General features: G+C 38.1%; 10 protein-coding genes across 19 annotated transcripts; 7 read left to right on the forward strand and 3 right to left on the reverse strand.

The window, feature by feature from the left end:
* Positions 1–7,743: 7,743 nt before the first annotated feature.
* Positions 7,744–15,699, forward strand: prdm9 (PR domain containing 9). 2 transcript variants are annotated; one of them, XM_079846296.1, is made up of 6 exons: positions 7,744–7,906; positions 8,394–8,507; positions 8,656–8,927; positions 9,006–9,073; positions 9,156–9,346; positions 12,179–15,699. In XM_079846296.1, the coding sequence occupies exons 1-6, from the start codon at positions 7,891–7,893 to the stop codon at positions 14,104–14,106; spliced, it is 2,589 nt and encodes an 862-aa protein (XP_079702422.1). In that variant the 5' UTR covers positions 7,744–7,890; the 3' UTR covers positions 14,107–15,699. The 2 variants fall into 2 exon arrangements, with proteins under 2 accessions (XP_079702422.1, XP_079702423.1); XM_079846297.1 differs by having other exon boundaries at positions 7,750–7,856.
* A 442-nt stretch (positions 15,700–16,141) lies between these two features.
* ppp1r9bb (protein phosphatase 1, regulatory subunit 9Bb) lies at positions 16,142–55,006 on the reverse strand. The gene is made up of 10 exons (XM_079846160.1): positions 53,223–55,006; positions 31,623–31,755; positions 28,960–29,080; positions 28,755–28,859; positions 22,753–22,888; positions 20,772–20,921; positions 19,445–19,498; positions 18,751–18,980; positions 17,944–18,043; positions 16,142–17,797 (listed from the first exon to the last, which is right to left on the reverse strand). The coding sequence occupies exons 1-10, from the start codon at positions 54,636–54,638 to the stop codon at positions 17,744–17,746; spliced, it is 2,499 nt and encodes an 832-aa protein (XP_079702286.1). The 5' UTR covers positions 54,639–55,006; the 3' UTR covers positions 16,142–17,743.
* Positions 55,007–58,829: 3,823 nt separating this feature from the next.
* On the forward strand, positions 58,830–114,887 carry heatr1 (HEAT repeat containing 1). Its single transcript, XM_079801273.1, has 45 exons — positions 58,830–58,897; positions 59,829–59,970; positions 61,431–61,647; positions 61,954–62,095; positions 62,489–62,590; positions 62,678–62,824; positions 63,738–63,949; positions 64,090–64,220; positions 67,329–67,428; positions 67,549–67,653; positions 67,734–67,851; positions 71,452–71,559; positions 71,695–71,790; positions 71,890–71,972; positions 73,733–73,944; positions 74,232–74,353; positions 76,920–77,114; positions 78,179–78,347; positions 79,410–79,558; positions 79,861–80,053; positions 81,498–81,670; positions 81,807–81,959; positions 83,331–83,573; positions 86,213–86,344; positions 86,467–86,570; positions 87,731–87,877; positions 88,018–88,136; positions 88,295–88,416; positions 88,490–88,618; positions 91,005–91,235; positions 91,392–91,521; positions 92,322–92,491; positions 92,589–92,641; positions 92,731–92,854; positions 93,120–93,260; positions 95,004–95,302; positions 96,641–96,791; positions 97,696–97,854; positions 101,421–101,555; positions 101,640–101,744; positions 104,429–104,597; positions 104,826–104,998; positions 107,105–107,263; positions 112,662–112,770; positions 113,518–114,887. Exons 2-45 carry the CDS (start codon positions 59,829–59,831, stop codon positions 113,604–113,606), a joined length of 6,462 nt encoding a protein of 2,153 aa, XP_079657399.1. The 5' UTR covers positions 58,830–58,897; the 3' UTR covers positions 113,607–114,887.
* A 1,243-nt stretch (positions 114,888–116,130) lies between these two features.
* arg1 (arginase 1) lies at positions 116,131–127,925 on the forward strand. The gene is made up of 8 exons (XM_079845492.1): positions 116,131–116,279; positions 116,407–116,479; positions 120,169–120,343; positions 120,444–120,603; positions 123,105–123,199; positions 123,315–123,419; positions 123,520–123,656; positions 126,518–127,925. The coding sequence occupies exons 1-8, from the start codon at positions 116,175–116,177 to the stop codon at positions 126,679–126,681; spliced, it is 1,014 nt and encodes a 337-aa protein (XP_079701618.1). The 5' UTR covers positions 116,131–116,174; the 3' UTR covers positions 126,682–127,925.
* A 770-nt stretch (positions 127,926–128,695) lies between these two features.
* p4ha1a (prolyl 4-hydroxylase, alpha polypeptide I a) lies at positions 128,696–164,696 on the reverse strand. 2 transcript variants are annotated; one of them, XM_079801275.1, is made up of 15 exons: positions 164,530–164,696; positions 153,075–153,182; positions 152,801–152,897; positions 148,857–149,008; positions 146,750–146,887; positions 146,392–146,643; positions 144,916–145,109; positions 144,000–144,176; positions 138,030–138,100; positions 135,019–135,118; positions 134,881–134,934; positions 134,736–134,801; positions 134,563–134,631; positions 130,282–130,378; positions 128,696–129,190 (listed from the first exon to the last, which is right to left on the reverse strand). In XM_079801275.1, the coding sequence occupies exons 2-15, from the start codon at positions 153,157–153,159 to the stop codon at positions 129,120–129,122; spliced, it is 1,623 nt and encodes a 540-aa protein (XP_079657401.1). In that variant the 5' UTR covers positions 153,160–153,182; positions 164,530–164,696; the 3' UTR covers positions 128,696–129,119. The 2 variants fall into 2 exon arrangements, with proteins under 2 accessions (XP_079657401.1, XP_079657400.1); XM_079801274.1 differs by lacking the exon at positions 138,030–138,100 and adding an exon at positions 139,701–139,771.
* nudt13 (nudix (nucleoside diphosphate linked moiety X)-type motif 13) lies at positions 157,281–181,977 on the forward strand. Of its 5 annotated transcripts, none has more exons than XM_079801279.1 (10): positions 174,530–174,695; positions 174,791–174,852; positions 174,952–175,056; positions 175,575–175,717; positions 175,806–175,913; positions 177,012–177,118; positions 177,483–177,608; positions 179,377–179,488; positions 179,595–179,749; positions 181,391–181,977. In XM_079801279.1, the coding sequence occupies exons 3-10, from the start codon at positions 174,977–174,979 to the stop codon at positions 181,577–181,579; spliced, it is 1,020 nt and encodes a 339-aa protein (XP_079657405.1). In that variant the 5' UTR covers positions 174,530–174,695; positions 174,791–174,852; positions 174,952–174,976; the 3' UTR covers positions 181,580–181,977. The 5 variants fall into 5 exon arrangements, with proteins under 5 accessions (XP_079657402.1, XP_079657405.1, XP_079657403.1 ...); XM_079801277.1 differs by having other exon boundaries at positions 174,530–174,690; XM_079801278.1 differs by having other exon boundaries at positions 174,558–174,695; positions 174,791–174,856; positions 174,956–175,056.
* A 383-nt stretch (positions 181,978–182,360) lies between these two features.
* LOC307116841 (uncharacterized protein) lies at positions 182,361–187,979 on the forward strand. Of its 2 annotated transcripts, none has more exons than XR_013815338.1 (3): positions 182,361–182,578; positions 182,670–185,202; positions 185,562–187,979. XR_013815338.1 is itself a non-coding variant. In XM_079801281.1 (3 exons), the coding sequence occupies exons 1-3, from the start codon at positions 182,434–182,436 to the stop codon at positions 187,937–187,939; spliced, it is 723 nt and encodes a 240-aa protein (XP_079657407.1). In that variant the 5' UTR covers positions 182,361–182,433; the 3' UTR covers positions 187,940–187,979. The 2 variants fall into 2 exon arrangements, 1 of the variants encoding a protein (XP_079657407.1); XM_079801281.1 differs by having other exon boundaries at positions 182,670–182,832; positions 187,525–187,979.
* Positions 187,980–188,066: 87 nt separating this feature from the next.
* dnajc9 (DnaJ (Hsp40) homolog, subfamily C, member 9) lies at positions 188,067–197,792 on the reverse strand. Of its 3 annotated transcripts, none has more exons than XM_079801283.1 (6): positions 197,630–197,792; positions 197,170–197,345; positions 191,923–192,063; positions 191,582–191,836; positions 191,410–191,493; positions 188,067–188,549 (listed from the first exon to the last, which is right to left on the reverse strand). In XM_079801283.1, the coding sequence occupies exons 2-6, from the start codon at positions 197,341–197,343 to the stop codon at positions 188,445–188,447; spliced, it is 759 nt and encodes a 252-aa protein (XP_079657409.1). In that variant the 5' UTR covers positions 197,344–197,345; positions 197,630–197,792; the 3' UTR covers positions 188,067–188,444. The 3 variants fall into 3 exon arrangements, with proteins under 3 accessions (XP_079657409.1, XP_079657408.1, XP_079657410.1); XM_079801282.1 differs by having other exon boundaries at positions 197,568–197,790; XM_079801284.1 differs by having other exon boundaries at positions 197,573–197,761.
* Positions 197,793–198,332: 540 nt separating this feature from the next.
* On the forward strand, positions 198,333–204,973 carry LOC307116843 (uncharacterized protein). The gene is made up of 5 exons (XM_079801285.1): positions 198,333–198,699; positions 200,729–200,897; positions 201,017–201,075; positions 203,084–203,183; positions 203,307–204,973. The coding sequence occupies exons 1-5, from the start codon at positions 198,508–198,510 to the stop codon at positions 204,323–204,325; spliced, it is 1,539 nt and encodes a 512-aa protein (XP_079657411.1). The 5' UTR covers positions 198,333–198,507; the 3' UTR covers positions 204,326–204,973.
* Positions 204,974–205,723: 750 nt separating this feature from the next.
* Positions 205,724–224,839, forward strand: pgap3 (post-GPI attachment to proteins phospholipase 3). The gene is made up of 8 exons (XM_079801203.1): positions 205,724–206,164; positions 208,625–208,722; positions 208,834–208,986; positions 210,689–210,751; positions 210,861–210,922; positions 211,026–211,162; positions 214,407–214,611; positions 220,604–224,839. Exons 1-8 carry the CDS (start codon positions 205,960–205,962, stop codon positions 220,665–220,667), a joined length of 987 nt encoding a protein of 328 aa, XP_079657329.1. The 5' UTR covers positions 205,724–205,959; the 3' UTR covers positions 220,668–224,839.
* Positions 224,840–238,216: the final 13,377 nt, after the last annotated feature.

Below are 238,216 nucleotides of genomic sequence, written 5' to 3' on the forward strand. Positions count from 1 at the left end.
GACCTTCATCGAGAGGCTCTGAAGCCTGTCGAGTGCGGCCAAGGAAAGCAAAAGTGGCTGGTTTTGGAAGAGACCCGGAGCATGCAGTGTCACTTCACCAGTCTTTTTGCACAGGCATAGCATCCACTAGAGCCTTCTAAAAGGCTGACTTGGAAGCGGTGGGATTCGAACCCACGCCCCCGAAGAGACTGGAGCCTTAATCCAGCGCCTTAGACCGCTCGGCCACGCTACCCCAATGTATCTCTTTTCGGGGGCCTTTTTTCTGCCCATTTTTCCAGAAAAAGAGAACACTTTGGGTGCGGACCTTCATCGAGAGGCTCTGAAGCCTGTCGAGTGCGGCCAAGGAAAGCAAAAGTGGCTGGTTTTGGAAGAGACCCGGAGCATGCAGTTTCACTTCACCAGTCTTTTTGCACAGGCATAGCATCCACTAGAGCCTTCTAAAAGGCTGTCTTGGCAGCGGTGGGATTCGAACCCACGCCCCCGAAGAGACTGGAGCCTTAATCCAGCGCCTTAGACCGCTCGGCCACGCTACCTTGCAACATTGCTTTCCCTGGGCAGTTTTCGCCTACTTTTTTTAAATATCGCACTTCCCTAAAAGTAAGTCTGTTGAAATTCTACGTGCCTTGGAGGAGCTCCTCAACAGGTGGAAAGGCCTCCTAAATACAAGGGTATACAGTCGCCCCCCTCCCTGCAGATTGCAATTCCATCTCTAATCAAACACACCTGAATCAGCTAATCAAAGCCTTTTGGCCTTAGTCCAAAATGGCAGCTAGCTGTGTTGAAGTTAAACTCAAAATCATGAGGTAGTTGTCAATTTTCCAAAAACTCTCAATGAGTCAAATTGGCTGCTTCTATTATTATACATTATACGCTATTATTATATCCCAATTCATTTTTAAACTGAAATTACTATTATTGTAATATTTTGTTGTCGCTGATTCAACAGGGTGCATATTTCCAGCCCTTTTCGCAGGACACTTAAGGTGTCTTGACCTCTTTAAAATCACTGCTGGCAGCGGTGGGATTCGAACCCACGCCCCCGAAGAGACTGGAGCCTAAATCCAGCGCCTTAGACCCCTCGGCCACGCTACCCCAATGTATCTCTTTTCGGGGGCCTTTTTTCTGCCCATTTTTCCAGAAAAAGAGAAAACTTTGGGTGCGGACCTTCATCGAGAGGCTCTGAGGCCTGTCGAGTGCGGCCAAGGAAAGCAAAAGTGTCTGGTTTTGGAAGAGACCCGGAGCATGCAGTGTCACTTCACCAGTCTTTTTGCACAGGCATAGCATCCACTAGAGCCTTCTAGAAGGCTGTCTTGGCAGCGGTGGGATTCGAACCCACGCCCCCGAAGAGACTGGAGCCTTAATCCAGCGCCTTAGACCGCTCGGCCACGCTACCTTGCAGCATTGCTTTCCCTGGGCAGTTTTCGCCTACTCTTTTTAAATATCGCACTTCCCTAAAAGTAAGTCTGTTGAAATTCTACGTGCCTTGGAGGAGCTCCTCAACAGGTGGAAAGGCCTCCTAAATACAAGGGTATACAGTCGCCCCCCTCCCTGCATTTTGCAATTCCATCTCTAATCAAACACACCTGAATCAGCTAATCAAAGCCTTTTGGCCTTAGTCCAAAATGGCAGCTAGCTGTGTTGAAGTTAAACTCAAAATCATGAGGTAGTTGTCAATTTTCCAAAAACTCTCAATGAGTCAAATTGGCTGCTTCTATTATTATAGATTATACGCTATTATTATATCCCAATTCATTTTTAAACTGAAATTACTATAATTGTAATTTTTTGTTGTCCCTGATTCAACAGGGTGCAGATTTTCAGCCCTTTTCGCAGCACACTTAAGGTGTCTTGACTTCTTTAAAATCACTGCTGGCAGCAGTGGGATTCGAACCCACGCCCCCAAAGAGACTGGAGCCTAAATCCAGCGCCTTAAACCCCTCGGCCACGCTACCTCAATGTATCTCTTTTTGGGGGCCTTTTTTCTGCCCATTTTTCCAGAAAAAGAGAAAACTTTGGGTGTGGACCTTCATCGAGAGGCTCTGAAGCCTGTCGAGTGCGGCCAAGGAAAGCAAAAGTGGCTCGTTTTGGAAGAAACCCGGAGCATGCAGTGTCACTTCACCAGTCTTTTTGCACAGGCATAGCATCCACTAGAGCCATCTAAAAGGCTGTCTTGGCAGCGTTGGGATTCGAACCCACGCCCCCGAAGAGACTGGAACCTTAATCCAGCGCCTTAGACCGCTCGGCCACGCTACCTTGCAAAATTGCCTTGCCTGGGCAGCTTTCACCTAGTTTTTTTTTTTTTATATCCCACTTCCCTAAAAGTAAGTCTGTTGAAATTCTACATGCCTTGGAAGAGCTCCTCGACAGGTGGAAAGGCCTCCTAAATACAAGGGTACACAGTCGCCCCCCTCCCTGCATTTTGCAATTCCATCTCTAATCAAACACACCTGAATCAGCTAATCAAAGCCTTTTGGCCTTAGTCCAAAATGGCAGCTAGCTGTGTTGAAGTTAAACTCAAAATCATGAGGTAGTTGTCAATTTTCCAAAAACTCTCAATGAGTCAAATTGGCTGCTTCTATTATTATACATTATACGCTATTATTATATCCCAATTCATTTTTAAACTGAAATTACTATTATTGTAATTTTTTGTTGTCCCTGATTCAACAGGGTGCAGATTTTCAGCCCTTTTTGCAGAACACTTAAGGTGTCTTGACCTCTTTAAAATCACTGCTGGCAGCGGTGGGATTCGAACCCACGCCCCCGAAGAGACTGGAGCCTAAATCCAGCGCCTTTGACCCCTCGGCCACGCTACCCCAATGTATCTCTTTTCGGGGGCCTTTTTTCTGCCCATTTTCTCAGAAAAAGAGAAAACTTTGGGTGTGGACCTTCATCGAAAGGATCTGAAGCCTGTCGAGTACGGCCAAGGAAAGCAAAAGTGGCTGGTTTTGGAAGAGACCGGGAGCATGCAGTGTCACTTCACCAGTCTTTTTGCAAAGGCATAGCATCCACTAGAGCCTTCTAAAAGTCTGTCTTGGCAGCGGTGGGATTCGAACCCACGACCCCGAAGAGACTGGAGCCTTAATCCAGCGCCTTAGACCGCTCGGCCACGCTCCCTTGCAGCATTGCCTTCCCTGGGCAGTTTTCGCCAAGTTTTTTTTTTTAATATCGCACTTCCTAAAAGTAAGTCTTTTGAAATTCTACATGCCTTGGAAGAGCTCCTCGACAGGTGGAAAGGCCTCCTAAATACAAGGGTACACAGTCACACTTAAGGTGTCTTGACCTCTTTAAAATCACTGCTGGCAGCGGTGGGATTCGAACCCACGCCCCCGAAGAGACTGGAGCCTAAATCCAGCGCCTTAGACCCCTCGGCAACGCTACCCCACTGTATCTCTTTTCGGGGGCCTTTTCTGCCCATTTTTCCAGAAAAAGAGAAAACCTTCATCGAGAGGCTCTGAAGCATGTCGAGTGTGGCCAAGGAAAGCAAAAGTGACTGGTTTTGGAAGAGACCGGGAGCATGCAGTGTCACTTCACCAGTCTTTTTGCACAGGCATAGCATCCACTAGAGCCTTCTAGAAGACTGTCTTGGCAGTGGTGGGATTCGAACCCACACCCCCGAAGAGACTGGAGCCTTAATCCAGTGCCTTCGACCGCTCGGCCACGCTACCTTGCAAAATTGCCTTCCCTGGGCAGTTTTTGCCTAATTTTTTTTATGTCGCACTTCGCTAAAAGTAAGTCTGTTGAAATTCTACGTGCCTTGGAAGGGCTCCTCGACAGGTGGAAAGGCCTCCTAAATACAAGGGTACACAGTCGCCCCCCTCTCTGCAGATTGCAATTCCATCTCTAATCAAACACACCTGAATCAGCTAATCAAAGCCTTTGGGCCTTAGGCCAAAATGGCAGCTAGCTGTGTTGAAGTTAAACTGAAAATCATGAGGTAGTTGTCAATTTTCCAAACACTCAATGGCCCTCATTTATCAATCTTGCGTAGAAACGGGCGTATATGTTGGCGTAAGATTATGCTTACACTCCTCTCACCGCCTGATTTATGAAGTTGTGCGCACCTCTGAAATCCAGGCGTACGCAATACCTGCCCTTGATAAATGCCGCGGCTAAAAACGATCATCATTAGAATAACACGCCCCTATATATTCAAGTCTCTGCCTCCCCCACGCCCTCATTTTACACCAAGGACACAAGGAAGAAGGCAATGAAGCGAAACTTCTCTGACGTGGAGATCGAGACCATCACCAGGGAAGTGGAAAAAAAACTAAATTGTTTTATTTGGGAGTTTAAAGAGTGGGATTAAAGGCGCCCACAAAAAGGTGTACGGTGGAAATCCAGTTTAAATAGCTTTTTGGATGAGAAATTACCTATCACAATTCATTATTTTACAGCACGTTTTGAAATAATATGCATTTAATTTCGTATCACGTCACATGTATTGTAGTGTACAATAGTGATGATGATGTGATGTGGAGTACCATTCATTCACATTAATATAATTGCATGACAATTTGTTAGATTCTTATTATTATTATGATTTGTATTATTAATGACGATTATTGTTATTTAGAAGAAGAATGTCGTTATTATTATTATTTATTTTATTATTATTTAAAAGAAGAAGAATGTCATTTTTATTATTTTGTCAGTCTGAATTATGTTCAGTCCCAGTCCGTGCGCAGCTGCCGGGCCTAACCAACGTCAGGTAAAGCGCACAGGCTCGCAACTGGAGGAATACATATCAGATGCTTTGGTAAAGTCACACAAATTAAACATTGAAGTCCATGTTGCACAAAAATAAACACTGAAGTTTATAATTACTTCCCTATTCGCACGGGATTAGTATATGTGGGGAGCTCTGGTGATTTGTAATAATCGCAGAGAATGTCTGTGATCTTAATCCCGTGCAAATCGGCCATGTCTGTAATATGTAAAGTAAAAATTCCCCCGCAAATGACCTACCATATTTCGCCAAACACCGAGGTCCTGTGATAATATTAGTCCCGTGCGAATCGGCATCTATTTGGCCGGGATTAGACGGATCGTATATAATTTTTGCAAGGTTTTTGTGTCCTGTGCGCATTTCTATCTTTATCTTTCACGAAGAATGGAGCTAGGCTGCATATAATGCACACCGTTATGACTTCCCGTGCGGCCGCGCGGATTATAGGCTACTTTCACTTTAGAATGAGCACAATTTGGGAGTAAATTGCTTGAATGGTGTGTTTAATATTATTCTTAATGAAAAACACAAAAACAGAACAGTACAATGACAACTCGCTTAAATGGGCACTTTTACATTAGCTTTGAAACTGAATCTTCCGGCGTAAATTGTTATTATATTGCTCAGTTACGTTTTTAATTGCGTCTGTTCTCTAACTGAACGAAATTATTTGTATTACTATAAAACAATCAAAATGATATTGATACGACTGTTTATAATTTCATACAGCTATATAACGAAAAAACATTTTCAAGTAACATCATATCCGGGAGATAAGTCAGTAAATTCGAGTAAAATCACAGCTTATCCCGTGCGAATGCGCCACGCAAAATTCAGATGTGGGAGTAATTTCTAAATCACACGAGGTTCCCAGATAATACTTATCCCGTGCGAATAGGGATTTATTTGTTGTTGTTGTTGTTGTTGTTGTTGTTGTTTTCTTTATTTTTTTACAGTGGGTCATAATATAGCATATCTTTGTCAGTGCGTTTTGTGGTGTTAGGCATTGTTTTTCTGCGCATTTTCGCACTAACTCAAAACGTGTGTACACCACCTCCTGAGCTGGTGTAGGATTTGAGCGTGCCATACGCCAACGTCCATATTGATAAATCTCAAGTCACCGTGGTTTTGGGTGTACGCCAGGTGTACGCTGGGAAATTGGTGTAACGTTACGCACTTTTGATAAATGAGGGCCAATGAGTCAAATTGGCTGCTTCTATTATTACTATACGCTATTATTATAACCCAATTCATTTTTAAACTGAAATTACTATAATTGTAATTTGTTGTTGTCCCTGATTCAACAGGGTGCAGATTTTTCCCAGCACACTTAAAGGGATAGTTCACCCAACAATGAAAATTAGCCCTTGATTTACTCACCCTCAAGTCATCCTAGGTGTATATGACATTCTTCTTTAAGACGAATAAAATCGGAGTTATATTACAAAAGTCCAGGCTAATCCAAGCGTTATTACAGCAGTAATAGTTGTTCTGTTTTTGAAGTCCATAAAAAATGCATCTGTCTGTCAAATAACGTGCCCCACCCGGCTCCGGGGTGTTAATAAAGGCCTTCTGAAGCGAATCGATGCGTTTGTGTAAGAAAACTATCCATATTTAAAACTTTATAAAGTAAAGTTTCGGACGACCGCCTTCCGTGTTCAATTTATGGTAAAAGTGTCGAAAGGTCCTCTGCCGATCGAAAGACTAACGCGACCAGGTATGCTCGTCATGACGTCACGTACCCATCTTGAGTTTCACTTTCAACTTTCAACACTTTTCCATGGAAGCCGATCGTCTGGAACTTTAACCGTTATACAAAAGAGTTTATGGAGCAGTTAGCCCCATCCAGAAAATGAATTTGTGTCAATGGGCCTCTGCTGGATGTATACGGTAATGACTTTTTTTAATATGTCTGTATAGTGGAAAAAAATCTATGACTTTGATCTATAATTATTAAAGAATGAAACAGTAAAACGGCATGAAAATCACCACAGTGTTACTTGAGAAAATGTAGAACAAGAATCAGATGAAGTTTGCAGAAAACTATTTTATTTGATGTTTTTATGAATTTTTAAAATATGTCAATAGCGAGGTAAATAATATATGACTTTGATCTATAATTATTAAAGAATGAAACAGTAAAACAACATGAAAATCACCACAGTGTTACTTGAGAACATGTAGAACAAGAATCAGGTGAAGTTTGCAGAAAACTATTTTATTTTATGTTTTTATGAATTTTTTAAATATGTCAATAGCGGTAAATAATCTGACTTTGATCTATAATTATTAAAGAATGAAACAGTAAAAAAACATGAAAATCACCACAGGGTTACTTGAGAACATGTGGAACAAGAATCAGGTGAAGTTTGCAGAAAACAATTTGATTTGATGTTTTTATGAATTTTTAAAATATGTCAATAGCGGTAAATAATCTGACTTTGATCTATAATTATTAAAGAATTAAGTGAAAATCACCACAGTGTTACTTGAGAACATGTAGAGCAAGAATCAGGTGAAGTTTGCAGAAAACAATTTTATTTGTTGTTTTTATGAATGTTTACAATAGTCAATATGGTAAATAATCTATGACTTTGATCTATAATTATTGAATTGAAATGAAACAGTAAAACAACATGAAAATCACCACAGTGGTACTTGAGAACATGTAGAACAAAGGTGGAGCTTGCAGAAAACAATTTTATTTGATGTTTTTCTGAATTTTTTAAATATTTATAAATGGACACCAAGCGCCGGAACTGCAGTCTTTTTTTTTTATTATTATTATTAGACATAAAGACACACATTAACATTTACAATTATAACAAGATATCCAACTAAAAGGAATTGGGTTTACAATACATAAAACATATATAATAATGAATACAAATAATAGTAATAATAATTTAAAAAATAAAAATAAAAATAAAAAAATTGATTGTTTATGCGGACTGATTGAGTTGCAGTCTTTGCAGTCCACACGCACCGTGATGGCGTCACAGACAGACGCCGACGCATTACAACTTCCTGTTTTGGGAAGCGCTGAGTTGGTCTCTTGTTCGCTATCCAGCTAATAAGCTCGAATGTACAACAGGACTGCATAACCTGAGTGTGCGCACGGTGTTGGGTAAAAAGTGCAACTTACTGCGTTTAGTGGAACAATGTCGGACAGTCCGGGTGGGTGTTGCTGTATAACGTTACTAAAGCGAAGTACGTTAGTTAGCTAACTATAGACTTACCATGCTAGCTTTAGACGGCTCAAAACGACATATAAACATAAAAATGTACGTTATCTCTCTAGATAATTTCTCTTAACGGTTTAGATGAATCTACATTTGAACTTTGAATGACAAATGCGTTTCAGCAATGTATGCCATTTACGCCTGTTTAAACTGTTAAAACAAGGTCACCAGATTGTGTCACGACAGCCGTCGGTTAAAGAATGTATGTTCAATTTTGCCATGCCAGTAATTCGTAAGTTATTCTGCTGTTGTTTTATTTAAACTTGACATCTTATTTTAGTTGTTTTCTTGTTCACACGTGAGTTATGGTATAACAAAGGTTATAACACCATAACTTTTATTCAAGGGAAGGCATTTTTGCTCAGTAATGTTAGCACTGTAACATGTTAATAAAATACAGTTTTTCAACTGGTTCCTGACAGATTTGCCACCAAGTGATGAACATAATTTAGAGATAAAAGGCTCTATTACTAATTGTTCTTCTGCCGTGATGATGGAAGAACAGGACGGTAGCATGTTTAATGACCAACATTTCTGTAAGTAAATAACATACAAGCTTAAATAGACAGATGTTTACACAAAACAACATAATTAAAATGTATTTTCTTTCTTCTCTTTCATGTGTACCTTTTACACTCTCTCTGTCTACAATACCCTCTCCTTGTACTCCTTGCTTTTTGGCAGACTGTGAGATATGTCACCAGCACTTCATAGGCCAATGTGAGGTTCATGGGCCCCCATTATTTACATGTGACTCACCAGCAGCTATGGGCATTCCGCAGAGAGCTCTGCTAACTCTGCCACAAGGCTTGGTTATAGGTCGATCTAGCATCTCTAATGCAGGACTTGGGGTTTTCAACCAAGGCCAGACTGTGCCATTGGGCATGCATTTTGGACCTTTTGATGGAGAGGAGACCTGTGAGGAAAAGGCATTGGATAGTGTCTACTCTTGGGTAGTGAGTATCAACCTTAATGTTTTGTCATGTCAGTACAAGTATTGGGCTAAACATATAGTAATGCCTTTTTCTCTCCAGATGTACAGAGGCAATAATCAATATAGTTACATTGATGCAGGGAGGGACACTCACTCTAACTGGATGAAGTAAGTACTTCTATGCGCTTTGGTGTGTATTGTAGTTTATGCATTTATTTTGTAGTTGCCTCAATCTTGTGTCTTGCTTTAGGTTTGTGGTGTGTTCGAGGAGTGAGACAGAACAGAATCTTGTTGCATTCCAGCAAAATGGACGTATTCTGTTCCGATGTTGTCGCCCTATTAGCCCTGGGCAGGAATTTAGAGTTTGGTATGCTGAGGAATATGCTCAAGGACTTGGCACCATCTGGGATAAGATCTGGAATAAGAAATGCGTTTTTCTAGGTAACTACATCTTGAATGTTTACCTCCTGTGGGGATACTTTGTGCCATATTATCAACTTGCAGGTATTTTTCTTTATTCTGTAACATGTTCTAGAATAATTCTTTAACGAATGTTATACAGTATTAATAAATCAGCTCATTATACAAAGGAAACAATATTACAGATCGAGACAAAGTCAATTTACTGTTAAAAAATGCTATGCACAGTAATTTTGATTTGTTGTGACATTTTTACTAATATAATTAGTTGATGCCACATGTAGTACAGTATAGAGAGAGAGAGAAAATTACTCCTCAAAAAAGTCAGTTAGAAGCTCTCTCTTCCCGACTCATGGTGGGGGTTTTATTAATCTCAATTTTTCCGCTAAAATTAGCTTCACTGGAGTGGTGCCAAGTAGAGGGCTGCATTGGGATTGAGTCCCGCCGGGTCCCACGGGACCCAACGCAAATCTCGCGGGAGCGGGCGGTTTGAATTTTGCTGCGGCCGGGAATGGGCGGCTAAAAAAAAAAAACACAGCGGGAATCGGCGGGATAGGGAGGTTGCCTAACGACATGATGGAGAAGATGTCAATTGATGATGTAGAAAAGAACCTCAAACGAGGTATTTACAGCACAAAAGCTAAGCAAGGAAAGTCTGACATTTGGAGAAGTTTCTCAATTGTTTTGGTAGGCAAAATCATGCGGTATAACGTTATATGTATCCACATATTGCGCAGCTGGCAAATACATAGCTACTTGATCATAACTCACCAAAAACGCTCAGCACTCCCTGCAGGTCAAGTTGACTGTTTGGTGTTTTTGACAAACAATACATAGAAGTTTAGTGAGTGGAAATGGATTGTTTCTAAATGTCCGTTTGCTATTTTGTGTTCACATTACGTTCTGTTGAAGCATGTTTTCTCAGGTTTCCTTTCAGTCGGTCACGTTCGACGGAATTGGGATCTGTTTTTTGTTTCTCAATCTGTTTTTCTGTTTTCTGTTTTGCAAAGCAGTCTATTTTTATGTGCAAAGTTTTTGATAAAAACGAAATTATATTTGAATGTATTTCTTTTTTTTTTTTTTACATGCTGGCCAGGGAAACGAAACAAACAACCCCATGAATCTCTTTAATAATATCAATACAAATACGTGTTTTTTTTTGTCCTGCGGGACGGGAGAAGACACAAAATCAATGCATCTCTATTATTGTGCGGGAATAAATTCTCAGAGTTTTGCGGGTGCGGGCGGGAGTGGACATACATATTGCGGGAGCGGGCGGGAGTGTAACACATACGTTGCGGGAGCGGGGGGTAATGGTCAGAAATTCGGCGGGCGGGAGCGGGATGAAGAAAACAGTCCCGCGCAGGGCTCTAGTGCCAAGCATTTGGTAAACAATGGCATTAATATTTTTAGAGAGATCTGGCAATTAGCCTAAAAATAGACTTCAGTCACATTAATTATTGTAAATAATTAATTCATGAAATGACTGTGTCCTAACTGCATAATTTAATCAGATTTGTCATTATTATCTTTACTAAAATTTGTGAGTTCATCCAGATGTTATTTAAGAATTCCTGATTTAATTCACCTTAGAGGGAAGCATGTTTTTTTAGTTTTTTTTCTAGAAAGCTTCACTCATTTTTTCTTTCACTGGTATGTAAGGTGTAGTCAGAGACAGGCAGCTGCCAGTTAGATCTTGGGAGGTTTGGGGGTAGGGTTGGGTATCGTTTGAATTTTAACGATTCCGATTCTGCTTATCGATTCCGATTCTTAACGATTCCTAATTTTGATTCCAATAAGGTAAAAAAAAATTCACATTCACTCTAAGTCTTATTGTAAAACATTTCATAGGAGCTGAATACCATGAACAAAAATCAATAGGCTAAGAAAACTTACTTACAACTTTTGCCCATGGTTTAAAAATAACTGAGGAAAAACAACTAGCCTAACAAATTATCAATAAATTATCAATTGCACAAATAAATACAATTGAGCAAAGATATAAATATAGAAAGAAATAAACATTTTCAGGTATTCAGGTATAGAAACTGAATAATCAAATGTAAAATTACACTGCACTTTATTAATAAAATATAGGCTATACATTACAAAAAGTTCAATTATATTCTGTCTAGAACAGTGAGTGAGTTTTCTCATCTTTTGTTTGATTAATGTTGTCATAGAGACGGCATCCGGAAAATCTGCTGTCACTTTAAGAGCTGCACGAATTACACATATACGTTTTCATCTTTTCTTCTCAACTGTCAAGACATAACCAACTGTGTTTACGAGAATATTTTGACATATTTTGTATGTATTTGTCCGTTCGTGTACTGTGAAAAAAAACGAGGAAGAGAACTCGGTTCATTATCACAAGAAGCTGTTCTGTGCGCGTGTGTGTGTGTCTGCGGCACAGAATGTTTAAAATCCCCTTTTCTGTGCGCACGTTTTGGATGTGTGCAGAGCACGGAAAACCGTGCGCGAGTCTTTTGCGCACACAAGAACTGATAAGTGGAACCGAAATGCGCGTTTCTTTTCGAATTACCGGTTCTGGGGAATTTGGAACAGTTCTAAAATGGAGCTGGTTCTCGATACCCATCCCTATTTGGGGGGCAGGTCTCCTTCGTTTTATATTTACATTTTTTGCATTTGGCAGATGCTATTTATCCAAGACAACTATTTGAAGTTAGCGTTCGTGATTTTGCCATAAACATGTTATTTAGCTTAATTATAACTCTTAGGGGCTTCCATACTACTTGTGGAAATAGCTAAATAAAAAAACTGCCATGCATTTGGTGTTGATATCTGTCATAGCCTTGTGGCTATCCAATAATTTGATTTCTTTTTTTTCAGGTACAACTGAAGACCAGGCGACTCAGGACTGTCTCTGCCCTCATTGCCATTACTCCTTCCCAACTATTTTTTATCTGCGTGTTCATGTGAAGCGCTCGCATCCCGATCAGTATGCGCACTTCATGCAGACACAGCCGCTTGAGATCGAAGACCTCCCACCAGTTATAGACATAGACCAGTGCCTTCTGGACTCTGATGCAGCTCCTCCAACCCATATACAGCCAATTACAGAAAACTGTCAGGGTCAAATTTCAACCCTAAATGGACAACCCATCCATCACTCAGAAAAGTCAGACTGCACTGATTTGTCCGAAACATGCAGTAATGGTTTGAGTGACCAGGCAAACTGTCCTACTGAGATCTCAGATGAAATAAATAAATGTGGTGAGTGTGGCCGGAACTTTTTGAGATCTTGTCATCTGAAGAGACATCAGCGCACTATTCACTCTAAAGAGAAGCCTTATTGCTGCAGCCATTGTAAGAAGTGTTTTAGTCAGGCAACAGGCCTGAAAAGACACCAACAAACCCACCAGGGGGAGGAAAAGAAAGATAAAGATGCCGACAGACCTTCTGACATATATCCTTGCACTAAGTGCTCCTTCTCTTTTGTGGCCAAATTCAATTTAAATCAACATCTCAAACGGCATCACCATGGAGAGTACCTCAGATTAGTTGAGAGTGGCTCGATCACAGCAGGGACAGAGGGTGATAAAGAGATTAATTCTGACAAGCATGACCCAACCTATGAACCTCCCACTCGAGTGAAGAGGTCTGCAAAGAACCCCCTGAGAGGCAGGAGTCGCCCTAAAAAAGTGCCTGTTGGCCGACCACGGGGCCGACCACCTAAAAACAAGCAAGCAGCTGAGGTTGAAGTGCAGAAGAGTTTACCTGTCTGCACTGAGTGTGAACAAGGGTTCTCTGATTTGGAGACATTGAAAACTCACCAATGTGCAGGACAAGATAATAGTAAGATAGGGGAACCACAGGAAGCGCCAGCTTCCCAGCATGTCTGCGGTGAATGCCTGAGAGCTTTCAGTAATTTTGATCTTCTCAAAGCCCATGAGTGCATTCAGCAGGGAGACGGATCTTACTGTTGCTCCCACTGCAACCTTTACTTCAACCGTATGTGTAACCTTCGTCGCCATGAGCGCACTATCCATTCCAAGGAGAAGCCCTACTGTTGCACATTGTGCCTCAAGTCCTTCACCCAGTCTTCTGGCTTGAAGCGCCACCAGCAGAGCCATTCACGCCGCAAATCCCACCGCCAGAGCTCGGCCCTGGTTAATGCCACGATCTTTCCCTGCACATATTGCCCCTTCTCCTTCACTGATGAGCGCTATCTTTACAAACACATCCGCCGTCACCACCCAGAAATGAGTATAAAATATCTGAGTTTCCAAGAAGGGGGTGTTTTGTCTGTTGAAAAGCCTCACAGCTGCAGCCAGTGCTGCAAGAGCTTTAGCACAATCAAGGGCTTCAAGAATCACAGCTGCTTCAAGCAGGGGGAGAAGGTGTATCTGTGCACAGATTGCGGAAAGGCCTTCAGTTGGTTTAATAGCCTCAAGCAACACCAGCGCATCCACACAGGAGAAAAACCTTACACGTGTCAGCAGTGCGGAAAGAGTTTTGTCCACTCTGGACAACTGAATGTGCACCTCCGCACACACACAGGTGAAAAACCTTTCTTGTGTTCGCAGTGTGGCGAAAGCTTCAGGCAATCAGGAGATTTGAGGAGGCATGAACAGAAGCATTCAGGCGTTCGGCCATGCCAGTGCCCTGATTGTGGAAAAAGCTTTAGTAGGCCACAAAGTCTCAAAGCTCACCAACAGCTTCATAATGGCACCAAACTTTTCCCCTGCACTCAGTGTGGAAAAAGCTTTACTCGTAGATACCATCTCACCCGGCATCATCAGAAAATGCATTCCTGACTAAAGTAATAACAATAAGACTTCATGAATTCATGGATGCCATTTACAAAAAGTTTGTTGTTCCTGCTTTTAAGAACATCTTTAGTTCTTAAAAGTTAAAATGATGTAGCCAATGAAAAGATCCTGTTCCTGTCAACTTTTAGACAGATCTGAACTAGGCATTTTTGAGGATAACATAAGTGGGCACACAATTGCTAGGTGTAGTTGGTCCCCAAAAACAGAGTTATTGAAGCAAATGTGCAAAAGTATATTTTATTAATGACAATGTGTTATTGTCGAACAATATGTTCCTATTATCATAGTAAAATAATTTTGTAAATGTATGCGTTGCAAGATGTTTTCTCTTAGTCAAGAAACATGGAAGATGGGAAAATGAGGGTTTTTGTTATTATATTCAAAGAAGAAAATATTCTCTTTAAGAGTTTGCATAATGCATACATTTATTTTCTTTAAAGCTGGCATGTCTCCACAACAGAAAATGCACAAGGTCATCTGTTGTGCTTCTGTTAATATTTCACTTTTAGCTTATTTTAGTATAGATTATTTCCATAGTGGCTTTAACCTTGCACCGATAACTGCATTTCACTATGATTTACTGTAATTATGATTTTTCTTCAGTCTAGTTCGCCTCCATTACATTTTTATTTTAGTTTTGCTTTGGTTTCAAATGGGCCTCCTAAAAGAGAAATATTGTGATGCTCATTTGTATGCTGTGGCTGTGGTTGCTGTCATGTGTCTTAGCCATACTTGTATTCTGTATAAAATACAATGTGTTTGTCTATATTAAATTCAACGTTGTCATGATGTGTGCAAACGAGGTAGAAAAACAAACCCTCCACCACTTACCCCAAGAAAAAAAAGTTACCTTAATAAACAATAAAGAGCTGAGAGTTTATTCAAATTATTATGAAATAAGTATTATTACATGATGCCTACAAGTTGAGATCCTTCTATCTCTTATAATATTAGAGGACATTCCAAAACATGGGTCTACTGATTTCAAATGCTTTTAAAGATGCCATAATGATCACAAAGCTGTTTTTTTACTGAACTGTGAGTGTCAATCTTTATATATATTATCTGTGTTAATGCTTCAAATCTCTCCAAAAAAAACTTGGATCTTAGGGATTCAAGACTTTTCAGAGAGCTAGAAGGTGTTTGTGAGTTCTTGACATGCACATTGGGGCTATGCAAATGTCCTGCATCCTTTGAAATATTTAAAGTTCAAATGCATTAATGAAATAAAATAAATGAACAAACTTTTGTCTTTCTCCATTTGCCTATGAGCATAATATTTTAGTAACAAAGAGTTCTCTAATGCAGAGTATTCTACTCTAAAAGACTGAGCAGAAGAAAACTCCACAAGCTGTTAGGGTTGAAGTGGTTTGGGTCGCATTTTTTTAGATTTTAATTTATTTTCAATTAATTATACATTTAGAATAATCTGAAATCTTTATCAACACAAAGAATAAGTTGTATCAATTTCCTCATGCACATAGTTGTGTGGACGTGGACTGCAAAGAAGTCTTAGATACATCCAAGATTTATATAATATAGCACTTAATCTCATCCCAAATAAAAATGTATGTTTACAAAATATATGTGTGTACTGTGTATAATTATTATGTATATATAAATCCACACACATGCATGTATATACACTGATCAGGCATAACATTATGACCACTGACGGGTGACGTGAATAACTTTATTTCTTCATCACAGCACCTGTTAGTGGGTGGGATATATTAGGCAGCAAGTGAACATTTTGTCCTCAAAGATGATGTGTTAGAATATACAGTATATACATGCAAATATTTCTTAAATATATACATGTATGTGTGTGTGTATTTATTTATACATAATAATTATACACAGTAAACACATATATTATGTAAACACAAACTTTTATTTTGGGTGCGATTAATCGTTTGACAGCCCTTGCTCTCGACAGATTTAGTTAGTTGAAAAGTAACTACCATTATGTCCATGCAGTTAAGCTGTACCACTTAAAGAAAACAAAGCAACATTGGTTACAAATCCACAGTTGACTTTATTTCATAAAAGCACATTAACAAACCACATGTGTTTTTCATACAAGCCTTGCACTGGAAAAAAAAAGTTTTTTACATGCCTCATCGATTTAATTTAGTCCCGGTGTAAAGACTAATGGTGACACTAAATCTACAATCACAATCATTTATAGTTCTTGGTTCCTTCATACATTTCACATAATTACGTTAACAAAATGTCTTGCTTCCTAGAGGATGTGAAATTCACTGTCATATCTATAGGACATCTTTCTCTAAAACCAACAGCCTAGCTGTCTAGCTGTGCTCTGTATTAGGTTAAATTATACTGAACAATTCATGAGGCAGGTTCACTCCAGGCAGTATGTAGATAGTGTCCTATTTTTTTGTATTATTATTATTTTTAAATATATCCAGATTTCATGAAACTATTGTGGCCTCTACAGGTCAATCTCTTTCAACTGCTTTTAAATGTAAATCACACTCATTAAAAAAGAAGAAGAAAAGGGAAAAACTATACACAGGAGTCCAGTCCCATAATCATAAATGTGTCTGGTATAGCTGAACAAAAGAACAGTTCCACTGGTAAAAAGGAAGTAGCAAACACTTTTTTTTTTTTGTCTCTGTAAAGAAGGTATAAGGGGTGGTCGAAATGAACACTGGAGAGTGACAACACTGGAGTAATACTGAAAAAAGGCAGCAGTTGGTTTTTAAGGTTCAACTCACCAAAACCTTGCACAAGAGGTATAGGGTGAACTGATATAGGTCGAGACATTTGTAGTGAGAGAAACCCCTTGAAATCTGGCTATATATAGTAAGGCTAAGCTAAGTATGTTGTTTTGAATGACCACAAAATAGCTGAAATACATCCTTGACTTGTTCTTTAAGAGATAATTCATCATTTTGAGTCTTTCCTATGTTCCTCAGGTTCCGTCCATTCTACCATAAATGATGTGCTTCCCATTTTATATTAATATATACTTTTAAAGAATCTAGACAAATCATACTTCTTGTTTTATCACATACAACTGGCTCCTAAGGACAGTCCCAGTAAAGACATCAGGATAAAAGGGTGAAAAAAGAGTATTGAGACTTTTAAGGTACAGCAGCAAATGGCAGGTCATTATTAGAGTTTCAGAAACAGATGTCTTCAAACACAAGACGTTGTTTTCACCACTTCTGGTACAATCAGTGCCTCTGTTTCATTAGTTTCAAGGAAAATGTTCCACTGTAATGAAAGATCAGTCTTCCGTTCTGCCACATTTATGTTGTTAACATAACTTTAAAAAAAGACAACAGATTTTATTGTGTACATTAGATTATTACAGGAACAACTTTGGCAAAACTATCAATGACAGCCGAATCATTATCTAGAGTTAATATAAGGAAAATACAGAGGGTTTTAAAGAGCAAACACTGCAGGGTAAAACAATTATTCACAATACTAAGAATGAAGAAAAATCTCTAAAACCATAAAAAGCCTGAAATCAAGGTATGAATAAATGAAACTTGGGCTTACTGACAATAATCAAATGTAGTACAGATTCTCTATTTTCCCAGTTCCAGTACATTTACACTGAAGTAGTTATTTAAACAATTAATAACTTTTACGATGGATCCAGTGACTTCAACTCCTCGACCTGTGACCCAAGATCTATTACCTGTATAAAGAGATATTTCATATAACTGCTTAAACTGAATTGTCTAAATTGCCATATTTATAAACTGTATCATGGATATATTAGTGGTAGGCAAAATGATTTGTTCATTAGTATTACTAAATATTATAGGAATGTGATCACTCTACCTTGTCTTGGAGTTGTTCTGTGTCCTCCTTTTGTGAAGCTTCAGTCTCCTCTTCTAGAGTTTTCTGCTGAGCTGTTTTCTTCTTCAGTAACTCAATCTCCCTTTATGAAAAAAAATGGAATGCAAAAGACATTGATTAGATTCCTGAATACTCATTAATCTCATTAAAGTCTTGTGCATATAATGTTTTTGGACCACTGACTAAGATAAAAAATCTAGTTTAAAAATTATTTGCCAAGAAATAAGTCCTTAGAAATGTGATCTTTGTATTCATGTTCGTTTTAGTTTATAGCATTTTAGTAAAGGTTGTCATTTTTATTTAATGATGAACAGTAAAGATTTCTTTGCATCTTAGATACATGTGATGTGAACACATTTTTGATAAAGTTTTTTTTCTTTAACAATTGTGATATTTTTACGAAAAAGATTATTACAAACCTTTTGTTTCTGCTTGTTTTGTTAAGTTTTTATTACCATAGAATAGGTGTATCCAACTCATTTAATTTTGAATAAATTAATTGATCCAAACAAAAATGAGTGTCACATCGAGGGCCCTTTTACAGTTTATATAAATCCTAAAGGTTTTTTGTGTGTGTGTGTTTAGTACATATGTCTTCTAGAATGCAGCTATGTAATTCTAACTGTATGTGTTGTCTATTAAAATGTATTTATTAACCTTGTACATGAAATTAACATTACATTAAAATGTAAAAATAAAAGATGAATATGTGAACTTACATTCATCTTTAAAAATAACTCTACAGGATAAGAATGTAGATATGGATTAGTGTCATTTGTTTTGTCTCACTTTTGCTGATACTCTTTTATAAGGCGTTTAGCCTTGCTGTATTTGCGCTCTAGGGCCTGGTATTGAGCCTGTGTTTCTTTCAGGTGCTCATCCACAGCCTGGCACAGACTTTGCGCCTCCATCCAATATCCCTCCAGCTTCTCCATGCGCTCCCGATTCTCCTGCATGCTATGCTCCATCTGGGCTTTTTCAGCACGCCAGCGCTGCTTTTCCTGATCTGCATGATTCAGCTTAACACATAAATGCAAACAGTTGATTACTTTCTTAGACTTTCTTAGTCATGCAAATAGTGACATAAATGCGGAAAACTTTATGGCAGAGGAAAAACTTCCATATGTAAATGTTAAGGCCTAAAAATTCTGCCATCATTTGCTCTCCCTCATAGCATTATACTGTAAATATTATTTTCTTACTTTTGTAGAACAAACCGAGAAGTTTCCCAAAATGAAGAATGTAAGCCGCAATACACTGATAATCTTCCCTTCTACCAAGTTCTAAAGTCATAAATATTTACCCATTCAAACTTGATGCCTCAAGCCGTGTTGTAGAAGGTTTGATGTCAACAATGCCTTAATTTATAGGCAGGTTTGGAAAGAAAAGTAAATTAATTCTCATTTTCTGGTAAACTATCTCTTCATCCTAAGAAAACCCAGAATTTGATTATGACCAGTTAGCATTAAAAGGGTTATCATACCTTCCTCTTGAGCTGTTGGATTTCAGCCTGAGTCACAGCATGTTTGATCTGCAGCTGCCAAAGTAGTAAACAGATTAAAGAACGTTACTAAATCTGCTCTTTTGCAATGACAATTTAATGTAAAACAAATAAAACACATTTATGTAGTTTATGTAGAAAGACAGTTTGAAGGAAAAAACTCCAAATGGTCTAACACACTGGTTAGACCATTTGGAGTTTGTCCCTTCAAACTGTCTTTCTATATAAACGTATGCATTTTTTCATCATACATGGTAGTACAGTAATTTACCAATTTCAGGTATAATATTTTGTTACCGTTCAGTTCAGCCCTACATAATTAGGGCATTTAATTAAAAATTGTGATTCAAAAGGTTGCTTTACAAACTTATTGCAATGCTCTGTTTAGGTTTAGTTTTCATTAGCTATGTTTCTATCCATCTAAATTCTAAAAATGCGCATTAAAAACGTATGCAGTCGTTTGAGTCATGAAAGCATGCGCATAAACTATGATAGAAAGACATTTACTGAATAAATTCCTCGATGGGCATAAAAAATAATGTGACTTTGTGCGATGGGCCGGCATAACTTGACTAACCAGCGGAACAATCTTTTTGCACAGCATCTGAAATGCTGTTTTGGTTGTTCTGAAATGCCTGAGCAAAGTCTGTTGTCAAAGTGGTTTGGTGTAATTCCCTCCCAGAACTCTTTTACATGACTGCGTTCCCAAACAGCAGCAAGATGACATGTTTATTGCGTTTCGTCTCCATGCTCTGAAACGCAAGTAATTTATTATATACGAAATTATTCGCAAATGTTTTATGCGATATTCCAATTTTGACCATAAGTTAAATTTGCAACTTTGGATGGAAACATAGCTATCGTTTCCTGGTTTGGTTTGCCTGTGTTCATTGTTCCATCTGCTTGTTAATTTCCATGGTTTTAAATGAGTTAACACCTGTTCTGTTTTTCCCTTGATTACTCCCTGTTTATAAACCCTTAGTTTCCTTTGTTCAGTGTTTGGTCTCGTTTCAGTTTATGTGGTTGAGTTGATCCCTGTTATCTCCTGTTCGTTTATTATTGGATTTAAAGACTATTCTTTGTTTGAGTGTCTTCGTTGTGCGCTTTATTACAACAGCCACACTTGACACTTAAAGTTTTATGGGAAAATCTCTTCCGTCTCTTGACGTCATCCGTCTATTTTAAAAGCTGAGAAATCATTTGTTTTTACTTGCAACTTTAACACAAGTACATTTTTCATTAGATACTGGTCAATATAATTTCTCCTTATGCTTTAAACCCTTGTTGTCGAGGTCAATGTGTGTCTTACTTCTTTATATTTGTGAGCAAGCTTCTCAGGGTCAACTTCCACCGGTGACAGCATGTCCTCATTTTCGGCCAAGTCAAACACCTCTATGGCACTAGGGTATGTGGGGCTCATCTCGTCTTCTTCCTCTTCATCAGTGCCATAATCACCCTGCTAGAAGGGAAGGACAATGGAACCGCTTAAGTTTTAAACATTGAAAAAAAAATTCTGATAAACAAAAGAAAAATAAAGACTTTTTACATCTGCTAACTAAATGCGCTAAAACGCTCTTCTTTTCTAAAATCAGGGTAGAGATATGGTGTTATGGCAGTTTAATACCAGAACAAGTGAGAACGAGCAACAGCTGAAGTTTAAAATGTACATATAACACATTCTACACAAGATACAGTGCAATAGAAAAGAATACAGAGTCTCTGGATGCTTTTTAATTTAAATGCAATGTATCCACCTTATTTTTAACATAATACCGAGTGCAGCCATTTGTAAATTGAATGTATCTGGCTTCACACGGAATTCCATACCAATGGATACCACTGAGGGAATGACGGGACAGCCAGGACAGATCTGATTGGGTGACTGTTGTCATGACACCTTATTATTATGCAGATGATGATAAAGATAATGATTACTCTGGTATATGTTATACTGTTACTGTTACTCTGATGTATAATGTTTAAGACTGTTATTAATGTAGTCAAACATTTCACACAAACACTAAAGTGTTGAATAAGTGAACTAAACAAACTGGGCCCTATTTTAACAATCCAAGCGCATGGTCTAGTTTAACGATGGGAAAAATGTTTCGGTACGCCAGGCGCATGGTCTAAAAGGGTTGTTCCTATTCTCTTAATTGGTCATTGGTGTGTTTTGGGCAAAATGTGCAATAAACCAATCAGAGTCTCACCTCCGATTCCCTTTAAAAGCCAGTTGCGCTCACACCATAGCGGATTCGCTATTTACATGGCAGAATTTGCAAGCGGAAAAATGGAATGATTCTCTAGCGAGGAAATGGATCTGCTCGTCCATTGACACCTGCTTGCTCATCATTACTCCAAATATGTAGGCTAATTCTGATACATGAAATTACTATCCATTATGACATGTAGGCATTTTTATATTTATGTACACAATAATAATCTTTTACATTTAAATTCTTAAATTTTTCAAATTTAAAAATGTTTTTGTAATAAGTGTGTGTACACTGTAAAGTCCGTAAAAATAGGACATAATGTACTGTATAAATATGAAGGAATTTTCAGTATTGTTTTTTTACAGGTGTTTTACAGGTACACCTGTATTTTGAATTTGTGTTTTAAGAGTTAACGGAAATTTCCGTAAAATTACTGGATAATGTCCTGGCAAAAAATGACCAGTACGCTTTCCGTTTTTATTTTTTACAGTGTAATAAGCAGTGTTTGCGCGTTGTGGACCCGCCAATATGCGCATATTACTAACGCGCTCTTTAAATAACAAAAAAAAATATTGTGCCTTTGACTTTAGACCAGGTTTTTGTTGGTCAATGGCGCAGTCTATTTCAGTTGCCTCAAAAGAGCAACGCGCCAACAATGCGCCTGAACACACCTTGTTTTCAGACCAGTACGCCCATGGGTGCACAAATGGGCGCATATGCATTTGCTATTTAAACAATGTGGCGCATGACGTGAAAATGATAACTGTGTCAGGCTGAAACTAGCAAAAACACTTGCGTCGTGCCTGGCACCGCATTGTGCCGGGTGTATGATAGGGCCCACTGTCTCTAAATGATCATAACTGTCCAATAGTGCTTCAGCAGCTGGTATTCTTTTACCTTCTATTTTACTTTTAATAAACTTATCACCGCTACTTTTACTCACTTCTTTTAGTAGTTAATATATTCACAATAACTGATTTCAGTCTGTTACAGCAAAAACAAAAAAATCTAATACAATTATTATGAGCTCCCAATTCACACGTTGTTCAAATAAAAAAGCAGGTACACACAGACCTCTTCCTCATCACCCATGTAGTTTCCATATCGTTGTTCCATCACTTCCCGTTGCCAGCGCTCCTGTTCAAGGGTCTGCTGGATCAGCTGTGCGACTTCACTTTGCTCTCCCGGCTTCTCTCTCCCAATTATAAACCTAGGAACAGAGGTGTTTATCACACAGCTTGTGGCAATCCAAAGTCTTTATCTGTTAGTGCTTGCTTATACTCTAGGCTACAAGGGGTATTAGTTCTCTTTCTTTCTACTTCTACTTCCTTTCGTCCTTTAAAGGGATCATCGTACATTCTCATACATTTGATAATCATTTTACTTTCTCCTGAGGTCCACTTACAATGACCTTTAGAATAAAAGGGTTGCTTTTGGTTGCAAGATTACAGTGTAAATGCCCTTTTTGTGTTCTTTAGAATCAGTAACAGTCTGTGATTCAACAGCCCTGCATTTCATAAAGACAATCTGCACTGAAATGTGTCGCTGCAAACTGCAATTGCTTATTTCTAATGAGTTCTTTAAAAAATAATATGCAGAGTGGCAGGTCACAATACAGCCAGGTAGAGCACCAGATTTGGCAGACATAATTCTATATTGTATATAATATAAATAATTGTAATTAAATGTTCTTTTTTAATTTGTGCCCTTTAAAAGAGAACTTAAGACCGTCTTCTTTTAAGGGCAAAAATTAAACAATATATATATCATGATGGTTAGATGGCAACAATATTTACTGTTGTTTACTTCTGATAAATCCTTTATAGAATCCCCTTTGCTGCTCTGTCTGCCCTCATTTATATTTATCCATCCTCAATTTCCTCCCTTTTCTTCACTTCTACATTGTGCGTGTCTCTTCCCCCCAGTGTCTGGTTTCATATAACCCTCTCCTTGTTCTGGCCTCCCCCTGTTGACACTTATCTATCATAATGAAATGTACTATTCTTCTCTTCTAAATACAAGCTTTGTAACACATCATAATTACAACTGTCACATTGACCCCCATTGGCTGATTCCTGAATGAACTAAGGAAAAGAGCAGGGAAAGATCCATACTCCATATAAGAATGCAATGAACCCACGTCATTCTTTAAACACTTAAAGAGCAAAGTTTTATATTAGTGGAAAGATTGTATCAAAATGTTAATTTCACCACGTTTTCGGGGTAGAAATGGGTACAGTGTTCCCATAACAAAGAGACCATGCAAACATTACACACAAGCTGTAGGCAAAATATTACACAAGTCTAATGACAGTGTGCGACCTGCCCTGAATTCACACAATGCGTTTATAAAGTAAAAGAGTTTGAAATAAAGCAGCTAAATGCTGTAAAAATCAAGCTGGAGTGGAGTCTAAGCATGGAGTCAAATGTACAGGCTATAATTACTTTGTATTTATTGCTGCCTTCAAGTCTGTCTGGGAAGTTACTACTTACCATTTCGGAAGTTGTAATTATGATGTGATTTGTTCAAGTGATTTTGGTATGGGAACAAAGCATAAATGGGGCAATATAATAATTCTTTCTCTTTTTCAATTTCCAAAAAACACAAGAAGCTGTTTTAGCACCAATGTGACAAAATGAAAAGCAAAGGATGTTTTAGATGAGCTTTATATATTCTTTATATATTGTATTTTATAGGGGTGTAAAGATATTCAAACCGAACCGTAAAACCACGATACACCACCCACGGTTCGAACCGCGATCCTCTCATGACGAACCAAACACGCCCCGCCCCCTGTTGCCCCAGCCCAGCTCTCACTTCACCTTATGCCACAACATTATGTTTTTCTTCATTGACATTTGATTAAATAGTAATTAGTACACTTTTAACAACTAATAAGAGCTGTAACATCAGCACGCACTGTATATCACTTCAAAGCGCAAGAGAAACTGAGCATGCAACGCTACGATGTCAATTCGTAAGTCATTAAATAAAAGTAAAGTACCCATAAATCACGTAACTGGTTCGACGTGTGTTAGCTGGGAAGGATTTGCATGCAGGTATGATGTGCAATTTGTTTATCAGGAGCAGTTTTCATGTTTCATTAACAGTTCATGATGTAGGATATTGTGTATTTGCCATGGTAACTGTTGTTTCCACAACCCCAAAATGCCACTTTATTTTCACTTTATTTTGTTTATTTTTAAATGAGTGTGGTGTACTTAATTGTATTAACAAAAACTGCTATTTAATAGCTTTAATAGCTTATAGGCTTATCATCAGTATTAGTCATATTCATACAATTAATGTGTTTGTTAAGTAGGCTAAAGTGGGAAATTACGTGTGTGTGTGTCATCAATTTTTATTAAATAAATGTGCTTGTTTTTTTAAACATTATGGTAAATGGTAACACGAGTAGATTATTTCTGACTAGTATACAGTGGAGGTATTTACAACCCCAAATCAGAAAAAGTTGGGACAGTATGGAAAACGCAAAAAAAAAAAAAAGAAGTGCTTTCTAAATTTACTTTGACTTGTATTTCATTGCAGGCAATATGAACAAAAAATATTTCATGTTTTGTCTGGTAAACCTCATGTCATTTGTAAATATGCATCCTTTCCTGTCATTCATACCTGCAACACATTTAAAAAAAAGTTGGGACAGTAAAGCATTTACCACTTTGTAATGTTGCCATTCCTTTTCACAACACTTAAAAGACGTTTAGGGACTGAAGACACCAAGTAATGAAGTGTTTCAGGTGTAATTTTGTCCCATTCTTCCTGCAAACAAGTCTTAAGGTGGGCAACAGTACGGGGTCTTCGTTGTCGCATTTTGTGCTTCAAAATGCACCACACATTCTCTATTGGAGACAGGTCGGGACTGCAGGCAGGCCAGTCAAGTACCCGTACCCTCTTCCTCCGCAGCCAGGACTTTGTAATGTGTGCAGAATGTGGTTTTGCATTGTCTTGTTGAAATATGCATGGACGTCCCTGGAAAAGATGTCTTCTTGAAGGCAGCATATTATGCTCCAAAATCTCTATGTACTTTTCAGCATTAATGGTGCCTTCACAGAAGTGCAAGTTACCTTTGCCAAGGGCACTGACACAACCCCATACCATGACAGACCCTGGCTTTTGGACTTGTTGCTGGTAACAGTCTGGATGATCCTTTTCTTCTTTGGTCCGGAGCACACGGTGTCCATTCCTCCCAAAAAATACCTGAAATACTGATTCATCTGACCACAGTACACGTTTCCACTGTGTGATGGTCCATCCCAGATGCCTCCGAGCCCAGAAAAGTCGACGGCGCTTCTGGACACTGTTAACATAGGGCTTCCTTTTGGCACAGTACAGTTTTAACTGGCATTTGTGGATGTAACTACGTATTGTGGTACTTGACAAAGGTTTGCCAAAGTAGTCCTGACCCCATGTGGTGATATCGCTTATAGATGAATGACGATTCTTGATGCAGTGAGGGATCTGAGGGATCGGAGATCACGGTTGTTCAGCTTAGGCTTGCGCCCTTGTCCTTTACGCACTGAAATTCCTCCAGATTCCTTGAATCTTTTAATTATGTCATGCACTGTTGAATGTGAAATATCCAAATCTCTTCCTATCTTTCTTTGAGGAACATTGTTTTTAAACATTTCAATAATTTTCTCACGTATTTGTTGGCAAACTGGCGATCCTCGGCCCATCTTTGCTCCTAAAGGATTAGACCTTTCTTGGATGCTGCTTTTGTACCAAATCATAATTACAATCACCTGTTGACATCACCTGTTTCAAATCACATCATTATTTAACCATTTTACCTCATTACTAGCCCTAAATTGCTCCTGTCCCAACTTTTTTTGAAATGTGTTGCAGGTCTGAATGACAGGAAAGGATGCATATTTACAAATGACATGAAGTTGACCAGACAAAACATGAAATATTTTGTGTTCATATTGTCTGCAATGAAATACAAGTCAAAGTAAATTTAGAAATCACTTCTTTTTTTTTCCATACTGTCCCAACTTTTTCTGATTTGGGGTTGTATTTCATTTTAGTTTACTCAGGTATGCTAACTGCTCTAAAGAAAACATGAAGCCAATGTATAAAGTTAATAAAGATAAAGTTGTGTAAGATAAGTTAAATTATTGCTGTAGTGAATATAGTGAAAAAGTGAATATAGTGTTATTATTGCTGGTGCCCTGCCATGAACCATGACTCCACAACAAACAGAACCGAACCGAACCCTGGCTCCAAAACCATGACATGAACCGAACCGTGGCATTGGTGTATCGTTACACCCCTAGTATTTTATCATTCTCAAGGTGCCACATGACATGAGTCATAGGAAATGCAGGTTTGTCACATAAATCTGTTGTCTGATTAGGGTTTCTCCAGGTTTTATGAAGGTACATTTAATACATTTTTAAGACCTTTTTTAAGACCAATTAAAGAAAATGTAAGGAATAAATTGAAGGGAACTTAACATGTCAATATGTTCTCTAAATGTAAATATCATAGCACACAATTTTGAAAATAAAGTTTGAAAATACTATTTTCAACAGGTCTCCATACCTTTCTAATTAATTTGACAAAAAATAGCTTAAAGTTTGAGAGAAGAAATCTTGATCTTGTAAAAAAAGTGATTTTATGATTAAAACAAGAACAAATATCTGCCAATGTGTTCATAAAATCAACTTAATTCAAATCTAATTAATTGTCATACCCAATGACAGATATTTGTTCTTGTTTTAAGCATAAACTCACTTTATTTTGTTAATTTTTTCAGAAAACAAGACTTAATTTCTTCATTTTGATTGTCATTAAATGTATCTTGATTTAAGGATGCTTAGAATTTGAACTGGAAATGAAAAATCCTGAGGAAGAACATCATTTTTGGCAGTGCATGCAATTGAATTCTGCAATTAGGGCCCTATGAAATCAGTTTTATTTATTTATTTATTATAGCTTATTCTGCTTTAATGGTTAAATACAATTTTACCGACTTTCATTCATCTTATTAGCACAAATTAATATATTTTAATGAAATAAGAAATATTTCTGTCCTTCCATTGACAGTCTAAGCAACTACCACTTTGACGCTTCAAAAAGTTCATAAAGAGATAATACGAATCCATATGAATCAAGCAGTTTATTCAAAATTTTCTGAAGAGACTCGATCGCTTTATATGATAAAGGAAAGTATTATGGGTTTGGAACGACATTAGGGTGAGTAAATGATGACGGAATTTTCATTTTTGGGTGAACTAACCCTTTAAGGCCCTGTCCACATGAACACGGGTATTTGAAAAACCACAGCTTTTTCTTTGCAGTTTGGTCGTTCGTCCACACGCAAACGCAGTATATCCGGACACTGAAACCAAACATTTTTAGAAACTCTGGTTGCAGAGGATTCGTGTGGACAGTGAAACCGGAGATTTTGGCTTGTTGCGTCAGAACCGGAACCGGCAATAAAACAATTTCCAGGCTTCTGATTGACCTACATGTCTTTACGGTTAGGGTTATATTGTCAACTGTTGGTTTGGCATGCTCTTGATAGCGCTTTATAGCGTGTTTTTGCGTTTTCATGTGGATGCAATTTTTTTTTTAACGGAGGAGGGAAAAACTGTTCATAAAAATACCTGTGTGGACTAGGCCTAAGTCTTCTGATCTACTCTTGATTTATTCATCCAAAATTTGACAAATTCCGTGACATTCTGCATTATACAGTAAATTTCATTTTTATGAATGGATTCTCCAATTCCGTCCATGTTCTCTGCATCGCAGAAATCATAGGGCCCTAATTTAATGCCATGATATTGAATTTAAGACTTTCTGATCCAATTCAAGACATTTTGAAGGACTTAAATTGTGAAAGGTCAAATTAAGACTTTTCAATATTTGTGCCTACAGCAATAGGTGAACTTCAGTTTTTAACATGCATTAAAATATAATGGTGGCTGTAGACTAGATGACTTGGTAAATATAAAAGATAAGAAACTGAAAAGATGGGACTTAAATGGAATTAAACTATATCAGGAAGGTGAAATGTCTATCAAAGTGATCTATATTCAGCTGATCTTACCGAACTGTACCAGATGTGTTTCTCAGGACAGAGGCAGCAAAACTTTGAGTTACACCAACCAGGCTTGTTCCATCCACCTCCACTATCAAATCATTCACCTGGATCCTGAAAGAGATTAAAGTGAGCAATGTGGTCATTGTGGAATGAGTTTCAGTAATCAAGTCAATAAATAACTATGATGCTGTGGAATATGCATAACATTTACCTGCCATCCCGATGAGCTGCCCCTCCCTCTGTGACGGTCTTGACAAATATGCCGAGCTTCTCCAATCCCATGTCAGCTCCAGCACCCATACCAATAATACTGATACCCAAACCCTCATTGTCTGTTAATGGACAACACAAAATGAAGAATTCAATCTTTAAAACGTAGCATGCAATGGCCGCAAAGATGTATTTGTACATTTAAGTCACACTTAAAAGAAGTATATATATAATTGCATTCAATAACAAAATATCAAACCAAATCTGCCAATAAATGATTTTTGGCGTGACTTTGCATCACGATCACCAGCTGGAGTGCCCTTGATAGCCACCAGAGAGCACTCCACCCCAGATTATTGTCAAACTACATTTCCTAGGCTGAATCCGAAATCGCCCCTAAGCCCTCATTCACTATTCCCTACATTAGTCCACTAATATAGTTCACTTGAAGGAGTGAATGAAAACGACTGCATGAAGTTGGACAGCCGTTGAGTGTACATTTGGCTGTACACTTGCGGTGCAATGTGGGATTCAATGAGTGCACTCAATAACGTGCCTTTAAAAGTCATGTATCTCTCAGTCACTCTTTGCGAAGTCTCGTATGTGTCCGCACGGCATTGTCTTTGGTTTATCATGTTCATGGCTTTTGACTTTCTGCACGGTTCCTTCGGATTTCTCTGTTTTGCCTGTGCCCTTGGCTCTGTTATTGTTTAGACTATTTTCCTGTGTTTTGACCTCTGCCTGTTTTTTGGATTACGTTTTTGGATTACCATTTAATAAACTACATGGATCTTCATTTGGAACCATTGCGTCTTCAAGCAATTCATGACAACTTTTTAAGCAACTTGTGTTGCGATTATATTTAATTTATGTATGTACTGAAAGTCAGTTCCTCTTAAATTTACACATGTGTAGTTCATCACATATGAACATATTCCACTCACCTTTAAGAACCAGTTTCAGTTTTAATCCAGTGAAGTGACTGTATTTACAATATAGCACAGAATTGAGTGTCTTACTGTTTTTATTATTATTACAACAATACTACATAAAATATTATTGCACAATATTGAAGCACATTCATTAGGAAGATACATCCTCTAAACTGGTTAGCTTTAACAGTTGCTTCTATGAGTGCCCTGTGTTATATAACCATTTAGTTCTTTTAATACTCTTAAAGGTGCAGTGTGTAATATTTATGAGGATCTATTGACAGAAATGCAATATAATTTACATAACTAGGGCCCTATAATTTCCGCAATCACAGAATTGGCACATTAACGCGGAATCTAGTGTTAACGCAGAATTTTGCTGAATTTTACATATTTGGAATGAAATTCTGTTTTGTGTGGGAGAAGAACGCATGTCTGGGGAAAATGCAGACCAGGGGAAGCAAATCTGGGCGACACCCCTCCCGTAATTTCAGCTCCCCCTTCAAAACAATGAAAGTATGGCGAAGCGGCTCTCCACGGCTCTGCTTTCGTCTGCGAAAAAGTTAAGAAACTCGATGCTAAGCCCGCAGTACCGAGCCGAGCAGTTCCCGCGTGACTTTTATGTGTCAGTTGAACTTTTGTTTTAGTCCTATATTTTTTACTTGAAAAAAAAGCTAATGGAGCACTTTCATTTAAACTTATATAAACTATGTAACGCTTTAAAAAAAAATAAATAAATAAATAAAACAGAAAAATAAACAGGGCAAAGAGCAACAGAAATATAGAACGCATACATGCGATGTTCACAGCTCACGCTCCATCTACGGACTGCCTACTCATCAGCGAGTGAGTGAGTGAGAGAGTGCGTTCAGCCTTAAAGGACCAGTACTTAATTCTACTTGTTACAACTAATATAATTTATTTTACTGGACAGTTTAAAGCTCATAACCATTAATATTTTGTTATGACTTGAAGTACTTAGAGTGCAGTGTTATGTTGCATCATGCAGTATTTGTCCTGAAAAGTACTGAGTAAATGTGATGTTTGTTACCTCAATAAATTTAAGGTCATTCCTATTTTATGTTTCGTTCTATTACATTAACATTAAAAGCATGCTCTTTTTTACGACTAAAACAGTAAAGGAAAAAAAAATGAATTCCCAAAAATTTAAACATATTTGGGAAAAATAAAACAGATTTTATAGGGCCCTATATACTATGTTTTCTGTGGTGTATAAAGACTTTACATAATGAACCGTTATGTTTTTATTACCTTAGAATGAGCAATTTCTACACCGTGGGTCCGCTTACAGTGAAGTCACCATTTTGCGCAGTCATGTTTCTACAGTAGCCCTAAATGAACAAACTGCTCTACAGAGCGCTAGCTACTCTCTACTGTCTCAGGCGACGACATCTTTGTCCGGTGTTGGCCACCTGTAGCTTCTCTATGTGCTTTGAAAGGGAGGGGTGAGTGGTGGGCAGTTGCAATTTGCAACCTCACCACTAGATGCCGCTAAGATTTACACAGTGCACCTTTAAATTCAACATTCTATCCACTAGATTTTTGTATCTAACCAGCTACATAATTAAGTGAGTGGGTAGAAGGGTGCAAGTATTACTATCTCATATGTGCATTTGGAATACCCAACAAAAATCACAAAAATGTCATTGCTTTTTTATTTAAATTGCAATGTTACGTATCAGTAAATCATATTTAAAATACCCTCCATTACCTTTCTCCAGTTCAACGGGGAACAGGTCCAGCCTTTCCACACGTTTCTCCAGCTCATACTCAGCAGAAGCAGCCATGGGGTCCACGTCATCATTCCTCCTATCATAGTCCTCATTAGAATAGGTTGTGAACACCTAAAAATTTGATCATACATTAATGACCACGTTTTGAAGACCTTTAGAAACAAGCTTTTCAATCATGTATTAAAATAACCAATTTTGTTCCCTTTTTAGGACATAAACTCTCCACTGCTTAATAGATTCACAATATTTTGCATAGTAGAATCATGGGCGTCACTAGGCCCTTTTTGGGGGGTTCTTCAGCCCCCCCTAAACTTCTGTCCAGCCCACATAAAAAAATGTGTGATTAACCTTTCAAACATATGAAACTGGCGGAAGGCTTCGGCTTCGCCCCATCTTTTAATCTGCGTTAATCAGCGTGTTCTTCGATCTGCTTTGGTGGCGAATAGAGCACACGTCAAAAGCAGAGGTGTGTGCGTTGATCTGAGCCGCATTGGTCTGTCACCGCTCGTCAATGTCAAAATATTTGAGAAAACCAATCAAATCGGAGTAGGCGGGCTTTATGTACGCACAGATGCTGATGAGGCTGAGCGCGAATTTTAGCAGCGGGACTCGCCGTCAAGTGCGAGATAAGTATTAGTAAATTAATAAACTTTTGCCTAATTTTGCCATTTTGATTTGAAATAGGCCTATGTAATGTAATTTTGAATTTAATTAACAAACAAGAAATATTAACAAGTAATATTAGTAATAAATGTGTGCGTATTGTAAATTTAATAATTCCATGTGTAGCTCTCAGTAAATAAAAAAGCTAAACTTTTTACAGCCTATATTGGGCATAGGATTAATGAATGTGGGCATATTGTGAATTAATTTAATAAATTGAGTTAGGCTACCTAGCTTTCCTGTTAGCCTTCAGTAAATTAACATGTCTACAAAAATGATTCATAAAACATATAAATATCAGTTAAACATATGTTTACTTTCTTCACTGACAAAAATGGAAAAACTTTATCAGTCATATCTGCCCACTGACATGGTTTTCAAGCTATTGTTATCTAATTTTTTGGCATTCAGAACATTTTAAAATGCTCATATGTAGATCATAGAAATCAAAATTTTCTAGAGGCGCCATGCCCCCCAAACCCCCCTAACTACCTCACATTTAGGATCTCATTGATTATAAACCTGCCTACATTGTATGATTAAGGGATGTACAATATGGTCATGCAGAATGAGGCATTAATATTTGCTTTATAGGTGTAAGTAATAATAAACAGCCAATATCCTAATATGCTTACTAATAAGCTAGTAAATAGTGAGAATTGGACCCTAAACTAAAGTCTTACCAATTTTTTTTTTCATATCCTCACTGCGGGCTGAGCCCCCCTAAAATGAAAATCCTAGAAACGCCCCTGAGGAGAACCACATCATTACACATCATTTCACAGTACCACATCATTACGAAATTTAAGAGCACATCTCTGCAAGCTGCAGAATTTGAGGAACCATTCATGTCTGGCCACAAATGGTGCACTCAGAGGATTAAGCAAATTAGGCAACTTAAAGGGATAGTTCACCCAAAAAAAATTTTTTTGTCATCATTTACTTACCATCATGTTGTTCCAAACCTGTATGAGTTTCTTTCTTCTGTTGAACACCAGAGAACACAAGATATTTTAAAGAATGTTGGTAACCAGACACATCAACCGTTTGATTACCAACGACTAGTCAATGTCTAGCCTACCGTCAACTGTTTGATAACCAGTATTCTTCAAAATATCTTATTTTGTGTTCAACATAAAAAAGAAACTCATACAGGTTTGGAACAACTTGAGGGTGAGTAAGTGAAAACAAAATGTTAATTTTTGGGTGAACTATCCCTTTAATTCTTAGTGTTAGTTCACAGAAAGAATGATAACTATATTAGCGTCCACACCAACGTAAAATATTGTTCTGTTCATTATAAGCATGTGCTGCAGTTCTTTCGTCTGCCACTTTAAGGGTAGTTCACCCAAAAATGAAAATTCTGTCATTAATTACTCACCCTCATGTCGTTCGACACCCGTAAGACCTCCGTTCATATTCGGAACACAAATGAAGATATTTTAGTTGAAAGCTGATGGCTTAGAAAGGCTTCAGATAGGCCTCCATTGGCATTCAGTACATTTATAATCCCATAGACCCATAAAAGGCACTTAAAACGTCGTTACAAAGTCCATCTCACCACAGTGGCTCTACAATAATTTTACGATGCGACGACAATAGTTTTTGTGCGCAAAAAAAAAATCTAAATAACACCTTTATCCAACTTGTTCTTGTCTTCCGTGTATGCCTCCACGACGCATGCGCGAGAATATGACGTAGCGCCAGCGTTCGGGAATCCATGAAATGCACACTTAAGCCCCATTTTGAGAACTACGCCGAGACCTAAAGCACGATCAATGTAGAATCCAACAGCTTAGATACGCGCGTCTTCCTCTGCTTGTAAACAAATCGCTTCTGGGTCATGTGTCCGAACGCCGGATCTGCGTCTTATTCTCGCGCATGCGTCGTGGAGGCACACACGGAAGACAAGAACAAGTTGGATAAAGGTGTTATTTTGATTTTTTTTGCGCACAAAAACTATTGTCGTCGCATCATAAAATTATTGTAGAGTCACTGTGGTGAGATGGACTTTGTAACGACGTTTTAAGTGCCTTTTATGGGTCTTGGGATTATAAATGTACTGAATGCCAATGCCATCAGCTTTCAACAAAAATATCTTAATTTGTGTTTCGAATATGAACGTAGGTCTTACGGGTGTCGAACGACATGAGGGTGAGTAATTAATGACAGAATTTTCATTTTTGGGTGAACTAACCCTTTAAATGCTCAAGCTCTTTAAAGCAGAATGAATTCTGATTGGTTGTCCCTGTTTTTAGTGTTCATCAGCTGGAAACAATTGTTGTGAAAATTTACATGTAGAATTTTTTTTTTTCTTTATTGTTAAAGTTATTGTCCTTGGTGTGAACGGGCCTTATGGGCTTGTTCAAATCAGACATGCTCTCTCCAAGCTAATAATTAATATGTTTTTGACCATAAAGTGCATAAGTGGTAGGTGGCAACAACTGCCACCACTGTTGATGCATCCATGTTTTTCTCTGTTTTGGAGCAACTTCAGACTTTTTCTAAAATATTAAGCTCCAAATCCACAACAGCTCTTTATAGTAATTTTCTGGCAGGTAATTTTTTTTGTGCACTAACTGGATTCAAATACAGGTCTGTTACTGTTTGTGTTTACCAAAAGAACTCTTAAGTGTTGCATGCAATTTGATTGTAAACATAATTTTATCTACAGACTGATGCACTGACCATGTAATTGAAGTGGCTCTCTATTGAAAGCAAAGCTGTGTGGGCAGAGCAGGTGTGCCCACTTCACATCAGCTCTTGAAGCTTCAACTGCTTGTTTTATATAATCTTTTTTACGTGGGTGCAGCCTGCACCAACTTAACCTGGCCTGAATACACATGCACATGCATAGACCATCAAACAATATGCTTTTGTATGCCGTTTTCAGAGTCTAGGGCTGTGTCTCATTCTGCTTCCTAGTCCCCTATTTTATAGGGGAGCAAGATTTTTTATTTTCCTATACCCAAAGTGATTGTAACAGAGGGAGACCAGGGGGTGCAGTCCATATAGGCTGCGAATGCTATACACTATTGTATATACTATAATATTACACTATTAATGAATATAAATTCCCTTGTTAGTTGAGATGTAACATAAAACTTGCATAATAAAATGTTGGTAATGCTCATGTAACTGTCTATCATTTTTCCAAACGACTGTAATTTTCTTTAAATCTGCCAGTTACTGAGGGTTTCAGGTAACAGCTTTGCGCCTGTGCTCTGTTGTTATGCATCAACATCATTACTGTTCTGGATTCTCATTGGTTTGCTAGCATATATAGCTTTCCTCTAGCTCAAACAGTAGAGCATGGCGCTAGCAACGTCAAGGTCATGGGTTCGATTCCCAGGGAAAGCAAGAATTGACAAAAATGTAAAAAATGTGTACCTTGAATGCAATGTAAGTCGCTTTGGATAAAAGCGTCTGCCAAATGCATAAATGTAAATGTAAATATGGGGGATTTCATGCGCAAGGAAAGCTGTCCACAAATTGTTCGACCAAGTGTAAAAAAGATCTCTGAAAATCACGTCGTAATTGATACAAAGCTAACTAGATTAAATCAAATCAAAAAAGTCATAACTGTAACTATTTTCATAGTATTTAAAATTATTTAAAGAATTTTATTTTATTTTAGCAAATTACAGTTTTTATTGTTTTCACTGGCCCCTCTGCATCCATTTAATACTTTCATGTCATTCACTTCAGGTGTTTTAAATGTATACCAAATGGTCATTGTGTATACAATGGTCATTTAGTGATTTATATTGTAATATAGATTGTGGATCATGATGCTGTGATCTAGTTTTGTATATCACAAAGTAAAAAAAAAAAGATCTCAGCTGACCCTTTTTACTTTCTGAATACATGTTCCTGGTCTTATTATGCATTATTCATCTGTACCTGTTTTCCAAAAGACAAGTGGTTTAAAGAATGGATGAGTGTTATTCCAAAGAAACAAAAATGTATCTGGTTTTAAAGGTGCTGTATGTACGTTTTTCACGATACTAAAGCATAAAAATACCATAATATGCTTGCAGATATGCAGGAAACATACTAAATTCACCTACTTGTTAAAACAATGCTAAAGACAGGTATTCTACTTTGAAATGTGTGTTCTGTGTCAGAATGTCTGTTTTTGTTTTGGTCTGTGCAATACTGCATGCAGCCAGTTTACCCAACAGTATTTCGACATCACGGGTTGCCAGTTGGTGGAAAACACACCGTATTGCTGCCATGGAGGGGGAAACAACTCTCTCCAATTTTTTGAATTTGGATTTGCAGTACCCATTTCAACCCATACAATCCTACATACTGCATCTTTAAAACTTTTATTGGCTGATTTTAAAACAGCACTTTAAATTATCATATACATGTTCACAACAGCTGTTTTAAAATGTAAGCAGAATAATTGCACAGTCTTCTCAAAGTATCTTCTTTTGGCCAATCATTTCTATTGTCCTTCACAGAGAAGGCAACACCAAAATGCCGTTCAAGAAGCTCAGTGAAAAAAATCTATCCAAGATGGCAGACGAACCCAAAGACAATTTTATAGAGATTATAAATATACTTTTAATTCAACCCAAAATGTTTTGTTAAACAATCATTTGCATCATGTTTGTTAGAGCTATTCTGATATTAGTTTCCTTTTCCGCTAACATTACCAAGGCTTTTTTTTTCATCCTGTCATATAAAGACTTCTTTCAGAATCCAATCAATTCCCAATGAATAAAATCAAGTCCTACCCATTTTTTTTTCTCATTGAATGTCCTATTTCACTCAGAAATAAATCACATTACAGAAGTGGACTGAATGCTGTTTCCTGTTATGTAATAAAACAAAAACAATACCAGACAGTCTTTATTCCCCAACACCAGACAACCACCGCCATCCTAAATCCTCATCCCTCAATTCCACCCACTCATGTCCTGCCACAAGCATCCCACTGTTAGCAGCACATCCCACGTTAAACATAACCCCTGAGAGAAAAATTGTGCTTTACTCCCATCTGTGCTTTAATTCCACCTGCACCTATTCCCCACAAGCAAAACACCCTGATGCATAACATACACCAGCTGAGACCAGCTACCATTGCCATATGATTCAGTTAGACTGTGCGGCTGGAATTTTTCATGGTGCCTGATAGACACAAACATTGGATTAAGGAGGGGGAGGATGGAAAGAGAGAGAGAGGGAGAGAGAGGCAGACAGTGGTGTTTCCACTTGTGTGAGAGTGCCAGTAGGTCATTTCTCTTAACAGATGGTCAGGGATACCCCTCCTCCGTTCAAACTGTCACATTCTGGCTCTGCTGCCCTACTAAAGGTATGCATGACAATAATTTTACAGTAAACCCCATAATAGGAATTGCTATTTCTTCCTCAGGTGTTGCATGAATCTCACAAAACTTGTCACTACGTCATGGTCATATTTCAATAACCCCACCACCCCTAGGGAAATAAATAAATTACTGTGGCGAGGTGGGCGAGCGAGAGACGTGGGAGGATCGAGCGAGACCGGTCTGTGACGCTCCTTCTCAATCACACACCGGTCTCGCTCGCTCCTCTCACGTCTCTCGCTCGCCCACCTCGCCAGAATTACATTTTACGTAAAGAAATGTAAAATATATATTTCTTTCAGCTTACTGTAATGTGGGAGTCTCAATCTCAATACAATTTTATATATACATTTTAGTGCTGTTACTCGATTAAAATTTTTTTACTAATTAATCGCAATTTTTTTGTGTAATTAATCGCGGTTAAAAACATTTGAGTTTTAAATATATTTTTATTGTAATAATCTCACAGTTACTCTCCAAATTAATGTAGAAACAACTTAAAGACAGTATATTTTAAATATTTGTTCTAATGGCATCTTTTTATGAATGAAGGCCAGTATCACTGATACTAATACTGCTACAAATGTCTCTATGAAACTGATACAAAAAAAACATTAATGATAGACATTCAACATTGCAGTATAATTGAAATCTATCAATTTCAACATTTATTAGGCTTTAAAAAAAATAACAACTTTTAATTCAAGTTAACTTAAAACAATCCTCACATTGTAAAACCCATTCTAATACATGTCTTTACCTGTGGCCTTCCTGTCTAACAGAAATACAGAAATTGAATAAAGTTATCAAACACTTTACAGTCTTAACTGCATACTTTATGAATAAAATATAGATGAATCCTTATTAAAGCTACAATTTTCTCTGTTGCCTTTGTTCTTTGATTAACTTTAATGAGAGACATCATTAGTTGCTGCTGTCACTTTAAAACCTGATGCGGATCTGACGTGCATCTCATTTTCTCACAACTCTTTGGGCCCTATTTTAATGATCTAAGCGCATGGTCTAAAGCGCACGGTGCAAGTGCACTTAGGGCATGTCCGAATCCACTTGTGCCCCGCACATGGTCTAAAAGGGTTGTACCTGGTCTCTTAGTGAGTCGTGGATGTGTTTTGGGCATAACGTGCAATAAATCAATCAGAGTCTCATCTCCCATTTCCTTTAAAAGCCAGTTGTGCTTGCACCATGGCGGATTTGCTATTTACATGGTGGAATATAGACACCCTCAACCTGACAAGTCAGTTTAAATACGTTTGGTTAAATAAGTAGCTACTTTCATTCGTCATTACTGCAAATATGTCATTCTGATACATGCAATGACTATCCATTATGACATGAAGGCTTTTTTATCTTTATGTACACAATAATAATATTTTACATTGTAATCCTTTTATTTTTAATATTTGAACTGCGTGAAGACTGTTCATGTGTTGTGCACCCGCCTATAGTATTACTACATATTACTAACACGCTCTTTAAAGGGTAACTTCAGTGATTTAGCATTAGGCTTTGTATCAGTAGAAACCCGGTAGTATATTCAAATTATGGTACTTTCCCCCCTCATATCCCCCTGAGATGAGAGAATTATGCATTTTTTTTCTTGAAAAAATCCTCCGATGACGCAAATATCGTCATTTTGCGTCATCAGAGAATTTTTCGACCAGAGGCTAAAGACTACAGCCACTAGATAGAGCTGTTCCGCATGTTATCAACCTGCCCATTGGGGAGAGATCTCACGCACGGAATGTAAGGGCCCTTTCACGCCTACCTTGTTTGGTCCGGATTTTCGGACTTTTCAGTTTGGTCCGAATCAAAATTACAGGTGTGAAACTTCCCCCGTACCACGGTCCGGACCAACAGACGAAATTTGGACCGACGAAAAGAGGTAGTCTCGGTCCGGATCAAACTGAACAAAGGTTCAGTTCGTTTCTAGAGTGAAAGCATTTTCTGTATGGTTCTTTAAATTTAATCTCGGCTACATTGATTATGAAAAGTGAAAAGATGCGCAATATGTCAGAAGACAGAAGGTCAGAAATTATTTTGAAAGAAATTTTGTATGATTTTGCTTAGAAAGCCTTTCTTTAATGTGAATTTCGTTTTGTATAAATTATATCTTAATTTTAATCAACGTTTACTTTAATCAGATAATTGCCTGGATTTAATAAATAGGAAGCAAATAGTCTATAGCAGACAATAATCACGGGAGTGATCACATGCTTTGCACATGAACTGGAGCGCGTCTCAAATAAACCGAAACTCAGCAGCTACTGCCTCACGGACATGCGAAATATGTGTATATAAAGCTTGAAATGTCCACTTTTAAACGTAACGAAAAGAAAATAGTCAAGCAATGCACATGTTCAATAGTGGCAACGATATGTGTCCGTTCATTCACTCTTGTCAAAGACGCTGACGTCAGACGCACGTCCGTTTACAAACCAATCAATGTCCAGATGCAGCCCACATAGATGATGACGAGTGAACGCAAGTGTGTCATGTAAAGTTCTTTAGTGCGCTCGCATAATTGCAATGTGAAACCAAACCAAAACTAACCGAATGTATAAAATGTATCACAACACGAACTTCGGTTCGGACCTTGGTGCGGACTTTCAGGTGTGAAAACGCCCTAAGAAACAGACGGCCGCACGGACATTCATAAAGGATGAAGAGTGCAGAGTAAAGTGAGTGTTAGCTGAGTGTAAAGCTGTGATAGTTTAGCTTCCATTTACGATCTGAAAACGTGCCAGACTGGCGCTTAAAGTTACCTCAGTTCTGCTCAGCTCTTCGTGATGAATGAAATCTGACACTGCTGCGCCTGTGCCGTGACTTTCGTTCGGCTCACTCACACTTTATTGAAAAGACACGTTCAGTTTTTAATTGTAGTGTTTATTCTCTAACTGAACGAAATGATTGTATCACTATGAAGATCAAAACGACGGTGTACAGAGTGGCCTCATAGGGCAGCGAAGCATTCTGGGAGTTGTTGTCTTTCATCCACATGAGACAAAAAAACATTTTCTGTCTTTTCTCAGTCTAGAAGGCACCAAATTCAAAAATAATTTCACATTCCTGCTGATCTGAGGCTTTGTAGCATATGGTAAGATACTGCAAAGCAGCTGGAGTTTATCCTAATGATGTGCTGGGATTGAGTGAAGAATGAGGGATGGATGAATGAACCGCTCCTGCTGTTCAAATATGATTAATATGCACTTAATAATATTAATACGCAACCTATAAACACCTCTCTGTTCTAATTATGATGAAAATCTTATTAAAATCCCTTAATAAGCAGCATTTTAAGCTAGCATATTTGATTAAGGTTTGAAGGCTGAAATGTGAAGTAGGGCAAAGCTACCTTGATGTGAGTGCAGTCAAACTTCCTTCCCCTCGGGGACCGAGGTGTGAGGAATGTCCCTCTGTCTCACTCACAGACAGTTCTGGGCTGTCTGCTTGATCATGATATATCTGTCAGTTGTCTACAGAAATTGCTCAAAATTCCAGCCCAAATGCACTGCCACACATTCATTCCTTTAGTACTTTAAAACATAGCCAAGCCAAGATTCATTACCACTGTTTCTTGATATTCCTGACATTAAACACAAAATTAGACTTCAAATAATATATTCTTTTCCATGCAATTACAATGAATGGCCTTGAAAAGCCTCAAAAGGATGAAAGTACCCTAAAATTACTATAATATAAAAAAGCAGTCCACACAACAAACATGCGACCATAATACCAGACTGAAGGGGAATATTATCTTATATAACATACATTTTTTGTCTGTTCCTCTCACAAAGCTATTGTATTGTCACATGACCTTCAAATGGGGGGGGGGGGGGGGGACATGACCCAGATATTTCTTCGAGAGTTACACTCACCTACTTATAACTAAGAAGAATATTTTTAAACTAAATTCGAAGATTAAACACAGGGCCCCATGTACTACGTAAATATAAAATAATTTTCCATATTGATTTTTCACTTGTGTTTTACCGATATTTTGATTTATACATTGTATCGTATTGTGTCTTATGGTTAAAGAAAATGTCCGTAAACATACTTTTTTTTTTACATTTCCGCACTGTTTAGTCTTACAGTGTAGAGATAGTCAAATCATTTCACAAACTTTAATGGCCTCTCTCAGCAGGTTTATATCCAAATTACATATAGTTTGCATAATAATAACTGACATTTATTGATTCTGGACCAAAGGGTAAGGTGTAAAAAATAGAAATGTTTCATTACACACTTTTAGTGATTAAACACTGACTGTGTATTGTGTAAAAGAGAGATAGAGAGAAAAATAAAAAAAATGTTGGAAGTTTAAGCGTTAATGAAAAATGTTGGAAGTTTGAGGGTTTGGTGTGCACGCCTTGCAGGGGAGGACCGACAGCGACAATAATGCTATTTATAAGCACTGCCAAGCCACGGAGAGAAAGAGAGACAGGGAAATGAGTGAAACAGAGAAAGAGAGGAGAAAAATGGGATTAAAATGGGAATGAGTGACTTGGAAAATTAAGGGAAGATGACGATCTAAAAGAATTATCGACAAACTTGACTGAATATGTTCATCTCAAATGAATATGGGTTGAAGAAGGACACAGAGAGGAGAAGACGTGAGCAACTGAAAGAGGGGCAGAGAGAGAGGGAGGGAAGAAAATGAGAACAAAGCGGTTAGTGTGAGATCTGCCTCTTAGGTCAGCCTCAACTCTCCAGCCTAAAGAGTGGGAGAGAGAGAGGTTTAATAAAGACCCAACACCCTAGCCAGCACAACAGGCCTTGTGTTTGACGGAGAGCTGTTAAATTCATTTAGGGAGAAAACTTTGTCCCAAATTCTGTCCGCAAATAAGAAAGGGGGTGAAAAAGGGACAGAAGGAGAGAGACAGAGAGAGTGACACGGCCACTTACTGACCAACACAAAAGCAGCCACAGCTTGGCAGCGACTGAATGCTGTCTCCTCGGCCTGCGGCTTCTATGTGATCTCACACATCAGTGAGAAACACTGTACAAAGACTCCAGATTGAGAACCGATTACATAAAAACAGTTTTTACTTGATTTAATGGTTCTGGTTTTGCACAGAAATTCTGGTGCAAAGTAAATGCTCTGCTTTTTTGACAGTGACAGTGTCATCATAGACCAGATTCGTGCATGTGGGTGGGTACGCAACGGGTGAAACACTAATATTTGATGTAACGGGTGGAATAATATTTACGTTGTCATTTGCGGTGCGGGTCGGGAATTTTGCAGAATTGAGCATTGTAGCCAATCACGCTGCGAGAGATTGACAGCTTCAGAATAGATTGACAGTTTCCGTCATTATAAAGGGATCAGTGTGTTCTGTTAAAGTGCCCCTATTATGCTCCTTGTTTCATTTTGGAGGTCTCCTACAACAGGCATCAAAGGTCAAAAAAACTTTTCCCGTAATATACATTGCACATCACATTTTTCAATGATTCTCAAACGACTCGATGGATGAATCAGTCTCTCTAATCCTTTCTTTCCACGAACCAACTCAGCTCTGATTGGCCAGGTGGCCTAGTCTGTTACGATTGGTCTATCGAATTTATATTTACATTAAATAAATGCCCATACTCTGTCTTTAAGTAATATTTGTAACAACACATGAACATGAAAGAAATAATATGATCACATAATACAGTCAAATGGGATACACATTTGCCCATTTATTAATATATTTTCAATCATCAAAAAGATGATTTGTTCTCATAAATTCATGCAGTATGAACTAACAAAAAAATATTGTTTGTACTACCCATTTAAAATAATGCTCAGTGTACATTATGATATCTTATGCATACATTGAAAAGTGACCTTATTTAAATGTATTGCTGTTAAATATTGTAGATATCGATCAAATCAAAATCCATGTGAAAATAACTTGTATATCTAATAAAAGAAAATTACATGTATAGGTAGTGCAACTCTCAACAACTCTAAGCTCCGCCCCTCAGTTCCGCTCTGTCACTGCAGTTCTGCAACTCAGCCTGCTGGTTATCAGAGAAATCATGTAGTGATTATTTCCACCAACAGAGGGAGCTTCAATATAGTCACAAAGGTCAACTATTCAAGCTAAAGTAATGCTGTTTGTATGTACTATATAACCAGGGGTCCGTTCTTCGTACCTCGATTAATACATCTGAGATGATCTGAAAGATCCCAGATCTTTTAATCGTGATAACTGATCTCTGGCTAATTTGGTTCTTCAAACGAATTTGCGGATTGGATTAAAATATCTGGATTAAAGGGTTTGTTCACCCAAAAATGAAAATTCTGTCATTAATTACTTACCCTCATGTCGTTCGACACCTGTGACAAATTAGGATATTTTTGTTGAAATCCGATGGCTCAGAAAGGCCTCCATTGGCAGCAATGTAATTTGCACTCACAAGACCCATAAAAGGTACTAAAGACGTCGTTACAAAGTCCATCTCACTACAGTGGTTCTACAATAATTTTATGAAGCGATGAGAATAGTTTTTGTGCGAAAAAAAAATAAATAAATAACGACTTTATTCAACAGGTGCTTGTCTTCCGTCTAGGCCTCAGACGTGAACTCACGAAGCACCACAACGCATGCACGAGAATAGAGCCGGCGTTCTGACACATAACCCGGAAGCGAGGAGCTTTGTTTACAAGCAGAGGAAGACGCGCCGTATCTAAGCTGTTGAATTCTAGATCGATCGTGCTTTAGGTCTTGGTGTAGTGGTCAAAATTGGGCTAAAGTGTGCATTTCCTGGATGCCCGAACGCCGGCACTACGTCACATTCTCGCGCATGTGTCGTGGTGATTCGTGAGTTCACATCAGAGGCCTAGACGGAAGACAAGCACCTGTTGAATAAAGTCGTTTTTTGTTGGTTTTTTTGCACAAAAACTATTCTCGTCGCTTCATAAAATTATTGTAGAACCACTGTAGTGAGATGGACTTTGTAACGACGTCTTTAGTACCTTTTATGGGTCTTGTGAGTGCAAATTACATTGCTGCCAATGGAGGCCTTTCTGAGCCATCGGATTTCAACAAAAATATCTTCATTTGTGTTCCGAAGATGAACGGAGGTCTTACGGGTGTCGAACGACATGAGGGTATGTAATTAATGACAGAATGTTCATTTTTGCGTGAACTAACCCTTTAAGTTATCTAAGATTACTGCACGTTCTTGTGTTCCCTGAAGAGGGCAGACGTATCGATACTCGAAACCACGATCAGTAATGCAGCGATTGGCTGGCGTCAAGACAGCAACGTAATGACATCATGCCTAATTTAAAAAGCCACCTGGCAAAACCATAGACTGTAAAAAAATATGGACGTAGTGTCCGTGACGTCACCCATAGGATTCTGATGAGCCGTTCTGAAGCGCAAAGTAGGGACGAGATGGCCGTTGCCATCTTGGCAGCGCGTCATCGCGCGTCACTCCCGGATAAGAGAAAATGGGCAAAAAGGCGGGACGTGGGCGGAGCTTAAGTGACGCGATGACTAACAGACAGCAGACAAATGGCTATCCACCTGTCACTCGAAGTGGCCACGCCCTTAATTATGCAGAACTTTAAGGCTTTATATAATGTAAACGAATGAGTTATAAAAAAAATCACCCCCCTCACAGTTGTCATGAAGGGCAAAATGAGCCGTATAGACCAAAAGCACAATTTGTACCAGGCTGTAAACGTGTTTTATTCTGCTCTAAAGTTGGCCATTTTAACATGGGGCTGAATGAGATTCTGCTCCCTTCTGGAGCCTGTCCCTAGCGGCCAGTCGATGAATTGCAGTTTAAGGCACTTCCGTATTGGCTTCAAGAGAAACTGCGGGAGGTTGCCGCTTGGGCAAAACACTTGACAAAAATTACACACAAAAAAACCTTTCTGGACCTTTATAAGGAACCAGCCAAACAAGCAAACCAACATAAAAGTTATAATAGATAAATGATAAATGTTTTTCATTTATATTTATAAAAAACAATTATTTATATTCACGATTATATAGTATTTGTTCACCCTTTAAATTTTTATTGTTGTAATTAGCAATTCATGTAATTTTTAAGTCAATTTGAAGCAGATTTGTTACGTGACAGCATTAATTAAAGTTTCTTAAGGCTCTCCTGTGCCGCATCAAGCCACTCCCATAATATCCGTCATCACTCAAATTAATGCACAGCTCAGATTAACTGTACATCATGTGTGTAAAACTCCAATAAAATTATAAAGTAATTATTCCATCACAAATAAATCTCTCAATCAAGTGGCTGTGTCTATAGTAGTATACACCTTTTACACATCATTATAATATTATTTTCAAATATATTTTTTTATTATTATTATTTAAAATTAGTATTGCCCCTGGTTCAGTAATGAACTCTTGTAATAAAGCAGCGGTGGCTGGGACAGATTTGAAGTATCACTTCAAGATGCAATCTAATCCTGTTTACATTAAATAAGCCTGCTCCCAAGCAGATTTAAGCTTACGGACCTGTTGCTATGACAGCAAGTCCAGGATGAGCGTAGAAGAACCAAACAATCCAAGATCATGCCAAATCGTCAACAATCAAATCCAGCAAACTGATTTAGCGACATACGAAGAACGGACCCCAGGGGTGCACATAAATGGTGCGCATGTGTGGTAAAAACAAACGATGTGCACCAGAAAACATGGAGGGAAGCACTTTTGAGGACCAACATTTTTGGGGACAGGGACACATTTGTTTACTGGAGTAGGATTTTTCCTCATCTTTTGGAAGATAGCAATCATGATTATAAGTGTGTTCATTAATTATTAGGGGTGCAACGGATCGCAGTTGATTCGTTATCCATACGGACCATTTCAGCATGCATGTAATTTGCAGATTATCTGCCAAGTTGTTTACACATTCAAACAATTTTAAAAACGGAAGAAGAGGCAAAAATCGAGACACCACACACACCCGTGCATGAGCACGCAAAGAGAAAGAGAGAGAGATGCGCATTTCAGAAAGCGCCATATTAATTCTTCTTTCACGTTTACTTGCACTCGAACGGACACATACACACAAAATTATGTCAAAATACCAGTCTCTGCAAGTATTCTTATAAGGTTTTGTCATAAGTGAACAGTTGAGAAAGAAAACGGATGCACCTCAGTATATTCGGTCAATGCATCCGGTCTTAAAGTGACAGCAGCTATGTCCAGCAGCTTCCTGCTGTTGTCTGTGTCATTAATGTTAGTAAAGTAAAATAAAATACAGCTTTAACTTCATTTCTCTAGTGAAAAAATTGCGTTATTTTACATTAAGGCAGCTTGTGATAAGTTTGCCATGTAAAGTGTGAGCACAAAGCAGCATCTCAAAAAAAAAAAAAAAAGTTATGCGCACCCCTGTACACTCACCTAAAGGATTATTAGGAACACCTGTTCAATTTCTCATTAATGCAATTATCTAATCAACCAATCACATGGCAGTTGCTTCAATGCATTTAGGGGTGTGGTCCTGGTCAAGACAATCTCCTGAACTCCAAACTGAATGTCAGAATGGGAAAGAAAGGTGATTTAGGCAATTTTGAGCGTGCCATGGTTGTTTGTGCCAGACGGCCAGTCTGAGTATTTCACAATCTGCTCAGTTACTGGGATTTTCACGCACAACCATTTCTAGGGTTTACAAAGAATGGTGTGAAAAGGGAAAAACATCCAGTATGCGGCAGTCCTGTGGCCGAAAATGCCTTGTTGATGCTAGAGGTCAGAGGAGAATGGGCCGACTGATTCTAGCTGATAGAAGAGCAACTTTGACTGAAATAACCACTCGTTACAACCGAGGTATGCAGCAAAGCATTTGTGAAGCCACAACACGCACAACCTTGAGGCGGATGGGCTACAACAGCAGAAGACCCCACCGGGTACCACTCATCTCCACTACAAATAGGAAAAAGAGGCTACAATTTGCTCGAGCTCACCAAAATTGGACAGTTGAAGACTGGAAAAATGTTGCCTGGTCTGATGAGTCTCGATTTCTTTTGAGACATTCAGATGGTAGAGTCAGAATTTGGCGTAAACCAAATGAGAACATGGATCCATCATGCCTTGTTACCACTGTGTAGGCTGGTGGTGGTGGTGTAATGGTGTGGGGGATGTTTTCTTAGCACACTTTAGGCCCCTTAGTGCCAATTGGGCATCGTTTAAATGCCACGGCCAACCTGAGCATTATTTCTGACCATGTCCATCCATTTATGACCACCATGTACCCATCCTCTGATGGCTACTTCCAGCAGGATAATGCACCATGTCACAAAGCTTGAATCATTTCAATTGGTTTCTTGAACATGACAATGAGTTCACTGTACTAAAATGGCCCCCACAGTCACCAGATCTCAACCCAATAGAGCATCTTTGGGATATGGTGGAACGGGAGCTTCGTGCCCTGGATGTGCATCCCACAAATCTCCATCAACTGCAAGATGCTATCCTATCAATATGGGCCAACATTTCTAAAGAATGCTTTCAGCACCTTGTTGAATCAATGCCACGTAGAATTAAGGCAGTTCTGAAGGCGAAAGGGGGTCAAACACAGTATTAGTATGGTGTTCATAATAATCCTTTAGGTGAGTGTATATAACGGTGCTTGAACACTGAACAGGGTGCAATATTGTTTTGCACACAAATTTAAGCTTTCCAAAAAGTTACACACACACACGTGGATGAGTGTACATGGTGTGACTGTACAGATTACACACCAATATGTATAAATAAATTAAAATTACACTTGAAACGATTATATTTGCAGAAACCACATACCTTGTGCACAAAATTAGCCTAAAATCTAAATATGACTTTTTCTATAATTAATCGCGATTGAACGCACCTAACATTCAAGATTTTTTAATATATATTTATATTGTAATACTTTCACACTGAATCTCCAAAAATAATGTAGAAACAACATAAAGTCATGAATTGAGAAATTAAATTTTCCTTGATCTTTTGACATGTAAGAGGTCATTCATTGTACAATAAAAATATCCTGTAAGTTTCAGCACTTCAGAACTTCCTCCTTAGTCCAAAAACAGATTTTATTGAAACCAAGCTATTTTGCTATTTTGAAACAACAGAACATATGGCACAAGAGGAATGAGCGGCTACAGTGAGCTACAGTCAAAAATGACACAAAATTACTTTCTCTCCTGGCAAATCTTTCTCTAATTAATTTTTTTTTCTTCTCACTCTTACTTAACATCTTTTTCTGGCTTATTTAAAAAAAATACTTTACTCAAAAAACTACAGGAGATTGACTTTGGTTCTCACAAAGAGCATCATCATTTTTTCAAATAAGCTGTTTCTCTGTAGATTCATTAGAAATCTTCCCTCACTTTCTTCTATTCATAGGTTAGCTATTTTTACTCTTATCACTTACAGGAGGGGGTTAATCATGTTTTCACATTCCCTGCATCTGAAAGACTCACACCTTTCTCTCAGATGCATAATGGGGGCGCATGTTGTCGCTTTTAGGCGTCTGCACAGAAACAGAAAGCTCATAATTACTTAATGCTTGATGATATATTTAAAATTATATATCATTGACAAATATTTGTTAATGTTCTTAGTTGTCTAAATAATGTTTAAGTTGCATGAATTAAAAAAAATTGCTTTACATTGACGTTAAAACCTTTTTAGACTTTTAAACCATTTTAGTGAAATGTTTACATGACAAGTCAGGATGTATCGAGACAGATACTAAGTATTTTACATTCCTTATGCAATATGATCACGTGTGTCAACCTCCAAATGTAGTCTGAGTTGTTGAATCACAAAACATCCTGGAGCCCATTTAAGCGCTGAACAGTAGATGTAAACAGGGTAATATTATGTAAATCTTGAACCTTTGTGGAAAAAAAAGTGTGCAAAATTGTTCTGAATGCGCACTTAATGTGTACAGCACAGTAAAAAATCGTTGGGTTGTTTTTTACCCCAGCTGCTGGGTTTATTGGATCACTATGTTGGGTTATTTTAAACCAACATTATTAAGTGAGTGTACATCAAATCTTAAAAGTATATATACTTTTTTTTTTACTTTGCAGATAATATAATATTAAAGAACTAAAAGGCCACTTAAGTGTACTTAAAGAGAGTACACGTTCTTGGCACACCTTTTTAAAAAGTGCATTTTGTAACAATATCAAATTATTAAATGTCATGCTTTAAAGCACACTTATTTTGATGATAATTTATCATTTTAACTGTAGTGTATAATTCAATATCACATTTAAAGTTGATATATTTTAAATGCATTTAAGTCCCATTTAAGATGGTCAAAAAAGCTGACTAAAATCCAGCTAATTGCATTTATTATAAACTATTTAAATATTGAAATAATACATTTTAATTTTTAACATTCAATTAAGTGTAGGGAAATATTACAGTCAGTTATCACTAAAGTAAATTATTTTATTCTTTTAGCACTTAAGTATATGTTGTTGTTTTTTTCATAATAAGTATGCTAAAGTATACTTCTTTTTCACAAGATTATATGTTATGGTGTTATTGGTGAGACTGAGCATATATTACATGTCTTTTTAAACAGCCAATAGCACAGTTTTCTTCAGAAGGCTGCAAAAAGACAGAGCATCCAAAGTTGACCCATGATTTGCTCCTTGCAATTGCTAGTCTTTGACAAGTTGTACTATATAGTTTATGGGGAGGAGGGACATTCTCAATTCTAGAGTGAATTTTATTGGACCCAGAGTCCTGAAAGGATCTGTTGGAAAATGTTGGTTCAGTATCATGTTTACAGAGATACAGACAGAACCAGCTACATCTTGATCACAAGCAGGCCAGCTGGGCTGATCAGACACATGTCTGAGGTATGTTTGTTACCTCAGCCATCGATGTCAGGTCAGCATTTGTCCTGGATAAATGTCACACCTAATCAAAGAGAGGAAGCCCTAAGGAAATAATAGATGCCAAGACAAACCGACTGACAGTCTGGATTATGTTATATTCTATTCAACTCAATCAGTCTGTGCCAGTCTGCAGCCTCTAAAAGCGTACCAACAGTAACAGTAGTGACCGAGACTTCTACAAGAACCAACACATAACAGACTGCATTATATAATGTAGCCTATGTAGTTCATTCATTCACATACACCAGTCCCCAGGCGACCATTTTAAGTGAACCAGACCAAACTCATTCACTTTAATGAACATGAAAATAAAACAGAAGCCAAAAAACACATAACATAAAATACAAACACAAAACACAGTTAATTTAAATACAGATTAATCAAATGCTTTTTCAAAGTATACCTTTATGGCCCTATTTTAACGATCTGAGCACATGGTGCAGGTGCACTTAGGGTGTGTCCGAAATGAATCCACTTTTGCTAGTTTAACAACGGGAAGAAACGGTCTGCATGCCAGGTGCATGTTCCAAAAGGGTTGTACCTATAGTCTCTTAATGAGTCATGGGTGTGTTTAGGGTGTAACGTGCAATAAACCAATCAGAGTCTCATCTCCCATTCCCTTTAAAATCCAGTTGCACTTGCACCATGGCGGATTCGCTATTTACATTTGCGAGAAGAAAGACTGAATGCTTATCCAGAGAAGAATCCTTTTATTTTTAATATTTAAAATGTTTGTGTGCTGCTGCCAGTCCCTGTGTGTGTAATAAGCAGAGTGTACGCGTGTTGTATAGGTGCATATTACTTACGCGTGCGTTGTATAGGTGCATATTACTAACGTGCCCTTTAAATAACACAAAAAATACTGTGCTATTGACTTTAGACCAGGTTTTTGTTGGTCAATGGCGCAGTCTATTTCAGTTGCCTCAAAATAGCAATGCGCCAACAATACACCTGAAAACACCTCGTTTTCAGACCAGCACGCCCATGAGCGAACAGATGGGCACGAGTGCATTTGCTACTTAAACGTTGTGGCGCTGGACGTGAAAATGATAACTGCGTCTGGATGAAACTAGCAACAAAAAAACATGCATCGCATTCTCCTACCTGAAAACATGGTCAGTGTTTCTTATTAGTGTAAATAATAAATATTTCAAAATATTAAAATATTAAAATTTTCCCTCCATTATAACTCTCAAATCTCATTCATAATTAAAACGTACCAGGGGTGTTTGGTATCAATGATGCAAATTATAGCAGAAGATTTTCTGTAAATCATTTAAATTTTGATCTGTTCTTCACATAAAGCTATCATGTGTCTCCCTAAGACCTGGAATATAGTGCACAATTCAAATGGACTAATTTTATAATATCATAAAGGATTTTTTTTTGTTGTCATTTTTTGGAGCTTTATAGAACCTAGATTAGTGGTATTTCTCAACATTTTTGAGGCCTCCTGTTAATGTCCAACACAATATTTTGGCCCCCAATAGGCTATTATAGATATTTCGGCTGTAATTGGCAAAGTTGCTTTTTTATCAACAGAAACTGGAAGTATTGATATATTAAAGAAATGAATTCATTAATTCAGTTTGTGATTCCAGTTGCAAGTACTGTGTGCTCTTCAATATAAACAGTGGTTATTAAAGGCCCACTGAAGTGCCTTGAAATATGCAGCATTATTCAATGTGTTGACGTAATTTCCACTGAAACAGGAAGACAGTGAGGGACATATTGAACAGCTCCTCCCCTTTTTTAAATAGCCAATAGCGTTATTCTTATACTACAGCTCAGCCAGAGCCGTTGGGCTCAGTAAAGCCGCAGTTTCCTCCAAATCGCTAAGCGTTTCTCCTCCTAATCTCATCCATATTGCTTTAAAATACAGCATTCTGTGCAGAATTCAAATGGGTCCGATACGTTTTCTGGTCTGCGCTGACTTGCGCATATGATCCACTCAGTGCTTTCATGTCTCTGTACCGGAGCAGATTCTGTGTGCGCTGTGGCAGTCCGCTTGACACCAACGTGAAACCAGACTTCATGCGCCCCAATGGAAAGCTTATGTACAGTGTCTGAATTGTTCCCTATCCCCTATATAGTGCACTGTGTGCCATTCACCATGTAGAAAATAATAAATGTGTGAACAAGTGACCGATTTTAGTGACGCAGCTTCTGCGTCTATTTATAATGTAGGGGGCGGGATGCTTTAGATTCTAGAGAGCATTTGATTGGACAGAAAATCTGATGAGAAGCTGAAGTGCAGAGTGATGTCTTCAAAATCATTGATCCATAATGGCGGAAGTGAGAGTTTTGAATGCTTATATCTTCTAAATGTGAATTTTGTCATTGTTTTGGTGCACACTAGCTTATAGATAACAGTAAGGCTAACAATTTCATACTAAAAGCCAAAAAACTTCCATTTTGATTTCATGGGGACTTAAAGATGGAAAAAGAAACATGATTTCAGTTTACACCTTTGTGTTTTGTAGCATTTTAAGTAATATATATAATCACAATGAAAATTAATAATTCAATAAAAATTCAACTGAATGGGCAGTTTAGATGTTCTGCAAAATATCTTATTTTGCATTCTGAGGAAGAAAGAACTTCCTACTGGTTTGGAATCTTATGCAGGTGAGTAAATGATGACAGAATTTTAATTTGTGGTGAAATATTCCTTTGTATAAACTCACCCTAATGGGCGCAATGCTGAATTTAATTTTCCGGCTCGGGGGCGGATCCTCCTCCGTAGGTAATCCAGGAACCTCAGAGCAGCTTGACTCTGGCTCATATACATCATCTTCATCCTCCTCATCCTCAAGCTGGCTACCACCAGAGTCTTCTCCTACTGCGCTGTAGGCACTGATATCCACCAAATCAGCCGTAGAGTAATCCTCCTTCAGAGTACCATCATCATCCTCCTTCTTACTGACCCCCACTGATGGACGGGCATGTCCATCTTCACCCTTCCTTCCAGTGCTGGTGATGCCAGACTCCATGTCTCTCTCAAGGGCCTCTCCATTGGAAGTAACTCCCCCATTCCCCAAACTATGGACATCAGCAGAAATAAGAGTACCTTTTGCCTCTGTGGCATTGGCCTGTCCTTGCTTGCACTTATCTAGAGTCTTAGAATCATTGGCACCAGATTCATCCTTCTCCCCTGTCTTTTTTTCTTCCGAGGACTCCTTATCCAAAGCTGAGAGACTGTCCTGAAGCCCAGATGCTCCATTAAGGCTGCTAAACCTTCCATCTTGTTCCTCCTGATGCTGGTTAATCCCATCCTCCTTGTTTGCCCCCGAAGGAAGGACGCGTACCCGTTTGGTGATGATTTTGGAGTTGAGCGCACCGACCCGGCCGGTGACCCCGCGCAGAGGCAGAGGCAGCGGGGGCGTGTTGGACAGCCGGTACAGGTTGTTCCGCAGCTCAGCGGCCCGCTCGAACACGGCGCTGAGCTGGCTGACGGTGGGCGACACGGCCTCGACGGTCCCGCCGATCGCGTCCAGGCTATCCAACGACTCCGTGCTGCCGTTAAAGCGTGCGACCACGTCCAATCGCGACGCATCTTGAAAGCCCGCGGCGCGTTCTTTCTTCAGTAATACGCGATTAGAAGCCGCCTGCTTCTCCTGATGCTGCTGCTGCTCAAAGATCTTCCTCGTCTCCTGCAGCTTGGAGTACCTGGGCGACGCGTCCGTTTTGCCATCGAAGCGGTTGACGCGCTCGGAGACGCTGGATCCCAGTTTGAGCAGCGCGCTGTGATCCACGTTCTCGTTCAAACTGCCAGCTCGCGGTAGCGTGAGACGCACCGCTTTGGCGTCGTTGTCGCTGTCGCCGTCGCCGTTCGCCTTTTGCGGGTCTTCAGCCTCAGTGGGTGAGGATGCGCCCATCTGCATGAACATGTTCTTGATGCGGTGCACGTTCGACCCGTACGTGCGACCACGGCTGGTAGGCTTCGGCTTACCATCCTGAGTGTCGCCGTTATTTAAGATATCGTTCGCCGGCTTCAGCGCTTGTATACCCGCCGCCTCGTACGCGTTGCGGTGAGGAGAGGCGCTGCGGAGCGCGGTGGTGCTCGCTGGCTTAGAGGAGGATGAGGATTCGGTCTTCATCATGGTCTGTTAGGCTTCTCCGAGGCGATGCGATAACAGCATCTCTGAGTCGTTGGCCCAGACGTTTTTGTCAGGACAAAACTGTCGCTGATGAACAATAATATGCCCTGGAATATGATGAAGAGAACAGTGAATTAATGCCCATGAATGAGTGTAGAGTGTCCGTCAGCGGCATGGCACAACCGCACCATCTTCCCGTCTGCGAGAGAGAAAAAAACGCTGATTAATGTGTAAATGCATTCGTGAAAGACTAAATGAGAAACTAGAACAGCGATGCGTCCTGGATTTTCACGACAGATTGTGCATTTATAATCCGGATCGTTTTGATCTCTTGATTTAGTCAGCTGCAGATTTCTGCCTTTCCCACTGGTGCTGCAGCAGCGCAGCAGAGATACAGGGTCATAGAGCGCGTCTGATTTCACACCCTCTCAGCTCATAGATTTTTAAAGGGTCACACATTTACTTCCTCGTACCAGGGCTCCATAAAATATAGCCTAGCACTGAGACCCAACAATACGTTGTCGATTTTAGTGTTTTGTGCGTAAGATACAAAATAGGCCTACACAATTAAAAAAATAAATAATTATATGATATTATATTATGTAAGGGATAATGCACATCCAGCCGGTTGTTATCGCAGAATAAACCCTGACAGGCCAGGGTGATCAGGATCAGAAGGAGCAGTCATACCACTTTTATTACACATTATTTAACCACATAAAGTTATAAACTCAGAATTGCGATATATAAAGTCAGAATTGCTATATATAAAGTCAGAATTGTGAGATAAATTAGAAACTTTATAACTCACAATTCTGACTTTATATCACACAATTGACTTTATAACCCACAATTCTAACTTTATATCTCACAATTCTGACTTTATATCACGCAATTCGGACTTCGTAACTAGCAATTCTGACTTTATAACTCGCAATTCTGACTTTTTTAACTCGCAATTCTGACTTATCACGCAATTCTGACTTTATATCACGCAATTCTGAATGGCGAGATGTAAACTTATGCGAGAAAAAAAAAGTCCGAATTGTGAGATGAAAAGTCGCAACTACCTTTTTTATTTTTTATTCTGTTGCAGAAAGCTTCCATGTGAGAGTTGATTTGAGATGAAACTATTTTAAAATCAAAACAATCATCGCAAAATGGCAGCAGCTGCATATGTATGAAACAAGGAGCGAGTCTGTGATATGGATGACAAAAAAGTGTAGGAAAGTGTAGTGTACAGTTAGGATAAATAGCCTAACTGTAGGCTACACAAAATATTGATTTGAGTTTTAATAATTTATTACCTCACCAAGCGCTAAACTTCCATGAGGAAAATGTATTCCTTAGCGCCAACTTTAGTGACTGCTATCCAGATGATCCGGTGTTATCAGTTGGTTGTTATGGGGAATAATAACATACCTGGATGGTCCAATTGACCAATCAGAATCAAGTATTCCACAGAGCCGTGTAATAAATTATGTTTTATAAACAAAGTTCAGGAGGAACACATTAAAATTGCCTATCCAATCAGTACAAGGTGAGGCCTACATACACAGCCGACTCACCTATATGGTCCTCGTCAGTTTCCTGCATCCCACCACCACCCCCTCTCCTCACACTTGCTTGGTTAACTATCCTAATCAGAGATACGGGGGAGTACTCTGGCTTCGGCCCAAAATTCAGAGCTCTGAGCCCTCCCCTAGCTCGGACAGCACGCCAAATACAAATACATTTAATTCTATCTGATTATATGTAAGTGTGAACTCGTGAAATTATATTATAGCAGCCATTTCACCCTGTAGCCCAAGACTTCCCACTGAAGCTAAGCAGTGTTGAGCTTGGTCAGTATCTGGATGGGAGACCTCCTGGGAAAACTAGGATGCTGTTGGTGGAATTAGTGAGGCCAGCAGGGGGTGCTCACCTTGTGGTCTGTGTGGATCCTCACATACGCCTCAGTATAGTGATGGGGACACTGTACTGCCAAAAAAAAGCACCAACAGATGAGACGTTAAACCAAATCCTGACTCTCTGTGGTAAGTAAGTAAGCTATACCTAAGTAAGCTATACCTATGGCTACCAATATAATAAATTAAAATAGCAAATAACAAAGGTTTCTCTCTTTTTTTTGGTAAAAACTTGTATATTGTCACAATTCACCAGTGTGAGTGCCCGTGGTTACCACCAGAGGACACTCCACCCCGGACTATCACTCCATCACAAACTACATTTCCCATAACTCACTGCTCCTCATCATCCCTGATTACATGCACCTGTGTCCCATTACCCTGTTTACCTCACCCTATATACATTTGGTTATCGCAGTCATTCATTGCGAAGTCTTGTTTTGTGTACCACTGCATTTCTGAGCGGTTTCCCTGGTTCCATGTCTATTGGTCTTGGATTACTTGCACGTTCAGTGGATTACCCTTTTGCCTGTCTCTCCTGTTTTGTTTGCCTGATTGGACTGATTACCTGTTATGACCTCTTGCCTGTTTTTGACTACGTTTGTGGATTATTCTAAAATAAAGCTGCGTTTGGATCCTCTACCTTCTGTTTTAGAGCAGTCCGTTACATATATTTAGATAATAGATAGATTAAAACGCCATGGCCTGGTTTCACAGACAAGGCTTAGATTAAGCCAGGATTAGGCCTTAGTTCAGTTAGAAAATATAACATAAACATGCCTTAGAAAAACACATTACTGATCATCTTGCATCTTGAGACAAAACAATGGCAGTGACATATTTTGAGAAATGTCAGTGCAAGTTGCTTTCAGTTCAAACAGCTCTAACATGCATTTTAGTCTGGGACTAGCTTAAACCTGTCTGTGAAACCGGAGGTAAATGTTCTATTTGTCAGATTATTCTGTTATATTATTTATTTATTTGTATTCATTTTTGTAAAGCAATCACAGAGTCAAAACCATAAAGTGTGTGCAAAATAACTGTTTGAAACCACAGCCATTATGAAAATGGACACAGCTGTGACTGCGGATCACTTGAATTCTAGGCTACTACAGCTCTTGCTGCATATCTCCACTACAGCTATACATAAACATATTTTTATAATAGGTATTGACTGAATGATAAAATGTGCAACCAAATTTATCACATTTATCAGATATGTTATGTTATTTTAAAGATGACAGTTTAAACTGCCGAGAGGCCATTTTGAGATCAGATTGTCAATTTGTCATAATAGTAAAAAAGTTACAATTTTATCTATTTTTCTGTGGATCTTTATTTAAAAAAAAATATTAGGATGGTGAAGCTGTTAGTGTGAAAAATACAATACAAAGAAAGAAAATGCAATACAACGACTTTAAATAGTTTGCTTGCTCGGCGCCCTCTTGTGGGTTTTCTGTCCACACATTTTGCCACTGACAGGCAGAACAAACAAGACATCATGATAAAAAAATATAGTAGGTATATGAGAAGGAAGGAAGGAATCAAAGGAAGGAACAAGACTTAGGACTGGACATTGCAAGCTAAACAAAACTCCTCAAGTTATAGGAAGACATCTTGACTGCCAGGAGGAGGAAACAATTAAAGGGATAGTTCACCCAAAAAATGACAATTCTGTCATCATTTACTCACCAGTTGTTCCAAGCCTATATACAATTCTCTCTTCTGCTGAAAACAAAGGAAGATATTTGGAATAGTAATGTTTATAACCATGCAGATCTCGGCAGCCAATGACTACCATAGTAGCCTACCACCCCCCACCCCATATGGTAGGCTTGTCAATGGTTACAAACATTCTTCCAAATATCTTCCTTTGTGTTCAGCTGAACAAAGAAATTCACACAGGTTTGGGACAATTTGGGGGTGAGTGAATAATGACAGAATTTTCATTGTTGGGTGAACTATCAAGCACATCTACCATGCAAGAAATGAAGAAAGGCAAGGGTTGAAGTATCAGCTATGAAAACAGGTAACTTAGTAGAGTATAGTAGAATGTTAAAATAATGACCAAGGACGGAAATATGTCTTTAATTTGCTAAGGAGGACTGGAAGACTGGACTGGACTGGAAGGACGAATTCAATTAATTAAAATATTAAGTTAAAAAGAGACAGCAGGTGGCAGTAATGCGACATTATGAATGCCAACTGCCGTAAAACACTAAAGAAACCATCCGATACACAAGGTGGCAGTATAACAACATCTACTGTTTCATCTACCACCGAAAACAAAACGGAGAGGAAAATTATACTAGCAGGCTCTCACACGTGGAAACTGCTGTGATAACTACAACTAAGGTATGAGAATTTATTTAACACATAGACTGGATCAAAACATTTGATCTTTTATGCGAATAACTTTTCCATGTGTCGCTTACAGCCTGATCGTATGTAAAGAAGGTGTATTAACAGCCCAAAATAATTATCATAACTTAGGTCATTTTACATTTAATTTAAACATCTTTGTCTGTTTATTTTTGTTGTTCTAGTAGTAGTAGTAGTGTCATTATAATGTAAGTTCTGTGGTTCACCACATATGGGCTAAATAATATCATGAAGCCTGTCAACATGTCTGTTGTTCAAGTCCTATTTCACCGATGTGAAAATATATGAAAATGTTTTCAGATCGGATTATTCGTTATTGTATTACACAGTAATGAAATTCTAGTGATAATCACAATGAAAATTTAACTAAAAGGAAATTAATTCTTAATTATTTCAACTAAACTTCTTAATGTAAAATATTTGTTTTTATTTTTTAGGTGAAATATGGCCTTTTATGAAATATACAACATTGAGATTAATTCACTGTAACTGCAGAATGCTTTGTGTAAAAGTTATTATTATTATAACATTACATCACATTTGAATTCAGAGAAATGGAGGAAAAAAATATATGTATATATATATATATATATATATATATATATATATATATATATATATATATATATATATATATATATATATATATATATATATAAAAACTGATCACATAAGCATAACAATCCTCCCCATAAAAACCTAAAATATTAAATAAAATTATACAAAAACACCATTAAGTGAGCTTACATTTAAAGTTTTAGTAGCCTTTTTGTTACAGGAGGTAGATAAGGATTTATTATAGATCTTAACATCTTCTTGAAAGTGAGAAAAATTGGGGGTAACTTTCATAGATTTACATTTGTGGATAAAATCTAAAATAAAAGTTATTTTCACTTGTCTCTAGATGTCATCATTGGCACATCAGTTGAAGCGGCTGGCTTTGCCGCAGAATGACTCGAATCTGCTCACCCGGAGAGAGGTGGTCTCTGTGCTCTTTGACCCTAAAGATGCTGCTACCATGGACCGCAGCACCTTCTATGCACTGGGTGAGTTGTTTGTCCTACCAGAGCTTTTTCTTGGTTTTCCTCCAAGACACACTTCTCTTTTGAACTTGTGTGCTATGTTCATTGATGTGCAGTTACAGCAAATTATGCATTTATATTAGAGATGCACTGATGTATGGGCCAATAATCGGTATCGGACGATAAAAGCAATTATTTGCACTATTGGCCATTGACCGATTGTTTAAAAACAGCTGATGATGGGGCTGATTATATCCTGTTAAACAAAAGGGGGTCGGAAAAACATGTTCAGACTGCAAATAAAAGTTTGAAATGTTGTGATTCACCTTGTTGCTGGTTGGTTTAGTTTATAATGCTTTAACAAATGAATTATTGTCCATGGGAAAAATGAATGGAAAAAATACTTCCATATTGCTAACGGAAGTGTAGTTCTGTTCTTTGCATGAAATTTAGCTATTAAATGAGTTATGGCTTGTACTCATAAATCATTGCTTATTATCAGAGCTCGTTGTAGGCCAGTTTAAATTATTGTTAAAATCTCTGGATAAAGAATATGAGTAATTTTTAGTTCTGTATCCAAACTATTGCGCTTTAACTAGTATGCACAATGCACATACTATAAAAAAAATGTATTAAAAAAACTACCATGTTGAGCTGCTTATAGTTTAGGGTCATCATGCAGTCGTCATTTCACAATGAAATTGTTAATTGATTAGCTTTTACACGCAGATTTATTGTAATCACGGTAGGACTTTATTTTACAGTCCTGTTCTGTTTGTACATATTATGCCCTTATTATAGTAATTATAATAAATGGGTAATAACTAGGTACTAACCATGAAACTACCTCTAACAATAACCCATGTAGTTAACTTTTTTTCCTAAGTAAATTCAAACATGAATCTCTTGTCTATTTGAGATTGTTTGCTAAATAAAAGCAACCTCTGTGACAATACAGTCTTTTTTGCTGTTGTTTTAATAGAAAACATTAAAGTAATGTGGAATTCAACTATTTTAAATTCTTAGAGAATAGACATTTTTAGAGAAGTTTCTTATTTTTTCATTAGGCCTATATGATAAATAACCTCAAATAAATAATTAAACTAGGTCAAATTAACCATGCGTATGGATCGACATTCACTTGATTTGTGCTTCTAGGTGAAAGTGCAACAATTCTGTCAAATTAATTGGAAAAAGGGACAACAATCGTTGTGATTATAATTTTGAGCAAAATAATCAGGATTATCAATACAGCATGACGAACACTAGACTAAAATGCTCAGACATTTAACAAAAACAAAAAGCACATTTGACACAGGAGTAAGGACTAAGACTGCGACTAAATAAAAAAATAGCTAACACTACTGTAAGTACACATACTGTAAATAAAGTGCAACCTAATCACTCACCTCTATATAAATATTGCATCAAGCTGTAATACTTTACCGTGTCTAATTTCTGCTGTTATTGATCATTCTGAATAGGCTGCACAGGACTTGAGGAGCTGATGGGTATTGATCCAGCATTCAGTGAATTTCAGGAGACTCTGTTTAGTCAAGCTTCTCTGACTTTAGAGCGCAGCATTCAATCCAAAGAAGTCAACAAGAAACTGGACAAGAGCATCTCACTCTTTCTTACTCAACTGTCACCCTACTTTCTGCTCAAGCCTGCTCTGAAATGCATTGAATGGCTAATACACAGGTAACCTTCGGTAGATTTGCCATTGTCACACTTATGGTTCTTGAGTCTCACTTTTTGATTCAACAGTTTGCAGACCATTGTTTTACAGACAGCAAACATGTGCTGTTTTAGGGATTTTCTTGATTTTAAAGTATGTGTAGTTTATTGGATTTCAAACTTTTTCCTATCCCTGAAAACCACTGGTTTGGCCATCATTTTTGCAATTTAGTGTTGAGAACTAGTAGCGTAAAATATCATGCACCTTTTATAATATATATTGTAGAATGGAAAAATCTTGACTTGTCACTTCACTTAACTTGATTTCAGATTCCACATTCAGCTGTACAACCAGGACAGCCTGATTGCTTGTGTTTTACCATATCATGAGACTAAAGTGTTTGTACGAGTGATCCAGCTTTTAAAGATAGATGATCCAACCCACAAATGGCACTGGCTGCATGGAATTCAGGTAAACTATATACTTGTGTGTAGTATATATAATATATATATATATATATATATATATATATATATATATATATATATATATATATATATATATATATATATATATATATATATATATATATATATATACATATATTTTTTTCCTCCATTTCTCTGAATTCAAATGTGATGTAATGTTATAATAATAATAACTTTTACACAAAGCATTCTGCAGTTACAGTGAATTAATCTCAATGTTGTATATTTCATAAAAGGCCATATTTCACCTAAAAAATAAAAACAAATATTTTACATTAAGAAGTTTAGTTGAATTCACATGTATGCAGTCTTTGTAAAGAAAGATATCTTCATTTGTGATAGTGTCTCTTCTAATTGCCCTGTGCATTATCTCTAGAAACCTGGTGTTCCCCTGGCCCGAGGAACTCTGCTCACACACTGCTATAAGGATTTAGGCTTCATGGATTTCATTTGTTCTATGGTCTCAAATTCAGTAAAGGTAAGAAACCTGGGCTGGGTGCTATGCTAGTTAAAGTCTGCCAATCCAGTAATGCTGCACTGGTTAATGCTTTGAATCATATTGTAGGTATACTCTGGATTACTCCGGGATAGGAACTGTCCGCAGCTGCGTGTCATTTTCTCTTTCTATGCATCTACCATCGTTTCTGCACTTGATGCAATCGAGAAGATAACTAACTCTGTTATTGCCAAGCTGCTTCCATTTGTGCAACTGGTAAGACAATAAGGTTACACTTTATTTTAGTGTCCTTGTTACATATGTTACATGTACTTACCATAGTAATAACAGTAAATTATGCATAATTACTTGCATCTAACCCTCAACCAAACCCTGATCTACCCTAAACCTATAGTAAGTACATGTTGTTAATCAATATTACGCAGTACTTAAATATATAATTACACTGTAACAATGACACCGTAAAATAGTGTAAGCGATAATGCAAATGTGGTTAAGTTTATATTATATATGCATGTGTGTCTGAAATGGTTTTTATGGATTATATTTTTGTGATATTGTATAATTATTTTTGATTTAACATTAATATAATATAAACTGTGATATTCAGAATTTTAATAAGTAGCCAACTGATAAGATTTTTTTTTTTCAATTACTATATTTACATGCACATCATATTCTGTTTGAAGTCTGTTCAGGTTGCAGTCATATTCCGAATATGGTGCTATGCTTGTATGCATGTAGGCACTGGAATATTTCTGTATACGTGGTTGTAATATGTCAATGCATAAAATCCATTCCTGCTGTTATTTTCCGAAGATTCAATAATATGCTGCCATACAGTATGCTGAGTTAATAGTATTGTTACTACTTTTTCCACAGTAATTTAATTAGGACTAAAACTAATGTTAACAAATGAAACCTTATTGTAAAGTGTTACCCTGATTCCAGTGTCTATATCAAGCGGTGGGTGGCAATGATACCAAATGCAATGTACACAAAATTACTTGGTTGTAATTGGGTAATATATTGCTCAGCCACATTTTAAAGGTAAAAATCACCAAATGGAATGGTCAAAAATAAATGTTCGGTAGGAATGTTGTTGTTCCAGGAAAGAATGTATGCAACTAAACCTAAATAACTTTCTGCTTTTTCCCTACATAACCAGGGGCTGAAATCTAACTTTTTAGACTACACTGCTGCCACTTATATGATCGTGTGTCAGATGGCTGTGAAAGTAGTGATGGAGGCTCAGCTGGTTGACGCTCTTACCGTGCGGTTGTGCAAGTCTCTAGGTCGAATACCACAGCTGACCAGAGAGGGTTTGAGCTGCATTATCATCCTCTTGCAGAACCAGAAAGAAGGTGTAGTTGGTCCAAAGTAAGTTTTAGTAATTTGTACTATACGTAGTCTTTGAATAGTAGTTGTAAAAGACATGGCACCCAAGGTCTAATCTAGTATGATTCTCTCAATTATCTTCATCTAAAATACTTAATTATTTTGTGTTTTTTTCCCATTAGGGCATTTGGGTACATGTGTGCTACCCCTACCCTGGTGTCCACACTTCAGAATATAGCTACAGTCCATGACGTCAGTCCCTTACTCCGTTACCTGCTGCCCCATCTCATACACTCTGTGATGACAGAGGATGGTTGGTTTCTATCTGTGCTTTGTGTGACCTACGTCAAAATTCAAATAAATCAAAATTAATATATAAATATATACACTGATCAGGCATAACATTATGACAAGTGAAGTAAATAACACTGATTATCTCTTCATCACGGCGCCTGTTAGTTGGTAGGGTATATTAGGCAGCATGGAACATTTTGTCTTCAAAGTTGATGTGTTAGAAGCAGGAAAAATGGGCAAGTGTAAGGATTTGAGCGAGTTTGACAAGGGCCAAATTGTGATGGCTGGACGACTGGATCAGAGCGTCTCCAAATCTGCAGCTCTTGTGGGGTGTTCCCGGTCTGCAGTGGTCAGTATCTATCAAGAGTGGTCCAAGGACGGAACAGTGGTGAACCGGCGACAGAGTCATGGGCGGCCAAAGCTCATTGATGCACGTGGGGAGCGAAGGCTGGCCCGTGTGGTCCGATCAAACAGACAAGCTACTGTAGCTCAAATTACTCAAGAAGTTAAAGGGTTAGTTCACCCAAAAATGAAAATTCTGTCATTAATTATTTACCCTCATGTCGTTCGACACCCGTAAGACCTCCGTTCATCTTCGGAACACAAATGAAGATATTTTAGTTGAAATCCGATGGCTCAGAAAGGCCTCCATTGGCACAATCACTCAAAACACTCTCAAGACAAAGTCCATCTCACTACAGTAGTTTTACAATAACTTTATGATGCGACGAGAATAGTTTTTGTGCGCAAAAAACCTAAATAACGACTTATAGTGATGACCGATTTCAAAACACAGCATCATGAAGCTTCGAAGCGTTATGAATCAGCGAGTCGATTCAGCGGTTTGGATCGTCAAAGTCACGTGATTTCAGCTGTTTGGTGGTTTGACACGTGATCCGAATCATGATTTGACTCACTGATTCATAACGCTTCGAAGCTTCTTGATGCAGTGTTTTGAAATCGGTCATCACTATATAAGTCGTTATTTAGGGGGTTTTTTGCGCACAAAAACTTTTTTCGTCGCTTCATAAAGTTATTGTAGAACCACTGTAGTGAGACGTTTTTAGTACCTTTTCTGGGTCTTGAGAGTGTAAAGAACATTGTGCCAATGGAGGCCTTTCTGAGCCATCGGATTTCAACTAAAATATCTTCATTTGTGTTCCGAAGATGAACGGAGGTCTTACGGGTGTCGAACGACATGAGGGTAAGTAATTAATGACAGAATTTTCATTTTTTGGTGAACTAACCCTTTAATGCTGGTTCTGATAGAAAGGTGTCAGAATACACAGTGCATTGCAGTTTGTTGTGTATGGGGCTACATAGCCGCAGACCAGTCAGGGTGCCCATGCTGACCCGTCCACTGCCAAAAGCACCAACAGTGGGCATGTGAGCATCAGAACTGGACCACGGAAGAAGGCAAGCTGGCGGAGGCAGTGTGACGCTTTGGGCAATGTTCTGCTGGGAAACCTTGGGTCCTGCCATCCATGTGGATGTTACTTTGACACATACCACCTACCTAAGCATTGTTGTAGACTATGTACACCCTTTCATGGAAATGATGTTCCCTCTGTGGCCGGGTGCATTATCCTGCTGAAAAAGCAAAAATGGTTCAGGAATGGTTTGAGGAGCACAGCAACGAGTTTGAGGTGTTTACTTGGCCTCCAAATCCCCCAGATCTCAATCCAATCGAACATCTGTGGGATGTGCTGAACAAACAAGTCTGATCCACCTCGCAACTTACAGGACTTAAAGGATCTGCTGCTAACATCTTGTTGCCAGATACCACAGCACACCTTCAAGGGTCTAGTGGAGTCCATGCCCCAACGGGTCATGGCTGTTTTGGCTGCAAAAGGGGGACCAACACAATATTAGGAAGGTGGTCAAAATATGCCTGATTGGTGTATACAGTATAAACCTGCAAATATTTCATATATATATTATATGAATGTGTATTTACATGCATAATAGGTATACACATTACACACACATATACTATGTAAACACAAACTTTTATTTTGGATATTAATAGGGGATAATCCACAGCTAGCTGTGCATTATACGATTTTAACGCATGACGTGGAAGCAAAGAATTGCATTCAGAATTTACATTAAAATCGTTTAATGCACAGCTATACTTATACCATGGTAATGTGCCAGTATTGACAAGTTAAAGCTGTTATTAATGTTTGCGGTGCAATATCTAAAGGGTAAAAATGACGGTTATTTTGTAAGCATTCTGCCCGCTTAAAATCCGATACAGAGATAAAGCAGTGCGGTAACAGGCCTTAGTTTAATTAGGAGATTTAAGTAGCTTTTATAAACATGCCTTAGAAAAAAGAAAAACAGTACTGTTGTGCATCCTGAGACAAAACAATGACACTGACTTATTTTAAGATGTCAGTGCAAGTTGCTTTCAGTTAAAACAGCTCAAACATTCATTTTAGTCTGGGACTAGGCTTAAGCCCTGTCTGTGAAACCAGGGATAGGCATCATACATTTGCTGACTTTCTAAATGGTTACAATGAAAAACTGGACATCATGCACTAAACGACTGACTTTCAGGTTTTTCCGAACACCCAAACTAGTGTTGTAGTACTCAAGACCGGTCTTGAGACTATTTTTTTTGATGGTCTCGGTCTCGACCACATTTGTACTCTCTCGTCTCGGTCACATATACACAAGTACTTGTTTGAGATATGGATTTTTATATTATAACTTGTGATATTGCTTAATTATATCGCATTAATTGTTTTCACGAATTTGAGCATGACTGCAAACATGATATTGCTTTTATACAAACATTCAAAAAAAATTTAAACCTTATTCTCAACATTATTTATGCATTTGTAATTTACTAATTTAGATGCATCTTCTGTACCACCTCTGCAGTGCAAAGATGAATTTTGTTGTGTTATGTTGTCAAGTTATGAGGTGTATTCTAGCCTTTAGCTTAAGTTTCATTCATGTCAAATAGTCATAATAAAGAATGAATGTCCAAACTTTTAATTGGTAGTGTCAAGGAACTTATACCTAATAATACCTGGTCCCTTCATACCTAATACTTGGTAATCATAGTAAAATCGCTGTTATCACATGGTTAATTGCTTTATTTATTGTTTCCCTATAGATGAGCAGCAGATTGAAGGTTTGTCACAAAGTACTGGACTATTGGAATCGCTGTTTCAGAATTTTCAACTGTCCAAGAACTTGGAAAACACTGCAGCCAAGTAAGCAGGGTTTAATATAGCTTCAACTATAAGTGAAACTCTCTTTACCCTGGACATTGTCCATGTATGATGGTCTGATTTCTTATATCTTTATTCTTCTTCATTTGTTTCTTTGTATAGGCTGCTTCTTGAGGAGTACGTTTTGTGCGGCAGTGAACTTCCCTCAGATAGGATTTCAGCTCTTAATCTGAGAATTCAATCTACTGTACGACTGTTTGAATCCAGGTATGTTCTGCACATTTTGTGGTTATGCTAATTAAATCATAAGGAGTGTTTTGTTAATTTTTTTGTGTTTTTACTCCTAGGTATCCATGTGCACTTGATGTGGTACTGGAAAATCTTGTCAAAAATGTGTCATCTGACAATGAGAAAAGTCTGCTTCATCAATTCGTCTCTCTTACTATGAGCTGTGGAAAATATCAGGTAGGCAACCAGGCTTGTTGTTGTGTTTGTCGTCGTCGTCTTTATTTTGGAGGTGATATTGTACATTCAGCTGATCAGTTGCCTGTGACAACAAACAATTATACAAAAAAATCATGCAGAATGCTGTCATTGACCAATCAGAAGTATTAGAACCAATCAGATTAAATTTCCCCAATGACTGCAAATGACTTTACGTTTGAATAATGTTCCATATTGGGTTTAATTTATAATTACCTATAAAGATGGTCTTTCTCCATCATTTACCGATCTGCAATGCTAAATTTTGTGTTTGCAAAAATGTGTATGCAATTCTGATCTGTTTAAATCTGCTCTCAAATTTCCATTCAGTTTTTAGAAATCACAGAGAATAGAATGAATCAGTTATGTCAAAATAGATGTTAAAGGGGACTTATGCAAAATTCACTTTTATAAGGCGTTTGAACACCGATGTGTGTCCACAGTTTGTGTAAACAACCAGCCTATAATGGTAAAAATCCTCCCAATACTTTTTTTTATAATCCCCAAAAATCATTATCAATCTTTCATAACTCGCTGTTTCATATTTCCCCCTACTCTTACGTAAGAGTAGGGAAGTCCCGCCCATGACTGTTGATGATCTGCCCTTTTAGCATAGACACAGCCCTGAGTAAGAAGCCCAGAGACCGCCATTTCTGTTTACTCTGTGTATCCGCTAACTAGAGTATTACAATGTCTGCGTTACAAATATTCTATTGTTGGATGTACCAACGAACACACGAGGCTCCATAGACACCGCGTTATACATGTTATATATTTGCACATGACTACTTCACCTACTCGGGTCAGTACACCACTAGATTTGCGATTTAAAGTTGTTTCTGAAGTAAATTTCCTTTCTGCAAATTTGCTTTCTGAATGAGCTTTCTAGAATGCTGTACAGTTAATATGGCTAAAGTTACCATAGTCTCTGACTGTATTCATAAGACACTAGAGCTATGTTGTTAGTTTTATCCTGAAAACGCTCACTGTCTGCGTAATTCATAAACGCACATTTATTATGCATTGTATATTCAGGTGACAGACTTTTTTACAGTCCCACATGAGCACCTATACAACAATTTATAGATTGATGGTACATTCTAGTCAACGATTTGAATCAATGTAACTCAACGTTAAATAAATGTATCCACCAACCATTCAGAAATGTCCAGTTGCAACCTCTTCCTGAGTCTCTCCATCTGTGTCCAACTCCGGTAAAAAACATGCAAGGCTGCACTCCAAAACTGGTTATTTCTGACATTTTGTCTGAGTGAGATCCGCCTGTTTTGTTGTTGACAGAGTCTCCAAAGCTTGTGTAAAGGATCCACCCTCTTCTGGAAGGGGGGCGTGGAGGAGCAGCTCATTTGCATTTAAAGGGACACACACAAAAAGATGCGTTTTCACTCGCACCCAAATATTGACAAGCTATAATAAATGATTTGGGGGAGTATTTTGAGCTGAAACTTCAGACTAGGGGTGACCCCGAATAGTCGAAGATTCGATGCATCGATATGCGGAGCCTGATTCGACCAACGATCTCACAGAATCTTTGCGGGTGTTATGAAACGAGGATCATACCATTTTGGCAATATGGGGGTGCGTAATGTCTAATTTCACACAGAACTACTGGTTTTGTACGGTTATATTAAGTTATATACAGCCTTTAATTATGATAATGCTGAAAAAAAAAAACGTGAAAAGAAAGAAGCGTTCAATAAATATTTTTAACGTGTGTGTGTGTGTGTGTGTGTGTGTGTGTGTGTGTGTGTGTGTGTGTGTGTGTGTGTGTGTGTGTGTGTGTGTGTGTGTGTGTGTGTGTGTGTGTGTGTGTGTGTGTGTGTGTGTGTGTGTGTGTGTGTGTGTGTGTGTGTGTGTGTGTGTGTGTGTGTGTGTGTGTGTGTGTGTGTGTGTGTGTGTGTGTGTGTGTGTGTGTGTGTGTGTGTGTGTGTGAATAAATCCAACCACCCCTGTGACAGATTTTTAAGTTTCACTTTCCCTGATCCGTGACAGACGAGGCGCATCTTGGCGGCAGGGATTACTTAATGTCTGGAATAAGAAAGTGTGGATGCACTTTGAAATAGTAAAAGATGATCCAAAAAAAGTAAAAGGCAAGTTATGCCAACAGCTCATGTCCTACCACTCATCAACAACAAACATGGCTTTCCACTTAAAACGGGCAAGTTTAAGAGCGCACTGCTGCCGGCCAACGTTAACAAGTTGGTTTTCCCCGCACACAATTCGAAAAGACTCAAACGCACACAAGCAGAGTGAAAGAATGGATTTTTTTCGATCGGGTAGGGTACAAGTGTTTTCAAACATTTCAGCCGTTTCTAATTTTAATTTGCTGTGAACATGTTTAGCTAAAAAAAAACTGCCAGTTTAGCGTTTATTGTTGTTTCGGCAGTTAAAAAGAGAAATTTCACAATTCTGGCTAAACTTTCGTTGTTTTAATAATTTATTTATTTTTATTTGATTTATTGGTCACTCAGGGTTACTTAATTTAACTGTGTCTTGTGTTTTTTTTTTATATGAAGAGTTCAGATGCTTAAGATGCACTGAGTGAATGCTCTCCGCATATAGTATACGTTCATAAAATACTTTCACTTCAAACCCACTAAATCCCAGCCTCAGCCCAATGAGCCCATTCAGAAGTACCGGTACTTGGGTAGAAACCTATACATAGAAACCTGTCAAAAATGCTTATTTTAAAGAAAGATGTAAAGAAAAGAAAAGAAAAGAAAGACGGACTTAGAGGCTTTTGCATCTGAAGTCTTCATATGTTCCCCTGCACTTTGGCATTTTGCACACATTTATTATGCTCCCTGTGACTTGATTTCATTTTTATCTATTTTTTTATTATTAGTAATGTATATTCTGTTCTAATTTAATTCTGTAAATGAATGCTTTTTATTGTTTTTCGTTGTCTCGATGTTGCGCTGCACTGAAAGCATGCTGGCACAGCAATTTTGCCGATTAATTTAATTTCGCAAAATGTGAAATGCAAATCCTGTCTGCAGTGAGTGTGTTCTTTTCCTCTCTAGGCAGGTATTTTGTTTAGGTTTTTTTATCAAAATGTTCTTTTTATATTTGTGTGATGTTCTGTATTTCGATCGCGGCTGTAAAATATTACGAGAAAACGTTTTACAAATGTTTATCCACCACATTACCTTTTATTTAAACCTAAATAAGAAAGCCATTGTCAGTTCGTCTGTCAATTGGCAGGCAGTTTTGGTCGCTTTATTAAAAGTTGTTGCTCTGTGGAGTGTGTAAAATAAAATAAAAATAGTTTTACCCTCCTGCTGACTGTCGTGCCCCTCCCAGTCCCAACCCATTCACACACACATAGATGATTCGACTATCGGTCGACTATAGAAAGATTCGACAATTCTGATTCGAATGTGTAAATCATTAGTCGGGGACACCCCTACTTCAGACACATTCTGGGGACACCAGAGATTTATATTGCATCTTGAAAACAGATGTAAAGACATTTTAATGCTGTTTTAAAAACAATGGCATTAATAATTTAAGTAAACATTTATTAAAACCAAAACAAGACTTTAAAATGTTGTTTATATGCAGATCCTGCCAGAGTCCGACACCTCTCTGATGCTCAGCTTGAATCATCCACTACCCTCTGTGAGGAATATGGCTGTAGACTACCTGCAGAAGATCCTCTCCTCAGAACATGTGGGTATCTTTTGTATTCTCTTTTAGCTTACAGTTTTCACCTTGATTTTGTCATATCCCATTGAACATCCAAGAGACGCACATTAATTGAAGTAATGATGATATGCTTTTTGTCTGTATGTCTTTATGGAGCAGAACAGCTTTGATGAGGCATTTTTGAAAGATGCATTGCTGGAGAGAGTAAAGGATGATGCGCCAGAGATTGTGCTGTCTGCCCTTAAAGCATTGCAAGTAAGATGACCACGTCATGAATGTTGTGACATAAACTTTCGATTCGTCTTATTTTTTGTGCAATCTAAATGTTAATTGTCTGTAATGGTTGCTTGACAGCTTCATTTGGGACGTATGGATCCAGAGGAGACCGTTTCCAGTTTGATTTCACTTCTTCATCGCATCAAACCATCCGCAGATTGGTTAGTTAACTGATTTTTAACTCTGGAACTAAACAAATGTATGAACAAATAATGACAAAAGTATCCAGTCGGACACAAGAAAATCAATCTGATGACAACGTATACAATAAGATCAGCAATGACCACAGTCAAGAAAAGACTTTCAGTCTTCTTTGCTTCCCATGACTTGAGTCTAACAGGAGAGTATACGTGTCAGTGTTTGTTTTTTGCCTACAGTTGATGGCACTACTGCTAGGTTGCTGCATGCATGTGTGTCAAAATAAGTGCATTTTAAAAATGTTGCATCAATATAGGGCTGCAACGACGCGTCGACGTCGTCGATGACGTCGACTACAAAAATACGTCGACGTGCGTGAAATGCGTCGACGCGTCGGCGGCACATTATTTACGTTCTAGAATGGAACAGAAGATCTAAAATAATGGCAGCTTCTGCTCCTGGGCATAGTGAAAATGATAATTTATCATATAAAGCCAGACCGCGACATTCAAAAGTGTGGGAGTACTTTAAACAGAAGCCGAATAAAACTGTGCTTTGTTCGCTCTGTAATGCCGGTTTCACACTGCACGTGGTGGCAGAGCAGAAGCTGTGCGCGTGGAGAGCGGGAGTTTTCACACTGCCAGTCAGTGTTGCCAAGTCCGCTTTTTTCCGCGGAATTGGGCTACTTCTACACTGTTGCCGCGGGCTGTGTCTCATGTCCGCGGGTTGAAGCAAAAAAACACACATATTTAACCCCCCGAACGCGATGTTTACCAGAGAACCTCCCCGAAACGCGATTGGGCTTGTTTTGGGCTAGTTTTGAGTAACGAATGGGTGGGTTTTGTTGTGTAAACCTGGCAACCCTGCTGCCAGTGTTCTCTCGCGCAGCTGAACCGTGGCGCGTGTTTTGCAACAGACGGTCACATTTTCCGGGGTTCTTCTCCGACCCCAGGACGTCTCGTGCTTTTATTTATTATGGGCTGCATATATCTCCTGTTAATGCGACCCGGTTCCCCTCTGTCCCAAACACATATGCATAATAACTTGTTGTATATAGGTAGTTTACATGATTAAAGTAACATTAAAGTTAAGATATGCCTCTAGCTTTAATAATTTAAATGTGTCTTTGAAGTTTGGGCAAAAACTTCTGGCAGCTTTAGTCGTTGTTTATGCACATGTATCTTCAAAATAGACGACTAGTTATACTATATTAAAACTATGCTGAAAGCTCCTGTATGTGAACCTTTTGCAGATAAATACAAGTGCATTTTCGTTTACTATTGACACAAATCAATAAGTAAATCATACTCAACTACTATAGTAAACAACTTTTCCTAATTAGGCCTACTCTGTATACATTTTATGATGAATAGTATCATTATATATTATGTTTAAAAAGCTTCTTTTGTTCATATATTTCATTTTAAAATGGCATACTATGTACACTACCCTTCCTGAAATACAATTAATATTGTCATCATTCATTGATTTCATGTTAAAATAATATACAAATTCACTACCCTCTTTGAAATACAATAATCAGTAAAAAAGAATAATAAGATTAATCTGGAAAAATAATCGTTAGATTAGTCGACTAATCGAAAAAATAATCGTTAGATTAGTCGACAGAAAAAATAATCGTTAGTTGCATCTCTACATCAATACATCATATTATAATGTATCAATCCATATTGATGTCTCATAATGATAATGTAGTTTCCACACTAAGAAAGATACTCTAGTTTGGCTTTAGTCAGGCTTTATCTGGTCTTGTTTTCTGCAGGTGTCCAGTGCTAAAAGAGGCTGTGCAAGTTCTTGATGACCCACGTATTATTGAGGGCAACCCAGATCTTAAGGCACAGATTATTTGGGAGCTCCTGCCCTTCCTGGTCTTGACCAGTGCTGCGCCCAAGAGTGTGGAGCTGCAGATGGCATCTGCTGTTACTGAAACCACTCTGCTCTCCGAGCATCCTCTAACTCAGGGTTGTGCCAAAGGTAAATTTTACAGGCAAAAAAAATGTATTTGAAAGGCCACCTGCTTTGCTCTGGAATTGTGGAAATTACCCAGAAGGAATGTCCAATAGGTAGAACCTTACATTCACTAGGTTTAACTTCAATAATGTGACTAAAAAAGGAATGTTCAGCAAGAAATAATGTTTTATTATTGGTTAATATTATTTTTCCTGTCCACACTGGCTTTGTATTGGAGACAGAAATGTATTAGATTTTGATGAAAGCAGTATTCATTAATTTCTTCTTGTCTGCTTTTTCTTTATTCATAGTCCTGAAGGATGTTCTTGTCAAAACCTCTCCATCAGATGTGCTGGAGGTGGCCAACCAAATGCTCACAACAACTCTGATCAAGAACTTGGCAAACATGGATCATGCAACCAAGCGAAACACTGTAAGTGTCAAACATTCTGTGCAAACTTAAAGTGATAATTAACATTCTCGCCTTCATTTCATTCCAAAACTGTATGCTTGTTTCTTTAACCCTTGTATGCCTATGATCACACTGGTGTCTAGGCTGGTCTCTGGAGTGTACAATCACACTGGAGTGATTAGAACGTTCAGTGCATCACGTGATCAACTGCCAAATTCATATGTGCGTTCGCACATTGGCTTTATCTGGAGCCAGACTGACAGTGCTTGTCATATATCACCAAATATTCAGTGTTTTCAACCACGTAATGTTTATTTTAGGTTTCAGACATATAAATGCAGCCAAGTACTACTAGCAAAACAGTACATTTGTAGTTCGTAAAATACACACTGATCTAGATCTGGTCTATGGAAGTGACAATAACAATCCTTTCTATTATAAATTGACGTGTTTTTATTATATCAGAAACACATTGTGTTTACGGCCACTTACTTTCATGTATTTCGGTAGAAGTGGATGGATTTACGTGTTGTAAATCTGACAGATCTGATTCTCTGAAATGCTGTGGGAACTAAAAGCTGATTTATACTTCTGCGTCGTTGTATGTGTCAATGTGCAATTACACATGCATAGGGAGCATGATAGCCCTCTGAGGGAGGGGTTCTTTTGGTAAACCAATCAGCGCTTGCAGTCTGCATAGAATTGATGCATTGTTAAAGCTACACTGTGTGATATTTTCCCCCATCTAGTGGTGAAAAGGTATATGACCATCCAGTGAATTTTAGTTTCTGTTCCTCTCAATTCCGATTTCGTTTCAACTCCTACGGTGGCCGATTTAGTCCAAGATTAACATGGCTTCCAGTTCGACCTCGTCTACATTCGACACGGTGCCTGTGGGATATTCTGTGCGCAGTGGGATGGTTGGAACTCAACTGGCCTAATTATTCGGCTAGAAAGAACTGCAGCTAATCCAGAGTGAACTTTGATGATAGTAATGTTTATTCAGTCATCCAATTGGAAGGCATAAACAGGTTTGCGTGGATATGTACATAAATGTGGTTTCTGTGAGAGAAATAAGGATGGTAAATATACATACACAGTTAAGAACTGTATAACTATACTTATAAGTTACATTTGTATAATGTAACCGTAAACCAGAGCTTATTGTACCATATATAGGCGCTAAATGAAGCTGCATTAAAAGGAGCGGAGCTGCCGCTGCTAACAAGCGGTGTCCGGTTATAAAAGTGTGTGCGGCGCTTTAACGTTAGCACTGCAGTGCGCTCTGTATAACAATTGTTAATATGCCGATCAGACCTGATACATATTTCCATCAACATACATTACAAGCAAATATTTTCTATAAACGAATAAACATTGTTGATAACAAAATAACTGAATGATTATTCAAATAGGTGAGCATTACGCTATTGTATGTTGACACAAAAATACTTCTGAGGTGACATCAACTGAATTACGCGATGACACACTCTGAAACACATCTACAATGACAATAACTATTATTACTCACGGAGTTATTAACGCACAGAAATACCACACAAGGAAAACAGACTTTTGAGGAATAAACAAGCCAGGAAAACTCCGTATAACTGTTACTGGACGCTGCTGAGATGAAAACTCTATGTGCATGCACCAGACAAGTCTGAACAGGTTGACGCGCACATGCGCGAGGCAGAGAATTTTGTACAGTGCCATCGAGTATTAAAACCGGTTAAAACGCGAAAAGCGAAGCTTGAATTTACGGGTATGTCCCTCTTTGGCTAATGTACTTTCAAGATGGAGGGGCAACATGGCGACCACCGTTAGATCCCATTACCTTATGTATTTTCAATGGCATATTATAAACTTACGAGAATACTTTATTACTTGAAAGAAGTAAATATACATTAATGAGCACATATATTTTTGAAAGAACTAAGTGTTTTTAGCTAAGAATAGACTAAAAAAGTTACACAGTGTAGCTTTAATTTGGAGTGGTGCATGTCAGGCTACGCATGCTACACACAGCCTGAGACGGCGTACACTAGACGCAAAGTATAAATTGGGCTTAACATGGCAGCGCCCATTGCATGGTATAGATCAACTAACATAATTATGAAGGTTTTTAAATGACAAAACACATTCACTTACACGTTTTTGAGAACCAGAATATCAGGTAGTTGATGACAGTCAACAAGCTTGTGAACATTTTTGAGAAAATAGGAAAATCTAAATAAAAGCGATCCATCTGTCATACAGCACTATTGTGCCAGCTGTCATGTGACCAGCATGACGCATTGGCATGGAAATAATAAGGTGATGCGTTCTAAAATAACAGTCGCTTCAAAAAACTTCAAAAATTCAACAAAATAAAAGAATATTTTAAACTTGCGTGTGAAAGGGTTAAGATAATGCATAAGTTAATGTTGTCTAAATGTTTTTCAAAATACTTTCCACAGAAGAAAGAATTGTTGTGTGTGTGTGTGACTCTTTAAAAGCTTCACAAACCTGTCCAAGTTGTTTCCATTCAAATATCTTAATACAGAACTAAGATTGTCTTTGCTGTGTTTTCCTGTGTATTTTGCAGCTGGAGAATATGTGTGATATCCTGAGCCGTCAGGGTAGCGGTGTGCGGGGGAGAGCCGCGTTTGTGGTGTTTAGTTCAGCACTACTACAGAGTCTGCAGTCCATGACGGAGAGTCAACACCTCCACACAGCACAGAGCGTGTACAAACTACTGGAGCCGTTACTGATACAGGTCTACACAATCCAACCTGAACAGGTCAGAGCGCAAATGGAGAAACAAATGGCCTCAAACTACTATTTGCGATTAGGGGTTGCACAGACTACTTGACTTGCTGACTTTAAAGGGTTAGTTCACCCAAAAATGAAAATTCTGTCATTAATTACTTACCCTCATGTCGTTCGACACCCGTAAGACCTCCGTTCATCTTCGGAACACAAATGAAGATATTTTAGTTGAAATCTGATGGCTCTGAAAGGCCTCCATTGGCACAATGCACGGTTCATTCTCAAGACCCTTAAAAGGTACTAAAGACGTCGTTACAAAGTCCATCTCACTACAGTGGTCCTAAAATAACTATGAATCGGCCAGAATAGTTTTTGTGCACAAAAACCCTAAATAACGACTTATATAGTGATGACGATTTCAAAACACGGCATCATGAAGCTTCGAAGCGTTATGAATCATTGAGTCGAATCATGATTCGGATCACGTGTCAAACCGCCAAACTGCTGAAATTTGGCGATCCAAACTGCTGATTCGACTCACTGAAGGTATTTCGAGAAGGTATTCATCTGTACAGAGGGAAAATGAAGTGAAGGAGGCCTTCACAAGGGAGAGTTTAGTTGTTTATATCTCTGCTGACACTTCAGGGCTGTATTGTGGTCGTGTCTAGGCGCAGGTCCACCATCTGATCTGGATACGGCACACTACTGTAAACCTTGGGATAAACAGAGACTAATATTTGCGTAGATGCCGCCATTCTTATAAAGTAACGAGGACATCAGGTGTTATGGGAAGTGTTCCTGGTTCTGGCTGGCCTAGTTAATGCAGCCTAACAATCATTTAACTGATTTCAATTGATGTCAGCCATAGTTTTTTGAGATGATCGATATTAGACCAGCCTCTTGTTGTTATTGACACCCTCTACTTCCTGTGTTGACTGGTGCTGATAATTATAAATAAAATTGACCCATACAGTTACTATTATATTGTGCATTATATTTTGGATATATCTACACTGTTCTTTAGTTCAAATGAAACATAATTGTATTTATGCCCAATGTTAATTTTCTCATTTTTTTCTCTCTAATGTATGTTAGGCTTCTAATGAGGAGGTATATGAGTGTCTTCCAATCTTTGTGGTATTGAGTGAGTATCTGCAGAAAATGAGCTCTGGTCTCAATGCAGAGAGGGAACAAGGCCGCCTCATGCTGTCATTCTTGCGGCTTTTCATCGATGCACTTAAATGTCCGGATTCCACATTTAAAGGTAAAGAACTGCTTATTTAACTGTGAACTGTGACGTAATTGTAATAAATATTACACAAGTCTTCATTTGTGGCAACTTACATTTTTAAATTGCATCTAAATTGACACTGTACAATTGCGAAATCACTGGTTAAACTTAGTTTCCTCCCCTGAACCCATTGAATTTTTTGGGGGAGGTAATTGAGAATGAATGCGGAAAAGTTACATGAGACTATGCAATGCCTCCATCATGCTATGATTGGCTATTGTGCTGTTCATGTGATAAATCCAGCCTCTCGTTTTTGTGCACGTTTGGCATTCACAAATCGGTTTGAATAAAATAATGGTGTTAATGTGGTGTTTAATTAAAAAGTATGTAAACTCACACGCTTGATGAGAAATATGCTTCATTTTAATAAATAGAACAATAATTATTTTGTTTATGTAAAAAATTAAAAAATAGAATTGTTTTGGTGGTTGTTTTCTTGATAGTGTAAGTAATGTTTTATATATTTAACCTGAAAAATTTACATTAATTGTAATTGGAACATGAATTCACAATTTTAAACAAAAACATGAGGACTTTGCCTCATTTCAGAACACCAATGTACACCTCTGATCTGTATTCACTACCATTCAAAAGTATAGGTCAGAAATCATTCTAATATTCTGATTTCTTTTTGTCATCAATGTTAAACAGATGTGCTGCTCAATTTTTGCGGAAACTGTAATCCTTTTTTTCAGGGATCTTTGATGAAAAGGAAGTTCAAAAGAAATTTATTTTCTTTGTAACAGTCTGTAGGTTTTTGTCACTTCATCAATTTAATGCATATTTACTGAATAAAAGGATTTATTTTTTACAAAAAACAGTTGTCCAATAACAATGTCTAGAGAGCAGGGCATTTTTAAGAATAGAGGCATTTACTCTCATCAATTCACTACAAATATGTAAAATTTGATGTTCTAAAAACAATCAAATCTGGCCCAATTAATTTACCCGAACAATTTATCTGAAAAAGATCTGTTGCTAAAAATGGCATTTTTATATAACACAATTGTTAGTTAACAAAGTTGTGTTTTTCAGATGAGGCTTGGTGGAATCCAGAGAAAATGGACACTAATACCTGCTGTTACCTGCATCTTATGTGCCGTCTGTTTGACGTTGTGATATCAGGAGCCAGTCAAGGGCCCTTGGCTCCTGGCTTCAGGAGTCTAATGCAACCTCTGATACAGGTACTGTATTCTCCTCACAGTTGCTGTTTAACAGACAACTATATACTTACTCCTCTTTTCTTGATGGAATAACATGATGTTGAATTAGAATTTTACTGACATGTATGATGCACATTAATAGTTTGAATAAATATGCAGTTCTTGGACATGATTTCACTCTTGCCATGCTAGAAATATTCCAGAATTGTCATTGTTACAGTGAGGAAATGCTTGATTTGAATATTTAGTTTTTAAGTGCATTTTATTTAAAACAATGGCATTGGCTAGATGGCTAATTTCTCTCTGGGTTTGTCATTTTGCAGGTGCACCTGAATGAGCCGATAACAATGTTTAAGTTCCTCTCTCTCTTATGGGGCTACAACAGTAATTTGGGTGATCAGTTGGATTGTCGTGTTAGTGCCATACTGCAAACTCAGGCTCTTTATGTGGGAAAAGCTTTGCTTTGCAACCAGCCCATAAAAACCCTTAACTTACTGGCATCAGGTTCCTCATCAGGTTTGTCAATATGGTTTCTCTCACATCGGATTAGTTACATATATGTGTGTGTGTTTTTGTTTTTGACTGTTTGCACATTCACACAGGCCTTTCAGTTATTTAACCCCTTGCCTGTCACCCCCCATTTTGGCAAGTGGGGCATTTTGACATACCCTAAATAAAAGGGCTGCTCCTCGCAAGTCTTTCTGAATATACACATAAGTAACATATATCTAGAAAGCCACCGCTTAAGAGTTTACAATTCAAGACTCAGAATTACTCAGATTGTTATTAATATGGAGATATATAGGCTCAAACATTAAAACAAAAATAAAAAATATTGGTAACACTTTAGAATAATGGTCATTAGTTAACATTAACTAATAATGAACTGCACTTATAAAGCGTTTATTAATCTTTGTTAATGTTAATTTCAACATTTACTAATGCATTATTAAAATATTGTTAACATTAGTTAATGCACTGTGAACAGCTGTATTTATGTTAACTAACGTTAACATAGATGAACAAATTCAGTAACAAATGTTCTGCTCATGGTTAGTTCATGTTAGTTAATACATTAACTAATGTTAACTAATGACCATTATTCTAAAGTGTTACCAAAATATTAATAATATATTTTTAAATGTATGAAAATATTATGTGAATGTAGTATAACAACTTATAACCACATCTAAATTGAAGCCACAAGTGTGGTCATGCTTAATTTCAAATCTGAGGATGAAATATCTAAAATAATGCATTTTATGAAGCATATTGTAAGACTATGTCATGTGAGTTTTTAGTGAATGCTAAGATGAGATGCTATCATTGTTATTGTGATAGCATCTTATCTATAAATCACATACTTGCAGTCTACTAACTACTCTTTCAACTGCTTAAAGGAACACTCCACTTTTTTTGAAAATAGGTCCCCTAGAGTTAAATAGTTGAGTTTTACCGTTTTTGAATCCATTCAGCCGATCTTTGTATCTGGCGGTAGCACTTTTAGCATAGCTTAGCATACATCATTGATTCTAATCAGACCATTAGCATCTCATTCAAAAAATGACCAAAGACACTTTCAATATTTTTCCTATTTAAAACTTGACTCTTCTACAGTTACATCGTGTGCTAAGACAAACTAAAAATTAAAAGTTGCGATTTTCTACACCTATATGGCTAGGAACTACTTTCTCATTCCTGCGTAATAGTCGCGGATCTTCATGGCAGTACCATGGCTCCAAGAATGACCATCATTCTTTTTAATTACTCTAAGTGTTTTAGTAAAAATATTACATAGTAAATATCTTATTTGTATTACTATGTTATATTTGTGCTAAAAATGAGAATAATTAAATAAATCTAATTTGTTTTATTTATTTTTTTATAATTCTTTTTTCCAGGAATATGTTCTTACTTAGCCATGACTCATTTGTGTCTCACTGTGGTTGTGTTTTTGCAGTGGTGCCATCCTTGCTGGTGTGTCTGTGTTCAGGCGTGTGTGAAGTGCGTAGAGCTGCTATTGCTGTGCTCCACTCTCTCTCTGGGGTTGTTTCTTCCCCTTATTATTCTCTGGTGGAGAACCTTCTTAAAACATCAGAGGAGATCATAGCTGACCCCACATACCTCAACCAGGTCAGTCAAACCACAATACAGCATCACAGCTGTGGTATACGCAATTTGACATCTACATCATAGTTATGTTGTGTAAGTTCTGCAAGATGCCTAAATCAAAACTCTTTAAGAAATAACACTTCTGATGTTACCGTAGGCACTGTCCAAGATCTACGAGGAGGCAGTGTTACTGAAAGATAAGAATAAAAAGGCATCAATTGAGCAGCTCCTGCAGTGTGTGCAGTTACCTTGCTGCCCTGCCTACACCTCCAAAACACTGCTGCGAGCACTTCAGGATGTTCATGGAGAGGTACTGTCGCAAAACTATTCATTTTAATTTGCTTCTCCTCGAGTAGCGTGTTTGGTAATTTGGTTTATATGAAAGTGTTTTGTGCAGTCCATGCATTCAGTTTGTAAAATTGCCTAGTTTTCTTGTCGTTATTAAAGGAATAGTTCGCCCAAAAATGAAAATTGTCATCGTTTACTCACCATCGTTTACTCACCATCATGTCATTCCGAACTCGTATGGCTTGCTTTTCAAGAATTGGTGTCGTGATGACATGATTTTTATTTTTGGGTAAACTGTGTTTTTGCATATTGGAATTGTTCATGGTAGTATGAATCCGTTTAATTGTTATAACAGGGCTCTACGCTTAAATTAGTTAGGAGCACTGGTACTCATAATAATAAATAAAAAAGTAGGAACACATGCAAAAATGTAAGAGCCCCTTCTGATCATGGACAGCCTAATATTGCCCCGTAAAGGAAAGGCATTTTTTTTACTCTTCTAAAGGTTTTTTTTTTCTTCTAACCTTATGAAAAATAACTTATGTAAAATACATACATTTAAATGTATACATTTGTTTATTTTTATTTTTTTTACCTATAGAGTGGTGCTACATCCTTCATATCTCTGAAGAGACTTTAGTTTTATCATATTAATAAAAGACAGATACGCTGTACCGATTCTTTCCGAAAAAAAGCAAACTCAGTGCAGTGGGCGGAGCTGAAGAATCACGAGCGCACACACACAATACATCATGGCATTATCCCTGGATAACTTTCCATTCAGAGGTGGAATGAATGCATTTACACTGCAAAAAAATTGTTATTCAAATTCAACCCAAGCGCTCTTTGGTGATGTGGATGATTACGTTACTGTTTATCATCTGTCCATCATCTTCTAAAGCCCGCCCTGACAATTTCATTGGTCCAAACAGCTTCTGTTCAGGCATGGTTACTCCACAACGGATCACGTCCAAGTCCTGTGGAGGTGTGCAGTGGGCGGAGCTGAAGAATCACGAGCACACACACACACACACACACACACAATACATCATGGCATTATCCCTGGATAACTTTCCATTTAGAGGTGGAATGAATGCATTTACACTGCAAAAAAATTATGTTATGAAATTTAGATGTGCTTAAATATTTCTTCGCAGTTGTACATACTAATTTTCAGTCGCAAATATGGCTAAAATGGTCGCACTGTAGAGCCCTGGATAAATATTTCTGGTAACGTGTTGAGTCGCCATAGGTTGTCCAATTTAAAATCTGTGTCCTGAAGCAAAACCAGTCGAGAACCAATGTAGTAGAGTTACTAGGCCTGTAGGCTTCTGTTTTTTTAAGTAATCATTGCATGGCATGCTTATCTTTTATAATAATGCCCTTTTTCCAGCCCATTTTGGCCATTTTACTGCCTGCTGTGGAGCGATTTCTCGAGCAGTGTGCTCCAGATTCATGCACCTTCCTGCCAGATGAGGCCCTTCTACTGCAGCTCCTGCTGGGCAAGTTCAATGAGACATCTGCGCCTTTACTGGTCAAAGACCCTCGATGCCTGGAAGTCTTCATTAGAGCACTGAACACCTCAGCCAAGCCGTACCCTACTATGCCTAGTTTCCAGATCATTGCCCTCGAGCAGGTTGGTAGAAGTTTAGATAAACTTTTGTATTTTTTTTTAGAAGTAAGTAACTGTGCATCACACATCAACCATTACAGTCCTTTAAAACAAAATCTGTAACTTCCCTAATGTGATTTAATAATAAAGTGAAGGCGACTTAATTTTATACAGCAGGAATTGATTAGATCATTTAATGTTGGCGGTGTATGCAAGCATGTTGCCAGACTTGAATGTCGGTGTGCTTATTTTGTCTTACAGTTTTTCTCGATTGCTAAGACACATTTCTTGAAAGCTGCTCTCCTTTTCTCCAAACTGTGAACACAAAACCCAATTTTCAAGCTACATTCACAAAACCTCAGACTCTTCTTTCAAAACCAAACTTTCACCTCAAAACAGTTCAATCTGTGCTCAAAACTGAACTATGTTGTCAAATCGTGCCCCGCGTCAATCAAAATTAAAAACACTACTGAACAGTCACTAAACACTACGTAGAAAAATAGAAAACACAATGCTCAGGACATGAAGCTGGAGAAATAAATGTTTATTGTTCACTGTAGGCTAAATGCATGTTGCAAAACAAAAAAAAACCTGTTCATTTAGCACTTGTACAAAAAGACAAAACAGAAATCTTATGCATTTGCCACTTGTGTACAGTAAGCCCATGTGAAAATAAAGTACAAAAATATACATGGAATACTTGGCCTACGAACAGTTAGACCAACCCTCCAATACAATACTACAGTATATTGGTACAGTGATGTACTGAAACATATATTTACTTACAGTATACTGTGGTACAGTATATAGTATGTCATACAATAATTGCTGTCAACATTTACATATTGTACTATAATGTCAAAAAAAGGTAATTACCTGTTCTCTTCTCTAAATCTTCGGATTATGGTGGACACAGTGAATCTACTGATGTTTGGTTGTACCCTTTGTCCAGCCTCCCTCATGCTCATACCATGGACAAGAACATGGTCAATTACAGTAGCTCTGATTTCATCAGGAATTACTGTTCTTTGTCTTCGCTGATCACCTCGACCACCTTGACCTCCTCTCACACGAACTCTTCCTCTCAGATTTCTATCCATTGTAGGGCATCTCAAACCAGTGCTCTCTCTGCTCTTACTGTATATGTTCCCTCACATCATTAGCCACAAGTGTGATCAATTTTGAGTTGTTGTGTTCAAGTGGTGACATCTGTGCTTTAATTGTGTTTGACTTTTGTCACCTGTGCTCACCATTTTGCAGCACGGGTGCATCACAATGAAAATGTGTTGGCAAGTTGTGTCTAAACAGGTGAAAAGTGCTTATGGTTTTGCCAAAAGAGTGATTGATTCAATCAGTGGGTTCAGGCAACTGAGCATTTGGTTCAGACAATAGGGTTTAGTGTTTTAGCAATTGAGAAAAACTGTAATAGCTATTTGGCTGCTGAATAATGTTATCTAATAGCCCATGCAGCCTAACACGTCCACTCAAAAAGTCCTTTCAGAGTTTGAGCATTTTAATATATGTTGGTGAAAGATTACCAAATCTTGTTGTTGTTTTTGGAATAATATGTACTGATGAATCTTGCACAGTGGTTTTTATGAAAATAATGTCACAGTGCAAAATATTATGATCCTAAAAACTTAGGGGTTAACCTTTTAGAGGGTTAGTTCACCCAAAAATCTAAATTCTTTTATTATTTACTTGCCTTCATGTCGTTCCAAATCCGAAAAGCTAATTATATTTTTAACGAAATCTGAGAGACTTCTGTAGCTCAATTGAAAGCCCAAAACGTTAAGGCTTCAAAAAGTTAATAAACGGATAGTAAATGCAATCCGAATGATTTGAGCAGTTTAAAGCTACACTGTGTGATATTTTCTCCCATCTAGCGGTGAAAAGGTAAATGACCATCCAGTGAATATTAGTTTCTGTTCTTCTCAATTCCGATTTCATTTTAACTCCTACGGTGGCGATTTAGTCCAAGATTAACATGGCTTCCAGTTCAGCCTCGTCCACATTCGACACGGTGCCATCGAGTGTTAAAACGCGAAAGGCGAAGCTTGAATTTACGGGTATGTCCCTCTTTTGCTAATGTACTTTCAAGATGGAGGGGCAACATGGCGACCTGCATTCGAACCCCTCACCCGTATGTATTTTCAATGGCATATTATAAACTTACGAGAATACTTTATTACTTGAAATAAGTAACTATACATTAATGAGCACATATATTTTTGAAAGAACTAAGTGTTTTTAGCTAAGAATAAACTAAAAAAGTTACACAGTGTAGCTTTAAGCTAAGTCTTCTGAAGAGACATGATTTCTTTTTTAAGGTGAACAGAATTATGGTTTTATTCACATGTAAATAATGCTCAATACATGCATAGAGCACATCACATATGTTAAACGAAAACTCAACTTGTATGATGAGTGATATGGGTCTCAGTTTAATTTTTGGATGGACAGACACTTCAGCTTGGAGATGGTCCATTTCACATAGACTGCTCATTTCAGTTTTGCTATTACATACTGCATCAATACTAAATGTCATTTAGCATAGAATTGTCACTGTAATGTGAAGATAATAAAACATTATTTCACCGGATTGGACACAGATCATTCTCTATGCTTCGTTTTGTTTGTAAGTTAATTTAATTTTTCCTCAGATCACCAAGCCATTCTTCGCTGCTCTTGAAGATGAAAAGATTCAACAGAAAATTCTTTCAATTGTATTCGATTTGCTGGAGGGGAACAAAAACCCTGCCTGTGCCCTATCTATTAACAGCATCTTTAAAACGGTATGGAAAACATTCATGTTCATTTTCTTTTTTCCAAAAATGTATTTTTAAATTATATCTGCTTTTCATTTGGGGCAATAACAATAAACCTGTTGAATGTTTTGCTGTGTCCCTGTTTCTAGATTGCTGTGGATGCTGAGCTAGTGGCCAATGAGCTTATACCTGTAGATAAACAAAGAGTTACTGCTACAGTTCAACAAACACGCAGGAGTAAAATACAAATGAGGTGCGTAGTTGTCCTTATGTAATAGACACCAAACTCCAGGGGCCTGTTCTTCGTACGTCGCTAACTCAGTTAGCTGGATTTGATTGTTGACAATTTAACATGATCTCGGATTGTTTGGTTCTTCGAAGCTCATCCTGGACTTGCTGTCATAGCAACAGGTCCGTAAGCTTAAACCTGCTCATGAGCAGGCTTATTTCATGTAAACAGGATTAGATTGCATCTTGAGGTGATACTTAAAATCTGTCCCAGCCACTGCTACTTTATTACAAGAGTTCATTACTGAACCAGGGGCAATAATAATAATTTTAAATAATAATAATAATATAAAAATGTTATATTGTATATGTATATGAGAATGTATATAATATTTTAATGTTGTATTTAATAATATAGACACAGCCACTTGATTGAGCGATTTATTTGTGATGGAATAATTACTTTATAATTTTATTGGAGGTTTACACACATGTTGTACAGTTACTCTGAGCCGTGCATTAATTTAAGTGATCACAGATATTATGGGAGTGGCTTGATGCAGCGCAAGAGATGCAGATCATTTGATCTTGACCCTTAAGAAACTTTAATACTGTCACGTTACAAATCTGCTCCAAATTGAATTAAAAATGTAATTACAACATTGAAATAAAAATGTAAAGGGTGTACTAATACTGTATAAAATCGTGAATATAAATAATTGGTAATCATGTTAAAAAAAAACAAAAAACATTTATCATTTATCTATAATAACTTTTATGTTAGTTTGGTGGTTTGGCTGTTTCCTTATAAAGGTCCAGAAATTCGTGGGGTTTTTATTGTATAATTTGTCAAGTTTTTTGCCAGGTGGCTTTTTTAATTATATAATGTCATTACGTCGCTGTCTTGACGCCAGCCAATCGCTGCATTGCTGATCGTGGTTTCGGGTATCGATGCATCTGCCCTCTTCAGGGAACACAAGAACGCGCAGTGATCTTAGATCATTTAATCCAGATATTTAAATCCAATCCACAAATTCGTTTGAAGAACCAAATTAGCCAGAGATCAGTTATCACGATTAAAAGATCTGGGATCTGTCAAATCATCTCAGATGTAATAAGCAACGTACGAAGAACGGGCCCCAGTTCTGGAAAATGTGAAGATTTAAATTGCAATTTGTTTCCCAGAAAAACACAAGACTCATCTGGGGCAGTGCCGGAGGAGGGTGTTGTCTCTTGGCCAAGGGTTACCCTGATTTTAGAGCTGCTGCAACACAAGAAAAAGCTGAAGAGAGCCCAGTATCTTGTGCCTGCCCTGTTTAATCTGCTCTCCAGGTGTGTTAAGACAATCTACTCAACTACTAAATTCTCGAATTTGAAAATGCTCTGGTCCAGTCAAATCAAGACTTTTCTGAACATTCACTGAAAGATGTCGCACAAAAGATTGTGAAAGCTGTTTTCATTGTGTGCTACAGGTGTCTGGAGCCTGCAGCAGCTGAACAGGAGAATATGGAGTACACAAAACAACTCATCCTCAGCTGCCTGCTGAATGTCTGTCAAAAACTGTCGCCTGATGGAGGTTCTATCAGCAAAGGTACATGACATGCCTATAAAACATTAGAAGTTTCTAGCCTTATCTGGATGGTAATATTTTACATGAGGGCGTGAGATAATTTTGCTGACATTTCTGAGTTTTTTTGAGTGTGGAGTCAGGCAACTTTTTTTGGACATTTTGCATTTGTGTGTTTGTAGATGTTCTGGAGGAAGATAAATGTAACGTGGAGCTGGTAGTGCAGTGTGTCAGGTTGTCAAACATGCCCCAAACTCACCATCATGCACTTCTTCTGCTCGGTGCTTTGGCGGGTATCTTCCCTGTAAGTACAGTCATGAAACACTCACATACATACATTCAAATGCAGTGATAACCGTCTTTCTCTCTAATTTCAGGAGAAGGTTCTTCACAACATCATGCCCATCTTCACGTTCATGGGTGCCAACATCATGCGACTAGATGATACTTACAGCTTCCAGGTCATCAACAAGACTGTTCAGGCAGTTATCCCTGCTCTTATAAAGGTTTGTTAAAAAATTGTTTTGTATACCGTTTGATATATTCAAGGCGTTTGAATGTCTGATTTGCATAAGAGTGTTAATGATTTGCACAAACCTCAAAACTTTAGGATTGAACTTCAGCATGTAACTAATATTTAGGGTTGAGTTCTATGTATTCTCTATGACAGGGGTCGGGAACCTTTTTTGACCAAAGAGCCATTTTTTCCATGTTGAGCTCGCGCACAGCATCCTGTCAGTAGAATTCAGTTCTCGATCGTGACTTATCGCACCTTTTTAATATTTATTTTCGATATAAAGCACATCCTGCTCTTTTCTTTCTCATTCATTCATGTTTCGTTATTAATAACTTTACACAGTATCGTCAACTGAAATCTGAACAGATTTTCATAAATACGACACATGCGAATGTACCAGCAGTGAAATGTTTTGAAATGTCTCTTTGCACAGCAAAGCACCAGTTTCAATAAAAGGATATATTAAAGTTTATATAGCCTACTTTTACGTTTTCGCTTCTGTTCTAAAAATGGTTTTCACCATGTAGCGAATTAGCTCAGAAATATTAATAATTATTCATAACTCATGATTAATTATGAATATTTGAATCAGTTAATGAGATTAAATTGATGTAGCTACATTAACATTACAATCAATCAATTCATCCTTTGAACACTTAGTATTGATTATTAATTAATTCTAAGAAAGGGGTATTTTTCAGGGACTCAAAAATAATTCTGCCTTAGCATACAGCGCTTAGAGCGTGTAACAAGATCGATCATTAAAGTGACAATTTGTTTGCAGGCAGGGAGTAGGAACCAGATATATATTGTGCACAATCTTTATTAACTAAATCACGGACATGACTAAACTAACATAAAAGCATACATGCACATCACACATACTGTTCATGGTAAGATGGGAAGTGAGAGAATGAAGATCTGGATCGGAACAAAGGAATGAAACTATGGAAACACCTGGGAGAACCATCATTGACTACAAGCTCCTTTGTCTGAACACAGTGAACACAACTACACAGTGATTTGTATATCGTACGTTACCTGTTTTTGTTGTTTTTTTCATATATAAAGTATTTAATTTTCATCAAATTATCAACAAAATCCCAGAGTAGAATGGTTTGTACTATGGACATGAATGATACTTCTGAGTTATGTGGCTTGGTGAGGGAAAGTATTACATTTTGTGAGCAATGGGACTTTTTTTGGATGATAGTTGACTGTTGGATGATCCTGTAGACTTAGGGTGCTTTCAAAGTTTGTGTGATTGCCTGGTCTGAACCTGAGTTTGATTGCTTCTGCTGTTTACCCCGTTGCTTGGTAACGACACCACAGGAGGTGGCGGCAACTGCATAGTGTTGCTCACTTCACTTTTATATTTCTGTTTTTGAACCATTGGTTTTGTTTCCAAAGCGTCGGTACTTAATGGCACTTGTGTCTGCCGCGAATGTACTGCAGATGCCCTAAAGAACTCTGAAGGCGAGCAGAAATGAGATTTACAGCTCTCTGCGTACCGGAGTTCACATGATCCGTACCCCAGACGGTTTTAAGCATGCTTTGTGCCTTCATCGAAACCTTCGTTCATCTTCAGAACACAAATACAGATATTTTTGATGAAATCCGAGAGCTAAAAATAGCGATGAGAATACTTTGTGCTCAAAAACAAACAAAAATAACGTGTCAGTCTCCTACACAGTTTCCGTTGTAAACATTGCAGTGATTTCGAGTTTTACGGCAACTGATGCTGTTCACGTGAGCACAACGACGCATAATGATGACGCGGGAGCTGCACCGTATTTACAACGTAAACGGCGTAGGAGACTGGCACAGGCTAGAATTAAATTGTTGAATAAAGACGTTATTTTGTTTGTTTTTGCGCACAGAAAGTATTCTCGTGGCTTCATAAAATTAAGGTTGAACCACTGGAGTCACATGGACTATTTTAACGATGTTTTACTGCCTTTCTGGGCCTAGAAAGTGTTAATTAAATAGCTGTCCATGGAGGGGTCAGAGAGCTCTCGGATTTCATCAAAAATATCTTCATTTGTGTTCTGAAGATGAACTAAAGTCTTACGGGTTTGGAACAACATGATGGTGATAATTAATTACAGAATTTTCATTTTTGGGTGAACTAACCCTTTAAGATGGGATCCTGTGACCTGGGCCATTAAGCAATACTGTAGTAACTACCTTGAACAAGCTATAATTTGCATAGCACATTACCACATGTAGTTTTAAAATGTGTGAATTTTACACAGGGAAGGTCCACTCACGTTTTCTTCATACAATGTGAAAGTCTAGTTTTTCTGTTATTTAAAAGGAAAAAGGAAAAAAAAAATGTAATTGTTACAAATCGCATTATTCTTGTTTCTCCAAAGGCCCATGAGGGTGGAAGTGCCCAGTCTGAGGGGCAAATGGAAACTGTGGTAACACATATCCTGCATGTGTTTGTTGATGCCCTGCCTCATGTGCCCGAGCACAGACGCTTGCCCATCTTCAGCCAGCTATTGGACACACTAGGCCCGTCTCGCTTCCTCTGGGTCCTGATGCTGCTCTTGTTCAAGCAGCATGTCACACAGACATCTGTCAATGCAACTGGGGCTGAAAAGGTGCGAAAAGTTTCATAGATGCTTTTTAAATATCCAATTGTTATTTTAGTTTTTTTTGCCACTGAATAAGCGATTCATCTCCAAAAAATGCTTTAGTTCACTGGAAATTTTTTGTGTTAAGGGTTTGTACTGACAGTTGTGTGATGTGTTGTGCAGGAGTCTGTTGTTGAGTGCGATCAGGAATTCTGGATCTCGGTGTGCTGTCAGTTTGAGGTAAAGGAGCAACTGACCTCCCTCATCAGAATCCTGCAGTATCTCATGACTTTACCACAGGACAAAGAAGACGGTAAGAACTGCCCACTTCAATGATGAACACAAACCTTTTTTTTTTTGTGAAAAATGATCCATCTCTGAGTCCGTATGATGTGAAAGTGGGCAGACTTAGGGGGTTAACAATATTGTTTTCTTGAGTCTAATCAAGAAAAGTCTTCATTTTGATTAATCAATATTGAATCTGAACTCCCAAGATCAATCTTTTAGTGTATGCTTTTTTATGTTGATGCATGAATAAAACTTCACCAATCATTATTTTTATTGGCGTGCCTGCCATACAATAATCACAATAAGTTTTGTTACTTTTGATTAGAAAGCTTTCAATTTGGCCAACTAAAAAAATATTCTAGATTCTAAATATTTATTATATTTTAACTTAACCTGCTAATGATGTTTTATTTATTGCATGTCTGATTAAATCATGAAGAGCCACTGTTTAAATTCTTATTTTTCACTACATTTTTGTATCATATTAAAAGTTGCCTTTTGTGCAATTTAAATGCTTGCCATACACCTCAGTTTTAATTTGTGTTTATTATATATAAAAATGAATAGCTATTGAATATAAATATTTGATGATATATTAATGTACCAAATGTTTTTCCTTAAAAAAATGGATATGTACTATAGCTGATGTATATCTAAATGCTATTGAATTGAGAGGTCAAATCAAGAGCTTATGAATTGGAATAGAATCAAATCTTGAAATATGTTAATACCCAGCCCTAATTGTAAGAATTAGATGTATGACATTCAACAACAAAAAAAAAACCAGACAGAGAAGAAAATTTGTTTGATATTTTCTCTGTGCAGCTCCGGAGAAAAGTAGGACCCGTGGAAGAAGTGCGGTGAAGAAGGAAGAAACCATCTCTGATCTCATTTTCAGTGTGGACGCGCATAGTGGCAAAGACCTTCGCCATTTTAAATTCCTCTCCATCTCTTTCATGTCTCAGCTACTTTCCTCTGACAGATTCGTTGGGAAGGTAGGTTTAGAGCTGGAAGCAGTTGATTTAATGTTGATTATTAAAATACCAGGATTTTTCAATAAACATCCTAAATGTGTAATCTTTTGACTGATAGATGTCTGACTGTGAGGACTTAACAAAAGGCACCTTACAGACTCTTCTGCAGGAGTGAGTTGAAGCTTAAATACAGTACTTGACTTGATGGTGATTGCTTGTGGTGTTGTTTGCGGGGTGTAATGATTGTGTTAACTTGTTAGTCTGCTGGTGGACGTTCTGCGCTACATCCATGCAGTTGCTCGATGCGTAGAGGATAACTCGGATAAACCCACGGCTAAGTACTGGAGAGCTCTGCTCAGCAAGTCCTATGACACCCTGGACAAGGTAGGAATCACTGCATTGATACAAATACATTTATATTGAATGACACTTTAACACAGTGGCCTCACAATGCACATCTGATCAAACAACAAGCATACAGTCAGTTTTTATACGGTGCACAATATACATAAAAGAAATAGAGTAACATGATACGTTTCTACTCTGAACTGAACCACAGTCCGTTTTCTTGAACTGGTGACTTCATTGAACAGTTGTATAGTTGCATTTATGCATATGCATAAAACATGCTGTATTATGTAACTTTCAGGTTAATGCACTGCTACCCATGGATACCTTCATTATGGTAATGAGAGGACTGATGGCAAATCAGTTGGCATCAGTAAGAAGAAAGGCCATGGAATTACTTAATAACAAACTACAGCAGCGGACACACTGGCGGCAGGAACAGGTAAAATTAAAATTCAAATTGTCATTGCACAAACTGATTTTAAACACTTTAGTAAATGTTTTATAACTTGCATGAACTGCCTATTCTACATTTTTAATAAATGCTTTTAAATATTAGCTCATCTCATAATCATATATAGGGATCCTCCGATCGATCGGCCAGAGATCGGTATCGGCCGATAATCATATTTTATGACTCGATCGGTACTCACTAACTTGGCCGATCTCACGAACCGATCGCAATTTGATGACGTCATCGCGTGAGGGCGTACGCGTGGGGTAGATAGTAGCAGTAGCAAATATTCAAACTAGAGCTTTGAAGGCAGAAGTGAAGAAGGGTTCCATGTGAACAGCAGTTGAACACGGGTCAGTCGGTCCTAAGGGATGGGCGAATGCAGAAGAATAGCGGAGTACGCAGATTGAGCTGATGCAGGGAAAGTGCATGATACAATTTGTCCTAAACATGACACATGCTTTGTATTAAGGGCTTTAAAATAACTGGCAAGATACGCGTAACTTATAGTTTAAAGCAGCTTGTCCTGTCACTGTCAGACGCTCTGAGAGATACTTGTGCTGACAGACAGATAAATACCTGCGTTGTTTAATCCGTTTGAAATGTGGTGCTTTCCTCAGTGCATAACTTACATTTCACAGGGATATTCTCCATCTGTAAATGTTAGAAAGTCATGCAAATATGTCAATTTTTCTGTCAGGAGACGACGAGCCTTCTGCATGTGAATCTCCGCTAAAATTCTGACTTCCGCGAGCGCCGCCGCGCGCATCCGCGCCAGGGATGCCAGGTTTCACAACAAAACCCGTCCCGCATTTGGGGGGTAAAATATGTGTTTTTTTGGCATGGTTGCCTACTAAAATTCGCATTCCAGGGGCTAAATATCACGTAATTGAGGTCTCTTCAACCCACGGACATGAAAAACAGCCCGCGGAAACAGTGTTGAAGTAGCCCAATTCCGCGGGAATATGGGGGACTTGGCAACACTGATCCGCGCCAAACAGACGGAGAGCTATATGATAGGAACGAAATAATTCTGACTAAAGTATACATATTTCTAAAATATTTGTTGTTGAACAATAAATGTGCCATATGTTGAATTTTAAACCTAAAAGTATGTATATTTTTATGGAAGTGACCATTATAATTGGGTAATAAAATATAGGCTAATATGCTTTTGTTTTTATTTTCATTTTTAGTTCAGCGAATTAAAAAACAAAATTATTAATACATGCCTACATTACATTCACTGTATTTGTTTATAGCCTTCTATATCAACATTGTTTTTAGGACATCATTGGCCAGGATGTGAAAAAATTATTAATTATTAAATTATTATTAAAATAAATAGTTTTTTTTTTTTATCCAAATAGAAAAATTTAGAATATACTGCCTGATAAGTAATAATAAGTATCCTGATATGCATAGTGTTATGCAGAAACCCCATTTAAAAGGCATATTAAAATGTTCACTGTATAATGAATAATTTTTGTGATTATTTAGTACCCTGTTAAAGCAAGTTACATTACAGTACATAATTACCATACAAAATTTAACAAAAATATAATAATCTGGAAAAAAAAAAGGTTAACAGTGATCAGAGAGCTTACAAATCAGTGAAGCATTGGGATCGGTACTCGGTATCGGCCGATCACCATGACAAGAAATCGGTACTCGGTATAGGCAGCAAAAATCCTGATCGGAGCATCCCTAATCATATAATATTTCTGACAGGTGACTGTGCTTCTGGAGCTCATTGGCAACCTCCTGAACATCGTGGGTCGCAGACACGGACAGGACACTGCACAGGAAGAAGAGATGGCTATCAATCGACAGACGGCCCTTTACAGCCTTAAGCTTCTATGCCGAAATTTTGGCACAGGCCACCAGGAGGCGTTTATACCAGTGCTGAGCAAAGCGGTGGAGCTGGTTGCTAATAAAGATGAGGACAAAAACGTCATGGGGAGTGCTCTGCTGTGTGTGGCGGAGGTTACCAGCACATTGAAAGCGCTCTCCATACCACAGTTGCACAGGTACTGTTGGTTTTTACGTGTACGTTAGCAAATGCATACAGTGCATTAGCTCTAAATTACATTCTATGGCTCGATCTGTAGTCAGTAAATTTGGCTGATCTCACAAACTGATCGCAATTTGATGATGTAAAACCACAAAAAGTTGCCGCCGACGCGCATGTGAACAGTGTTTACAGATGAGGCTTTTGCGCCACGTTCTGCTTTGTAACTTCAAAAAGCATTTGTAAACCATAGTAAATAGCTTTTTCATCATTCATCTTTTTTTCAAATGAGCCCACACACAACATAACGTGTAGATCTTGAGAAAATCCTCACTGAGTGATATGACATGCTGCTTGGCTAAAGCTATAGGATCATTTTCCAACGTAATTTTAAAAGTTCAACCAATGGAAATTAGTTCTCTGGTATGGTGGATAGGAAAGATGTGTCAAGAACAACTGGACATTTTTTTACAGCTGGAGCGCACTTCGATTGCATCGATCACTCAGATTGACAGGTCTTGATTTACTGTGTGCCATAGGAGCCCACAGTTGAAACAGCACTGGGAGATCATCACTCATTAACCATGATCTTATTACTTATTCTATGCAATTATAAATATTTTTATGCTTTGAGGCATTTAAGTAGTTCTTGTGTTCAGTAAAGGTTTTTGGACTTTTGATAAAAAAAGGCTGCCATGGTTCCAACCAGGGGTCGATCGAAATGCTTTGGCTTCACTTTTCTGGATCTGTGTAGCACACTTGGTCCAGATGGGTTATTGAACCAAAGAACCCGTTCGAAATGAACCTCCAGAGTTGAAAGTCAACTGTTCTGTCATGTCTGACTCAAAAAGAACTGAATGGACCGGTTCTAACTAACGGTTCTTTTTTATTCTTTCACTTAATTTATTTCTGCATGTTGGATCATCAATCTGGAACTCAAGTTTGATTCAGTTCGATTTTGTTCACTGGTTCGACCAGTTACCTGGCCTAAAAGAATGAATTCGTTCAAGAGTCGAACATCACTACTATACTCTCAGCTCACACATGCACCTTATTTTACTAATCAGTTGGTCCACAAGGTGGCAACGCTGACATATTTTAAGATCTGTCAGTGCAAGTTGCTTAAAATTAAAACAGCTCAAACATGCATTTTAGTCTGGGACTAGGCTTAAGCTGTCTGTGAAACCAGCCATCAGCGTATCCTTTGGACTTAGTTGGATTTTACAGTGTAAAAGGCATCCAGTGTTTAAAGTGTAAAGCTGACAAAGAGCATACATCACTAATTGAGTCTACTATTTTTAAAACATACTCAGAATTGAATGATCTTCATGACTTGTATATTGTGTTGTGTGTTCAGGCTGATGCCTGCAGTGCTGGACACTCTAAAGGAGAGGAAAGACCTGCAGAACAATGAAATCTACCTGCTGAGTGCCGTCACAGCTCTGCAGCGCGTATCAGAGACGCTAACACACTTTATTAGCCCCTACCTGCAGGACACAATTTTGCAGGTCAGTATCAGTGTCACCTTGTTACTTCAAGGGTTAGCTCACCCAAAAATGAAGATTCTGTCATTGATTAGTCACCTTCACGTCGTTCCTAACCCGTAAGACCTTTGTTCATCTGTGGAACACAAATTAAGATAAAATATTTTTGATGAAATCCGAGAGCTCTCTGACCCCTCCAGCAATTTAATTAACATGTTCAAGGTCCAGAAAGGTAGTAAAGACATTGTTAAAATAGTCCATGTGACTCCAGTAGTTCAACCTTAATTTTATAAAGTGTCGAGAATACTTTTTGTGCGCAAAAAACAAACAAAATAACTTTATTCAACAGTTTCTTCACGTCTTTGTAAGTTTTCTACGCAGTTTACGTTGGTCAGCTCCTGCGTCAGCATCACACGCATGCGTTGTGGAGCTCACGTGAACATCGGCCAATGGTAAGCCGGTGTTCTGGCATAACTCTGAAGCGCTGCACTGTATTTACTACGTCAACAGCATAGGAGACTGACAGGCGTGAATAAATTGTTGAATAGTCGTTATTTTTGTTTGTTTTTAGCGCACAAAAAGTATTCTCATCGCTTCATAAAATTAAGGTTGAACCACTGGAGTCATATGGACTATTTTAACAGTTTTTACCTTGAAAGTGTTAATTAAAAAGCTGTCTATGGAGGGGTCATAGAGCTCTCGGATTTCATCAAAAATATCTTCATTTGTGTTCAGAAGAAGAACAAAGGGCTTACGGGTTGGGAACGTCATGAGGGTGAGTAATTAATGACAGAATTTTCATTTTTGGGTGAACTAATCCTTTCAAGACAAACCTTAGAGTAGCATATGTGATTCAAATACATTTTATTTACAAGGGTTTTTTTTATTTTTCTTATTTAAATCTTCTCATTTTTTCCTGGTGTTCTAGGTCACCCGCTTAACTCTGCTAGCCGAGCGACTGACATCTTGCCCTCAGCTGTCTGTACGTCTCACGTCTCTCAGCTCCACTCTTGCCACAAAGGTGCCTCCCAGGGTCCTCATCCCCATAATCATAAAATGCTACTCCGACATGGTGGATGTTCATCAGGTAGGAATGGGTGTATTGCTGAAAAACTGAAGAATTTGAAATGTGCATGAATGAGAAAATAAAGCTTACTAAACTCGAAGCAGTATTCATGCTCTGACTGACACTCGAAGTGTGCATGCAGAAAGTCGACTGTCACACCCTTTAATGGTCAAATACACACAGTGATGTCAAAAAAGCCTGTCTTGGTATGTATTCACGTAAACACAGTTGATACACTAATACGATTCAATTTTTTCTAAACTGTTTAAGTTTAAAAAAGGCCTAAAATTCTTGCTACCGTCTGTCATTGTTAATCAAACAAAAGAAAAAGAGAAAAAACACATTGCTCTCAACTGAATAGCTTTAATAAGGATCAGTATGTTTAATTCATAAGTGAAGACTGTGCAGTGTCTTATTTTGATCTAGGGGTGTCACAATATACCGGTATTGACGATAATCGATTTCGCGTTAATTGGGGGTATCGCAATATATCGCCTTAACATTAACCCATAAAATGACAGTTACACAGTGTTAAACTCTCACATGTAATGTGAGAATTTAACTTTTTTAAAGCTTTGAGTAAACGGAACCGTTTTTTTAATGGAGGGCTTGGCTAAACGGGCCAATTAGAGAGACACGTCTCATTAAAAATGTCTACAAATTTATAAAACTTATCCGAGATCAGGTTAAAACCATAAACACTGGTTCAATGGTGGCGATCAGTGATTCATGGGTTCACCAAGACCAGAAAATTTGAAAAAATTTGAAATAGTTATGGCGTAACGAAGCCTTGTTAACTGAAGTCACATGATTTTGCCAGTTTGATGAACGCTCCGTTGAAAGCGCCCATCACTAGTGCTAAGAGAAAAATGGTTAGCATTTTATTCTCTATTAGATTAGATTAGATTAGATTAGATTCAACTTTATTGTCATTACACAAGTACAAGTACAAGGCAACGAAATGCAGTTTAGGTCTAACCAGAAGTGCAATAGCAGCAAGTGCAGGATATACAATGGATGCGTAAGTGCAGGACATGGATATGTACTGAATATGTATAAATATGTATAAATAGAGAGACGTTATTACTATAAACAGAACTGAATTTACAGGTGAATATGTACAGTGAATAAATATACAGATGGCTATTACTATAAACAGAATTTACAGGTGAATATGTACTATGAATACAATATACAGATGGCTATTACTATAAACAGAATTTTACAGATAGAGGTATACAATAATATGCTAGGCTAATATGAGGAATAGCAGTGGATTAGGGTAGTGCAATAAATTATGGACAGAGCTATCCGGAAAAAAAAAAAAAAAAAAGTGTAAAGTGCAGTGGAAAGTGGTTGCATATTACAGTTAGAAGTACAGTGCAAAATGCAAATGTAAACATTGGTACTATACAGTCGGCAGTGCAAATGAGCATAATCCAGTTAAGATATGGCAGTGCAAGATGCATATGTAAACAGTTGTTACTGTGATAAACAGTCGGTAGTGCAAATAACAAAGTGAAGGAAGATGTGAGGTAGGAGAGTTATCAGTTTATGAGGGAAGTGGATCAACGGGGGTTTGAGTTCAATAAAGAGACAGCTCTGGGGAAAAAACTGTTCTTTAGTCTGCTGGTCCTGGTCCGGTGGATCCTGAAACGCCTGCCGGAGGGCAGGAGAGAAAACAGTCTGTGGGCTGGGTGAGAGGAGTCCTTGAGGATGCTGCGAGCTCGATGCAGACAGCGTTTCCTCTGGATGTGTTCGATGGCAGGCAGTGGAGTCCCTGTGATGCGCTGGGCAGTTTTCACCACCCGCTGCAGTGCCTTGCGCTCCGCAACAGAGCAGCTCCCATACCATACTGCCACACAGTTGGTCAGGATGCTTTCTATTGCGCAGCGATAGAAGTTCACCAGGATAGCCGAGGAGAGCTGATTCTTCCTCAGTGTCCTCAGGAAGAAGAGGCGCTGGTGAGCCTTCTTGACCAGGCTGGAGGTGTTGGTCGTCCACAACATGTCCGCCGAGATGTGGGTCCCCGGGAACTTGAAACTGGAGACACGTTCAACAGCCATTCCATTGATGTGGATGGTGTCGTGTGTGCCTCTTGACTCCTTCCTGAAGTCCACGATGAGCTCCTTCGTTTTGGTGGTGTTGAGGAGCAGGTTATTATCAGCGCACCATGTGGCCAGGTGCTGGATCTCCTCCCTATAGGCAGTCTCATCGTTGTTGCTGATGAGACCAATCACCGTAGTGTCGTCCGCAAACTTGACGATGGAATTAGATCCATACACAGGCTTGCAGTCGGCGGTGAAGAGGGAGTAGAGAAACGGACTTAGCACACAGCCCTGTGGTACACCAGTGTTGAGTGTGATGGATGTGGAGCAGGTGAATCCTGAACGAACATTCTGGGGTCTGTCAGTTAGGAAGTCCAAAATCCAGTTACACATTGAAGTGTTGATGCCCAGGTCTCCAAGTTTGGCTATTAACTTGGATGGGATGACAGTGTTGAATGCTGAGCTGAAGTCAACAAACAGCATGCGTGCATACGTGTTCTTATGGTCCAGATGGGTGAGCACAGAGTGCAGTGCCATGGAAACAGCATCCTCTGTGCTCCTATTGCTGCGGTAGGCAAACTGGTGTGAGTCCAATGTGGATGGTATAGAGTCTTTTAGGTGTTCCAGGACCAGCCTCTCAAAGCACTTCATGACGATGGGTGTGAGTGCTACAGGGCGGTAGTCATTAGGGCACCTCGGGTTAGAGTGTTTCGGCACTGGCACAATGGAAGTGCGTTTAAAGCATGTCGGTACAGCTGCTTGGGCAAGAGACAGGTTGAAAATGTCTGTAAAAACCCCAGCGAGCTGCTCTGCACATGCCCTGAGCACACGTCCAGGGATGTTGTCTGGTCCAGCAGCCTTGTGTGCGCTAATCCGGCTCAGTGCCTTGCAGACATCTGTGGAGGAGAGTGTGATTGGTGGGTGGTCAGCTGAGGGTTTGAGCTTGGTGGCAGTTTCTCTGTTGTCTCTTTCAAAACGAGCATAAAAGTAATTTAGCTCGTTCAGGAAGTTGACATCAGTGGCTGCGGGGGTGGAGTGGGTGGGTTTGTAGTCACTGATGGCCTGGATGCCCTGCCACATGCGTCGAGGGTCAGAGTTGGAAAAGTGACCCTCTATCTTTTTATTAAGTGTAATTGTTCCTCTTGTATGCAATGGTGTAATTCATTGGCCAAAAAAGAAAAACAAAATGAAGGTAAATTTGACTAGTGAAAAATCTGATATCGAGACAGCCCTAAATTGATGATTCAATATCTGTAGCATTTTGTACCTGAATGCTAAACCTACCTGAAAAAGTTATTCTAAACTAGCCTTATTTCAAAAAAAGTCTTTGTTCTATTGTTTGTAATTTGCCGTTTTGTTTTTATTTTAATAACTAAAATAAAAAATACTAGAAAATACTAAAAAAAAAATTATACTAAAAAAGAAAATCTAGAAATTACTGCCACAAAATCGCAAAAATCACAACAACAAAAAATTTAACTCCTATTGTTATTACAAGCGTTTCATTCTCAGCTGATTCCCTTATCTTACCTGTTGCAGAAACGTCTTGGTCCACTGATGGCCATCCTGAAGGAACATATCGCTCACATGGAGAAGGACCAACTCAACAACCACCAATCAGAGCTCACTTCCTTCTTCCTGTCTGCTCTTGATTTCCGTGCCCAGCATTGCCAGGTACTGCACACCCCTGTTTCAATATTTATTTTTTCTTCAATAAGTGCACTTGCTGATGATTACCAATTTAACTTTATTTAATAGGGAGATCTAAAGACGGTTGGTGTAATTGAGGGCTATGTGGTTGACTCTCTGCTAGTGCTGGTTATGAAACTTTCAGAAGTCACTTTCAGACCTCTCTTCTTCAAGGTAAGCATCTATTGTTTAGTGTGGGGGGAAAAAAAGACTTGAAGGGATAGTTCACCCAAAAATGAAGCCCATGATTTACTCACCCTCAAGTCATCCTAGGTGTATATGACTTTCTTCTTTCAGACAAACACAATTGGAGTTATAATAAAAAATGTCCTGGCTCTGCCAAGCTTTATAATTAGGGGTGCACCGATCCGATATTAGGATCGGATATCGGCCGCGATACTGACAAAATAGCTGGATCGGGGATCGGAAAAATTAACAGATCCACAAGCCGATCCAGGTGTTTTTTTCCGTCGCAGCAGAACCTACGTCATTCGTCAGCTTCACGTGTGTCGCATGCTAGAAGGGAGCGAGCCAGAGATTCGGCTGTGTGGAGGAGATATTTCACGCTTGCCACGCCAACTAGTTCGTCGCTGTTTCGAGGGTATTACTGCAAAGTCAGGGTCTTTCCTGCATTGACATTTTTTTGACGGCCAAAGCCTAATTTGATGAGTTATTGTGATTTACGAGTGATGTAGAACAGATGCTGCGCTTGTGACTGAGTGACAGAGAGACCGATCTGAGAGCTCCTCCCCCGCGCGCGCTCTCTGGGTCTTCAAAATAATCAGTGTTCGCTCTCATATTTCACATATTAGTCCAAATCAAAAGCTCGGAAGACCGAAACCATGTTGCACGTGACACATTCGGACAATTTTGTCCTTGAATTATCACTGGGTGTGAATTGCGCTCAAAAAACATTGACTCTTCTCTGACCAGCTGACATAAAGCATACTTTCAATAAGCGGGAGACAAATTATATCCAGTTATGAAGTGTTTTCTGTGTGTTGACATCTTTCGCGATGTTCTAACAGACGGGATTCGCACACAACGCGTCTGCTAATGTCCGATTCGTGACCTAATGACTCCTTTGAACCGAATCATTTTAACGACTGGCCAGAACAACTGATCTGTCCAACACTGAACTCATGAACTCAGTTTATTAATTTACTCAGAACGCAACTGAAATGAGAACACAAGTGTGCTTACCCATTTTAGCAAGAGTGGGTAGTAAGAATTATTTTTAATTATCAACAGTATTTCATCTTATTTCTGTTGACAATGTGTAGTAAAATAAATAGGCCTAGCCTACAATCATTTAATCTGGAGTGAGGTGAAACCAGAACAAAGTTGTTATTAGCTAGCTGAAAATTTTTATTAAATTGCATATGGTAGAAAATTAGACTATTTGTTAATTTGTAATGCTACTTTTTAATATTGATATGATTATATACCAAAACAATTATCTGTAGTGTAAAAAATGTTTGGTAACTGTCAGATTACTATTGTATGTTTGACCAATACACTGTTTTTTGTTTCCACTGCTACATTTTATTTATTTAAAGAAGTTAGATTACATTCTATTTTAGATTTGAATGCACAATTGTTTTTTAAATAAATAAGAATTCAACACCTTACATACATCTGTTATTTTGTCTTAGTTATGTTTAGTTTGTAAAGTCTGGTGCCTTTAGTCTCTTCAAGGAAGGTATAAGGTGGAAGATATACAGTTTATTATTAATTCAACAATATATCGGATCGGTATCGGGTATCGACAGATACACAAAGCCCAGGCATCGGTATCGGTATCGGGACTGAAAAAGTCGGATCGGTGCACCCCTATTTATAATGGCAGTGAATGTTGCTCTGTTTTTGAAGTAAAACTTTGAATCGATGCGTTTGTAAGAAAAATATCCATATTTAAAACTTAATAAAGTAAATGACCGGTCGATCGTCTTCCGTATTCAACTTAGGGAAAAAGTGTAGTGCCCGCGCCTCTCGCAGTTCAAAATGCTTACGCTACGTCTGACGACATATATATATATATATATATATATATATATATGTCGTCATATTATTATATAATATATATAAACAAATAGCTATATATCGGTATCGCCGGGGACTGTCCCATATTCCACCATGAGAAATCGGGTCACGCTTGTTGTCATCTGTTGACATTGTGCAAGCAGAATGTGGCAGTTGGTCGGTGTTGTTTTTGCCCCGTCCCTCCTCCACTGTGATTGGACGCCTGGGTAAAAGTGACACTGGCAAGTGCTGCGTTTTACCTAAAATTGAACATTCTTCAACGCTCACTCAGCGCTTCGTCACATTTCTTGTGTTTTAAAACCATGGCGCTCCCATTGAAAACAATTGGAAACATGCTCTAGCCTCAAGGAAAAAAATATTTGGTGGACTGGACACGGCCTTAGTATTAGTGTTAATGCAACTAATAGACTTGCCACTTGTTCTAATGTTTCTTTGTCCTTGATTTTATTAAAACATTTTAAATAGATTTTTAAAATCTTTTTATAAACAATGTTTACTTCTAAACATTTGAAGGCTACATGCTGTTTAAATGCATTATTTATTTATAGTTATCTTCATAAATAATACTCATTTAAATGTATAGTTTTATAGTTAAATTGTTCCAACAGTTTTTGCTATGGTACCAAAATTGGCACAGAGAACAGTGTAATTTTAGTGTAATCAGACTACTGGAATTTTTGATTCTTTGACACTTGTTGTAATAATTGCCAAAAGCTCAATATGTACTTGTAAGTTACTTTGGTTATATATTGTCTATTAAGAACATTAGAAGTGTCAATGCATGCTGATTGAATCTCCTTTTTACTTTTCTGCAGTTGTTTGACTGGTCAAAGAGTGACGGTGCCTCTAAAGACCGGCTGTTGACATTCTACATAGTGGCAAACCGATTCGCTAATAAACTCAAAGGGCTGTTTGTGTTGTTTGCTGGGCAACTGGTCAAACCCTGTTCTGATCTGCTGCAGCAGCTCAACATTTCCCTCACAGGTAGTCTGCACAAATCAGTATGTTTGTATGAAGTTCTGAATGCACCTGTAATGCTTCACCATCAAACCATGCTAACATTCTTTGACATGACCAGATAATGCTAGGAAGAGATGTGGAGTAAAATGTTTTGTGTTTTAGAGATATAACACAACATTTCAGTCATTTTTCTTGACACATTTATTTAAAAATAATGTCATTTACTTTGACCTTCACCTTGTTTGTCTATAGGCAAAGCCTTCTTTGATTCAGAGGATGATGATGATGATGAAGATAACGTGACAAAGAGCGTCTTGCTGCTGCAGTATGTATTGGACTGCCTCCACAAGATCTTCCTCTATGACACTCAGCACTTCCTCAGCAAGGAAAGGGCTGATGCTCTGCTGGGTCCTCTGGTGGATCAGGTCAGTATAGCACGTACATTGAATGTGTCAAGAGCTACAATCTATTCCCCATTTCTGTTATTTCATTGCAATTCATTTTTCAAGTTATGAAATAAGCAAAGTTATTGGGTTATCTGTTGCCATTTTAAAATTAATAAAAAAAATGCATAAAAGTTCATTTGGACAGTGACTTGAATACTCTGATGGACCTGTTTTCAGCTTATTAATTAAATATAAATTTTATATTTCTTGGGGTTAAAGTTTAAAAAAAAAAACATCTAGATGCTGTAACTTTCCTGAGATCATTTAAAAGGCGGAAGTTTTTGATAATAGTTGATAATAGACTTGTTTTTTTTTTTTAACAAAATAGAGGTCATGGCAGTCTGACCAAGTGTTTCTCAACCCTGTTCCTGGAGGCACACCAAAAAGTACACATTTTGGATGTCTCCCTAATCAATCATGCCTGATTTAGCTCATTGTAGAGCTGCCAAGACTTGTCAAGGTCATGGAGACAACCAAAATGTGTACTGTTGGTGTGCCTCGAGGATTTAGGGGGTTATAAATGCTGGTGTAACCAACACGCAGGAACCTATTTTGTTGTCAAGTGGCTATGTGTGCGTCTCAATCCGCTCCCGAGCTCGTGAATCAGTATATCATGTTCACGAGTTCAGGCACTGGTAAGGACAGTAAAGGACGCTGGCTCACTACACATTGGGACACTGATGACTCGATTTCCGGCGACGTGACAACGTCCTCATTGTACAACATCGTTACTGGTATTTATGAACAACAACAGAGCTGATATCTTTGACATCACTTGTAATGTTATTTAAAGGACATTGTGATAAATACTTTGTTGCATATACGTGCAACATTTCAGCCGTAAATAAATTATAAATGTTAGCTAGACTGTTCATAACCTGTCTAATGATGTATGTTTATGCTAAAATATAATAAAATAATGGTTTCAATTTTTAAAAACGCATATCGCATGTCATTATGTGTAGTAAGTTGGTTCACGTGATTTAAGTTTTGCGCTTAGGAACTTCCGTTAAGGGAGCATAGTGAGCATCGGTGCACCCTGAGTTTTGCAGTGCATTGGGGGACTTTTTAGGGCGCAAACGTTTCAGTGCACTGGAAGGATTCTACGATTGAGACAGCCCTTAAAATGGCCAACTCCGTGATCAGTGCCCTGACTCCTGAACTTGGGAGCTGATTGAGACGCATCCAAGAAAACCATGAAACAGGAAATTAAACACCCCTCCTGTAGACCCTTATGACTGTCAAAATTGATACAAAAATGTAATAAAAAGTTGGATAATTTGACTCTTGTATGATATGGCCAGTTCAGTTTGTCAAATGGAATAACCCCAAGAAAACGTAAAATTTTCATGATTCAAAGATATATTTGTTTAAAGGTCCCGTTTTTCGTGTTTTTTTGAAGCTTTGATTGTGTTTACAGTGTGCAATATAACATGTGTTCATGTTTCGCGTGTAAAAAATACGTAACGAGTTCTGATTGTGCCAGCGGTTCCCGTGTTGTGATTCGACAGCAGCTTAGGGCACGCAGAGCGCACGTTACCGGAAAGGTCACGCCTCTCACCATAACGGGGATGCATGCGCTCAATGATCTCCAAGTACAGCGTCCCTGGGAAAGCCAAACAAAGGTGACTTGACTCCGGGATGAAAATAACAGCGTCTCGACGACATGGCGACAAACAAACTATACGAACGCAACACTTCCTATTCTCCACGCGGGAGCAGCAAGACCACGCCCCCTTTTTCGCGTGTTCTTGTGGGCGGAGGTTAGTCGACATACTGCTCTACTGACGTAATTAAAGCAGGAAATACCAGGATGTAGTCCTAACCGGCCGTTCGCTGTAGGCTTTGAAAGGGAACTTCTGTTAAATAAAAATATCTCGCTTGGCATTGAACTTTGAGCTTTATAATTTTACAGGTATTATAAATGCTCTAACAGCAACATTACACACTAACTAAAGTTTGAAAAATGGGATCACAAAGAACAGGACCTTTAAATACTTTTAACTTGGAAAAATGTGGTATTGATATAAAGGTTTTTCCTGTCATTCTGGTGTCTAATGAATTTGTTTTTATGTGTGTCTAAAGTTGGAGAACATGCAAGGTGGAGATGAGATCTACAAGAGCCGCATTACCGACCATTTGCTGCCTTGTATTGCCCATTTTGCTGTTGCCATGAGAGACGACTCACAGTGGAAAGCTCTCAATTATCAGATTCTGCTTAAGACGCGTCACAGTTCAGCCAAGGTATGCAGATGCTTGAGTGTGATTAAACGTAAAAATACAGTGATCAAGTGATGTACTAATGTGTGTGTGTGTGTGTGTGGTACCAATTTACAAAATTCAATTATGAAAATTGGTATTGAAATTCATATTTGTGAATAATTTGTTGATACCTTCTTTCAAAATTGCAATTAGTCACTTGTAGTTTGTAAGTTGCTTTAAATAAATGTGTCTGCTTAATGAATACATGTAAACAAGCATCCAATGGATGCACTAATTCATGCACACCAGCTGCCATTTCCTAATCAGGACTGAAATAGTTTTTTAACAAAGAAGCTATTTTTGATGATGGTTAATATGCGCCAACAGCGGGAAACTCTGTATATTCGTGCAGTGTGTTAAATATGTCAAAATATCAAGTCCGATTTGAAGCTTGTGACACAAACTCTCACATCAACTCGATCACTTTATTTAAAGTTCATGTAGGTATGTGCCGGTATCAAATTTTCATGTTGCGATTAATTGCTGAAGCTTTTATCACGGTATACGGTATTATCACGATATTGAAATAAGTTGCAAAAAAAGTGTTGTCATACTATAACAGGTTAAATCACTTTCTTATAACAAAAGAACCAAACATTTAAATACAATAAAGCAATACACAAAAATGTATAAAGTAAACAAATATTTAAAACAGATTAAAGTGCAAAAGAATTATAAAGAACAATTGGTATGCTGAAATGTACATTTAACTAAGATTAATACATGCTTTAGAAGTATTTTTCATTGTCAGTTTGTTAATGAAGGAACTAATGTTAAATACTGGAGCCTTGTAGAGTGTGTGATTGAACAACAGTCAGAACATATTCAAACAATATCTAGGGCATGTCATTTAGTCCAGATTAAAATATAAAATGCAAGTTTGAAAATGAATAGCCTTAAGTCTTTAAGTATTATGTATTCGGTTATGTGATTACTGGGGAAACGGCTGCATTTCTGCTGTTCCGTCAGCGCCCTCTGCTGTCGAAGAATGAATGTGCACTTCAGCGTGTCTCCTCATTCCGCCATGTGCTCGGCTCATGCACGGTCTATTTACATCAGTGCGTGTTCCTCTTTGACCTGTTTTTCATTTTAAACGGTTGATGGGTAAAGTATTCATAAAATTCATTATAAAAATCTGAATAATTCATAATAAATAATTATTCACGGTATTTTGAAGTGCCCACGATAACAATATTGTGCATGTTCATTATTGCGGTATATCGTATTACCGTTTACCGGCACATCTCTACGTTCATGTAAACACTATGATCGGATTCATCAATCACAATGATTTAATTCCAAAATTAACACTCTGTAAATGCCAAATGAATAAAAAATCGTGAATCGTTTCAGAGTGAAGCACAGCATTGTGTTCATTTAAACGTAGTGGCTCGTTTGCAGTAAGCGCTGCTCTACATCTGTCCATCTCTGCAAGCGGTGTGAGTGCGGGTCACTAACATGCATTTAAAAACACTAACGTGACAACCATCTTCCCCAATATATAATGAGTCATTTCTTTATTAAAGGGTAACTAAACCCTAAACCAACTTTTTTTAGTTAATGATCTGTAATACTGGGGCTTTATTAATGCTGTTCATTGATTCGAGTAAATGTTTTGACATTTGAATATAAAGTGTTTTAATTCTATAAAATATGGTGTAAAACCGCCAAAGTGCTGCCCTCTTAAGGTTGAACGGTGGCTACTGCAGTTGAATTTTCCTATTGGACATTGTGGTACATCGTGACGTAGGATGGCACCTCCAACGGCTCACTATCTGCGCCCCTAACACGAGCTCACCACGCCCTCAGAAATGTTTCCCCCAATCACATGATGAGAACGGCTTCACTCCAGTATGAACTGTCATGTTACATGAAATAAACATTATGAATGAAACTGACTTGACACTTGCTTTAACATTGTATTGAAGAAAATACGGTTAAATAATGCAGTTGTCAGTACACGTCAGGCTTTTCTTGCGATATTATTGCCGCCCGTCATGTGTACAGATAATTTTCATACATGAGACGCGCTTTCAAACCCTGACACGCAAGCGGTTGCCGCGGACGCAGATAGATTAGGTCAGTTCTCTTGCGCGGCTGCTTCACTAGCATCGTCTGCATCGGGAGTTAACGCAGTTTGAGCAGCGGCTCGCATTGATAAGGCTCCGGGTTTGTGTCTACAGACAATCCACCCTCCTCCACTTCAGGTGAAGGTAGGAGAAATGACCGCTCTGTTGCAAAGCTGGCATCACTCCATTCATTCTCCATCTCTGCGACTCGCGAGTCTGACAGCTGTCAATCAATCCATCACTGCGGGTCTCGGGTGCACGCCCTCCGCTCAGCCCCGCCCTCGGTTCGTCCCCTCTGTGTCCGCCGGGCTCTGCCCACTTTTCCAGCATTTTTTGAAAATTGCCAGTGGGTGGAGTTAAGCTCTGAGCAGGGGTTTAGTTACCCTTTAATTTGAAAGCAAATAAATAAAGACAGGCCTAAATATTAGTGTAAATAATATTAATGTCGCTCTGTAAAATTAAAATTTAGTTATTATTACTTTTTTTTTTTTACAGTACAGTAGAATTTTTGCAATATTAAAGCTGCTGTCCGTAACTTTTTTAAGATTTACAAAAATTATATAATGAGCATGTACAACATTGTACAACGTTTTTGTCTTACCCTGAATCATTATGGTACACTTGTAATAAGTGTTTATATTGGGACTATTTCAGACCGGTCTGTTAGGAAACGCTGCGGAGGAGCACAATCCCTGCGTGACTCGCCATAGACATAAACAGAGAGAAGTAGCTCCGGCTATAATGTTCTTCCGCAAGACGCATGCAGTTCTGTTTATTAACCACTAGAGCACAAAAAGTTGCGGACCGCAGCTTTAAAGGAGCTGTATGTAGGACTGTGGCCAAAACTGGTACTGCAATCACTTTCAAATTACTGTAGAGCGGTGTATCCCCTCTCCCCCTACCCCTGACTCGTGGTTGCCACTGCCAGATAGGCTGCAGGATCCAGCAGGAACGTAGGCTGCTACACGGAGCTTTCAATGGCAAGTGACGAGTCGTACACAGTTAGTTTTTTTTCTTTCTGTTAATTATGTTTATGCTTCAAAAGCGATGTTTTGTGAGGTAATTATGAATCGCAAAAATTTACTAATGGCGATTAGCCAAATATAATCGTAAATATGAACGCTCGTATGTGACAGTACATTCCCACAGGAAAAAATACTATAGTATATTATAGTAAAATTACAGCAAAGCTAAATAACATTAGCAATGGTCATACAGGTCAACTTGCAGCATGTTTTGTCCACTATATATGCGAAGAACGAATGAGGAATAATTTTTACCGAGGTAACGTTAGGCTACTGTCTCAAATACGTTTTCACATTGCCATAATAGGTGTGCTAATGTTGTTTTCCTCAGCGTCCCAGCATAATGACAGAGAAACGGGCTCTGATAATGCATTACTAATGTTAGCAATGACGACTCGCCGTTTTTATTTACCAAACAATTCCTTAACGTTACCTTTTCAATTCAATGACCCACCTCCTCCATCTGCGCTAACCTAATGTTACTTTGCACGAACATGCATAACTTTGTTCGACTGTCATGAATATTTGAAATGTCCATTTACATTAAGTACAAGTTAGCCAAACATAGATGAACCTTACCTGTCCAGGAGAAAATTAGCAACGTTGGCATCAGTTTTCAAATTATTCTCAGTTTTCAGCCGTCTCCATCTTTCAAATGCATCTCTTATACAAATCCTTGTTTTATTTCGGACACTGTCACGACGTTTTTCTGATTCATAACGAGGTCGTTTAGGTTTCGTAAAGTTAGACATTGTTTATCCAAAAAGTTTATAGCTGCAGCTGTGGTAACTAGAGCAGAGCTGGCAACCCGAATGCAGAAACACTACTGACGCGATTGGTAGATAGGCGGAGGGTGGCGCTTCAGGCCAAAACACAACATGTCAACATCAACATCAGTTGAGGGCTGCAACTTCACTTTTAAAATGACAATATCTTGGCCGGACAACCGTTGTCAGTGATATAAGTATTTGAAATGAACATGATTTCTTAATGTCTAGTGACATATCAGGGCCATTTTATGATTAATTGAAATACATTTCTTACATACAGTTCCTTTAATATTTCTTTATTTCAACAACAACAACAAAATTACGATTCTAAAAATAAAATGGAGGGTTTCCCACCGGAACACGCCCACTCAGCCGGACTGAGTGGCAGAAGAGCTGCTACATGACTGGATTTAATAGAAAATGCGAGTAAAACAAACAATTATTTAAAATATATATTATTTCAAGTTTGGGCTCAGTTAGTGTTCCTTACATCTTCCCAAAGATCCAGTGATCCATGGACACTGACATGCAGACAGGAATAGTGTTTCCTGACATTTATATGTGCCGTAGGTCTAAATTCAGTTGATCGTGTGTGTGTGTGTGTGTGTGTGTGTGTGTGTGTGTGTGTGTGTGTGTGTGTGTGTGTGTGTGTGTGTGTGTGTGTGTGTGTGTGTGTGTGTGTGTGTGTGTGTGTGTGTGTGTGTGTGTGTGTGTGTGTGTGGTGTGTGGTGTGTGGTGTGTGGTGTGTGGTGTGTGGTGTGTGGTGTGTGGTGTGTGGTGTGTGGTGTGTGTGTGTGTGTGTGTGTGTGTGTGTGTGTGTGTGGTGTGTGTGTGTGGTGTGTGTGTGTGGTGTGTGTGTGTGGTGTGTGTGTGTGGTGTGTGTGTGTGTGTGTGTCAGTGTCATTTTGTCCAGCCCTAAAACTTGTATAGTTTTTTTTTTTTTCAGTGTTTATTTCAAAACATCCAATTATGCGTTTTTGTGTGTTTTTCGCGGCATTCACGCTGAAACCCAATGCTACCACTCATTGTTTTTTTTTCACGGCTGGCGGTGATGTCACATGCACACGCGCTATACAGGTGTGTTCGACTTGAAGCGGTCCTGCGCAGACCGATCACTGTATGACATCAAAGTACTGAGAGCAATTAGAGAGCAGATGTCTCCGTCATTTGCTTTCAAATTGGTACTTGGTATCACTTGGTACTTTGTCAAGCCGATCGTTCTGCACAGCGGTCAAACACACCTGTATTTTCTTTTTTATAAAATAATTCCGGTTCGCTTCAAGTTGAACTCGCCTTACGTTTTTTTTTTCTGCTTCAGGGTAAGGCACCTGTGATCTAAACAAATCCTTATGGACAAAATAAAAGACTGACCTGCATTTTTTTGTTTTTGAGAAAGGAAGAAAAAAAACTTTTCAATTAGTACCCTTAATCGCTGAATTTCAGCCCATGCTTTATTATGTGGTTCTATTTAAATGCAGAAGTGAAAATAAATGTCCATGTTTGCATTTCTGTTCAGGTGCGTTTCTCTGCACTTGCCATGTTGCTGGAGTTGGCAAGCAAGCTAAAGGAGAACTACATGGCTCTTCTGCCAGAGACCATCCCATTCCTGGCTGAGCTCATGGAGGGTAAGAACATTACATCAATATTTAATCAAACAGCAACACGTGATTCTGTAACTAAAGTACACAGTGTTACCAAGTGTTATCTTTGTTACTGTTTTGAGCCTGCTTTGAGTTGTGCTTCGGGAACACTAAAGGGATAGTTGACCCAAAAATGAAAATTACCCAATGTTTTACTCACCTTCAAGCCATCCTAGGTGTATATGACATTGTGCTTTCAGACAAATACAATCAAAGTTATATGAAAAAAATGTTCTGGCTAATCTAAGCATTATAATGGCAGCCCAACATTTGAAGCCCAAAGAAAGTGCATCCATCGATCCATTATAAAAGAAATCCACATGGCTCCGGGGGGGTTAATAAAGGCCTTCTGAAGTGAATCGATGGTTTTGTTTAAGAAAAATATCCATATTTAACACGTTATAAAGTAAAATATCTAGCTTCAGGAGGACCGCCTTCTGTATACAACTTGCGAAAAAAGCGTAACTGGTGCTACATATGAGGTTGATCTGTGAGAGGTGTTACACTTTTTCCGCAAATTGAATACGGAAGGCGGTCCGCCGGGAACTAGATATTTTACTTTCGTCTGAAAGAAGAATGTCAAATACACCTAGGATGGCTTGAGAGTAAGTAAATTATGGGATAATTTTCATTTTTGGGTCAACTAAGTCTGTCATTTTTATAATGTTTCTTTAACAGTCAGGAATATACTTCAGAATTCAGACTTCAGAATTCCTCCTCCTTGTTTTACAGATGAATGTGAGGAAGTTGAGCACCAGGTGCAGAAAGTCATTCATGAAATGGAGACCGTCCTTGGCGAATCACTGCAGAGCTACTTTTAATCCCAGCGAGACTTTCACATCATCACCGATGCTTCTTGCATAATATTTACTGATGAACTGTTTTACTAGCACATGCGTCAGTCTGCCCGCAGGATCCACAGCACACCTTATCACCTGACTGGCAGCTTGACCTGTCCTTTGTGCCCAAAACATGCATATGTAAATGTAAATGTGTGGCTTTTTACAAGCCAAAAATGAATGGATGCCTAATGCTTTTTCTAAGGTTATATAAAAAAAAAACGACACGCATGATGTTTAAATGTGTCTAATGTTTTTAAAAAGGAATGATTTTATGGCATTGAATGACATTTTTGTAATGCAAACTAAACTAAACCGTAATCTGAATATCATAAAAACAGTCTGGGAAATGTGCCTTTTTGTTTGATTGAAAAAATGCAGCCATGCATACACATTCAGATCTAAGCTGCTTGTACGCTGGTTCTAACTTTCTGGAACACCTGGGAATATATTATGTGATGATTCTGCATGTTATTGTAAATAGGTTATATGAAACAAAAAAGAAACTATGACTACAAAAAGCCTGGCCAACATGCACCCAATGCCTTGCATTTTTAACTGTATATCAATCAGTTCTATGCTTTGTCTATTATTTACTATGATGCAATCCTTAACTAGATGAGAAAGAGTTACGGTTACTTTTGATCCCTTGCTTTTTTATAGTTTATTCAAAGGCAATGGACCACAGGCATAGTATAAATAACTGAATGTAACCTACATGCAATGGGGTCACTGTAAAGTGTAGGCTACTTGTTGGTGTGTAATTACTGTATAAATAACCAAGTATTGGGTAGTGAGTGGTGAGTTTTTTAAATTTTTTTAGATTAAATCTACTGGATTTGAAGGTAAATGTATCTGAGATAACTTCACCATTAATTACATAACTGCTCTCACTTAATTTTAAACATCTTGTAATGACACATTTTTATACAGCAGTAGTATAACATCCTGTGTAGTCTCAATATGAGCTGCATACTAATTCAGAAATGTTTTTAACGTAGATAAACGTGAGTTAGTTACTTGTAGTTATGCATCATTTACTGTTATTGTACATGTAGTAACGTGTAATTCACTTAAAATGGTGTGGCCGAAATATTTTTATATTTTCTAACAATAATACTTGATGTAAACTTTGTAGCCTACTTTTGAGCCAGTATATATAACCTATACCTATGTGACCCTGAATGGAGGACGAGAAATGACTTAAGTATAAATAAGTAAATAAATGAATAAATATGTAAATGCAGAATTAAATCAATGTACAAATACATAAATAATTGAATTAATTAAATAAATATATGAAGAAAAAATATAGAAATACATAATTGAATGAATGAATAAATAATTAAATGCTGAAATAAATGTATAAATAAACAAATTAATAAATAAATAATTAAATGCTGAAATGAATAAATAAATTATATGCTGAAATAATTAAATGCTGAAATAAATTTATGAAGAAATAAATATAGAAATACATAAATAAATGAATGAATAATTAAATGCTCAAATAGATAAATGAATGAATAAAAAAATAATTTTGTCAAAAGTGTAATTTTCAATTGTGCTGTTTTTGTATCATTTGTGTTATACTATAATTTTTCTACATTTATTTATGTATTTCTACATGTATTTATTTTTACATTTATTTATGCATTTTTACATTTCTACATTTATTTATTTATGCGTACCAGTCATAAGTCGCACAGTATATTTGTGGCAATAGCCTACATTTTATGGGTCAAAATAATCAAATTTTCTTTTAAATGCCAAAAACTTTAGGATATTATGTAAAGATCATGTTCCATGAAGATATTTTTTAAATTGCTTACCGTGAATATATATATATATATATATATATATATATATATATATATATATATATATATATATATATATATATATATATATATATATATATATATATGTAGCCTATTAGTAGTAATATGCGTTGCTAAAGACGTAGGCTACTTCATTTGGATAACTTTTTTCGATTTTCTCAATATTTCGATTTTTTTGCACCCTCAAATTCCAGAATTTCAAATAGTTGTATCTCGGCTAAATATTGTCCTATCCTAACAAACCATACATCAATGGAAAGCTTTATTCGGCTTTCAACTGTAGCTAAATCTCAATTTCAAAAAGTTGACCCAGCCCACTGGTTTTGTGGTCCAGGGGTCACGTTTGGAGCAACTTCAAACGCCTTAATATAATAATAGCCCTTAATAATGGAGAAGACTTTAAATAAATGTGATCATATAGCTTAGAGAAATATGTATTTCCTTGAATAGAAAAGTTAATATTTTCATAATAGCTTGATTTGTTAATGAACCCATTTGTATGCAAATTATACGAATGGGTAATATCATTTCACGCACCAATTTACTTTTCTTGACCAAAAAAGAAAGGGGAAAAAAAAAAAAAGGTTAATAGAGAACAGCGCGAGCAGCCCAATGACTATGAGGCGGACTGCGTGTCGTCACGCGTCCTGTAATCTGCTTTGATTAGAGCCGCTTATTCCAGACTCCTGCTGGATAAACTGTAACAGTGATGAAGCGCTTCAGTGGATTAAGACCCGCTTTCCATATATTCAGGAGAGACCTCCATCATAAGCACTGTGTGGGAATAATAGGTGCACCTTTCTCTAAAGGACAGGTAAGATAAAGGCCAAACAATTCCTTTTCTCATTCAAAATAATGATAATCACGTATGCAAAATGATATGTTTGCATGTAAATCATGCATGGTGCCGGTCTAGTGCTCATGTTATTGCCTTACTGCAGCAGAGGGATGGTGTTCAGAGAGGAGCAGACCTCATTCGAGCTGCTGGATTGGTGCAGAAACTTAAAGGGCAAGGTACCACGAACTACACCTCCTGATATTTACACTGCTTAGATAGCAATCTTTGAGTAGCCTACAGTATATTGCATCTAAAATATTTTAAGCAACCTTTTTTCAGAGTACATATAAAGAGACTGCATGACAAGGTAAAATGTGATTAAAATAGATACAAGTTTTAAATTGTGACCAGCTATAGCATCTGAAAAATGTATGCTACTTATGCATTCATATAAGCTTTAACTTAAAGGGTTAATTCACCCCAAAATGAAAATTCTGTCATTAATAACTCATACTTATTACCCTCACGTCGTTCCAAACACAAATTAAGATATTTTTGATGAAATCCGAGAGGTCTCTGACCCCTCCATAGACAGCTATATAATTTTTAATTTTTATAAAGCATAAAGAAAAAATAAACAGTAAATGAAATTCTAGGTCTAATTCTAGCTGGGAAATAATCATTTTGGGACTATTTGCAAATAAAATTTGTGTCATATATATTTTTAGTCTTGAGATTCTTTCCGTTAGTGAATAAATACATACACTCACCTAAAGGATTATTAGGAACACCTGTTCAATTTCTCATTAATGCAATTATCTAATCAACCAATCACATGGCAGTTGCTTCAATGCATTTAGGGGTGTGGTTCTGGTCAAGACAATTTCCTGAACTCCAAACTGAATGTCAGAATGGGAAAGAAAGGTGATTTAAGCAGTTTTGAGCATGGCATGGTTGTTGGTGCCAGACGGGCCGGTCTGAATATTTCACAATCTGCTCAGTTACTGGGATTTTCATGCACAGCCATTTTTACTGGGATTTTCATGCACAGCCATTTCTAGGGTTTACAAAGAATGGTGTGAAAAGGGAAAAACATCCAGTATGCGGCAGTCCTGTGGGCGAAAATGCCTTGTTGATGCTAGAGGTCAGAGGAGAATGGCCCGACTGATTCAAGCTGATAGAAGAGCAACTTTGACTGAAATAACCACTCGTTACAACCGAGGTATGCAGCAAAGCATTTATGAAGCCACAACACGCACAACCTTGAGGCGGATGGGCTACAACAGCAGAAGACCCCACCGGGTACCACTCATCTCCACTACAAATAGGAAAAAGAGGCTACAATTTGCACAAGCTCACCAAAATTGGACAGTTGAAGACTGGAAAAATGTTGCCTGGTCTGATGAGTCTCGATTTCTGTTGAGACATTCAGATGGTAGAGTCAGAATTTGGCGTAAACAGAATGATAAACATGGATCATGCCTTGTTACCACTGTGCAGGCTGGTGGTGGTGGTGTAATGGTGTGGAGGATGTTTTCTTGGCATACTTTAGGCCCCTTAGTGCCAATTGGGCATAATTTAAATGCCACGGCCTACTTGAGCATTGTTTCTGACCATGTCATGTCCATCCCTTTATGACCACCATGTACCCATCCTCTGATGGCTACTTCCAGCAGGATAATGCACCATGTCACATGGTGTTCCTAATAATCCTTTAGGTTAGTGTAGATCTGCTGTTAACTCTGGAATTCCTTAGTGGTCTGGTGGTAGAATTTTTGTTATTCCATGTTGAAGGTTACAGGTTCTAATCCGCCCTCTTATCATTTTTTTCCTTCATTAAATCAAAGATGTTCAATTATTGTATATTAAGAGCAGGGACACGTTTGTGTGCAGTTTGTTTTGTGATTTCACCGGAACGAATAGAGTACCCGCAACGGCATTAAGCGATAGATTGATGCGTTTGTCTGTGTGAAGACTGTGCTGTGTTGTGTTTGGGAGATTAACTAAAGTCTTACGGGTAGGGAACAACATGAAGGTGAGTAATTAATGACAGAATTAGAATTTTTGGGTGAACTAACCCTTTAAATATTGACGTTAAAATGGTAACATTCTATTTGTCAACTACACTACAACTACTAATGTGTAATTTAAGAATTTAGGCCACATGCAGTCGTTATTCATCTTTTCCATTTCTGTAAAAAGAGCTTTAAATGCATCATTTTCTTCTTCTGGGTCTGTCTAGCTCTATCATTGCACATGTTTTAAAACTTTAAACAAACAGCTGAAGGGACTGATGCCATGAACAGGGACAGTAGATCAGTGATGCCATGTGTTGTCTTTATTTATTTACCTATGAAAATGCGTTCTCATAGGAGCAGTAACACTGACGTGGCACTACTCCCCTTTCTCTGTGTATTGCAATATTGTGCATTGGGTTACTAAATAAAATTGCGGCATGTATTTGCATATCTTAACTCAAACAAACCCAGTAATGTTTAATGCTGTTACTCCCTAACTTGAGTTGATGGAAAACTTTCAATTTCTAAAAAGTCAAATCAGTGACAGGCTGTCTAAAATGAGTCATTCATTTAGAGATTCTTTTCAAGATTTTTGCATCATTCATTTAATAATTGAATAAGCAAACTGCATCAATGTTAAATCTTCAGCCTTCTTTGTATTTACCCTTTTAAAATTCTGGCACAGATCAGGCACAACATAATGTCCTAATATTGTGTTGGTCCCCCTTTTGCTGTCAAAACAGCCCTGACCCATCGAGGCATAGACTCCACTAGACCCCTGAAGGTGTGCTGTGGTATCTGGCACCAAGATGTTAGCAGCAGATCCTTTATGTCCTGTAAGTTGCGAGGTGGGGCCTCCATGGAATTGGACTTGTTTGTTCAGCACATCCCACAGATACTCTATTGGATTGAGATCTGGGGAATTTGGAGGCCAAATCAACACCTCAAACTCGTGCTCCTCAAACCATTCCTGAACCATTTTTGCTTTGTGGCAGGGCACATTATCCTGCTGAAAGAGCCACAGCCACCAGGGAATACCGTTTCCATGAAAGGGTGTACATGGCCTGCAACAATGCTTAGGTAGGTGGTACGTGTCAAAGTAACATCCACATGGATGGCAGGACCCAAGGTTTCCCAGCAGAACATTGCCCAAACCATCACACTGCCTCTGCCGGCTTGCTTTCTTCCCGTAGTGCATCCTGGTGCCACACGCACCCGGCCATCAACGTGATGTAAAAGAAAAACGTGCTTCCTCAGACCAGGCCACCTTCTTCCATTGCTCCATGATCCAGTTCTGATGCTCACGTGCCCACTGTTGGCGCTTTCGGCTGTGGACAGGGGTCAGCATGGGCACCCTGACTGGTCTGCGGCAATGCAGCTCCATACGCATCAAACTGCGATGCACTGTGCATTCTGACTCCTTTCTATCAGAACCAGCATTAACTTCTTGAGCAATTTGAGCTTCAGTAGCTCGTCTGTTTGATCGAACCACACGGGCCAGCCTTCACTTCCCAGGTGCATCAATGAGCCTTGGCCGCCCATGACCCTGTCGCCGGTTCACCACTGTTCCTTCCTTGGACACCTTTTGATAGATACTGACCACTGCAGACCGGGAACACACCACAAGAGCTGCAGTTTCGGAGATGCTCTGACCCAGTCGTCTAGACATCACAATTTGGCCCTTGTCAAACTCGCTCAAATCCTTACACTCGCCCATTTTTTCTGCTTCTAACACATTTTTGAGGACAAAATGTTCACTTGCTGCCTAATATATCCCTCCCACTAACAGTTGCCATGATGAAGGGATAATCTGTGTTATTCACTTCACCTGTCAGTGGTCATAATGCATTGCGTGAACTATTCTTATTGTACTTTGTTTTAAGCCCTCTTCTCTGTCCCTCTCCAAGGTTGTGTAGTGAAGGATTATGGGAATCTGACATTTGAAGAAATTCCCAAAGATGAGCCAGTTGGCAGGCTGAAGTCTCCGAGAGCAGTCGGCCGAGCCAATGAGCTGCTCGCAGGAGCTGTGCAGAAGGTCAAAAGCGATGGCAACACTTGTGTGATGCTGGGAGGAGATCACAGGTGATCGTGTGCTTCCACTTCTGTTAAATATGACATTTGGAAGCAGGAAATCATTAATGAACATGTATGCATATTCTGGACAATATGTTGTTTCTTACAGCTTGGCGATTGGTTCAATCTCCGGTCATGCCGCCTCAAGGCATGAGTTGAGTGTTTTATGGGTGGACGCACATGCAGACATCAACACACCTTTGACCACGCCAACGGGAAACATTCACGGCCAACCGCTGTCATACCTCATCCATGAACTGCACTCCAAGGTCTTTAATCATTTCAGCACCTTGTGTTAAAGTTTGTGTAATATGTTACACAGTCAACTCCAAAATAGATGTTCGACTGTAACATCTTAACTCCCCGACCATTGGTTGGTGTCAGTATCTCTGCCTTTAGCACACTTGTAACTAATAAACTCTAACAGCTAACTTCAGGAAAAAAAAGAAAAGACACTTGCATAAAACTCCTTGAGAAAGACGAAGCTTTGGTGTGTCTCACAAAAACACAACCATGTCACATTTTAGCCAGAAATGATTATTTTTCATTAGACATTATTTTTATGAAAATTTAAGAAATTCTAATGAAATTCCCATTAAAAGATTGTAACATTTAACTTTTGAGTTTTTCTAATTCATGATTCTCATTAGATTTTCATTACTCATTCTCATTATCAATGAACCACAAAACCAGTCATAAGTCGCACGGGTATATTTGTGGCAATAGCCAACAACATTGTATATGTCAAAATTATCGATTTTTCTTTTATGCCAAAAATCATTAGGATATTAAGTAAAGATCATGTTCCATGAAGATATTTAGTCAATTTCCTACTGTAAATATATTAAAAATGTATTATTAGTAGTAATATGCGTTGCTAAAGACTTCATTTGGACAACTTTAAATGCGATTTTCTCAATATTTAGATTTTTTTGCACCCTCAGATTCCAGATTTTCAAATATTTGTATCTCTTCCAAATATTTTCCTATCCTAACAAACCATACATCAATTGAAAGCTTATTTATTCAGCTTTTGGATTATGTATAAATCTCAATTTCAAAAAAATGTACACTTAAGACTGGTTTTGTGGTCCAGGGGTCACATATTTACTGTATTACAGTAAAAATTGTTTATTCAATATTTATTAATCAGTGTCATAAAATATACTGCCATGAGTACTTCACATTTTAAATGTTTTTTTCCCCCCCACATTTGCAGTAAATGAAAATTAGATTTATTTTTGCTTTATGCATTTATGCTTTATGCATTATTTTTTGCATTAGACTCCCTCTGAAATTGCCTCACAGACACGGCATCCTCAATCAAACCGTCTCCGGTGTGATGACTCCGATCCTTCGAATATTCCTATTTAATAATTATTTAATCGATATGTCATCCTCAATAAACCCGTCTCCGGCCTGACGGCTCCGATCTTTCGAATATTGCAATTTAATAATTGTTTAATCGATATGTAATCCTCAATAAACCCGTCTCCGGCCTGACGGCTCCGATCTTTCGAATATTGCAATTTAATAATTATTTAATCGATATGTCATCCTCAATAAACCCGTCTCCGGCCTGACGGCTCCGATCTTTCGAATATTGCAATTTAATAATTATTTAATCGATATGTCATCCTCAATAAACCCGTCTCCGGCCTGACGGCTCCGATCTTTCGAATATTGCAATTTAATAATTGTTTAATCGATATGTAATCCTCAATAAACCCGTCTCCGGCCTGACGGCTCCGATCTTTCGAATATTGCAATTTAATTATTATTTAATCGATATGTCATCCTCAATAAACCCGTCTCCGGCCTGACGGCTCCGATCTTTCGAATATTGCAATTTAATAATTGTTTAATCGATATGTAATCCTCAATAAACCCGTCTCCGGCCTGACGGCTCCGATCTTTCGAATATTGCAATTTAATAATTGTTTAATCGATATGTCATCCTCAATAAACCCGTCTCTGGCCTGACGGCTCCGATCTTTCGAATATTGCAATTTAATAATTGTTTAATCGATATGTCATCCTCAATAAACCCGTCTCCGGCTTGTTGCCTCCGATCTTTTGAATATTCCGATCTAATATAACTTCTGACCTGTAAGTTTGCCAGAATAATAATCATACACTGTTTGTTAATTGGCCAGAGGAGAACTGGCACCCCGACTGAGCCTGGTTTCTCCAAAGGTTTATTATTCTCCATTATGCCATCTGATGGAGTTTTGGTTCCTTGCCACTGTTGCCTTCGGCTTAGCTTGCTCAGTTGGGGACACTAAATGTTCAACTAAATATCTGTCTGTTTAGTTTAAAAACTAAATTAACCATATAAACTAAATTACTGATCTGCCAACATTGTCACTGTATGATAATTGAAATGAGCTGATGACATCACCGTTTTCTCCAGAGCGGCTGTACAGCCGAATCAAATTCTGTTGCATTATTTTCCTGTTTAACACTGTGAAGCTGCTTTGAAACAATCTGCATTGTAAAAAGCGCTATATAAATAAAGGTGACTTGTGGGAAATGCCATGAAAAAAGGTAAAATAGGCTTTTTCACTTTAGCAAAATATATTTATTCATTAATTTGTCTAAAAAAAACATTTGTTTGTGTATTTCAGAAAAGTTATTTCTGTTGAATTGTATGAATTGAATTATGCGATTTAAAAAAAAAAAAATTCCAGTCTTTTAGCTTTACTTAAGGTGACACTTTATGATTTGAAACATTGATAACATTTTGTACGCTTTTTGTAATCTTTCTCAGATTCCCATAATTCCAAATTTCTCATGGTTAAAGCCTTGTGTAGCTGCTAAGGACATTGTCTACATTGGACTCCGAGATGTGGACCCAGAAGAGCAGTACGTTTGTAGATTCTATGATGTTATCAAAAGGACAATATAATAGTAAAACAGAGTGCGTTTTTTCACCATTTCAGTGTTCGTTTTGAAGTCTAACTCATACTTTGCATTACAGTTATATCCTGAAGCACCTTGGAATCAAAACGTTCTCCATGACAGAAGTTGATCGACTTGGAATAGCAAAAGTTATGGAGCAGACATGTGATCACATGTTTTCAAAGTAAGTGTGTTACTTGGGAATCTTTCCTCCTTTTTTGTATTCATTCAAAATATCTTCATCTTTATTTATTGTGGAAACATTCCTGCTCTTTCTGGATCAGGGTGAAAAAACCTATCCACCTCAGTTTTGACATTGATGCATTGGACCCATCAGTGTCACCTGCAACAGGCACACCTGTAGCGGGAGGACTGACCTATAGAGAGGGGATTTACATCACTGAGCACATCTGTCAAACAGGTGAGAACACGAGGATATGTAAGTAGAAGAGAACTAATTAATAAGCAGTGTTGGAGTATAATACTGCATTACTTAAAGGTGCTGTATGTAAGTTTTTCACTTTACTAATGCATAAAAAAATCCATAATATGCTTGCAGATATTTAGGAAACACGCTAAATTCACCTACTTGTTTCTCAGGAAAAACAATGCTACAGCCAGTTATTCTACTTTGAAATGTGCGTTCTGTGTCGGTATGTCTGTTTTTGTTTTGGTCTGTGCAATACCGCACGCTGCCAGTTTACCCAATAGTATTCCGATACCACAGTTTGCCAGTTGCCGGAAAACACATCGTATTGCAGCCATGGAAGCCAGCGAATAAACCGGGTCAGAGAGCGCAGATTCTACCCGACCTAAAAAGCCACGGCATCCATAAACAACGCACTCCAATATTTTGAATTTGGACTGCAGTACCCATTTCAATCCTACATACCGCACCTTTAATTGCGTTACTTAGTAACTTTTTATTGAAAGAAATGTGTTACATTACTTTTGCGTTAATTTTTCTCACCTGGGCTGGAATTGTAGGCCCTTTCAAACCAAAAGTTAAATAAGCCGGCTCAGGCTGAAGGAAATGCAAGTACACGCCTGTACAGTAGAGGGCACAACTCAAACCTTTCAGCTGTGCTGCCATTCTGGATTGCAGAAGAATAGGATGAAAGAGATGCACAACACTCTGGCTGCATCTGAAATCGCATACTTACCTACTATATAGTAGGCGAAAAACAGTATGTGACAAAAGTAGTATGTCTAAATTCACTATACTCATAAAAGAGTTGGCAAAAAGTACCTTCTACTTCTGCCGGGATACTGAAGTGTGCATACAATGGGCACTTTACTATCCCATGAAGCCACAGGAAAGGTTTATGAATGGAGGTGAAGCGACGCAATTGACGCCGATAGGTCACATGATAATGACAACAAAGCGAATGTAGTCTGTCCGGATTACATTCTTATGACACATATGCATACTATATAGAACGTAATTATTTAGCGGTCGTGAAGTAATTATTCATTCAAAATACTGAAGAGAGTATGCGATTTCGGACGCAGCCCCTTGAGCAATCAAAACAAAAATGAAACTAAAGCAATTTTTACTTATTAGTATGGTTGAGTTGAATCATTGAAGGCAAAGACATTGGTTAAAGTGAGATTAGATACATAAAGTATGCATTTGTGTTAGTTAACATTACATATTAAATTATTTCAGGTTTGCGTAATATTCTGAGTTTGCATTTCAGTTTTTATTCATATTGAGGAATACCAAAAAAGAGTTGAATCTGTTCTTGTGCCTCATTAAAGGTGCTCTAAGCGATGTCACGCGTTTTTTAGGCCAAAACATTTTTTTGTCACATACAGCAAACATCTCCTCCCTGTCCTTGTCGGCTATTGGCTGGAGCACTGTTTGCTGTACTTCGTGGTCCAGACTGCCCAGGTTTGTTTTTGTTGCAGTTTGTGGAGCTTAGGCGGACTACAGAGACTGCGTTTTTTACAGTGTGTTCTGGGGACAGGCAGCTAGCGGATAGCGAGGAGATGTTTGCTGTATGTGACAAAAAAGGTTTTGGCCCCAAAAAAAGCGTGACATCGCTTGGAGCACTTTTAACTTGCACGTCTCTGTAACTTACTCCCCTGTTCTCAACATGGGGTCAGGAAAGGTGTCAGTTAATAAATGGTGGTAACTTGCATTAATTGTTTGAAAAAGTAACTCAGACACTGTTTTACAAATTTAAAATTAATGTATTACTTTACTTGTTACCTGAAAAAGAACGACTGCCGCTTAAACTAAAACAAAACAACAACATAAAGTCCAAGTCCACTCCTCCTTTTATCCGAGACTCCGTTCCCACGGGCTCTCGGCTCTGCCCTGCTTGCCACAATGACTTTCAGGCTGATTTTGGGCTTTCTGAGATTTTTAACCAAAAACTGAGCCCACTTGGCTGATGTGTTAGCGCCACCTTGTGTCAGTACTTAGGGCGTGTCCGAATCTACTTTTGCTAGTTTAACAACAGAAAAAATGGCCGGCATGCCTGGCGCATGGTCCAAAAGGGTTGTACCCAGTCTCTTAATGAGTCATGGGTGTGTTTTGGGCGTAATGTGCAATAAACCAATCAGAGTCTCATCTCCCATTCCCTTTAAAAGCCAGTTGCGCTTGCACCATGGCGGATTCACTATTTACACAGTGGAATTTGCGAGTGGAAAGACTGAACGCTTCTCCAAAGACGAATCCTTTTATTTTTAATATTTAAAAATGTTTATGTGCAGCTACGCGTCCCTGTGTGTGTAATAAGCAGAGTGTATGCGCGTTCTGCACTCTTCTATAGACGCATATTACTAACACGCACTTTTAATAACACAAAAAATACCGCGCCATTGACTTCAGACCAGGTTTTTGTTGGTCAATGGCGTAGTCGTTTTCAGTTGCCTCAAAATAGCAACGTGCGAACAATACACCTGAACACACCTCGTTTTTTAGACAAGCACGCCCATAGGCGAACAGATGGTTGCAAGTGCATTTGCTATTTAAACATGGTGCTGGACGTGAAAATGATAACTGTGTTGGGCTGAAACTAGCAAAAAACACTTGCGTCGCATTGCGCCGGGTGTATGATAGGGCCCCAAGAGTAGAACAGGGAAAATACTGAGTAGCTAAATTAAAAGTGAGTTAATAAATTAATTATAAAAAAATCTACATTATGCCCTACATTCTAGATATCAGCATCACTTATTTAAAAGCCACATAATTAGAATGTTTTTGTGTTTGGCTATTGCTTTGCAATTTATGGACTGTTTGGCCTGTTGACTTTCTTCTTGACTTTACTCCAGGGCTTCTCTCTGCTGTAGACATGGTGGAAGTGAACCCAAAGCTGGGCAAAACGGAGGATGAAATTACGTCAACACTGAACGCTGCTGTGGATCTGTTACTGGGCTGCTTCGGACGGGTCCGCGAGGGCTCGCATGAGCCAGATTACAAAATACCAAATCCATAAATCACAGGGTTTCTTTTCAGGCTTCAGTCTTGTTATTTTGGTTCCTTTATATTATAGTTACTATCATGTCGTTCTGAATTTAAAAATACTAAATTGTAATTCACCTTTATTTTATTATTGTATAAAAATTAATTCCAAAGATATATGCAAATTATACCACAGTATTTCCCTAGTGAATGCAAAAACTATACTATATATAAAGTATGTTTGAAAATCGAAAAGCCATTGTTGCAAAAAACTAAACCAAGTAAACCCTATAAAGCTATTTAAACCCTATTTAACCCTATAAAGCTAGTGTCATATTTGATATGCAAATTTCTCTAAATGGACACTAATTTATCAACATGATCAAAACTTTGCTGAAAAAAATCTGTACACAATGTACTAAAGGATGTTTTATTAAAAAGGTTCGGGAGGAGCACGTTCAGATAATTGACTCAAGTGGAGAGCACACTCAGCTAATCAACAACAAGAGGTAAATACCCAGCTAACAGAAAGTTGTTGTGAGAACGTTTTCGCTCAGCGTTATGAGAACATCAGTCAAGCACAACATCATAAGAACGTTCCAACAGTGTTGTTCTAAGAATGTTTCCTCTCAACATTACGATAATGTATTAAGAATGTTCCTGAAACATTATTTTAGGAATGTTTTTTTCTAACTTTTACATAACGTTAGTGAAAGTTATGGAAATGTTTCCTGTTAGCTGGGTAACTTATACGCAGCAGTCTTATCTCGAAGCTGGATGCCCTCCCCCCGGACAGCACGCCAAATATGCATTTAAATTTACTCTATAAATTATATGCAAGTGTGAACTCGTGAAATGCTTTCTGTTGCAAGTAAAAGGAATTTTACCATTATTTTAAAATGCCTCTCAAATATCAGCAACTGCAACAAATTGCATATTTTTGTTCAGTTTGTGAATCTGAATAAAACTGAGGTGTTTTTTTCATTGAGTATGAGCTCCTTATTCGCACTACCTTATACTATATGCGTCACATGTCCGTCTGATCTTTCTGTTGTTTTGATTCGGTCATATGTTCCTTTGTCTTAGTTTCCCGCCACTTGTCTGTTTCCTTGGTTACCCATGTTAAGTTCTATTCAGCTGTGTTTAGTCTCTCGCAACTCGTCTCTGTCTGCTATTTAAGTTCCTCTTGTTCATTGTCCGGTCACAATTATGTGTGTTGTGCTGTTGTCCATCTGCCCGTCTTGCCTTTATTTGAGATTAAACCACATTTGGAATTATATATCTGCCTGTCTTCCTGCCTGCACACACCCGTGACAATATGAGACATAAAGACTGGTGCATCAAAAGATACTGAACAAAAACTTTATTAACTCGTCCACTTTTTTTTTTAAAGACTCTTGTTTCCCGTAACGTTTTGCCCTCTAGCGGTTAATAAACAAAACTGCATGCGTCTCGCGGACGAACATTGCAGCCGGAGCTACTTCTCTCTGTTTATGTCTATGGCGAGTCACGCAGGGCAGGGACTGTGCTCCTCCACAGTGGTTCCTACCAGACCGGTCTGAAATAGTCCCAATATAAACCCTTATTATAAGTTTACCATAATGATTCAGGGTAAGACAAAAACACGGTTTGAAAAATGGATTCATGGTGTACATTCTCATTATATAATATTTGTAAATCTTGAACACAAAAAAAGTTACGGACAGCAGCTTTAAACATAATCAAAATGTGTTCCAAATGTTTTTTTTCACTAAATTCAAATTATATTTAATAGTTTTTTTTTTTATTTATTGAAAATGCTTTGTTTACTTTTCAATGTAAACTATAATATAATTTGTACGTAGATATCATTTGCCATAATTACGCATTGGCATTTAGTTTTAACCTAAATGATGGAAGATGTAAAAATCACTCATAAATAATTGCACTTAATTTTGTAATAATGATAAGAGTATGATATATTATTAGTATTTATAATATTTATATAAACAGGAGAGGTGAATACAGTGCTATTCTAACAAATGCGCAAAATAAAGCAAAGAGATTCATTTTGGAAAAATCATTTTTATTATTAGACCATTCCTGATCATTCTGTGCATTTTCTGTCATTCGTCACTTTGGTCTGGCGGTCAGTCAGAATAAGTGTTGGAGATATGATGTCACTGCAGTGCTCTGATCTGATGCTATTGTACAACTCAATAGCTAAAGGCCTGTTGTAATGGGAGTGTTGTCAGGAATAGCTGCTTCCTTTGAAGCCATACTGTGCAATGATAAAAGGCACTAACAGAGAGGTAATGTAACCCAAAGGCTGGCTCTCACACACATGTACTCTTCAATTAAAAATAAATGTGACGGGTCACACGTAGGCTGCTGCGGACACAGTGGACATGAACAGCAGGGAGGAAGCTGTTTTCAGAGTCTGTTCAGAGTCCAGGAGGAGGAGTGCATGTGGATGATGGGTGAAGGCTTTGATCAATCTGTCTCTTTCAGGTTGCATGGCCTCCTGAATTCCTGACCTCTCTCGTGGATCCATTTATTTGACACTAACGGGTAGGCAATGAGAGAAAGAAAGAAAGAATGAAATAGACAAATTGGATAGTTCTTTGAATTTTATTTAAGAAATCCATTGAACCATCTCAAGATATTAAAAGGTTGATATATGTCAATATATTTAGAACCATGTTTTCAGAAAAGTAACAGGGTTGAGAGTTTATAAAAGTTTAGCAAGTTTTAGAAGATAGGGTTGGTATTTAGTAATTTGACATTACTAACAATTTGCTCAGGTGCATAAATGATTAGAAACTGAATTTAATTGAATGCGTTATTTTGACAAGGGATAATTATGATGGTAACAGGGTTGACATAACAGGAATTCAAGACTTAAATGATGAATTATGTCAACTACAATGTGCTTACATTCTAAAACAGCAAGAAATTCTAGTAAAATAAAATAAAACGAGTTGCTAGTTTAATCTGACATTACTAAATATTTGTTCAAGTGCATACATTATTAGAAAGAGAGTTTAATGCTGATGGTAACACAGTTGAACAATGTGCCACAATAATACATTATAGTAACACAATAAAGTCATTAAAAATAAACTTTTTTTTGTCTTCACTTTCTGAAAGTATGATAAAATCATACTTTTTTTTAAATAGATTAATCATTTATTTTAATAAATGATAATTATGATGGTAACATCATAATGCTTTTTTATTAGGGCTGTCAAAAGATTAATCGCGATTAATCACATCCAAAATAAAAGTTTGTGTTTACATAATATATTTGTGTGTACTCTGTATAATTATTATGTATATATAAATACAAACACATTCATGTATATATTTAAGAAATATTTGCATGTATATACTGTATATACATTTATATAATTTATATTATATATAAATATAAATATTTTATATATAATATAATACATTTTTCTTAAATATACATGCTTGTGTGTGTTTTTATATATAAATAATAATTATACACAGTACACACACATATATTATGTAAACACAAACTTTTATTTTGGATGAGATTAATCGCGATTAATCTTTTGACAGCCCTATTTTTTATAGAATTATATGATGCATTTTTGATTTTTCAACACATTGTGTCTGTAACACTCACCCCACTTGTTTCCCACCAGTACCGGGCATGCTGCGTGTCTCGTGCTGTAATCGCCCTCTCCGTTGGGAAACAGATTATACCAGAATACAGCCGTACCCTAAACACAGACACAAAATGTTAAGTGATAATTCTTAATAGAAAACGCAATTGTTTCAAGATCCAATCCATAGTGATCCATCTACTTAAAAAAATAAAGCAATGTCCATGACATCTTTTCTGTACCTGTTTCTATGACTTGGTATGACACCACTTAACATTGATTTCTCTTAATTTTTTCCATAGCTGTATATACTGTGGAACAGCAGAAATGTGTTTAGTCAACTACGGTTACTGAGTAATGTTGCATAATAATATAAATGAATTGTATTTAATGCACATCAAATTATCTAAAATAGACTCTACATGGTCATCCCTAGTGAAAAAGAAAGTGTGCTTAATTGTACTGAATGCGTACTTGTAGTGTACTTTATATCTTAAAAGTGTTGCACTTGCAGATAAATAAAATATCCCTTTCCAGAACATTTTCATTCAACGTTCCCAGCTGGTGGAACGATCTTCCCACCGCCATCCGAAACGCTGATTCGTTGACAACATTCAAAAGTCAACTAAAAACGCATCTCTTCCATGAGCACTTAACCTCTTAAAAAAAAAAAAAACCTTTCCTTTCCTCTTTCTCCTCCACTTTCCCTCCCTACTCTAGCCTGTGCTACACTGAGAAATGTACACGGACTAAGTATTTCAGGCACTTGTTGCGCTCACTCGACTCTTCACGACCAATCGCTTATCGTACCCCCAAGTTGTAAGTCGCTTTGGATGAAAGCGTCTGCTAAATGCATAAATGTAAATGTAAATAAAAGGAGACTTATTTATTTTTCAGGTCCAATTGTCATTATTAACTTAGCATGCATATTACTAGGATATTGGCTGTTTATTAGTACTTCTAAAGCACATATTAATGCCTTATTCTGCATGACCTTATTCTACATCCCTTAATTCTACGCATTACCTAAACTTAAACTACAAAAACTACCTTACTAACTAAGCAGTAAATTAGGGAGTTTATTAAGGCAAAAGTCATAGTTAATGGTGAATATTAGGGGTGTAACGATTCATCTACTACATCGATGTATCGATTTATTTTCCTATGATCTAACTACATCGATCTGTGCTCGGCAAGTTGGCCTTCCGGACGACATATATCGATCTAACATCGTTTTAAAAGGTAATCAATCGATTGTATCGATCATAGGAAATAACGTATTGGATTTAAGCACGTCAGACTTTATATGGATGTTTTTTCTTAGCACTTTTAATGATAACGGCGTTAAACGTTACTCGATTCAGTCTGCCTACCTGTGACATCATCGCAACGCACCAGCAGCAGCGCTTTTGTCGCTGCGTGTCGCTGGCGGTGTGAACGGGGCTTGAGAAAACAAAACATAGCATGGCGCATGGCAGAGGAGAAGCCAACGAGCGAGAAATTATCAAGCCACCAAGAGAAAGAGCTACCAGTACTTTCAACCCTTGCTTGTTACCTGTGCATTCCTGACACCAGTGTGCCAGCAGAGCGAGTTTTTAGTACTGCTGGCAACATAGTGAACGCACAGAGAAGTGTTCTGCGGTCAGATCATGTTGATATTTTTGAAAAAGAAATCTGCAGAGTCATTGAAGAGTAGTTGGTTACATTTTATCTTTTGTTAAATGTTGTTTGTTTATTAAACTGAGAGTAGTAGCAGGTTCAGCCAGTTTATTCAACCTGAAGAAATGTTGGTTGCACTTTATTTTTGATATTAATATTGTATTTGTATTATTTTAATGTTGAAAAACAACAGCAAAAGTAGCAGGTAAACCTACTATTAATTAAATCTGAAGAGAAGTTAGTTACACTTTATTTTTGATATTAATATTGTATTTGTATTATTTTAATGTTGAAAAACAACAGCAAAAGTAGCAGGTAAACCTACTATTAATTAAACCTGAAGAGAAGTTAGTTGCACTTTATTTTTGATATTAATATTGTAATATTATTATGTTGGATAACAAAAGCAGAAGTAGCAGGTTAACCTACTGTTGAAATGTTGGTTGCACTTACTGTGCTTTTATTGAAAATGTATTGAATATTGAAAATGAGAGCAGAAAAGGTTAACTTCCTGTTAATTCAACCTAAACTGTTGGTTGCACTTTATTCAAATAAAATTAATGCATTTGCCATTAATTGTTGTTTACTTGTTTGTTTATATCCATAATTAATTGATATACCGGATTCCCTTACAAGAAACAACAGGAATCTTGGAAACTTCACCTGCACTGACCAGTATCCAGATATTTATTTCAGTCACACAATTTTTGGCTAAAAATTTACTGAATCGATTTCAAGTCACTGAATCGTTTCGGATCGAATCGTTCTAAATGAACCAATATCGTCCTTGAATCGTATCGACAACCTCAAATCGTGATATGAATCGTATCGTTGTTAAAACGAATCGTTACACCCCTAGTGAATATGTGTTCCCCATACTAAAGTGTTACTGCAGTTTGCAATAAAAAATATTTTTAAAAGTTTTACTTTATTGTACATTTTCAATCATTATGTTTAATAATCTTTTGTCATGCTTTACAGAAGTACATGTATTTTGATGTGTTGACACATGACACAGTACTTGATTATAATGTTATAATTTATCTGCAGTGTGTATTTTGATAATACATTTAAAGTTGAAGATTAAAGGCAAGGCCGTAACCAAAGTTTTTTTTGTGTTTTTTTTGTGTCTTATTGGTTTATTTAAAGGAATTATAGGAATAAAAGGAATTTAAGGAAATGAAATAAGAATGGTAAAAGTTCCAGTCCTATTGTAGTTATGAAGTAAACAATTTGCAAATAAAATCGATTTTTAAAAAAAAAATATGCATCATTTGATATATGCATCAACGATATACTGAATGTTTTAGCTACTTAAATCTTACAATGCACTTTTTTCACTGCTATATCTAAAGTGTTGCGTTGGAATTCGCGTTAGTCTTTCGATCGGCACGGGAAGTTTCAACAATTTTTTCATAAATTGAACAGGGAAGGCGTCGGCCGAAAGTTTACTTGATAAAGTTTTAAATATGGATATTTTTCTTACACAAACGCATCGATTCGCTTCAGAAGGCCTTTATTAACACCCCAGAGCCGTGTGGAGCAGTTATTTGATGGGCAGATGCACTTTTTATGGACTTCAAAAACAGAGCAACTATGAATCCAATTCTAATGCTTGGATTAGCCTGGACTTTTGTAATATAACTCAGATTTTATTCATCTGAAAGAAGAATGTCATATACACCTAGGATGACTTGAGGGTGAGTAAATTATGGGCTAATTTTCACTATCCCTTTAAAGATTTTTTAAGTGTTTTTTTTTAAAGAACACTAAGACATGCTTTCAACCACTTTGCAGGCAGCGAAGTTGCATCTGAATTTGTGTAATTTTTTGAGTTTCAGTTTTTGACATTTTCATAAGCGAGTTCCAATTGAAATATAGCACAAGATGAAATGGAATGTTAATAAAGCTTTTTAATGGTTTTTGAAACACTAAGACGTTTCAGACAGTTTGCCAAAAAGAATTTACCCTAATAGGACAGTTATATGGCCAATTCACACTGCACAGACAAACGGCAACAAACACCAACAAACAAGTTGGCCATTGGATTTAAAAATGTATGAAAAATAAATGTCATGTTCACACTGCCCTAACAAACACCGACAAACTCGAGCCACGGAAAAACACGAGATATTCCCTATTCATTTAAACCAATAAAAAGAAAAGATTGCAGCTTTCAGACACGACTTTCTTCTCGTTTTATAGTTCATTTTAGGCCGTTTCAATGGCGTTAAATGTCGACAGCAAATTTTGGAAAATGATTTTAGCCTTAAATATAAAGTAAATTATTTTCTTTTAGGTGTGATTTCCTAATTCGTCCCATAAAGGGTTAAATATGTATGCAAGTCCTATAAGTGGGTTGAAAAATCTCTTGGATTGCATTTAATATAAGTTTAAACTATTATACATTTTAATTTAATTGTAAATAACATGCAATTAGGCATCCAAAAACATTACAGTTCGCACTTCTGTATATTCTTTAAAAGTATATTATTTCTGTAATACTGTAATTAGCACTCATTTTTAAAGTATGCTAAACGTGTACTTCTTTTTCACTAGGGCAGGTGATATATAATTCATTTTGGCATTGAACAAACAAACAAACAAACAAACAAACAAACAAACAAACAAACAAACAGCACCTTCATTGGCTTTACTGCAGCTCCAACTTCTGGAAAGACAGTGGCGCCCCCTGCTGATACATCACTCATCTGCAACAAAGTGGATGTTTCACAGGTTTTAATTTTATACCAAGTTATGGCAATAGCAGAACCAACCCTGACAGGACAGTCACTACAACAGTAATTCTACTCACATAGAAAAGCCAGGTTGCTATCCGATTCCCTGTGCCCAGCTCTTTAAAAGCATCTGGTTCATCTTTCTGGAGGAAAAAGCATATTAAAATGGTACATTGTGTATAACTGGCATACTTTGCTACGTTGCAACAGCTTTGTATTTACCCGTCCAAAGTCAAAGTGGGGCTCATATTGTCCTCCAACACCATAATTCGCCACCTAAGAAGAGAGGAAATTATAAATTGAAAGAAACAGAACCAAACTCTTCTCATTCTCGTGCATTAAAGGCCTCATGAACACTACCTGTAGTTCTTCTGCTGTTTTGATATCGAGGCCTGTGATGTCTTCTATGCGCTGATTTATGCGATCCACAACCGGATGCTCATAGGCCGCCAACCACGCGCTGAGAGAAAAGGCAATTAATAACACATTGGCTCAGTACTCCTACTGAGAACTATTTGCAACAGTATAACATGTTATGTTTTTTTCTGTTTTTACATAAAAACAAACAAATATAATGCGAGTTGTCCAGTGTAAAGCTGCAGGATTAGTGTTCAGCAATGTTTAGTATGTAATTGAACTTTTAGTAGTGTTAGTATGTAGAATGCAAGTAAAAAATAAATTAGAATGAAACTAGATTTAGAGTAGTGTTTGCTCAGACAAAACTTATCGATGCTTGTTTCCTCCATGGAATAAAATAAATAAAAAGGTAGCCTAATCTCACAAATCTGACCTTTTTTTTCTTAGAATTGTAAGATATAAACGTTCAATTATGAGTTATAAATTCTGAATTGTGAGATAAACTTGCAATTGCAAAAATATAAAATGTCACTTTTTTCTTTTTTTTTCTCCATGTGCGGCAGAAACAAGCTTCCATAAAAACTCGCCACCACCACCAATCATGTCATAAAAAGGCCACCCATCAAATTAGGTTTATGAGACAGTCCAACCAAAAATTATTCAGACACCAGATAGAATTTTTTACTAGTGGGTGCAGGACACTATAGGTAATTTATGTAAGTGAGGATAGCAAAATAAAGTAAACTGTGACATTATACCCAAAAATTCTTCATACAGTGGACTACCAGTAAAACTGATTTTATATATGAATATTCAGACACTTTAATCTGACAAAGTGTTTTTTCTTTAATTGACTGAACAAAATGAAGCATTGCTTGGTAATTGGTTGACCTAAATTGGTTTTATCTAATTGTGTACTTAAATTTAACAGCTGATTGGTTGATTGTAATCCATTACATACCTTTATATCAAAGTTATCTGACATTATCAAGATGAATTTGTTCTGACACAGTTTAACTCCGAGTTTTTGTCATATTGTATTACCATTTTCGAAACTACTGCGAATAAACTGCGAAAACGTTGAAGGTGTCTGAATAAATTTTGGTTTGATTGTATATGATATATTCATGAACTTGTGACACTAATCATTTACAAAGGCAGCATGACTTTAAATAGTAACCTGTCAAGTAGAATTCTCTGAGAGGCACCCATGCAGTCCGTAGTCTCTTTTCATCAGATGTGCAACTATCATGTGTTTTCTCAATTAATATAACAGCGTGTTGTAAAAAACATAAAATATAACACCCATGTCATGATCCCTGAAGTATGGAAGCTTGTTTCTGCCAAATAATTGTAACTTTTTCCTCTCACAATTTAGACTTTATAACTCGCAATTGCGAGTTTATATCTCACAATTTTGAGAAAAATAGTCAGAATTGAAAGTTATAAATTGCAGTCCGAATTGCAATATATACACTACCAGTCAAAAGTTTGGAAACTGTACTATTTTGTTTGTTTTTGAAAGAAGTCTCTTCTGCTCACCATGCAAGGCTGCATTTATTTGATCCAAAATACAGCAAAAACAGTATTATTTTGAAATATTTTTACAATGTAAAATGACTTTTTTTCTATTTGAATATATTTTAAAATGCTATTTATTTCTGTGGTTCAATGCTGAATTTCCAGCATCATTACTCCGGTCTTTAGAGTCACATGATCCTTCAGAAATCATTCTAATATGCCGATTTTGCTGCTCAAGAAACATTTATTATTATTATTATCAATGTTGAAAACAGTTGTGTAAAAATTTTTTAAGGATTATTTAATCAATAGAAAGTTCAAAAGAACAGCATTTATCTGAAATATAAAGCTTTTGAAACATTATAAATGTCTATACTGTCACTTGATCAATTTAATGCATCCTTGCTGAATAAATGTATTAATTTCTTTAAGTTCTTTCCCAAAAATTCTTTCCGACCTACAACTTTTGAACGGTAGTACAATGTTACAAAAGATTTCTATTTCAGATAAATACTGTTCTTTTGAACTTTCTATTCATCAAAGAATTCTAAAAATAAATTTGCACAACTGCTTTCAACATTGATGATAATCATAAATGTTTCTTGAGCAGTAAATCATCATATTAGAATGATTTCTGAAGGATCATGTGACACTGAAGACTGGAGTAGTGATGCTCAATCACAGGAATAAATTACATTTTAAAACATATTAAAATAGAAAAGTTATTTTACATTTTAATAATATTTCACAATATTACAGCTTTTTTTGTATTTTTAATAACATAAATGCAGCCCTGGTGAGCTGAAGAGACTTCTTTCAAAAACAATCAAAATAGTACAGTTTCCAAACTTTTGACTGGTATTGTAGTTTTCTTGCAATTGTTAGATATAAAACTCACAATTCCGAGAGAAAAAAGAAAAAAGAAAAGAGTCAATTGCGAGATACAAACTCGTTTATAACTCGCAATTCTGATTGTGATGTCCTAATTACCTTTTTTTTTTAATTCCATGGCAGAAACAAGTTTCCATACAGAAGTGTGTAATTTCTATATTTCCTGAGAAAATTAAACTTGCTCATTTGCCCCCCCAACCCCCATCTATACATTGAAAGTTAGCATCTAATGTTGATTTGGACCCCATTGACTTTCATTGCATGGGGAAAACTTTTGTGTTCCACAGAAAGTCATACAGGTTTGGAATTACAAGAATAAGTCGATAATCACAGAACAATTATTTGTTAACTATCCCTTAATTGCTTTTTGAGATCCCAAACATTATTATTTGTGCTTTTTGTACACATACCAAACATATTATGTAAATCAAGATAAAAATGTCTGTCTGTGCAGGTCACACTCATTCATCGAGATAAACTACATGGTGTTCAACAGATGAGATGATACTGTTTTATAGAGATATAGAAAGAGGTTTCTAGGTAAAGAGAGAAAAGGGGGAGCAGACAGATGCGAACTGTGCGCTTTATCTTTGACCCCTTACCTCTTGGAGACTCTGTATTGGGCGGTGGTGAGTTTGCCAGTTTGAGGGTCATGCACGGTGGCACGCCTGAGCTATAGAGCCAGCACAGAGAAAAAGAGAGGAAATAGAAATAGAAAGGTGAAAGGTGCTGTTGATACACGGCTTATACTGAACTACACCAACTGCGGACTTGGACTGCATGGGTGGTTTATATGTAACATGGTGTGTAGTTTCTGGCCGAGTCAAAGTTCTACAGTTAAAATGTATAGGACTATGGTGTTCACTGATAATTCACCTCCTGTGTGTAAAGAAGCAGTGGAAGAGTAACAATCCCAAGAACAGCAAAACAAACAGGGATATCCATTTATTATGCATGGTATAAACGCAAACTTGTAGGGCTGGTGGTTGGTATGATGGTATGTACTGTGCAAACACAAATATTATGTCAATGTATATATTGTGAAAGCACTATGATCACCAAGGCTGCATTTATTTGATAAAAAATACAGTAAAAACCCGCAATATTGTGAAATATTATTACAATTTAAAACAAGTTTCTCATTTAAATATATTTTAATATGTAATTTATTCCTATGATAACACAGCTGAATATTCAGCATCACTCGTCTTCAGTGTCACGTGATCTTTCAAAAATCATTCTAATGCTGATCTGCTCAATTATAATTGGTTCTCAGTTATTAATAATGGGTTCTTATTATTATCAATGTTGACAAACTGTTAAATATTTTTTGATGCATCTTTTCAGGATTCTTGGATGACTAGAAAGTTCAAAAGAACAGCATTTTTCTGGAAATAGAATCCTTAACATAATCACTTTTTTATTATTAACTTTTTTATTTTATTATTTTATTTTTTATTATTTTATTATTAATATCCTTGCTGAATTAAAGTATTAATTTCTTTCTTTTTAATCTTACTTGCCCACAAACTTATGAATGGTAGTGTAGCACAGTTTCCAAAATATTAAGCAGCACAACTGTTTTCAACATTAATAATAATGATAAACAAGAAATGCAAATAATGATAATGTTTCTTGTTTATCATATCATGTGACACTAAAGATTGGAGTAATGACTGATGAATGTTCAGCTTTGCCATCAAAGGAATAAATTACATTTTAAAATATAATCAAATAGAAAACAGTTATAGCTATAACTAAACAGTTGTTATAGTATTTCACAATATTACTGTTTGTAGTTTTGCTCAAATAAAAGCAGCCTTAGTGAGAATAAGAGACTTGATTTAAAAACATTGAAAAAATTGTATTATTCCAAACTTTTGACTTACTTTTGGTATATACACCGATCAGGCATAACATTATGACCTAATATTGTGTGGGTCCCTGCATGGACTCGACTAGACACCTGAAGGTGTGCTGTGGTATCTGTGCTGTGGCACCAAGATGTTAGCAGCAGATCCTTTAAGTCATGTAAGTTGCAAAGTGGGGCCTCCATGGATCGGACTTGTTTGTTCAGCACATAATGTCATAATGTTATGCCTGATGGGTGTGTGTGTGTGTATATATATATATATATATGGATGACCTTGGTCCACCAACCCATAATAAGCAGGTGACATCCCCTTTGTCTGGGCTCTCGTTAAAGTTGCTTTCCAGCATGCAGTAGGGGGAACTGGTGTGTTGGCAGTTCTACAGGCCAACTGGAGCCTTACCTTTTACTGATGCGATAGTGGGCCGTCTCTAGGACACCAGTAATGGGGTTGGAGATAGTGGCTCGGCGCAGCTGTTGAGCCAACCGGCCAAGAGGACACAAGTTACACAGCAGCTGTAGTCTTAATGACTGACCACATGAACTTGAGCACCGGCTCTACATGAGCCTTTGATTAAACTCTGGACAAATAACTTTAAATGGACCCTGAGTAATGGCGGGTCAGAGGAGTGTTATCGTACTAGAAATACTCCAAATATAGGAGGCTTTATATCCTTATTTTAACACAAAATTATGCTCTTGAAAAAAGTAATACCAAAGAAGTGAAATGCCTAAACCAGTATGTTTATGTCCCCTACAGACCAGGGGCCTCATTGATAAAACTTTCCGTAGATTTAATCCTAAACGTGCGCATACACACAAGTTTTCAGATTTATAAAACCATGCGTATGCCAGAACCTGCGCAAAATTCCCTTTATAAAACCCAGTCAGTGGAAGATTGTGCGTATATGCATCTCCACCCAGTCTCCTCCCCGAAATATCCATATATGAAGGTTAAAATGCCTAGTTTTACTATGCATATCCTCACCTGCTTTGTCTCCTTTTGTACGCATGGGTCAGAGTTTGCGTACAGATGCAAAAATTTTCCCGTCAAGTTTGTTTTTATAAATCGCAACTTATGCTTAGGAAGTGGAGAAATACATAGCAGAAATACTCTACCCACAGGCATTTTTTGTCATTGTTACTGAATGTGTCAGATCTTGGTAACAGGAAGGTTACCAAGATAAAATAAGTTGTGATGGGCTGTCATGTGATCTCATTATGGTAGCTGCCATTAAAGGTCAACCACCATTGTGTAGAAAAAACACTCATCATTACCACTGATATGTTTTCATCTCATTTGAGTGGACATCAATTTAAACATGTTTGTCAAAAGTATTATTCATTTCATTATAGATGAAACTTTGTTACTGTGGCAAAAATACATGTACACCTTTAAATAATTTCAGGAATGCATGTATATGTAATGTAATGGTAAATGTTATTTCAAACGCATTTTTGTAACGGCTTACAATAAGGTCTCATTTGTTGATAGATACAACTTTTGATCTTAAAAAAAATATTATTAAAGGGGTCATGAACTGCATTTTTTATTATTATTTAATGTTTCCTGATGTGCACTTATAATGTTAGTATGGTTTTTACACCAGAAATTGTCATAATTTAGAAATAAAAGTTAATTTCCTACAATGATTTTAGCCCTCTTATCTGTAAACACTAACTGTTGTTACGATTGGCTAACATCTTTGCATATGAAATAAGTATTACATGTGGAACTCTCTAAGTTTTTACTATTACTTATAGCATCATATTTAGATCTACTCCTGTCGTATGAAAGGTTGCAGTGATGAGCATTGTAGCAATGACAGTCATATCTGTTGAGTGCATGAATGCAGTGATCTTGTCATTGCAACTCGATTTCACCATAATTAACAGTGCAAACACTATGTAAATAATAGTACAATACAATGAAATAAAAGATTTTATTGTATAGTTTAGACAACGTCATTGATTATTAGGGCTGTCACTTTACGTTCGAAAATCGATTGCACAATCGATCGGACCAACCAACACAAGTTTCGAAAACGAAAATAGGGAATTGATTTTAACCAAATACGTACACCATTATTTTTGAACGAATTAAACAAATAAAAAAGGACCCGTGGAGGCGGAGCATGCAGCTCGAAATCAAACAGGGGAAAGACTGCCTTAACAGCAATGGGGGATCTGTTTGGTGACATCTACACAAGGGGCTACGAAAGAGTGAATGACGTCGAAAGCGACCTCTTACAGGAGATGTTGATTTATGAAAAGGAACCACCTTCGCCAGCTGACAGCGACCCGCTTTTGTGGTGGAAGATTGGCAGTTCGAAATACCCCCACCTTGCGCAGCTAGCAATGAGTGAGTACCTGAGTGTCCCTGGAACATCAGTGCGGTCGGAGCGCGTCTTCTCAACAGCTGAGCATATAGTGAATAAAAAACGCTCTGCTCTGGACCCCGAAAATGTTGATAGACTTGTTTTCCTGTCCAATAATTTGTAATAGAGCCTTATTTGCACGTTTCATCAGTAACGCCCGCATAGCCTAAGTGTCGGTTACGTTCAATTAAAAAAAAAAACACATGGCCTGTTCAGAAGCTAAGTTCATTCAAAGTTTCATTTTGAACGGTTTGAACAGTTGTGGCTTTCCTGTTGCTCAAACAGTAGAGCATGGCGCTAGCAACGCCAAGGTCATGGGTTCGATTCCCAGGGAAAGCAAGAACTGACAAAAGGTAAAATGTGTACCTTGAATGCAATGTAAGTCGCTTTGGATAAAAGCGTCTGCCAAAAGCATAAATGTAAATGTGAATAATTACGTTAAATTATTATCCACACGAACTTCACATTCAGTGTAGGCTAGTAAATTTTTAAGCTTTATTTTCAACCTCTTTTCATGGGCTACAATTTTGTTGTTGTTGTTGTGGAATTTATAATCGTAAACACAGCCATGTTAAAGCCTGTAGCTAATGTTTTTCTTTGACGTTATGGCAGTCCACTCTGTCTGCTTAATGTTTTTTTCCCAGAATGTTGCACTCCTGTTTGTCATTGTGCACAAAATAAATCATCAGAAATATTGCTGACTTGTGCGTCTCAAGCGCCCTCTTTACTTTCATCCTAATGCCCGTTAGTTGTCCGTGGATTGGCGTAGGCTATATTTAGCGTTGAAAATGAAAACGTCATTTAAAATCGATTTTAGAATCGATTCAATGAACACTTGTGTCTCAAAAATCGAACAGGATTTTTTTACAAAAGTGACAGCCTTATTGATTATAACGGGAGTTTTGGCGAGAGTCCAGAAATCAGTCATGTCATGTGATTGACAGCTCCAGCGATTATAACGGGTGGGTTCTTTGATCGCTTTCTGTATCCAATTAATCACAAATGAAACAGATTATTTTCATGCTAATAAGAGAAACAATGTGAAGTTGACAGTTTAGTCAACTTGATTTACTGATGCATAAACAGCAAAAAAATTATTTTGAGACAATAAAGAATGTACATGACTGTACATGAATCATTACATATCAGAAACCACTGATCACAGATTAAGCATTAACACCGTTTGCAAAGCCATCAGGGAAATTGCGACTGATTTACCAAAGAATCCATGGTGAAATGTACCGAACTTATCTCTCTTCTTATCTCACTAACGTGCCAGTCCACGGGGCGATGATGCGATGATGTAGAAGTAGGCGTTTATTTGATTCTGCAGAAGCGGGTCGCACTATTACGTCATAATGTGACATAATACTAAACGAGTCGCTTTCGGAGCTTGGTTTCAATAAAAGACTGACAGGGAAGTTTTGAGTTCTGAAACTTACAGGATGTTTTTATAGTACAATGACCTCTTACATGTCACAAGATCAAGAAAAATTTGATTTCTCAATTCATGACCCCTTTAAATGTTAAAATTAACATTAACTAAGCTGAATAAATGCTGTAACAAGTATTGTTCATTGTTAGTTTAAATTACCTAATGTAGTTATCTAATGTTAACAAATGAAAACTTACAGTAAAGTGTAACCAATATTTTTACACACACATTCTTGAACCGATGTGACTTCAGGATTTTTATTTCTCTCAACAATACAATTTTGACTTGGTGCAATGTGTTTTCCAGAAAATGTGGTGCATTATAAACACTTCATGGCCAAAAGGATGTGGACACTTGAACACCACATCCATATTCTTCATGAACATTTCATTTCAAAACAAATAAGGTAAACAGAAGTTCAATCATACTTGCTTGATGCGCGAGAACAAACCTCATTGGTTCTCTCACATTAAGCAAGTATGTTTTGATGTATTCTATGTATGTGCGTTGATCAATGTTAATATGTAAAGTAAAGGCTAAATTAAATCTGTTCATCATATAAAGCGATATTGTCTTTTCAGAAGACTTGTAATGATCTCAATTAGTATAAATCTTTGACAATGTCTTTATGAACTTTTTGATGCATGAAAGTCTGGGTTGTGTGGACTTTCAATGGATGAACAAAAATGATCAGAGAATAATTCAAAATATCTTAATTTTTGTTTCTAAGATGAACAAACGTCAACATGAGGTTGAGGTCAGTAAATTATGACAACATTTTCATTTCATATGAATTACTGGACTAGTGGTTTAGGGGTGTCAACACGTTTTGGTCATTAATAGTGTACATATTTATAAACATTTTAATGTGTATAAAAGTTTAACTCACCCTCGGTTTGGCCAGTTCCTTGACCTTCTCCATTTCTTTTGCTGATATTATGTCATGGTAACGAATGATACGTGGGCGGTCCCATTCGTCCTCTTGTTTCACTGGGCCGAGCGTGTAATATGGATGTCTGTTATTGTTGTGGTAACGGCAGAACATACGGCTCTGTCTGCGAGGAGTCTGTAAGGATGAGATTATGTATATATTATGTACATTTAATTTATATCTTGTTTCATTTCACAGCATGAGTAGTACGTTTCAAAAGCTGCATAGCAGTCGGCCAATCGGATTGGAGCGCGTGAGTGTTTTATATGCAATATGCATTCAGCTGTGGACAAAAATATAGCTTTGTGTCATGGCCGCATAAACACAATGGGTGTGCATAAATAATTCAGTCCTGTCCTGTCTTTAATAATTACGTACCTCGAATACAGAAACTACTATAAATAGACATATCAGGATACATCAACACAGTAAATAAACAGCTGAAACTGGCTTGTCCCACAAGATATTAGTCCCACTTTATATTAGGTGTCTTTAATTCCGATGTACTTGTGTAAAAAAATTTTTTAGGTATTATAGGTCTTCATGTTGTATTGCAAAACACTTGCTGCTAATGAGATGGGTTTAAGGGTGGGTTAAGGAGGAAGGGAAGGGTCAACAGTGTAATTATAGATGTAATTACATGCAGTTATTTTTTTAAACAAGTGCAATATAAAACATGTATGTACACAATAAGTTAATTTTATTAAAATAATAATTTAAATGTTATTACCTAGTAGTTAAAGACACTTAATATAAAGCAAGTGCGATATACTAAATGGCTGACATCAGCTACTGCATCAGCATTTCATGCTCAACGTGACATTCCAGTGATGTATTTATGTTAATGTAGCAGTTATAGTATTTTAATAATCACCATTCGGAGTCCTTCTCCTCTACATAGCTGCTCATATTTCCTCTTCTCAGGGAGATATCCCTTTTTCCCATCCTCCTTTTCTTGCTCTTTCTTACTCTCTTCCTTGCCGCTCTGCTCCTTCTCAGCCTTCTTCTGTTTGTCTAGCTGGTAGTCAAAATACTTCAGGTTCCCAAGTGCTCGCTGGTGCTCAGGATCTAGACAGCAGAGATAAATGTGTTAAACATTTTGTAATAGTCTGGACAGCTGCTGAATATCTCAAATGGCTCAGAAATAATATTTCAATTTCACAGATCATGATATGAACTTCTGGTCTCCTTTCTTCAATGTGAAAATTGTGTGTAAATATTGCATAATAGGCAACGTCCACATTAATCCAGATTTTTCTATATATTCTGGCCTTTTCTCACACTGAGACTGCTTTTTTTCCAGTGAAAACTGAGCTTTTTGGAGACGCTCTCCCAACGCTGTTTTCGCATTGTAGTGTGGACTATGGAAGCTTGTTTGCACCATGGGAATAAAAAAATAAAAAAAGCACGTTTTTATCTCACATTGTTTAAGTCTTTTCTTACAATTGTAAGTTTATTACTCATAATTGTGACCCTGGACCACAAAACCGAGAGTCATAAGTCACACGGTTATATTTGTGTCAATAACCAACAATAAATTGTATGGGTCAAAATTATTGATTTTTCTTTTATGCCAAAATTCTTTAGGAATTTAAGTAAAGATCATGTTCCATTAAGATATTTGGTAAATTTCCTACAGTGAATATATAAAATATTTATTATTAGTAGTCATATGCATTGCTAAGGACTTAAATCTCAATTTAAAAAAATGTACCCTTATGACTGGTTTTGTGGTCCAGGGTCATAATTGTGAGATATAAACTTGCAATTGCAAGAAAGTAGTTGTGAGTTTTTATCTTGCAATTCTGACTTTATTTCTTGCTATATGTAAACACGGAATTGACAGAAAAAAGTCTGAATTGTGAGATTAAAAAAAATACAATTACCTTTTTTATTCCGTGGCATAAACAAGCTTTTACGGTGGACTGTGAAAATGTAAGTATTCAAAAACGATGATGCATGTTTAGTCATGTGACACATATTATACCCATATATACCTATGGTTGTACTGGCATTGTTGTGCCTGCTATTCACTTTCTAATGTTCTTTCTAGTGCTAAAGATAAATGGACGCACCAGTGAGTGGTGGGATATTTTTCTAATAGAATGATCAATGAAAAATATTTTAAAGTATGTTCTCTCTGTACCATCTGTGTGAGTTTTTATAAGATTTTACGCATACACAGCAAGGTGATTAAAGACATTTTCAGATGTTTCAGTGTGGAGGAGCAACTTCTGGAAAACGCTTAAAGATCCTAGTGTATACGGAGAGCATTTTGAAATGAAAATGCCATTTTCCCATAAATCCAGATGGATGTGGACATAGCCATAGTCTTGTAGAGCAGACTAACCCACAGAGAGCAGTCTCTTGGTAAATTCCAGAGCAATCTCCAGCTCCCCCTGCTGGTAGACTGAGTAGCTGAGGTAGTCCAGCACGGTCACAATGTCAACACTGGATTCCTCTCCTTCATCCAGTTGTTTGAGCGCCTGGGCCATCCATAGCTCTGTGTGGTAGTAGTCTGCATCAGAGTAGGCGATTTTACCCAGCTCAAAACAGTCCTCTACCGTCAGGGTGCTTTTAAACGGCAAGCCTGTAGTAACACCTGCAAGAAAACATGCAATGAGATTTTTTTATAAATAAAAAAATGCAATTCTGAAGCATGTTTGCTCTAAATATTTAGTCTTATCTTTCATGTAGGTCACACTCACCAGGCAGGTTTCCAGAAGAGATGGTCTGTGTGTCCAGTTGATAGGTGTCCTGCAGTCGGAGGAGAGCTTTGGCTGCACCGTTCTGGTCTTCATCATTAGGGAAATACTGACGCTGAATGGTCAGGTTTGAGATAAAGCCTGGAAGAAAATGTGGTTATCTTTTCATAAGAAAAACCATAGCGATAAGAAGAACATCTGTATTTTTTTTTTTTTTTTTTGCTAGGACACATTTCTAAATACTTAGGTCACGTTTTCTTGTTAAACTATTCACACAGTTCCCTTTACCAACTTTCATCTTGGCACAGCAATAATTTTGAATACAAAATGCATTACAACTACCAAAACACTTCATACATCAAATCAAGTCATTCTTTCATAACACTAGCAAAGATTTTCAGTTTTTCACCCAACAAAAACACTTTGTCACTCATTAAACATTGTGCAGATGGTAATGAAAATGAAAGACTAACACCACCAGAGGCGGTTCTAGGGCCAGTTCTAGTGTCAACAAGGGCTTGGCCCCCCTAAATTTGGAATCGTATCGCACCAAACTATTTTCTGAAACTAGTTGCAATGTGCAGTTTTTGCTGTGGCGGTATGTGATGATAAGAGTAATTTATTGTGTCATAACCAATAACCAATGCAGAGAAGCAAAACTGCATGAGGAGGATGCGTGCTGCAGCATGCACGTAGTGATGTCCATTTATGAATGATTCGTCACTCTGTCTGCGTTCGCTCAAATAGTTGTAAAAAGCAGGCTATAATGGTTGCTACACACTTGATTATAGATAAAATAAGCTCTCTTTATACATGTTGTATTGTGTGTTACTTCACCCATACGCAGAAGTGATACTGTAGATTCATTTTACTGACTTGATGACTTCATTTAGTTCATTTAAACATACTGGTAGTTAAAATAAAATTTTTCAATGGCTAATTTCTCAGAACACGTCCACATATGCAATCTTTTATCATATTCCAAATTAGGAAGTCATTATAATGCAGCCAAAGATAAATTATGACCAACGCAATGAAAGAACCATTCATGGGCGCCTATCACATAGACGGTGTTTCACCACAGAGATACCAGAGAAAAGATACAGGTAAAAGAAAATATTTAATTTTCACGTATAGCGTGTTGCTTATACAGTATTAGATGTTTGTTATAAACCATAAATTAAACAATCACGACTATCTAGTCTGCTAACAGAGAACGGATGTTGGCTACAAAATAACATGTAGCCTAAAATAAATGGTTTCGTTTTGCTTTTATAAATTGAGCATGCATGATCATATTACAGATACATTCATTTTCCTAAATTGATTTGTGTTAGGATAATCTGTACGATTATGCGTTTATTTTGTTATTACATTACAAGATTAGTACTTGTGAAATAAATAAATTAACTTGAAATTATTTTACTTCATGTGTAGAGATTGCAGAGTGATACAGTACATGGCCAAATAAAAATGACTTTCAATAATCCGGAAAATAGGTTAAAGGGTTAGTTAACCTAAAAAGAAAATAAAAACACTATTAGTTAGAATGTCTGTAACCAAACCATTTCAGTGCTTCTTCTATGTTCAACATAAGAAAGTCATACTTAGAACAACATGGGGGTGAGTAAATGGTGATAGAATTTTCATTTTTAGGTGAACTACCTATTTAACAACTGGTTCAAATAAATGTTAACACGTGCCCCCTAAAAGTGGCCCCTGCCTGGCCAGTGTAGCTACAGTGTCAGCTACATTAGATTTAGAATATATTTCTATATGGCATTACTGAAGAAATGTAGAAAATATTTGTTTTATTCAGTTTTGTGTTATGTATTTTGCAAAAAAGAATATAAGTGCGCAAACTGGCCTGTAGGTACATAGAATTTTGGCAGTAGTTGTGTCTGATTGAGAAAAGAATACATGTAATTTGAAAGTCGTTGAATGCACTTTGTGCCAAGCAATGATAAATGATCCGCAGTTTAGCTCACATAGACTGCTCACTGTGTAACAAGTTTTGAAAAAGTGACTTAAGTATTGAGAAATGGGTCCTAGCGATAGAAAAAAACAACAACTTACAAACTGTAATGGGTTAAATAACATTGATACTAACCATCAGACATGTCCTTGAGCACTAGGTCTTCCACTTCACCCCACTCTGTGTTTAGTCTCTTCATGAGTTTAAAGGCATTGACAGGGTGACCCAAAAACCCCTCTGGGTCCTGTGTGGCTATGGTGGTTAACGTTTCAAGCTTCTCAGCCCACCTGACAACACACACACAGTGTCCGATTCAGAGTGGCTTAATTGTCACTTCCACCGTATACAGCTTGTACACAGTGAAACGACTGTGAATATCTGCTCCACACTAAGTGTGATGTAAAATTGTGTAATATCAGACATAGTTAATGAAGAAGGAGATGAACCACTTGAAGAAAAATGAATATGAGAAATCGTAAAGCTTAATATGGAGACCGGAGACTATAGGAAAAGATGTCCGATCTTTCAATTAGGTCCCATGGCATGACATTTTTATTTTATGAGGTTTTTCAACATTAATATTCCCTTAGCCTGAATATTGTCCCCAAGTGGCTAGATATTTTGACTGGTGTAAACCGAGTTCTGGCTGTCTTTCTCTGCCTTTGAGAAAATGACAGCTCAGACGAGCTGATCTTGAATTATCCTGTTATGACGTCATAACAGGAATGGTTACCTCCCTTTCCTCCGCCCAGGGAATTTGGCACGGCCATGCGAGCGCCATATTTGTTTATCCTCGAGAGATCATGGCTTGTGAACGAGTGAATGCTGGCAGTTTCTCAGTATTTGGATGTACAAATGAAAACAGAAGTCTTTTTTCAGTTCTTTCTGATCTGTGATCAGTGATTTCTGATGTGTAGCTAATTATTCAAGTTCACACAGAACTTTATTATTCGTGCCGACACAGAATGGTGTTTTTGTGTTTTCTATCTTGTGAGTCAGTGTTTTTGTACGTCCTCGTCGTGTCTATCTGTTCTAAAATGTGCGTACAGTCGTGAGTTTCTGCTCAACATCGGAAGAGCCACATCTTTAGAGATAAACCTCACGCACGCCGAAGCTCGGGCTGTACTGACCGGTTGACCTTCAACATCACCGACCCCCAGTACTGAATCTCGCCCACAGCGAAGGCGCCATACTTTTTTGGGCAAAAGCCTCATCTAGTCTTTTCACTGAAGATCACACATCTGCATTACCGGAGTGCATTATACTGTTTCGACTTTAGGTAAGAAGATACGTTTATTATATCACAACCAGACATTTCATCACTATATGATCTGACATCCATATTTGCCAATACCTCAAAACATAGCACAAAACGATTATGATTTTGATTAGATTCAGAGGCGATATTACGATATTATGGTTACTCACATATATATTTTTTTACTCACAAGAACAACCAAAATAAATCAAGAATATTTAATTGAACTCTCTAAAAATCTCAATTGGGACATCCACAAAAAATGTAAACTCTTGGGTTTTTTAATGATATAGAACAATAAATAATAAAGACAAAAGAAATCAAGTTGATCATTGATCATCTGATGACATCTCATCATTGACTTGTGCAATGAGACAACTGTCTAAATGGCTTTTATTCTTCTGTGCTCTCTAAAGTGTGCAAATCTAAATCTATAAATATAATAAAATGAGGTACTCCAGTTATTGAAAAAATACATGTTTACAGTAAAATAAATTGTTTAAATAAATAAAAAAACTGAAATATTCAATGACAGCTCAATGAAATGTGTAGAACTGTCTAAAGACATTTCGTGCAGATGTGGCTAACAAGAGAGTTTCAAAATTAAGATGCATCTTAAAAATATATATTTTTAATTTATATTTATTTGCGCATTGCTACATCATTTTGTTAGTCATTTGATTGATGCATTGATCCATACTGATGTATCATTACACCCATAAATATTGTCAGATTTTTTTTAGGGATGCACCGATATGAACATTTTGGCCGATACCGATAACCGATAATTCTTAATATTTGAAAGCCGATAACCGATATATTGGCCGATAAATCTAAATACAAATTTTAATAAACTCTGAGAGCCTGATTACAAAAACAAAAGGCTCACCATTAAAAACCATGTCCCAAACACTTCAACATAAATCAAACCTATACACTACAGTAGCCTATTTGAACCAGTGTGAGATTCCTTACCTTTTCAAATTAATTTTACACTCCTATGGCCAAATTTTTTTTTTTAACACTTTACAATAAGGTTTAATTTTTGTTAGTATTAGTTAACCAACAATGAATGAACAATACTTCAACAGGATTTATTAATTTTAGTTCATGTTAATCTCAACATATTCAGACCCAAAGTTGTGTCTTTTAACATTAGGTATGAACTGTGAATGGACTGTTACAAAACACAAACATTTTTTTACTAAAAGAAACAAAGGTTATTGCTCTCTGTTTGTTCATGATAGTTAATGCATTAATAAAATGAGACCTTATTTGTAAAATGTTACCAAAAATTATATTGTCTAAAAAATAAAAATAATACACCTAAATAATGCAGACAAGTAATTGAACAGCATTACTTAGGCTGCATAATAAAGAATCAGAATGCAAGTGCATGAAATAACCTCCGCACAGACGATAAAGAAATGGTTTTAATCAAACCATATTGTTGATGGAAATGATACGAGAACAATAAAAGTGCTAATTATAAAAAATAATGCTTCTGTGTTTTTGAAAAAAAAATGTGTTTAATATTACAGTAATAGTAAACATCTGTAATGTCTAGTCTATTAGGAATAATGTTGCTGTTTGAGAGCGCGCTGAAGCTGGAGAGAATGAACGAACAACCATAAAGTGAAGCGCTTAGAAGTTTAATTAACAACTAAACGCATCATATATGAGAACAATCAGATATTTATACAAAATAAATATAATATTACAACTTATATTAGCACAAAATCACGCATAGGTGAAGGGTTATAACTCCTGTGGATGCTCTTCCCCTGTTTGAGAGCGTGCTGAAACTTAAGATGATCACCGGTACAGTGAAGCACTGCGGGTTATTGACTTAACGAAACACATCCTATTTGACTTTAATCAGATGTTTATACTACAAAAACGTAATATTACGACTTACATATGCTTAAAATGACGCGAATGCACAAGCGAACTTGACTGTGCTGGTCAGAATGCGTTGTTGACGCTTCCCACAACAGCGCGCTGAAAAACAACTAAACCCAGAGAATTCACTACGTTTTATAACAGAAATATTCTCATTGCAGTGTTATGTATAGGACAGTCCCAGTAGTTATTAATGCTGTGCATTTCTGTTTGAAATGCGCGCGCCGGTACAATGAAGTGCTTTACTGCATCGTTAATTAACTCAACCAAACGCATCCTATATGGGATTATATACACAAAATAATAAATATAATATTACAACTTACAATGGCACAAAAGGCTGTGAATGCACAAGCGAACTTGACTGTGCTCGTCATGAAGGTGTAACTCCGTGGGCGCGCTCTTCCCTCAACAAACGCGCTGAAACACAACGCTCTTTTACAGCCTATTCTATTCTCATTATCATTTTATGCAGATTATAGAAGACTTGCGCTGCACATGTTGCACATAACTGTATTTTCCTTTTCGAAGTGATTCCAAACATATTTAGAGCAATTCAAACCCATCATGGTGGACAGCGCGTCCGTCTCAGCTGAAGGAAATAATACATCATCTATCGGCTTGACTATATCGGTCAAATTTTCTTATTGGACCGATAACGATAACATCAAAAATAATCATTTATCAGCCGATAACGATATGTTGCCGTTGCCGATATATCGTGCATCCCTAATTTTTTTATTGACATACATAATTGGAATGTAACCTTAGCCAACCGTTTTAAAGATTTATGCCATGCCCTATTCATAAATCTGTTATTGCCAATTCAAACTAATATAAGTTATACTTGATGTTAAACTTATGTTTGCTATATGTTGTATAGCTCCAGTTGATTCTGTTAATAATAGATATGACTCACTGTTTCACTTGTTCCAGTTTGCTTTCCTCTGCTTTGATGTAGTCTTTCAATGACGTCACCAGGTCTTTTTCTGTGAACAGCAGATCTGTCATGTGACCTGCAAACACAGGTTAAACTGAGCATCAGTGAATGACTCGTCTAGTATTCCACAACACCTGTCGGTTGCATGGTAAATGTTCATGAACACACGGGTTTAGAGGCATTTGTTGCCGGTTAGAACCTGTTGGAACATTTCAAGCATACATTTATAAAAAAAGTTGAAAAGGTGGCATACCGATGGAAGTGAAGAAGTCATTGTGAGCAGAGGAAGACTTTAGCAGAGAGATGAGTAAAATACAGCACACACCCCTAACTCCCATGTTTATCCTGTTCCACACACAGCCTAAAAGAGAGAAAATGAGATTTACATTGTTACATAGCTCTCTGAAATACTTGATTCTGATTGGTCAATCATTTCATTGAGTGGCCCAATATGTCTGAATAATGACTGCTAAACTGTATATTTGACTGTGGCAGGGTAATTATTGTTATCTAAAACTTAATCTAAAACTGTTAAATCAAATCAAATCAAATATTAGATGAAAAATAAAAAAATTGAAATGTTAACTAAAATAAGTTAAACCTCCAAAATCACTAACTGGAAAAAATTAAAACTAAAACTAAAATAAACTAAGCCTAAATAATTATATTAAAACAAGAAACACTCCTAAAAACGACAAGAGCACATTAATAAACAACAAAATGACAAAAAAAAAGGTACACTATATAACTTTTTTGTTCAAAGTCAACAACATTTAAAAAGAGAATGCAACAGAGCTCGTAATAAAACAAGAATCAACATGGCTTGGCTTTTCAGAGATGTGAGGGAAAGCGACGCAGATATTAAATTTTTTATTACGCAAAAAGTAGGTAAGGTATTTTATTGAACAGATAAATTGTCATATTAGTGCTCTAACAGAGTTCATTGAAAAACATTATCTATTGTGAAGGGTCATTTTCAATTTACTTTCAATACTGTGGTGTAGAGAGTGTTTTTTGAAAAACGCTGTTGAAAGTGAATCGGACCACAACAACTGCCAATCAGCAGTAGGGGGCGTGTCCACTCATGATAGAGAGAGTGAGCAAGAGGGAGATTTGAACAAAGACTGTTGAAAGAGAGATGGCTGAGAGACATTACAAAAGAATAAAGGTCAGAGGAAAAAGAAGGGTTGTTTGGAAAGGGTGTCAGGAGAAAGCTTATTCTTTCTAAAAAGAACATGGCAGGATAGCTTCGGTTTGCAAAGTTGCATCTGAACAAACCATTAGACTTCTAGAACAATGTCCTTTGAACAGACGAGACCAAAGTGGAGATGTTTGTCCATAATGCGACTAGTTAGGCGAAAACTAAACACAGCATATCAGCACAAACACCTCATACCAACTGTCCATCACGCTGATGGAGGGTTGATGATTTTTGGCCTGTTTTGCAGCCACAGAACCTAGGCACCTCAGTCATTGAATCAACCATGAACTCTTCTGTATACCAAAGTATTCTAGAGTCAAATGTGAAGCTATCCGTCCGACAGCTAAAGCTTGGCTGATATTGGTGTTGCAGTGGCCCAGTCAAAGTCCATACTTCAACCTGATTAAAATGCTGTGGCAAGAGCTGTGCATAAACTAATGACCACAATCATCAATAAACTGGAGCAACATTGTACATTTATTTATAAGAGTGGGACAAAATTCCTCCAGAACAATGTACACTATATTGCCAAAAGTATTGGGACACCCCTCCAAATCATAGAATTCAGTATTCCAATCACTTCCATGGCCAAAGGTGTATAAAATCATTTGTGAAAGAACTCTCTGAGTTCTCTCTGAACTCTCAAGAGCTCAGTGAATTCAAGCTTGGTACCGTGGTACCTGTGCAATAAGTCCATTCGTGAAATTTTCTTACTACTAAATACTCCATGGTCAACTGTTGGTGGTACTATAAAAAAGTGGAAGTAATTGAGAACAACAGCAACTCAGGCACGAAGTGGTAGGCCACGTAAAATCACAGAGCGGGGTCAGCGAATGCTGCGTTGGGACCCTGTCGAATGGAACGCACTTATTAATGCAATTAGTGTTGACGTATCAACCATAGACCGTAAAAAAATATGGACGACGCGACTTCATTGACTTCCGCTGACCATAGTTGAAGCTTTCGTAGGCCCGCACACGGCGCTGACATCTTGGGACCGAGTCTGCGCAGTAGCGATCTCGGGACCGGAGTTGCGCAGTAGAGAACAGGAAGTTGAGGCGCGATTATCAAAAGCCCGTCCACACTCTCACAGATGCATAGCAATTCATTATGTTGGTGTGAAATAAACAGTTATAGAAATGTAGAAATTGAAGCTAAAGCCCAATCTCCTCCCAAAAATCCAGAAAAAAGTCAGTTAGTGCCTCAGTGAAAACTTCACTCTCAAAAAAACGTCAATCTCAGCTGTCAATCATGACGTCACACCCCCCCCGTTTTTATAGCATCACATAACTCACTAAAACTAAACTTGAAATGAAATCATCGTAATAAAAACTGCCTAAAATGACAGAAACCATCTTTAGGAAACAATTATTTGAAGTGTAATTGAATTGTTTAGTGTGTCTCGCGTCCATTCAAATACATGGAGGGGTGGGGTTTAGGAGCTATACTGGGACCGGCCACCGGGGCGCGGAAGCTTCAGTTTCTGACAGGAGCACTACAGGCTTGGTATCAACATTAACTCAATGATTGCTTGCTATCTGGGAGCATTTATTAAAGGGACAGTCCACCCAAAAAATTTTATTAAAGGGTTAGTTCACCCAAAAATGAAAATTCTGACATTAATTACTTACCCTCATGCCGTTCGACACCCGTAAGACCTCCGTTCATCTTCGGAACACAAAGAAGATATTTTAGTTGAAATCCGATGGCTCAGAAAGGCCTCCATTGGCACAATGCGCTTTACACTCTCAAGACCCATAAAAGGTACTAAAGACATCGTTACAAAGTCCATCTTACTACAGTGGTTCTACAATAATTTTATAAAGCGACGAGAATAGTTTTTGTGCGCAAAAAAACCTAAATAACGACTTATATAGTGATGACCGATTTCAAAACAATGCATCATGAAGCTTCGAAGCGCTATGAATCAGTATGGGTTGTTACATGACACAAGCAAACATATTCACTTCTGTTTATGTGCATTTTTCTTTTTTCTGCTTATTCACTAAGAAGTTTGATAATTTTTTCCGCCATTATTCGCATACCCCAATGCACAGCACAAATGATGAACTCACATATAGTAGGTGTGTTACTGCCACCTAAAATGTCTTAATTTCGATGTTTTCGACCCTTAAAAGGACAGTTCATCCAAAGATGAAAATTCTGTCATCATTTAGATGACTAAGTTGTTTATACTTGTATAAATGTATTTATTTCTTCTGCTGAGCACAAATGAAGATATTCTAAAGAATGTCAGAAACCAAACAGTTGATGGGCCTCATTGACTTCCATATTATTTTTTACCCATACTATAGAAGTCAATAGGGTCCATCAACTGTTTGGTTACTGACATTCTTCAGAATATATATTTTTTGTGTCCAGCAAAAGACAAAAATTCATATAGGTGGAACAACTTGAAGGTGATTAAATGGTGACAGACTTTTTTGAGTGAACGATCTCTTTAATTTACTGCATTATAGTAATGTCGCACAATGTTGTCACCCCAAAAATGTAATGCCTTCTTTATCACTATGTTTCTGAATCAGTGCATGACAGCGTCATCTGTGTATGTAACGTGCACTTTGGTCAAAAAGGAATAGATTCGATTAAAGTGTTTACATACCAGTTTATTGCGATTCATTTTTCTAATTATCTTCTTTTCAAGAAAGGATTGGGAAAAAACCCGAGGGTGAGTAAATGATGACTGAACTTTCATTTGTGGGTGAACTATCCCTTTAATAAACTTCTCACAGCTGCTGTATGTATTTCAGCAATGAGGCGTACAGGAACACGAGGCACGACGAGTTGTTCTGTGCCAGACAGATTGTTCTCTCAAAACCCTGCTGGCACTGTGAAAGAGGAAAGTGCTGCCACCTCACTGCCTTCAGCTTGACAGCATTCAGTTAGCATGTAACTTCAATTTATAAATAGGGCAGAACAACTGAGCAGTTGCACAATCTTCTTCCTTCCCTAAATCATTTTGCTTCCCTTTTTTTGGGGGAAAGATGCTGTATTCACCATGTCTTAAAGGGATGACGAACTGAGAAATCAACTTTCCCTTGAGCTTTTGATATATAAAAGGTCATGGTAATATAAGAGTATCCTGTAAGTTTCAGAGCTGAAAACTTCCTTGTTTGTCAAAGAAAAGCTTTTATTGACACCAGGCCCAGCAAACGATCGATCTCAGAATGTGCCCGGCTATTACGTATAAGTGTAGTGACGCACCGCCTCAACAGAGGAAGAACAACACCTCGCCCCACCCACCAACTCGTGCCACTAACATGACAGCTAAGAGCAACATAGAAGCGACACTAAACCGTGTCGAATTTCTAAGCAGTAAACATCCCACATAAGCTTTTCGTATTCGGATTTCTAAGCATTCGGATTTCAATATTATGAATGCATGGATGAACTTTATTTTTAATGAATATCCAGCTCACGTGGGGAAGACATTGCATGTTCATTTAACCGCGGAGTCGCTTGTAAATAAGAGACTGGATTTGCAGACAGGATGAGATTACATGAATGGATGAAGCAACACACTAATGTGAGTAAAAAATGTTTTTTTATATATGATAGTATTGCATTGTTACAGATCGTTTGATATCTATGGATTGGATTATGTGCACATGTCTTACAGAACATACCGTAGCACATTGTCACAGGCTGGAGAATACTTAATTTGTGGTGTTCTTGGTTCATTATTGTCTTGATGTGCGCCCGCGCGCGCGCGCGTGTGTGTGTGTGTGTGTGTGTGTGTGTGTGTGTGTGTGTACGGTTCGCGGTTATATTCATCGATTGGGCGGGCCAAATAACGTTGATAAAAAATATCAATCCAATCAATCGCGGGGGGATGAGAGATGAATCATTGTGTTTGTTTGATAAAGACATTTTGCGACCCCTGGCTGTGGGCTGGGCGATTCATACTGGTTGCCATTTGCCACACGCTTTCACTGACAGGGGGAGCAGGAGCTCATTAAATATGCAAACCTTATCCAATCCTAGCCATGGGCATTTACTTCCAAGTCTTCAGTGCGGCACGCCCATCAAAACCGACAGTGTCTTGAGAGAGGCTCAAAACCAGGTCAGAAAATAGCCTATTACTTATTCGTTATGATGTTTTTAAATGTAAAAACCACGCGAACGCAATAAGTTGACCTCAGACAACAGTATAAAAAAATTAAAAAAGCCAGTTCATGACCCCTTTAATATGCATGTTAAACATCCTAAATAATATGCAAGTTTAGAATTAGTGCATCCCAAATCAAGTGCACTGTAGGGATGTGACGGTGAGGACATTTTTGACGGTGCGCACACACTGTGAACGACAGCTCGTCTGTAAATGCACGCTCTGTGAGGCCATGAATGAATGACAGTTCGTCCGTAAATGCGCGCTCTGTGCGGCCGTGCACATTTTAGTTTCGGTTTTGAATTAGCGCCAATTCCGTGGCGGGTTTCTTGAATTGTGGGTTCATTAGCCTATTATTTTTAATGAAGAACACAACAACAAAACAAATGACAAACTCCCTTAAATATGCGCTTTTACGTTTCGCTTTGAAACCAAATCTTCCGCGATCATCTCAGTCAGCTCCTCACTCTCGTGATGAATGAAATCTGATGAATGACTCCTGCCGCTACCGAGACTCACGGTCGGATCATCATTATTTGTATTGTCTGTTCTCTAACTGAACTTAATTATTTTATACAGGGCTCCAGACTAACTTTTTTCACTAGGAGCACAGTGGCCCCCAACTGAACATTTTAGGGGCACAACCAGAAAATTTAGGGGCGCACACCGTAAATCAACATGCTAACCAAATCTACTAATTTCCACTGTATTACTAATAGGGATGGGTATCGTTAAGGTTTTAAGTTTTAACGGTATTACTACTCTTACCGATACTGCTTATCGATCCGGTACTTTATCGGTATTCTTATCAGTTATTTTTATTATACTGTATATATTTTTTTTATGAAAAAAAAAAACATAATTAACATGGCTTTATAATCTGAAAAGTAAAATATCTATAGCAAAAGAAACAGCAATGTTTGAACAAAAATATTAAACATCTATTTGTAAATGGACCAGTGTGCAGGCATTCGGAAGGTCTGCTAACATTAAAACTACTCAGAAAGAACAAATCTACAAAGAAATCTAATAAAGTAATGAAATGTAAAATAACACTGCATAGTTTTCACTGTATAAATTGATAGATTAATGCTGATAACAGCTTAAGTTATTAATTCAAGAGATGTGAATATTTTCTATTTGCCTTTTGTTTGTTTTGAATTAATGGCTCAATCGACAGCAGGTTTATTAGACGCTGCCCCTTTAAGACCGACTGCAGAGCTAATAACATCATATTCTCCTATTTCTCCAAACTATTTACGCCCATTTAAGATATAAACGGTTAAAGTAACTACTCTCCAATCTGGTCATTTTGACACAGGCTATTTGTTGTTTATTTGATGGTTTAGACGCGAACACGAAGCCTAAAATATAAAGTGTCACAGTGCCACGGTGGGCAAGTGATGTAACCGGTGTTGAGTCTGAACACCGGTAACACCGGCAACACCGACTATCGTAGCAAGCCTAGTGCACTGACCATAGCATGCCAAAGGAATCTGGATGGTTTAATTTCTCTGGTGGTTTTTCCAGCTCTTCGTATGTGCATGTTTTTTCTGTAACAGAGGAGGAGAGGAGGCAATTCACATTCTTCTGAAGTTTTTTTAAGCAGAGATCAACAATAAGGCCTACTTCAAGGCCAGTCAAGTTCCTCCAAACTCACTCATCCATGTCTTTATGGACCTTGCTTTGTGCACTGGTGCGCAGTCGTGTTGGAACAGGAAGGGGCCATCCCCAAACTGTTCCCACAAAGTTAGGAGCATGAAATTGTCCAAAATGTCTTGGTATGCTTGGTAAGCATTAAGAGTTCCTTTCACTGGAACTAAGGGGCCAAGCTCAAACCTTGAAAAACAACCCCACACCATAATCCCCCCTCCACCAAACTTGGCACACTTGGCACAATGCAGTCAGGCAAGTACCGTTCTCCTGGCAACCGCCAAACTCAGACTCGTCCATTGGATTGCCAGTCAGAGAAGCGTGATTCATCACTCCAGAGAACACGTCTCTACTGCTCTAGAATCCAAGGGCAGCATGCTTTACACCACTGCATCCGACGCTTCGCATTCCACTTGGTGATGTAAGGCTTGGATGCAGCTGCTCAGCCATGGGAACCCATTTCATGAAGCTCTCTACACACTGTTCTTGAGCTAATCTGAAGGCCACACGAAGTTTGGAGGTCTGCAGAAAGTTGGCGACTTCTTCACACAGTTGAGTTGCCGTTTTTCCCAATTGCTTCCACTTCGTTATAATACCACTAACAGTTGACTGTGGAATATTTAGTAGTGACGAAATTTCATGAATTGACTTATTGCACAGGTGGCAACCTATCACGGTACAGCGCTTGAATTCACTGAGCTCCTGAGAGCGACACATTCTTTCAAAAAAAATTGTAGAAGCGTCTGCATGCCTAGGTGCTTGATTTCATACACCTTTGACCATGGAAGTGACGGAACACCTGAATTCAATGATTTGAAGGGGTGTCCCAATATATATATATATATATATATATATATATATATATATATATATATATATATATATATATATATATATATATATATATATATATATATATATATATATATATATATATATATATATATACATTCATACATACATATACTTTTTTTTCTCTGTTATTGAAAGATGGATTTTGTTGATACTGATTTAATTGATTGGTAACCGCCTTTTAGCGTCTTATTATTCTAATTTAATTTATTGATATATTTAAAAATTTGACATGAAAGATGTCACATGCATTCATTTAATAAGGTTAGGAATAAAAACCTTTAGTAAAGGTAAAAATGCTCCGGAAATAAGTTTAAGGGAGCAGATATCACGAATAAGCTGATTTAAATAAACTGACAAAACACTTATGAGAATATAGCCTCAGAATAAATTATGTTTATTACGTGAACAACTGATTTACTTCCGAATGAATGCTTACATGCAGTGAAGTGCATACTTTTAGTGTGTAGTACAAGTATGTGAATTGGGATAAAGCCACTGTTGGACAACACGCCTTGTATGATTATTTGCTTATAGAAGTGATTTGAGAGCATATTGAATTATTTTGCACAAAGAATCTTGAAACAGATCATTTTAATGGGAGATAATTATTAGTTGTATTTGCTAAGCTAAGGCATTTCAACAAAACATATAACAATTACATACAACTCATTCTATAGCATTATGACTAAGTTTTATACATGCAAACGTCGCTTTTGTTTGAACCATAATAGAGACTGCAGCAGGTTATCAAAGAACAAGTACAATTGATTGTGTTTTTTGTAGGTTACACTATGCAATGGGTGTCAGGTTGGGTTGAGCAGCTCACTTTGTTCACATTCTCATTTACATGAGAAAAGCCCCAAGAAAGAGAACACAGAACTAGACACAACTAACAGCCTTATATATCAGGTTGTGAGTTAGTAAGAATATGGGCTCAAAAGAAAGTCAGTTTAGAACTAGGAGTCCGAAGTTATTAACCAAAACAAGACAAAACAGCTGTTTCCCAAATTATTGTAACACACGTTTAAAAACTGTGCTCATCGTCACTTGACCTAAACTTCACTTAACCTTTTTCTGGTGTCAAAAATCTCAGAAAAGCAAAGCAACTAATGCAATTCCCAGCAGTTTTCAAAAACTTGACCATCTGTTGTGGGCAAAAACAGCTGCTAAAACGAGCTCTACAGGAATTTACACAAACACAAACAAGACCCGAGAGCAGTAGCACACAAATCATTTTAGATTCCTCCTGCGAAAACAAGTGCCTGTTAAAAATGTGATTTATCCTAATTCAAAAAGACAAGAATGTAATCAGAACATATGACTTGACTAAACATTTGAGGAACTAGTATTAACTTGTAGAGAAGGCCTGCCTAAAATACTGCAGTGAATACTCTAAAAAAGTAATAGCCTGGGGTCACGACAGGGAAGCTTAATGAATGTGGTCACTCATGGACTACACCCCTTGTAGTAAGGCCTTTAAAAAAAAAAAAAATAATAAATAAAAAATTATATATATATATATATTGTTTGAATTATTTACATTTTAAGTTATTTCTTTTAAGTAAATTATGATACATTTAAAATAAATGGTAGCGTTTTGTATATTTGTAATTTGTATGTGTGTGTGTGTGTGTGTGTGTGTGTGTGTGTGTGTGTGTGTGTGTGTGTGTGTGTGTGTGTGTGTGTGTGTGTGTGTGTGTGTGTGTGTGTGTGTGTGTGTGTGTGTGTGTGTGTACATGTTTTTCTAGCCTGGTGGGGACTTCAACCTGACTGTAGACAGACTCATGGGGACTCGTGTCACCGTGGGGACCTAAATTGAGGTCCCCACGGGCACAAAAGCTTATAAATCATTCAAAATGAGTTTTTATGAAAATGTAAAAATGCAGAATGTCTCCTGTGAGGGTTAGGTTTAGGGGCAGGGGCAGTGTAAGGGGATAGAAAATACGGTTTGTACAGTATAAAAACCATTACGCCTATGGTGAGTCCCCAGAAGGATAACGCACCAGACATGTGTGTGTGTGTGTGTGTGTGTGTGTGTGTGTGTGTGTGTGTGTGTGTGTGTGTGTGTGTGTGTGTGTGTGTGTGTGTGTGTGTGTGTGTGTGGACCTGTGACCAGTGACCCTGGACCACAAAACCAGTCATAAGTCACACGGTATATTTGTGGCAATAGACAACAATACATTGTATGGGTCAAAATTATAAATTTTTCTTTTATGCCAAAAATCATTAGGATATTAAATAAAGATCATGATCCATGAAGATATTTTGTAAATGTCCTACTGTAAATTTATCAAAAATGTATTATTAGTAGTATGCATTGCTAAGGACTTCATTTGGACAACTTTAAAAGTGATTTTTTTCATTATTTAGATTTTTTGGCACCCTCAGATTCCAGATTTTCAAATTGTTGTATCTCAGTTGTACTGTCCTATCCTAACAAACCATACATCAATGGAAAGCTTATTTATTCAGCTTTTAGATGATGTATAAATCTCAATTTCAAAAAATGTAAACTTATGACTGGTTTTGTGGTCCAGGGACACACACACACACACACACACACACACACACACACACACACACACACACATACATATACATATATATATATATATATATATATATATATATATATATATATATTTGACTAAAATACTTTTTAATAAAACTATTATGAAATTTCCTTTAAACAACTAATTTTAACTACTTTTTTATGACAATAGTGCTATTGCTATTATTGATGGAAACTATGGTTACCCTAATAAAATGTTCTCTTTACATATGGATTATCGAACTGAATTTCATAACCATGCACAGTAAAAACGTTTTGTCAAGTAAGCTAAAATGTGGTGCTTCATATGGTAACATTTGAAATATTATGACTGTATCTATCAATCTGACTTTTTAGGGTCTGATTTTAAAGGTCAATCTGATAGAAATACATTTATAGAAATATACATTTTCAGTGAGCATAACATTAACAAAAAGTGCAATGGTATTACAATAGGTTACATGTTTTTTTTTTTTATGTACCATGGTAATACCATGGTATATGATACCATGATACAACCCTTTACTGTAACTGTACTTGTGCAAATAGAACAGTCTTCTCTAATGTTAACCCGAGTGACAAAAGTATTTACATTATTATAATAGGTTACAGATAACCGACGGATGACTGTTATTAATTCCATGTTTTACAGTAACCGGGATATATGTAAACTGATGTGGATTGAGTGCCACGTCCCTTCCCCTCCCCCAGTAAATGACCCAAACACTGTAACTTTACTATACTAACTTCTCACTTCACTATACTTAACTAGTGCCTTTGTAAACGCGTCCTGTGTCTCTATTTGCCTCTGTACATTATATTTGACTGTCTTTAGCATGTTCATATTTTCAGTACAGATCTGAGGCTAACCTCTTATTATAACGCCAATGGATTCTAGTAATCTAAATAATTTGTTGGTCCTATGTTTTATTAAAAAGTACACCCTCGACTGTATTATTACCATTCATATTACAATCAGCTATTGATTGCATACTGTAGGAATCTCTACTGTAGGAGGGATGGTTGTGATTTTATGATCGCAGCGATTTTTGAAATCAGAACGCAAGGGGGGATTTCCATCACCTGACCAAATACAAGCTGCCAAATTCAAGAGAGAGAAAAATAGATAGGAAAATGTCTTGAAAGAACCTGCGAGAAATGGCAGTAACGTTACACGCAACGGGAAAACTATGGAAATATGCAGGGAAATTTCTAGAGTGTCCTAAGCCTGTGTCTATGATAGAGGGTATGTTTGCTGAAGCGAGTATGTTTACTGAAGCAAGTATGTTTACTGAAGCATAATAAGCAGGTCAACTTACTGTTCCGTCCTGGAATGAGTAGATAAAACAAAATCGAAAATTGTTGTTTGGTTAGCTTCTCTCCCTCTCTCACTCTTCAGCGATTCGCTCCGTTCGCTATTCGTTCGCAGCTGAAATGTGGAAGAATCTACAGAGAGGAGACATGGTTGAGCTGCAGCGCCATCTGCTGTTCATACAGTCGCATAAAGGCACTGATACTTGGATACATTGGATAGCTTACGTATTTCTTCTAATTTTGCACAATTGATTTTGTTGCATTACTTTTCATCCAAATGGAACAAATTGATAAATCTCTCTGATCTACTTAAGACTGATGCTTTTAGCTCTGTTTAGTAGGTGACATTGCAGGAATAGATACTGCACAACTAAAACACCACCAAGAGTGTTCCCCTTTAAGAAACAAAGCGGATGCGCTGTTCTGACGCATAAAAATAAAAATATGACCATTTGGCCTCATGTTGCAATCTTGCCTCTTGTGTTTTTGATTGCTCAGAAAGCTAAAATATATAGTTTTCACTATGCTCTTGAGGTTTTAAGCTGACAGAGCATTGCATACTTGGTAAATAAGTACACTAACTTTTGACAAAATTGTTGGTTGTGGGGAAAATGATAGGACAGTCATATATATATATATATTTTTAAAGATGGTAGGCTATTTTAAATAACAAAACTAATCAAAACAAATACATGAAAGTTGTATACAATGTTACAGATTTATATAAAAAGTAGGCTACTATAGAACAGACAGTGATGGTAACTATCACATGCCACTTTGATTGTGATATAGCCTACACGTGCTGGTGTTGGATGAATGTTAGTATCACCTATTGCCAAAAGTATTGGGATGCCCCTCCAAATCATTGAATTCCAGTGTTCCAATCACTTCCATGGCCAAAGGTGTATAAAATCGCACCTATGCATCCAGACTGCTTCTACAAACATTTTTTCGCTCTCAGGAGCTCAGTGAATTCAAGCGTGGTACCGTATTGGTTTCCACCTGTGAAATTGCCTCACTACTAAATATTCCACGGTCAACTGTTAGTGGTATTATAACAAAGTGGAAGCAATTGGGAACAACAGCAACTCAGCCACGAAGTGGTAGGTCGCGTAAAATCACAGAGCAGGGTCAGCGCATGCTGAGGCGCACAGTGCACAGAAGAGTCAATAGCTACAGACCTCCAAACTTCATGTGGCCTACAGATTAGCTCAAAAACAGTGTAGAGCTTCATGGAATGGGTTTCTATGGCCGAGCAGCTGCATCTGAGCCTTACATCACAGAGTGCAATGCAAAGCACCACTGGACTCTAGAGCAGTGGAGACGTGTTCTCTGGAGTGATGAATCACGCTTCTCTGTCTGGCAATCAGATGGACGAGTCTGAGTTTGGCAGTTGCCAGGAGAACGGTACTTGCCTGACTGCATTGTGCCAAGTGTAATGTTTGGTGGATGGGGGATTATGGTGTGGGGTTGTTTTTCAGGGGTTGGGCTTGGCCCCTTAGTTCCAGTGAAAGGAACTCTTAATGCTTCAGCATACCAAGACATTTTGGACAATTTCATGCTCCCAACTTTGTGGGAACAGTTTGGGGATGGCCTCTTCCTGTTCCAACATGACTGCACACCAGTGCACAAAGCAAGGTCCATAAAGACATGGATGAGCGAGTTTGGTGTAGAGGAACTTGACTGGCCTGCACAGAGTCCTGACCTCAACCTGATAGAACACCTTTGGGATGAATTAGAGCAGAGACTGAGAGCCAGACCTTCTTGTCCAACATCAGTGCCTGACCTCACAAATGCGCTTCTAGAAGAATGGCCAAAAATTCCCATAAACACACTCCTAAACCTTGTGGAAAGCCTTCCCAGAAGAGTTGAAGCTGTTATAGCTGCAAAGGGTGGGCCAACCCCATATTAAACCCTACAGATTAAAAATTGGGATGTCATTAAAGTGCATGTGCATGTAAAGGCAGGCGTCCCAAAACTTTTGCCAATAATAGTGAATGTCATGTAAGTAACATTGTATTTTTACAGAATATGTTCCAATGTACCCTCATTTTACCATGTCCAATGTAGTATCGTCATCACAGTAAGTCCAAAAAAAGCATAGTGCATAAAAAGTATAAAATAATGTACATAAAAAACTCTGTGTAGTCACACTTCTACAACAATAGAACCTCATTGGGTGTATTCCATTCGACAGGGTCCCTATGCACTGTTCACTGCTCCCTACTCCCTGAGCACGGTATATCAGTTGAAGTGGACTTCGCTGACAATAATCGCTCATTTGGAACGCCCTGCAACGTCATCAAAGAAAGGCAACGACGGTGCAGATTATGATCTATTTCGACCTCACTCAGACCGTCACCACGGTCTTACCTTGAATGACGCCATTCCGCCAGCTCTCCTCGAGACCTAATGTAAACAATGTCAGATGACTGACCCCTAGTGGTTGGTTCCCTATAAAACATCCGGATGAACCGAACACTTCCTCTTTGCCTTTCTCGCCTCTCTAGAGACCGGTTTGGAGGAAATCCGCGTGTATACGCTGTTATTTGGAAATCTTTACCCATTCAATCCGTCACTATAGTGCAGGCGCCTGGTGCCCCTGAGCATTGCGGTAATTTTTTTCCTTTTTCTTCTATATTTCAGGTGAGTGGTTGGTATTATTTACAAATTAACGAATTTGGTTCATGTTAACATTTGTTTTGTAGGGATTGTATTCCGACGCTTAACAAGCGTACGGATGTGGTGAGTAACTTTTTGTTCTATATTCACATCAGTTCAAAGGAGGTTTATTGTTTACCTGTTGATCAGCTGTTCGCAGCTGAGGGGACTTGGTCACCTGTCTTGGTCTGTGCGTTCCAAAAAAAAAATTTGAATCAAGGAATTTAGTTATCACACTGACTCCACTGTTCGCAGCGGCTCAGTGAAATTAAGTAGATATATATATATATGGCCACATGGTGCGCTGATAATAACCTGCTCCTCAACACCACCAAAACGAAGGAGCTCATCGTGGACTTCAGGAAGGAGTCAAGAGGCACACACGACACCATCCACATCAATGGAATGGCTGTTGAACGTGTCTCCAGTTTCAAGTTCCTGGGGATCCACATCTCGGCGGACATGTCGTGGACGACCAACACCTCCAGCCTGGTCAAGAAGGCTCACCAGCGCCTCTTCTTCCTGAGGACACTGAGGAAGAATCAGCTCTCCTCGGCTATCCTGGTGAACTTCTATCGCTGCGCAATAGAAAGCATCCTGACCAACTGTGTGGCAGTGTGGTATGGGAGCTGCTCTGTTGCGGAGCGCAAGGCACTGCAGCGGGTGGTGAAAACTGCCCAGCGCATCACAGGGACTCCACTACCTGCCATCGAACACATCCAGAGGAAACGCTGTCTGCATCGAGCTCGCAGCATCCTCAAGGACTCCTCTCACCCAGCCCACAGACTGTTTTCTCTCCTGCCCTCCGGCAGGCGTTTCAGGATCCACCGGACCAGGACCAGCAGACTAAAGAACAGTTTTTTCCCCAGAGCTGTCTCTTTATTGAACTCAAACCCCCGTTGATCCACTTCCCTCATAAACTGATAACTCTCCTACCTCACATCTTCCTTCACTTTGTTATTTGCACTACCGACTGTTTATCACAGTAACAACTGTTTACATATGCATCTTGCACTGCCATATCTTAACTGGATTATGCTCATTTGCACTGCCGACTGTATTTATAGTACCAATGTTTACATTTGCATTTTGCACTGTACTTCTAACTGTAATATGCAACCACTTTCCACTGCACTTTACACTTTTTTTTTTTCCGGATAGCTCTGTCCATAATTTATTGCACTACCCTAATCCACTGCTATTCCTCATATTAGCCTAACATATTATTGTATACCTCTATCTGTAAAATTCTGTTTATAGTAATAGCCATCTGTATATTGTATTCATAGTACATATTCACCTGTAAATTCTGTTTATAGTAATAGCCATCTGTATATTTATTCACTGTACATATTCACCTGTAAATTCAGTTCTGTTTATAGTAATAACGTCTCTCTATTTATACATATTTATACATATTCAGTACATATCCATGTCCTGCACTTACGCATCCATTGTATATCCTGCACTTGCTGCTATTGCACTTCTGGTTAGACCTAAACTGCATTTCGTTGCCTTGTACTTGTACTTGTGTAATGACAATAAAGTTGAATCTAATCTAATCTAATATATATATATATTTTTTTTGTATACACACATTTACATATCATTGGCAAACTTCTGTGCGCAGGAGTAGAGTATTCATATTTTTGTGTGTTATCCGAGCTACAACTGTACGCAGCTGTCTAACAATCATGAGTCAACCTCTGTGCCATTATTGTCGTGCTACTATGCATCCTCGGGATGGACATCGCGAGTGTCCATCATGTCTGGGTATGGCCCATTTACTGGAGGACATTGAAAAACCATGCCCGGCCGCAGCTGAGTTCTCCCAACAAGAGAGGGTGCAAAGAGCTAGCCTTTTTGAACGGTCAGCTCATGATAGAGGTGCATCAGGATCAGTGGTTGATGCATGCTCTCTTAAATGGAGAAGGGAACATTCTCCTGTTGAAGTCCATGATGGACCTAGCTGTTCTGATGGAAGAAGGTCAAGGGCTTCAGAACCTCAAGCTGACACCCAGATGCAAATTCTAGCAACTTTACGGGATTTGGCTGGGAAAATGGATAATTTTAGGCCCCACGATAGGGGGTTAGGTGGACAACAACATGCAGTTTCATCTGTTGTTTCTGAGGATGATATCCCTCCAAATCAGGGCGGAAGAGGTAACATTCCTGACACTATTTCTCTTCATGCTCATGACTCTCTTTTTGGTAGTAATGATCAGGATGTGAGTGAGGAAGATCAAGGAGATGAGTCCAGGTCTTCTGCTATTGATAGAGACAGTACACAACCTGACATTCTTAACAGAATTTTTAGCGCTGCAATAATTTTAGGTCTGGAATCCCAGGCTGAGGCATCAACGACACCAGTGGTGCAAGGAGTGTGGGCTGGGGTCTCCCAGTCTCAACCATCTGTTTCGATTCCTGTTACTGAGGACTATTCACAAATGTTAAGCAAAGCCTGGAATCATCCCAAAGCTGCACCCCAGTTCAATGCTGGTTGCAGACGCTTTGCTAATATACAATATGCTGCAGAAACAGGCATGGGCGGTATGCCAGCGGTGGAGCGTGAAATGGCATCTTTAACATCCTTGGGTCTAGACCGGGTGACTGATGACCCACGCTGTCCCCGGAAAGAGTGTGAGAAGACCGATAACCTAGTGTGTCGAACCTACAACTCAGCCACACGTGCAGCCCGATCTGGTAATGCCTTAGCCATAATTCTGGCTTCTTTACGGAAACTTATAAATCCGGAGGATCGGGACATTATGGGTTTGGTCGATGCAGCCCTGGTTACGCACGCCCAGCTCACTAGAGACATTGGGGCTTCTATGTCATCTGCAATCCTTTCTCGTAGACAGATTTGGTTAGCACAGACTTCCCTACCTGATACTATCAGGAAGGAACTGACCTACATGCCCGTCACACCAGGCCGTGTGTTTCATCCAGACTCTCAGACGACGCTTGATAAAGCTGAGCAAGCGCGGAAGAGAAGAGAATCAGTGCAACGCACGTTTGGTCCAGCTAAAGCAGCTAGACAGTCATATCGAGGCTTTCAGCCCCCTCATCATCCCCATTTTAGTCGGCCAGGACCATGGGAGTTCAACAGAAGACAAAATACCCATTCTCAGAGGTTTGATAGCAGCCAAAGTGCCAGACAAGCACCACGGCATTCACAAATGGCTCGGTCTCGTACATCAGTTAGAGATGCACCACAAAAGAAGCGAAACCCCAGGGGCTCAGGCCCCTATGGGGGAACTGCGTAGCAATCCTGGAAGAGCTGCCGGAATCTGCTCCCAGCTATGCCTGGACAGCTGGGAGAGGAAAATCTCAGATCGTTGGGTACTCGCTACGATAAAAAGCGGATACAGAATCCAGTTCCGGCAACGACCTCCTTCGTTTTCAGGGATTCACTTAACTGTGGTCAAAGACGCAGTCCAGGCAGAAATGTTATCCAAAGAAATAACAACCCTTCTTGGGAATAAGGCAATTACTCAGCTACAACCCTACGAAAAGCACACTGGGTTTTATTCGAACTATTTCCATGTGCCCAAAAAAGATGGTGGTCTCCGACCCATCTTAGACCTAAGACGTCTGAATGCATACATAAAAGTGTTGCCATTCAAGATGCTGACCACCGCCCAAATCTTGGAGGTTATAGAGCCAAACGAGTGGTTTACAACACTAGACCTCAAAGATGCATACTTTCATGTGCCCATTCATCCAGATCACAGGAAGTTCCTTCGCTTTGCTTTTCAAGGTCAAGCATATCAATTCGAGGTCCTTCCCTTTGGCCTTTCCCTCTCTCCCCGTGTATTTACCAGGGTGGTGTCAGCTGCCCTTTACCCTCTTCAGGCAGTGGGTATAAAGATCCTCCCAAATCTGGACGACTGGTTGATCTGTGCACCAAGCCGTCACCAGGTTTTAAGAGATACAGAGGCTGTTATCAACCATATACAAGAGCTTGGGTTCCGCATGAATCACGAAAAAAGCAATGTCGAACCACGGCAAGAAACCGTATTTGTAGGGTTAGTTTTGAACACCTTAACAATGACAGCATCTCTGTCCCCACAGAGGGTAGCAAGGTTATCTGCCCTGGCACAATCTTTCCGTTTAGGCAAGCGGATGGAGTTGGCACAGTTCCAAAGATTACTGGGGATGATATCGGCAGCAATAAAGGTAGTGCCTCTGGGACTGCTCAAAGCACGACCATTGCAATGGTGGATCAACAAATTTCAACTCCACCCCAAATTACACAGGCGAGTGAAGTTGAAGGTCACACAGAAATGTGTTCAGGCCCTGCGTCCATGGATAAGAAGCAGCAGGTTGGATCAAGGTGTTCCTCTGGGGAATATACCAGCGAGGAGAATGGTGGTGACAACCGATGCTTCTCTGAAAGGTTGGGGGGCTGTCTGGCAAGGAAGATCAGTCAGAGGCTCATGGATGTTCCCATGGACCATGGAACACATCAATGTGCTGGAGTTGAGAGCAATCTATCTGGCTTTGAGACACTTGATTCCGTTCCTACAGGACAGGCATGTCCTTGTAAGAACCGACAATATGTCGGCAGTTTATTACATCAATCACCAAGGAGGCACCAGGTCATTGCGCTGCCTCCAGGAAACCAGGAGACTTCTGTTTTGGGCTCACCCGAGACTTGCCTCTCTCAGGGCAATTTACATACCCGGAGAAGTGAACCGGGCAGCCGATCTCCTCTCCCGAACTGGACCTCTCCCAGGGGAATGGCGATTACACCCGGAGGTGGTGCATCTGATTTGGACCCGGTTTGGAAGAGCCCACACCGACCTGTTTACATCTGCCGAGACAACCCATTGCAAGATGTGGTTCTCTCTGAGCGGCCAAGGTGGGCCTTTGGGACTGGATGCACTGTCTCACGAGTGGCCGGGAGGTTTATTATACGCTTTTCCTCCCCTACCCTTGATTCCTCATGTGCTCAAACGGGTGGATCTGGGACGTTGCAGGGTCTTACTGATCGCCCCGAAATGGCCAAAGAGACATTGGTTCCCACTTCTCCTACGTCTGGTACAGGGCCATCCGTGGCCACTACCAATCAGAACAGACCTTCTCTCTCAAGTGGAGGGACAGATCTGGCACCCGAACCCAAACGCGTTACAACTCTGGGTTTGGCCCCTACTGAGCCCCTCTCTTGTCAGCTAGAGGAGGCAGTAAGGAAAACCATAAACAATGCTAAAGCGCCTTCCACTTGGGATAACTACTCAAGCAAGTGGCGTGTGTTCTCTAACTGGTGTCAGGACAAAAACTTAGACCCCATGAATTGTGGTCTTGATTCTATTTTATGCTTCCTTCAGTCACTTTTAGACTCAGGAAGAAAAGTCAACACAGTAAGAGTTTATGTGGCGGCTATTTCTCATTTCCACAGTATTGTGGAAGGCTTATCAGTTGGTAAACACATGTTGGTTACTCAATTTCTCAAAGGTGCACGTCGCCTCTTTCCAGAAAAAAGGCTGAGATCACCATCCTGGGATCTTCCCATGGTTCTACAGTCATTGACTAGAGCCCCTTTTGAACCATTGGCTCAAGCGGATCTTAAGTCACTGACGTGGAAAACAGTTTTTCTTCTTGCTATCTGTTCAGCAAAGAGAGTAGGTGAGTTACATTCTTTAGCAGTAAGTGAAGACTGTCTGAGATGGAAAGCAAACCATTCAGGGGTCTCTCTTTGGCCGAACCCGGCTTTCCTGCCTAAAGTTCTTAATACTTGCACGATCAATCAAGTAATCGAACTTGCAGCGTTTCAACCTGATCCTGATCTCTCTTGTACAGAACTTGATCTTGCTACCTTATGTCCAGTTCGAGCACTTCGCACATACATTGAACGGACACAGATATTACGACATTTACACACTCAGTTGTTTTTGTGTTTCGATAAGAAAAGTATCGGAAAACCAGCCTCGAAACAGCGCCTATCACATTGGATAGTAGACACTATTGCACACACACACTCCAGTCAAAGCTTACCAGTCCCAGGGAACCTGGTAGCTCATTCTACCAGGAGTCTGGCCACATCCTGGGCAGCGCTGAAGGGGGTGGCACTATCGGACATATGTGCAGCGGCATCATGGAGCTCACCTTGTACCTTTGCCCAGTATTACAGGGTCAATGTGGCGGACCCAGTTACGCTTGGGTCCACAATTCTGCTCTTGGCCGCTAAGCAGGGATGTGAAGAAGGAGAGGCTGACATTCCCTCGTGACCTTGATGGCACTAGTCATCCAAGGTAAGACCGTGGTGACGGTCTGAGTGAGGTCGAAATAGATCGTAAGTTATGACTATAACTATGGATCTATGAGACCGAATGATGACCGTCACCATTTCTTGTCACTCGGGATGAACTGAGGCGTTCCAGGCAAGAGGAAGTGTTCGGTTCATCCGGATGTTTTATAGGGAACCAACCACTAGGGGTCAGTCATCTGACATTGTTTACATTAGGTCTCGAGGAGAGCTGGCGGAATGGCATCATTCAAGGTAAGACCGTGGTGACGGTCATCATTCGGTCTCATAGATCCATAGTTATAGTCATAACTTACGATATAGCCTAACATAAATTAATATTGTAATTTACTTTACTTTCAAATTGAAAACCATGTAATAAGCATACATTTACAAAACACACAGTATAGGCTTTCTAAAACATATAATCAAAACATTGTCCATTAGTTTTATTAGTTTACTTATAACCTGTATTGACTATGAACAGATTTGAAGCTGCACCTCTCATTCAATTTGAAAATACTTTGATTTGGTTAACTATGTAGGCTATTCTTAATGGTCTTTGTAGCGTCTCATCTCGTACGCTTTCTTTCCCAAGTGCAGCTGCACAGTAAACATTCCTGAGGTAAATAAAGTAAAATATAAAACATGACAGCCCTCAGGTGCTTCTCAACACTTTTAATTTGTTTACATATTCATAAAATATAATATACGAATGTAACAGTTATTGCCATAACCATTCATAAATACTCTAGTTTGTATAATAACTATGAATATACAAATGGATATGTAAACTCCTTAATCGCAGAGCTGTTTAAAAACTCTTCCAACCAACGGCTCTGCACCATCATTAGTTCAGACAGGTGATGCACGCGACGCGCAAAGACATTTGGGTGATTTTCTCTCTACACTTCCTGTGAAGTGATGTATCGATGTTCCCTTCTTCCCTGCGCCGTTCGCAGTGCCCTTCGGACTGAACATGTTCGCTCCCTTTGGATTGGAATCTCACTTAAGATGGCGGAATACCCTCTGAAGTCCACTTCGCAGTCCACTTATGGTCGAATGGAACGCACCCAGTGACTCGCTCTTGATGACGTACTGACGTCGTACATATTACACGCATGCGCAGGCGTCGTACAGCAGTACATAAGCTACCACTTTTGTTTGTTTATATCAGTATATTATTTAGGGCCACATATGTTGTGTAAACGGGAAGCTTCCAGGAGTGGAGAGCGACAAAGTTTTTCGCTTTGAATTAGTTGCGTTAGTATTTTTGTATCATTCTTGTATTTTTGTATTTTGTGTCATTCTTCTGACTGCATTTTCACGAAAATAATCCGTGAAACTGTCCTTTATAGGAAATCGTGATACTGAAAGAAGAGTCTATTGCCACTTTACTCTTTGTTACAAAGTTTCAAGGGCAAGTTCTACCTCTTACGCACTCCATGACTGTTGAACTCTTTAAACCTACATGGGAACATATTGATTTTAACTTAAACCCTTTAATTTGAACACACAGGCAGTATCTTGTGGACCCTTTAGACATGCTGAAGTCATTCAAGCTTCTCTTCAACTGTAACCGGGTGTTATCACGCTCCTGCTCTGGATATGTGTCTCGAATGAGGTCTGTCTTCTTTTAAATAATGTAACACCTATTTACAATGCTATTTGTTGGAGTACTGGAGTTAATGGAATACATTAAACATTATTACATTATTTTTAATCGAAGATTGTTTGAATGAATCTCACAAACTTGTCAAGAACATGTCCAGGTCATATTTCACATCAAAAGTAAAATAAAGTAATAATAACTTATATTTTCCATAAAGAAAATGAAGATTATTTATAAGAATCGAATAATTTGTATAAAAAAAAAAAAAAAAAATATATATATATATATATATATATATATATATATATATATATATATATATATATATATATATTATTAAGAAAATATTTCTTTCTGTGTTGATTTTTTGGATGAATTACCTAATTAAATAAAAAAAATTATGAAACGTTGTTTGGCTTTATTTCATGTGCTGTTTTTGGTATTAATTATACTGTTATAATTCCCAGCATGGATTTTGGAGAAATATTGCTCAAGCAATTCTTAATTTAAAATAAAATATTCACGTTTAGGTCCCTTATGAGATTAAAAGAGGATGACGAGGCATGTCGAGAAGCACTGAAGTCTGGGAACTTTCTACTGTATCATAAGCTTGCTCCTCTACTGCAGAAGACCAACAGCGGCCTTTACAAACTGGCATGTCTAAATACCTCAGGTCTCAATACAGCACCACTTGAACTCTTCCATATCATGAATTAAAAGATTTTGGATAATTTTGTATGTTTGTATGCCAATTCCTCTAGATTTGGAACACATACTGGAGAAGGTTGGAAAGGACAAACACTTTGTTAACGAATCTTTTCTTCTGGGATGCACTGACAAGGGTGAACCGCAATTCTCACTAGAATTAGGTCAGTTCACACAGCCTTTACTATACAATACTATGAAAATATTTTACAGCTGAACACATTCGTTGACTTACAGTACATTGCTTTGGTTTTGCTAGCTCCATACCCTACTGTTTGAGATACAGGAACACTATAGGAATGGGAATGTGAGTGGTGTTTGATTGTTCATGGAATTTCCATGACATCTACTTCTTTCCATTATTTTCCATATTTCCAGACCTGGAAAACAACATTGCATTTCCAGGTTTTCTGTGACCATGCAAAACCTATACTGTACACTTTATATTATTGCATACACTATACAGTGGCAAAAAAAAAAGTATGTGAACTGCTTGCAGAATCTGTGAAAATGGGAAAAAATGTAACTAAATAAAAGGGATCATACAAAATGCTTGTTATTTTTTATTTAGTACGGTCCTGAATAAGATATTTTTAATAACTTATTGAATTTGAAGATCAGATAAATTGTACTTAATTTGTCTTCTGGGAAACATGCAAGTATTTTCTGTTGCTTCTGAAGGTCAGTACTAAATGAAAAAATATATATATTTAAACAAAATAAGAAAAATTTGGACATCTTCATCCTGTTCAAATGTTTTCACCCCCCTCAATTGTCCTCAGTGTGAAAAGATGGATTTAAAAATCATACAGTCCCTGCTGGAGAGGGTTCAAATATGAAAAAGACGCTGGAAAACTGAAGAATGTGCAGGACCTGGAGGATTTTTTTCTGAAGAACATTCAAACTTTCAACATTGGGCACTTTAACTGCTCAAGACAAACAAGGGACTCATGAACAACCATCACAAAACAAAAAAACAGCCGTGGGTCATCCATGGAACGACACAGCACTGAGAATCAATAAACTTTTGATCGGGGTCATTTTAATAAATTCAGCAATTTTTTTGTCTTGTGGACTATATGTAAACATTTTTTATGTAAACTATCTTATTCAGGACAGTACTAAATAAAAAATAACATGCATTTTGTATGATTCCTCTTATATAGTTAAAATTATTCCCATTTTCACAGATCCTGCAAGCGGTTTACATACTTTTTCTTGCCACTGTATATATATATATATATAATTTCTTCTCACTGTAGGTGATTTAGATCGCAGTGCACTGGAGCAGGAGTGTAGAGGTTTGTTTGTGGACCTCAGGAAAGCTTTCTTCATGATGACTGGACCAGAGTCTGCTCTAGTGGCCAAAGTATGTACTTTAAGTTTCTAAATGATCAATAATGCTACTGCATTGTAACCGCCTGTTCAAGGTTCAAGGAATCATCCAAGGAACTTGATCCCACTCCCTCTTTGTCACCATTACTACTTTAGGCAATAGTTGTTGTTAAACTAGATATTTACATTTACTATAAGCGGTAACGTGAATGGTGTTTGCTTGTACAAATCTTACTGCCATGATGCTGGAAGTTAACTTCACAGTCCATATGAACTCTAATATGGCGTGATGTAGCCATCATACCTTTCATCATACCATAGCCATCGTACCATTTGTATGTCGACCATCTCTAAGACGTTATTCGCATACATACAATTTAATTTGTTGTTTGTTTTAGGGACAGGCTCTCCTTCGATGGCATCTGACCAATGGATTTTGTAGTGCTACGGGGCAGCCGACTGTCAGGAACCAGTCAGGAAGTTTCAGAGTTTGCCACAGCAGTGGCGTCACCTACTACCCCAAAGTAAGCAGGTGTTTCATGATGATAGTAAGGAGCGTCAGATTTTCTGTTTTATTTCATTTGTTTGACTGATGCTGTGTTATATTGATGTGCTGTACTCTAGAGTACAAAAGTATATTTTAATTTTGCTGGGTAGCTATTTAGTCATTGTTTTAGGCTATTGTGTGTAATGTAATTGTATGGGCACTTATTACAACCCAATCAATTCCTTGTTAATACAATTTCTCGATGATTATTCTTGTTTCAGAGTACAATGAATTGCAAATGCTGTTTCATGTTGTCTTTAAATTACGGTTCACACTGAAAACATTAACCCTTAAAAGCATGAATGTTTCGGTAATAATTATTACATAATCGGGTCTTTAGCTTTTGGTAGCTTGGAAGGGTTCAGTTTGAGCAGATGTTTTATACCATCATCACTGTCCTCACCAGAGCTCATTTTCCAGTACATTCAGCATCTGGCTCATATTCGCCATCTCAAACATATTCATAAAACTATCTTCAAAATCAATATTTTGAGCGCTGACAGCTTCTTCACCAGATCCATCAAGTGACAGTGACATTAATATTTGATTGCCTTCAGTAAATCACTGAGCCATTTCAAGTTTTGCTGATGATATTTCCTATTTTGTTTTCTGCCTGCGGTAACTATGAGTGAAACTTCACTTCGTCATTGTGTATCAGACATTGCCACCTTGTGAAATAAAGGTGAATGGCACTTATTCAGACATCAAAGATTCAATTATTGCTGTGCAGAAAAATATATTTGCTCTGTTGCACACCTATAACATTTTTGAATGGGAAAACATGCATTCTTTTATAATCTTATTTATCCAGATAATGCATAGTAGGCTATTATTGCATTTGTCTATTTCAAAGATGTCAGAGAGGAGGCAAATGGCAAATTAATATTTCATAAAAATTTTGAATATTTAGTTTTTTCTTTCCTTTTATTTCCTTTTCTTTCCTTTTTCTATAAATATAGTCTATGCTTCAGCTTTCATTTTATATTCTTACATTTGATCAATTAAACTAGAATAAGACACTACTCTGTGCTCAAAGTGGTGCTCGGAGCTCCAGTGGTCTTAAACAAGGATGATGGTGAACAATTCCAGGATATGCTTTTTTTTCATTGGTTGTTGCGTTAAATCTTACCCAGCTACAACAGTGCTATTTTCTGATTGGCTCTTCTGTAGCCTCTTTCTTTTTTTTGATTGGCTGAACTCCAGGGGAGACGCACTTGATTCCTGCCCGGTTCCATAGAGAGAGCGGCGCTGCGGCATATTAAATGTACGATAAATAGTTTTTCTGCGTGAGAAATACAATGTGTGGCGGGAGTGCGTGACAAAAGACCGAAATGAGTAGCCTAGAAATCTAGATGCACCCTAGCGGCAGAAAATTTATTTTGCCGCGAGTGTAGACTAGCAACTCTCGGTAGACCTTAGAGCTGGAAAAACGAAACTCTGGTCAGGCCAATCACAGCATGTGTAGAGTCAGTGGGCGGGCTTAACATAATGACGGCACGTCACGGCAGAGTTGCGGAGGTTCTGCGTGCTACTCGTAAACAAAGAAGCTGGGGAAGAGCGCTCTTTTGAATCGGCTTTGGCAGCGACTCTGAAAGACTTGGAGTTAAGCTTTTCTTTGAGATGTCTTGGAGTTAAGCTTTTCTAGTTGGAAAATGAGCCTATTTTCAAAAAAAGTGGAGTGTTCCTTTAAGGGTTAACATTATTTGGGTTGACCTAGAGTTGACCTATTTGTCGTTGACTTGCAGATGGCACCTGTAGTGATCGTGCTGGTGTCTGATGGGAGCAGGTGTTTGCTGGCGCGGCAGGCCATGTTTCCTCCAGGCATGTACAGCGCACTCTCTGGCTTTTGTGACATGGGTGAGTCACACTTTATGAAAAGCTGCTGTCCACACCATATCAGTCTGTGTGGTTACTTAGCCATTTTGTTATTTTACCAGCTCTATTTAATCAAATCATTTTGCAGGAGAGTCAGTGGAGGAAGCCCTGCACAGAGAGGTGGCAGAAGAGGTGGGTCTGGAGGTGGAGAACCTACAGTACTCTGGATCACAGCACTGGCCATTCCCACAAAGCTCCTTTATGTTAGCCTGCCACGCAACGGTTAGCCCAGACAAAACGCAGGTGAGACTTGGATGATGCCTTTAACAACTTATTGCTACAAACTCCTCTGAAACACAGGTTGAAGATCCAAATGCAGCTTTAATAAGGTAAATCCACAATAATATTTCAAATAACAGACAGAAGGTCAAAACCACAGGGCAAACAATCCAGGTAGCAACAGAGTCCAAGACAGAGGCAAACAGAAAATCGAGACCATAATACAGGAACCAGGATAAATCGCTCAGAATTGCAGTGTAACACAAACAAGACATTGCAAAGAAAGGTGAAAACACAGGGCGTATATAGGCAGGGCTTAACAAGCTAGGGTAAAGGGTTATGGGAATTGAAGTTCATGTTGAGATAGCCCAGGAGGAGTACCCTCTGGTGGAGATTATGGGCACTCCAGCTGGCAGATGTGACACTTATTGTAGTGACAACTGGTTAAACACATAAATTCTATTAAAGGTCCCATGGCATGGATTTTTTATTTTATTTTATAATGTATTCTGAGGTGTACTTATATTGTTAGTATGATTTTTACATCATAAAATGTCATAATTTAGAAATAAAAGGCATTTTTTCTATACGGATGTTTGCCCTCTGGCTGAATGCCCTGTTTCAAAGGGCGTGTCTGCTGTGAGACTTCAGTAAAAACGCCCACCAGTGGCGGCTGGTCAATAGAGGGCGCTAGGGCGCCGCCCTCATCAAAATTCCAGAAATATACATGTATACAAAATTGATATAAAAGTGAAATAAAAAAAAAATAGTTTACTCATACGATGTGCTGGCTGTTAGTAAGAGCCTCAGCATTTAATAAAAACTGGCTTTGATGGGTTAACTATTTTATATGTTCTTCAATATGTGTCATGCGGTTTCATGCGCGAGGGACGCCGGACAAATGGATGTCTATCTGAGTCTAAAAATATACGGGCAGCATGTGACCTGAAGCTGGTCTCTAATTGGTTCTTAAAGATCCTCCTCCGGACGCAGGTCGTTGCGTCCCTGGTGAATCAGAATTGGATGCGTGTTATTTTATCTAATCTGATTGGTTCTCGTCACCTGTCATTCAACTTTACACTCTTGGCCACTAAAGCGAAAGTGTGCGGGCGACACAGTCACTCCGACTCCGCCAAAACCTTATTAGGATGATCAGTTTCATAGAGATGGCAGCAGTTAAACCAAATTCTTTCACAAGGCGTTCGTTGGAAGAAAAAAAAAATGTTTCACCCTGCGGGTGCTTAATTGTACAGAAAATGACAATGCAAAAGAAAAAAATCTAATCAAAAGTTCTTTATGCTATAAGTGAAATTAGGTAAACATTTTCTTTAAACTGAAAATAAATCATATTCCACCAGGGTTAATATTTGCCTTCAATCATATCTCACACAGTCTCTAGTTTGAGTCTGATTTTACATTCAGTTATGTTCCCATTTTAATACATTTGGTCAAATGTGTATACAGTATTTCTCTGTCAAGAACTTTGTGTGAATGAGAGTTGGTTCAGTTATTAAAATGTGAATGAAGTGGATAAATACTATTTTGGGACCCTGGAAAAGAATCAGGCATATCAAAATAAATGTTAATGCATTTAATTTAAAACAGCACAGTAAAGGCTTTGCTGTTTTTATAACCTTTACCTACTTTAACTGTGTTCATGGATAGGTGAACGTAGACACGGCAGAACTTGAGGATGCTCGCTGGTTCACATTTGAAGAAATAACAGAAGCACTACAGAAACCTCCACTCAACCCTAAAAGAGAGCCACCTGCGTTCTGGGTCCCACCTTCTTATGCCATAGCCAATAAGCTCATTCAGGAATGGGCCAATCAGCAACAGCTATCAAGAAAATGACTTGGACTAGTAACCATGGAACTATGTGCATTGGGTTACCACTGATATAGGAACTGATATAGGAAGAGTGTATTTGCTGTGATAACCACAAGACACTGAGGTGGACTACTTGTGAAGGGATCTTCAGTAATATTCAAAGAAGGACTTGTATTATATTTGGTCTGGAGATGGAAATTGATTAATTTAGAATAACTACAGAATGAAAATATAATTATCATTGTATAATGATTTCATTACATGAAATATATTTGTAAATGTTGATGGATTGCATCTGAATTAAGAAAACGGCACATCTACCTCAAATAGTACTAATCAGTTATACACTGTAACTGTTTTTGCAGAAAACACTTGTGTTTTTAAAATTACTATTATGAATTGTATTACAATAAAGAGAATACAAAGAAATAGTGACATACTCAATTTCTAACATTTCACTATATATGACCCTAACAAGAGGCGATGAAGGGTTAGTGTGACTTCACGCAAAAACATTTGGGCATATTTACACCAAAAGAAAATATTCATCTCAAATTTTCAGTGAAAAAAAGATAGATTGACAGTTTTCCCCCTCCTGTAGCCTAATTTTCAAAATTAAGCAAAACAAAAAAATCGATTCAAATGCTCCGATATTGGAAGAATTTGTTTGTATATATTTTCTATATGTTGTATATTTTTAGTATATTTAAAATATATATTTACATACACCGTTAGGTTCTTTTAGTTTGTTTCGTTCTCACCGACCAATCAGATTCACTCTTGTGCACCACGTATCCGTCCAATCGGCCAATCCCGCCTCTCCTGCACACGAGGTGGCGCTGATGCACTAAATCCTGTATTAATACGTTAGAAGAAGGATGGTAGTCAAGATGGATGCGGAGCTGTTGTTGTTTTTGGTTTCTGAGAACAAGGAATTATTTGATAAAAACCACGGCGAATACAAAAATACTAAGAGGAAAGAAGTGCTCTGGCAAGGAATAGCAGATAAAATGGGAGTGGATGGTGAGTTGTTTTTGTGTAGCTTGCTATGTAGTGTTACTGTCAGCGCGCTTAACCAGTAACTGTTATCATCATTGCCTGTGTGTTTGTACAGTGGAAGAGGTGAAAGCTAAATGGAAAAATCTAAGAGACACATACACAAGGAAAAAGCGACTGGAGCAGGATGGAAGTCGGAGTGGACGGGCAGCTAAGAAAAAGAAGCAATGGAAATATATGCGAGTGATGGACTTTCTCGATCCCTCCACAGAACACAGAAGGTATTCGAGTGTATTTTGTATGAAGCCTGTCTTGCACCTACAGCTGTACTATTATATCAGTGTTTGAAAAGTCTCCCATTTATTTCACTAAATGTTCTGTATTCAAAATCCGGTTGACAGCGGTGACGCTATTGTAACATTATGTACAGTTGTGCTATTGGTCTTTTTCAAAAAGATTTGTATACTGGATTCTTTATTTTCACATCAAATTGGGTAGTCTTTGAGTACATGCAGTGCTTCTCAAACCTGTCCTGGGGACCCATTGCACATTTAAAATTTCTCCGACTTTAGATTCAAGGCTGTGTATGAAATCAACCCTTAAATAGTAGAGGTGTAACGGTACACAAAACTAACGGTTCGGTAAGTTACATACCTCGGTTTTGAAGTCAGTACAGCAGGGCCAGCATTCGGCATGCCATGAGAGTACCACGGTACTGTGGGTGGTGTGTTTTTTTTCCCCCTCTTCTGTTTGAATATCGTAACTTACACCCCTACACACACTATTTGAGAGGATAGTCATTTGTAGTGGTGTAAAACCATAGTGGATGTTATCGAGTGCACTCATTCAGTCCCACAATGCACTGCAATAACTGATGTACGCTCAACGGCTAGAGCTGGGCTTCCCGACTTCAAGATCTGAAATGGGTGTGTCAGGCAAAGGAGGCATGAAAAATGTGCATGGTTGGAATCTCCTGAGTTAGAGAATACCCATAATGCACTGTGAGATTTGGTGCGCCAAATTAATTCCTGCGTCTGACCTGAAAGTGTCGCCTGCAGCTGAATGATCCATCCATTCATTTTCCAAACCACTGGTCCAATGTGGGCACAGCGTAATATCGTACAGGTATAAAAAATGTTTTAATTGATTATTTAATTGTTTAATTAAGGTTTATACACAATTTCAATAACAGACTTCAAGACAAATCTTTTCATCTTACTACTGGAGCTGCCAGTTTGCTAAGTTTCAGCCCTTCCAGTGCACTCAGTGACAGAATTCGCTTACTCGTTTTCATTCACTCCCTCAAGTGAACTATATAAGTGGACTAATGTAGGGAATGGTGAATGAGGGTATAGGGGGGGGATTTTGGGCACAGTCTTGCATTCTCTACTAATGAGCTGATGAGTTGAATCAAGGGAGACATACAAAATGTGCAGTGGTGGGGGTCCCCAGGACAGGTTTGATAAACACTGTATTAAAGAGATGGTTCACCCAAAAATTAAAAATATTTCATTAATTGCCCCCATGTCGTTCCAAACCCATGTCGTTCCAAACCCATAAGACTTTCGTTAAGAGATTTTAATCAAATCCGAGAAATTTCTGTCCCTCCATTGACAGTCCACCAGTCCACACAACTACTACTTCGAAACTTCAAAAAGTTCATAAAGAAATCGTAAAACTAATCCATCCTCAAGCATGTTCACTTGATTTGCAAGAAAAAATGAGGTTCCTTCTCGTGTTACGCAAAATGTTTGAGCTTCTGCAAGAACCAATGAGGTTAATTCTTGTGTGTTACGCAGCACGTTTGAGTTTCCACAAGAACCAATGAGGTTAATTCTTGTGTTACGCAGCACGTTTGAACATCCACAAGAACCAATGAGGCTCATTCTTATTCTTGTGTTACGCAGCACGTTTGAACATCCACAAGAACCAATGAGGCTCATTCTTGTGTTACGCAGCACGTTTGAGCTTCCACTAGAACCAATGAGGTTAATTCTTGTGTTACGCAGCACGTTTGAACATCCACAAGAACCAAAGAGGTTCATTAATGTTACGCAGCACGTTTGAACATCTACAAGAACCAATGAGGTTAATTCTTGTTACGCAGCACATTTGAGCTTCCACAAGAATCAATGAGGTTAATTCTTGTGTTACGCAGCACGTTTGAGCTTCAACAAGAACCAATGAGGTTAATTCCTGTGTGTTAAGCAGCACGTTTGAACATCCACAAGAACCAATGAGGTTAATTCTAATGTTACGCAGCACGTTTGAACATCCACAAGAACCAATGAGGTTCATTCTAATGTTATGCAGCACGTTTGAACATCCACAAGAACCAATGCGGTTCATTCTAATGTTATGCAGCACGTTTGAGCTTCCACAAGAACCAGTGCGGTTCATTCTAATGTTATGCAGCACGTTTGAACATCCACAAGAACCAATGCGGTTCATTCTAATGTTATGCAGCACGTTTGAACATCCACAAGAACCAATGCGGTTCATTCTAATGTTATGCAGCATGTTTGAACTTCCACAAGAACCAATGAGGTTAATTCTTGTGTGTTACACAGCACGTTTGAGCTTCCACAAGAACCAATGCGGTTCATTCTAATGTTATGCAGCACGTTTGAGCTTCCACAAGAACCAATGAGGTTCATTCTAATGTTATGCAGCACGTTTGAGCTTCCACAAGAACCAATGAGGTTCATTCTAATGTTATGCAGCACGTTTGAACATCCACAAGAACCAATGCGGTTCATTCTAATGTTATGCAGCACGTTTGAGCTTCCACAAGAACCAATGCGGTTCATTCTAATGTTATGCAGCATGTTTGAACTTCCACAAGAACCAATGAGGTTAATTCTTGTGTGTTACACAGCACGTTTGAACATCCACAAGAACCAATGCGGTTCATTCTAATGTTATGCAGCACGTTTGAGCTTCCACAAGAACCAATGCGGTTCATTCTAATGTTATGCAGCACGTTTGAGCTTCCACAAGAACCAATGAGGTTCATTCTAATGTTATGCAGCACGTTTGAGCTTCCACAAGAACCAATGAGGTTCATTCTAATGTTATGCAGCAAGTTTGAGCTTCCAAAAGCACCAATGCGGTTCATTCTCGTGTTAAACCCGGGATACACTGCACGATTTTAGCAATCCTATAAGATTATTACAAATCACACTGTCTGACATGGATCTATTAAACTTGCACAGCACATTTGAGCTTCCACAAGAACCAAGGAGGTTTGTTCTCACGTGGGTCTCACTCTCACTCAAGCAGGTTTGGTTGAGCCTCTGTTTATGTTCGCTGGTCAATGTTTATATGTGAATAAAAGCCTAAATTAAATCTGTTCATCATATAAAGCGATCGAGTCTCCTCAGCAAATTAGGACTAAACCACTCAATACATATGGATTAGTTTTACGATCTCTTTATGAACTTTTTAAAGCGTCAAAGTGGTAGTTGCATAGACTGTGAATGGAGGGACAGAAATCTCTGATTTCATTAAAAATATCTTAATTTGTGTTCGAAGATGAACGGAAGTCTTACAGATTTGGAACGACATGAGGGACATGAGTTAGTAATTAATGACAGAATTTTTTAATTTTGGGGTGAACTAACCTCTTCAAAATAGCGCATTATCATACTCATACTATATCTGCAGTATAGAACACTTTTTATAGTAAGTGATTTTCTAAACGCAGAGCAGACTGCAATACAATGCATGCGACTTCCTATTTCCAGTGTGACAAATGTATTCTGTATGTATAAGTAACTGTATGTATTATTTGATTGTACTGGCAAGAATTTACATTTTCGTATAAAATTGGATTAAACATTTATTTAAAAAAGCACTTTTGAGCTGCTCACAGAATTCAACCCATGAAAGATGAACTACAATAATAACTGTAAACTTGTTTACATCAAGGACTATAACTATAGAATTTTAATGCTGTGAGTATAGAATAGTTGTGATATTAGTTCTTAAAAAAAAGATTACACATTGTATTTGATTGGTTCTTTCTTGTGTCATTTGCATATCAAATTTTGTCATCTTTCACTACTTAAAAGGCTCGGGTACTTTTAGGCAATGCTAAAAATAGCATATTACCATACTACTATTTCAACTGTCTATACACTATTTATAGTAAGGGAATTTTCTGAATGTTCTGCATTGAAAACTGCATCCATTAATACAATGCACTCAAGACTTGATGAATCTTTTGAACTGGCTAGAATTCAGATATTTTCATATAAAATTATTTTTTTGTATATAAAATACATTTGTATTCCTCCCTGAACATAACTGTCACATTACTTTAGTGTAATAAAATCATGAACTCCATGTTTTTTTGTAGTGTGCACGATTAGATATACTTGACGTAAAACATTTGTCTGAAGTCTTGATCTTCTTGCCTGTATCGGACAATTATAATCACAACATTAGTTGTTAATATACAGATTTTTGTCAGTTTAATCACACCATCTGCCAATGTGCTCTTTTTTGTGTTACAGTAATAAACATGTTAATGTTCTGATTCAAGTTTACCTGGCAATTATTCTTTTATTTATTTAAGTAACATTTAGTCTCTCTAGCATGGTGGGAAATTTTAACTTTAGGGTTTACATAACAATGATGTACTAAAAACTGATGACAACGATGTCAAATGATCCCTGTTCACATATCCGTCACTTAAAGAAACGACGCACCTACAGATTCACACAAATTCGTCATTTTGTAATTTACACAGAGACGATAACAGTATTGTTTGAAACCAGTTTTCAAAAGTTTGCGTTTTTAGGACCGCAAAATGCTGTTGTCATGTAAAATAAATGTCCGTAAAGTGTAGTGTAAATGGACTCTAAATTTTATTTACAATTTTGCAGTGGGTTTTTATCATGCATCTGTTCTGTTGTAATGAAGCATCCAAAACCTCATGGTTATTCACAGTGGTTTTTACTGGTGTACAGTGTTATTTTGGACAGCGTTCCCGGCAAAATCGAGGATGACGAGCCAGATGAAGACAGCGGGACCGAACCAGCCAGCACCAGTACGGGAACGTCCGGGACAAGTCCAGGAACGATCCGGTCTGCCATTGTAAAGAGAAGGCGATCAGAGACACTAGAGCTGTTGGAGAGGTATTTGGCCTCTAAAGACTCAAGAGACAGAGAGAAAGACGAACAGGAAGACGAAGTCGATTTATTTCTTCGGAGCTTAGCACCTGCGTTAAGACGCTTACCTGCTTCAAAGCAGTCCTTCGTGAAGCTTCAGATCCAAAAAATACTTCATGACGCAGAGTTTGGACAACCCAGCTTTCCTCAGATTTCCTCCGTGTCACCAAGTAATCAGTTGTTACTACAGTGTAGTGTTGTAAAACCCAGCTGAAATTTTTTTTTTTTTATTGAAAATAAATGTAAAAGAGTGACTTTGTGCTGGTTCTTTTCTATTTCCAATGTTGGGTGTTCTTAAAAGTATATGAATAGATTTGTCAAAACATACAAGCTCAGACCTTAGACTTTCATATTGATCAAAACAAGTTTATTATACTCAAATGATCTACTTCAACAATACATCCAACACTACAAAACCATGAAAGGGGAAAACATATATACAAAAAGTGTTACAGTAACACTTGCATTAAACTTAATTCTAATTTGATTCACAAGCTGGTATGAGCATGAATACGTGGAGCAGATTCAAACTAATCTAATACTGTAATAAATGGATAGGAGAGTGTGTGTTAACTGTTATTAGTCTCAATATGCACGTGTATTATGGCTAACAAATGGTCAGTATCCATTATAAAGTGTCCTTTTGTTATGTACATTTCTAGATTAGATCACAACATGAATGATGACATTTGGTAGAAAGAGCCCAGTCTGGTGAAACTTTACTTTTTCTTGCCCTTCTTTCCCGCTGCTGGTTTCTTGCAATATTTAGCCTCCAGATCTGAGATGAGAGAGTTGAATCCATTTTCTTTGGCTTTTTGTCTTTGCTAAATAGAAAAAAAATGTCAAGAAGAAAAAAATTAATGCTTCTTAACAGGCAGTGACATGAACAAATCTGATAATAGCAGAAATAAACCACCCTATAGGCCTAGCTGCAAGCAGTAAATAAGGGGTCCAGCACAAAAAAGGCACGACGAGTCATGCAAGCATGACTGGTAGCATCAGACCAACAGCAAAACGAGCAATTAAAGAAATTTTAGATTTCAGTCAAAACAGCTGTTAAATCAAATACAATCACTAAGAATATGATTTAATTGCTCATCACGTTTGACCAATAGGTGGTGCTGTTAACAAACTGATGTGGTGTGGTCAGTGTGAGGTGACGATGACACATACAAAAGTTTGACGTCAATATGCCAGCCTCAGAATCAGCTTGACATGATTCTGGGCAAACTGTTGAGAAGTTATAAGCAATAATAACCATTTTTCATATCTCTTGACCAGTAGGTGGTGCTATGCTGAAACACTGCAAGTAGCCTCAGGTCATGCTTGTGATGAGATGCACCAAGATTCGTCTTAATATGCTAAAGAGCTGCGGAGATCTAGCCCTTCGATAAATTTGTGTTATTCAAATATAGTTTGGTTTATGAAAAAGCTTTTAATAACTTTTTGCCAGCACAGTCTGAAGATGAAGTGATAACATTTTGGTGAAAATTGGACGAACCGCCTGGAATTGATTATGGCAAAAGAACATAAATCACGATTATTTTGCTCAATATTGAAATCACGATTTAACAGGTGGGTGATAAGTCTTACTTCATGATATTTTAAATGTCAGTGAAATTTCACAATTGTCAATTCTTCAGACAAAAACTAATACTAGATTCATTACTGTAAGTAAAAGTCCTCAAAACAGGTACAGAAGACAAATAAACAGTCAGCAATACAATAAGAACAAACTAAAATTACAAACATAACCAACAAAAAATACAAATTAAAAGGTATAGTTCACCCAAAAATGAAATTGACATTTATCTGCTTACCCCCAGGGCATCCAAGATGTAGGTGACTTTCTTCAGTAGAACACAAATGAAGATTTTTAACTCCAACCGTTGCAGTGTGCCAGTCGTAAAATGCATGTCAATTGGGTCAAATTCTACGAGAGTAAAAAAACATCCACAGACAACTTCAAATTAAACCCTGCGGCTCGTGACGACACATTGATGTCTTAAGACACGAAATGATCGTGTCTTACGTGCAACAAACCGAACAGTATTTATATAATTTTCCTCAAATACAACCCTGTCCAACAGCCTTGAACGTGGATCACTTCCGGTAAGAGAGGTCAATGTACACAATATGGCGTAGAGATACGCGCGAGTGATCACTTCCGCCGCTTGTATCCCATTGAGATACGCCGTATCGTGTACATTTGACCTCACTCACCTGAAGTGATGCCGTGTTCAAGACTGGTGGACATAGTGTTGTATTTGAGGTAAAAAATTATATAAATACTGTTCGGTTTCTCGCACAAACCGATCGTTTCGTGTCATCAATGTGTTGTCACGAGCCGCAGGGTTTCATTTGAAGTTAACTCTCATAGAATTTGACCCCATTGACATGCATTATACGACTGGCACACTGCAACGTGATGGAGTTAAAAATCTTCATTTGTGTTCTACTGAAGAAACAAAGTCACCTACATCTTGGATGCCCTGGGGGTAAGCAGATAAATAAATAAATCAAATTTTCCTTTTTGGGTGAACTATCCCTTTAAATTGTGCTTTTCAGGAAGATGGTAACAGTGGTATTCAGATAATAGCCTACAACAGAAATTGAATAAAGTAATCAATTGTAAAATAACACTGCTATATACATTAAATATAGACTAATCCTAATTAAAACTATAGTTTATTCATTCAAGAACAGTGAGTTATTTTATCTTTGTCTTTTGTTGTTTGATTAACAATAATGACTGCAGCAGATTTATTAGGCTGCTGTCACTTTAAGAGCTAAACGGACCCAATATACTGTTGCACACGCTCTCTCTCAGTTTTCACATTCACTTAAGACATAACCGACAGCATTTACGAGGATAGTTGCATGTAGGCTATTTGACCTTTTAGGCACGTATCTGAAGCCCACACTATACTTTGCTTATGAGCGTTATGCCCCATCTCGGAGCGCACACACTGGAGGCCGCCTAGGGAACAGTATCTCTTTCGCGTCTTAATACGCTTTTAATAATACTGTTTAATGTCAAGCACATCCAGCAACAGTAGAATGCATTTTACAAAACTAATTTATTTGGCTGTTTTGGATGTCAAGTTTGGGCTTTTAGGAAAGGAAGGTGCGTGGGACAAAATGCAGCGTTTTCATTATGGTTTGAAGCCAAATTCGAAAATCAATTACGATTAATCGCACAAGTCCTACTGGAATGAGTTGCAAAATGTAGGTTTTAAAATGGAAGAAAGTTCAAAGTTTATTAGCATTAACATGAGTGCAACTTTGGACAGCTGGTGGCGCTAGAGCAAGTTAGAGACTCAAATTGCTGTGTTTATTCTTCAGACTGTCCTCTATCTGTGTGCTAAATTTCACAACTTTTTACAATACAGTTATACAGGCTGCCATACACTTACAGCGGAAGAAGAAGGAAGCTAACGGATACAATAAGTGCCTAATACACACCTTTGGTGCTTGGCCCCTAAATATATTAATTCATTGTACAAATTGTATTATGTTTTACTGCTTTTTTGACTAAATAAATGCAGCCTTGATGAGCATGAGATGTCTTTCAAAAACAAAAAAAGTTACCAACCCCAAAATGTAGAACTATAGCATAGCTTTGAGGACATTTTACAGCAGTGTTGCAGCAGCAGCTTCGGTTACTTCTCAATGTTTTTTTACCTGTATCATAGCTACCAGGCTGTCCTCACTGTTCAAGCCCATCTCCTCCTGCATTTCCTCTGCCTCCTTGCGCTCCTTTTCTGCCTAGAAAGACAGGATAACACGTCTTAATTCCTATTAAACAATGCATTATTTCATATCAAAACTTCATAATGGTAAAGTGAATCAGCACCTTTCTTTTGCGGTGGTTCTTCTTTTTGACACTCTCGTGAGTGAAGGTTTTGTATGCCGGCACCTCTTCAGCATCAATGGCTTTCTGCAGTACGCCTCGAACACGTGGCTCATCTTCATAAGTACAGCACAAGGCGGACTCCATGATCAGATCCATGTCACCTTCATGTTGTAGGTACATTCTCTTTAGGTCTTCTACCTCTTCATCAGAGCCTTTATACTGCTTCTCAAAATCCAAGATGTCTTGCAATGTGATCTATGGCAGAGGGGTATGACAATATTGTTAGCAACTTCATTTGGAAATGCCCAACATATAAAACAAGCACATGATACAAGAAATACCTTGGGAAACAATCTTCTCCAGTGCTCCTCCCAATTGCGATCTTGATCCAGGGAGTCTGACTCTTCGTCCACTGTTCCCTGTTCGTCATAGACCGCCTTTTGGTCCTTGTCAGCCAACACTGCATAAAGCTTTCCCAGGACCTGTGGAAATGATAAAAAAATGTATGTTAAAGGATGCATTTTATTCAATTAAATACATTTATTACTTCTGAATGTTTGTGACAAAACTATGACTTATGGCACTTGCAAGTGAACAAACAAATTGGACAGGTTTCAAAAAGACCAAAAAAATATGCCATATGAAAATAATTGATCTAGTTATTACACCATGGCATTACGTATGAATTAATTCTTCTGTCTACCAGATGGCTCTAAAACCCAGTTCACACCAAGAATGATCACTGTGACCATAACGGTACATTTCTAAAAAAAAAAAAAAAAATCTAAATGTAATAAGAATAGCAGTTGACACCACACTACAACAGCACAGAGAAACAGTATTGCTGGAATCACATTTAGAATGATTTTCCAGCTGATGAACAATAAAAACATTTACAGCCAATCAGAATCCATCCTGCTTTCAGAGGGTCGAGCATTTAAAGCGACAGATGACAAAACTGCAGCACGCACTTAGAACAAACCGAACAATATCATGCACTGGTGTGGACGCTAACATAGTTATCGTTATAGTTCTTGGTGAGAACAGGCCCTAATTTGCCACTTTTTTTGCATTGGATTAGAAAGTCGGCATAAAATGGAAGTTGCAATAGTCTTTTCTTCCTTATTGTGATATTTGAAAACAGCTTCTCAAGCAAGATTTTTTTTTTGGGTGGGACTTGATTTTGCACTTTGAAACAAATCCTTCCCTTGCGGGTCAAAATTACCCAAAGCCCTAAAACTACACTTCTTTTGTCCAGAAAGCTTTTCATTTTGATAAGATTTTTTTCTTTTTTTAATGCAATTTTTTATAATTTTATTTAGATTTGATCAATAATTAATACATAAATAATTTAAGCACATTCTTCACCTTTTTTCAACTTAGTTCACACTTGTCATGTTTGGTTTGATTAAAACGAACCCTGGTGCGCACCAAACAAGCGGACCGAGGCCGCTAAAAAGATGGGCTCGACCCGCTTCCAAAAGAACTCTGGTGCGGTTCGATTGATACATGAACGCAACACGGACCAAAGACATGTAAAACCAAAAAAAGGACGTGTTGTCACAAGATGTGACGCTACAAGTCAGTTGATTTGACGACGCGGAAAGATCGGTGTATCCAAAATGAGTAGAGGATAGGGCTGTGCAATTAATCGAATTTCGATTTCGATTTCGATTTCGATTTTGCCTCCCAACGATCACCAAAATAGTACAATCGAGAAAAAACGATTATTTTGCCTTGCGTTCTGAATGAAACGCGCACGCGCACATCCGCCCCTCTCGAACCCACAAATCTATCTCAGGTCGTGAGTCTCGTGTGCATATCATCCGCTGGAATTTAAAAACTCTGCGCGAGTAAAGATGGCAGAAGGAGGGCAGTTACAGCAGCGTTTGGTGAGCAAAAAAGGCAAAACCAACTCCGTTGTCTGGGAACAGTTTGGCTTCGAGGAATCAGACGACGAGCAGAAACATGCTAAGATTTGCTACATGGTAGTGGCTGCAACGCAAGGGAACACCACGAATTTGTTTAACCACTTGAAAATTAAACAGAGTGACCTATGACAATCTAATAAAGAAACAAAAACTGAGGAGAGCAGGGGAGCCGTGTAAACGTCCTTTTTTTCCTTCATATTTTTCAAATAATTCTCTCTTTGTAAACTTTGTTCAATGCATGCGAGATTGCGAGTGCTGCCATATTTTCGAATATGACCAGTCGTTTTCACCGTCATCACCCGGGTTTAGTGCTTTAGGGTTTAGGTTTAGAATGAGAAGCCGCGCGCGCTGTGAGAAAATGTGTCTCTGTGCGTTCATCCGAGAGCGCGCACACGTCTCTCAGCGCGCAAATATTGAGTTCTCTTTCAAGTCTTGCTCTTAAACAGACAAACTCACACAAAACGTATGTCAACATGTCCATCTTGATGAGTATCTTAGCAGACATAGTCTGTATATGCCTTAAGTGAACTTTATACAGTCGATAAAGAAGACGCGAGGTCTTAAAGGGGCAGTCGCCTTTACTGCCGTCTGTTTAATGTCAAACAACAAAAGACAAGGACATCACTCACCGCTCTTGATTGAATAGCTTTTGTAAGTTTAATAGGATTAATCTTTAATTTATGCACTCAAATATGCAATGTTATTTTACATTTGATACATTTCTGTACCTGAAAACTAATGTTAGACGTACATGAAAAGCATAGCCGAACCATATTGTTGATCTTATTTATTTGTGGTTATCATTTTTACGTGAATACTTTTATACTTTGATTCGAATATATGTTATATTATTTATTTTAATAGTTCAAAAAGTACAACAAATGTTACAATTTCAATTGAATTGTTGAAAGGTGTATTTTTAATAAATACAACACATTCCCAAAGTCATGTGAAATAATCGTGTTACATAATCGTGATTTCAATATTGACCAAAATAATCGTGATTATGATTTTTTCCATAATCGAGCAGCCCTAGTAGAGGACAAACGTGGAGCAACGAGGAGGTAAAGTGCCTCATCAATATATGCAGATCTTCGTTTCTGCATACAACGGAGGAAATCCTGCTGCTGTTTTGAATGTTTTGAACATTTTATGAGCTCTTCGGGAGTTCTCAGCTGGTAAAAATAAAACCATATGTACAATGATAGCGTTTAATCCAGCACACAGCATTGTTTTGAATGCTCGGTAAGCAAGCTCCGACGCAAAATATACGTCATAAAAGCCGACCAATCAGGTTGTGACCATATCCCTATGCCTTTGGTTCGGTAACTTTTGGTTCGCTGTTAAAAATGCCAGTGTGAACGCTAAGCGGACCAGGACTATGTTTTGTTTTTTGGTCCGGACCAAACGAACCGAACTACAAGTGTGAGCACACCCTTAAATTCAAAATAACTAAATTTCATGCATAACCCTTTTAAATTCAGCTCAAAATATCTTACACTGAGTGTCTTTGTCATAAAATAATTTTTTGGTAATTTTAGGATTTCCTATGTGTACTCAAGCATGCCTCGCATTCCAATGGGGGTCAAACTGACCCACGAGGGAAGGATTTGTTACTTTTTAAATTTTCAAGCACAAAACTCATATCCAGTCATTTTTGTGTGTGTATTTGTGGTTCAAGTGCGACACAAGTCCTAGGATCTTGGACCACTCCAATGAACATTCAATTTTTGAAAAAAATTGTTTTGGATCAAAATGACCCAAGGGAAGGATGAGGTTAAAGATTATGAGGGCACATAAAAAATAAAACAAAGACATACATATTTTTATAATAAATACAGAAATATTCCATTAAAAAAAACTACAATTGTCTATTTTGATTTAAAGCCTTAAACTCAGCACTAATTTAAAATATATACAAATATAATTTCAAATGCATAATTATTGAATAAATAATATTTAGTAACATAAAATCCCCTCCAGAACACAAAAAAAAGTTCAAAACTTAGGACAGGGGTGTTGGCCACTGTCCTGCAGAGTTTAGCTTCAACCCTAATTAAACACACCTGAACCCGCTAACCAAGGCCTTCAAGTGCTATTAGAATTATCATATATACGAGTTTCCTAGTTGAAAATTGGACATGAACGCCCTCTCAAGTCGTATTTACCACTGGGAAGTTTAGGGATAATTGTGATACCCAAGTTTCCGAGTTGGGCAGGTCATAAACTTTAAACATGGCGGAGGGGAAAACGAAGCCAACTATCTAGATAGTGCAGTAATATGGTTGTCAATGAATGGAAGACCAAATATAATTTTGGCTAATGGCTTTAATAAGATTTTCCCAATTAATAGACAAATAAACCTGGTGTCCTCCATGATTCCTGTTCTTCCTGACAACAAAGCACTTGAATGCGATGAGCTCATATTCACAAATTAAGGAAATTTCTGATAGCACGTGAAGGCAGCATTACTACCAGGCAGGTGTGCCGAGGCAAGTTTGAGCTAAATCCACCAGGGGCCTGTACCATGATGGTAGTTTAACAAACTCAGGGTTACAGGATTAGTTTCGAGTTGACAAAATCAAACCAATCTATTCAGGCTTTGTTGGTCCCATGATGCTGATCATCAGCTTTCTCTGTCAACTCAGGCTTTGATCCTGAGTTTAGGATTTTAGCTGTGACATCAGTAGTGAACAGCCAATCACATGCTGTGATCAGTGAAACTGACATCTACTTCTCGCGAGAGAAGCAGCGAAATTGATTTCTCTCTTCTGCAGAATATTACATGAAAAAACATTAAGAATTTAAGGAAGAAGAAAAGAGCTGTCTATGAAAAGTGGACAACTTTTAAGAAAAATCTTACTTAGTCAGTGCAAGTAAAAGTTATGAAGTTAGTTTAGTTGATATATAGAGAATTGAAAATTTAAAATCACATGTAGCAATTTTGTATAGCTTTATTTATTGATTTTAAAGCTTATTTGTATGACCTTTATCTAGGCTATTTATATTAATTTTAACTATGTGCCTATTAATGATTGATTACCTAAAATGATACCTGTGTAATTGATTAAGGGTATAATAATTACATAAATTATATCCAAGTCATTCAAAATGATTATTATTATAAATAAGCATGGTTAAAAGCCAGACACTTTAGTCTTTAAAAACCATTTGCTATGTAGTGACCTTTAATTTGGAGTAGAAACTGGGGGAGTGACTTTATTGCATCAGAGGTGTGTCACTTTGCTCACAGCTGATTGGTCTAATTTCAGTTTGAGATCTCTTATCCAGAACATAACCTGTCCTGGACCAGGTTAGATTTGGAGCGTAAATTACTATGGAGATGAACACTGCTAAAAGCCAAACCACTTTAATGGTACCTAAAACCCAGGATTGGCACAAACTAAGCTTAAACATATCTGGCTAGCCAGCTAAACCGGCTTCATGGTATAGGCCCCAGGACTGAGTTTGGACAACTCTGACCTAGGAGGACAAGTGTGACCCATAGAAGTTAGAAGCACCGGAGGGCTAAAGTTCATTTTGTGGATCACCTCTTGTAAGTCTATCAACTACCTCAACCTAGCTCTGTAAGTGCCATTAAAGAAGGTTCTTAAAGATTACTGGGCAGAAGTGTTGCACTCAAGAAACAGTGGTTACCTGAAACTTGGTGGTGGCTAACTCATCATCAGGAGCTCTATCTGGATGAACCTGCAGAGAGACTTTATAATAGCCGCGTCTGATCTCTGAGTCGGATGCTTCTTTGCAAACACCCAGAACTTCATACAGATTAGAGGTCTTGAAGAGCTCCTCGCACTGCTCCAGTAAACCCATGACTGTGTGAGAGAGGGGGAAAAACACACACCAAATCACTCACTGACATGTTAACTACGTGAAAACAATGCCACAAGAATGCATGAAGCTTATTTTAACGTGACACATTATGATACAAACCTTATGATTAAAAGTTTCAAAATAGTTTTGTAGACAAACACAGTTGTCCAGAAACACATGGATTTAACAAACATAATATTGATACTATAATGTATCTAACTCACCTTACAAAAAGAACAACGTTAGCTCGATGCAACTCAATTGAACGTTTTATTAACGATCTTACCGGAGACGTTGACAAATGACAGCGACCAGAAACTTGTTAAACTATGTCAGATAGAGATTTACACCTAAATGCTTTCAGCACAACAGCATAGGCTTCTCCTAGCAGTAGCAGGTCGCGCCAAAATTTTGGCGCGTTGTGTTCACGTCACAAAACGTCATGACGTAGAACAGCGCTCAGTCACATTTAATATTCTTCTATGACAAGAGTCTAAAAGACAAGTATTTTCTTATAAATCTAATTATTTTTCTAGCCAAGTTTTTTATACTCAAGTGCAATTTTTTGTCTGTTAAACCTCTTTTTATTATTTTTAGTAAAGACCTGAAATGTTATTTGGGTATCTTCCTCCAGCAACGTCAAAGTATAATATTTGTGCACAAAGTATAATATTTGTGCCTTTTTATAATGTACAAAAAAATGCCTTTTTTTCTCTTTGTCTCGTTCGCTCTCTTGAACCCTTATTTATTTTTAAAATGTATGTTACCCCAGGCTCAATGTTTTTGTTTTTTGTTTGTTCTTTTCACTGTCTCATTGTCTACTGTTTGTAATTATATCAATTTATAAATTTACAAAACAAAGGTCTATTTTTATATTGTTATCCAAGTAATTTGAAACCACACAGATACTATAATAATAAAATAAATGGTTCAAAAATAGCCAACGATGGACTTTTATTATGCATTCTATGAGGACCCGGATTGTAATTGTCGCAGCGTGTTGTACTTCCGTGTACTACAGCCCACTGTTTCCTAAAGTATGTTTACCATCGTTCGCTCACTTTAATGAGCCCTCAATGCAGAATCGTGATTTGTGTTTAGTTTTTAATTAAGCACAGGGCAACAGCGCGACTTCCAGAGGTGTGCGTTTTAGTTTCAGGCAGAATGTCTCGCTGTGTGGCGTTACAGACGCATCTGGCGTCCGTGGTGGAGGCATTAGTTCACGCCGCGATCGCTGAAATGTACAAACTTCTGGAAGAGGAGACACTGTCATATCTCAGCAGTGATATTACCAGAGAACAGTGTGGAACCGAGGAGTCTGAGCCAAGAATGAAGGAGGAAAAGGAGGAGAGAATGGTGAGATTATAAGATGATGTTGTTTAGAGATCTGCGGCCTGTAATCTTAAACATGCGATGCGTTCACAGCCCGGTAAACGCGTGTGTGCATATAGTATAAAGATCAGTGCGCAGTTAGCGTAAGTCTCAACGCACGTGAACGCATCACCAGTTTTAAAGTCACCATGAAAAAAATGGGCAGTTCTTTCTAAGGGATATTGCAGTGTTTATCATAAATTCTTTAACCACGCACACTTTTTTTAATTCATGTGGCTTTGCCATCTTTAATCGAAGTAGCTTCCCCTCCCTCTTGCAAGGGTAATCTCTACTCTGATGACGTGTTTACTGGCGCGAGGGCGGGGCAGCCTGTCACTCACATGACATCACAGCAATAACAAACCACAACGATCCTACTGTTACACCAAGCGCCCTTATTTCCGAGCAGAGGTAGTGTTATGACAAAGATAGGATTCATGACAATACAATATTCGGTTACACTTACACTTAACTACAATAAGGTTCATTAGTTAACATGAACTTATGATGAGCTGCACTTATAAAGCATTTATTTATCTTTGTTAATGGTAATTTCAACATTTACTAATGCGTTATTGAAATATTGTTAACATTAGTAACATTAGTTAATGCACTGTGAACTAACATTAACAAACCATGAACAGCTAACGGTATTTTTATGAACTAACGTTAACAAAGATGAACTAATGCTGAACAGAGGTGTTGTTCGTGGTTAGTTCATGTTAACTAATACATTAACTAATGTTAACTAATACAACCTTATTGTAAAGTGTTACCGAATATTCTTTAACTGAAATATGGCACTTAAATGTAAGACTTAGTTCATTAATACTTAAGTTGACCATTCGAATTCAACAGCTGACTAATAATATATCAGTAACTCGGTCAAAACCCAATTTTGGCCATTTTCAGTCAGCCTTTAAAGTTTATTTATAATCTATAAAGTTTTTTAAAATATCAAAAAGCCCAAAGATCTGTCTCTGTTAAATGAATTTAACATGAAGAAACTTTCCAGAAACATTCAATGGGAAGTTAAGCTAGGGAAGTATTGGGAAAATAGTTGGAAACTTAATGGGAATTTATGAGAATGAATTGGAAATTTGGGGTAGTTCATACAAACGGTCATAAACATAAATGAAAGAATGGCATTTTGACTTTGATTTTTATTTATTCTTTATGAGTAGAACTTTATTCAATTATTTCATTAAACAACAGAAAATCCCATTAAAATTGCAGTAAGTAATGCAGTTTGAAATTTAACTGAATTTGCAATCTGGTTGTTTTAACTAAGATTATGCTTTTTATTCTGCAAAATTAAATTTCCAGTTTATTCCCACTAATTTCCATATATTCCCATTAATTCCCATATATTCCTGTTAACATGGAAAGTTTCCAACTTTGAAAATTCCCAGAATTTTGCTGGTTTAATTTATACTTGTAAAAAAAAATGTGAAATGTCTCAATAACTTGGTGAACTTTTTAATTTTGAAAGTTCAATAAAAAACTCAAATATTTATATCTCACAATTCCGAGTTTATATCTCACAATTCCGAGTTTATATCTCACAATTCCGAGTTTATATCTCACAGTTCCGAGTTTATTTCTCACAGTTCCGAGTTTATATCTCACAGTTCTGACTGTTTTTTTTTTTTTTTTGGTCTCATAATTGTGGGGAAAAAGTCAGATTTGCAAGATATAAATTCAGAATTGCAAGAGAATTCTTAAAATTGAGAACCTTTTTATTTTACTCTTTGTCAGAAACAAGCTTCCGTACATTAGAGACAATACAGTTTGATAATAGGAAATAATAAATAAAAATTGTTGGATTTAAACGAAAACTTGTTTTAGACGACAACTAAATATAAAATAAAAATCCATTGACAAGGCTGAAGATTTTAAAAACTGACTAGGTGGAATGAACTTGCTCAAAATAAAAAAATGGCCAAATAGTGCCTGATTAATCAGCTGGCATATTGGTCTATCACTAGTCATTTGTATTTATTTATTATTTCAGAAGCAGTTTGCATCAGTCATGGAAGTATTGGGAAATGAGGCCCTTGGGAAAATAATCAAACTCGTTGATGAAACCAAATTTCTACTAGACCTGGAGTGCAAAACATTTTCAGGCAAGAGGGCAAAACATCCCGGCAGTATCTTGAACATTCTGTCTGTTGGAGGACTTGGTAAGAAATCGCATTCTGTATTTTATGCATAAAGTATAATTACCTTTCTTTCCAAAGGTGTAGTGACATTTGAATTGTTTTTTTTTTTTTGTTACATTATTGTCATTTACACGTTTTAGAAGAGGAACATTCTTATGATGGAAGTGCAAGAAGCCTGGAGACAAAAACAAGAAACGAGGTAAACTGAACATGTACATCAAGGCTATTTAGCTTCATTTACCAAAATGTAAAAATAAGGGCATGTTGGCGGAAATCTACTATCAACAGAACACTGTTCAATGATGGAGTATAATATTTGTTCAGTACATAATATTAATGTTCATTGCTAGGATTTTTGTATTAGTCGGATGAAATGTTTCCACTTAGCAGAGCATTCAAAAAAAACTGCATTATGTAGCTGATGTTTAACAGGAAGAGTAAATCAAACTGAGTGCAGGTTGAGTTGTGTAGCTTCACGTTGCACTCCTTTACTGTTGTGTTGCATAATAAACACACCTGTATTGTTACACACGAGTACTTGTCATTCTGCTGTAGTTGAAACGGACATTTCAGTTGTCTGTAATATGACCTTTTTTGGGACATTATTTGATGGCTTAGTAAAGAAGTCTCTTATGCTCATCAAGCCTGCATTTATTTGATCAAAAATACAGAAAAAAGAACTGTAAAATTGTGACATATTATTACAATTTAAAATAAGGGTTTTCTATTTTAATATACTTTAAAATATAATTTATTTCTGTGATGCAAAGCTGATTTTTCACCAGCCTTTACTCCAGTCTTCAGTGTCACATGATCCTTCAGAAATCATTCTAATATGCTGATTTATTATCAATGCTGGAAACAGTTGTGCTGCTTAATATTTTTTCATTACCTGTGTTACTTTTCGAGATTCTTTGATGAATACATTTTTTAAAAATGAACTGCATTTATTTAAAATAGAAATATTTTGTAACAATATACACTACCGTTCAAAAGTTTGGGCTCAGTCATTTTTTTTTTCGTTCTTTTTTTTTAGAAAATTAATACTTTTATTCAGCAAGGATGTGTTAAATTGATTAAAAAGTCATAGTGAAGATTTATATTGTAGAAAAGATTTCTGTTTTGAATAAATACTGTTCTTTTTTTTACTTTTTATTCATCTACGAATGAAAAAAGAAAAAAGTATAACATAAAAAATATTAAAGGGATAGTTCACCCAAAAATGAAAATTAGCCCATAATTTACTCACCCTCAAGTCATTCTAGGTGTATATGACATTCTTCTCTCAGACGAATAAAATCGGAGTTATATTACAAAAGTCCAGGCTAATCCATTCCAAGCATTCAGAATTGGATTAATAGTTGCTCTGTTTTTGAAGTCCATAAAAAGTGCATTTCCCCATCAAATAACATGCTCCACGCGGCTCTGGGGTGTTAATAAAGGCCTTCTGAAGCGAATCGATCCGTTTGTGAAAGAAAAATATCCATATTTAAAACTTTATAAAGTAAACTTTCGGCCGACCGCCTTTATGGGCAAATTTTCATTTTGGGCTAATTATGGGCTAATTTTCATTTTTGGGTGAACTATCCCTTTAAGCAGCTCAACTGTTTACAACTTTGATAATAACTGAGTATCAAATCAGCATATTAGAATGATTTCTGAAGGATCATGTGACACTGAAGACTGGAGTAGTGGCAGAAAAAATTCATCTTTGCATCACAGAAATAAATTATTAAAATTGAAAATCATAATTTTAAATTGTAATACTATTTCACAATATTACTATTTTTTTCTGTATTTTTGATCAGATAAATGCAGGCCTAATGAACATAAGCGACGTCAAAAACATCAATTATGTTTCCAAACTTTTTGAACAACTTTTCTCTCTCTCTCTCTCTCTCTCTCTCTCTCGTTGACTTCTTTCAACTCACTTTCCTTTTTTAAATTGTCTTTTATTTTTTTGGAACACAAAAAAAAATATTGGAACACAAAATATTTTTTTCAGACGAATGTCCTGAAAAAAATGGTACATTCAATTCACTATGTTCTGTATGCACTATATTTTAATTTTTATTTGTGGGTAAAATTTAGCTTATAACTTATTCAGCAATATATTTTCATAAAAACATATTAAGTCTATAAGAAAAAAGTTGCTGAATTCCTTGGCTATTTTATGCTTAATTGCATAACTTTTTTTATGCTCGCAGTCTGATGAGGCCACAGAAGAGCGTCCAGAATCCCCACTGACGTTAGCTGTGACGATCAGAAATGAATTTGGAAAAGTTGACTTGAAGTCCATCACTAGTGGTACGCTAATAATGTTCATTTACAAATGAATGAGACAGTCTGTTTTATTTACATGCTGAATCTAAGTGCTAAAAGATGATTTGCTGTAATAAATAATCAATGATTTGATTGCTCTCCTGACAGGTCACTTAAACACTTCTTCAGACGATGGACTAGCATCTGTTTTGCAAGAAGACAGCAGTGAAGATCCTCAAGACGCTGTTACACTCTTTGGAAAGAGATCCTTTATTTGTTCCGAATGCGGCAAGAGTTTCTCTTCTCAAAGCAACCTCAAATCGCATCAGCGCATTCACACTGGAGAAAAGCCCTTCGGCTGCGTCCTTTGCGGCAAGGCTTTCGCCCACAAACAGAGTCTGTCTGACCACCACCGAGTCCACTCAGGAGAAAAGCCGTTTGTCTGTAAAGTCTGCGGCAAATGCTTCGGGAAAGCCGCGCACCTCAAGACCCACGATATAATCCACACCGGCGAAAAGCCGTTCAGCTGTAACGTTTGCGGGAAAAGATTCAACATTGCTCAAAATCTTGCCAGGCACCAACTCACCCATACAGGTGAAAAGGAGTTTCGGTGTTCAATATGTCAGAAAAGCTTCACGCGGGCCATAACACTCAAAACGCATCAACTTATCCACACAGGTCAGAAACCGTACTCGTGCGTGTCTTGCGGGAAGGCGTTCCGTCACGCCGTCAACCTTAAAAACCACGAGCGCATCCACACGGACCAGCGGCCGTTTAGTTGTGACCTATGTGGCAAGACCTTCCGCCAGGCTGTAAATCTGAAAATCCACAAACGGATCCACACGGGGGAAAAACCTTTCAGCTGCAAGGAGTGTGGGAAGAGCTTTAGTCAGCAGAGTAGCCTCATTTCACACGGCCGCACTCACTCCGGAGAAAAACCCTTCGGCTGCAATTACTGCGACAAGTGGTTTAACAACACAAACAGTCTAAAGCTGCACCAGAGGGTCCATACCGGCGAGAAGCCGTACAATTGTGAGTATTGTGGCAAGTGTTTCAGTCAAGGTAGTCACCTACGTACTCACAAACGCCACGTTCATGGAGGGGGGAAGCAGTACATCTGCGACAAATGCGGAAAGAGATACGCAGATCCGCGTAATCTTAAATTGCACAAATGCGTTTATGCTTAAACATGGTTTGTTAGGTGATCACATTTGTCATTGTAGAGAATGTTTCTATGATGGATAAATTATTGGAGACGATTATCTGAAGATAGCTACAATCACATAGAACTTTATAATTTTGAGTTGTGAAATTTAGACTTGACTGACAAGTGGCCCCAAATTATGAATATCAATTTTTCTTAACAAAATATCATAGAAAATGTTTTGAATTAGATTTTAGGATTAAGTAAAAGTTAATAGAAATGTATTTTGAATTCTGACATTATATTTGGTACCTTTCTTCACCTCATTGAAAAAGCTCATTATATGCCAGTTATATTTATGTTTGATGTAACACAAGATAGTTATAGTTATGATGCTTGGTTTTGATATCTACAATTCTGATCATCAATAAACCCTGTTACTGAAGACATCACGACGTGATGTTTTATGCAAAAGATACCAATGCTAATTATTTATTTTATAACTTGATATTATTTACAGCTACAGATGAGTTTAAAACCTTCATTAAAACAAAATATTTAAAGCGTAAGATGGCATCCATATGGTCAAATACTTTATTACTGTTGTTGCCCTGTTTTCTGTTGGATCATTTATATTTGATTCATGAAAATGTTGCCAAATACAGTTTTCAATAAAACATTGTTATTGAGGATATTGTGTGAGCATCTTCATCTGCCTTTAATTATAAATTATAAGACATTCGCAAAGAATGCAAAAACAGGAGAACTGAGTGTATTGCCATAAAAGTGTTTATAAATATTTTAGGTCATGTTTGTGTTTTTAGGTTGCTCAACGTGTGGTGTTCTTTCCCCCCCCATGATCCTAATATCTCTAAGTAAATAATGTTTTCAAAAATATTATTTCAGAAATGTTTGGGGTTACGGCTCATAAGGTAATGAACGCCAGTAAAGAACATTGTCCTGCTATGAAAAAAACATCCTGCTATTATCCATCTGTATTATGGTAGTTCTGTTTAAATATAATGAATATCTATATCCTGAGCATTTATTTTATCTTTATTTTAATCACCCTTCCTGCAGTGTGACAGATTAATGGTTAAAATACAAATATTCTGTTATCTCTGTTCATTTGAGATCATAAAGACTGCACGTATAATAATTATAAACAAGTTTAAAAAAATGTTAAGTTATCTCGACTTTCTTTATTTGCATAGGAGTGTAACCAACCAGTAGGTAATGGTAGCTTAAGCTTATGTATATTAATTTTAGTTTTAAAATAAGTGTATTTTTCCAGCAGAGCTACACAAACACACAATCATAATATATTCAATATAAGAAACAATCGCGCTTTGCAACTGTAAAAACAAACAAACAACACATTTGGATTATTCATTCATTAATTTGAAAGAGAATGAATTGTGTGTAGTGTGTGGTAGTGTGCAAGAGAGAAAGCGGTAGACATGCGCATGCGTGCTGATTTTGCACTTCCGGCTTTGTCTTTAAGTGAAATGTAACATTTCGCTTGTGATGTGTAAACTTGTTGTCCGGGCAGCGAATAAAAGGTGCTTATTTGTAACTGAAGACAAAAGACAGTGTGGCGGTGAATACTGTCATGCTCGCTTAATGAGACTCTCACTAGACTCGCTCTAACGGCCTGATGTTGCACTGTTGTGCCTTATGACCGGACGGACTGACAGCAGCATGTCGCGCCTGATGTTTCTAGCGGCCGCGGTGTTTCTCTTGTCCGCTCCTGCGAGCGCCTCTCAGGGGGACAAAGAGCCCGTTTACCGCGACTGCGTCAAACAATGTGTCCGGACGAACTGCACAGGGGCCCGACTGCGCGGATTCCAGTCCGCTCAACCTCCATATATGGCTCTCACAGGTAATATACTAACTAACCTATTCGTTTTGGTTAACACTAACATATTTGAGTATTATGCAAACTGCGAATTTTAATACGAAATATGTCATGATATATTTTATAAATTAAATTATTAAGAATTTGTATGCAACGTTTTTGACACATTTTAATGGACAGTAGTTAATGTACATCTTAATATTATAGTATTTATGAAAATATGTAAATCACGACAAAAACTTTCAAGGGGTTTTGGGTACTTTAGAGGGGTTTTGGACACTTCAGGCTTGGAGACCAGCTAAACTACATCAGCAGGCTGGGAGACCAGTTAAACTAGCTAGAGCAGCCAACAACCTTACACTGATTTAATCTGTTTTCATTACACACACACACACACACACACACACACACACACACACACACACACACACACACACACACACACACACACACACACACACACACACACACACACACACACACACACACACACACACACACACACACACACACACACACACACACATACATACATGCATTGATGAATGACTATGCCCTTCTTAATTTTGAACAATTTTGATTTTCATCTGGATGTCAACAGCTGTAAGATTTAGTCAGTTGAAACAGTTTTGAGGTTAACTGATCTGATTTTGAGTCTCTGGACTTTTTATTGAATTGACTTACAATGTTTTTTGTGTCTATTTTTTTTATGAGGGATTCAGGGTTATTATTGGTAACTAAAACTATTAAAACAATTTCTGTTAATTGAAATAAAATAAAGTATAAATGTTAGTTAACTTTAACTAAACAAAAATTAGAAATGCTGCTTTGGCAATATACTGAAAAAATATATATAAAACAACTAAAATAAAATAAATTAATTCTAAATTCTAATATAAAGAAGAAAAAATCACAATGAAATTACTAATAAAACTGAAATAACACTAGAGGGATTTCACTCTTTTTAAATTTGTGGAGTAAAAAAATATATATTTTTAAGTGAAAAGATCAAATTAGAGCCATTGGTGTAACAGAAATCCTCGAGCGGCATGTTATTTTAAATTTGAAATAAACTAATTGTTATTCATGGGGTTTTATTCAGTAGATGTGCATTTTAGGCATTTTTACTATTCATTTAAACGTATAGGCTAATTGAGTAAAACATTCAGTTTGATTTCATATTGTTGCTGTTAAGACATATCGTCAATTAAAATATGGGCAATTAAATATGTATATATTTATTCATATATCTATATATGTCATATTTTAAATTGACCTTTTATAGATTAATCTCTTGTCTGTCATCAGTTATTAAATAATTCAAGTAAATTTTCAAAACACAATTTTATAATAATGAAGCAGCACAACTGTTTTCAATAATTTGATAATAATAAGAAATGTTTCTCGAACAGCAAATCAGCATATTAGAATGATTTCTGAAGGATCATGTGACACTGAAGATATATAACAGTTATTAAAACTATAACCGTTATTTTGAATTTAATTGAAATATTTCACAATATTACTGTTTTTATTGTATTTTTGGTCTAATAAATGCAGCCGTGGAGAGCATTAGAGACTTCTTTCAAAAACATACAAAAATCTCACCAACCCCAAAACATTTGAACGGTATTGTGTATATCTTATAGTCCTTAACTATGAAAACAAACAAACAAATAATAAAACAGATGGTTGATTATATGTATAAAACAACATATTTTACGTTTATTGCAAAATATGCAGACACAGATCAGGCATAACATTATGACCACTGACAGATGAAGTGAATAACACTGATTATCTCTTCATCACGGCACCTGTTAGTGGGTAGGATATATTAGGCAGCAAGTGAACATTTTGTCCTAAAAGTTGATGTGTTAGAAGCAGGAAAAATGGGCAAGCATAAGGATTTGAGAAAATTTGACAAAAAATATTTTGACTCGCCCCCCAAACATGGAGGTTAAAGTGAGGTATTTTCAATGGAGATCCTCTAAAACCAACTTCAAAAAGTACATCCCGGGATGCTTTTTTAAAAATAATGAAGGAGTTTGCAGCATGTATATTGGACACTTGACGGCTTTCCCTTCCTCATCCTGTTGTACAAAAAATAATTACATTTGTAAAGAAATTAATATGTAGACTTTTATATTTGCTTACAAATATAATTTTAAGCATGTAAGCACAAACCTTTTGATCAAACGATTTATAAGAGCATATATTGCATACATTTATTGTTCAGACTTCTGACTAATTGTGCGTGTAGAGCAGGGGTGGGCAATTCAGGTCCTCGACGGCCCCGGTCCTCGAGAGCCACTGTCCTGCAGAGTTTAGCTCCAACCTTAATCAAACACTAACCAAACACGGCCCTCAAGGACTGGAATTGCCCATCCCTGGTGTAGAGTATAAAAAACTTTTGATGAGATTTGGTTAGTATTGTGCATTTACGAAATGTCAGATTTATCAGAACTTATGTATCATTTTCAGGCTGGACGTGTCGTGATGACTGCAGGTATCAGTGCATGTGGACCACTGTGGGTCTGTACCAGGCAGAGGGCTACAGTGTACCACAGTTTCACGGGAAGGTTAGTGTCAGAATGTCATCAATGATCCTCATCACTATGAACCTTTCAAAGAAATGTGTACCTTTTACCCTGATTCTACATCTTTTTTTTGCTATTTGTGACTTTGTCTAGTGGCCATTTGCTCGTTTCTTGTGTTTTGAGGAGCCTGCATCTGCGCTGGCGTCTCTGCTCAACGGTCTGGCATGTCTGCTGATGCTGCTGAGATACCGCAGCGCCGTCCCTCATCAGAGCCCCATGTACCACACCATCACCGCCTTCTCACTGGTGAGACGGTGTCTGTCTGCACTAGTACAGAGAATAAGTTCTTATTCATAACAAGTTTCATTTTCCCCAAAAAATGCTGCAACTGAATGACAATGATTTCCGTTAATGATTCCAGAATTTCTGCATTCCTGCCTTGAGTCACAAGGAACACCCCCACTAAAATGCTCTGTTTCCTGCAGCACTATTCAATGTAATGGGGGCAAAATAGTGGATGGTGTGTTGGGCTGCACTATAAATGATGTTTTATTTACAAAGTTCGGGAGGAGCAAGTTTAGATAATCAAACTAATTAGCATCAGATGAAGTGTATATATATATGGTATTTATATAGCCAATCTATCTCTATCCCTCAACAGTTTTCCAGCATCCCTCCACCACCCCTACTCTTCACTCTTAAATATCTCCTATCCCAACCAGGGATGGGCGAGTACTTTGGGTTCGGGCCAAATTCCAAACTTGGAGTCCTCCCCTCAGACTCCACGACAAATATACATACTTTGTCTATGTCTGATTATATATAAGGTTGAACTCATGAATGGTTAAAAAAATTAAATTAATCACGATTGTTCTCGTTTCCTCAATAATCAGAGTTGTTGCACTTTCACGTGAGCAAAATTCAATCGATTGGCAACTCATATGCAGGTTTTTGTGACCTGATATCCTTTTGTGATGTTCTCACTGGTTGCAAGCAAAAGCACACGTACAGCACAACCAATGTAATTGCATTTGCATGAGGTGGTTCAATTATGACAATATATTGGTTTGAATTACTCTGATGACTCACTAAATAGTTCGAAGTTGTTGTTGACTTATAAGACATTACTTTTGTCATGTTCTGCTTGAAATGAACCCAGAATTGTTACTGTGTTATGCTGTACTTAAAGGGATAGTTCACGCAAAAACGAAAATGATCCAATCATTTACTCATCCTCAAGCCATCCTAGGTGTATATGATATTCTTCTTTCAGACCAATACAATCAGAGTTATATAAAAAAATGTCCTGGCTAATCCAATCATTATAATGGCAGTGAATGGAAGCCCAAAAAAGTGCATCCACCCATTATAAAAGTAATCCACACAGCTCTGGTGGGTTAATAAAGGCCTTCTGAAGCAAATCCATGGGTTTGTGTAAGAAAAATACCCATATTTAAACCTTTATAAAGTAAAAACTGTCTAGCTTCCAGCGGACAGCCTTCCGTATTCAACTTACAAAGAAAGTGTAGCGCCTCTTGCAGTTCAAAATGCTTAAGCTATGTCCGACGTCATCGTCGAGCCAGTTACGTTTTTTTTCGTAAGTTGAATACGGAAGGCGGTCCGCTGGAAGCTAGATATTTTACTTTATAACATCTTAAACATGGATATTTTTAATTAATAAATACATTTTTAAATGTTTATGGGTGTAAATAACGGGAATAGGATTTTTCATCATTGTGATCATGTGACTTTTTGATCTTGTTGTACAGGTGGTCAGATACTCTTTAGAACATTCTGAAATCATGCTGGATCACATGATCAGTTTTGTTCATGTCATCTCCAGTGCTGCTGTCTAATACTAAGACATTTCTGACATTCTAGATGCATATTGTTCTTGTGATTTTAAAAAGAAAAATCAACCAGGAAAATGCAAAACACTTTTTCTTCCAGTGAAACTGGACCCCACTGTAAATCTAAGTGGTGCTCAACCATGTTTGTGTCTCTGCAGATTTCACTGAATGCATGGTTCTGGTCTACAGTGTTCCACACGAGAGACACCTATCTAACAGAGGTAACCTTTCAAGAAATGATTCAAAGACCAATTTTGAACATTAATGAAAAAATAACAAAAATATTGATGTCCAAAGCGTTGATAGAGATTTTCTGTCTTTGTTTTATAGAAGATGGACTACTTCTGTGCATCAGCTGTCATTCTCTACTCTATCTACTTGTGCTGCGTCAGGTGTGTGAACAGTAAATGCTCATAAACGGCCGATTGACAATGTGTAGTGCTGTTGAACTCTTTGTTTATGATGACGATTTGAGGATTAATATTTGTGTTTTAGGACGCTGGGCTTGCGTAGACCTGCAATTTCCAGTATGGTGGGAGTTCTGCTCATTCTGGCCTTCACGTCTCATGTGTCATATCTGACCTTCGTCAGTTTTGACTATGGGTACAACATGGCTGCCAATGCCACCATTGGTAAGGTGTTGTGAATACCACAGTGAGTGTGTTTACATGCATGATTTTACAGTGACTATAATATGCTGATAACATGTAAGGTCATGTAAAAATAGTGTGTGTGGGGTTTTTTTAGAGGGGGGAGGGTCATGAATGGACTTAAAAGTGCCCCATTATGCTTTTTCGGATATTACCTTTCATCTAGTACAATATTTTAAGAATTTAACAGGTCTGAAAAGCTTCAAAGATCAAAGTGCATGATTATTATCTCCCAAAAGAAAACTGATGACGAACTGCCTGAAATGAGGCCTGAAAACTGCCTGAAATATACAACAATTCCAGTCTTACTTCCTGCACAAACCTATGTAGGTTTGTAAAAAATTGCATGTTGCCAGCCTATGGTCTTCACTGGCTGCCTGTGAACAACATCTACATTGACCCACCCTTAAACACTATAGTTGTAGCTGAGGCCTGGATGAATTTGGTAGATGTTTTCTGTTTTTTGCACTGCAAACGCAATCCATGCACTTCCAAGGGATGAAGACTCGGGCTTGAATTGTTACGGTAAAACCGATGCCATCGTTACTGTTCGATTCACTGTGTATTAAGTTCTGAGGAAGGTACTTTAATTCAGATATACTTATGGCTGTTTAGTTTACGACACATGCTGTGAGTGGTAGACCACTCATAACAGACTGGCCCATCTGACCAATCAGAGCAGAGTACGCTCTTGGAAAAAAGGGGTTTAGAGAGACCAGATTCTTCATCAACCGTTTTAGACACTGTGAAAAAGAGGTGATGTGAATTCAAGTGTTTTTTGACCTTGGATGCATGTAAACCTACTGTAGGAGACCTCCAAAACAAAATTAGGAACCTTTAAAATACTATATTGCCAAATGTTTTGGGATGCCTGCCTTTACATGCACACAAACTTTAATGGCATTCTTATCCGTAGGGTTTAATATGGAGTTGGCCCAATCTTAGCAGCTGTAATATTTTCAACTCTTCTGCGAAGGCTTTCCACAAGGTTTAGGAGTGTGTTTATGGGAATTTTTGACCATTTTTTTAGAAGAGCATTTGTGAAGTCAGGCACTGATGTTGGACGAGAAGGCCTGGCTCTCAGTCTCCGCTCTAATTCATCCCAAAGGTGTTCTATCGGGTTGAGGTCAGGACTTTGTGCAGGAACTCGTTAAACTCACCAAACTCGCTCGTCCATGTCTTTATGGACCTTGCTTTGTGCACTGGTGCGCAGTCAGGAAGGGGACATCCCCAAACTTTTCCCACAAAGTTGGGAGCATTAGAAGTGTCCAAAATGTCTTGGTATGCTGAAGCATTTAAAGTTCCTTGGGCCAAGCCCAACCCCTCAAAAACAACCCCACACCATAATCCCCTCTCCGCCAAACTTTACACGTGGCACAATGCAGTCAGACGAGTACCGTTCGCCTGGCAACCGCCAAACCCAGACTCGTCCATCGGATTGCCAGACAGAGAAGCGTGATTCGTCACTGCAGAGAACACGTCTCCAGTCCAGGGGCTTCACACCACTGCATCCGACGTTTTGCATTGCACTTGGTGATGTGAGGCTTGGATGCAGCTGCTTGGCCATGGAAACCCATTCCATGAAGCTCTCTACACACTGTTCTTGAGCTAATCTGAAGGCCACATGAAGTTTGAAGGTCTGTAGCTATTGACTCTGCAGAAAGTTGGCAACTTCTGCGCACTGTGCACCTCAGCATGCGCTGACCCTGCTCTGTGATTTTTACGCGGCCTACCAATTCGTGGCTGAGTTGATGTATTTCCCAATTGCTTCCACTTCGTTATAATACCAATAACAGTTGACTGTGGAATATTTAGGAGTGAGGAAATTTCACGAATGGACTTATTGCACAGGTGGCAACCTATCACGGTACAGCACTTGAATTCACTGAGCTCCTGAGAGCGACCCATTATTTCACAAATGTTTGTAGAAGCGTCTGCATGCCTAGATGTTTGATTTTATACACCTGTGGCCATGGCAAGTTATTGGAACACCTGAATTCAATGATTTGGAGGGGTGTCCCAATACTTTTGGCAATATAGTGTAGCATAATAGAGGCACTTTAATAAAATATCTTAAATATTTCTGCTCTTATTGTGAATGATTCATCAGTGTACATTATTCCAAATAAAAAACAGGGGAGTAGTCTTCCACAATCCACTGCAAACCTACATTCAGCTATTTGATTCCATTCCATTCTTTTCACAATTCAATCAATTCCCACTAGATAAAATCATCATGAATTAAATCAAGTCATGACCTATATTTTAAAATCCTTTTTCATTAAGAAAAATGTCACTACTGAAGCAAAATGGGTTTTGAATGATGCTTCATATTGAATGTAATCCAAGCTCAGTCAATTTATTGAACCGTGTAGATCTTTGCATGTAAATGTTGTCAGCTTTGCAACATTTTTGACTGGATCTAACATTTAAAAATCTCATGTAAACATGTACAGTTTTTTTGCAGTGTTAGTTTGATATTTGCATACAAACTGTAAAAACAGGTTTTAACAAGGTGCTTATTTTGGATCGTTTTTAAGCATTTTATTGTATGTAAACACACTCACTCAGTGTTGTGTAAATACAACACAAAAAGGTCTTTGTTTGACATTTTAGATTCAGATTCAAGTAACTTTATTTGTATTGTAACAGTTTTACATTGCCAAAGCCCTGATAACATTAAATTACACCATATGTTTTTACACATAAATATTTTTTTACCCAATGAAATAAGGAAAAGCGAAAATAGTTCACAATATTTTTTCATTACTCTATTCAATGATTTGTTTTATTATATATGCACTGTTTATGTTGTTATTTCACTTTTTACTGGATACATGTTGATAACAAATATTGTTTGTTCAGGTGCTAACTGTTAAATGTTTGCCTAACAGTATATATTACAATACATACATTTTTTCTGGAAATGTAACTGAAATATGTTTATGTATAACATAACAATATGATAATGCCTATTTTGATAATCCAGTTAAATTCTGTACGACTTAAGGTTCCTTTGATTTTCATTATTTTTTAATTTGGAGCCTGATGGATGCAAACCAAAAAAATAAAAGTATTCATAATGCATGAATGAGTCTTGCATCAGTGCAAAACCAGCTTTACATTATGTAATACTTAAAAACAAGGCTCATACAGTAATGGGATACAGTAGATATTCTTTTCTAACCCGTCTGTCTTTCCCTCTGGTCTTGTGCTTCTGGCACAGGCATGATAAACTTGTTGTGGTGGCTGTGCTGGTGTTGGCTGAACCGGAGGATTTTGCCGTACTGGTGGAAGTGTGGTATGGTGGTGCTCTTACTGCATGGCCTTGCCCTGCTGGAGCTGCTGGATTTCCCTCCACTCTTCTGGGTTCTAGACGCTCATGCCGTCTGGCACCTCAGCACCGTGCCCGTCCACTTCCTCTTCTACAGGTACACATGCAAGGCCTGTTTCACATTTTATGAGTTTTTATCTTATATCTGCAGGATGAAAATTGCACATATTAATTTTGACACTCATGTTAAAGTGATCAGGGACTGTCAAGCTTCAAAAATGACAAAAAGCACCATTAAAGGGATAGTTACCCAAAAATGAAAATTAGTCCATGATTTACTCACCCTCTAGTCATCCTAGATGTAAATGCCATTCTTCTTTCAGACGTATACAATCGGAGTTATACTAAAAAATTTACTGGCTCTTCCAAGCTTTATAATGGCAGTGAATGGCTGTTTCTGTTTTAAAGTTCATAAAAGTGCATCTATCCATCATAAAAGTGCTTCACACGGCTCCGAGGGGTTAATAAAGGCCTTCTGAAGCGAAGTGGCACGTTTGTGTTAGAAAAATATCCATATTTAAAACTTTACAAACTGTAATCTCTAACTTCCGCTAACCGTCATAGGTGCGTTCACGAGAGACTGGCGTTCTAGTGTATGACGTAGATATCGCATTTAAAAAACGCTGGATGGAAATGCCAAGATGCGTATCCATTTTAAAGATGCCCATAAAAAAACGTATGCGCTAAATTGAGTCGAATCCTTTTTTTATCCTATAAGAAAACATAGGCATAAACTACAATGGAAACACATTTAAAGAATAAATCCCTCAATGCGGAACATAAATCTCTTGCGCCTTTGCCTCAACAGAGGATGTGATTGGATAACTGGACTAACAAGTGGATCAGTTTCATTGCACCTTATCTCAAGTGTTGTTTGAGTTATTCTGAAATGCCTGAGCCAAAGTCTGTCATCAAAATGATTTGGTATAATGACCACCCAGAACTGTCTCGTATGATTGTGTTCACAAACGCCAGGCATCCAATGCAAAATAACATGACAGTGTTTATTGCCTTGTGTCGCAATTAATTGATGATGTAGGATAAAAAAGCCACAGTGGCTTCCCCGATTGTAGCAACTTCCATTTTTTCGCAGATATTTTGTGCCAATTTTCCAGGAAGTGCCGATTTGTTCTCTGGAACACATGGGATAGAAATGGTGCTTTATTCGCAATTATGACTTTACATCTCGCAATTATGACTTAACAACTCGCAATTATGACTTTACATCTCGCAATTCTTACTTTACAACTCGCAATTATGACTTTACAACTCGCAATTCTGACTTTACATCTCGCAATTCTTACTTTACAACTCGCAATTATGACTTTACAACTCGCAATTCTGACTTTACATCTCGCAATTATGACTTTACAACTCGCAATTATGACTTTACAACTCGTAATTATGACTTTACATCTCGCAATTCTGACTTTACAACTCGCAATTCTGACTTTACATCTCGCAATTCTGACTTTACATCTCGCAATTCTGACTTTACATCTCCCAATTATGACTTTACAACTGGCAATTCTGACTTTACATCTCGCAATTATGACTTTACAACTGGCAATTCTGACTTTACAACTGGCAATTCTGACTTTACATCTCGCAATTATGACTTTACATCTCGCAATTATGACTTTACATCTCCCAATTATGACTTTACATCTCGCAATTCTGACTTTACAACTGGCAATTCTGACTTTACATCTCGCAATTATGACTTTACAACTGGCAATTCTGACTTTACATCTCGCAATTATGACTTTACATCTCGCAATTATGACTTTGCATCTCCCAATTATGACTTTACATCTCGCAATTCTGACTTTACAACTGGCAATTCTGACTTTACATCTCGCAATTATGACTTTACATCTCGCAATTATGACTTTACAACTGGCAATTCTGACTTTACATCTCGCAATTATGACTTTACATCTCGCAATTATGACTTTACATCTCGCAATTATGACTTTGCATCTCGCAATTATGACTTTGCATCTCGCAATTATGACTTTACATCTCGCAATTATGACTTTACATCTCGCAATTATGACTTTACAACTCGCAATTATGACTTTACATCTCGCAATTCTTACTTTACAACTCGCAATTATGACTTTACAACTCGCAATTCTGACTTTACATCTCGCAATTCTGACTTTACAACTCGCAATTCTGACTTTACATCTCGCAATTCTTACTTTACAACTCGCAATTATGACTTTACAACTCGCAATTATGACTTTACATCTCGCAATTATGACTTTACAACTCGCAATTATGACTTTACAACTCGTAATTATGACTTTACATCTCGCAATTATGACTTTACAACTCGCAATTCTGACTTTACATCTCGCAATTCTGACTTTACATCTCGCAATTCTGACTTTACATCTCCCAATTATGACTTTACATCTCGCAATTCTGACTTTACAACTGGCAATTCTGACTTTACATCTCGCAATTCTGACTTTACAACTGGCAATTCTGACTTTACAACTGGCAATTCTGACTTTACATCTCGCAATTATGACTTTGCATCTCGCAATTATGACTTTACATCTCGCAATTATGACTTTACATCTCGCAATTATGACTTTACATCTCCCAATTATGACTTTACATCTCGCAATTCTGACTTTACAACTGGCAATTCTGACTTTACATCTCGCAATTATGACTTTACAACTGGCAATTCTGACTTTACATCTCGCAATTATGACTTTACATCTTGCAATTATGACTTTGCATCTCCCAATTATGACTTTACATCTCGCAATTCTGACTTTACAACTGGCAATTCTGACTTTACTTCTCGCAATTATGACTTTACAACTGGCAATTCTGACTTTACAACTGGCAATTCTGACTTTACATCTCGCAATTATGACTTTACATCTCGCAATTATGACTTTGCATCTCGCAATTATGACTTTACAATTCGCAATTATGACTTTACATCTCGCAATTCTGACTTTACAACTCGCAATTCTGACTTTACATCTCGCAATTCTGACTTTACAACTCGCAATTCTGACTTTACATCTCGCAATTCTTACTTTACAACTCGCAATTATGACTTTACAACTCGCAATTATGACTTTACATCTCGCAATTATGACTTTACAACTCGCAATTATGACTTTACAACTCGTAATTATGACTTTACATCTCGCAATTATGACTTTACAACTCGCAATTCTGACTTTACATCTCGCAATTCTGACTTTACATCTCGCAATTCTGACTTTACATCTCCCAATTATGACTTTACATCTCGCAATTCTGACTTTACAACTGGCAATTCTGACTTTACATCTCGCAATTCTGACTTTACAACTGGCAATTCTGACTTTACAACTGGCAATTCTGACTTTACATCTCGCAATTATGACTTTGCATCTCGCAATTATGACTTTACATCTCGCAATTATGACTTTACATCTCGCAATTATGACTTTACATCTCCCAATTATGACTTTACATCTCGCAATTCTGACTTTACAACTGGCAATTCTGACTTTACATCTCGCAATTATGACTTTACAACTGGCAATTCTGACTTTACATCTCGCAATTATGACTTTACATCTTGCAATTATGACTTTGCATCTCCCAATTATGACTTTACATCTCGCAATTCTGACTTTACAACTGGCAATTCTGACTTTACTTCTCGCAATTATGACTTTACAACTGGCAATTCTGACTTTACAACTGGCAATTCTGACTTTACATCTCGCAATTATGACTTTACATCTCGCAATTATGACTTTGCATCTCGCAATTATGACTTTACAACTCGCAATTATGACTTTACATCTCGCAATTATGACTTTACATCTACCAATTATGACTTTATAACTCGCAATTATGACTTTACAACTGGCAATTCTGACTTTACATCTCGCAATTATGACTTTGCATCTCGCAATTATGACTTTACAATTATGACTTTACAACTCGCAATTATGACTTTACATCTTGCAATTATGACTTTACAACTCGCAATTAAGACTTTACAACTCGTAATTATGACTTTACAACTCGCAATTATGACTTTACATCTCACAATTATGACTTTACATCTCGCAATTCTGACTTTACATCTCGCAATTCTGACTTTACATCTCGCAATTATGACTTTAAAACTCGCAATTCTGACTTTACAACTCGTAATTATGACTTTACATCTCGCAATTATGACTTTACAACTCGCAATTATGACTTTACATCTCGCAATTATGACTACAACTCGCAATTATGACTTTACAACTCGTAATTATGACTTTACAATTCGCAATTATGACTTTACATCTCGCAATTCTGACTTTACAACTCGCAATTCTGAGTTTACATCTCGTAATTATGACTTTACATCTCACAATTATGACTTTACAACTCGCAATTATGACTTTACATCTCGCAATTATGACTTTACATCTCGCAATTATGACTTTACATCTCGCAATTATGACTTTACAACTCGCAATTCTGACATTACAACTCGCAATTCTGACTTTACAACTCGCAATTCTGACTTTACAACTCGCAATTCTGACTTTATAACTGTGAAAGAAAAAAATCGCCATTATCTTTTAAATTGTTTTATTTTGTGTACATCTCGCAATTATGACTTTACATCTCGCAATTATGACTTTACATCTCGCAATTATGACTTTACAACTCGCAATTCTGACATTACAACTGGCAATTCTGACTTTACATCTCGCAATTATGACTTTACAACTGGCAATTCTGACTTTACATCTCGCAATTATGACTTTACATCTTGCAATTATGACTTTGCATCTCCCAATTATGACTTTACATCTCGCAATTCTGACTTTACAACTGGCAATTCTGACTTTACTTCTCGCAATTATGACTTTACAACTGGCAATTCTGACTTTACAACTGGCAATTCTGACTTTACATCTCGCAATTATGACTTTACATCTCGCAATTATGACTTTGCATCTCGCAATTATGACTTTATAACTCGCAATTATGACTTTACATCTCGCAATTATGACTTTATAACTGTGAAAGAAAAAAATCGCCATTATCTTTTAAATTGTTTTATTTTGTGTACATCTCGCAATTATGACTTTACATCTCGCAATTATGACTTTACATCTCGCAATTATGACTTTACAACTCGCAATTCTGACATTACAACTGGCAATTCTGACTTTACATCTCGCAATTATGACTTTACAACTGGCAATTCTGACTTTACATCTCGCAATTATGACTTTACATCTTGCAATTATGACTTTGCATCTCCCAATTATGACTTTACATCTCGCAATTCTGACTTTACAACTGGCAATTCTGACTTTACTTCTCGCAATTATGACTTTACAACTGGCAATTCTGACTTTACAACTGGCAATTCTGACTTTACATCTCGCAATTATGACTTTACATCTCGCAATTCTGACTTTACATCTCGCAATTATGACTTTAAAACTCGCAATTCTGACTTTACAACTCGTAATTATGACTTTACATCTCGCAATTATGACTTTACAACTCGCAATTATGACTTTACATCTCGCAATTATGACTACAACTCGCAATTATGACTTTACAACTCGTAATTATGACTTTACAATTCGCAATTATGACTTTACATCTCGCAATTCTGACTTTACAACTCGCAATTCTGAGTTTACATCTCGTAATTATGACTTTACATCTCACAATTATGACTTTACAACTCGCAATTATGACTTTACATCTCGCAATTATGACTTTACATCTCGCAATTATGACTTTACATCTCGCAATTATGACTTTACAACTCGCAATTCTGACATTACAACTCGCAATTCTGACTTTACAACTCGCAATTCTGACTTTACAACTCGCAATTCTGACTTTATAACTGTGAAAGAAAAAAATCGCCATTATCTTTTAAATTGTTTTATTTTGTGGCAGAAATAAGCTTCCATAAAGAAATGCCAAGTAGCACATTGAACTTAACATGAAATAAGAATACATTTTACTCCAATAATCTTGAAGAAAATTTTTTTTTACATTGTATGTTTTTCTTGTTTTTTTTGTTCTTGTAGTTTTCTGATAGACGACAGCCTTCACCTCCTCAACACAGAGAAGCCTGGAGTGAAACTGGACTAGGAGGAAACCGTCTCAGAACCCCAACCCCTCCTCTGATATCCTTCCCATCAGGGCAAGTGCGAGCCGGACTGAGCAAGGCCTCAACCGCAGTGGCTTCTGACACGTGCCCTGGGGCTGAAGTTTCGAATTTGAATGTTTTCTTGTGTTTACAGTTTATTTTTACCATAACTTTTTATTTTTGCATTGAACCAAAAGGGTTGTCGTTTGGTACACTGTACTGTAGTTGAAACCTGATTGATGTTTGCATTCACTGAGCTTTGCCTTCAATTATGAAGTGAATTAGCCTTTCTAAACCACTTTATCAACACAACACTTTTAAAAAGGTGCACCGATTAATAGCACCTAAATATCTTCACATAAGTTGTTCATATCTCCCATTCATATCTGTCTACATTTGTGGTGAGTGATTTAATGACCCTGCAGTGTATATATATTTCAGAGATATACAGAGGAACTTCTAAACATCCGTTCACTATAAGTGTGCTGAACATCAGTACTCAGAAGGGGTTATGAGCGAGCAGTGTGCTCTGTTTCTGAGACGCGTGACGGTTACCTCACTAGGGTGCAATACCAGGAGCTACCAGCAGAGAGTGTGCAGTGCTGATTAGTTTACACACTGCGGGATGTCACTGTTCTCTGATTTCCCAGCAGAGACTTGTGATGGATTAGTTGTTTTGTTCTTGTAGCAGTGCATATCAAGTTATCAATTTTTTCTATAGTTATCACTCACTTTAATCACGGCAGATTTAAATTAATAGTCCACGCACACATGACAATTCTGTTGATGTTTATTCATGATGATTTTAAGTGGAACACATAAGGAGAGGTTTAGCAGAATGGTTATACAATAACCAGGGACAGTGTTAAGACTTCAAAAATGACAAAAAAGCACCATTAAAAGTATTTAAAAAAAAGAGTATGACTTAACTCTTTATGTGACCAAAATTTAGGTCATTATTTGATCACATTTCACTGTAGTTCTTAACTCTCATAATGTGGATAGTATTGTGATACCGATGCTATTATGATGGTGTTTTCTTTGCCCATTTTGGAGGTTGCTGGTCACAGTATTCTTCCATTGTATGGAAAAGAACAGTGCAAACATTCTGCTAAACGTCTCCTTTTGAGTTCCATGGAGGAAAGTCTTGAGTAAATGACAGATTTGTTATTTTTGGGTCAGCTACTCCTTTAATCACTTTAAGGAGAATGTCTAATATCACCACCACAGAGCTACTTGTTGCCTGAATATAAAAGACTGACTTTAAGACAGGAAGATTTCAAGAGTGGCATGATATGAGATAGCAAAGGGAAAGTAATTTTATAACATATTGTGGTTTTTCTCTGTTACTGCTTCATAATTTTTTTTTTTTCTTATACCTTTTGATTTATCCAATCACTTTGTGCTTTATTTTGTTGACACATTTTCATTTTAATTATTAGATTTTTGAGCGACTCATTTATTTTCACCAAGAATGCCTTTGCAATGAAAAATTACTTAGAATTGGTTTTACACAGAACATAATGGAAGAGGCTTGAAGAAGGGTGCGTGCGTGCGTGTGTGTGTGTGTGTGTGTGTGTGTGTGTGTGTGTGTGTGTGTGTGTGTGTGTTTGGTCCAGGTAAACCCTAAGTTATGAGGACAAAATGTCCCTACAAAGATGGCAATATCCGAAATCCTTGTCTATGTGCGGACATTTTTTGGTCCCCATAAGGAAAACAGCTTTTAAATCCGACTAAAAGTCTGCGGAAAGTTTTCTGTCATGGGTAGGTGTAGGGTTAGGGATGGTGTAAGGGGATATGATATACAGTTTGTACAGTATACAAATCATTATGTCTAAGGAAAGTCTCCATAAAACAAAAACACAACATGTTTGTGTGTGTGTGTGCGCGTGTGTGTGTGCATTTAGTTGCTGTGCAATTTGAGCTTGTAGTGTATCGCATTTACACACATTACTATAGTAACCCGACGGCTTATATCCTCATGTTAAGCTCCTTCTCTTCAGAACACTTGTCACACTATGCCTTACATTTTTATCTTTTTATCGTTCATGCAAGCCAGCACTTCTCCACAAATCTCTCACCATCCACCATACTCTTACTCACTTGTGCCAGACTATTTCTCTATTTCTTGTATCATTTTCAAATGAATTCATACAGATTCTAGAGTTATTGTAACTGGAGCCAAAACCATGTTTGATTGCCTGACGTGTATTTGTACCAAATCGTCACTTGTGCACTTTGTGTGTGCGTGTGTGTGTGTGCGTGTGTGTCAGAACAAGAGTGCAAGCATGATCGGCCTGGAGGGTAAATATAGCAGTTTAGAAAGGCTAAAAGTGGTATAGAGGGGGAGGGGACAACAAGGGTATCCAGAACAGTGATGGCGGGACCGCTGATCAGACTCAATTCATTGCATCTGTCTTTTGAGAGTCTTAATGAGTAGAAAGGCAATGCTACAGTATTTTTACAACTATGAGGGAGTTATACTACTAACTACTTTTTAAGCGACAAAGAAGTCTGTTGCTTTCACCAGAAGGTCCAGTTTGACATTTTGATTAAACATTACTTGGTCAAAATTTCCTTAAAAAATGAGACGTATGCATGGATGAATTGTTCACAATAAGCTCTATAACATGCATTTAGAGAACAGATAGGGTGAATTAAAGGAAAATTCCAGGTTTTAACAAGCAAAACAGAATTTTCAACAGTTGTTTGTATGATGGAAATGGTGATGAAAATCCATTGCACTCTTAGAAAAAAAGGTTCAGTGCATTTCTACGTAGAACTACAGGGGTTTAGACTTAATTTTAAAGTACACTTTGTGCCAAAAATGTTCTATAAGGAGAAATTGTCTGTATGATTGCATGATATAATCAGGTTATTTCATTTTCAAAACATTGATTAAATCTAAATCCATAAAATGATCCCATGATGGGAACCCCTAAAAGGATATGAAGTGCCTGACAGAAACCTTTAATGTTCTAAATAGAACCTTTTCTTCTAAAAGTGTACAGAATCCCTAGACTTCAGTACTCGACACATTTCTTTTTTCTTTTTTTTTTCAATCAAAGTTAAAATTATTTTCTGTGGTGATTGACAGCACGTCACAGATGTTCCTGGAATGTTGCTTTAAAGGTGCAGTGTGTAATATTTATGAGGATCTATTGATAGAAATGCAAAAAAATATACATAACTATGTTTTCAGTGGAGTATAAAGACCTTACATAATGTAGCGTTATGTTTTTATTACCTTAGAATGAGCCATTTCTATCTACATACACGACGGGTCCCCTTAGAAATCGCCATTTTGCGCCGCCATGTTTCTACAGTAGCCCTAAACGGACAAACTTCTCTACAGAGCGCTAGTCACTCTCTGCTCTCTCCGACGACAACGTTTTTGTCCTGTGTCAGCCACCGTAGCTTCTCTCTGTGCTCCGAAAGGGAGGCGTGAGCGTTGGACGATTGCAATTCACAACCTCACCGCTAGATGTCGCTGAATTTTACACACTGCACCTTAAAATGAGATGACCAAGCTAAAAGCAAGATAATTGTTTATGAACACAAGTGATAGGCCTACTAACATTTATAATGCTTTTCAGCTTCCCTTAAAACCATGTTTCATATTTTGTTCTATATTTCTAAAGCAGAACGGTAGTCATATGTTATATTTTCTGCAAAATCATTAAATGAAAACTTACCATTTGGTATGCTGTACTGTAAACTAACCTGCATGCTGAATGTAAACTTGAACTTTTTCACATTAAAGAAACTAAAAAGAAAGGGAATGAAATTTAATGAATGGCCAGACTGGTATTTGGTTGCTTTCTGAAAAGCATTTATTAGTTTTATTATTACATTTGACACTTATCTGTTTGTGATATTACATAATGTCAAATGCGAGAGTTGGCTTCTGGGTATTCCAATTGTTAATGTCCCACAGGCGCTCCCAAATTCTCCCTCTTTTCATTGGCCAGTTTGATTATGGCCATCTATCGGCTCAAAATGGACTTACCCTGTATATCTCCCTACTTTCACTTTTTCTTCTCACCCTTTCTGCCCTTTTCTCTTGCTCTATTTCTTTGTCTTGGTATTGTAATGCACCTTTCTCCACCAATTGTACACAAGCCCAAGTGTGTATAAAGAAACCTTAAAGAGATTAATAAAATTGTTCTGTATTAATTGTTTTACTGTACTATGTTTATTTCAGTAACATCACGAGAGGCTGTGCTGCATTGTGAATATTGTTATAATACAGCTAAACCGCCGCTAGTGCCTTATTGGTTTTATGAAATGTTAATGAAAAACATGAAAACTTAGCAAATTCATATAATGTGTAAACTAAGGATAATAGATAGTCCTATGGATGCTAAGGTGTAACACAATGGCAGATGAATAGGAGTTTCATATCATAGCTGTTACAATATGTACACTATATTGCCAAAGGTTTTTGGACACCTGCCTTTACATTCACATGAACTTTAATGACATCCCATTCTTAATACGCAATGTTTAATATGGAGTTGGCCCACCCTTTGCAGCTATAACAGCTTCAACTCTTCTGGGAAGGCTTTCCACAAGGTTTAGGAGTGTGTTTATGGGAATTTTCGACCATTCTTCTAGCAGCGCATTTGTGAGGTCAGGCACTGATGTTGGACGAGAAGGCCTGGCTCCGCTCTGAAAGTCTCCGCTCTAATTCATCCCAAACGTGTTGAGGTCCGGACTCAGTGCAGGCCAGTCAAGTTCCTCCACACAAAACTCGCTCATCCATGTCTTTATGGACCTTGCTTGCGCCATCCCCAAACTGTTCCCACAAAATTGGTAACATGAAATTGTCCAAAATGTTTTGGTATGCTGAAGCATTAAGCATCGGATTTCCAGACAGAGAATCGTTATTAGTCACTCCAGAGAACATGTCTCCACTGCTCTAGAGTCCAGTGGCGGCGTGCTTTACACCACTGCATCCGACGCAGTGGTAAGTATGGGAGCGCGGGGCACAACCTAACGCGGGGTTAGTTGTAACACGCATATTTTAACCCTTACCACACATACTAGAATGACAAAACTTAGTGTATTTACTAGTTGCCATATCAACATTATTTAGAGAAAAAATTGTGCCAAAATTAAAAAATCTCTGGAAGATATTACTGAACATGTATTTAACCAGCAAAAGTAAATTTCTTACTTAAGTTAAGTTTTCATCTCTGTTTTTTGTGTTTATTTAAAATAAGACAAATCCAATATATTATTTTAATCTTAAATCTGTTATTTAACAGTTGAGATCGTTCTTTAATGCTGATCTAACCAGCAGAAGACACGAGCTGCGATTTAAATCCCAGTTGCGCAGATGGGGTGCGTTGTAACACTGCGTTACAATGAGCCCCTATTAGAAATATGCCATTATATTCTATATTTTTATTAATTCTTTTGAGAAACTATGAGAAAAGGGTGAATAATGACAGAGTTAATGTTCAGAAATTATTAATTATTATTATGTTTTGAATTATGCTGTATAGCTGTATTTGGCGATGTGTTTGTAGTCAAACTCAAAAATGTTTATATTTTGATGATTAAAAAATGCCATTATTTTATTTTAAAAAGTGAATAATTGTATTTTGTTGACAAAATATTTTAGTTTGTCTTGAATTTTTTTTTATTATATCAGGTAACATTTTAATCTGTTATTTGGTCATGTTACATTGTGCCCCACCACATGTTACAATGGACCCCACCTATAGGGCATGTTGTCAAATTTCACTTCCATTCTTTCAGGGTAAATCAAGAAAAAACTATACACTGTATTAATGAAACAAAACCACATAATTGTACTAGACATGTGTGCAATTAATGTGGGAAAAAATAAATACTCTGAACCCCAAGTGGATTTACACAAACTGAGAAAGTCAAAAAGCGTTAGATTGTGCCCCGCTCTCTCCTAAGGCTTGGATGCAGCTGCTAGGCCATGGTAACCCATTCCATGAAGCTGTTCTTGAGCTAATCTGAAGGCCACACGAAGTTTGGAGGTCTGTAGCCATTGACTCTGCAGAAAGTTGACGACTTCTGTGCACTGTACGCCTCAGGATCCGCTGACTCCACTCTGTGATTTTACGTGGCCTATCACTTCATAGCTGAGTTGCTGTAGTTCCCAATAGCTTCCACTTTGTTATAATACCATTAACAGTTAACCGTAGAATAATGAGAAAAGGAAATTTCACAAATGGACTTATTGCACAGGTGGCAACCGTCACTGAGCTCCTGAGAGCGACCCATTCTTTCACAAATGTTTGTAGAAGCGTCTGCATGCCTAGGTGCTTGATTTTATACACCTGTGGCCATGGAAGTGATTGGAACACATGAATTCAATGATTTGGAGGGGTGTCCCAATACTTTTGGCAATATAGTGTATTTTAGCATGACTGAAAGACAGTACAACATACATGTCATAACTGTTATTTCACTGTTTGAATCACATCTTCCTTTCTATAGTCAAAATGCTTCATTTTCAGCTCGTACTAAGGGAAGACAGATACTGAGTGTACTCTAGCAGTCATTAGAGTATTAGTAAATTGTCTGCTTAATATCTGCTAACACTTTATTGTGATGGTCCACAACAGACCTTCTATAGACTTTAGTATCTTTGCAACTACACGTCAACTTATTTGACTAACTCTAAACCAAACAGTCAACTAATGAGTTATCTACAGTCTAGTAATCTAATGAGAGTTAGTTGACATCAACTATGTTACATAGTTAGTATGTCTAAAGTGGACCATCGAAATAAAGTGTAACCACATATTATAGTAAAAACCTACCATTGTGAAAAATTTTAAAAGTTCATTTAACTGTAGAAAAATGTATGGTTTTCGCAAGTAAAAAATTACGAATGAACAGCAGTGAAAGGACATTTCCAGAAGTCCCTGTGTTACACATGATTATATTTTATTTAAATAGTTTTGTTTGAGTAGATTTTGTTATTTATAGTGCAAAGGTCTCAAAGTGCTTTACATCCAAATATAAAAAAGAAAACAAAATAAGAGTGACAGACAGAAAAATCTGAGTAATACAAAACCATTTGAACTTTAAACATGTTTAAGGCGAGACACTACAGGTGAATAGGGAATTTTTTTTAATTACAAGATATCACTGTGAAACTTCTCCAGTTTATTACTGGCATAAACATAAGAAAAAAATGTATTACAAGTTTTGTGTAAATTAATGTTTTAATATGCAAATGAGGCCTTATATACTTAAATATACGCTCATTTGCATACTTTTCCAAAAACAAAATCTGGAAATTGGAAAGGACCATGTTTAAAATTCTTGGTTCTATTTGTTGACATGTTAGATGAGAGGGCTTTTACAGAGGGGATTCTGGATATCTTATTTTGGGCTTTAGTAAATTAGAGAATACTGACAATAGCCTTAAAAAATCAATTTTCGCCATGTTTTTTGGAGTTAAAGGACCTATAACTCAGGATAGGAATGATATATCAACAAATCCCTCTGTAAAAGCCTTCAGAATATAGTTCAGTATAAGACTGCTAAAGATGGTGCTTGTAGGTGCTCCTGAAGTGGATATATCTGACTCTGAGTGTGAGAAAAAACTAATTCTGAGAAAACGGCCTTTAAAGTTTTATGCTGTATAACTGCATACATTTCTATAAAACCCCCAACCTACAAACAAAATATATATTCATTTAATTAATATCAGTAGTGTATAATATTTAAAACACGTGGAAATTGATAAATGAATAAATTATTAATAGCAATAGCTATTAGAGAACTACCTTAAGAGAACTACCTTAACAAACACCAGTCACAAAAACTGCAGACGAACTGTCCCTGTTTGTTGCATATGTCCATCTATAACTATTTGAATCTAATTCGGACGGGGTTTCGTCGTCTAATCTGTTGTTGTTTACTTTCGTTTTACTTGCTCTTGCTACTTGGTCTTTTCTGTGAGCGTTTATGAGCCGATTTCAGCGTTGTCTGCACTTTCTCTCAAGCAGAGAATACACAAGCAAGCGGCAGCGCGTGAGAAATTCACATGGAATCAGATGTGGTGTTTGGCTGCAAACTTTCGCGGTTGGTTAGTTCTACAAAGGAAATATCCATATTTGGATTAGACAGTGCTGTGTGTGAGACTGTGAGCTTTATAATGAGACCAAGCATGACATGTTCCCTTACGAGAGTACTCTCGTATTGCGTTTTGCTAAAACGCTATGGGGGAATTCCTTTCCTCGAGATATTGAAGCAAATTTTTATCCAAAAATACCTTTTATACGCAGTGCAGCTGCACAACTCTCAGCAGGAAGCAGCTGCGTGCTGATTGGCTGTGCCGTTGCAACTGCAGCAACCTATAGCGAGACCTTGGGGCGGGACGGACCAATCAGGTCCTTCCAAACTCCCGCCACAAGGGGCAACATAATTTGCATAGCCTAGGGTATATAAGACCCACTCTCGCAAGGTTAGTCAGATTAATTCTTCTTCAGCGACTTGCAATCGTTGAGCTCCGGATCGAAGCCTGCCGTCGACACGCACCCAGCGGAACACGCAGCCTGAGGACGTCGGATTCTCCGCCTTCAGCCTGCCTTCCAGCTGCGCCATCCGGCACCATATCCTTTATACCTTCTGTTTTTCTAAAACATTCAAAAAGAGCCGAGACGTTGATACAAATGTCTCGTTCCTGCGCGTGCAGAGGTTTCATCGCGGACGAGGATCGGCACATCATCTGCGTGTCATGTCTCGGACGAGACCACACGCAGGCTGCACTCAACCAGGGCGGCTGCCCTGAGTGCGACGAGCTGGCGCTGCAGACCCTTCGGGCTCGGCTCGCCAGCTTCGACTCGGATCCCGTCCCGTGCTCCCAGCCTCTAGAGCCACGGAAGAAAAAACGTCGCGACCAGAGGCCACCGGAGCGCTCTGACGAGCACACGCCGGGCATGTCCCCGCGTGCCTCGCCATCGCCCGTGTTGTTCGCCGACGAGCAGCACAGCTCCCCTCGCATGGCGGCTGCTGCTGTTTCGTTCGGCGGACCGGAGGAGGAAGAGGATGACAGCCTTTCCCTTGCTGCATCCGGGAGCGGGTGGTCGGACGCCGCCTCGGAGCACGCCACTTCGACGCGGACGGCTAGCGGCGTCATAACCTCAGTCGACTCTGAGCTTATGCGCTTGCTCACCAAGGCCGTGGACGACCTCGGCATTGACTGGTCTCAGCCCGAGGAGCCCACGAGAAGCCGTCTGGATGAGTGGTATTTCGAGAACCGCCGTCAACCTACCGCTCAAAGACCCGCTCCCTTCTTCCCAGAAGTCCACGAGGAGCTAACAAAATCGTGGAAGGCGCCATTTTCATCACGCGCCAGATCCTCTTTTTCTCCAGCGCTCTCGGTAGTCGATGGCGCTCAGAAAAAAGGATATCAAGCCCTTCCTCCCCTCGAGGAGGCTGTCGCTGCACACCTTTGCCCGCCCTCCGCCAGAGGATGGCAGTCAAAGACCGTGCACCCTTCCAAGGCCTGCCGCACTACGTCCAGCCTCGCCGGTCGAGCATTCGCCTCCGCCGGCCAGGCAGCGTCAGCGCTACACTCCATGGCGGTTCTTCAAGTCTTCCAGGCCAAACTCCTCCGTTCCCTGGACGAGTCTGTTCCTGATAACGAGGCTCTGAAGGATCTGCGCGGCGCCACTGACTTGGCCCTGCGCGCCACCAAGGCCAATGCTCAGGCGATCGGCAGATGCATGGCCAGCCTGACGGTGTTGGAGCGCCATTTATGGCTTAACTTAACGGAGATGAAGGACGCGGACAAGACCGCTTTCCTGGACGCGCCCATTTCGCCTTCAGGATTGTTTGGTTCCGCCGTGGTTGGGTTCACAGAGCGCTTCACTGAGGCACAGAAAACTTCGCAGGCAATGCGACATTTCCTGCCCAAGCGTTCCAGCTCCTCCGCTAGCCGTCAAGCTAAGGCTGGACCAGCCCAGCCCGCCAAGGCGCCGCCTTCAGCTCGCCAGCCTCACGCGGCTTCCAAGCCCGGTCAGCGTTCCCGCTCTACGAGCCGCAGCAGACCGCCGGAGCGTCGAGGTCCACGACCCAGCAATGTGTCGAAACCTGAGCCTCCGAAGCCGTCCTAGCCAGAGGTATGAAGAGAAGGCGGATAGTGCCCGCTTCGGCCGGTGCACCGCCTCGCTCTCTTCCAAAACGTTCCCCAGCTCCCTTCAAGGCGGCTGGGAACGCCACATTCACAGCCAACGAGCCCGCAAGCAAGCGTGCTCGCCTGTACACAAACGCCGTTTCCACGGCGACCCATATGAGTCACAAAAAGAGCTTTTTCTCTGTAGGCAGTGTGCCAGCATTAAAGCATGTACCCCTACACTCAAGCACTCCCCCATGTTCCCCAGCCCCCTGCACTCAGGTGGCTGGAAACATTATTCTCACAGTCAACGAGCCCGCACTCAAGCGCGCTCGCCTGTACACAAGCACCAATCCTCTATGTCCCCCGGCCCCCTGCACTCAGGCGGCGGGAAACAATTCCCTCATAAGCGCCAGCTTAGCGCAAGGTTATCGGGCCACCGAGTCCCTGTTACTCAGCGACTCGCCCCACAGATTAATTCAGCCCCTGGCTTCGAAGGCCGAGGCCTGGCGGGCCATTCCCGGCATTTCGAAATGGGTGTTGAACATAATAGAACGAGGTTACTCGCTACAGTTTGCTCGCAGACCACCGCGCTTTCGCGCCGTGGAAGAGACAACGGTGAGAAGCGACAAAAGTCACGTGCTTCGAACCGAGATATCAAAACTGTTAATAAAGGGAGCGGTAGAAGCCGTACACCCCTCACAGAGCGAGTCAGGCTTTTACAGCCGTTACTTCCTTGTACCAAAAAAGGACGGTGGTCTAAGACCCATCCTAGATCTCAGACATCTGAACAAAGCCCTTATGAAGCGCCCGTTCAGAATGTTGAGAATGAAACAAATCCTCGCGCACATTCGCCCGGGAGATTGGTTTTTCACTGTGGATCTAGAGGATGCCTATTTTCACATACAAATAGCCCCCCATCACAGGCCATTCTTGAGATTCGCCTTCGAAGGGAAAGCATACCAATACAAGGTGCTACCTTTTGGTCTATCTCTAGCCCCTCGCACGTTTACAAAGTGCATGGAAGCGGCGCTAACCCCGCTGAGGCTTCGGGGAATGAGAATTCTCAACTATCTCGACGACTGGCTCATAATAGCTCAGTCAGAGATACAGTTATTAAACCACAGATCTTGGCTTCTCAACCATTTACAATGCTTGGGACTCAGAATCAATGTGGCAAAGAGTTTATTGTCTCCCACACAGAAAGTTTCGTTTCTGGGAACAGTATTGGACTCAATGCAGATGAGCGGGCGGCTGACGTCACAGCGCGCGCTCTCTGTTCGGAACCGAGCGGTTTCCCTCAGGTCCGGTGCACACATTCCTCTCAAACACTTTCAGAGGATGTTGGGTTTCATGGCCTCGGCGGCGCCAGTTCTCAGACTGGGTCTGTTGCGCATGCGCCCCCTACAGCACTGGCTGAATCGCCGCGTTCCAGCTCACGCATGGCTTTCGGGCCGATTGCAAATCAAGGTAGACCACAGCTGTGTGTTAGCTCTGGCTCCTTGGAAAAATCCCGTCTGGTACAAGACGGGCGTGAGTTTGGGCACTGTTACGAAGTGGAAAGTTATCTCGACAGATGCATCCAACCTAGGTTGGGGAGCCCTTCACGAGGGCAGGCCGATCTCCGGTCTCTGGTCAGACTCGGAGAAGAGCCTTCATATAAACTGTCTAGAGATGAAAGCGGTCACGATATCGCTAAGAGCTTTCCTTCCGTACATAAAATACCACCATGTCCTGATCCGAACGGACAGCAGGTCGGTGGTAGCCTATATAAATCGCCAAGGCGGTCTGAGATCTATCGATCTGCACTCAATGGCGGAAGAAGCCCTAATATGGGCAGAGCACAATCTGAGCTCGCTGAGAGCGACTCACGTGCCAGGCATTCTGAATTTGGGTCCGGACATGCTGTCCAGGGGCAAAGTGTCCCCGGCAGAGTGGTCTCTTCACCCAAATATAATTCAGATAATTTGGGGCAAGTTTGGAGAGGCAAAAGTGGATCTTTTCGCCTCAAAAGACAATGCTCAATGCCGAATATATTTCTCCAAGCGCGAGGATGCGTTGGCCCACGAATGGCCCAACCTTCCTCTTTATGCGTTTCCCCCAATCTCAATGTTACCTCAGGTCATAGAGAGGATCAGGGAGAGCAAATGCGCTGTGCTTTTAATAGCCCCGCTTTGGAGAAATCAACCTTGGTTCTCACTGCTGAGTCAGATGTCAGATGCAGCTCCGTGGCCGATCCCGCTGAGGAGAGATCTTCTCATGCAGGCGGAACGGCAGATCTGGCATCCCCGTCCCGATCTATGGGCGCTTCATGTTTGGCCCATCAACGGGTACATGAGAACCTTTCTGAAAGCATAATGAACACTATTACTGAAGCTAGAGCCCCCACTACTAGGCGGCTCTATTCAGGCAAATGGTCAGTCTTTTCAGACTGGTGTAAAGCGCGAAGTCTGACCCCACATGATTGTGCAGTGTCAGAGGTGCTTACATTTTTACAAGAGCTTCTGGACGCGGGTCGTTCCCCCTCCACGCTCAAAGTTTATGTGGCTGCTATAGCAGCGTATCACATTAAAGTGAACGGACTGTCACTAGGAAAGAGCGATCTCATTGTTCGCTTCCTTAAAGGGGCTAGAAGGCTTCACCCACCTCGTCCCCCTTCAGTCCCTATATGGGACCTGTCCACGGTCCTAGATGCCATGAAGAGCTCTGCATTGAGCCTCTGCATTCTGTGAGCTTAAAGCTCCTGTCACTAAAGACCGCTTTTCTGCTAGCGATTGCATCAGTTAAGCGAGTGGGTGATCTGCACGCGCTCTCTGTGAGCGCCTCGTGTCTGGAATTTGGGCCAAACGACTCCAAAGTCGTCCTCAAACCAAGACATGGATATGTACCTAAAGTGCTTTCAACTCCGTTCAGAGCACAGGTTATTTCACTTTCGGCACTTTCATCACAGTCAGATGAAATAGATGCTAATTTGCTCTGTCCTGTCAGAGCGCTGAGAATATACATAGAGCGTTCCGCTGTTTACAGGCAAACTGAACAGCTCTTTGTATGCTTTGGCGGACGCACCCGAGGGTGCGCGGTTACAAAGCAGACCCTGTCACGGTGGATAGTGGATGCTATCTCACTGGCCTATGAGTCTAAAGATCTCGGCTGCCCTTTGGGCATTAAAGCCCATTCTACTAGAGGCATGGCCTCTTCGTGGGCTTGGTCTACTGGCATTTCTCTGAATGATATCTGTGCGGCGGCAGGCTGGGCCTCCCCGTCCACTTTTATCAGATTCTATAATTTAGATGTTCCGGCTTTACAAGCTGGGCTTCTTGCTGTATGAACAGATTAACCCCTTGAGGCTCGATAAGTCCGGCCTGGGTTTAATATTGTATAAGTCATAAGCATATTCCTTACGGCCCGAAGTGTCTGGCCACTCTTTATTCCTGACCCGATTATGTCCGGTCTATACTTATTGCACGAATATCGTGTTCATTCTCATGAGGGCCCGACTCAGGTCTGGCCCATTCTGAATTATTGATATCATACTACAGGCCCACCTAGGTTGGCCTGGGTTTGGTGTCGTCGGCTTTAGAGCCGTTAAGCAAGCACGGCGTTTTGCATTGGTCCCCCATAGCGTTTTAGCAAAACGCAATACGAGAGTACTCTCGTAAGGGAACGTTTCGGTTACTAACGTAACCTCGGTTCCCTAAGATGAGGGAACGAGTATTGCGTTTTGCTTGCCGTGCTTGCTCACTTGCTCAGGAGTCGCTTCAGTCGATTAACCTGACTAACCTTGCGAGAGTGGGTCTTATATACCCTAGGCTATGCAAATTATGTTGCCCCTTGTGGCGGGAGTTTGGAAGGACCTGATTGGTCCGTCCCGCCCCAAGGTCTCGCTATAGGTTGCTGCAGTTGCAACGGCACAGCCAATCAGCACGCAGCTGCTTCCTGCTGAGAGTTGTGCAGCTGCACTGCGTATAAAAGGTATTTTTGGATAAAAATTTGCTTCAATATCTCGAGGAAAGGAATTCCCCCATAGCGTTTTAGCAAAACGCAATACTCGTTCCCTCATCTTAGGGAACCGAGGTTACGTTAGTAACCGAAACGTTTCTGTGAATGGAGACGGCACGAGAGATCGCGCTAGAATAACTTTTGATGATGAAAGGCGCACGGTGACAAAATCTAATGAAATAACCAACTTAATGTGTAATGTTGACATTTTTTTTATTTTGACATGAAAGCTTACATGTTAAGGGAGCAAACTGGCCCAAAATCTCAAAATTGACCACTGCATGAAAAAACGATGTTTTCACCTGCCGTGTCTCGCCTTAAACAAGTGTTTTTTTTAAACTGCTTTTAAGTCTGCAGTGTCCACATATCTTAAATCCAAAGGAAGAGCATTCCACAATTTGGGAGCAATGACCTCACAGCAGTCACCTTTAGTCTTTAGTGTATTGCATTATTTGAATGTCTCGTGTTACCCTGATGGTGTGTTTGATCCTTTGAACGTCTATATGCAAGTATTGGCCATGTTTTGTGGGCAGGCCATGTACAATGAACGCTGTAACCGTGGTTTGGTGAATTCTGAATTACCACCAGAGATTGTGTTATATTAGTGGATAATCGCAGTACCAGCCAGTTAGGTCGCAAATGTATAAGGAGAGGACCATGTTGCTGCCACACAGAGGTCCGTGGAGAAACACCCCAAACGCAGTCTATGAAGAGGAAACAGTCCTGGTGGAATGGCAAGTGATCGTCCCTGGCATGGATTGCAGAGCCTTCTTGTAGGCCAAAGAAATAACCTCAACAACCCATCGTGACAGCCTCTGCTTAGATAGAGGAGCAGCTTCCCTAGCTTCCCCTTAAAGCTTCATGAACTAACCCTTTAACAGACAAACAACTGTTCTGATTGCCTTAACTGTGCTGTAGCTTCTACATACATTTTCAAAACACAGGGCACAGGAGCAGAGATTTTTGAGATTGTTGTTCAAAAACTTTTGGTTGGAAAGAACACAGTTCAATAGAGTGATTAATATACTGGGGCAGTAGCATCTTCAGAAAAGCGTCTGTCAAATGCGTAAATGTAAACAAAGCTCAAAACTACACAAACCATGGGTCAAAATCATGAGTCTTGCATCACGAACAGATAGACTTCCGTCAAAAGGTTTAAAGCTTTCGTGTAGAAGCAGCCTATACTGTGAATGATCGAAGGGTGTTAGTCCCAGAGGCCAGACCCATAACTGTAGATAGGCTGGATCTGGATGCCAAATACGACCATCCAGCTGGAATAGCAGATCCCTCCTGAAAGGAAGCTACTTCAGTCTGCCCAAGGTTAGGAGCAAAGGAAACAGTGGTTTGGACCGCCCCTATGTCACTATCAGAAGTACCCTGTGTCTGCCCTGAGAAATCCTGTGAAGTGTCTCCCGCAACTGAGGAATTGGAGAAAAAGTATTCAGAAGACAATCTGGCCAAGTGTGACAATCCATCTGGCCCTGGGCAAACCACAACAGGCAAACGAAGCAAATAGAACTCCTGCCAAACATCCTGAACTACATCCGGATGGACGTTTTTGATTTTGCAGCAAAAACATCCTGAGTTCTTCACAAAAAAAATCAGTCAACGTGCTCTCATAGAAGGAAGGAACTCAGAGAATGTCTTATTTTTTAAGTTTCACTACAAGCTGTACATTTGCAATAATAAACGATTAACACATGGAAATCATACATACCGGTAGTCCTTTTAAGGTAAAAAGGCATATTTTGGTTGTTCAGGTTTAGTGTGTATGTATATATATATATATATATATATATATATATATATATATATATATATATATATATATATATATATATATATATATATATATATATACACAACTAATAACCATGTCACTACTGGATATATATACAACTAATAACCATGTATTTTATATATATATATATATAATACATGGTTATTAGTTGTAAAATAGGCACCAATATCCCGTAATACCAGAAACACAATATCTAATATAATATATAATATATATAATATAATAATATATAATATAATTGTCACAATATTTTTTTATGGTGAATATCTGGTGAATATTTTTTTAACAGTAAATTTAAAAGGATTGCCTACTTTTACAGTATGTCTATTTTTTTTAATTAGTATTATTATTATTATTATTATTATTATTTTTTTTTTTTTTTTTTACAAATGTAGGTTATCCAGGTAACTCATTATGCTAGTATAACAAGTATTATGCTATTGAGAACATGTACTCTTTTACTGGAAGAAGACTAAAAGCGTTTGTCTCAAGAAATCTGCTTTGGTATAAATAAATGCATACTGAGAATACATTAAATATACAGCTATATAATAAACTGGAGTAAGGTTGCTCACTCTGGGGCAGTATAATGAAGGGTCATGTAGGTGACCAGATGCTAGATAGTTTTTAATGAAAGAGGTTTATTCTTCTTCCTCCTCTTTCTGCCTACTCATAGTTTGAGCTTGGGGTACAAACACACTCACTATCAATGTGAGAAAAAAAGGTCACTTTTGGCAACACATGCCATTCTCTGGAATTTTCCCCAAGTCTATTGACTTTGGAGAAAAACAGCCACTGTAGAATGTGGCTTCTTGAAGTTGAAATGCATTGTGTTAACATTTAAGAACTCCCCAAAGAACAATTTTGGAAACAAATAGAAAAAAATAATAATAAAAAAACTAAATAAATTTTCACTTTTTGTTTAAACAGCTAATATAGATTGAAGGCTCCCAAAAAAATGCAAGAGGAGCAAAGGTATGAATTCTTACTTTGAATAGCTCATCCAGTAGCGACTATATTTGAGCTCTTCTGAAAACTAGTTACAAAGTCCTTATCCACTATTGTATATTTTTGGGTTCAGAAAACAGCTATTTAAATTGTTACCATTCCAGTTTTTCCAGTAACTATGTATTAGATACTAATGTTCATTCTTTTTGCCTATTATAATTACTAATGGCACATTTTCATTCTTACAAGATTTTTTTCTGAACTTTTGTAATTACCATAAGTGTCACCTGAAAGTTCAACAAAAAGTCTTAGGCTACTATAAAATTGCAATAGATGTATCTCAGAAGCAAATAGTTTCTTATATCTGAATGACAGTGGCCTATAGAATTTAATTAGAAACAGATAAGTTGCTAGTCATAAATGAGTATAGTGTCTAGAGTGGAGCTAGTTAACTTTCCACAAATGCTACAAATGCTAACTAAAGTCAAAAGTCCGTTGACACAATTGTATGCTCTCTCTAGCAGTGTTTTTGTTGTTGCTGTTGTAGTTGGTTTCTAACACCTTATTCAGAACTGTCCTAAATATTTTTTATGAATTCTGTCTCTAAAATTTCAGTATCATCATATTTTTTGTGAGAAGCTCATCTGCTGTGTAACACACTAACAGACAATAGTCAAGTTTTAAACTGA

This window comes from Gobio gobio (genome assembly GCF_949357685.1).
Source record: "Gobio gobio genome assembly, chromosome: 20".
Taxonomy (NCBI): Eukaryota; Metazoa; Chordata; class Actinopteri; order Cypriniformes; family Gobionidae; genus Gobio; species Gobio gobio.

Excerpts from the sequence above, each read along its gene's own strand:
- prdm9 (XM_079846296.1), top strand. Across the intron at positions 8,508-8,655 it reads GTTTAATGACCAACATTTCT|ACTGTGAGATATGTCACCAG; the intron begins GTAAGTAAATAA and ends GCTTTTTGGCAG. Across the intron at positions 8,928-9,005 it reads ATAGTGTCTACTCTTGGGTA|ATGTACAGAGGCAATAATCA; the intron begins GTGAGTATCAAC and ends TTTTCTCTCCAG.
- ppp1r9bb (XM_079846160.1), bottom strand. The coding sequence starts at position 54,638 with ATGATGAAGACCGAATCCTCATCCTCCTCTAAGCCAGCGAGCACCACC. Across the intron at positions 29,081-31,622 it reads CCCCGTTGAACTGGAGAAAG|ACAATGAGGGTTTGGGTATC; the intron begins GTAATGGAGGGT and ends GTCCATTAACAG. Across the intron at positions 18,981-19,444 it reads TCCAACAGCTCAAGAGGAAG|CTGAATCATGCAGATCAGGA; the intron begins GTATGATAACCC and ends TTATGTGTTAAG.
- heatr1 (XM_079801273.1), top strand. The coding sequence starts at position 59,829 with ATGTCATCATTGGCACATCAGTTGAAGCGGCTGGCTTTGCCGCAGAAT. Across the intron at positions 78,348-79,409 it reads TCCGGATTCCACATTTAAAG|ATGAGGCTTGGTGGAATCCA; the intron begins GTAAAGAACTGC and ends TGTGTTTTTCAG. Across the intron at positions 96,792-97,695 it reads TGCAGGACACAATTTTGCAG|GTCACCCGCTTAACTCTGCT; the intron begins GTCAGTATCAGT and ends CTGGTGTTCTAG.
- arg1 (XM_079845492.1), top strand. The coding sequence starts at position 116,175 with ATGAAGCGCTTCAGTGGATTAAGACCCGCTTTCCATATATTCAGGAGA. Across the intron at positions 120,604-123,104 it reads TCCATGAACTGCACTCCAAG|ATTCCCATAATTCCAAATTT; the intron begins GTCTTTAATCAT and ends AATCTTTCTCAG. Across the intron at positions 123,420-123,519 it reads TGTGATCACATGTTTTCAAA|GGTGAAAAAACCTATCCACC; the intron begins GTAAGTGTGTTA and ends TTTCTGGATCAG.
- p4ha1a (XM_079801275.1), bottom strand. The coding sequence starts at position 153,159 with ATGGGAGTTAGGGGTGTGTGCTGTATTTTACTCATCTCTCTGCTAAAG. Across the intron at positions 146,644-146,749 it reads CTCTTCTGGAAACCTGCCTG|GTGTTACTACAGGCTTGCCG; the intron begins GTGAGTGTGACC and ends GTTTTCTTGCAG. Across the intron at positions 135,119-138,029 it reads CAATACAGAGTCTCCAAGAG|CGCGTGGTTGGCGGCCTATG; the intron begins GTAAGGGGTCAA and ends CTTTTCTCTCAG.
- nudt13 (XM_079801276.1), top strand. Across the intron at positions 175,057-175,574 it reads GGATATGTGTCTCGAATGAG|GTCCCTTATGAGATTAAAAG; the intron begins GTCTGTCTTCTT and ends ATTCACGTTTAG. Across the intron at positions 175,718-175,805 it reads GGCATGTCTAAATACCTCAG|ATTTGGAACACATACTGGAG; the intron begins GTCTCAATACAG and ends CAATTCCTCTAG.
- LOC307116841 (XM_079801281.1), top strand. The coding sequence starts at position 182,434 with ATGGTAGTCAAGATGGATGCGGAGCTGTTGTTGTTTTTGGTTTCTGAG. Across the intron at positions 182,579-182,669 it reads AGATAAAATGGGAGTGGATG|TGGAAGAGGTGAAAGCTAAA; the intron begins GTGAGTTGTTTT and ends GTGTTTGTACAG. Across the intron at positions 182,833-187,524 it reads CCCTCCACAGAACACAGAAG|TGTTATTTTGGACAGCGTTC; the intron begins GTATTCGAGTGT and ends ACTGGTGTACAG.
- dnajc9 (XM_079801283.1), bottom strand. The coding sequence starts at position 197,343 with ATGGGTTTACTGGAGCAGTGCGAGGAGCTCTTCAAGACCTCTAATCTG. Across the intron at positions 192,064-197,169 it reads TAGCCACCACCAAGTTTCAG|GTCCTGGGAAAGCTTTATGC; the intron begins GTAACCACTGTT and ends TCATTTCCACAG. Across the intron at positions 188,550-191,409 it reads GCCTGGTAGCTATGATACAG|CAAAGACAAAAAGCCAAAGA; the intron begins GTAAAAAAACAT and ends TTTTCTATTTAG.
- LOC307116843 (XM_079801285.1), top strand. The coding sequence starts at position 198,508 with ATGTCTCGCTGTGTGGCGTTACAGACGCATCTGGCGTCCGTGGTGGAG. Across the intron at positions 200,898-201,016 it reads TCTGTCTGTTGGAGGACTTG|AAGAGGAACATTCTTATGAT; the intron begins GTAAGAAATCGC and ends TACACGTTTTAG. Across the intron at positions 203,184-203,306 it reads CTTGAAGTCCATCACTAGTG|GTCACTTAAACACTTCTTCA; the intron begins GTACGCTAATAA and ends CTCTCCTGACAG.
- pgap3 (XM_079801203.1), top strand. The coding sequence starts at position 205,960 with ATGACCGGACGGACTGACAGCAGCATGTCGCGCCTGATGTTTCTAGCG. Across the intron at positions 211,163-214,406 it reads GGCTGCCAATGCCACCATTG|GCATGATAAACTTGTTGTGG; the intron begins GTAAGGTGTTGT and ends CTTCTGGCACAG. Across the intron at positions 214,612-220,603 it reads GTCCACTTCCTCTTCTACAG|TTTTCTGATAGACGACAGCC; the intron begins GTACACATGCAA and ends TTGTTCTTGTAG.